Source organism: Mytilus edulis, chromosome 5 (genome assembly GCF_963676685.1).
Source record: "Mytilus edulis chromosome 5, xbMytEdul2.2, whole genome shotgun sequence".
Taxonomy (NCBI): domain Eukaryota; kingdom Metazoa; phylum Mollusca; class Bivalvia; order Mytilida; family Mytilidae; genus Mytilus; species Mytilus edulis.
In genome coordinates this window covers 55,829,210-56,072,806 of record NC_092348.1, presented here as the reverse complement: position 1 = coordinate 56,072,806, position 243,597 = coordinate 55,829,210, and the positions used below count along the sequence as shown (strand labels likewise).

At 32.4% G+C, this 243,597-nt stretch overlaps 9 protein-coding genes across 11 annotated transcripts; 4 read left to right on the top strand and 5 right to left on the bottom strand.

Annotated features, from left to right (window-relative positions):
• Positions 1-77,311: 77,311 nt before the first annotated feature.
• Positions 77,312-86,886, bottom strand: LOC139523991 (BBSome complex assembly protein BBS10-like). Of its 2 annotated transcripts, none has more exons than XM_071318489.1 (2): positions 86,789-86,886; positions 77,312-79,413 (listed from the first exon to the last, which is right to left on the bottom strand). In XM_071318489.1, exon 2 carries the CDS (start codon positions 79,330-79,332, stop codon positions 77,644-77,646), a length of 1,689 nt encoding a protein of 562 aa, XP_071174590.1. In that variant the 5' UTR covers positions 79,333-79,413; positions 86,789-86,886; the 3' UTR covers positions 77,312-77,643. The 2 variants fall into 2 exon arrangements, with proteins under 2 accessions (XP_071174590.1, XP_071174591.1); XM_071318490.1 differs by having other exon boundaries at positions 86,754-86,825.
• A 53-nt stretch (positions 86,887-86,939) lies between these two features.
• On the top strand, positions 86,940-192,432 carry LOC139523990 (tonsoku-like protein). The gene is made up of 24 exons (XM_071318488.1): positions 86,940-87,007; positions 92,116-92,211; positions 95,767-96,159; positions 96,862-96,934; positions 98,417-98,588; positions 100,126-100,240; positions 103,821-103,966; positions 104,535-104,687; positions 107,303-107,428; positions 107,918-108,116; positions 120,719-120,786; positions 127,495-127,575; positions 128,599-128,835; positions 132,192-132,306; positions 133,877-134,039; positions 134,947-135,765; positions 136,244-136,400; positions 136,974-137,052; positions 186,029-186,178; positions 187,795-187,952; positions 188,693-188,864; positions 189,758-189,930; positions 190,522-190,595; positions 191,888-192,432. Exons 1-24 carry the CDS (start codon positions 86,977-86,979, stop codon positions 192,237-192,239), a joined length of 4,302 nt encoding a protein of 1,433 aa, XP_071174589.1. The 5' UTR covers positions 86,940-86,976; the 3' UTR covers positions 192,240-192,432.
• On the bottom strand, positions 148,984-154,928 carry LOC139523992 (putative leucine-rich repeat-containing protein DDB_G0290503). Its single transcript, XM_071318491.1, has 2 exons — positions 153,948-154,928; positions 148,984-149,631 (listed from the first exon to the last, which is right to left on the bottom strand). Exons 1-2 carry the CDS (start codon positions 154,861-154,863, stop codon positions 149,255-149,257), a joined length of 1,293 nt encoding a protein of 430 aa, XP_071174592.1. The 5' UTR covers positions 154,864-154,928; the 3' UTR covers positions 148,984-149,254.
• LOC139523993 (uncharacterized) lies at positions 177,582-182,927 on the bottom strand. The gene is made up of 2 exons (XM_071318492.1): positions 181,961-182,927; positions 177,582-179,160 (listed from the first exon to the last, which is right to left on the bottom strand). The coding sequence occupies exons 1-2, from the start codon at positions 182,862-182,864 to the stop codon at positions 178,775-178,777; spliced, it is 1,290 nt and encodes a 429-aa protein (XP_071174593.1). The 5' UTR covers positions 182,865-182,927; the 3' UTR covers positions 177,582-178,774.
• A 1,960-nt stretch (positions 192,433-194,392) lies between the features above and the next one.
• LOC139525142 (tonsoku-like protein) lies at positions 194,393-200,398 on the top strand. Its single transcript, XM_071320328.1, has 5 exons — positions 194,393-194,443; positions 196,654-196,825; positions 197,720-197,892; positions 198,484-198,557; positions 199,850-200,398. Exons 1-5 carry the CDS (start codon positions 194,393-194,395, stop codon positions 200,199-200,201), a joined length of 822 nt encoding a protein of 273 aa, XP_071176429.1. The 3' UTR covers positions 200,202-200,398.
• A 4,220-nt stretch (positions 200,399-204,618) lies between these two features.
• LOC139523988 (tonsoku-like protein) lies at positions 204,619-208,359 on the top strand. The gene is made up of 4 exons (XM_071318486.1): positions 204,619-204,786; positions 205,681-205,853; positions 206,445-206,518; positions 207,811-208,359. The coding sequence occupies exons 1-4, from the start codon at positions 204,621-204,623 to the stop codon at positions 208,160-208,162; spliced, it is 765 nt and encodes a 254-aa protein (XP_071174587.1). The 5' UTR covers positions 204,619-204,620; the 3' UTR covers positions 208,163-208,359.
• Positions 208,360-213,680: 5,321 nt separating this feature from the next.
• LOC139522452 (tonsoku-like protein) lies at positions 213,681-216,323 on the top strand. Its single transcript, XM_071315956.1, has 3 exons — positions 213,681-213,816; positions 214,408-214,481; positions 215,775-216,323. The coding sequence occupies exons 1-3, from the start codon at positions 213,688-213,690 to the stop codon at positions 216,124-216,126; spliced, it is 555 nt and encodes a 184-aa protein (XP_071172057.1). The 5' UTR covers positions 213,681-213,687; the 3' UTR covers positions 216,127-216,323.
• An 11,256-nt stretch (positions 216,324-227,579) lies between these two features.
• Positions 227,580-232,242, bottom strand: LOC139523987 (DNA ligase 1-like). Of its 2 annotated transcripts, none has more exons than XM_071318483.1 (7): positions 232,129-232,242; positions 230,820-230,900; positions 229,874-230,486; positions 229,418-229,610; positions 228,811-228,881; positions 228,432-228,534; positions 227,580-227,911 (listed from the first exon to the last, which is right to left on the bottom strand). In XM_071318483.1, the coding sequence occupies exons 2-7, from the start codon at positions 230,897-230,899 to the stop codon at positions 227,637-227,639; spliced, it is 1,335 nt and encodes a 444-aa protein (XP_071174584.1). In that variant the 5' UTR covers position 230,900; positions 232,129-232,242; the 3' UTR covers positions 227,580-227,636. The 2 variants fall into 2 exon arrangements, with proteins under 2 accessions (XP_071174584.1, XP_071174586.1); XM_071318485.1 differs by lacking the exon at positions 232,129-232,242 and adding an exon at positions 231,130-231,213.
• Positions 232,243-234,449: 2,207 nt separating this feature from the next.
• LOC139523986 (protein snail homolog Sna-like) lies at positions 234,450-241,123 on the bottom strand. The gene is made up of 2 exons (XM_071318482.1): positions 240,952-241,123; positions 234,450-235,842 (listed from the first exon to the last, which is right to left on the bottom strand). The coding sequence occupies exons 1-2, from the start codon at positions 241,013-241,015 to the stop codon at positions 234,854-234,856; spliced, it is 1,053 nt and encodes a 350-aa protein (XP_071174583.1). The 5' UTR covers positions 241,016-241,123; the 3' UTR covers positions 234,450-234,853.
• Between the last annotated feature and the right edge of the window lie 2,474 nt (positions 241,124-243,597).

Below are 243,597 nucleotides of genomic sequence, written 5' to 3'. Positions count from 1 at the left end.
TAAAACTGAGGAAAACGTATCAAATATAAGAGAACTACGACACAACAGAGACAAAACACCGACAAATAACACACACAGAAACGAACTATAATGTAACAATGGCCATTTTCCTGACTTGGTACAGAACATTTTATGAAAAAACAGTTCTAAATACAAAGCCAAAACTGCGAAACCTGTAAAAGTTAATAACAATAACAAAATCCAATTTACTAGAAATTTAACTGAAAAAAAAACAGAATTTACGATGATCTCAATTGTAAATCAACAAATCTTCTTTACGGATTAGAGTGTAATCTAGCAGATTTGTATATCTCGATGAAACGAAAGAAAAGCTTAATAAAAGAATCAATGTGCGTTCATAGATCATGCAAATGACATTGTTTAGCAGCATATCAAATCAGTGTGATTATTTATTACTTTCCACACTAGATCAAATCATTTGAAAAAATAAACAACAGGTCTAACAATACTCATTTTGCAACACGTCTCCGGAGACAACAGCAAAAGTATTGGATTCTGGAATTGGGAACTGCGACACCATACGGTTGCAATAACAAAATGAGTGGTATAGTTATTTTAATTAGTCCTTCCTGTAGCAAGGAATGTGACGAATATTTTCAACTTTTCTCCTCGACGTAGACCCAGTCATGGTCATTGTAGCTATAAATCACATACTCTCCTTGATGTTTCAAATTATGACCTTCTGATATACAAAAGCCGTTTAATAGTCATCACATTTGCAAGCAGCTTTATTCACTACCCTATTGAAAACTTTCATTATCTGTACATTTTTTGTTTGAAAACAACTACAACGTATAGATATTTTCTCATACATTGCCAGTACATATTTTAAAAACTGTTTTTAGCAAAGATGAAAAGGAGAAAAGATCCTTTCTAAAACTTTCCTTTGCCAACGGTCTCAACAACTTCCTTCATCATAAAACATTTACTAAAGTAACTCTAAATACCTGCCTTATTTTAAGGTCTCAAGTGCATCTGGTAAGTGTATTTTTTCTATAAAAAAGACAAGCAAGAGGCATTTAGTAGTTTGTGCAGAGAAATTTCAATATAGAAAAAAAACACAATTTAAACACCAACACATTTGACTATGAGGTATATTGCAAAAAACGAGGATATTTGATAAAGGATATTTAATATGACTAATCCGCAGTAAGCACCAAGAGTCGATGCTTAAAGGGAAGTCCCTACTTATAATTCAGTGATAATGAACGCATTCCAAACGAATTTTGTTTGCTGTGCACTATGTTGTTAATATAAAAACTAAACGTCCAAAAGCTGGAAAAAAGTAGCAAATGCTTTTTTTTAATAACTAGCTATCTGCATTTAAATACATTATTGTCATTCAAACTCTATCATTCTTTTATTTCACAGAAATTTTGATTTAATTAAGCGATAACATTTTCACTTTTGTTTCATTTGTTTCAGTTTAATACCGGTAAAAATGAGTTAAAACCATCGTAGAAATAAACAATAATCTACAATTGTGGCTTATTTAGAGATGGGTTATGGAACTTTGTCCAACAAAAATCACTTATAAAATTTCTAATGGCAACAAATGCAAAATCGCATCAAAATAAAAATGTGTGTCGCGTCAACACGCCTCAACATTTCTTTTACAATAATAACTAGCACAAGATAAATAATGATATGGAGGAAATCCACTTCTTGTCAACAGAATTAAAAAAAATCAAATAATTTCCACCAATCTAAGGTACACTAAAAACAATTTTCATATAATTCATTATTGTTACTGATGTTAAAAATGTCAAGTTTTGAATATTAAAAATAATACATGTATCGCCTGTTTGTTTTCATTTCATGCCAGAAGCGCCATATCAGTTTCGAACATCTACCAGATAAGAAAAAAAAAGCATGACATTGTCCATTACAAACAAAATTTAATGAGCAAAGGTTTTTTGATATTGTCTATTTAAATTGACAGGATGACTAGGCTTTCCAACTGTTTGAACATTTCCGATGGGAATGGAAATTTTCGAATAGGGAATCAAGTTAGAACATTTTGAGATAAACTTTCGTTTGAAAAAAGTTTACATACTAAAAATGGAGAAAGAGCAAGCTGAATGAATACAAAACTACTAATGTATTTGACGCTATAATAAATGTTTGGTTTTCAATCAAAACAATGACGACCATCCATAATTTGAAGAAAAAAAACATTTTTGTATGAAAACCCAAAATCTAAAATCGATTTTCAGAGAAACATTTGAAAATAATTGAATTGCAATTAAAGACAACAGTAGTATACCGCTGTTCCATAGACATAATTTGCTTAAGCAAAAACAAATTCGGGTAACAATATAAACCCCGAGGGAAACACTTCAACTATAAGAGCAAAACAAGACAAGGCACCGGTGGACGATAAATTAAGAAGTTGAAGTGGGCGCTTTATCAGCATCGGTTAAAGCTATCATATCTCTAACAAAACGTTGAAACAAAAAAATGATCGACCCAAGTCCGATTTCAGAGCAAAGAATGTATGAAATTCCCATCATCTCTTTGTGATAAATATGTTGTTGTTCCTGTGGCTAACGCATTAAATAGCTTTGTTTTTGTATGTAAACCATACTACTACGAGTGTCATGTAAAAGATTTAAGAAACAATATGCTCCCAGGTAATGCCATATACAAAAAGATATCATTTGCCAAGGATAAGATTTTGACAATCATAAGATTTTTGTGGTTTCAATAAACAGAATTTCTGCAAACCTATTTTCTTTGTCTTGGATATCAGAACATAACAATGTTCAAAAACATATTTTTTTGTATGTTCATCGAACTACTTCAAGTTACATGTAAAAGAATTAGGAAAAAGTAAGCACTCAGGTAGTCCCCAATACAAGAACATATTTGACAGGGTTGATACTTTGGCAAATCATAAGTCTTAAGTGGCTTCAATTAACATTACATTGAACAGTAAATCTGAGGACGTATTATCTTTGTATTTGAAACAAAACATCACATAGTTTCGTGCAACCAACGGTACATTGCTGGCTCATCTTCATATTCAACAAATAAATTGTCCATAAAACTGTTTACTCGCGTATTGGTATCAACCATATGTGGATTTAAAAAAGTCTAACGGTTAATTTTAAATCGCGATCCTTTTTTACAACGAATTATATTAATAATTATTTTTCACCATTCCTATATCAAATTGAAAAATCGTCTTAGAAAAACAATCAACAATGCTTTAAATAAAAATAAATAGTAGTATACGCTATGAATTAATTGCTTTGGGATACCATACGACATATTTTGTTGAAAGTAAACAAAAACGAACTGTGTGTCTCTCTTTCTCCAATTTTCTGTAAAAGACATTTGTCAAAAAATAAGAAGATCGTAGAAGCCTTATCATTTAATTTCATATTCAGATATATTGATGAAATTCTTTCAATTATCAATCCAAACTTGTCTAATTGGATTCCACAAATATATCCTTCAGAACAAAATTTATAAGATGCAACAGACACGACTTCTTTCGCTTCATTTTTAGACTTATACCATTATCTTTGACAAGTGTCAGACCACCAATTACTCTCGTCAATTTAGAACATATGTAAAAGAAGCCCTACTCTGACACAAAATAGTGCTTTTGATGTCCTTGTTTACTTAAACTAACCAACAAATTTACAGAAAGGAGACTTTTGTTGAAAGAAAAAAATATATTAAGGCCAATTTGAGCCAAAATTTACTTGTCTATGAGTGTGCATTAATATTTAGTATTAATGTGCACCATAGTATACTAATTTAAGATTTCCAGAAAACCGAAAGTTATTTTTGGCGATCCGTTTTTATCTTAGAAGGCTTCAAAGGTATGTTGAAAATTGGCGTGTAGAAAGCAGCTGATACATGTACAATTCCTAATATACCTGATTTCTATGAAGTTAAACTAAGGTAAAATATAAAGAGAGCTGAGAAAATTGCAAAACTTGGTTGAACAAATAGGGATTTTTAATTGGTGGTCTGACACTTGACAAACGAGATGATTTTGATTTTATCGTTAAAATAGCAGATATTTCTCCTACCTTAGCAGCCAGAGACCACCTGCATTTGAGATGTACCTTTCCTAACTCATTCGGGAACCTGCTGCAGCTATTTAGACTTTACAAAAGATAGATAGTGTCTGAGCAGAAAGTTGATGAACCATTGTCCTTCTTCCGAAGATATTCGACGGACGATACCAAGCCCGTGTTGATAAATATTCCGTATCAACTTATCAATTTATACATGATAGTCTTGATGTATATATTCTAGACACTGGACTTGTTTATCTTAATAACGTGTTATAATGTTCTTTTTGCTAATGTTTAACCTTTACTGTTCATTCCATTACTTTGGTAATATCCCTGTAGAAATACTCGGCGACTATTCATCCCACCAGTATGTCATTGTGCTATGGTCATTCTTTGTATTATTAAATTATAATCCTGGTACCTGTGATAACTTTTTGTACTCTTAAAATTTAGAATGGAAATAGAGAATGTGTCAAACAGATATCAACCCGACCAAAGTGCAAACAACAACCGAAGGCCGTCAATGGGCTTTCAACACGGCTAGAAAATCCCACTCACACACTGTTTTCAAACCAGGTTTAATCCATAACTTTCTAAGGAAATGTATGTACTAAGTCAGGACTATGGCAATTATTTTGACTTTGTTTGATATGTTGGAGCTTTCGATTTTGGCATTTGATAAGGGGCTTTCCATTTTGAAATAGTCCGAGTTCGCAGTATTTTTGTTATTTTACTTTTTGAACTTTTTGAGTGCAAAAACAAATGATGAATCCACCTAATGTACAATCTTTCAACGCAAATGGATCCTTTTCTTGTTTCATATCATTTCAACATTAAGAGGTAGTTTGCACGTTATAGGGAATTTTATAACCATCCCACTGTTTTATCTGCGTATCATGGTGCTGTCATCAACGGGACTATCAACGGAAGCCATTTTTTATGTGTTTTGTAAAACGACGTATTCAATTTTAGTATGTTTTGTTATTTTCTTTTAAAATATTTCTGAAATTTAGTCATTCCTTTTGTTCTATGTTAATAACAATTGTTGGTATACTATTTTCCTTTTACTTGGCCTTTTAAATTATTTTTTTCGGGTTTCACGGATGGGAGTTTTGTAAGCAAAACGTTCTCCTGTCGTGTAAAATTTTAAACCAGTTATGTATGATGAGGTTTTTGGTAGATAATCCAGTTATAAAGGACGAAAATCAATCCCTTACAGCTAGTTCATATGTTTTTCTCTCACACTCTTCATTTTTGAATTTAACAGTAAAAAAAAGAGAGAAAAACCATAGCGATTAATATTGGAAATATAAAAAGAACTCAAAGAAAAGGTAAAAAAAAAAGAAAATTAACAAAAATACTGAATTGCCAGGGAAATTCAAAAAGTAAAGTCCCTAATGAAATGGCAAATCAAACATATCAAACGAATGGGCAACTGTCATATTCCTAACTTGGTACAGGCATTCTCAAATGTAGTAAATGGTGAATTGATCCTGGTTTTATAGCGCTAAAGGTTCATGCAAATTTGCTATTAAAATAATAATATAGAAATCATTAAAGGGACACTAGCTGTCAAATTCATGCTCACCGATTTGATTCAAATTCTCATAGTTGATTTATAACATTGTAAAACATTTATCCAAACTATTAAAAGTCTAAAATAAACAGTTTACAGAGCATGGGGTAGATAATATATAGGTTCGTTTCTTGTGTATTTTAGTCAAGACGTCATCTAATTAACTATCGATTTGACCTCAGATGACCATATAAGCGATGTAAACATAAATAAAGATATGAATAGATTAAACCAACACGTGCAATTGGATTTTTATAGGTCTGTTTGATTTCATTTTATAGATTAAAAATAGATGTTTCTCATTCTTTTTAACTGTAAAAGGATGATTTATGTGCATCGAATTAGTAATCAAATGATTTACCGTAGTTTCACTTTCATTGTTGACATTCTTTTTCTTTAAATAACCAGTACACGTACAATGCATGCGTTGTCAATCTCTAGCTAGGGGTTAAATTGAAGTTCACATGAATACGGATTTAAAGAGGTCGACTCATTCACTTGCAAGTGAATAACTATTTATCAATGTTTTTAGTGTAATTTGACAAAATTGAACCTTTTTGGCTGCAAAAAGCGAATTGTTATTTCACTATTTCACTTTCATTATTGATTGAACAAAAACAATCAAACTTTAGATTTTTTATATATCTCGTAGCTAGTGCTCCTTTAAGCTCATGTATTTTGGTTCTATGATAAACATACTGTATGAAAATCAAGAGATGTGGTAGGATTATTAGTTAGCGTATTACGAAAGACCTATCACTCGACGCTGGTGTTGACACATTAGATTTAAAATATGGGGAATGTTTCAAAACATGGACGATTAGCTTCAACTGGTAAAGTTCAAATTCTATGCTTGATATAGACCGGCTTTCTTTTACCTTGTTTACATGTCTTGATTCATTTCTATTAAAATATTTTTCAGTAATGTCTTAGTGTATATGTACATCGAAGACATTAGTTGTTTTATGATATCGCTGCATGTGATTATAGGACGGGAGGAGAGTTAATTTGTGCAGATTAAATGTAGACGATACAGAAAGACTTATTTTAGTGTGCAATTCTAAACTGATAAGATTTCCATGGTAAACCAGTTTGAAATTTTTATAATTGTTTTTGAAAGGTTCCATCAGTTTTACAAAAACAAATCAATACATTTTGTTGATTTTTTTTCTCTTTCGGCTTTATCCTTATGCTTCTTATGACTTAGAAAACTATCCCATGTCAGGGTTCCAAATCGAAATTTATTACTGACTTATAAGGCATTTTTCTTATGTAGAAAATGGCGGATCAAACCTGGTTCTATATCTAGGTAAACCTCTCGCTTGTATGACAGCCTCATGGAACTCAATTATATTAAAAACAATGGATAAGCAAAACAAACAGACATAATAGGTAAAAAATTATAAAACTGGGGTATAGTAGTCAACATTATAATACACTCGTATTCACTATTTAAACAAACTACTCAAGGACATGTGTTATTTAAAAAAAATAAGTTTACGTTTATATCATCAGTATTATTACTATGCAGTTAAAACACAAGATTCAATTGATACACAGTTAATCTAATTCTTTCCGTCACTTTAGTCTTTTTATACAATAGCCTCATTAAAGACTCATTTGTCAACATAAACAACGGGTATATACGCATTCGTTGACTATACATGTTAAAAATACTCTTAAGGTAACCCCTTATAACGTGGACAGTCGAAATATATATTTAAAAAGCTCTTCATTGATAACAGAATTAAAACTATAACACAATGTTGACTTAGCATAAGGTGTGCCTTACTGCAAGTAATTTATGATCGGTACTTTGTTAGTAAATTTTTTGTATGTGTCGATTTAATGGTTCAAGCATTTAGCAACTGGTTTTTATAGTTTGTTCTTATATTGTTTTGTGACACCATTGTTTCGAGTTGGGGAAACATGTAAACCCCGTCACATTCTGTATTTTCCTGTCCCAAGTTAAAAGTTTACAATTTAGTAGTTGTGGTTTTTACTGTTTAAAATAATATAAGTTTTCGTTTTTGCTTTTTGCTTTGTGCATAACATTTAGTTTTCTTATTTGAATTGTTTCTTATTTGTCATGTCGGTTGTTTTTTTATCCATTGATATACGGACAGGAAAACTTTTACTATTTGAAGAACTACTGCAAAAACACCAATAACGATTTCATAAGAATGCCAGATTTGTTTTTAATATGGATAAAAAAAAATCTCTTGCTGCAGATTGATTAAAAAAAAACACAGTAGATACCCCAATGGTCACTTATATTGCACTTCTAATGACTTGCTCGTTTTGGTATTCATATTATGTAGAATTTATACGAACAATTTTCAACCAGAAAGAAACATATTGACAATCTATTACTTTCATGTAAAAAATATTGAAGATGTTCTGTTACTCGGTGCCATATGTGGAGCAGAATCTGCATACCCTTTTGGAGAACCTTAGGTCACCCCAATTTTTTGGTGTGGTTCGTTTTGCTTGTTGGGTCTTGTGAACTATTATTTGTCTGTATGTATTAATCTTTTTTGGACATGGTGTTGTCAGTTTATTTTCGATATATGAGTTTGACTGTCCCTTTGGTATTTTTCGTCCCTCCTTTACTCAATTACTCATATTTTATCGAGTACTTGCATCTCTTCGTCTCGTTGAACGTGTTATACAGGATACTACCAACATATATATCTGCTGTATGTATCTGGAATCTATGACAATCCCAACGATTGCAGTTTTGTAATATTTTTCGGGTAATTAATACGGATAGCGTTTGACATCGATTGATCATGTTTACATAATTTAATTGATTGTATGCTGGTTCATATTCTGGACGCCAGTCTTTGCGCCTTATAATTTTGAGTTTAGTTTGGCGTTCATTATCACTGCACTAGTATATATATTTGTGAAGGGGCCAGCTGAAAGACGACTCCGGGTACGGGAATTTCTCGCTGCATTGAAGACCTATTGGTCACCTTCTGCTGGTGTATGGTCGGGTTGTTGTCTCTTTGACACATTCCCAATTTCAATTCTCAATTTTAAACTAAAATTTCTCAATAGTAATCACCCTTTACAAAACCATATCGGTATATGGCTATTGATAAATGACGTTCATGATTTTTTTTACACAATACTGACTTTATTAATGGGTGTGTACAATAACATTTGAACACACAACTCCTGAATCAGTATAACGAGGAGGGACAAGTTAAATTGATACTACAAAAAATGTTGAATGTTTAAGGTAATTAGAAATATTCTCAATATTTCGGCAATTCTCTACTTTATGGCAAATATTTGACAAGGTAATTTTAAATCATAAACATAGACAAATGGCAAAATAAAAAGATAAAACACATCAAACGAATGGACAACAACTGTCATATTCCTGACTTGGTACAGGCATTTTCAAATGTGGATTGCATCTGGTTTTATAGCGTTTTAACGCAGTAAGCCATAGTAATGTTTTATACTAAAATTGCTATGCATTGGTCTGTTATAAATATAGTGTATTCCAATTTTAAGATTAGGTAATTAACTGTTAGAATTATATGAGGTTAAAAGATGAAAAAAATTGACTACTTCATAAAACCACTGCATGCATCTAATGAAATAGAAGTTCCTTTTTAACATTATTTCCAAACGGAAAAAATTCTGGAATGTTTTTTTTTCTCCACTGGAACATATATTATAGTATTTATTCCGAACAGGATAAAGAGTATTGAATATATGTTCCATCTGGAACAAATATTATGGCATTTTTTATAACAAAGTTATCAGGAAAACAAGTCAGGAATATGACAGTTGCTGTCCATTCGTTTGATGTGTTTTATCATTTGTTTTTGCCATTTGAGTACGGACTATCCGTTTTGAATTTTCCTTGGAGTTCAGTACTTTTGTGAATTTTTTTTTTGCAATGGGAACTTCTGTAAGACGAAACATATCAACATTGATATCATGAGTATTTAATGCATTTAGATTTCTTAAACCCTCCAACATAATTTTGAATACTCTGTAATAAACATGATATCAAAAAATATTTCGAAGTTTTATAAAATTTGAATGTGCATGCTCAATCTACAAATCTGTTTAGTGATTATGATGAAAATTATTTTGTCAAGGTTGTCCCTGCGTTTTATGTCGTTGCTACTGGTTTACTGTTGCATCTTTTTTGCAACAGAAGAGTTTCTTTATAGCTTTTCGAAGCTCTTGGAATCGAAACACATATATGAAAGGATTTATAATACACTGAAGGGCAACAAGCAGTGCAGAAATGTTTCCTATAGCAAAAGGAAAAGAATGACCAATTCCGTCCGCAAGAAGGCATATGATCATAGGACCATGAAGCAATAAAGTTGAACCAATAACGTATCCCGATGTAGCTAAAGCTCGAAATTCCCATTTTCTCCAAGCAATCTTTAACGCGTTTTCTTTCTTAACTTTTCTTTCTCCTACTTCTACGTTCTTATCATTGACATTTTCATTGCCTTCAGCGGAAAAATTTCGAATGTCTGAGGTTTTTCTTCTTTTTGATGAGCCATCTGTGCAGTCCATTATTTCAATATTTACTCTTGTTGCTGATAATATTCTGGGATCCAATTCAATATCAGTGGTATTTTCTATCCTTGCATCCATCTTTTTACTGTTGAGGTTACTTTTATATTGAGGGGATTTAACATGGCAAATACGGTCATATGTTTGATCAGAGCACAGCTCTGTTCCAATGCTACTACTAACTTCAACAGTTGAACCTTCCTTATTGATATTGGATGGTGCTTTCGATAAAGGGTTGACTTTCTTCATCATGTTGGAAATAACAAGTAATATTAACGAATAGATGACAATAATTGCAAGAGAGAGACAAACAAACAGACCCGATAGTAAAGCTGCAATTATCTGGTAATTGTAGGGATCGTAAAAAACACGCATATAACAAACGGTAATTCCAATTTGACGTCGTGGTACTGCAATTATACAGACAATGACATATCCATTTGTCAAGCATAATAAAATGGCGGTCATCCTCTTTTTCCATCCATCTGAACGTGAAAGGATACCATAATTATAAAGTTTTATCGTCAAAAATCGTTCAATACAAATCATCAAGGCAACTGTTAGTGCCATGTTTATTGAAACAAATATAAGTGTGATTTGTGACATACACATTCCACTGAAAGCACCACCTACTTTGTTGATAAATGCAAGCAAGAATAATGAGATGCCATACACACAATCCCCTCCGCACATTGATATTACCAACATTGTATGAGCTCTTTTTTCTAAAGTCTTAATTCCAAAAACAAAAAAGAAAACATTGACGGTGACGGTTATCAACGCCAATGGTGCAATTATATATCCAGTAAAGCCGGTACTCACTGTGGTGGTAGTATTTGTGTCATTCATCTGTAAGGGAAAAACGAAAAGTTAATAAAATGTAACGCAAAACTTCAAATGGTTCTCATTAAATGTACGAGAAGTTGGAATGTAATATCCCCATTTAGTATATCCATATTAAAAGAGGGACGAAAGATACCAAAGGTACAGTCAAACTCATAAATCTAAAACAAACTGACAACGCCATGGCTTAAAATGAAAAGGGCAAACAAACAACAGCACACACGACATAACATAGAAAACTAAAGAATAAACAACAGGAACCCCACCAAAAAACAAGGGGTGATCTCAGGTTCTCCGGAAGGGTAAGCAGATTCATACGAAAAGGAAAAAGGATTAACTAAAACGTTTAATAACAAAAATACCAAACTAAGGCAATTCATTAGCGAAAGTCCATAATAAATGGTAAAATCAAATGCACTACATCTAACGATTGTAATACAACTGTCATATTCCTGACTTGGTACAGACATTTTTTTATGTAGAAAAATTGTGGATCAAACCTGGTTTTATAGCTAGTTAAACCTCTCAACCATTTTGATGTCATCTTTGAACGATGTTAGACTCGTGGGTATTAATTATGTGTCCTTTTTTTTTAACCAAACGGTTATTTGTTTTATATATTGAGTCAGGGATTTGGAATAATGTTCCAAAGGAAAAACAGGTATTGTATATGCAGATAAGTATATTTATTGCTATTTTGTGCATTTTTCCTTTTTTGTGATACTTATTCATATCATGCCACTCGCTTGAGATGATTGAAAATTATCGCTAGAAACTAAGGAGGCACGTGACGTTGCTAATGAAATTGACAACGTCGTCATAGGTAAAATAGCGATAAACAAATTATTATTGGTCATCTCAACTCAATTGCCTTTCTCGATTTCGCCGTACCGGCTCAAGCGAGAAAATCAATATCGTTGAGATGATCAACGATAATCTATAAATATACAATACCAAACCAGAAAAGTAAGAGCGCCAATTGTTTTTGTTTTTTTTTAATATTTCATTAACAACACCTTTGTGCAAATATGATAGTAGGAACATGCTATTTGTAACACCATTGTGCTTATTTAAGTACTATTCAAAATTCTGAGAATTTATAAGGAGTGCGTCAGACAAACTACGCGATTTTTTCGAGGGTCTTTAAAAGTAGATAAATCTTTGATTGAGATATTCCATAACGGTCAACTAACTCGTCGTGGCGTCTGTAACTTACGAAATCAATTCTTACCAAATTATGTTTCAAGTGCCATTATCTACGAACGTTATATTATGTGATTAAAACTGAAAAAAGCCGCATCAGAAATTTTTTAAACTGTATTATGTTTTTTTATATAAACTTTGTTGTAGGGTTCATCATGATTTATAAGTTGCAATTCAGAGTGTAAAATTACATTGTTATTTATTGCTGATTCTCAAAATCGAAAATGTCTGAAATTACTTTGAAATTTTGAAAGATATTTTCTAAAAAGACCTCAAAATCGTAAAACATGGCTTTGTCTTTGGACAAACATTGTAGCCAACTTGAATTAATATAAAACCTACTTTTAAAGTACATAAAGGAAATAAACATTTGTACTGCAACTCATATAAGCTTTCTTCTGTAATAAGAAAAAAGGGAAATATACTAGATATACACTTAATAGACCTATACTTATAATGCGCTATTACATTCTATTTCAAGTTAAGGGGTGTTGAGCGCACATGTGTTTCACTCCGTGCATGTCCCTATTCTGGAGCATGATATTCAGTGGCTATGTTTGGTTCATGTCGGTCGTAATTGTTTTAAATAAAAAGTGTTGTTATAAATGAGGCCATTAGTTTTCACGTTTGAATTGTTTTCACATTTTTCCTTTCGAAGCCTATTAAAGGAGACTATACGGAATAAGTTTTTCGCATTGTCGACGGACGTACGGTGACCTATAATTGCTTACATCTTTGCGTTTTGAACTTTTGGGTAGTGGTCTCATTGGCAAGCATCTCAAATATCCCTTTTTTTTTATCAACAAATTATTACAAATTATTATTTTAATTATTTGATATCGACATTAACAAGATCTACAATTTGGAAATTATAAAATACTTTAAAGAATTTTAAAACCACACCGATTTATCATAAATAAACACATGCCACTCACATTTCATACAACCATGTTATAACCAAAATCAAACACACAAAAAACACAAATAATTGCAAATTAAATTCTTTCTAATGGCTCACCAGGAAAGGAAACGTCACCTGTAAATTAATAAAAGGATTTTTTTTATCCTTTTTAATATGAGACTTTAATCATTATATACGAATTAGTTGTCATATGTCTTAATTGTTTTCCATCACACGACTGCGTGTTGTACTTTGTTTCCATGGAAATTAACGTTTCGTGTCATTAAATTTTTTACTTAGACGTGTAATTACTCAAGGTTTTAGTTACTTCTATTATAATCACGTTTACATTGAAAGTAAATACTTAAGCATTCCATTATTTCCTTTGTAATGTAATACCTCATATATTATATATAATACATTCCTATCGCTTCTATTGGAGTTATCAATACCAAAATTAAACAATCGATAGACCTCACCATGAACTTTTACCAGATGAACTTTTGTAGGATTTCACCATCCCCTTAAGAAGTTATCTCCCTTTTATTAATCTTTTTCAACATGGTCCCCCCAAAATGTTTTTAAAGATATTATGACTTTATTTGGACAATAGGTAGATCTCATCATGATGTATTACCATATGAAGCTGCATAGGATTTCATCATCCCCTTTGAGAGTTATATCCCCTTGAAGCAATTTCTTTTATTTGTATTTTTCTCAAAAAGTATTAGAGATATAATTTAATTGAAAATGACAGTATGTTTAAGAACAGATGGCAATGTTTGTAAACATAAACAATTCATTTGTAACTAACCCTTATAAGGAGTTATTTCCCTTTAAAAATTATAAATAATTTTTCAAAAATTATATTTCGAGAACCGGAAGTCATAGAGACTTGGAACCTTCACCAATAATTTTTAATTTATGTGACCTTTAATATGCACCCAAGGTCAAAGGTCACAGAGTGCAAAAAAAAATTACGTTGCAATTTCAAGCTTCATACATACAGCGTATAAAATGTTCCTCTCGACGAGCTCGACATTTTATATTAAAAGCTCAAAAATGTCCGACCGTCTGTTCAAAAGTAACAACGGGATGATTCTTAAAAGTATAGTATTTTGTGTAAATCTTTTTAAAGGTAACAGATATCAACCTACTATAAACTGCACAGATGATCAGTAAGTCAAGACCTTCAATTAGAGGTCAATGTCAGGTCATGATCAAATTTCACCTTGACCCTCACAGTAAACTATGACCTTGACCTTGTGATATTTGAAAGGTCAAGTGGTCCTGAGTTGAATGGTGATAGTCCCATGTCTCTACGACTTCCGGTTCTCAAGTTTGATATTTCATCATATATTTGATGATTAATTGTGACCTTGGTGAACTTTGAAATTGTCCAAATTCTTTTTCTATAATGTTGTCCTTCAACTGTAGATCATTTATCATTTAACAGATTTGAGATATCTATTGTCGTTTTAGAGATAATGCAGTTTGAAATTTTGCGAGCGGCGGCATGTATTTTTGAATCAACAACAGCTTATCACTTAAAATGTTTAAGAAATTGAAGAGGTTAACATAGTTATATGTTTGACTAAATACCAAAAACATTCCATGGAAAAAAAACACCAAGAAATCAATTCGAAATTTTCAAGTTTTGCATTGACTTTGTAAGTTTCATAACTTCTATTTTTATAGTTGATATTGCACCATTTTTGGCAATTTGTTAAATGATGTCATCTGATATATCAAATTGAAGGTCTCAATAAACTCTACTTAAAAATGAAAATGTTAAACCTCTTTTTCATCCCAGGGGGAAGGGTGGGGTCATTTAGTGCAAAAATTCAAATTTCTCAGATGGTAAGGTTGTCGCATATCAAATGAAAGAACATAAAGCGTACTTTCAAATTCAAAATAACGTCCCCCAAAAATTGGTTGGATGGGGTCATTGAGTGCAAATAAATTTTCTTTTAAGATAGGGTTGTTTTATATCAAATGAAAGGTCATGATGTGTACATTTGAATTATCAAATTCCCGACCTCAAAAAATTAGTTGGATAGGGTTATTTAGTGCAAAAATCAAACTTTCTAGAACATGGCGTTGTCTCATATCAAATGAAAGCTCATCTACACTGTGCTATATATATCATACTTCCGATCTCAAAAATGAAGCCGATGAGGTCATTAAATGTAAAAAGCGAAAAGTTTCAGAAGGTATGCTTATCGTATATCAAACGAAAGGTCGTACAAAGTACGTTACGAAAACATCACTTTTATAGGAAAGACCTTTCCAGTGGCGGATCCAGAAATTTTCATAAGTGGGGGCCCACTGACTGACATAAGAGGGGGCCCGCTCCAGTCACGCTTCAGTGATTCCCTATATAAGCAACCAAATTTTTTCCCAAAAAGGGGGGGCCGGGCCCCTGGGCCTCCTCCCCTAAATCCGCCTCTGCTTTCAATTGTTTTACAAACAATTGAGATACTAGTTTTTATCACGGTTGCTCAGTGTAGGTGGACGAGGTGACAACGAGAGGTCACTACATACAGAAAAACTATCTGTGAACGTCAGAACGGGAAGATGATGAATAATTCAATACAATATAAAAAAGAAGATGTGGTATGATTGCCAATGAGACAACTCTCCACAAGAGACCAAAATAACACAGAAATTAACAGCTATAGGTCACCGTACGGTCTTCAACAATGAACAAAGCCCATACCGCATAGTCAGGTATAAAAGGCCCCGATAAGACAATGTAAAACAATTCAAACAATGAAACTAACGGCCTTATTTATGTAAAAAAAAAAAAGAACGAAAAACAAATACGTAACACATAAACAAAGAACAACAACTGATTCACAGGCTCCTGACTTGGGACAGGCACATACATACTTCTAAATATTTTGATAAGATATCATAAAAGCGTAAAGGATTTTCTTTTAAAGAAAGGCCATCATGTTCTAAAGTAAAACTTAAGTATGTACAAGACCGGTGAAAGATATCAGAGGGACATTCAAACTTATAGATCTAAAACAAACTGACAACGCCATGGCTAAAAAAAGAAAAAGACAAACAGACAAATAATTGTACACAAGACACAACATAGAAAACTAGACTAAGTAACACGAACCCCCGCACGAATCCCAGCACATAATCATTTTTTCCCGTTAATTTTTATGTATTATATATGACTTTAACAAAAGTGGAATATTGAAATACCAGTCAGTTGGTAAACATCGCTGAAACACTTATTGTATTGCAAGACAATACGCTGAAACACTTATTGTATTGCAAGACAATACAATGTCCTCATTTATTTTCGTGTGCATGCAACCTTCAATTTTACTGAACGATAATATTGGTTGTACAAGTGCGTAGCATTTTCAGTTATTTAAAAGAAAACCACCTGTAAGAATCATTTTTTAACTGATTATGCCCACATATTAAAATCATTCCCTTACGTGCATACACTTGAATATGTAAAGGTAAAAAGGTGATATTTCTTTGTATAAATAGTTATTTGTTTTGTAGTGATTACGATGCAGGGTCCTCTAATTTTATATAACTATCAAATCCCACATGGGGTCTATACGTTTTCCTCGGAATAACACAAGTACAGAGGAATATTGCAAACTTCTTTATCTTACTTTGGAATATCGATCATTCACTTTAACATGTTAGAGTTAACTCATACAAAAGCGTACTCGATTAAAATGGAAAATTTCTAAGTGTGTTGTTAAATTTGGTTAAAAGTTTATTCTGTTGCTCTGATTTGCAGATTACCCGAAACGCCCACCTGAAACAAATCAGGTCTACAAGTTACGAAATTACCCATTGTTCGAATAATAATGGATCGATGCTGATATAATACCTGACAATTTTCACACTAATGATGAGATCGTGAGCATTTTTTTCTTCCTTTGAACTGCACAATTCGTGTTTTTGTGTAAAATGAAATAGATGGTGAATTACCGGCGATACATTTTCTTGTGTAGGAAAAACTTGCGGTTGACCTATAAGGTTTTTTTTCAAACATAAATTATAGTTGACATAGAAGGATATCTTTCTTATTCTTGTGTGAAAATTAGACAAAAATTTAGATGATTTCATTATGAAACGATAATAAACATTGTGTATATGTTTAACAAAATCTGGTTGAGACAAACTGAAGTTAGGGAACAGTAACCAATTTTGGGACGTACACGTGTACGGACGGACGGACAAGGGTAACTTTAAATTCTCTCTTTCGCCTAGGGGCGAGGGCATTACAAAATAAAATTTATTATCTAATCAACTACTAGCCATGTCGTAAACAATATGCTACATTAATTCTAAAAATAGTATCTAGAGGAAATTTTTAAATATTTTTTTCAAATTTTTGTTGAGCCTGAGACTCACATCAAAAGTAGGCGAGACACTGGGTTCTGCAAAGCCCTTAAAATTTTGATATGCAGAGTATGCCTGATGGAGATTTTGATATAACAAAATTATGAGATTTTACGAATTATCAAGATCATTTAACCAAATAATGTCCATCTTAAAAAAGAGCTGGCTAAGTTGCCTATAAATTTCTCAAAAATGTATTTCTCAATTTTGGATTGATATCATTGTCTTGCATGCTGAAAATGATTTTTAGGGAGTTTCAAAACTTATAAAACAACCATTTTCCAGTTTCAATTCACAAACACTGAAGAGTATGCACTTTTAATGTGCCTTATAATCATAGATCCTTAAGTAAACCCTAAAAATCCCTACCCCTTATTTTTTTGTTTGATATCTTGAATTATGTCTTCAATTTTTAAACAAAAATATCAAGTTAGTGAATAGCTGTAAAAATGACCCAAAAAAATCAGTAAATACCTTTAATCACTGAAACATGTAATTACTAAATATAGTGGTTACAGGTATTTACTGAAATGTTTAGTAATTACGTGTAATTCCTAATTTCACATATTTACTGTAACATATATAAAATAAAGGCGATTTTAAAGATCCAAAGATATATATACCAATCGCTATTGTTAGTTGATTGTGAAAACTATTCAAAACAATCTTAAACAAAACGGAACACTTTCAGTTTTTGAACAAGAAATAGTATTCGGTAAAATGTTGAGAATGGCAATGCTGAATTAATCAAGTTTTCGGCATCGTCAGATATATAATATCAAAATACAATTTATCCAACAATAATCGTTCTTCGATGTTGTGAGATTGGGGAAGGTGGTGTGGGGGTAAGGGGGGGTAGAAGGGGTCGTGATCCCGAAATCCCGGGCTTAAAAACGAAATCCCGAGGTCCCAAAATTTGAAAAAAAGTATTTCCGGATCCCGAAAGGGTAAATCCCGAAATCCCGAGCTTAAAAACACCCGATACCAAAGTCCCCATAAAGGTCCTATCCCAGACCCCCCCCCCCCCCCCTTCTGAGATGTCATGAAAAAAGAAGGGTTTGCAATATGTTAGCGATGGTATGAAAGCTGTCTTATTAAAGTAAACGTTAAAACAATTTCAAATGTTAAGATGGGTATCCTTAAAGTTCTCTGTTGAACTACAACTATATAACTGATTTACAAAAGAGGATCGAAAGAGCCAAGAGGGACAGTCAAAGTGAAAGATCGAAAATAAAAGGACAACTTCATGGCAAAAAAAAAAACCCAAAAAAAACAGACAAGTAACAGTACACACGTCATAACATAGAAAACTAAAGACTAAGCAACACGAACCACATAAAAAACTGGGAAATGATCTCAGGTGCTCCGGGAGGGTAAGCTGATCCTGCTCCACATGTGGCACCCGTCGTGTTGCTCATTACAAACCCGGTAAATAGTACAATTCGGAAGGCGACATTCATGAAAAGGGAAGGGGATTTACAAAGTAGTCACTGCTCTCTTGGAATAATTTTGGATGGATTTCAACTACATGAAACTTATAATAAAGCATATGAACTTCCTGTATAAAATTAAGAAGATATGGTATGATTGCTTATAAATTGTTATTTGGATGGAGAGTTGTCTCATTGGCACTCATACCACATCTTCCTATATCTATGAGACAACTATATTCCAAAGTTCACATAAAGTGCACGGAAGCAATCAAATGCCATCGTACGACATTTAAAAACCAGCAAATCACAGTACTGTATAATTAACAAAAAGACACCGATATGACAACATGAGAAACAATTGAAACTAGAGAAAAAACAGAAACAAGAAACAAATAGACACCCAGCAACAAAAACATAATGGTTTCTGACTAAGAACACGCACATAAAAAATGTGGCTAAGTTAAGCATGTGTATGAACACTCAATCCTCGCATATATCAGGGCAGTTGTGTAACAGCACAGTTAGAAAAGTTTCACATATCAGAGTGGAACAAAACACACACACACAAAAATAACAAAAAGACAAAAGACACGAAACATAAATCTGAGGACATTCGAAGATACTTCTAATGTATAAATTATGTTCGCCTAGAATTTATCAGGCGACTAAAAGCAGGACCTTGTGCGATGCCAAAATATGAGAAACAAATGTATACCCTCGGTAGTTACACCCTTTGGGTGGTTAATTGTAATTATTACGACAAAATGTATAGGAACATAACTCGTAGACCTTCCATGTTATTAAAAGCATCAGGATATTTAAAATGTATGCACTGGTGTCCAATCAAAGGCATTGACGATAATAAGTTTGCATTTCAATCTATGCTTGCTTTTAGAGAAAACAATCTATAGTTTGAATTGAAACTATAGAGAGGAAAAATTATCTATTGTTTGAGAAAAACAATTTATGTTTTACGATGAAACAAATTATTTTTATTACAGAAAATGATGTTCAACTTTCTTCAGTATGTTATTTTCTAAATCAGCATTTACTATTTTAAATAAATATATTATCAAAAAATTATTTTCTTTTAATTTTATATTTAATAATAATGGTACTAATAAATAGTAGTAAAGAAAAACATACCTTAATGACGTTTTATCTTTCTTTAAAACACCTGTTTTTAATAAGTACGCATCAAAGCAAACTATAAGCTGTTAAGATATATAACTGAAAACGTTTTGTCACCTGATATTTTTCTAGGATCGTATTGGCAGACCTATTATTTCTATAGTTAGACGATATTGGACATATATTGTCTAAGTACAAGGATTTTTTCATATCTAATTAAAGAGAAACTGATGTTTATAATTGATTGTGGAGCTGTTAATAGAACCAGACAATGCTGTTAGTTTCCATGCCTTTCATCACGCAATTAACCCCGTCGCAATTTTGCGCCTGTCCCAAGTCAGGAGCCTCTGGCCTTTGTTAGTCTTGTATGATTTTTAATTTTAGTTTCTTGTGTATAATTCGGAGTTTAGTATGGCGTTCGTTATCACTGTACTAGTATGCATATTTTTAGGGGCCAGCTGAAGGACACCTACGGGTGCGGGAATTCTCGCTACATTGAAGACCAATTGGTGGCCTTCGGCTGTTGTCTGCTCTATTGTTGTTGTCGCTTTGACACATTCTCCATTTCCTTTCTCAATTTTATCATACTTGTTTTTTATTATACATGTAGTACCATTGGCTTTCTTTTTTTTCTGATAAAGGTAAAATATAATATAATGCTTAGAAATCACAAAATTTATAAGTGTTATTTTTTTGTTGCTTCCGTTTGTCTCAGATTTAAAGCAAAGTAGAGATATAAATTGAAGAAATTGTTAACTTTATATATTTGAAATAAAGTACAGAAAATCTCATTTTAAATAACATTAACGGTTCTTATTTGTCAGCACAATATATTTTTCCCGTGATGCTTGAGGACAGTACTTTTGAAAATCCAAAACTTATTTGAACAAAAAAGAGGCAAAGCATGAGGGAGATATATTTCTTAATTCAAAAGATCTGCTTACCCGTAAGGAGCACCGAGGTCGTCCCCAATTTTAGATGGGGCTCGTGTTGTCCATTCTTTAGTGTTTATGTTGTGTTTTGTGAAATGGTGTTTGTCAGTTTATTTTCAACTTATGCGTTTGAATGCCCTTTTGATATCTTTCGCAACTCTTAACATGCCAATGTATGTAGAAATATATCTAGATTTCTAAGTTTGAGTATATTTTACAAAACTGATAGTAAAGCAACAGAAAAATTATCATCTTAGTGTTCTGTCATATATATATATATTTATTTGTTGTATGGATATGGTAACTTAATAGAGTATTTACAAAAGAACAGGGTTGTCTCCCTTGATATGTATCATACCATATAATATAATATTTTCTTTTTTATGTGTGTATTAGATCTCTTTGTCAGCTATAACTCTTTCTCAATATTTATGTACATATGCATTTATATTGTTCATTTTATGCTCTTTGTGAGTTTTCTTGAATAAATAATTTGAATTTGAATTTATAATTTTAAAATAAATGCAATAGCAAATTTTAATAACACAATATCTGTATCTATCTATCGAGTGATCTACCTAATAAGATATATTTAAAATTTTAAAACAGATGAATGTTTCTATATAAAGAAACAACACAAACGCAAATATAATTTTGCCAACAGCCTCTTAATATAATTTAAAAAAAATATGTAATAGCAAATTTTAATAACACAATATCTGTATCTATCGTACGTCCTACCTAAAAAGTAAAATCACAATTACTGAACTCCGAGAAAAATTAAAAACCGTTAATTTTTATGTATTATATATGACTTTAACAAAAGTGGAATCTTGAAATACCAGTCAGTTGGTAAACATCGCAGAAACACTTATTGTATTGCAAGACAATGTTATGGCCTCATTTATTTTCGTATGCATGCAACCTTCAGTGTTACTGTAAGATAAGATTGGTTGTACAAGTGCGTAGCATTTTCAGTTATATAAAAGAAAACCATCTGTAAGAATCATTTTTTGACTGATTATGCCCACATATTAACATCATTCCCTTACGTGCATACACTTGAATATGTATAGGTAAAAAGGTGATATTTCTTTGTTTAAATAGTTATTTGTTTTATAGTGATTACGATTATAACACAATGTTGACTGTTGTACACCGGTTTTTGACATTGTTACCAATTAATCTGTTTGTTTCGCTCACACATTGTTGTCAATATAATGGAATTCTAAATGGTTGAGCTAGTTATAGAGCCTGGTTTAATCCGCCATTTTCTACATAAGAGAATGCCTGCAACAAGTCAGGAATATGACAGTTGTATTTCATTCGTTAGATGTGTTTCAGCATTTGATTTTTTTCTTTCCTTTGTTAATTTTCCATTCGATTGATTTTGCCACATGTTAAGACTCTGTTTTAAATTTTCCTTATCGTTCTGTGTTTTTTTTAATTTTTATACATATACTATATACTGAATGAAATCAAACTGATCTAGAAAGATCGTCATTACACTTTAAAAGTTTGACTTTCAATTCGGTGGTTTTGACTTTGGCAACTAATGCCTCTTTTCTACCTCAGGAAAAGATTGCTTGGCTGTATTTGGCAAAACTTTTGGGAATTTTGGTCGTCAATGCTCTTCGACTTCGTACTTTATTTGGCCTTTTTAACTTTTTTGGATTCGAGCGTTGCTGATGAGTCTTTAGTAGACGAAACGCGCATCTGGCGTAGATACAGAACTAGTTCCTGGTATCTATGATGAGTTTATTTGACCAATATCTCAATTTTTTACTGAAATTAAAGCTAATATTTGTCAGACACATGGGAAATATTTGTTTCTCTTTAAATAATTCTTACCTAGGAACTTTCACAAATACGTGTAAATTTTGCAGTGTCCTCTAGTTTTATCTAACTGTCAAACCCAAATGGGGTCTATACTTTTTCCTCGGAATAACACAAATACAGAGGAATATTGCAAACTTCTTTATCTTACTTTGGAATATCGATTATTCACTTTAAGATATAACTCATACAAAAGCGTAATTGATTAAAATGGAAAATTTCTAAGTGTGTTGTTAAATTTGGTTAAAAGTTTATTCTGTTGCTCTAATTTGCAGATTACCTGAAACGCCCACCTGAAACAAATCAGGTCTACAAGTTACCAAATTACCCATTGTTCGAATAATAATGGATTGATGCTGATATAATACCTGACAACTTTCACACTTATGATGAGATCGTGAGCATTTTTTTCTTCCTTTGAACTGCACAATTCGTGTTTTTGTGTAAAATGAAATAGATGGTGAAATACCGGCGATACATTTTCTTGTGTAGGAAAAACTAGCGGTTGACCTATAAGTTTTTTTTAACATAAATTATAGTTGACATAGAAGGATATCTTTCTTATTCTTGTGTGAAAATTAGACAAAAATTTAGATAATTTCATTATGAAACGATAATAAACATGATGGATATGTTTAATAACATTTGGTTGAGACTAAAGTTAGAGAACGGTAACCAATTTTGGGACGTACACTTGAACGGACGGACGGACAAGGGTAACTATACATTCCCTCTTTCACCTAGTGGCGAAGGCATTACAAATAACATTTATTATCTAATCAACTGCTAGCCATGTTGTTGTCAGTTTATTTTCGACTGATGAGTTTGTGTGTCTATTCGTTATTTTTTGCCTCTCATATATATACGTGGAGCAGGATCTGCTTACCCTTCCGGAGCACCTGAGATCACCCCTAGTTTTTGGTGGGGTTCGTGTTGTTTATTCTTTAGTTTTCTATGTTGTGTCATGTGTACTATTGTTTTTCTGTTTGTCTTTTTTATTTTTAGCCATGGCGTTGTCAGTTTGTTTTAGATTTACGAGTTTGACTGTCCCTTTGGTATCTTTCGTCCCTCTTTTATACAACAATTGGTATCTCCAGATACATCTAAGCTACGTTTGATATGTTCATTGAAATAGTATCAAAAATAGTAAACACACTTTATTGACTTGTATTAAAAAATCATAGATATACCGTTTGATTTAACTCATAACAGTTACAATGTATTAGCAACAGTTCTTTCGTACTAACTGTAACATGCTTGCTTGGGTGTCTTTATGTACTCGTCGTCTCGTTATACAAGAACAATTCTGACAGACGAGATGCCACATCATGTCAATACTTTTAACTTATATATATATTAACATTACACACTGTCATGTGTCAGCCTGTTAATGACGTTTTCATGCTAAATCATTTGGATGTGTACTGATTGATACTTAATAGATATAGGAAGATGTGGTGTGAGTGCCAATGAGACAACTCTCCGTCCAAATAACAATTTATAAATATTAAATTTGATCATAAATATAAACCTCACCTAGCATATTTAAATTTCCTGATTTCATAAATTCGAAAACATGTTCAGATCTAAAGTTGCTGTGTAAACTAATTAAGGGAATCAACAATTTGAACTTTTCTGGATGAATAGCTAGTTAATATGCATTTATGAGAAATCTTCTGATATTATATTTGATAAAGGTTTAATTCCACAAAGTAGGCTAATTGGTACTTATAAACCATATATATGTTACAATAAATGGGTGAAATTAGGAATTACATGTAATTACTCAAATTTAGGAATTACATGTAGTTCCCGATGCACTTAGTAAATACAAGTAATTCCTGAAACTGCCCAGTAATAACCAGTAATTACTAATTTTAAAATGAATTTTTACACCAATTTACTAACTGTTAAAGCAATGTTGTAATATGTGATCAAAAGTTATGGTAATACTAACTAGAAAATCAGTGAGCATTCATCTATCAAAATTTTAAGGGTTTTGCAGAACCCAGTGTCTCGTCTACTTTTGCTGTGAGTCGCAGTCTCAACAAAAATAAGAAAAAAAATATTTAAAAATTTTCTCTAGATACTATCTTTTGACTAGTTCTGTAAGAAGCTTCTGTCCACATTTTTTAAAAATTCAGGATGGTTTATGAAATCTAAAATTTAACTGAAGAGTGTATATGTTATGTTAACTGAAAAAAATAGTCCGTTTAAATAAGTAATATACGAAAAAGGATAGTTTTTGTTTTACAAACTTTACTTCTAGATAGTATCTTATGATCATAAACAAGCTTCTGTCCGATTTTGATAGAAATCCAGGATATTTTGAGAAAGTTGTAATTTTTTTTTTAAATAACCACAGTGTGAATGTAATGTTAACTGGCATAAAAACTAAGTCCATTTATAAGTAAAATACGGAAAAACTTGGTTTTATTTTTACAAAATTTACTTCTTGAAATTTATCTTTTGATCATTAACAAGCTTCTGTTCAAGTTTGGTAGAAATCCAGGATAATCCAAGAACGTTATCAAAATAAAAAAAAAACAGAGCAAATATTTTGTGGACGCCGCTGGCAACGGAATTAAGATTGGTTTGCTATGTCTCGGTTTTGCGACAAAAAACGCCGGCTCGCCGAAAAAGAAAAGAATGTCAACATTGAAAGTAAAACAAAATGGATGGACCATTTAGTTGACTTACTCAATCCACAAAAAGATCATTCTTATACAGGAACAAACGATGATAAAACTTTGTTGGAGGTATATAAGCTTCAGTTTAGAGGTCTTGAAAACTCATAAAAAAACTAAAATATGAAAATGTGACTCTTAACGCCATCAATTTGTATAAATTTGTTTGTGAAAAATGCCAGCTACATCGCAAATGTCTGACAAAAGAACTCGTAGTTAAACCTATTTTGTAAAAGGAATTTAACTAATGTCATTGGCCAAGTTGATATGCAGAGTATGCCTGATGGATATTTTAATATAACAAAGTTATGAGATTTTAAGAATTATCAAGATCATTTAACCAAATTTGCCATAATCTAATCTCAACTTAAGTTGCCTATAAATTTCTCAAAAATGTGTTTCTCAATTTTGGAATGATATCATTGTCTTGCATGCTGAAAATTATTTTTAGGGAGTTTCAAAACTTATAAAACAACCATTTTCCAGTTTCAATTCACAAACACTGAAGAGTATGCACTTTTAATGTGCCTTATAATCATAGATCCTTAAGTAAACTCTAAAAATCCCTACCCCTTACTTTTTTATTTGATATCTTGAATTATGTCTTTAATTTTTAAACAAAAATATCAAGTAAGTGAATAGCTGTAAAAATGACCAAAAAAAATCAGTAAATACCTTTAATCACTGAAACAAATATTAAGTACATGTAATTACTAAATAGACTAGTGATTACAGGTATTTACTGAAATTGTAGTAATTAAGTGTAATTCCTAATTTCACCTATTTACTGTAACATCTATAATATTAAAATTACGAGGTCCAATTTGTCAGCCGTCATCGGGTTAGAACGACAAATCAAAGAATTCAACTCTATATAGAACTAATATAGGACAATGGTGTAGATTAAAAATTACACCACTCCAGACCCTTTTGTTTTCCACATAATTAATATTGCCAATAATTAACAAGTTCCGGGTCGAATCCGAGACCGATACCAATAGTATATTCACCTGTTAGCTATTACCTTATCTGTACGTTCCGCATTTGACAGGCTCACCACCAAACGGTGTATTTAGGATTTTGTTATATACACGGTGATGGGTCATAATCAAAGGGCTGACACTACTAAATTCTCGACTAAATTCAATCATTGTCAAATTGTTCCCTATTGTAGTTTTTTTCAGAAATCAACAAGACTTTCTAAGATAACTAATATAGGACAATGCTGTTGATACTCCATTCCTGGATAGCCAAGACCTTTTTTTTTCCAAATAATTAACATTAATTTACCAATAATTGATAAGTTTCAGGTCGACGGGTTCAAACAGCAAGATTTGAAAGCAGAGAAAACTCTGTATCTTATAATCGACATGACTTTATCAGATGATAATACCAATTACTAAAATAAGGCTTAGGCATAGTTATAAACTTTAATTCAGTCACGGGTGTGTACTTGTATATAAAATAAAGGCGAGTTTAAAGATCCAAAGATATATATACCAATCGCTATTGTAAGTTGATTGTGAAAACTATTCAAAACAATCTTAAACAAAAGGAACACTGTCAGTTTTTTTAACAAGAAATAGTATTCGGTAAAACGTTGAGAATGGCAATGCTGAATTAATTAAGTTTTCGGCATCGTCGGATATATAATAGCAAAATACAAATTATTCAACAATAATCGTACTTCGATGTTGTGACAAGAAGGCTTTGCAATATGTCAGCGACGGTATGAAAGGAGGGACGAAAGATACCAAAGGGACAGTCAAACTCATAAATCTAAAACAAACTGACAACGCCATGGCTAAAAATGAAAAAGACAAACAGAAAAAGAATAGTACACATGACACAACATAGAAAACTAAAGAATAAACAACACGAACCCCACCAAAAACTAGGGGTGATCTCAGGTGCTCCGGAAGGGTAAGCAGATCCTGCTCCACATGCGGCACCCGTCGTGTTGCTTATGTGATTACAAATCCGGTAAATAGTCTAATTCGGTAGGTCAAATTCATGAAAGGGAAGGGGATTGTAGTTACGACGTGAGGAACATATCCGATATCATTTGTGAAATGGTTATTCCATAACGGTCAACCAACTCGTGATGGCGTCCGTAAAATTTACGAAGGGATGATTTCAACTTCACCTTTTGGAACTCTTGATTTAATAGCTTCCTTGTGAGCAGTAACCCTCTATCAAGAAAATCATGATAGGAAATGCAAGCACGGGAATATCGTATCATTTGAGAGATATATACCCCGTATGCAGGTGCTGCTGGAATGTTGCTACTTAGAAATGCTGTCTTTAAAAAAAATAAAGGTCAAAACAATTCCAAATGATAAGATGGGTATCCTTGAAGTTCTCTGTTGAACTACAACTATATAATTGATTTACAAAAGAGGATCAAAAGAGACCACAGGGACAGTGAAAGTGAAAGATCGAAAATAAAAGGACAACTTCATGGCAAAAAAAAAGAACAGACAAATAACAGTACACATGTCATAACATAGAAAACTAAAGACTAAGCAAGACGAATCACACCAAAAACTACGAAATGATCTCAGGTGCTCCGGGAGGGTAAGCTGATCCTGCTCCACATGAGGCATCCGTCGTGTTGCTCATTACAAACCCGGTAAATAGTATAATTCGGAAGGTGACATTCATGAGAAGGGAAGGGAATGTACAAAGTAGTCACTGCTCTCTTGGAATATTTTTGGTTGATTTCAATTACTTGAAGCTTATAATAAAGCATACGAACTTCCTGTATAAAACTGAGGAGATATGGTATGATTGCCTATGAGACAACTATCTACCAAAGTTCAAATAACGTGCACGGAAGCAACCAAATGCCACCGTACGACATTTAAAAACCAGCAAATCACATTACTGTATAATTAACACAAAGACACCGATATGACAAAATGAGAAACAATTAAAACTTGAGAGAAAAAACGAAACAAGAAACAAATAGACACCCAGCAAACAAAAAACTATCAAAAATATAATGGCTCCTGACTAATAAGACGCACATAAAGAATGTGGCTAAGTTAAACACGTGTATGAACACTCAATCCTCGCATATATTAGGGCAGTTGTGTAACAGAACAGTTAGAAAAGTTTCACATATCAGAGTGGAACAAAACACACACATAAAACAACAAATAACATAAAGACAAAAGACACGAAACATAAATCTGAGGACATTCGAAGATACTTCTAATGTATAAATTATGTTCGCCTAGAATCTATCAGTCGGATAAAAAGCAGGACCTTGTGCGATGCCAAAATATGAGAAACAAATGTTTACCATCGGTAGCTACCGGCTTTGGGTGGTTAATTGTAAGTGTTTATGACAAAATGTATAGGAACATAACTCGTAGACTTTCCATGTTATTAAAATTATTAAAAATGTATGCACTGGTGTCCAATCAAAGGCATTGACGATAATAAGTTTGCCTTTCAATCTATGCTTGCTTTTAGAGAAAACAATCTATAGTTTGAATTGAAACTATAGAGAGGAAAAATTATCTATTGTTTGAGAAAAACAATTTATGTTTTACGATGAAACAAATTATTTTTATTACAGAAAATGAAGTTCAACTTTCTTCAGTATGTTATTTTCTAAATTAGCATTTACTATTTGAAATAAATAAATATATTATCAAGACATTGTTTTCTTTTAATTTTATATTTAATAATAATGGTACTATTAAATAGTAGTAAAGAAAAACATACCTTAATGACGTTTTATCTTTCTTTAAAACACCTGTTTTTAATAAGTACGCATCAAAGCAAACTATAAGCTGTTAAGATATATAACAGAAAATGTTTTGTCACCTGATATTTTTCTAGGATCTTATTGGCAGACCTATTATTTCTATAGTTAGACAATAATGGACATACATTGTCAAAGTACAAGGATTTATACATATATAATTAAAGAGTTAGAGAGAAACTGATGTTTATAATTGATTTTGGACATAATCATTGGAGCTGTTAAAAGAACCAGACAATACAATGCTGTTAGTTTCAATGCCTTTCATCATGCAATTATATACGTATCTAAACCATACTTGTTTTTCTATTATACATGTACCATTGGCTTTTTCTTTTGTTTTCTGATAAAGGGAAAACGGTAGTATTTAATTTTCCCAGCATTAGGTTGGCCTTTTGTATACCCAAGGCAGGTGAAGGAAGTCAAATTAGGAGCGCTGTGATTGGATGTAAGGATACAATATATTTTTTATTTATCTATGAATAACTGCAGTGTGTATATTTACAATATAAATTTTAAAACCTATTGAAATATTTTCTAGAGATTTATTCGAAAAGACTTGCAAAATTTCATAAATTTGGTGCAAAATGACGGTGGGCATGGATAACATAAACAAGCTCCGTCGGAAGTTGGTTTGGTCATGATACTATTTGGCTTTAATTTTTAAAACAGAGTAATAAAGTACTAACACAACATATAACTGTTTTATCCAGGTTTTTATCTTAAAAAGTGGTAAATTTAGAAAATGTTAACATTGTCGCCAATGGCAGAATAAATAGTACCGTTTTCCCTAAAGCTAAAATATAATATAATGCTTAGACATCACAAAATTTATAAGTGTTATTTTTTTGTTGCTTCCGTTTGTCTCAGATTTAAAGCAAAGTAGAGATATAAATTGAAGAAATTGTTAACTTTATATATTTGAAATAAAGTACAGAAAATCTCATTTTTAAATAACATTAACGGTTCTTATTTGTCAGCACAATATATTTTTCCCGTGATGCTTGAGGACAGTTCTTTTGAAAATCCAAAACTTATTTGAACAAAAAAGAGGCAGAGCAATACATGAGGGAGATATATTTCTTAATTCAAAAGATCTGCTTACCCTTAATGAGCACCGGGGTCGTCCCCAATTTTAGATGGGGTTCGTGTTGTCCATTCTTTAGTGTTTATGTTGTGTTTTGTGAAATGGTGTTTGTCAGTTTATTTTCAACTTATGCGTTTGAATGCCCTTTTGATATCTTTCGCCACTCTTAATATAATTTTTAAATAAATGTAATAGTAAATTTTAATAACACAATATATGTATCTATCTATCGAGTGATCTACCTAATAAGATATATTTAATATTTTAAAACCGATGAATGTTTCTATATAAAGAAACAACACAAACGCCAATATAATTTTGCCAACAGCCTCTTAATATAATTTTAAAAAAAATATGTAATTGTAAATTTTAATAACACAATATATGTATCTATCTATCGATTGATCTACCTAATAAGATATATTTAATATTTTAAAACCATGAATGTTTCTATTTAAAGAAACAACACAAACGCAAATATAATTTTGCCAACAGCCTCTTAATATAATTTGAAAAACATATGTAATTGTAAATTTTAATAACACAATATCTGTATCTATCGTACGTCCTACCTAAAAAGTAAAATCACAATTACTGAACTCCGAGGAAAATTCAAAACCGTTAATTTTTATGTATTATATATGACTTTAACAAAAGTGGAATATTGAAATACCAGTCAGTTGGTAAACATCGCAGAAACACTTATTGTATTGCAAGACAATGTTATGGCCTCATTTATTTTCGTATGCATGCAACCTTCAATTTTACTGTAAGATAAGATTGGTTGTACAAGTGCGTAGCATTTTCAGTTATATAAAAGTAAACCACCTGTAAGAATCATTTTTTGACTGATTATGCCCACATATTAACATCATTCCCTTACGTGCATACACTTGAATATGTATAGGTAAAAAGGTGATATTTCTTTGTTTAAATAGTTATTTGTTTGATAGTGATTACGATTATAACACAATGTTGACAGTTGAACACCGGTTTTTGACATTGTTACCAATTAATCTGTTTGTTTCGCTCACACATTGTTGTCAATATAATGGAATTCTAAATGGTTGAGCTTGTTATAGAGCCTAGTTTAATCCGCCATTTTCTACAGAAGGGAATGCCTGCAACAAGTCAGGAATATCACAGTTGTATTTCATTCGTTAGATGTGTTTCAGCATTTGATTTTTTTTCGTTCCTTTGATAATTTTCCATTCGATTGATTTTGCCACGTTTAGACTCTGTTTTAAATTTTCCTTAAAGTTCTGTGGTTTTTTTTATTTTTATACATATACTTTATACTGAATGAAATCAAACTGATCTAGAAAGATCGTCATTACACTTTAAAAGTTTGACTTTCAATTCGGTGGTTTTGACTTTGGCAGCTAATGCCTCTTTTCTATTCAGGAAAAGATTGCTTGGCTGTATTTGGCAAAACTTTTGGGAATTTTGGTCGTCAATGCTCTTCGACTTCGTACTTTATTTGGCCTTTTTAACTTTTTTGGATTCGAGCGTTGCTGATGAGTCTTTAGTAGACGAAACGCGCATCTGGCGTAGATACAGAACTAGATCCTGGTATCTATGATGAGTTTATTTGACCAATATCTCAATGTTTTACTGAAATTGAAGCTAATATTTGTCAGACACATGGGAAATATTTGTTTCTCTTTAAATAATTCTTACCTAGGAACTTTCACAAATACGTGTAAATTTTGAAGTGTCCTCTAGTTTTATCTAACTGTCAAATCCCAAATAGGGTCTATACTTTTTCCTCGGAATAACACAAATACAGAGGAATATTGCAAACTTCTTTATCTTACTTTGGAATATCGATTATTCACTTTAAGATATAACTCATACAAAAGCGTATTCGATTAAAATGGAAAATTTCTAAGTGTGTTGTTAAATTTGTTAAAAGTTTATTCTGTTGCTCTAATTTGCAGATTACCTGAAACGCCCACCTGAAACAAATCAGGTCTACAAGTTACGAAATTGCCCATTGTTCGAATAATAATGGATTGATGCTGATATAATACCTGACAACTTTCACACTAATGATGAGATCGTGAGCATTTTTTTCTTCCTTTGAACTGCACAATTCGTGTTTTTGTGTAGAATGAAATAGATGGTGAAATACCGGCGATACATTTTCTTGTGTAGGAAAAACTGGCGGTGACCTATAAGTTTTTTTTTAACATAAATTATAGTTGACATAGAAGGATATCTTTCTTATTCTTGTGTGAAAATTAGACAAAAATTTAGATAATTTCATTATGAAACGATAATAAACATGATGGATATGTTTAATAACATTTGGTTGAGACAAACTAAAGTTAGAGAACGGTAACCAATTTTGGGACGTACACTTGAACGGACGGACGGACAAGGGTAACTATACATTCCCTCTTTCACCTAGTGGCGAGGGCATTACAAATAACATTTATTATCTAATCAACTGCTAGCCATGTTGTTGTCAGTTTATTTTCGACTGATGAGTTTGTGTGTCTATTCGTTATTTTTTGCCTCTCATATATATATGTGGAGCAGGATCTGCTTACCCTTCCGGAGCACCTGAGATCACCCCTAGTTTTTGGTGGGGTTCGTGTTGTTTATTCTTTAGTTTTCTATGTTGTGTCATGTGTACTACTGTTTTTCTGTTTGTCTTTTTTATTTTTAGCCATGGCGTTGTCAGTTTGTTTTAGATTTATGAGTTTGACTGTCCCTTTGGTATCTTTCGTCCCTCTTTTATACAACAATTGGTATCTCCAGATACATCTAAGCTACGTTTGATATGTTCATTGAAATAGTATCAAAAATAGTAAACACAATTTATTGACTTGTATTAAAAAATCATAGCTATACCGTTTGATTTAACTCATAACAGTTACAATGTATTAGCAACAGTTCGTTCGTACTAACTGTAACATGCTTGCTTGTGTGTCTTTATGTACTCGTCGTCTCGTTATACAAGAACAATTCTGACAGACGAGATGCCACATCATGTCAATACTTTTAACTTATATATATATTAACATTACACACGGTCATGTGTCAGCCTGTTAATGACGTTTTCATGCTAAATCATTTGGATGTGTACTGATTGATACTTAATAGATATAGGAAGATGTGGTGTGAGTGCCAATGGGACAACTCTCCATCCAAGTAACAATTTATAAATATTAAATTTGATCATAAATATAAACCTCACCTAGCATATTTAAATTTCCTGATTTAATAAATTCCAAAACATGTTCAGATCTAAAGTTGCTGTGTAAACTAATTAAGGGAATCAACAATTTGAACTTTTCTGGATGAATAGCTAGTTAATATGCATTTATGAGAAATCTTCTGATATTATATTTGATAAAGGTTTAATTCCACAAAGTAGGCTAATTGGTACTTATAAACCATATATATGTTACAATAAATGGGTGAAATTAGGAATTACATGTAATTACTAAAATTTAGGAATTACATGTAGTTCCCGATGCACTTAGTAGATACAAGTAATTCCTGAAACTGCCCAGTAATAACCAGTAATTACTAATTTTAAAATGAATTTTTACACCTATTTACTAACTGTTAAAGCAATGTTGTAATATGTGATCAAAAGTTATGGTAATACTAACTAGAAAATCAGTGAGTATTCAGCTATCAAAATTTTAAGGGTTTTGCAGAACCCAGTGTCTCGCCTACTTTTGCTGTGAGTCGCAGGCTCAACAAAAATAGGAAAAAAAATATTTAAAAATTTTCTCTAGATACTATCTTTTGACTAGTTCTGTAAGAAAATTCAGGATGGTTTATGAAATCTAAAATTTAACTGCAGAGTTATGTTAACTGAAAAAAATAGTCCGTTTAAATAATTAATATACGAAAAAGGATAGTTTTTTTTTTACAAACTTTACTTCTAGATAGTATCTTATGATCATAAACAAGCTTCTGTCCGATTTTGATAGAAATCCAGGATATTTTGAGAAAGTTTTAAATTTTTTTTAAAATAACCACAGTGTGAATGTTATGTTAACTGGCATAAAGACTAAGTCCATTTATAAGTAAAATACGGAAAAACTTGGTTTTATTTTTAAAAAATTTACTTCTTGAAATTTATCTTTTGATCATTAACAAGCTTCTGTTCAAGTTTGGTAGAAATCCAGGATAATCCAAGTACGTTATCAAAATTAAAAAAAACCAGAGCAAATATTTGTGGACGCCGCTGGCGACGGAATTAAGATTGGTTTGCTATGTCTCGGTTTTGCGACAAAAAACGCCGGCTCGCCGAAAAAGAAAAGAATGTCAACATTGAAAGTAAAACAAAATGGATGGACCATTTAGTTGACTTACTCAATCCACAAAAAGATCATTCTTATACAGGAAGAAACGATGATAAAACTTTGTTGGAGGTATATAAGTTTCAGTTTGGAGGTCTTGAAAACTCATACAAACACGAAAATATGAAAATGTGACTCTTAACGCCATCAATTTGTATAAATTTGTTTGTGAAGAATGCCAGCTTCATCGCAAATGTCTGACAAAAGAACTCGTAGTTAAACCTATTTTGTAAAAGGAATTTAACTAATGTCATTGGCCAAGTTGATATGCAGAGTATGCCTGATGGAGATTTTAATATAACAAAGTTATGAGATTTTAAGAATTATCAAGATCATTTCACCAAATTTGCCATAATCTAATGTCAACTTAAAAAGAGCTGGCTAAGTTGCCTATAAATTTCTCAAAAATGTATTTCTCAATTTTGGAATGATATCATTGTCTTGCATGCTGAAAATTACTTTTAGGGAGTTTCAAAACTTATAAAACAACCATTTTCCAGTTTCAATTCACAAACACTGAAGAGTATGCACTTTTAATGTGTTTTTATAATCATAGATCCTTAAGTAAACCCTAAAAATCCCTACCCCTTACTTTTTTGTTTGATATCCTGAATTATGTCTTTAATTTTTAAACAAAAATATCAAGTAAGTGAATAGCTGTAAAAATGACCAAAAAAAATCAATAAATACCTTTAATCACTGAAACAACTATTAAGTACATGTAATTACTAAATAGACTAGTGATTACAGGTATTTACTGAAATTGTAGTAATTAAGTGTAATTCCTAATTTTACCTATTTACTGTAACATATATAAAATAAAGGCGAGTTTAAAGATCCAAAGATATATATACCAATCGCTATTGTAAGTTGATTGTGAAAACTATTCAAAACAATCTTAAACAAAAGGAACACTGTCAGTTTTTTCAACAAGAAATAGTATTCGGTAAAACGTTGAGAATGGCAATGCTGAATTAATTAAGTTTTCGGCATCGTCAGATATATAATAGCAAAATACAAATTATTCAACAATAATCGTACTTCGATGTTGTGACAAGAAGGCTTTGCAATATGTCAGCGACGGTATGAAAGCTGTCTTAAAAAAAAATAAAGGTCAAAACAATTCCAAATGTTAAGATGGGTATCCTTGAAGTTCTCTGTTGAACTACAACTATATAATTGATTTACAAAAGAGGATCGAAAGAGACCACAGGGACAGTGAAAGTGAAAGATCGAAAATAAAAGGACAACTTCATGGCAAAAAATAAAGAACAGACAAATAACAGTACACACGTCATAACATAGAAAACTAAAGACTAAGCAAGACGAATCACACCAAAAAATACGAAATGATATCAGGTGCTCCGGGAGGGTAAGCTGATCCTGCTCCACATGAGGCATCCGTCGTGTTGCTCATTACAAACCCGGTAAATAGTATAATTCGGAAGGTGACATTCATGAGAAGGGAAGGGAATGTACAAAGTAGTCACTGCTCTCTTGGAATATTTTTGGTTGATTTCAATTACTTGAAGCTTATAGTAAAGCATACGAACTTCCTGTATAAAACTGAGGAGATATGGTATGATTGCCTATGAGACAACTATCTACCAAAGTTCACATAACGTGCACGGAAGCAACCAAATGCCACCGTACGACATTTAAAAACCAGCAAATCACATTACTGTATAATTAACACAAAAACACCGATATGACAAAATGAGAAACAATTAAAACTTGAGAAAAAAAACGAAACAAGAAACAAATAGACACCCAGCAAACAAAAAACTATCAAAAATATAATGGCTCCTGACTAATAAGACGCACATAAAGAATGTGGCTAAGTTAAACACGTGTATGAACACTCAATCCTCGCATATATTAGGGCAGTTGTGTAACAGCACAGTTAGAAAAGTTTCACATATCAGAGTGGAACAAAACACACACATAAAACAACAAATAACATAAAGACAAAAGACACGAAACATAAATCTGAGGACATTCGAAGATACTTCTAATGTATAAATTATGTTCGCCTAGAATCTATCAGTCGGATAAAAAGCAGGACCTTGTGCGATGCCAAAATATGAGAAACAAATGTATACCCTCGGTAGCTACCGGCTTTGGATGGTTTATTGTAAATGTTAATGACCAAATGTATAGGAACATAACTCGTAGACTTTCCATGTTATTAAAAGCATCAGAATATTTAAAATGTATGCACTGGTGTCCAATCAAAGGCATTGACGATAATAAGTTTGCATTTCAATCTATGCTTGCTTTTAGAGAAAACAATCTATAGTTTGAATTGAAACTATAGAGAGGAAAAATTATCTATTGTTTGAGAAAAACAATTTATGTTTTACGATGAAACAAATTATTTTTATTACAGAAAATGATGTTCAACTTTCTTCAGTATGTTATTTTCTAAATCAGCATTTACTATTTGAAATGAATAAATATATTATCAAAACATTGTTTTCTTTTAATTTTATATTTAATAATAATGGTACAAATAAATAGTAGTTATGTAAAGAAAAACATACCTTAATGACGTTTTATCTTTCTTTAAAACACCTGTTTTTAATAAGTACGCATCAAAGCAAACTATAAGCTGTTAAGATATATATCTGAAAACCTTTTGTCACCTGATCTTTTTCTAGGATCGTATTGGCAGACCTATTATTTCTATAGTTAGACAATATTGGACATATATTGTCTAAGTACAAGGATTTTTTCATATCTAATTAAAGAGAAACTGATGTTTATAATTGATTTTGGAGCTGTTAAAAGAACCAGACAATACAATGCTGTTAGTTTCCATGCCTTTCATCACGCAATTATATACGTATCTTAACCATCGTTAATTATCCATTTTTAGAGGGTGACGTTCCCTTGTCACCATCTTATGGTGTTTATATATCTCAACTTGTACGATTCGCTCGTGTATGTAACAACGTATTAGATTTTAGCGAGAGAAATTTATGTATTACTGAAAAATTATTACATCAGAGTTTTCGATATCACAAACTGGTCAAAACATTTACTAAATTTTATCACCGGTATAAGGAAATAATTCGTAAATAAAACTAAACATGCAGACATCTTATACGTTCAGGTATTTCACATCCAATCTTTTATGGTAATATTCTTTACAAAGCACAAAAATGTCAGTATTCATCTCAAAGGTTACAAAAGCTTTAAACAGACTTATTAAGAAGGGATATAGTTACGATACTGTTGTAAGGTCATTAAAGATTGCATATTTTGGCTTTAATATTGATTCACTTATAGGGTCTTTGCATCGGAACTAAAAACATTTATTTAAAAAAAAAACAGTTATTGGCATGACACGGGTTATGTTCTTCTCATATATTTTATGATAGTATGATACTAAACCCCTTACGAGAGGGATTGTGCCAGATATTCATATGATGAAGACATAATCTTTCAATCAGTTTAATTGAGGTCTGGAGCTGGCATGTCGGTTAACTGCTAGTAGTCTGTTGTTATTTATGTTTCATTGTCATTTTATTTATTTTCTTTTGTTACATCTTTTGACATTGAACTCGGACTTCTCTCGAACTGAATTTTAATGTGCGTATTGTTATGTGTTTACTTTTCTTCATTGGCTAGAGGTATAGGGGGAGGGTTGAGATCTCATAAACATGTTTAACCCCGCCGCAATTTTGCGCCTGTCCCAAGTCAGGAGCCTCTGGCCTTTGTTAGTCTTGTATGATTTTTAATTCTAGTTTCTTGTGTATAATTCGGAGTTTAGTATGGCGTCCGTTATCACTGTACTAGTATGCATATTTTTAGGGGCCAGCTGAAGGACACCTACGGGTGCGGGAATTCTCGCTACATTGAAGACCAATTGGTGGCCTTCGGCTGTTGTCTGCTCTATGGTCGGGTTGTTGTCGCTTTGACACATTCCCCATTTCCTTTCTCAATTTTATCATACTTGTTTTTTATTATACATGTAGTACCATTGGCTTTCTTTTTTTTTTCTGATAAAGGTAAAATATAATATAATGCTTAGAAATCACAAAATTTATAAGTGTTATTTTTTGTTGCTTCCGTTTGTCTCAGATTTAAAGCAAAGTAGAGATATACATTGAAGAAATTGTTAACTTTATATATTTGAAATAAAGTAAAGAAAATCTCATTTTTAAATAACATTAACGGTATACTAATTTGTCAGCACAATATATTTTCCCCGTGATGCTTGAGGACAGTTCTTTTGAAAATCCAAAACTTATTTGAACAAAAAAGAGGTAGAGCAATACATGAGGGAGATATATTTCTTAATTCAAAAGATCTGCTTACCCTTAAGTAGCACCGGGGTCGTCCCCAATTTTAGATGGGGTTCGTGTTGTCCATTCTTTAGTGTTTCTGTTGTGTTTTGTGAAATGATGTTTGTCAGTTTATTTTCAACTTATGAGTTTGAATGCCCTTTTGAAATCTTTCGCCACTCTTAATATAATTTTAAAATAAATGTAATAGCAAATTTTAATAAAACAATATCTGTATCTATCTATCGAGTGATCTACCTAATAAGATATATTTAATGTTTTAAAACCGATGAATGTTTCTATTTAAAGAAACAACACAAACGCAAATATAATTTTGCCAACAGCCTCTTAATATAATTAAAAAAAAAAATGTTATAGGAAATTTTAATAACACAATATCTGTATCTATCGTACGTCCTACCTAAAAAGTAAAATCACAAATACTGAACTCCGAGGAAAATTCAAAACCGTTAATTTTTATGTATTATATATGACTTTAACAAAAGTGGAATATTGAAATACCAGTCAGTTGGTAAACATCGCAGAAACACTTATTGTATTGCAAGACAATGTTATGGCCTCATTTATTTTCGTATGCATGCAACCTTCAATTTTACTGTAAGATAAGATTGGTTGTACAAGTGCGTAGCATTTTCAGTTATATAAAAGTAAACCATCTGTAAGAATCATTTTTTGACTGATTATGCCCACATATTAACATCATTCCCTTACGTGCATACACTTGAATATGTATAGGTAAAAAGGTGATATTTCTTTGTTTAAATAGTTATTTGTTTTAAAGTGATTACGATTATAACACAATGTTGACTGTTGTACACCGGTTTTTGACATTTTTACCAATTTATCTGTTTGTTTCGCTCACACATTGTTGTCAATATAATGGAATTCTAAATGGTTGAGCTTGTTATAGAGCCTGGTTTAATCCACCATTTTCTACAGAAGGGAATGCCTGCAACAAATCAGGAATATCACAGTTGTATTTCATTCGTTAGATGTGTTTCAGCATTTGATTTTTTTTCGTTCCTTTGATAATTTTCCATTCGATTGATTTTGCCACATGTTTAGACTCTGTTTTAAATTTTCCTTAAAGTTCTGTGTTTTTTTAATTTTTATACATATACTATATAATGAATGAAATCAAACTGATCTAGAAAGATCGTCATTACACTTTAAAAGTTTGACTTTCAATTCGGTGGTTTTGACTTTGGCAGCTAATGCCTCTTTTCTACCTCAGGAAAAGATTGCTTGGCTGTATTTGGCAAAACTTTTGGGAAATTTGGTCGTCAATGCTCTTCAACTTCGTACTTTATTTGGCCTTTTAAACTTTTTTGGATTCGAGCGTTGCTGATGAGTCTTTAGTAGACGAAACGCGCATCTGGCGTAGATACAGAACTAGATCCTGGTATCTATGATGAGTTTATTTGACCAATATATCAATTTTTTACTGAAATTGAAGCTAATATTTGTCAGACACATGGGAAATATTTGTTTCTCTTTAAATAATTCTTACCTAGGAACTTTCACAAATACGTGTAAATTTTGAAGTGTCCTCTAGTTTTATCTAACTGTCAAATCCCAAATGGGGTCTATACTCTTTCCTCGGAATAACACAAATACAGAGGAATGTTGCAAACTTCTTTATCTTACTTTGGAATATCGATTATTCACTTTAAGATATAACTCATACAAAAGCGTATTCGATTAAATTCGAAAATTTCTAAGTGTGTTGTTAAATTTGGTTAAAAGTTTATTCTGTTGCTCTAATTTGCAGATTACCTGAAACGCCCACCTGAAACAAATCAGGTCTACAAGTTACGAAATTGCCCATTGTTCGAATAATAATGGATTGATGCTGATATAATACCTGACAACTTTCACACTAATGATGAGATCGTGAGCATTTTTTTCTTCCTTTGAACTGCACAATTCGTGTTTTTGTGTAGAATGAAATAGATGGTGAAATACTGGCGATACATTTTCTTGTGTAGGAAAAACTGGCGGTTGACCTATAAGTTTTTTTTTTAACATAAATTATAGTTGACATAGAAGGATATCTTTCTTATTCTTGTGTGAAAATTAGACAAAAATTTAGATAATTTCATTATGAAACGATAATAAACATGATGGATATGTTTAATAACATTTGGTTGAGACAAACTAAAGTTAGAGAACGGTAACCAATTTTGGGAAGTACACTTGAACGGACGGACGGACAAGGGTAACTATACATTCCCTCTTTCACCTAGTGGCGAGGGCATTACAAATAACATTTATTATCTAATCAACTGCTAGCCATGTTGTTGTCAGTTTATTTTCGACTGATGAGTTTGTGTGTCTATTTGTTATTTTTTGCCTCTCATATATATATGTGGAGCAGGATCTGCTTAACCTTCCGGAGCACCTGAGATCACCCCTAGTTTTTGGTGGGGTTCGTGTTGTTTATTCTTTAGTTTTCTATGTTGTGTCATGTGTACTATTGTTTTTCTGTTTGTCTTTTTTATTTTTAGCCATGGCGTTGTCAGTTTGTTTTAGATTTATGAGTTTGACTGTCCCTTTGGTATCTTTCGTCCCTCTTTTATACAACAATTGGTATCTCCAGATACATCTAAGCTACGTTTGATATGTTCATTAAAATAGTATCAAAAATAGTAAACACACTTTATTGACTTGTATTAAAAAATCATAGCTATACCGTTTGATTTAACTCATAACAGTTACAATGTATTAGCAACAGTTCTTTCGTACTAACTGTAACATGCTTGCTTGGGTGTCTTTATGTACTCGTCGTCTCGTTATACAAGAACAATTCTGACAGACGAGATGCCACAACATGTCAATACTTTTAACTTATATATATATATTAACATTACACACGGTCATGTGTCAGCCTGTTAATGACGTTTTCATACTAAATCATTTGGATGTGTACTGATTGATACTTAATAGATATAGGAAGATGTGGTGTGAGTGCCAATGAGACAACTCTCCATCCAAATAACAATTTATAAATATTAAATTTGATCATAAATATAAACCTCACCTAGCATATTTAAATTTCCTGATTTAATAAATTCTTAAACATGTTCAGATATAAAGTTGCTGTGTAAACTAATTAAGGGAATCAACAATTTGAACTTTTCTGGATGAATAGCTAGTTAATATGCATTTATGAGAAATCTTCTGATATTATATTTGATAAAGGTTTAATTCCACAAAGTAGGCTAATTGGTACTTATAAACCATATATATGTTACAATAAATGGGTGAAATTAGGAATTACATGTAATTACTCAAATTTAGGAATTACATGTAGTTCCCGATGCACTTAGTAAATACAAGTAATTCCTGAAACTGCCCAGTAATAACCAGTAATTATTAATTTTAAAATGAATTTTTACACCTATTTACTAACTGTTAAAGCAATGTTGCAATATGTGATCAAAAGTTATGGTAATACTAACTAGAAAATCAGTGAGTATTCAGCTATCAAAATTTTAAGGGTTTTACAGAACCCAGTGTCTCGCCTACTTTTGCTGTGAGTCGCAGGCTCAACAAAAATAGGAAAAAAAATATTTAAAAATTTTCTCTAGATACTATCTTTTGACTATTTCTGTAAGAAGCTTCTGTCCACATTTAAAAAAAATTCAGGATGGTTTATGAAATCTAAAATTTAACTGCAGAGTGTATATGTTATGTTAACTGAAAAAAATAGTCCGTTTAAATAAGTAATATACGAAAAAGGATAGTTTTTTTTTTTACAAACTTTACTTCTAGATAGTATCTTATGATCATAAACAAGCTTCTGTCCGATTTTGATAGAAATCCAGGATATTTTGAGAAAGATTTAAATTTTTTTTTAAATAACCACAGTGTGAATGTAATGTTAACTGGCATAAAAACTAAGTCCATTTATAAGTAAAATACGGAAAAACTTGGTTTTATTTTTACAAAATTTACTTCTTGAAATTTATCTTTTGATCATTAACAAGCTTCTGTTCAAGTTTGGTAGAAATCCAGGATAATCCAAGAACGTTATCAAAATAAAAAAAAACCAGAGCAAATATTTGTGGACGCCGCTGGCGACGGAATTAAGATTGGTTTGCTATGTCTCGGTTTTGCGAGACAAAAAACGCCGGCTCGCCGAAAAAGAAAAGAATGTCAACATTGAAAGTAAAACAAAATGGATGGACCATTTAGTTGACTTACTCAATCCACAAAAAGATCATTCTTATACAGGAAGAAACGATGATAAAACTTTGTTGGAGGTATATAAGCTTTAGTTTGGAGGTCTTGAAAACTCATAAAAACACGAAAATATGAAAATGTGACTCTTAACGCCATCAATTTGTATAAATTTGTTTGTGAAGAATGCCAGCTTCATCGCAAATGTCTGACAAAAGAACTCGTAGTTAAACCTATTTTGTAAAAGGAATTTAACTAATGTCATTGGCCAAGTTGATATGCAGAGTATGCCTGATGGAGATTTTAATATAACAAAGTTATGAGATTTTAAGAATTATCAAGATCATTTAACCAAATTTGCCATAATCTAATGTCAACTTAAAAAAGAGCTGGCTAAGTTGCCTATAAATTTCTCAAAAATGTATTTCTCAATTTTGGATTGATATCATTGTCTTGCATGCTGAAAATGATTTTTAGGGAGGTTCAAAACTTATAAAACAACCATTTTCCAGTTTCAATTTACAAACACTGAAGAGTATGCACTTTTAATGTGCCTTATAATCATAGATCCTTAAGTAAACCCTAAAAATCCCTACCCCTTACTTTTTTGTTTGATATCTTGAATTATGTCTTTAATTTTTAAACAAAAATATCAAGTAAGTGAATAGCTGTAAAAATGACCAAAAAAAATCAGTAAATACCTTTAATCACTGAAACAACTATTAAGTACATGTAATTACTAAATAGACTAGTGATTACAGGTATTTACTGAAATTGTAGTAATTAAGTGTAATTCCTAATTTCACCTATTTACTGTAACATATATAAAATAAAGGCGAGTTTAAAGATCCAAAGATATATATACCAATCGCTATTGTAGGTTGATTGTGAAAACTATTCAAAACAATCTTAAACAAAAGGAACACTGTCAGTTTTTTTTTAACAAGAAATAGTATTCGGTAAAACGTTGAGAATGGCAATGCTGAATTAATTAAGTTTTCGGCATCGTCAGATATATAATAGCAAAATACAAATTATTCAACAATAATCGTACTTCGATGTTGTGACAAGAAGGCTTTGCAATATGTCAGCGACGGTATGAAAGCTGTCTTAAAAAAAATAAAGGTCAAAACAATTCCAAATGTTAAGATGGGTATCCTTGAAGTTCTCTGTTGAACTACAACTATATAATTGATTTACAAAAGAGGATCAAAAGAGACCACAGGGACAGTGAAAGTGAAAGATCGAAAATAAAAGGACAACTTCATGGCAAAAAAAAAAGAACAGACAAATAACAGTACACACGTCATAACATAGAAAACTAACGACTAAGCAAGACGAATCACACCAAAAACTACGAAATGATCTCAGGTGCTCCGGGAGGGTAAGCTGATCCTGCTCCACATGAGGCATCCGTCGTGTTGCTCATTACAAACCCGGTAAATAGTATAATTCGGAAGGTGACATTCATGAGAAGGGAAGGGAATGTACAAAGTAGTCACTGCTCTCTTGGAATATTTTTGGTTGATTTCAATTACTTGAAGCTTATAATAAAGCATACGAACTTCCTGTTTAAAACTGAGGAGATATGGTATGATTGCCTATGAGACAACTATCTACCAAAGTTTACATAACGTGCACGGAAGCAACCAAATGCCACCGTACGACATTTAAAAACCAGCAAATCACATTACTGTATAATTAACACAAAGACACAGATATGACAAAATGAGAAACAATTAAAACTTGAGAAAAAAAAAACAAACAAGAAACAAATAGACACCTAGCAAACAAAAAACTATCAAAAATATAATGGCTCCTGACTAATAAGACGCACATAAAGAATGTGGCTAAGTTAAACATGTGTATGAACACTCAATCCTCGCATATATTAGGGCAGTTGTGTAACAGCACAGTTAGAAAAGTTTCACATATCAGAGTGGAACAAAACACACACACACAAAAATAACATAAAGACAAAAGACACGAAACATAAATCTGAGGACATTCGAAGATACTTCTAATGTATAAATTATGTTCGCCTAGAATTTATCAGTCGACTAAAAGCAGGACCTTGTGCGATGCCAAAATATGAGAAACAAATGTATGCCCTCGGTAATTACCCCCTTTGGATGGTTAATTGTAATTTTTACGACAAAATGTATAGGGACATAACTCGTAGACTTTCCATGTTATTAAAAGCATCAGAATATTTAAAATGTATGCACTGGTGTCCAATCAAAGGCATTGACGATAATAAGTTTGCCTTTCAATCTATTGCTTTTAGAGAAAACAATCTATAGTTTGAATTGAAACTATAGAGAGGAAAAATTATCTATTGTTTGAGAGAAACAATTTATGTTTTACGATGAAACAAATTATTTTTATTACAGAAAATGATGTTCAACTTTCTTCAGTATGTTATTTTCTAAATCAGCATTTACTATTTTAAATAAATATATCATCAAAAAATTATTTTCTTTTAATTTTATATTTAATAATAATGGTACTAATAAATAGTAGTAAAGAAAAACATACCTTAATGACGTTTTATCTTTCTTTAAAACACCTGTTTCATTTCTGAGATTTTAATAAGTACGCATCAAAGCAAACTATTAGCTGTTAAAATATATATCTGAAAACCTTTTGTCACCTTATATTTTTCTAGGATCGTATTGGCAGACCTAATATTTCTATAGTTAGACAATATTGGACATATATTGTCAAAGTACAAGGATTTATACATATCTAATTAAAGAGTTAGAGAGAAACTGATGTTTATAATTGATTTGGGACATTGGAGCTGTAAATAGAACCAGACAATACAATGCTGTTAGTTTCCATGCCTTTCATCACGCAATTATATACGTATCTAAACCATACTTGTTTTTCTATTATACATGTACCATTGGCTTTCTCTTTTTTTTCTGATAAAGGTAAAATATAATATAATGCTTAGAAATCACAAAATTTATAAGTGTTATTTTTTTGTTGCTTCAGTTTGTCTCAGATTTAAAGCAAAGTAGAGATATAAATAGAAGAAATTGTTAACTTTATATATTTGAAATAAAGTAGAGAAAATCTCATTTTAAATAACATTAACGGTTCGTATTTGTCAGCACAATATATTTTTCCCGTGATGCTTGAGGACAGTTCTTTTGAAAATCCAAAACTTATTTGAACAAAAAAGAGGCAGGGCATTACATGAAGGAGATATATTTCTTAATTCAAAAGATCTGCTTACCCTTAATGAGCACCGGGGTCGTTCCCAATTTTAGATGGGGTTCGTGTTGTCCATTCTTTAGTGTTTATGTTGTGTTTTGTGAAATGGTGTTTGTCAGTTTATTTTCAACTTATGAGTTTGAATGCCCTTTTGATATCTTTCGCAACTCTTAATATAACTTTAAAATAAATGTAATAGCAAATTTTAATAACACAATATCTGTATCTATCTATCGAATGATCTACCTAATAAGATATATTTAAAATTTTAAAACCGATGAATGTTTCTATATAAAGAAACAACACAAACGCAAATATAATTTTGCCAACAGCCTCTTAATATAATTTGAAAAACATATGTAATTGTAAATTTTAATAACACAATATCTGTATCTATCGTACGTCCTACCTAAAAAGTAAAATCACAAATACTGAACTCCGAGGAAAATTCAAAACGGAAAGTTCCTAATCAAATAGCAAAGTCAAACGACAAAACACACCAAACGAATTGACAACAACTGTCATATTCCTGACGCGGTACAGGCATTATCGAATGTAGAAAATGGTGGATTGAACCTAGTTTTATAGCGCTAAACCTCTCACTCATATGACAGTAGCAGTAAATTCCGTATATTAAATAAATTTTAAAACCTGTGCAAGTTTCTATAAAAAGAAACAGCACAAACACAAACATAATTTTGCAAACAGCTCACTATATTTGATAAAAGTTAGACAAAGAACAGGGACAAAATCTGAAAAGAAAACAAATATCATACTAGACCAAATTTCTTTGATACCAGCGAGCGTTTCTTTGTGAAGTCAAACATGTAGCGTTCTTTACTAGAGTATGACTGTGAACAACCACTCGTTTAGTTTTTAATTTCCGCAGCTGTCTCGCAATCAGCTCTTAATAATATAGATCTATATCAGATCTTTATTACAATCTGGTCACGAAACTAACCTATTTAGGCTTATAAAAGCCGCCATAATGCTTCTATATGAGTTTACAGCTTTTGCCTGATCTGCAAATAAGTCGAAAAAAAACTTATGGAACGCCACCGCTGCCTTATGATAACATTTAACCATGTCATTAAGGTTAAAACGATTTCCAGCACGGCCTTTTCTTTTATTATTACAATCGATGTTGCTGATGAATATTGCGTGGGAGTATTTTCGTCGAGAGGGTAACCTTTTTTTTAATGTTACCCTCTCGTCTAGACCAATCAAAAATCGATAGTTTAAAGGACAATGAATGGAATTTACATCAATTATTTAAATAAAATGCTAAAGTTCTATGTTTTGGCTCAGATTTAATTATTTGACAGTCAAAAAAGCATTGTCAACCGCGGCTTGGGTTGCGACCACAAAAAATATTTCTATGACGGAAAAGGATGTTCAACTTCCTTAAGTATGTTTTTTTCAAATTCAGCATTTACTTTTTTAAAATAAATAAATATATTATCAAAATATTGATTTCTTTAAAAAAATAATGGTAATTCTAATGGTAATAATAAAAGTAGTAAAGAAAAAACATACCTTATTGGCGTTTTATCTTTCTTGAAAACACCTGTTTTATTTCTGAGTTCTAATTATATATAAATAAGTATGCATCAAAGCCAAACTATAACTGCTTAAATATATATCTGAACACCTTTTGTCACCTGATATTTTTCTATGATCTTATTGGCAGACCAATTTATTCTATACCATTGACAATTGTGGACATATATTGTTAAAGTACAAGGATTTATACATATATAATCAAACAGTAAAAGAGAAAGTGATGATTTATCTTCTATAAAAATCTTGCAAGGGTACTATCTAACACCTACCGCCTGAAAGGTAAATCGTTTGGAGTCAACCAACAGTTCCCGGACGAAATTGAGCAGGCTAGAAAGAGTCTTTACCCGCTCATGAAGAAAAAACGAGCTGAAGGTTGCCAGGTCAAGTTTGTGAGGGACATCTTGTATTAGGCGAGTGACATTTTCAGAAAAGACGCTTAGTTAGCGACTCTAATGCACCCACCTAACACACAGCTGATTTTTTTTTATATGTTATAGTATAATATCTGAACTTCCTTTTTTGGCCGGTCATAAAAAATTCGTACGGTGCAATTTTTGTAAAAATTGAATTAAAATCGAGAAATAGTTTCAAATTGAAAAATGACCAACAGTATTGAAGAGTGAATAATTAACATGTAGATTTATTTTCTGTTGTCACAATGCAAAAATTATGTACGTTTAACATGTTAATGTATAAAAAAATACTTTTCAAAAATAAAAGAAGTAATTTTTGCGAAAAAAAAAGAAGCTATTTGTAACAATTTTGGAATTTTTTATAAAAATGGTGTCAATTTTCATTTTTTTTTCCATTTCTTAGATATTTTCGGCTTGAAACCCAAATATATGATGTTCGTATTATTCAAAAGTTCATGACTTGTTTAATACATATCGTTATCACTGTATTATTCTGGATTTTATACATTTTTACATACTCCCCCTTTTCAATCAAATTTCTGAAATCGCTTTCTCTGTTAATTTCCCTCAAGTTAACGGACATAGACGCTTAGAAAAAGAGTATGAATAACCATGAAGGCATTTTTTGGGGTACAATATTATGCACAGTATATAAAAAAAAAATAATAAGGACCATAGAAGCTGAGATGTCAACGTTTTTTTCTTGGTAGAAAACCAATATCTTATTGTTCTTAGTCAATTTGCACTTACAAAAAGCAGAGATTATGAATAACTATTGAAAAATACTTCTTTCTCAATTGGATCAATGCACAGTTTAGTTTTGCAACTAAAAGTACGCAAAAATGTGTCAAATCTGATATTTTCTCCATGAACTTGAGCGTGAGATATGTCCACCTTTTAAATTTCCTACCGTTTCAACCATCGCATACGGTAGACTTATTGATGGTGCAAATTTGATCAATATTTTAGAGGAAGCATAGCGTATAATGACGGCGTGCACAAAGCTGAGTTCCACAAACGTAACGTCTTCAAAGTACTAAAATCATTAACGACGTCGGCATTTTCCCCCAGAAAACAAGCGCGTAACAAAAACACTGGACACTTAGTTTATTACATAACTTTAAATATTTAAGTTCAACATATTTCTTTTTTCTTTCGAAAAAAAAGTGCAGCAGATGCACATTCTGGAAATATAGATAAATATGTGCTCAGAGCAGAGGCATGGAAATGATTAGCGACTATGTCGTGGACCCCTTTCAGAAAATAGCGTTAAAACGTCATTTCTTAAGATTGTAACATAATAGCTGGACATTAAAAAAAAATCAGGTGTTCAGTCTGGACTATCGAATCATTCATATTTTGCCGATAATTTTAAACCTCTGGTTATACACATTTGAAATACCAAGTTATTTTGAAAATAAAAAGATTGCAATTACATATTTTTCTTGCCGATTCTTCCATTTCGATTATTAGTCCTTCCAAATTACTACTTCTTACACATAACGAAGATCATTCCAGACTTATCCACCATGATCTTTTTTGATTTTTTTTGCGATGAATTTAGTGTGATGTCCGAGTCCGAATCCGACCAGTTTTATTATACGAAAATGCAGGAAAATATGTTGAATTTGTATAAGTTTTAGGTCAAAAACTCTTATTTATGCTTATTTAATGTTACAAGTTACACCGTATTTTTTGCCGTTTTCTATATGTCCGTTTCATGCTTTATAGATTAAATTGTAATTTACCTTACTAGTAATGTGGATTTTAATGGTATGAATTCATCATTTTATCATAAAAAAAATCTTATTCTTATTCTTATTCAGAAATATTTTAAACACGGTTGTATAAAACTTTTTGAAACGCGCATTTTACAGTTGCCGTCAACATGTGGAAGAGCCTGTATGTTGACATACTATAAATACTTTCAAGTATGGAGATATCTATTCATTCAGTTAACAATTTTGAATTCTTCGTATAGATATTTGAAATACAATAAATGTTCTACCTCAGGGTTTATTACCTAAGCCGTATTCTAAATAGGATTACATGTTTTTAAATATTCATCGAATTAATTGGTTCGAGCGTCACCAATGAGTTTTATGTAGGCGAAACGCGTGTCTAACGTAAAAAATCGAGCATAAGCCTATTATCTTTCAAATTGATTTGTTATTCATTATGGTTGTCGTTAGTTGCTTTTTATGATTTTAGCTTTTGTTTGTAGTTTTGAGCATGAATGAAGCTTTTGGGTATCTAATTAAAATTGTTTAAGAACCTTTGTAGCTTATTATACAGTGTTGGCTATTGCTTCTTGTTTTAGGCCATACGATAAGCTTTAGTTGTTTACCTCAAAGCATTTAGTCTCTGGTATACAGAGATCATAGTGTCCTTTTAATCATACTTATTAAAGGTACCGGGCTTATAATATAATATCACCAGGCTTCTTATTCTAAGTACGGATTAACAATTTAAGAGGAGTAATTTCAGAGGATCAACGATGACCTGACACTTCGTTGTATTTTAGATATGGAACAACTGTGTGCTGTTTATGAGTTCTATAACCAGTGGGAATTATGGTTGGCGATGTACCATGTTTTTGTGCATGTATAGTTTCTTTTATTAAATATATGTACCTTTACCATCAGTTCATGCTCTTACAGGTTCTATAGCTCATCATATATCTTTGTTCCTAAGAAAACTCTTTTAACGCTATCGAAATCATCAATAGATGGCGGGTTTATCACAAATTAAACAAAATTCATATTGACACGTAGATCGGTGCTGCAAGAAAACTCTAAAGTGTCCGAAACCAAAAATAAGTATGTTTAAGTCTAAGCAAGACAATTTGAGCAAGCTACATATATCTAATATCAGACTTCCAACCAAAAAGATTGCCATCGTGTCACGCCTACCACCAAGTGCATCATCATTCAAACTACATGTTCTGAAAGCTGGCAAACAAAAACATGGCGTCATAACAAACAAATACGGCAGTAGGTTTTCCTAAGTATGAATACTTTCTTCAGGATTTGATAAATTTGTTCTTGTGAAGGAAAAATATATGCATTACGGAAATTGTACATATACTTCACAGGCGCAGTTTTAAAATATAAATTTCGACTGTCTTATATCGTTAAAAATCACAAAACAGAAAATTGCATTATTTGTTATAAATTAGATTTATTTCGTTTCTTTTAAAGAAATAGATTATTCACAGGAACTCTTCCAGAATGACAAAAAAAAACCTATATATAGGTTAAGCCGAACTATATTCCTCAAATTCATATTAGTTGATAAATATCTATATATATCTAAGTTTTGAATACTGGTAAGACATTAATGCTTGCATTTTTAACTGCAAACCTTTTGACTGCACAAACGTGAGTGAAAATAAATGCAGTCCTAATAAAAAAAAACACGTTAAGAAATTAAAGTGTTTGTAAAGTATATAATCCCGAATGTCAAAATCAAGTTCACTGTGGGACCTAACTTTAGTTCACATTCCCGCATTCTAATTTTGCATCTGGGGTCAGTTTCACAACAAATCTTTCGACTAAAGCTGGTCGTAAGTCATGACTAGTTCAGTTTACTTACGATTAATCTTGTCTTAAGTTTTTTTGTGAAACCAACTTCTGTATCTGAAGTTTGGTAAACCTTAGTTTTGCAGCTATATATGTCGCGGACAGGATTCCATTATGATTGGATCCATATCATAGTGACCTGATTTTAGTTGATGACCATCCCCTATTACATGATGTGTATGCATACTTAGTTTGGAAAACCTAGGTTCAACGGTTCAAAAGATATGGACTGGACACAAACCAGACAAGGACGAATCAAACAATGTTTAAAAACTTGACGGCTCAAATGTCAATGCCAATGTCAAAATGACCTAATTTAATTTATGAAGAACCACGTGCCATCCCTTATTCGTACATCTCTGAACTAAGTGTGTTTAACATCAGTTCTATAGTTCAAGGCAATGCATTTTATATTTGAAATCATTGGTTTTTGGATGAACTGTATACATGTATAAGTTACCTGATTTCATTCAACAAGTGGGGACTCACTGACGGACCGACAGACTTAAAATGTGATTCATATATCCTCTTTAACTTTGCTTGTGGTTGTATTAAACATGTAAGATAGTGATTTTCGATCTTGACATGGTCTGTAGGCTGTTAACAAACAGGAGACTATTGTCACTGTTGATTTGACAAAGACGTCTACTTTTTACTCTCTTTATTGCGTTGTTGTCTCTCCCTTTTACTCGTCCAACTTACAAATATTTCATCATATTTTTTTTTTATTTCGCATGGCACACCATCAAATATAGTAAATATTAACACATTTAAGTTCAAATATTTTTTATTATACGTCGTTTTTGTAGAAAGTACCGTTTTACCTATAGTAAAGTGAAAACGTCAAATGACGTCAATTATCGCCAAACCATGAACGATAGGCAACTAAGAATCAGAGAGACGTTATCATAGTATCGTGTAAAGTAAAATTTGAATTAGCTATATTACTAGCTGCTTCAAATAAGACAATAATACTACAAAAGTGTTATTCTTCCAATTTTTTATGAATGACCTTTGACCCCAATTTTTAAAAAAATGCACCATATTTCACTTTTACGACCGGGGAAAATGGAATCTACACATTTTTTTCCTTTCGAATGATATATAATATAGCTGTGTGTTAGATAGGTGCATTAAAAATATTCTTTAGGTCTGAATGTCACTCGCCTATATGTCGATGGGGAAATATATAATGAAGAACGCAATGTTGAAGACGATATAGCTATGAACACTCAGACTCACACAAAAATGTCGCATACTCCAGATGAAAAACCCGTACAAAAACGCAAACGTACAACGACGCCAAAACACTATTAGCAACCCCATAGAGAGTCAGTTGTTGCGTATGCTTTTCTGAAAGACATCAAAATGGTAAACCTTAACTGTTGCGGTTTAGTGAGAAAATCGCAGTATCCTGAATTTACCAAATTGATAAGTGACCATGATATTATATGTTTGACTGAAACAAAAACTGATAATTTTGATAATATTAACATACCAGAATATACTTTTAAATTTAAAATCACATTCTACAGTTAAATCAGGTGGCATAGCTTTTGGGTATACAAATGAAATGTCTAAATATATTCATAACATTGAAACTAAGAGTAGCCTAGTGGTATGAGCTAAGATATCTGCAGATTTCCTACAGACTGATGAAGACTTGGTGATTGGGAACGTGTACATCCCTCCTGAAAATTCGCTGTACAAAATAACCGATGCAGTTAACGAACTAGAGCAAGAGTTGTTGAAACTTTCTGTTAACTATTAATATATTATGCTTGTCGGAGATTTTAATAGCAGAACTGCTTCTGGTATTGATTTTTCAAATATTGTAAATAGCAATTAGTGATTCAGATTTATGCTATGATTACTCACATACTTTACTAGAGTTAAATATGCTAAATATTAGAAAAAGTAAAGATATATCGAAAAATACTTATGGAAACGCTTTACTTGATATTTGTAAAAATAACAATTTGTTCATACTGAATGGTAGAGTGAATGGTGATAAAGAGGACATATTTACATGTAGAAGTTCTAGTGTTGTTGATTATTTTACTTGCTCATTTGAAATTATTATATCATATTGTAAATATGCATGTAGATACGTTTTCGTCTCTTTACTCAGATGTACATTGTCCATTGACACTTTTGTTAAAATTTAAAATTGAGCAAAATGCTGATGTAACTGAAGCTGAAAACAATAATGTAACAAGTGGTAGTGAAAATATTAAGTTAAAAAAAATGGGATAATGAAGAAAAAACAAGATTTCATTGAGAACATTGATGGAAATAAGATTGCAGAATTAGAAATTGAATTAGTGTTTTTGCATTCAAGTGTTATGTCGCAAAATTCTGTAAATAAATTGTCCAAACATATAAATCAAATACTTTTGGAATCAGCAGAAAAGGTACTAGGTACCATTACTTATAACACGAATGTTTAAAAGAACACAAAGGAAAGCAAACTATGGTTTGACAAAAAATGCTGGTAGCAAAGAAAGTGCTCAAGAATTGCAAAACGACGATATAAAAACAACAAAACAACAGATAATTAAGTTCAAATGAAAGATGCAGAGAGAAAGTATAAAAAGCAGATGGATTGTTCTATACAAGAGTATAGAAAGATTTTTAGAAAAAAGATGCAAAATTTAAAAAAAACAGTAACTCTAAGGAGTTCTGGAAAATTTTAAATGAAAAAAGAGAAAAACGTAGTCAAAAAATGTCCATCGATGTTCTCTATGATTTCTTTAAAGACTTGAATTCGTCGGATTCAGTCGACGATATCCCTGTATCGCAAGTACCAAACCAGTTCAATGAAACTCCTAATAGATCTAGTATCATAACAGAAACAGAAATATTTAATTGTATTAAAGATTTAAAAAATGGAAAAGCTTGTGGAGATGACAAAATAATTAACGAATATATTAAAAGCACATGCCATATTTGTATGCCTATTTATGTTCAATTTTTTTAATATTGTTTTCGATTCCGGTAAAATTCCAGAAGCATGGTTAGTTGGTAACATTATTCCTTTTTATAAAAATAAAGGTGATACAAAAAAAAAACCAGAAAATTATAGACCTATCACAATTCTTAGCTGCATGGGAAAGCTATTTAATTCAGTTCTGAATTCAAGACTATCCACTTTTTTTTTGGAAAATTACTTATTGTTAAATAAAAATCAATCAGGATTTAGAAAAAGCTATTCAACCATAGATAGTTTTTTTGTCCTACATATTCTTTTTAAACTATTGAAGATGCGAAAGAAAATGTTTTGGTGCTTTTATAGACTTTGCAACAGCCTTTGACACAGTTTGGCGATCTGGTTAATGGCAAAAACTTCTGGAGAATTTTATCAGTGGAAAAATGTATGATACCATTGTAAATATGTATAGTAACATTAAATCTAGAATTTTTGATGGTAGTGTTTTTTCAGAGTATTTTCCTTGTAATGTCGGTTTACGTCAAGGCTTAGACTACTTTTTGAAATTGTTTCTGATTCTGTATGCAGATGACACAGCTCTTTTGGCAGAGTCAAAAAAGGACTTACAAAAGCAGCTTGACTCTTTGTATAACTATTGTGAACTTTGGAAATTGAAGGTTAATGTAAATAAAAGCAAAATTGTAGTTTTTCCAAAAGGTAGACCATTATCAAATATAGAATTTAAATATAATAATACTGTTTTAGAAATTCTAAATGAGTTTACGTACCTTGGTGTTATTTTTTCTATACATGGAGTTTTTCTTGTGCAAAAAAGGCACAAACAGAAAAAGCCACACACGCTATGTACGATGTTATCCGCAACGGTCGAATAATTTATTTATAGAATGCCAACTCTTTTCGATAAAATTTTCAAGCCTATTTTATTGTATGGAAGTGAAGTTTGGGGAGTCGGCAATAATTCTGTTATTGAAAGGGTCCACCTTAAATTCTGTAAAATTTTGTTAAATGTAAAAAAGTCAACGCCAGATTTCATGATTTATGTAAAACTTGGAAGATATCCTTTAGAAATTGATATCAAATTTCGGATTTTAAATTACTGGTCGAAACTTATGTGTGGAAAGCAAGAAAAACTTCCTGTTATTTTGTATAAATATGCATATAAAAAGTATGGGATGAGTATTCCATGGCTTAATAATATAAAATCTATAATAGATAGTTGTGGACTGCCATATGTTTGGAATGCACAGTACTTTGTTAGTGATACATGGTTATATCATAAGGTTAAAGTTAGTGTTGTAGACCAATTCAAACAAAATTGGCACTCTATCTTATTAGAATCGCCAAAAGCTATCAATTATCGACTATTTAAAGATAATGCTGAAAGAGAAAACTATTTTAAGATCCTAGATGATAAAAATATTATTACTTTTTGTAGATTCAGGATACTCAGTCATAAACTTTCTATTGAAACTGGAAGCCTAGAGAAAATCGAAATTGTAAACTATGTAATTCAGGATATATTGGGGATGAATTCCACTATATTTTAAAATGTTCGAAATTTAATCATGATAGAGAAAAAAAATTGAAACCATATTAGACCAAACAAATTGAAATTTCATGATTTGATGAATACTAGAAACATCAGTATGTTGAATCATTTGTGCAAATTTATCAAACCGATTAATAAACAGCTGGACTCTTTGGGGAAACATTGTTTAATAATTTTTTATATAATATTGTATACATGCATAATGTGTTTTTTTTATATTACATGTAGCTGGAAATATTTTTCCAGTTGTAGATCATACATTTGTATTAATTCTGACTATATGTTATATTATTAATGTGTATAATATCTCTGTACCATGGATTTTGGTTTATGAGAATAAAGATATATATATATATATATGTTTATAATTGATTGTGGAGCTGTTAATAGAACCAGGCAATACAATGCTGTTAGTTTTCACGCCTTTAATGATACAATTATATACTTATCTAAATCATACATATTTATCTATTATACAAGAAACAGAAATACTAAAAATTAAGTGACCAATAAATTTGAAAACCATAATTCAGAATGGTACAATTAATTTCACTTCAAATTTTCACATTTCACGCCTTTAATGATACAATTATATACTTATCTAAACCATACATATTTATCTATTATACAAAAAACAGAAATACTAAAAATTAAGTGACCAATAACCAAAAACCATACATCAGAATGGTACAATCAATTTTCACTTCAAATTTTTACATATGTTTTGAAATTATTTTGTGAAAAATTCTGACATTAAATGCTGTAGACTTCAAATTATGGTTTGCAACAACGTTGCCACTTCATGTTCGTCAGACAGAATTTCTCGTAAACCTCATTGCATGAAACAATGACTAAGGTTTCTTTTTCTTTGGTCAAGTCCGTATCTCAGATACTGTAAGCAATCATTTTTTGGTCCGATCGTCAGCTTTTATCCGACCTTGACCTAATTGCCATAGTTCGTTGGTCAATGTTTTTTTGGTTTTTTTTATTAGGCTATATGCATACACTATAAGCAGAAGAACAATATATATTGTTTATGGAATGATTGCAAGGACGTTAGAAAGCAACCAACCATTTATTTTCATTCAACAAATATAGAAACTGTTATATATAGATGTAGATAATCATACAGTAGTTGTCGTTTGTTTATGTAATATATACGTGTTTCTCGTTTCTCGTTTTGTTTATATAGATTAGACCGTTGGTTTTCCCGTTTGAATGGTTTTATACTAGTAATTTTGGGGCCCTTTATAGCTTGTTGTTCGGTGTGAGCCAAGGCTCCGTGTTGAAGGTCGTACTTTAACCTATAATGGTTTACTTTTTTAAATTGTTATTTGGATGGAGAGTTGTCTCATTGGCACTCACACCACATCTGCCTTTATCTATGTACATATTAACACTGTTAAATAAAACAAAAAATTATTATACAAAAATTACAAATCAAATAACTGAACAAAAAATAAATGTCTCATTAAATCAAGAACAAACTGTTCCGCTATCTTCAACATTCTCGTTACAACAACAACAAAGGCGTTTGAACCATTTTCTAAATCGTTGAAATCTTCCTGCTGAATGTAGAGAGTAGTTAATGGTAGATTCACTGTGCGTGCTGTCTAACCGTTGCTATCTAATAGTTCAATCTGAACTGATTTGGTTGGTTTACTTTCATCAGCAAATCTTTTTTTGACGGATTCAAAAGATCTTTTTCTTGTTAAATCTAGTGGAAGCGGATTGACTGATTCAGTGGATTTATGATTGGTGGATCCAGATAGTTGTGCCCTAGTTGTCTCATGTCTTTCTTCTATTTCTTGTGTGAAAGATGGCTTTAGCTTTGGTTTAGATGAGTCTCCCATGTCACTGGATGTATACAATTCACGGTGTGATGTTCTTGTCATATTTTGATAGTCTAAATTAAAAAAAAAAGAACAAATGATGGCTTTGAACTCGCTTCCAGTAACTGAGAGTACTCTTATGTCGGTGATTTATTTTTATTTGTTTTTTGTTGGTTTTTTTGGGTCTTGTATCGATCTGTTGAGTTAAGCTACTTGCTATGCTGATTTTTAAGTTTGTTCTTATGTTATGCTGTTACACCACTGTCCCAGGGTAGTGGGGGAGTTGACCGATCATAAACATTTTTAACTTCGCCACATTATTTATGTGCCTATCCAAAGTCAGGAACCTGTAGTTTAGTGGTGGTGGTTGCATTGTGCAATGTTTTTTTCGTAAATAGTTTTATTATAAATTAGACCGTTGATTTTTTCGGGTGCATTGATTCACATTTTTCATACAGGGCTTTTTGTAGCTGGCGACTATTCGGTAAGAGGTTTTCTCATTGATGAAGTCCCTACAGTTGCCCAAAATTGTTTACATCCACTTTATTTGAACTATAGTGAATAGGTGTCTAATTGGAAATCATACTACCTAGTATCTTACTTTTAAATAGTCAAGACTATATAATAATTGCCAATTAAGTCTTTCTATTTTTCTAACAAAAAAACTTATTGGAATGGTATAGTTATACCGCTGTTGATAGTCATTTAGTCTTGAAAAACAAATCAGTATACCGGTAAATCGGTAATGATTGTTTCTTTTTCGAAAACAGAAGCAACAACAACGAAAATAGCAACAACAGAAACAGCAACACCGACATCGACAACGAAAACAACATCGGAAACAACAAACGGGGAAACAACAACAACGCGAAACAACAATAACAAACGAAAACCTGCTGTTGCCGAGTTGTACTGTGGAAAATGTAAAATCACAAAAATACTCCGAGGAAATCACATGGCAAAATCAAGTGACAAAACACATCAAACGAATAAACAACAACTGCCATATTCCTGACTTAATTGGTACAGGCATTGTCAAATGTAGAAAATGGTGTATTGAACCTGGTTTTATAGAACTGTTTGTAGTATCATTGAGGTTATAACCTTCCTCTCTGTTTTCGTCCAACAATGTTAAATCTAGCTTCAGTTCTCCTGGGTCTATCTGCTTACTACTAAAATCGGTTGTCGCAGATTTGCTTCTCTGAAAATCAAGAACATAACTTTCACTGCTATTTCTTCTAAAAATGAAATTTCAATTGTGTTATAATTTTTTAGATAAACTGTTAACAGAACGATACATCTCACTTTTTGTAATTTTGATAGTAGAAAACAATGATTAAAATTACATTTAAACTTGAAAAATATTTAAAGTCAATGAACCATGACTGAGGTATCAGAGAAGTCCATTTAAAATTGGTTTGGCTAAATATTATGCAACTGCATATCAAATATTTTTTTCGCACAGTGGCGGACCCAGAATTTTGGGGGCCCACTAATCAACTGCATAAGAGGGGACCCGTTCTAGTCATGCTACAGTGATTCCCTATATGATCAATCATTTTTTTCCCACAAAAGGGGAGGAGAGCGGACCCCCGGCCTCCTCCCCTGAATCTGCCATAGTCGTAACATTAATTAGTGTTTCATCTTAAACTGACATTATGTTGAATAAATTGTACATTTAGGGCTTTGTGCCGCTGCATACAGAATCATATTATTTTCACTATTTTTCATTTGTAAAGAATAAAGACAAAATACTCTAGCCTTATCTACCTGATGACAATATTCATTGTATGGACTTGGTGCTTGCTCCGTTGAGGAGTAAGACGACAACAAAATACCAACAGCTGGATAGTGAAACTCCTCAAACTGTTTCTTTATTTTTCTTGTCGCCTTTTTATGCGTCTCTGCTCTCTTTCCTCTTTCCAACTTTTTTTCATCCAAACGCTTCAACAAACTTTTGTCTTTCAGAGTCTCAAACAGCCTGAAAGAAGGCAGAACGTTCCTCTTTGCTGGCTGTTTCTTCAGTTTCAAGAGTATCTGTTTCCCCATGATTCTGGTCCCCTGTTTCGCCGCCTTTTCTGTTTTGATTTGCAGTACCAGTTAGCCTGTTAAGCTCTTTGCTTCTAAAATCTCCCAAAACAGCAACTCTCTCCTCTTCACGTACTGTTTCTTCCCTTTCTTTATTAGGTTCTATAGTTATAGTATCTGTTACGTTGATCAGACAAAGAATCGGCTTCCATTTCGCTGCATGCAGCGTACAACACGGATAGTATGAACCCGCTAAGGTTGTTATCAAAATTCGCTTCATCCATAACTGAAAATCACGTTTTAATAGGTACCAACCTTCACCCTTACATGAAACAATATTATAACAATGCTTGTACTGGTGCCCAATTACACGTTTCATTTGCTATTTCGAATAAGTACGTCATTTAGTCTTGAAAAACAAATCAGCATACCGGTAAATCGGTAATGGTTGTTTCTTTTTCGATAACAGAAGCAACAACAACGAAAATAGCAACAACAGAAACAGCAACACCGACATCGACAACGAAAACAATATCGGAAACAACAAACGGGGAAATAAAAATAACGGGAAATTTCAAAACAACAACGCGAAACAACAATAACAAACGAAAACCTGCTGTTGCCGAGTTGTACTGTGGAAAATGTAAAATCACAAAAATACTCCGAGGAAATCACATGGCAAAATCAAGTGACAAAACACATCAAACGAATGGACAACAACTGCCATATTCCTGACTTGGTACAAGTATTGTCAAATGTAGAAAATGGTGTATTGAACCTGGTTTTATAGAACTGTTTGTAGTATCATTGAGGTTATAACCTTCCTCTCTGTTTTCGTCCAACAATGTTAAATCTAGCTTCAGTTCTCCTGGGTCTATCTGCTTACTACTAAAATCGGTTGTCGCAGATTTGCTTCTCTGAAAATGAAGAACATAACTTTCACTGCTATTTCTTCTAAAAATGAAATTTCAATTGTATTATAATTTTTTAGATAAACTGTTAACAGAACGATACATCTCACTTTTTGTAATTTTGATAGTAGAAAACAATGATAAAAATTACATTTAAACATGAAAAATATTTAAAGTCAATGAACCATGACTGAGGTATCAGAAAAGTCCATTGAAATTAGTTTGGCTAAATATTATACAACTGCATATTCATTTGCTATTTCGAAACCAAAATATTTTTAATCATTCCTGATGGTTTCACTACCGTTTTAAACCTCTTGATAGGAAGGACCCCTCCCCCTTAGCAATCGTCTTAATACATAACATGTGTCAATCGATCACTTCATCAATGGTTTATAACTTCTTTATACCTACCTGTCTGAAAATGTAATCACTTTTCATGAATGATCGAATCAAAGAAGTATCAGAATGTGATATTCTGTATCAGAGAAGGGTCCAACCATTTTTAAAGGGGGTCCAACCATATGACTGTCCCCACCCAAACGTATTGATCGTTAAAAAAGGGAGGAATCCAACTTCTGCACCCCCGCACTTTCCCTCTTTTGATTAGCCACGTCGTCTTCGTATATATATGACGGATTCTAAAAATAATGTGGTTATATGTTTGAATTCTAATACTTGACCCTCTTATTTTTTAAGTTACTGCTAGACTCCTCTTCATGCGCTGCTTTGTTTTTTCTTTCTTTTACTATTCTCTTTGGAACTGTTAAAATACAGATAATAAGCTTTCGAATTATATATAAAGCCGTATAATACTAATAATGTGTTCGTTAGCACCTGTCTTTGTCGATCTTTGTTCAGTTATTAATGTTAATAAGTAATTAACATTTTCCAATTAAGGATATTTTCTAAAAGCCTTTTTAATATATTAATTAGTTAACAACTTTAATCCACCAACCCACCAATTACATACAGCTGTCTTTATATATCATTTGAAAGCTTGTTATCTGTACGTTCTGTTTAGCCCGAGTTGCCACAATTCTCCGTTATATGAAGGACAAGTTAAAAGTTTTATACTTCATAAAATTTTAAAAATCGCACAAATCTTTTTAATAGAACAGAATAAAAAAATGCAAATTTGGAGGCAGTATGCAGAACATTATATAATTCTTAAAAAAATATATATTTCTCGGGAAATCACCATTTATATGCATAAAATAAAGGGAATTTATCGCAATAGCTCAATGACGTGTTCGTCACTGTAAACTGCCATGAATTTTATATTGAACATTATATATATGGTAACAGAACTCTATTGTTGTTCAAAACAATACTGCCATCTACATATAGGCATCATCATATTAATATGCTTTTCTGTGTTTTGTTAAAAACATCGACTGTAGTAAATATCAAACAGAAATCAATTTCCAGAAATTCAGACAGGGAAGTAAAAAAGGTAAAAGTACGCAAAAATGTGCTAGTTATATTATAGTATGTAGAATAAGAAGAAGTTACCTCCATGATAGACCTAAATATAAAGCTTTAATGACCCTCTTTAATACACCTATCACATAAACTTAACATGATTCTAGAAAATGAGGTCAAGGTCAGATTAACCAAACGCTAAATACATGTACACTCATTTAATACACTAAATAAGGTTGACCCTTTGCTTATAGTTTCTAAGAAACAGATTAAATCAAGAATACCAAACATTGACCAATGAACTATGAAAATGAGGTCAAGATCCGATGAACCATGCTAGACAGACATTTACACCGTACAATCAATCTATTCATTACCTATAGTTTACCTTTTGCTCATACTAGCTTAGAAACATACTTAAGCATTAAAACTTAACATTGACCAATGAACCACGAAAATGCGGTCAAGATGAGATACTTGTCAAACAGACATGTACATCTTATAAGCCTTCCATACATGTACACCAAATATAGCATACTTATTGCGTAAAGTATAAGAAAAACAGACCAAAACACAAAAACTTAACTATAACCACTGAAAACCATGGAAATGAGGTCAAGGTCAGAGAGATATTTGTGATGGCATGGAAGACATTCTCCAACAGAGGGGAGGATGTGGTAGTGTGGATTTTTATCATATTAATCATTTATATATTTTATATGTTTTATAGGTTAGTCTGAGACACCATTAATTATATTCTTTCATTTGCAGAGTAGTTTACTTAAGTTTTCCTTTATTCTATTGATTGCCTATTGATTATTCATTGATCCATAAAATCTAACTGTTTACCTTGTAGCATTTACCTATTATTGATTTTACTATCAGTACTCACTGTTCACTAGAGTGTATAGGTTTTCTTGTATTCTGATTGGTTAATTTAAGCCTTGCCCCCATCACTGGGGTAAAGCTGATGACCGTAACTGCATTCACGGTCATCCCAAGATGTCGGATGAAAAATTAGGTCAGTTTCTGTATTGTCTGTTAAAGTGTTTCTATATCATTTTCTTTACAAATCATACATTGAAACGGTGTAAATTTATAAAAGAATCACTCGGAAATCACTATTTACTTCTGAGAAATGTGCATGCAACGGGAAATTCGATTTGAAAAAATCGCCAAGATGACCGTAAATCACAATCGAGATGACCGTAACAGAATCAGCGATTCATAACAAGGCTGACCGTAACTGCTTTTAAGATGACCGTAATTTGTAAATGATGACCGTAACTTTTAAAGGATGACCCTCAATTCTAAGAAATATCCGTAATTATACAACTGTCTTTTTGTATGAAATGATTGCCAAAAGACATGCAAATGAACAGGAAGGGAAAACATGCCACAAAAGCACGATAAAATGACACCTTACAAGCATAATAAAAAAAAATGTGGTGCACAGCCTTCAACTGCTCGACAAAAGATTTTTGTTTGTTTCTGGGATTCCTTTTAATGACATATAATAAATACACATTTTTAAAAATGCCAAAAAAAATGCATGTACACCCATTGATATTATATCGTCTTTCATTTTGTCGTGCAAATAAAATAACAGAAACATTTTGAAAATATCATTCGAATAAACTAGTGAAGGTGAGCTCCAGCAAAGTAGATCCTTAAAATAGTATTGTACGAAAAGCGTATCACAAGGCGGAACGTTGTCAATTTGTATATATACAGAAATGTTATTCATACAGTCAGGATTCTACTTCTTCAAAATTATCTCCCCATTACGCCAGTTCATGCCCACAATCGTAGAAATGGAAGCCATTGTAGGGATGACGCTCTGCCAATTTTGCTCTTGAAAACTGATAAATTTATCCACATAGCACCATTACGATCGATCGTTATATGTCAGTTATATTTTAAAAGACAAATGTATCTACTAGCTAATGAGCATTAGTTAATGATCTTGTCTACATTGATTCAACTTAAAAATATTGTCTGTTCGGATGTCAGATGGAATTTTTGAAAATTCTTAAGGTTTATGTACGCTTCTGTAGCCATTTTTGTACGAATTTTTCAAACCTCAATTGTATCAAAACTAAAGATATAATAAATAATAGAGATAGGCCATTTAGTACATGTTCCAAGGGGAAACTTGATACAAAGCATTATTTTTTACTGTTTCATTGCATTTGATAGAAAAAGAGGACTTTGTGGCAAATAAATCAAGATTTTTATAGAAAATCCTCAGCCTTTAATACAGAGATTTTTTGTTATAAAATTTGTAACATAAATTACTCACTTGATTTTCTATGATGTGCTAGTGTTTATTTTTTTACAGAAAGTTCTAAGTAACTTGTAAATTCCAAAACACCTCGTGCTGAGTCACTAAAGTCGAGCGCACCCTAAAAGGTGTACTTGATTTTGGCCATATTTATACTTGTCTTAACCAATAACTACATTTATAAACTTGTTTTAAGGAAATCAATGCTAGCACTGCATGCAATAATCCTATATCAATCAGTCATCAAATTGCCAAATATGAGAGTACAAGGATAAAGGCTGTGGATTTTCTATAAAAATCTTGATTTATTTGCCACAAAGTCCTCTTTTTCTATTAAATGCAATGGAACAGTAAAAAATAATGCTTTGCATCAAGTTTCCCCTTGGAATATATACAAAATGGCCTATCTCTATTATTCATAATATCTGTAGTTTTGATACAATTGAAGTTTGAAAAGTTCGTACAAAAATGGCTACAGAAGGGTACATAAACCTTAAGCATTTAAAAAAATTCTTATTAAATATTTCGTGGAAGGGCAGACTAAACATTTTCAGTGGTTGAAGATTATAAACCCTAGTTATCACACACAAGAAAGTCATATTTTTTTCGAAAATATCCATTTTCATCATCCAAATTAAAAGACTGTCGTCAAATAGCTATTCGAACACACCTACTCTATTTTTGTGATTCATTAGATAGGTATCTCATTTGACCCATATATTTCATCTTTTCGTACTGTCATTTTTTTACGTTATAAAGTCAACCTGTAGCTTTGATATATAATAATGATAGAATCTGAAGCGAGATGCTATATAAAATACTCTTGCTTTGTACGTTTTAAAGACAAAATATACACCCCAAACATGCCCTAACATAAAAAGGTGCACTCGATTTTTCTCTTTTCGATACAATCGTTACCTGTTTTGGGGAATTTTTTCTTGATTCACATAATGGAAGGGCAGACTCGAAAATTCTGAACTAAAATATTGATATGTTCTCCGTTCTTGATAAAAAAAAATCGGAGGTTATGCATTTTCTACATCCAACTTTAGATACTATATATAAAAAAGAAGATGTGGTATTATTGCCAATGAGACAACTATCCAGAAAAGACCAAAATGACACAAACATTAACAACTATAGGTAACCGTAAGGCCTGCAACAATGAGCAAAGCCCATACAGTATAGTCAGCTATAAAAGGCCCCGATAAGAACCATGTCGTCGACTTTATATCTTATTGTTTTGCATTACTATGTAATAGATACATTGAAAACTTATGCAAATGGAGTTTTTAAAATTAGAAAATTGTCGTTTTATTTGTTTCTATTAACTTTTTAAAATTTTGTTACTATATCAAACATTAAAGTTAACATTTATCGCTTTCTCGATAAACACAGAGCTTCGATTCTTTTGTTCTATTTCAAAAGTGTTTCCGCCTGCATATATCAAGACAAATTAAGATTTTAATCTGCTTCATCTGGAATCATACTCTCGATTACCAAATATTCGTATGTATTATTAATGTTTTTAATGCTCCATTTATTGGCATTATGTTTTTCTGGTCTGTGCGTACGTTCGTCCGTTCGTCTGTTTGTTTGTCCGTTTGTCCAGCTTCAAGTTAAATAAAATTGAAACTTAGTACACATTTTCCCTATGGTATGATCTTTTTAATTCTAAAGCCAAATTACAGTTTTATCCCATTTTCATAGTCCACTAAACATAGAAAATGATAGTGTAGATGAGGCATCCGTGTACTAGGGACACATTCATGTTTCTTCAAATTTTCGTCGTATCGCTGTCAATTTGTGTTAAAATTTTAAAGTCGATATCAATAAATATTTCATTGTTTACGAGAAATATGCAATTTACTATCATTGTTATAAATCCTAAATATGGCCAATTATATTATAGTTCAAAACAAGAGGCTGTCACAACGACAGCAAACCGGATTTATTAATATTTATTTGTGTCCTGGCAATATCACAAGAACCATTACTGAATGGTGAAAGTGAAAATCGTCAATATCAAATTTGACCTCCATTTTGTCATCAGTATCAACATCTTAAAATTTGAAAAGCTTAGATTGAATGGTTCATGAGTAAATGCAACAACGTGAATGGAAACGCCATTTCACAATCTTTCAAGAACCATAACTCCTGAACTGTGAAAGTCAAAATCGTCATTATTGAACTTGACCTCTAATTTGCCATCAGTAACAACATATAAAAATTTCAAAAGCTTTGGTTGAATGGTTCATGAGAAAATGCACGGACACGACTGGAAACACCATTTTTCAATCTTTCAAGAACCATAACTCCTGAACGGTAAAAGTAAAAATCGTCATTATTGAACTTGACCTCCATTTTGTCATCAGTAACAACATATTAAAAGTTGGGAAGCTTAGGTAGAACAGTGCATGAGTAAATGCACGGACACGACTGGAAACTCCATGTTTCAATCTTTCAAGAACCATAACTTCTGAACGGTACAAGTCAAAATCGCCATTATTGAACTTGACCTTCATTTAGTTGTTAGTAACAACATATTAAAATTTTAAAAGCTTTGGTTGAACGGTTTATGGGTTCATGCACGGACAACATTTGATTGCCGCCCGCCCGCCCGCCCGCCGTACATCCCCAAATCAATAACCGACATTTTTGTAACAAAAATCCGTTAAAAAGAAATTTATGAAACATATTTATATCCGCTAACCGAGCCCTTATTGAGATCGACAAACTCAACAAAAAAGCTTTGAATACAATACGGATATTTCTTAGAATTGATGGTCATCCTATAAAAGTTACGGTCGTCCTATATAAATTACAGTCAGTCTTTACAAATTACGGTCATCCTTTACAAGTTACGGTCATCTTTTTACCAATCACGGTCATCCCTGTTTTATGTTACGGTCATCTTGAAAATATTTTGATTATGATTTACGGTCATCTTAACGATTTTTTCAAATCGAATTTCCCGTTTCATGCACATTTCTCGGAAGTAATTAGTGATTTTCGAGTGATTCTTTTATAAATTTACATCGTTTCAATGTATGATTTGTAAAGAAAATGATATAGAAACACTTTAACAGACAATACAGAAACTGACCTAATTTTTCATCCGACATCTTGGGATGACCGTGAATGCAGTTACGGTCATCAGCTTTACCCCAGTGCCCATAGGCGAGTGACATTTTCAGAAAAGACGCTTAGTTAGTGACTTTAATGCACCCACCTAACACACAGCTGAATTTTTTATATGTTATAGTATAATATCTGAACTTCCTTTTTTGGTCGGTCGTAAAAAATCGTACGGTGCATTTTTTGTAAAAATTGAATTAAAATCGAGAAATAATTTCAAATTGAAAAATGACCAACAGTGTTGAAGCGTGAAAATTTAACATGTAGCTTTATTTTCTGTTGTCACAATGCAACAATTATGTACGTTTAACATGTCAATATATAAAAAAATACTTTTCAAAAATAGAAGAAGTAATCTTTGAGAGAAAAAAAAATATTTTTGTAACAATTTTGGATTTTTTTTTATATAAATGGAGCCAATTTTCATATTTTTTTTCATTTCTTAGATATTTTCGGCTTGAAACCCAAATTAATGATGTTCGTATTATTCAAAAGTTCATTACTTGTTTAATACATATAGTTATCACTGTATTATTCTGGATTTTATACATTTTTACACACTCCCCCTTTTCAATCAAATTTCCGAAATCGCTTTCTCTGTTAATTTCCATCAAGTTAACGGACCTAAACGCTTCGAAAAAGAGTATGAATAACCATGAAGGCAATTGTTTTGGTACTAATATTACGCAAAGTATAAACAAATAAAGACCCATAGAGGCTGAGATGTCAACGTTTTTTTCTTGGTAGAAAACTAATATCTTATTGTTCTTAGTCAATTTGCACTTACAAATCAGAGATTATGAATAACTATTGAAAAATACTTCTTAATCAATTGGATCAATACACATTTTAGTTTTGCAACTAAAAGTACGCTAAAAAATGTCAAATTTGATATTTTCCTCATGAACTTGAACGTGAGATATGTCCACCTTTTAAATTTCCTACCGTTTTAACTATTGCATACGGTAGACTTATTGTCATGTTGTGTCATGTGTGCTGTTGTTTGTTTGTCTTTTTTCATTTTTAGCCATGGCGTTGTCAGTTTGTTTTAGATTTATGAGTTTGACTGTCCCTTTGGCATCTTTCGTCCCTCTTTTATTGATGGTGAAAATTTGGTCAGTATTTTAGAAAAGCATAGCGTATGTGCTAGGACCACGTCAAGAGCCTATATGTTGACATGCTATAAATACTTAAATATATGGGGATATCTATTCATTCAGTTGACAATTTTGAATTCTTCGTAGATATTTGAAATACAATAAATATTCTACCTCAGGGGGTATATATTACCTAAGTACCTAAGGTCTATTTTAAATAGGATTACGTTTTTTTAAATATTCTTCGAAGTCTTACTTGGTTCGAGCGTAACCGATGAGTCTTATGTCGACGAAACGCGTGTCTAACGTAAACAATCGATCATATGCCTGATATCTTTCAAATTGATTTGTTATTCATTATGGTTGTCGTTTTAATGATTTTTGCTTTTGTTTGTAGTTTTGAGTATGAATCAAGCTTTTGGGTATCTAATTTAAATTGTTTTAGAACCTTTATAGCTTATTATACAGTGTTGGCTATTGCTTCTTGTTTTAGGCCATACGATAAGCTATAGTTGTTTACCTCAAATCATTTAGTCTCTGGTATACAGAGATCATAGTGTCCTTTTAATCATACTTATTAAAGGTACCGGGCTTATAATATGATATCATCAGGCTTCTTATTCTAAATACGGATTAACAATTTAAGAGGAGTAATGTCAGAGGGTCAACGATGACCTGACACTTCGTTGTATTCTAGATATGAACAACTGTGTGCTGTTTATGATTTCTATAACCAGTAGGAATTATGGTTGGCGATGCACCATGTTTATTGTGCATGGTATAGTTTCTTTTATTAAATATATGTACCTTTACCAGCAGTTCATGCTCTTACAGGTTATATAGCTCATCATCTATCTTTGTTTCTAAGAAAACTCTCTCTTAACGCTTTCAAAATCATCAATAGATTGCGGGTCTATCACAAATTAAACAAAATTCATATTGACACGTAGATCGGTGCAGCAAGAAAACTCTCAAGTGTCCGAAACCAAAAATAAGTAAAATGAAATTCAAAACAGTGTGGCTGTGGCCATTGATTGACACATTAAATTCATCCATTTACTGGGACAATTTAGTGAATGTTTGTATGTAACAACTACTGCTCACTATGTACTTTTTAAAGACACCTAAAATATGGGGTCACCAAAGGTTCTCAACACCTTAATAAAGTAATTCGAAAAACTAATCAGAAATCAGAAATAACACGATGTTTTGATTTATATCAATTATATAAATCAAAACATAAAGGTTATTCCTGATTAATTTTTTTAATTTTTTTATAATTAAAGGCGTTAAGAAACCTTTGATGACCCCACAGTTTAAATGTCTATCGTAGGTACGTCGTGAACAGTGGTCGGTACAGACAAACGTTCACGTAAATTGTCCCAGTCAATGAACGAATTTAATGTGTCAATCAATGGCCACAGCCACACTGTTTTGAATTTCATTCTATGTATAAGTCTAATCAAGACGATTTAAGCAAGTTACATAATATGAGACTTCGAACCAAAAAGATTGCCATCGTGTCACGCCTACCACCAAGTGCATCATCATTCAAACTCCATGTTCTGAAAGCTGGCAAACAAAGACATGGCGTCATAACAAACAAATACGGCAGTATGTTTACCTAAGTATGAGTACGGATGACAAAAGTGGTCTTAATACGTCATACTTTCTTCAGGATTTGATAAATTTGTTCTTGTGAAGGAAAAAAATATGCATTAGGGAACTTGTACATGTACTGAAATCATTGTAAGCATCTGTTACGCAGAGTTATGTCAGTAACAGCGAAGTATCAGGAATTGTTCCAGTAAAGCAAAAGCTTCACAGACGCAGTTTTAAAATATGAATTTCGACTGTCTTATATTGTTAAAAATCACAAAATAGAAAATTGCATTATTTGTTATAAATTAGATTTATTTCGTTTCTTATAAAGAAATAGATTATTCACAGAAACTCCTCCAGAATGACAAATAAAACTATATATAGGTTTAGCCGAACTATATCCCGCAAATTCATATTAGTTGATAAATATATCTATATGTATCTAAGTTTTGAATACTGGTAAGACATTAATACTTGCATTTTTAATTGCAAACCTTTTGACTGCACAAACGTGAGTGAAAATAAATGCAGTCGTAATAAAAAAAAACACGTTAAGAAATTAAAGTGTTTGTAAAGTATATAATCCCAAATGTCAAAAAAAAGGTCACCGTGGGACCTAACTTTAGTTTCTAAATCACCGCATTCTAATTTTGCATCTGCGGTCAGTTTCACAACAAATCTTATGACTTAAGCTTGTTGTAAGTCATGAATAGTTCAGTTTACTTGCGATTAATCTTGTCTTCAGTTTTTTTGTGAAACCGACTTCTGTATCTGAAGTTTGGTAAATATTAAAAAAGAAGATGTGGTATGTTTGCCAATGAGACAACTGTCCACAAGAAACCAAAATGACATAGACATTAACAACTATAGGTCACCGTACGACCTTCAACAATGAGCAAAGCCCATATCGCATAGTCAGCTATAAAAGGCCCCTATAAGACAACGTAAAAACCTTAGTTTTGCAGCTGTCGCGGACAGGATTCCATTATGATTGGATCCATATCATGTTGACCTGATTTTAGTTTATGACCATCCCCTATTATATGATGTATATGCATACTTAGTTGGGAAAACCCAGGTTCAACGGTTCAAAAGATATGGACCGGACACAAACCAGACAAGAACGAATCAAACAATGTTTGAAAACTTGACGGCTCAAATGTCAATGCCAATGTCAAAATGAACTGATTTAATCTATGAAGAACCACGTGCCATCCCATAATACATCTCTGAACTAAGTGTGTTTAACATCAGTTCTATAGTTCAAGGCAATGCATTTTATATTTGAAATCATTGGTTTTTGGGTTAACTTGTATATCTGTATACAAGTATAAGTTACCTGATTTAATTCGACACGGGCCGCAAACAGGTGGGGACTGACGGACGGACAGACTTAAAATGTGATTCATATATCCTCTTAAACTTTGCTTGTGGTTGTATTAAATATGTAAGATAGTGATTTCAGGTGCGGATCCAGCCATCCAAGTACCGTTTTACCTGTAGCAGAGTGAAAACGTCAAAATGACGTCAATTATCGCCAAACCATGAACGATATGCAACTAAGAATCAGAGAGACGTTATCATAGTATCGTGTAAAGTGAAATTTAAATTAGCTATATTACCAGCTGCTTCAAATAAAACAATAATACTACAGAAGTGTTATTCTTTCATTTTTTTATGAACGACCTTTGACCCAAATTAAAAAAAAATTGCACCATATTTCATTTTACGACCGGGAAAATGGAATCTACACATTTTTTCCTTTCGAATGATATATAATATAGCTGTGTGTTAGATAGGTGCATTCAAAATATTTTTTAGGTATGAATGTCACTCGCCTACCAGTTTGGTGGTAGTTTTGAAAACAGTAATGGAGGATTGATGTCTTTGTTGTGATCTTGATATATTCGTATGATTTGATGCACTTTGTGCTCATAGACTTTATATTGTGTTTGATTCGTAATTCCATAAAATCTATGGATTAGTATAGTGATGGAATTTATTCTGGAACAGGACATCATGACGACTTTATATGGTAAGTTACATTTTGTACTCTTTGATGTGTCTTGGATGAACTGGATCCTTAACTTTAAAATCTATTTTGGTAAGATTGCCAGCCTTATGAAAGTGTGCTTTGGGTGTTGTTTGAATCTGATTTATTTGAGAGATTTTAGTATAAATGTTAGAACTATTTTTATGAATGACCTTGACCTTTTGTCATGTAGTCACGAAATGACTGGTATATCCAATGTGATGTAATTACAGTACAATTGTACTTGTACTTAATAGACTTTAGTATTGAAATAAGATTACTTATTTATAACTGTAAATTCGAGATGAAAGATAAAGATTAGTATAATTTATTATGAATTGTATAATGCCTTTAAGATATTAAGTCAGATTACTTATCATAGTCATACATTGTTTACAGAACCATATTTGATGTGAACCTCTGTTACCATTACTGTAGAAGTATTGAAACGAAACTGAGGTACTGTCTATGCGACCTTAACCTATACTTTCTATAAACTAGACAGCAACCCAACTTTTCATTTAATCTATCTCGAGGGTAGGTTCGGCCTATGCTTTCGCTCTAGGACTTCTATCATAGTGATTCCTCAAGCACCTCTAAAAATATGTCTAGGTATTTTATTTGCTCAAGTATGAAGTACCGTCCTACACTAATTCTATATTATAGATCTGTATGGGTTAGTGTAAAACTAAAACATTTCCAATAAACCTAAAGGTAAACAAATAATAAAAGGGCAGACAGACAGACAGACGGACCAAATGTAAATAGCCCGACCCAACAAGTGTGGTCGTTTCAAGTACGACACCACAAAAATAACAGACTTTTAAAACAAATCTATTTCAGTATTTCCAAACCTGTAGTAGGATTTATATACCAAATACACAAGCAAATACCAGAAAATAAATATCCAAAGGGAAGCTAAGACAACATAAGACTCGTTCTGTCCTGAATATGCTTTCACTTAAATAATCTGTAATCAGCAAACCATGAAACGCAGACTCATGGGAGGTTCAAAATCTAGCTATAGGTTGTTACCAATACCAAGGGAAGTAATCAGGACGAGTTTTAATCGAAGGATCAATTCAGGCAAGGAACAAGGCGTTTCTCTGCAATAAAATAATTCAGTAAGATACAACTTTTATTAGACAACACGCATATGAATCAGCTGCACATTTAATAAGTTACAGTTTTGCGAGTCAATGGTCTATTTCTGCAGTCTATAACAAGATTTCTTAGACCAAGAAAATAAATTCTTTCAGTATCTAACTTTCTTTAACGACTCACTCTGCCGTTCTGATCAGGGCTTGCATATGGATTTCGCTTGTTAACACTTTAATACTTAAATTTACCGTCCTTAAGTTCAAGTCATAGATTTGAGTCACTCACGTGAATGCCAACAAATAATGACTCCGAACTTTTACTTGCTTTAACCCGCAAGTCATAAATAACTTTAACCTTAACAACTGAACAGCTGAACAGTTAACCGAATCTCGTTATTCGCCAACTGACAACTTTTATTCAGTTCAAAGAACTTTTCAAACACTCAACTCATAATTTAACCAGCGAACCGCTTTCTAAATAATTCACGCCTCAACACGTAAATATTCAAAGTTTTCCGCTAAATCTCCAATGCAAACCGTGATCAAAAACCAGCCAGTTTTAGTCACTCAAAATATGTACATGAAAATCATAGGAGGGGGGACTTCTTACCTAAAAATACTGTAAAACACATTTTCTTCAATACACTAATTATAGTATATAAAACAGCGCGTGATTCCTACCGAGACCACTTCCAAAAATATCGCGCACATGGTTGAAAATTCCCCTTTTTACCTTACATCTATACACCTGGAAGTCTGGGCTGAGAATGATTTCTAGCAGACAATATCTGCACGAGCTAAATTTTCCCCGGGAATTCAATCGGGCTCTCTGATTGGTTGAGAAGGGAAAACATTTTTAATGCTAATGCGAGGTTCGTTACGTCACTAAAATTTAATGAATGAAATAAAAATCGGAAAGTAATAAAATAATAAAAAGCAATCTTTCTGGAAAAATAATTAAAAATAGTAATAATGAAATAAATAAATGAACCAAATAAAGTGACCCACAAACGTTACAGTATGAAGATCGTTACTATTAGTATTAGACTGTCGATGTTAGTTATTAAACTCAGTTCCACAGACTGGTGAGTTTATGTATACTTGAAATAGCATAATATATAGTGTTCATGTAAGACAGTGAAGAACATTTGATATAATATAGAGTTATCTACCGTTGATATATATGCTATGATTATTTGTAGAATATGGATTTACATATATATCTATTTAGTAAATTGAAATAGTGTTATATGATCTTGACATTATAGTAGTATGTTAAATTGTCAAAGCTGATGATTGTATATGAACGATGAGTGAATATTTGCAAGTGTTAATTATAATCAGGCATGTCATGTCACCTTGTGTATAGATATTATATTGTATAAGAAATATAAACATTCAATGTTCTGATTTTATGTTCCGACCGTGCAAGGGCTGTATAGCCAGTCAAGGTCGTTAAAAACTTCCATTTGTTGTCTGATTTTATGTTCATCTGCAGCACTGTTATAATAACTGTAACACAGTATGATATAGTAATATTAGATTAATGTGTTTAATATGCATCTTGTTATATTTTGTAGGGTTTATAATTATATGATTACATCATTGTTGAATAAAGAACCCTAGACTAAGATGAAATGGACTTGTTATTATTTGACCGTCCAGAAATCACCTTCTACAAGATGACACCTACCAGTTGGACATGTACATATAACAATCCTTATATGCACCAAATATAGCATACTTATTGCATAAAGTATAAGAAAAACAGGCCAAAACATAAAAACTTTACTATAACTACTGAGCCATGAAAACAAAGTCAAGGTCAGATGACACCTGCCAGTTGGACATGTACACCTTACAATCCTCCTATACACCAAATATACTAGACCTATTGCTTATAGTATCTGAGATATGGACACGACACCAAAACTTAACCTTGTTCACTGATCCATGAAATGAGGTTGAGGTCAAGTGAAAACTATCTGACTGGCATAAGGACCTTGCAAGGTACGCACATACCAAATACAGTTATCCTATTAGTCATAATAAGAGAGAAATTAACGGTAGAAAAAAGCTTAACTTTTTTTCAAGAAGTTACTGACTTTTTTTCAAGAAGTTACTGAACCATGAAAATGAGGTCAAAACAGTTGACATGTAACAAAAAAAAAACTTCATAACATGAGGCATCTATATACAAAGTATGAAGCATCCAGGTCTTCCACCTTCTAAAATATGAAGCTTTTTAGAAGTTAGCTAACAATGCTGTTGCTGTCGCAGCCGGTCACTGTCCCTATGTCGAGTTTTCTGCGACAAAAGTCACAGGCTCCACAAAAATGAGAAACACTTATGAACCCCATCAACAAACGGCAAAACCACTGAACAACTGTTACAGCTTCCTGACTTAGAAAAGGTGCAAACAAATGTAGCTGGTTAAAACGTTTAAATAGATACCAACCTTCACCCTAACCTGAGTCAGTAGTATAACATTAATACATAGAAAAAATATGCATATAAATATATTAATGAACAACTTTAGAAAAATGTTTGTTATAAAACATGTCAGGACTCAAAATGTGTGATTTTTCATTTTCTCACCAGCGTGACATATCGCAGACAACTGGGAGGAGCTTGGGAGGAGCTGACATATTGTTTTATATTTATATCCTCCCACGTGCACCTAATCAGCTTTTTTAAAGTGTAAAATAGATCAAAATCGAGGCATTCAATATAATTCTACCCATCTTGATGTGTGTGGGCATTTTGTTTTGTGATTTAAAAAAATAATTCCAGTATTTACCCAAACTTATATAATTGATAGTTTATAATCCCCTTCCCTTTCATGAATGTGACCTACCGAATTAGACTATTTACCAGATTTGTAATCACATAAGCATTGGCAACACGACGGGTGCCACATGTGGAACCGGATCTGCTTACCCTTCCGGAGCACCTGAGATCACCCCTAGTTTTTGGTGGGGTTCGTGTTGTTTATTCTTTAGTTTTCTATGTTGTGTCATGTGTACTATTGTTTTTCTGTTTGTCTTTTTCATTTTTAGCCATGGTGTTGTCAGTTTGTTTTAGATTTATGAGTTTGACTGTCCCTTTGGTATCTTTCGTCCCTCTTTTATATACTTTTTCAATTCTTCAGCAGGAAATTTACTACTGTTTTAGTACTTTTCACAAAATTTAATTAGAACAAGTTATATATTATTATTTGTATAGGTAATAAATTACAGAATATTTTGATAATAAGTATAAAAGAAACCCCAATTAAACAAGAGAAGGAAGGAGTATCGTAGTTAAAAAAAAATGTACTTCTTTGCAAAACAAATAAGCAATTAGAATGTTTGTTATATAATCGTTTATTTATTACTTCATCTTTCCAGTCGACTGATGTTATGTTTTTAGGAAGTCTTAAAAAAATGTATGATAATAAAATGCCAATGACCCCTGTGACAATATTAATGACTTACATATATATCTTTTTGTTGGTCTGAGTTTCTTCCTGTGTAATAAATAGTATTCATATTTCTTTTCATCATTTTTTATCCTAGTTTCACAAACCTCTAAAATATATCCAATCAAAAACAACAAAAAAACATTATCATGTTTAAGCAAGTCTTTTGAGTCCTAAGAACAAAATGATCAATCTTTAACCAACAGCGAAAAATCAATTTAAATCATAATTTTAATTTTATACATCATGTTCATTAAAATTTTCATTATTCTGAGTTATATTTTTCACTCCTACAAAATAATCGATTCGTAACACCTGCTGTATAAGTTCCAACACTGAGAGCAAAATGTGAATTTTGGGTTCAAATAACTCTAAAACACCATTATCAAACAGATTAGCTTCTTGACCATTCCTATCTATTCCTAAATATTTCCCAGCATGCCTTGCTTTACTAATCTTTTCCAACAAAACAAGGAACAGTTTGAGATCCAATTGTTTGGTGGGCGAATTATTGTGAAATAGAATTCTGGGTAATTGAAGTACAGCAGTATTCAAAATCTTACAAAGAAGCTTGATGCTACATGAGCTTTCTCTTTGTGAATACTCAGAAAGAAATTCTGACACAAGAAACTCAAATGATCCTCCTGCTCCAATTACAGATATTTCAGTTCCAAACTTTTCATTGCCATCATCATCTTTTAGACTCTTTTGATTATTAGAATTAAGAAACGATGATATCGTTTTCAAAGATTTCTGTAAATTAAGAAATGCCTGATTACATAAACCTTCAGTTGGAGCACAAACAATTAACATCTTTGGCAATGGAAGTTGACAATCCAATTCCAAATGAACACACTGTCTCCCATTCAAAATAAAAGGTTTACAAGATTTTGCACTGTGAACCATATTACTCTCCAATTTTTCAAAAATACTAGTACATGGACTTATTTTCAAACTTGATAACAACCAATCATAGTCTTCCTCTGGTACATAATGAACAATGCTGATTCCGTTTAATTCAAAAAGCTGTAATGCTTGGTCTGATACTTGTTCAGAGCATAGAATAAGTTGTATATTTTCTCTTTTACACATGTCTACAAATTTCTTTAGAAGACAATGATGATGGTCCATGAATCTGATTAAAGATGATTCATTCGTCAGGCTTATTATCTCCCTTGTCTCTACATTTTTTGGATGTCCTGTTATTGGGAACAGACATATTAAGAATCGAACGTATTGAATTAAATTATTTTGACAAAACACAGCAAATCTTCTTTGAATAAGAAATGGTGACAGAGTTTTTGATTCACTATAAGGTAGACTTGGAACTTTAACACAAAACAGATCAAAGTTGTCAACCATACATTTAATATTGTTTAAAATTAGGTAATCATCTTGTCCATGTATACAGACCGCTTCATTCACCATGGTAACATAATGCTCTATGATTCTTTGTTGGAAACTGTTTGATAAAGACGTTCTTAAAATTTCACGAACTGTAACAGAGGAAATAGCTCGTTCTGAACCAGGTATTTTTGATTTTATGAAAGAAGCCAGTTTCGAATTGATTTCAAATTTAATTTTTTGAATAGCACATACACAATCATTGTGACTTGTAGACTTGAATTCTTGCTGTAAAAGTTCATGGAAGAATTTTGATAAATATAGTATAAAAGTTTTACTGCCATCTCCAGTGAAATTGACCGTTCTTGTCATGGAATCAATAATTAGTCTTGCAATAGGATGACCAAATTGAAGTTTTCTTAACACTGTTTTACCATCACTAGAGATAATCACCTGGCCTGTTTCCGTAGCCAACAGGATTTTTGATCCACGAGGTCCAAGGGAGTGTGAAATTATTCTATCAAGCGTATCACAAATCTGTACAATTGTTTTAAGTTCTACCTTGTGGTAATTTATTGCCATTGCTTTTACTAATAATTAGTACTTTTTGACATTGCTTCTACTAAACTTTCTAGTGATATTAGCCTCATCTGACTTTTTAACCTGAAAGTAAAAAAATACAATAAATTATATTGAAATATTATCATACTAATCATCTTATTTATGTATTGGTTTTTATTTTGATATCTGAAGGATGATATTTGATAGATTAACGTATATCAGAGATGTATTATATTTCTCTGCATATATACATGTACATATATAATTAAGTATACTGTAAATTCAGAAATAACGGTAATGTTTTTTTTAAACCAGCTTTTATAATTTCAGCACTGATTTTCCATCACAAAAACTTTTCAATTTATAATTAGATCTAGCATTTATATCAGTGACTATCACACACATAAGTTTCTATATTTTCAATACTTCAAAAAGATAAATTCAAGGGGACAAAAAGTAAACTTTAAATATTTTATCCTTAACCTAGATATTAAAATCCTTTCAGATGATAATTCATACAGAAAACATGATATGGACTATACATTTGTATATGGACAGGACTAATTGTCTAGTTGAACTTTTTAATAATTCATAAATTGAAAAAAAAAAAGCTCACATATTTTATGGTAAATTAAGTATTTTAAGAAAAAGGATTGTTCTGAATAGACTAGATCTGGACTATTACATCAAGTGGATGATATCTATTTACAAAAAAAAGGAGAGGGGTAAAGTAAATGTACCACAGAAATGCAAAAAAAATATTATTGTTACAAAGTCAAGATAAAACCAGGTGCTCTGCAGGGTGCAGCTTTATACGACTGCAGAGGTCAACCCTGAACAGTTGGGGCAAGTATGGACACAACATTCAAGATTGATACAGCTCTGAATTTTGATTGTGATCAAATTTTGACATAATATTGGTTTCTGACACAAAACAAATGTCAAGATCTTACAAATTTATTGCGCAATATTGTGCAATTAAAGATTTCTTCTTCAAACATTTCAAAAATTTGGGGAAAAAAAATGTGAACCCCCCTTTTTTTGCAATTAGTCCATATCCTGACATTTTATTACACATAATTTACAAGTAGTGAGAGGGAGGTAAATCCGAACATACCTAACATTGTATGTGAAATGTTTCTGAATTACCTCTCTTACACTGCTTTTAAATGATCTGATTTGTCCATTGACCAGAAAAACCTAGTTTCCCCTTTTTTTACCCTAATTCCAAAACATTTTGAGCCATAACCCCCCTTAAAGTCAATACTAACCATCCCTTCATGGTATGAAAACTTGTGGTACAATAACAGAGAGATCCATACACTTAAACACAAGTTATTGTTTGAAAACTACAAAAATGCTTATTTTGGGCCCCTTTTTGGGCCATAATTCCTAAACTATTGAGACCATAGCCCCCAAATTCACTCCCAACCTTCCTTTACCACTTGCGCTCCTGAATTAAAGTGCAGAAATCGTTGAATTCCAGCAAACGACAGTAAATTGATCATTCATAAGCCATGTGGGGAAAGAAAAGTTTGTTTTTCAAGGGGTGTTAATGTCATTTTGTTGATTGATTGCGATTTGAAGCTTCTGATAAAAATTTATAGAGATCCATTCACTAAAACTAAGTTATTGTCTGGAAACTAAATGCGTCTAAGAATAACAATGACATGATAGCATTATACGATGCAAAACAAAAAATGCGGTCGGATAAAAAGCTGTATTTTGATATTAGTAAATATGATGTTCTTTTTTTTAATTTTGTTAAGGCCAAAATAAAAAGATTGTATGTTTGCCCAAACGCGACCGACCCAAAATAAACCCGCCGACTCAAATTCTTTTTTTGACGTTTTTTTGAAGAAATTTTTTTTTTCGGATTTTTTTTGGGTCCGCTCCGTTATCGTACAAAACTTAATGTTTGTCGTCTTTGCGTTTGAAAGTAACTGTGATTAAGATTAAAAGAAAGCGTATAAAAGACGCAGTTAATCGATATTCGATGTTCTCTGTTTTTATCTTCTGATTTAACGAACGTAAAGTAAAACATGTGAAGTGGCACAGTTTTTTTAACGCTGTAGTTGTCTGTACTACCAAACCCTCACCTATATGCTCAATGTTAATTTCATCGTGTTAACGAATATCTGATGAGAATATCAGAAACATGTATTTATATGTCTCTGAGAATATTCAGGTAGATTTGTTCAAAACCATGTGCAATCGAATATTTTCAATGTTATTCTGACAGGAAATGGGTCCGGAAGTTGCGAATTTACAATCTTGCAAGAAGATTTTGTTTTTACTGAATAAAAAGGAATTATTTCTTGATAAATTGTTGTCTTTAATTATAATCTTTCTTTATCATGTAAATTAGATGCCCTTTTATTCAAATAGTTCAAATTTACAAGTCTCATTAGACAAGATCAGCACGTTGCTGTTTGGGAGAATTTGATAAAACTATAATTGTTCACAGAATCAGAAATATAATCTTAACTGAATTTAACTCCCTCTGAATAATTTATTGCAATATAAATCCCTTTTGACAAGAGAAATCTGACTTTTGACAGAAATATTTTTTTCACATGTGCAAAAGTAAAAACATGTTATGGACGCCATATTGGATTTTTATAGAAGCCTCTAGAACCATGACCTAAAAATAAATAGTCTTCAGAAAACGTTAACTTTATGCAATTATATTTTATCAGTAATGATTATTTTCAAAAATTTAAACTTGATTTTTTAAAGAAATAAAATTATAACAAATACGTTTTTAGTTTGGAGATTCTACAGAACATGCTTTGATCTATTTATAGCCAAATTAGTTTACCTGTGTGATAATGTAAATACAAATTTGTTTTCTAAACATAAAAAAGACACAAACTAAGGATGGTAGATAATAATTCATATAAATATTTTAGGACATTTAATCTATTTTAATAGAAATAGGATTTAAAAACTGCAAACAAATTTTATCATTACATAATCAGCTGATATTTTTTTACACAAACATCGTGTTGATGGAACTGTTGAAAATCACCTCATAAATCCACTAGCCCTTTCACACAGCTAGCAATTGTCAGTGTTATAAACATCTCAGGATACAAATCATATAGTAGACTAATTTATTTATAGAGGTTTTAAATTCATGGCTTTTGGGTTTTCTCTACAAAGGTTTGACGGGAAAAAAGGATATATACTGTTTTAAGATCTTTTAATATTTTCATACAAATTCTGATAAAAAAAAAAAAAGAATTTGCCTACCTACCTACCCACACCCAGTCATCATGGGTCGGGTTTGGGCAAACTGAAATATTTTTAATTGTGGCCTAAAGTGTTTAGTCGTTTTATATAAGAACATCATTTTTTTCGCCTGCATGTGAAAAAACTTCCTGATTATCGATATTTAAATACATGTATATCAACATGCGATCTCATCTGATAGTGTTAATGCATAAAAAAAAAAATATATTATAAGAATAAGATATATACAAATAGAGACAAACAACAACTATGAAAAACACATGATCCACAATAGCCTACAGAATGTAATTGGGTTAAATCAGCATAAACACAAACTGAACCTTTTGTCACTATAGAATTTTGTAGAGACAAATCTGTACAGAGATTGTGGAAACTTTTAATGAGAACATGACTTTCAAAATGGGTATTGGGGTTGTTAAAGATTCTTGATTTAGAAAGTGTAGCATTTCAAGAGTAAAAAAACTTTAAGTAAATAGGTTTCCTGCTCTACGGTTGGGTTGTTGTCTCTTTGACACAATCCCCATTTCCATTCTCAATTTAAGATAAAATATATCATTTGAGAAATAAATACATCATAAGCATGGTAAGTACATTGTATGTATTGCAAAAAGGCTTGACCCAAAGATATTTGAAATTTGTTTGGTTTGAAAAGCTATATAGGGGGTCTCATTGGGGTGTTCTGATCCCGGATCCCGCCTGGTATTTTGTAAGATTCCTGTATCCCGCTTACACTATGTACATAAGCAATTCTCATTTTTTTGGTAATTTCCTGTGTCACTCTGGACTTCATTTCCCGTTTTCACAGCACAATAATTTGACTTTCATGTTTCAGGCTTACAAAAGATCAGCAATCCCGTGTCACGCTTAGACCCCAATGAGACCCCACTATATAAAATATCAACACAAAAATGGTTTCTAAGTTGCAAGTTTTTTTTAACTGGTTTGTTTGGAAAGATCACCAGTACTGTACTAGTACTGTTATAGAGTGGTATTTGCAATATCACCAGTAGTCGTGAAAAACATGCATTTGTTTAATGAAAAAAAAGTTATAATATGCGAAAAATGCACTGGCTACCAACCAATCAAAATCTGGCATTCTTAAATAAGGTGTGATTATCAGTGAATTAATTGCTTGTTAGCAATATTCTGAAAATAGCTATAAAACCTTACAAATAGTTCTTTTACATGATATATATCTGTTCAATATTCTAGTAAACATATACATGTACAACCTTGATTTTGAATCAATAGTCAAAATATGGATCAGTTACACTTTCTATACATTTCATGGTCATTTGTCATTGTTTGTCTAAAACGTATTATGTCAAATTATGTCAAAAGAGCTGTTATAAAACAGGTTTACTAAATATTATAAGGTAATTAATCAAAGTGTTTTACAAGAACTGTAATATAATATATGTGTGTGAAAGCAAAACTATCAATAAAAAAAATCTGGATTTATAATTGGAAATTTAACAGTACATTTTATAAATAGTATGAAATTAAACATGTGTGTTCCCATTTCAACAGGTGTCTCAAGTTGCTATATTCCAGAAAACAAATTCCACTCTAAATTTCATTCAACTAGTATTTGTCATATTTACATCGTACCACTGTACCATCTGCTTGCTTGCTATACTGAAACCTTTTCTTTTGCATTTACACATGCATTGACATGCAAAGCAAGTAGTTATGTCATTTGTATGTATAGCTGAGGACTCATTTATTTGGTTTTTTGACACAACACAAGAGTTAGACAGTGCTTAAGATTTCATATCACTACAAACTGCTCAGAGTCTGAATTGACAAGTTTTTGTGCTTGACCAGAAAAATCGAGCACACATTTTACTCGACTAGTCTCGACATTGTCTCTACTGTACTTGTCTGTACTTTTAAGTGTACTCGACTAGGTCTCAACTTTACTTAATTAGTCTGATTCAGTACTTGATGATCTTTGTGTAGTCTGAAATGGTCTTGACCAAGGCTCCACCTGTCTCGACTAGTCTTGACCTTCAAATTTAGTTTTGACTGGTGTAAATCAGCCCATCTAACTAAATTAAATATTGATCTTACAAAATTCAAGCTTATTATGTAGTTTGATTTATTGCTGTGAAATGAAAGAATTTAATTTTACAATATGTAAAAATAAAAATTATTATATAAAAATTCAGATAGGCATCTTTAATTTTTTTTATAACTTTTTCAAATCAACTTGGATTTTCATCAAACTATGCAGCTATCTTAGATATATAGAAAGCTAGCTTACTGAATCCCATTTCATTTAGTTTTTTGTTGTATTGCTGTAAAATTTAAGAATTAAAGTAATCTTGGTAAAAAAAGCTAGGATTTTCAATTCGGACAAAATAGAGATAGTACACATTAATTTTTTTTATAACTTTTTCTAATCAACTTGGATTTTCATCAAACTACGCAGCTATCTTACATATATATCAAGCTTACTAAATCCCATTTCATTTAGTTTTTTGTTGTATTGCTGTAAAACTTAAGAATTAAAGTAATCTTGGTAAAAAAAAGCTAGGATTTCCAATTTGGACAAAATAGAGATAGTACTCTTTAATTTTTTTAATAACTTTTTCAAATCAACTTGAGAATACAATAAATTTCTATTGGAAATATAATGTATAATATGAGGCAGGCATTACCTGTGAATGGGGACGAAGTTTGTTTAAATTAATTTTTATAACTTAAATATTTCTTAAAAAAAGAAACGTAAATACTGTAACGTTTCCGATTTTGGTTCTGTTGTTAGGGATTTTACTTGTGACGTTATTTAAGTTATGACGTCATGTTCAATGTAAACAAAGAAACGTAATGCATCAGGTAACGTTTATTCATACCAAAGACAAAGAATGATTAAAAATGAAATATATTGGTATTGTGTTCCTTGAGTTCCTATATTTTACTAGACTAATCAAAGTCTCACGACAACAAGACCGGAAGAAGGAAGTAGAGTTATGTGTTCTGGGCAGATCCAGAAATTAAAAAATGCGACAAAAAAAAATTGAACGATTTTGAGTTCATTAGTACAATGAAAAATTCGGGAAATTTTCCCAGATTTTTTTTTTTTTTTATTGAATTTTCTACTGTAATATACATGTGTAATAGGGGACTTCGTCCTCATATTAGTGAGGGGGGATAGGAGGGGTCCTGATCCCTAAATCCCGGGCTTAAAAACACGAAATCCCGAGGTCCCGAATTTAAATAAAGTAAATCCCGACGTCTCGAAATCAGAAAAAAAGAATTCCCGGATCCCGAAATGGTCAATCCCGAAATCCCGAGCTTAAAAACATGCGATCCCGGAGTCCCGATAAAGGTCCTATCCCCCCTCATTAGTGGGTATTTTGAAATTAAACAAAAATCTAATCAGTGTTGGATTATAGAAGTGTACACATGCATACAGGGACAATGTCCAAAAAATATAATTTTCTGCAGAAAAAAGTCAATAAGACTGACAACTCGGATCATCTATAAGGACAACAAACAGAGTGTTAAAAGAGGATTTTAACTGTAAATGAATTATTATATGATATATTTTAGATTGCAACATCATTTCGGCATGTTACTGATTTTGAAAAAACAACAATAAAACTTGAATCGTCTATTTGGAACAACCAAAGGACGTATAACTAACATAAGTCCTTGGAACAACATTCAATTGTCTATATAGACTTCTCTTCAAAAACAGTCCGAGTTACGATATTATGTAAATCGGCTTCAAAACTTTTCCCCCTTAAATCATTTATTTTGTCAAAAGTCTTATTTTATACTTAGTCTGAGTTTTTATTATTGACGGTCCAAGTTATCTTATTGACGGTCCATGTTTTCTTATTGAGTCAGAGTTGTCTTCATAGACAGTCCGAGTACTTTTATGGAGACAGTCCGAGTTGTCTTGCACCACCAGACGGTAGACTAAGTATAAATTAGAGTTTTGAAGATATAAATTATTCTATGATAAAGAGTATTTCTGATGAGAAGTTTCTGATCTAAGACACCTTTGACGGTCCGAGTTGTCTTTTTTTTAGATGGTCCGAGTTGTCTTCTTTTTTTTTAGACGGTCCGAGTTTTTCCTGTGCGACTTGTCTCGCACCGATGTGTCAGTGGGGCGAGCTGTCGTCGATTCGACTCTGTTTGTACCTACTAAACACTTTGTTACAAAAGTAAGACACCTTTGACAATCTTATAAGACTTGTAAAATTCTTACTGCCATGGCTTTGCATGTTTGCTGACTTTGTTTACATGAGAGCCATGTGTTATTCAATCTTAATCCACAAGTGAAAGAGGACATGAATTAAATCATTTAGAAGACTAAGACTTTTCTTTTCTAGCGAAGATAAAAATAGATCCGACTTCACGCATGCCCAGCAGAACTGCGGGAAATTTGACACAAACATGGATATCTTAGACGAAAAAGAACTTGAAAGTATAACAAATTTCACAAACATCACTTCAATTTCGTTAGGACTATACCAATAAAAATGAAACAAAACCAAGGGACGTAAGAAAGGTTTCTAATCACTCCAGGCAAGGTCTAACCTCACCTGAATCAATGAAAGATTTTTGTAAACAAACAGTCACAGGCCACAGGCACTTGTTTTTATCCATAGCATAGGAAGGTCGACTATCCATATAAATAGAAGAAGGTGGCTAACGAATTTGTTTATAGGTCACGACAGTGTCCGCTTCGGACTCTTTTTGTACCCTTTAAATTAATGCAAAAAATCCCAACCTTATATGAATCGATTCAGTGAATATTTTCCTTTAACACTGAACTAATTTTATATCCCCCACAGTGTTCCTCTTCACGGTAATCTAATCATAATTCACATAATTAAAAGATTTAGCAGGGTATGAAATTAGCAGGGGCCCCTAAAATTTGGTGTGGGCTACTTAAATTTCTGCTTTTCTTGTATAGGACTATATATATATTGGCTACAAAATTTAAGCTGTGGGCTACCAAATGCCAATGTCTTAAGTTCTATCCCTGTTTAAAGGGAAAAGTTTTGAAGCAGAATTATATAAATAACGCAGTGTTCTAGCTACAATTTGAACATGGCGCAGCGTCTGCCCTTTTTTTTATTCATGCCCATGCTTTTTTTCTGTTGTGCCTTAGGCGCCCTGCCGTTATAATCACGGAAAAATCCGCATTGTTTCTGCCCTCAAAATATGGTAAATAATTTGTGAATTCCAAAAAAGTTTGACAAACAATTTGATTACGTCGCCTTATTTATCACCTGTTCAAAATATATTACTTAAATATAAAAGAGGGACGAAAGATACCAAAGGGACAGTCAAACTCATAAATCTAAAACAAACTGACAACGCCATGGCTAAAAATGAAAAAGACAACAGAAAAACAATAGTACACATGACACAACATAGAAAACTAAAGAATAAACATCACGAACCCCACCAAAAACTAGGGGTGATCTCAGGTGCTCCGGAAGGGTAAGCAGATCCTGCTCCACATGTGGCACCCGTCGTGTTGCTTATGTGATTACAAATCTGGTAAATAGTCTAATTCGGTAGGTCACATTCATGAAAGGGAAGGGGATTGTAGTTACCACGTAAGGAACATATCCGATATCATTTGTGAAACAGTTATTCCATAACTGTCAACCAACTCGTGATGGCGTCCGTAAAATTTACGAAGGGATGATTTCAACTTCACCATTTGAAACTCTTGGTTTAAAAGCTTCCTTGTGAGCAGTAACCCTCTATCAAGAAAATCATGATAGGAAATGCAAGCACGGGAATATTGTATCAATTGGGAGATGTATACCCCGTATGCAGGTGCTGCTGGAATGTTGCTACTTAGAAATGGAAAGTTCACAATTGGAAAGTTGAAATCAGCTCTTTTGTCGTAAAGTTTTGTTTTCAACTGACCCTCATTGTCAATTTCTAGATGTAAGTCAAGATATGAAGCCGACTTAACTGTATCTGTAGTATTCTTTATCTCCAATTCGATGGGATAGATGCGTTCCACATAGTCACCAAATTTTGAATTGTTTAGTGAAAGAACGTCATCTACATGTATATAGCGGAAAGTAGAGTTAAAGGATATTGCTAACTTCTTATCTTTCTTCCTAAGAAGTTCCTGCATGAAGTCATCCTCATAAGTTTCTTTTCGTATAAAGATTAAATATAAAATAAATTGAATGCAAATGCATATTAGAATATTAATTTAAATTATTTTACTTAAATACACTTCAGAAATAAATATTTTGAAAATTATATTTTGCATCTTTAATTTACTTCCATTAATTGATCTATAAAGTGCAATGAAGAATTCCTAATATTGAAACTGTAATTGGTCAGACAGCTATGTTGACAGCAATGACAATGTTTTTATTTTTCTGTAATTCAAACTGATATGAATTGTGAATACATGTATAATAAAGATAAAAAAAAACCTACAAGACAGCTTAAGGTGGATTGGGACTTTTCGACTGCGCATAATTCATGCATGAATTACAATGCACACAAAAAGTATATGTCGTAAATTCGATATTATTTTCTTTAATATTTCATTGATTATAAATGTTAAATCATTGTACAATGTTGTAGTTATGTCACTTAAAGAATATTTTCGTTATAATGTGTATCTGTAAACGGCTCAAAATGACATTTCATCTATTTTCACAATTTTCCCGTCAAAATTTGGGTTTTAAGGCAAAATATTTTTTTTTTCTTTATCGGTTACCTATGTTTTTTATTTGCTAATTCTTTGAAGCTATATTTCAGCTTTTTATATTACAGTTTTGGACCAATTGTCATAGAACGTTTTTTTGATATTCTGATAAAAATGTGTCAACACCTCTATTTTCCCTACCATTTCATTAAAAAGTGGTCCCTTTTACATACCTGTTTAAAAGTAAAATTTTGAGCTTAAATGGTCCGTGACCCCCTATTTTTTTCGACCAATTTGATTCACTTTATGTATTGAATAAAATAACAAAAAATACGGCACTTCTGATAGAAACTTCGAATAGTCCTGAGCCACCTTAATACACTTTATATAAAGATGAAAGTTTCTCAAAAAAGAGGGTTTCAGCATGATGACCATAGTTTTATAAAATGATGAAAACCATAGATAAAAAAAAAATGTGCCAAAATATTCAAATTACTAAGACTCCATTTTAACTCAAACTTGATGTTTCAATAATGCATTATAAAAATTATGTCCTAATTAATTATGAGGCTTAAATAATTGTCCTTTTTTTCAATGATATAAATTTATGCGTAAAATTACCCTTTTTCTGACTATCACCCTGCCCGTTTTTAATCCTGGTAAGAACACTGTAATGTATCAAAACAAAGCTAAGGCCAATTAAAATTAATTGATAGATTTTCATCCCGCCCGCCCCTCTGAAATCGTCCCGCCCCGATTTTTTTTATTTTATAAAATTTACGATTTACGGATTTTGTTCGTTTCCGTTACCGATAACCGTTAAAATTTCGTTTCATTTATGACTTCCTGTTTCAATTTTCGGTTTTGTACCTCGAGTAAATCTAACCAAAATGATTGTCGACATATTCTGCTGCTCTATGATGACAACATCATCTTTCGAGAGTAAAAACTGATAACGATAATGACGTGAAATATTCGTGTTACGAGAAAAACGCTGTGTCCTAGACCACAAATCGCGGTATGTCACAAATTTCTGTGATTAGAAAACTGGATTTTTTTAGGCAATATTTTTGTGTCAGGAAGTTTAAATGTGAAAGATATCCAAAGCGCAAAAATCGTGGAACCCATTGATACAGAAAACATGACTGGATTAAAGATATTGAAACACAAACACGAACTTGTTTATTGAGTTTAAAAAGTCGACTAACATACGCTTTTTATTTACAGAAGCCCTTAGATTTTACCCATGACTGTCTTTTCTTGTTGATTAACACAAAATGTCCCAATATCCCCAAAAGGGTCATTAAACAACAACTTCTTTTTTTTTTTATTAAGTTCACATGTGTTTTACATGGTAATTTTCATCTTGCATAAATGCATAAGTACTGTACCAAGTTGGCAACCCTATTATTTTAAACACTGTTTGAGTTTTCATTTTATTCTGTACTCATAATAATTGTGTTGCATACCAATGCATTTGCTTCATTTTATGGGTACTAAAAACAATCGTTTAGGAACCCAAATACATTTGGTGTAGAAAGTCCAACTGAAGAGAGCATTTCTACACGTCTTTGTTGTTTAGTTTCTAAAGCCGCAATTAGAGACATTTATTTTAGGATTTGAAAAATAATGTAAGATTCCTCATACCTGTGTATACATGATATAAGCTTATTTATAAGCTTATTATTACACTTGCATACATGAAGAATTCGTCACAAAATGGTTTCATATGAAATAAAATTTAAAAAATAAGATCCTCCCACCCACCCCATTTTTTTCAGAAATTTGGATGAAAATCTACTAATTAATTTTAGTTGGCCTAAGGGCAACAAGAAAGTTTGTGCAAAATATCTTTTCATTTATTGATTTTAAAATGATTTACAATTTGCTAGTCTCCATCAATTACAAAAAAAAATCATTTTCTATTCGGTCCTTTATGATTCTTATCATGCTTATGGTAAATCAGTGCTCTTTTCTGTAAGTCGTTGGACCCATGTACAAATGTAGGATGATATATAGACATGATAGACTAAGTACTTTTTCAATTAGAGTAGTGGTAGTATTTTATCTAGAACTGAATAACATGAATAAGGGGCCTTTGGGCATGGTAATTGTTTTTACAAAAAGGGAACTTAATGCGCAATAAATGGATTACAAATTTACTTCAGGCAACTCTCATCACGTTCTAATGAAGAAGCAAACTTAATTTGCCAGAGTTAAATTGATTTGATATAGATGTTCGCTCTCGTGGAAGTGATAAAAATTGTCATGAAATAACATGCAACCTACTTACATGTACATGTAAGTCAATGCTTCATTGTGGTTTTCACCATTTGATCATTGAAATATCCCCAAACCAGATATGTCAATCCAAATAACTCTAAAGGGCCAATGTGTCAAATTTTTTGGAAGAGAAAGATCGTCCTTGCCCAGCTTTGGCTATACTTTTTTTGTTGTCTTTGGTTTTAACTTTCATCTTTTTAAAAAGCTGTGAATTTTCAATATTTTATATTTTGCGTTATAATTGAAGAGAAATTGATTGTTTAAATGCACATCTGTTGCAGAAAAATAGGTACCATTTATTTTATTGTTATGTAACAACTCTGAGAAGTTCATACATGTAGGTGGCCAGTTGCACTGCTATATTTGGTGTATCATATAGGTAAATAATGAATATAAAAAAGGAATCATCTTATTGAAATAAGTTCTCATCACTTGCTCCTCGATTTTTTATATGTCGCCGTGTCACGAGCAAGTGATGAGAACTTATATTAATAAGATTGTAAAAAAGGATGATTGGGATCAATATACAATGTATTTTGATATACATGTGTGTGTATGTACATTGTAACATTGTATGTACCATGTACAAGTAATTATTGTTTTTATCTCATTGAAAGAATTGAAAAGGGAAAGAAAGAAGGCTGAAAAGAAAGACAATTTGAAAGAGGTGGCACAAATATGTAACTGCATTGGTGAACTTCTGGTTAAGTATGGTAAGTGTTTCGAAAATTTTCGTTTTTATTTATAGTTGTGTAGAAAAGGCAGCAACACAGCTACATAGGATTTCCAGAAATTCTAGAGGGTCAACATATCATCATGTATCATATGGTTATTAGGTTATCAGATGTCTATATCATACATATATGTCAAGCTTTCAGTCCTTGAGACCAGTAAAGAATAAATTAAACAGATAATACCAAATATCTTCCATCATCACAAAATTCCTAAAAATTGTAAAACACTAAGATCCATCACCTCCAAATTGTTAAAAAGTCAAAAACACTAAGATCAATCATCTCAAAACTCCCCAAAAAGTCAAGAACACCAAGATCCATCATCTCAAAGTTCTTAAAAATCGGAAAAATATAAGATCCTTCATCTCAAAATTCTTAAAAAGCGGAAATTATAAGATCCTTCATCTCAAAATTACTAAAATGTCAAAAAAACACCAAGATCCATCATCTCAAAATTTTTAAAAAGCGGAAAAATATAAGATCCTTCATCTCAAAATTCTTAAAAAGCGGAAATTATAAGATCTTTCATCTCAAAATTACTAAAATGTCAAAAAAACACCAAGATCCTTCATCTCAAAATTCTTAAAAAGCGGAAAAATATAAGATCCTTCATCTCAAAATTACTAAAAAGTAAAAAAAACACTCAAGATCCATCATCTCAAAAAGCATGATAAAACTAAGATACATCATCTTAAAATTCACAAAAAGTCAAAAACACTACAATCCATCAACTCAAAAATCTTAAAAAGACAAAAAAACTAAGATTCATCATCTCAAAATTCACAATAAAATAAAAAAAACACTAAGATCCATCATCTCAAAATTCTTAAAAAGTCCAAATCACGAAGATACCATATCTCAAAATTTGTAAAAAGGGGAAAAAACTAAGATTCTTCATCTTAAAATTACTATAAAGTCAAAAAATAAACCACTACGATCCACCATCTCAAAATTCTTAAAAGGCAGGAAAAAACTAAGATACATCATCTCAAATTCACAAAAGAGTCAAAAACACTACAATCCATCATCACAAAATTCTTAAAAAGTCCAAAATACTAAGATCCATCATCTCAAAACTCCCTTTTAAGTCAAAGAAAAACTTGGATCCATCATCTCAAAATTCCTAAAAAATATCCTAAAAGTCTAAAGCATAAAGACCCATCATCTCAAATTGCCTAAAGTCTAAAATACTAGGGTCCATCACCTCAAAATTCCTTTCTAAGTCAAAGAAAAACTTGGATCCATCATCTCAAAATTCCTAAAAAATTTCCTAAAAGCCTGAAGCATAAAGACCCATCATCTCAAATTTCCTAAAGTCTAAAACACTAGGGTCCATCACCTCAAAATTCCTATAAAGTTGAAAACACTAAGATACATCATCTCAAAATTCCTAAAAAGTGGGAAACACTTTTACTCACCATCTCAAAATTCTTAAAAATTTGAAAACACTAAGATACATCATCTTAAAGTTCCTTAAAAGTTTAAAACACTAAAATCCATCAACTCAAAATTCACAAAACGTCTAAAACAATCAATTTCAACACAGTTCCTGATTTTGACAATGTTTAGAACAGACATTTGCAAGGACAGTGTTAATTATAGTGTGTGATAACATTGTGTGAGGGAATTCGACGTTTGCTGTACCACTGTTCACTCCAGTGCAATTTATGACAATACCACTGCATCAATCAGAATTATTTTTTTTGCAGTGTTTTGAAAAATGATTTTGCTTTGTAGTCGAGTATTATTTGAGAAACAATCAATGTTTTAAAAAGGCGATTTTTTTGTATAAAGTCAATGATTATGTTGACTTTTGAAGGCCAAACTTTCTACAGCCTTAAATACGCTTATGAAAGATCCAAAAACTATACCAATACATAATGACATGTTTATGAAATTATAACAAATCTATTGGTTAACCAATTTTTATTCGTTATTGCAAAATATGAACTTAAAATTTCTTACATTTTCTCCCTACCCAGTTTACCCCTATACATTTTTATGATGTGGACTGGTCATTGTTATTGAATCGTAGGCAATTTGATTGGATTAAGTTGTTATTAGTTTACTTTCAAACTTGTTTAGGCTTTTCATACACGACTATTGATTAAATAAAACGAGCACGAATGTGTACGGTAACTAAAATGACCTTCAGACTGGACACTGGACGAGTCAATATTATGTTTTATCAATGAAAGTTAAGGTATGAAAGGTAAGAATTGCCACTTCTTCTATTTTCACAAAATTTTCGGAATATACAGTTGGAAGGTTATTTTATAAAAACCTATTGTGAAGATTAAAGAGAAAGTTTACAAATAATACGTTTTGTTCCATTAAACAAGTCATTTTCGTAAGAGAAATGACGAAATATATTTTACGCACGACTACGGCATGTAAAAATATTATTTATCATAATAAAAAAAAGCATTTTTCAGTCTCATTGGAATATGTTGATTACAATTAATCCCAAACTTAAGAAGGGAGTAAATAAAGTCAAAATATATCCGATCTGCCTATTTCTGCACATCAAAAGTCAATACGATCGTTTTAAAGTCAATTTCGTCTTCCTCACACAATCTTGTTAGGCACTATAGTTGATGTGTTTGTTTGCTATTTATAATTTGTCCTTGCTGTGCTTTAGTGTTTATGTTGCTTTTAGCTTAGTGCTCATGCATGTACATGTATATAATATATAGTATTTAAATCAGTTCAGCTTATAGCTAAATGTGCATGAAATGTATGTTCTATGTCTTTTATGTTTTAATATTAGTATTGACTATTGTGTATGATTAATATGTAAATGTATGTACATTTATTTGTCGGTTATAAAAGCCCAAAAGAGCTTATGTTTATTTGTTATGTGACATGCCCACTATAAATAAAGCTTTGAATTGATTTGAATCAGTGGAAAATGTATATGAAAAGGTAGACAGATTAAGTTCACACAAAAACAGCAGTACTTAGTAAATAAAAATATCAAATAATGCAAGATTAAAGTTCCTTAAGTCAGGTTCAAGCACCAGTACACAAATATAAACAAGATAAAGGAACTTTATAATTTATGTAGAAATAAGAAAATGCGGTATGATTGCCAATGAGACAACTTTCAACAAGAGACCAAATGACACATATTTAACAACTATAAGTTATTGTACGAACTTTAACAATGAGCAAATCGCATACCTCATTATGGCTATTTAGAATATATTATATGCTGTGAACTAACTGATGATCACTTGGAAAGTATTTAATAGAAAAACAAAGGATATGGGGAAACCATCCATCATGTCCATGAAACAAAATTAGTACATGCAAAGCAAAATACACACAGAAAGCAAAGAAACAGGGCTTGTATTGCTGTTCTTAATCTCAAAGTGAGGCCTTTAACACAGACCCAAAAAAACAGTCCTCACCTCACAACATGGTTAAAACTGCCCCAAGCACCCAGTTTTGGATAATGAAACAAGTTGTTTATATTATTATCTCTTTGTTATTTACTGGTTATTGAGAAAGAAAAAAATATGCACATTGCAGGAAGGTGTCATGAAGCCAAAGAAGAACATGAGAAGGAACTTGCCATCAGTGAAGCCTTGGAAGATACCATTGGTTCAGCAGTGGCATGCAGGAAAATTGGAGAGTGTTATTGTGGAATGGATCAGTATGACAAAGCACTACAATTTCAGCAACGCCACTTGGAGCTGAGTAGGTCATGTGGAAATTTATTGGAAGAGCAAAGAGCGCTGGCTACTATAGGGAGGACATATTTATTTCAATGTGACAGCGCCAGAGGGAAACAGAACATAGTGAAGGCGTCCAAACAAGCCGAGGAGGCGTTCTGTAAAAGCTTGACTGCATGTGAAAACTTGAAGCAAGAGGTTAAAAATGTAGAATATATGGAGATGAAAGCCAGGCTTTTCCTTAATTTAGGTTGGTATTTTTCCGAAGTATGAACCCAATTAAAAAAGGCTGTTGCATTTCTGTTCACTCTTCTGGCTCTTTTATTTTATGATTGATTGTAATCCTGATAAAAAATTTCTGATTGCTGCTCTTCAAAAAGATTACACATTATTACAGCGTGTACAGATCTGTCATAAGATTGCTAACATTTGTCAACATTAGTCATAGAATGTTTTGAGATTATAATAATTTGCTTTGTTTATTTTCTGTGAGTTTTTGCATGATACTAGTACTACAGAAGGAAAGTTATTAATTATCAATAACTGTGGATTCATTATTATTCTTGGGATATCAACTTTCTCCGAATTTGATTGTAATGGCAATCCCCAAATAAAATGTTAAACTATGAACAAATTTTTATAGGCTTAAATATATTTTTCATCAATCCACTTAAATTGGAACCATGAAAAATGAATAAATCCACAGTATCTCCAATGGATATTGTTTAGTGTTGAGGAATGACAATTCAATAAAAAAAATGAATATCCGAAAGTTGGCCAGGTTCAAATGGTAGTGAGATAAACCTGCAAAGATAAGTTGGTTATTAATGTAAAAGAATGAGAACATTAAATAATTTTTAATGTTTTTTATAGGACACCTCTTTTAAATAACAAAATCCTTTATTTTTGTGGCATTTTCATTATCATCTGCCCCTTTGAATTTCTGTTGCAGGGTTGGTATTTGATGGTAGAGGCGACACACGACAGTGTGCAGAATATATGAAGAAAGCTATTACAATTTCAGAGTAAGGGACAAGAAATATATCAATTATATATATTTGTTTCATATGTTTTTGCTGTTGATGGTAATGTATGAATTATGGAAAATTGACAATACACAAATTAAAACAACAAAATAATGTTCTTGGAAATGCATATCAATTAACCATTTCAAAATCATAAATAAAATGATTGTGGGTGATTTTATTGGTTCTGTACCAGAATGAAAATAGTGTTCAAACTACAGTCAAATATCCAATGATGTGGTTTAACCAATGAAAACTATTTTTAACCGGATTTTTGTGACAAAAATGTCGGTTATTGATTTGGGGATGTACGGCGGGCGGGCGGCAATCAAATGTTGTCCGTGCATTAACTCATGAACCGTTCAATCAACGCTTTTAAAATTTTAATATGTTATTACTGACAACTAAACGAAGGTCAAGTTCAATAATGGCGATTTTGACTTTTACCGTTCAGGAGTTATGGTTCTTGAAAGATTGAAAAATGGAGTTTCCAGTCGTGTCCGTGCATTTACGCATGAACTGTTCTACCAAAGCTTCCCAAATTTTAATATGTTGTTACTAATGACAGAATGGAGGTCAAGTTCAATAATGGCGAATTTGACTTTTACCGTTCAGGAGTTATGGTTCTTGAAAGATTGAAAAATGGAGTTCCAGTCGTGTCCGTGCATTTATGCATGAACTGTTCTACCAAAGCTTCCGAAATTTTAATATGCTGTTACTGATGGCAAAATGGAGGTCAAGTTCAATAATGACGATTTTGACTTTTACCGTTCAGGAGTTATGGTTCTTGAAAGATTGAAAAATGGTGTTTCCCGTCGTGTCCGTGCATTTTCTCATGAACCATTCAACCAAAGCTTTTGAAATTTTAATATGTTGTTACTGATGACAAAATAGAGACCAATAGAGGTCAAGTTCAATAATGACGATTTTGACTTTTACCGTTCAGGAGTTATGGTTCTTGAAAGATAGTAAAATGGCATTTCCATTCATGTTGTTGCATTTACTCATGAACCATTCAATCTAAGCTTTTCAAATTTTAATATGTTGATACTGATGACAAAATGGAGGTCAAATTTGATATTGACGATTTTCACTTTCACCATTCATCAGTAATGGTTCTTGTGATATTGCCAGGACACAAATAAATGTTAATAAATCCGGTTTGCTGTCATTGTGACAGCCTCTTGTTATGGTGTACATCTATGAAGTAATAACCATGATTACCCAGATTGTTTAAGATAATGAAATGTGGCAATTTTGGCTCTTTGTTGAGAAGATGTAGAACATCTGTACTTTTTTAGACCACCGCATAATTAAGAAAAGAAATCTCTAGTCCCAAAGTTTAAAAGTATGCTAATGGTGACAACAAAAATTATAAATAGAAAATAATTGAAGACAACCTCTGAAGATGTTCTTGACATAAACAGGTCATGCATGTGATTTGGCTAAACTAGTTCAAAATTTATTTTTTTTAAATTGCAGACAACACCATCTTTACAGTGACCTTTACCGATGCCAGTATTCTTTAGCTACCATGTATCAACGTAACAACAACTTCAGTCAAGCTCTACGTTTCTTAGAATCTGCTCTTAAGAGTGCTTTGAAATTGAAGGATAAATATCTTGAAAGTGATGTGTATGTCCAAAAAGCTCTTGTAAGTATATACAAACAGGTTCATAGACAGTTAAAAAAATAACTTTTTTATATGCCTACTTTAAAAACAGTTTAAAAAAGTGGAGGTATACTGTTTTATCTCTGTCTGTACATACGTCCGCCCCATGAATATTTCTCCTTACATCTTTCTCATGAACTACATCATAAGGACATCTGAAATTTTATTTCAGGGTTTATATAAGTTAGCTATGTGATGTGATGCTTTTTCAGTTTCATCACTCAAGATCTGCCTGTTTTCCCAAATATCTGGGTGGGGGTATCATTAGTGAGCAGTAGCGCACAGTTTCACTTGATTAAACTTCACCAGCAAATGGTTGCTAGTTGATACTAAAGATTGAAATTTTAGGCATGTTAAAATAATTACCCCAGCATGGGCATGTGTTGAATCTCACCATAGTCCAGCGTAACACATTTTTTTTAGGGTAGTTAAAAAGGTTGGCTTAAATTATCATGAAGTGGGTAGATCAGGCAACTTTTAGGCTAACAATAACAAAGGTGTCTATCATGTATATATCTCTGTTCAAGCTCTCAAGTCAATACATCACAACAAGGTAACTTTCAGGTGCCGATCCAGAGGGGTGGTTCCGGGGTTTGGAACCAGCTGGTTGGAACCCCCCCTTTTTTTGGACGATCAATGCATTTGAATGGGGACATGTAATTGGAACCCCCCCTCCCCCCCTTTTGTCCTGGGTTAGGAACCCCCCCTTTTTAAAATGGCTGGATCCGCCCCTGACTTTACAATGTATAGCAGCAGCGAGAATTTTACATTAATGCGTTACTTCCAACAAAATAATGTGTCAATGTTTCTTTAATTTTGTATTTGTTTTTCTCTTTTCTTAAATTGTTTTGTCTTTAAGTTTCTAGTCTTTATATTTTAACACCACATTATTCTCTAATGTGTATGTTTTGCCTATTTTTCTCTGATTTAAATTTTGTATGTCTTTTATTGTGCATATTTTCAATATTATTCTCTATTCTGTAAAATGCATACAGACCCTCATCTAACTTTTATTTTTATGCCCCACCTACGATAGTAGAGGGGCATTATGTTTTCTAGTCTGTGGCTCCGTTCGTTCGTCCGTCCGTTCGTTTGTTCGTCCCGCTTCAGGTTAAAGTTTTTGGTCAAGGTAGTTTTTGATGAAGTTGAAGTCCAATCAACTTCAAACATAGTATACATGTTCCCTATGATATGATCTTTCTAATTTTAATGCCAAATTAGAGGGTTTACCCCAATTTCACGGTCCACTGAACATAGAAAATGATAGTGCGAGTGGGGCATTCGTGTACTGGGGACACATTCTTGTTTATTTGTTAGACTGGGTTTTCTCTTTTCTTTAATTATTTTGTCGTTTAATCTCTAGTCTTTATATTTTAACACCACATTATTCTCTAATGTGTATTTTTTGCCTATTTTTCTCTGATTTAAATTTTGTATGTCTTTTATTGTGCATATTTTCAATATTATTCTCTATTCTGTAAACCCCATTCAGACCCTCATCAAAGTTTTATTTTTTCAGGTCTGCATTCAAGTAGGAGACATACCTACAAGTAAACATTCATTGAAGAAAGCACACAAACTGGGATCACCAACTCCAGAGGAAACTGAAAGAATTGTCAAATATTTCAAAGCTGGTAACATTAATTTACAAAAAAATCAATGCCATATAACAAAAGTCATCTTACATGATCGTCAAATTTCTCAAAGCTGGTTACAAATATAACATATATTTATCTAGAAAAAATCAATATCATATAACAAAAGTCATCTTGCATGATTGTCAAAAATTTCAAAGCTGGTTACATACATTTATCTAGAAAAATCAAAAATCATATCACAAAAGTCATCTTGAATGCTCTTCATATTGTTTAATAGATATAAGAAGATGTGGTATGAGTGCCAATGAGACAACTCTCCATCCAAGTTACAAATTGTAAAAAAGTAAATTTTTATAGGTCAAAGTACAGTCTTAAGCATGTAGCATTGGATCACACAGAACAGCAAGCTATTAAGGGCCCCCAAAAAATGACTAATGTAAAACGATTCAAATAGGTAAACAAACACTCTAATCTATATAAAAAAATGAGAAAAGAGGAACACTTATGAACGACATCACAACAACCACTGAACATCAGGTTGCTGACTTAGGACAGGTGCAAACAAATGCAACAGCTTACATATATTTATCTAGAAAAATCAAAAATCAGATTACAAAAGTCATCTTGAATGATCTTCAAATAGTTTAAAGCTGGTTTCAAACATTTATTTAGAAAAATCAATGTCATATTGCAAAAGTTACCAGCCAAAATTAGGGTTTGTTCCTACAGGAGAGTCAGAGACCTGGAATAATTAAAACATTAAGCACCATGAGTTAAGTCCCTTTTACTGATATGGTGCAAGGACTTATTAGGTTGTCTTTTGTCAAAATATTGGCTCATTTGCTCTTCATCTGTCTTGAAATGAGAAATTTTAATTCTGAATTCACTTAAACAAGCATAATAACAGTGTAAAAATTTGTCTGTTTTATATTTTTATGCCCCACCTACGATAGAAGAGGGGCATTATGTTTTCTGGTCTGTTCGTCCGTCCGTTCGTCCGTCCGTCTGTCCCGCTTCAGGTTAAAGTTTTTGGTCAAGGTAGTTTTTGATGAAGTTGACGTCCAATCAACTTGAAACTTAGTATACATGTGCCCTATGATATGATCTTTCTAATTTAAATGCCAAATTAGAGTTTTGACCACAATTTTACGGTTCACTGAACATAGAAAATGATATTGCAAATTTCAGGTTAAAGTTTTTGGTCAAGGTAATTTTTGATAAAGTGGAATTCCAATCAACTTAAAACTTAGTATACATGTTCCCTTTGATAAGATCATTCTAATTTTAATGCCAAATTAGAGAATTTATTCCAATTTCACGGTCCACTAAACATAGAAAATGATAGTGCGAGAGGGGCATCCGTGTACTGTGGACACATTCTTGTTATATATAGTCTTTATACTTGTTATATAAGACTATGGAAGTTTAATGTTTGCACTGTGCATGCTGTGTAACTGAAAGAATATTTTTAAGAAATGTAAGACATTTGTAAGCCAAATTTAGCTTTATTGACCATGTGCTGTAAGGTAAAATAGTGTTGTGAACCATATACCAACCATTTTTATCAGATGTAGAACAATGAGGGAGATTTATTACGCTGATGTTGCTATTTAAAAATTTGGCGACAATGTTTTTTTTCTTTGTCTGTAGTTTTCTTTTATAAAGACAGTAATTAATCAGCAGTTATTGACATTCATCTTTGATTTAGACATCAGACAATATCCTTGAATGTGCAGGAAGGAGTCTGCAATATTCAATAAACAAACTTCTCCGACTACAAATCAAATGTTTTTTGTAAACAGCAGAAGGTTCATCATGTGTAATTGAAAAAGTAACATTTTTATAAAATTATTATGTCACTGGTATTTTTATCATTCATCATAAGCATGAATAGATTCATGTTTTCAAGACTTCAAAAATAGTGACTGATGAAAAAGAATTTTATAACATAAAGTATTAACTGTCAGAATTGTATTGATCAGTTTTTGAAAAGTTTGTGTGAAATAAGATTTATGGAGAAAGGCTGGTCTCATTTTTATACATGAACATTATTAACAAGAAAATGGTTAGCTACACAGAAGAAATGAAACAATTCTCTTACATTCTCATCCCTTATTTCAGTCACATACATGGTCATTTTATTTGTTCAGTATATCTGTACACTTTCTTGATTTATAATTAAATGCATACCAGATATATACATATTGTTTGCCAAAATTTTCAAACTTAATCTAGAAATTATTGAGTGAAATAATACAATAATGAAATCTATGCTATTTTAAAAGAGTTGTATAATTAGTTTAGTTGTGCCATCAATCTTACAGAAAGTTAATGTTACTAGTTTACCAGGTGGACCATAAAACCTTGGTTTACTTCCTATTTAAAGAGTAACAATAAATTCCATATACAATGATTTGAGATGTAATAAAAGTAAGACTGAAAAAACTATTATATAAAAATAAAAAGATATGAAATGATTGCTAATAACAGTCAGGGGACTTATATTTTGAGTAGCAAATTTGAAGTTTTGTCTCAAATTGTCATTTTGTAGTTTTACCAAAATTTTAAACACATAGGTTTAAATAATATCTTTTCATTAGTAAAATTGAAAAAATGAATTTTTTGCTTCTTTGCTTCTTTTAAGTAGCAACGTTTATGCCTTTGGTGCTATCATTTAGCTGCAATTTCTATTTTAGTTGAAAAAATGCTATAATAATGGCTTTAAATAATGAACTTATACTTTCTTAACAGATTTTTCCCAGCAGTGGGAGTATTTTTCCTGTAAAGTTCAAGGTTTCATCTTTCAGATTATGTAATAAAATTCTACTGTTTGCGATAAAAATTCCACTTTTCGGGGGTGTTGAAATAAGTGGGGGTAAGTAATTTAAATCATAACTCTTAAAGAAGTGATTTTTGGGAAGAAAATTGAGGTATGATACTTAAACAAGTGATTTTAATGTCATTATCCTAGATTCAGTACAAGCTCATCACCTGAAATGACCTGGTCATGCTAGACAACACAGATGTTGGTTCTGATAAGTTTAGAAACATAATTAATCCCTGGATCATTAGTATTCTATATTTAAAGCTACAGTAAAATTAAATCACTTCTTCTAGTGATTATTTTGTACTACATGTACTTTTAAAAATAGGTGATTATTAAAGAAAGACAACTTTTACTTCCAACCTTTATGGAAATAATGTTACTTGAATCAGTGATTTAGAAAATCACTCATTTAAGTAAGTCCCCTGACTGAATAAGGCAACTTTCCACCAGAGCTCAAATGAGAGATAAGTTAACAACCTCTCAGCTTTCAACAATAAGCAAGTTCCATACCGCATAGCAAGCTATAAAAGGCCCAGATATGACAAATTTAGAATATTTTAAATGAGAAAAATAATGTTAATTTATGTTCAGAAAAAGAACTGAAAAAAAAACGAATAGTATATACAGCAACAAAAAGACAACCACTGATGTTAAACTATTTGTATTTATTATTACAAGCACTTACTGAAAAAATAATCAATATAACAAACAATTAATTTGTTTCAGTCATTTATTTCATATTTTAAGATTTAAAGACAACCTATATCAATTGTAATGATTCCATTTCAGTGGGCAAGATAGAAGAAGCAACAACAAGTTTAGAAGGATTACCACCAGACGGTAATGCATCAAAGATAAAAATTTATGAACAGTTGGGTGATGGAGCTGCAGAGATTGGAAATTTTAAACAAGCGTTGGAATTCTATCACAAAATGGTAAAATCAGAAACTATTTGTGTCGAGCTTTTTCCTAATGCTTTAAGTTTAAAGGATCAGAATCAACAGAGAGGCTAGGCTTCAGCTTGCATACATTATACTTGACATCCAATAACATTAAGAATGATGTATATAAGCTGAATCCCTGCCTATCTATTGATTGGAGATGTCAATCTTAATTACAATAATTGAGCAAACATTTATACAAACAAACCAAGCAAGCAACCCATCCAAATCTTTAAGTACAAGCATTAGGAAAAAAGCAGTTGCATTAGATCTTTTATCATTGTTGCAATATGTACAATAATAAATGCATTAAATTCTGAAATTCTGAATTAACAGTATGTTTGATCATAATATGCTTTGAAATATATACAAAATTAGCTGTAGTGTTGTATCATTACAGTTGGACTATAGTGTAGCCAGTAGTTTTCACATTAAAGTTTAACACTATTACCTTTGACAGTTATAATGTATTATTTGGAATGTTTTTGTAGACAAGTTTTTGGTTGAGTAAGATTGAATACTTTATATAGAGTGATTTAACTTTCGTGTTTTATAATTTCAGCTGGACTGTAGTATAGATGAACAGTCACCAGGAAAGGATTTGATACCTATCTACATATCTCTGGCCCAGACGTATGCGGATAATAAACAGTATGGCAAGGCTGTTGAATATTACAATAAAGAAAAAGAATGTCGGGGTGAAGATTATGGTCAGGTGGGTACTCTGTTCTTTTTAGGTTTGTGCATTACTACTTTCAAGAGAAGCCCTGGCATTAAGTTTTACCCTTTTTAACCGGATTTTTGTGACAAAAATGTCGGTTATTGAATTGGGGATGTACGGCGGGTGGGCGGTTGGGCGGCTGGCAATCAAATGTTGTCCATGCATTAACTCATGAACCGTTTAACCAAAGCTTTTAAAATTTTAATATGTTGTTACTGACAACTAAATGAAGGTCAAGTTCAATAATGGCGATTTTGACTTTTACCGTTCAGGAGTTATGGTTTTTGAAAGATTGAAAAATGGAGTTTCCAGTCGTGTCCGTGCATTTACGCATGAACTGTTCTACCAAAGCTTCCCAAATTTTAATATGTTGTTACTGATGACAAAATGGAGGTCAAGTTCAATAATGACGATTTTGACTTTTACCGTTCAGGAGTTATGGTTCTTGAAAGATTGAAAAATGGAGTTTCCAGTTGTGTCCGTCCATTTACGCATGAACTGTTCTACCAAAGCTTCCCTAATCTTAATATGTTGTTACTGGTGACAAAATAGAGGTCAAGTTCAATTATGACAATTTTGACTTTTAGGCCTAAATTAAAATATTGTTTGTTTGCCCTTTTCCGACCCTACGTTTTGAAACAGGGTAGGTAGGTAGGTAAAATATTTTATTTTTTTTCCAAAAAAAAAAAAAAATTGGCTCGGTATATTTTTTGTCATGGGTAGGCAGGTAGGTATAATATTTTATTTTATAGATACAAAATCTGCATAATGTCATTTTTGTCTGTTTTGCTTTTGCAAATAAGTTTTCTGGGACAATTAGTTTTGAAAAATAATATCAGGTAGAATGTGAAGCTATAATTCATATGCACTACTAATAGTACTATTTTGTTTTCAAATATCAAAATATAGAGCTGTGCCCCATATCTTCAACGTTTATATGCCTGGAACTTTGAAGAGTTTGCACTTAATAATATTCTGTACTAGTCTACGTACCTTGTACTCTTACCTAAAGGTTTTCTGTAAGAGATAACTTTGTACTGGTAAGATGTGTCCGGGCAGACATACATTTGTAGAAAAAGTCCCTAGAGTGTTTCAAATTTCGTGTGTGCCTTTGTTTCCAATAAAATTGTTCCGAGACTTAAAACTCAATTGTCACGTATTTTACATCCGATTTATAAATGATCTGTATGGAAAACTTGGCGATTTTACTGCCAAATATTTTCCACTTTACAGGGTTTTGTCAACTTTAGGTCATGTCAGATTTAATAATATAGCGGCATCGTTAACATAATCATCCTGATCTGCGGATCACAAAAGGCCATCCTTACATAGAATACAACGTCCGTTTACAAAATAGTTTGTACACACGTTGATAATTTTGTGTCAAACGAACTTTTTTGTAAATGAACCCTGCTCTTCAAGTATAAAGGTACCGAGTAACGTACGTCATATCATGATTTCAGGAAGCGTTCAACATCGATTTCAAAAAAATGCTTTGAAACTTCAAATGCAAGTGTTCATGTCAAACGCTCATGTGATACCAAATGGACTCGACCTTATACGTTAAAGATAAAACCCGAGGATTCCGGTAAAAAAGTTTTGAGCGGGAAATACAAATATAAGATTTTTGGTAGGAACGAAAAAATAAAATAAAATAAAATCTTGCTGGTAAATACAAATAAAAGATTTTCAGGCGGAACGAATTTATAGGGTCGGTCGGTAAAGGGCAAACAAACAATATTTTAATTTAAGCCTTACCGATCAGGAGTTATGGTTCTTGAAAGATTGAAAAATGGTGTTTCCAGTCGTGTCCGTGCATTTTCTCATGAACTATTCAACCAAAGCTTTTGAAATTTTTATATGTTGTTACTGATGACAAAATAGAGGTCAAGTTCAATAATAACGATTTTGACTTTTACCGTTCAGGAGTTATGGTTCTTGAAAGATTGAAAAATGGTGTTTCCAGTCGTGTCCGTGCATTTTCTCATGAACTATTCAACCAAAGCTTTTGAAATTTTTATATGTTGTTACTGATGACAAAATAGAGGTCAAGTTCAATAATAACGATTTTGACTTTTACCGTTCTGGAGTTATGGTTCTTGAAAGATTGTAAAATGGCGTTTCCATTCACGTTGTTGCATTTACTATGAATGAACCATTCAATCTAAGCTTTTCAAATTTTAATATGTTGATACTGATGACAAAATGGAGGTCAAATTTGATATTGACGATTTTCACTTTGACCATTCATCAGTAACGGTTCTTGTGATATTGCCAGGACACAAATAAATGTTAATAAATCCGGTTTGCTGTCGTTATGACAGCCTCTTGTTTGTTTGTACATTCATATATCCATACATATTTCTCAAAAGTTTCTGTCTCTAAATTTAGTTTTCCTCAATCAAATGTTATTAAATTGATACACAATGCTTATTACCACCAAACACAGATCAAGTTTGAATTTTGTCACTTTCACCTTTCTTTGGTTATGTCTCTTTTTAAATGCAAAAATTGCTAAATTTGTCATTTCATGCTTAGGTTGCATCAATTTTTTTTTTATAAACACTGATCAATTTCTACTTTTGTTTCACAATTTTTTTTTCTCACAGATATGCCGAACATGGTTAAATATAGCAGAATGCCAGGAACTAGATGGCAAAAGTTACGATGATGTTAGCATGTGTTATATGAAGGCATTTGAATGTGCTAGAAAAGCAAATCACTACAAATTACAGGTAATATTTAATTGTAATGAAAAGACTACAATTCCCTCTGTCTAAATCAGTTGTAATATTATATGCATTTTTAAAGGGGGGGAATGTTTTGTATAAAGAACCTTGAAAACCAGAAAGTAATGGGGTTAACAATCTAAAATTGCACTGCTGGATCTGTCCTTGGGAAGATACCTTTATTTGATTTAAAAAAACATTCTGTGAAAAGTGAGAGAAAAAATAAAATAACAGAAATTACAGACATGATAGTTTATCTGTTGAATATTGAATGCTTGCATACAGACAGATAATAAAAGTCTAGACTGATCTTGGAAATTGACCCATGTCCACCACACACTCTAGGCCACTACACTACTGCTACACCACTGCTACACCACCAAGCTAGTCTGTCACATAGAAATCCCACAACTTTTTGTTTCAAACATGTTATCTGTATTTATTCATGAGTCAAAAATAGTTTATTTATCTGTTTAGACTACAATTTAATTTCAGGTCCATGTTTTGAAATCGTTGGTAGAAGTACAGAAGTACTATAAACAGAAAACACACCTGAAACAAACTGAACGGAAACTGGATAATATTAAAACAAAGTTTGATGTGGGCAGTGATGAGGAATTGTCTGAGGAGGAGAGAGATAGTCAGAGGTCTGACGATGTAGAAAATCTGAGTATATCAGAATTGTCAGAATCAGGTAAGATACAAAGTATGATGTCGGCAGTGATGAGGAATTGTCTGAGGGGGAGAGAGACAGTCAGAGGTCTGATGATGTAGATAATCTGAGTATATCAGAATTGTCAGAATCAGGTAAGGTACAAAGTATGATGTGAGGAGTGATGAGGAATTGTCTGAGGAGGAGAGAGACAGTCAGAGATCTGATGATGGAGATAATCTCAGTATATCAGAATTGTCAGAATCAGGTAAGATACAAAGTATGATGTGGGGAGTGATGAGGGATTGTCTGAGGAGGAGAGAGACAGTCAGAGATCTGATGATGTGGATAATCTCAGTATATCAGAATTGTCAGAATCAGGTAAGGTACAAAGTATGATGTGAGGAGTGATGAGGAATTGTCTGAGGAGGAGAGAGACAGTCAGAGATCTGATGATGTGGATAATCTCAGTATATCAGAATTGTCAGAATCAGGTAAGGTACAAAGTATGATGTGGGGAGTGATGAGGAATTGTCTGAGGAGGAGAGAGACAGTCAGAGATCTGATGATGTGGATAATCTCAGTATATCAGAATTGTCAGAATCAGGTAAGGTACAAAGTATGATGTGAGGAGTGATGAGGAATTGTCTGAGGAGGAGAGAGACAGTCAGAGATCTGACGATGTGGATAATCTGAGTATATCAGAATTGTCAGAATCAGGTAAGATACAAAGTATGATGTGGGGAGTGATGAGGGATTGTCTGAGGAGGAGAGAGACAGTCAGAGGTCTGATGATGTAGATAATCTCAGTATATCAGAATTGTCAGAATCAGGTAAGGTACAAAGTATGATGTGAGGAGTGATGAGGAATTGTCTGAGGAGGAGAGAGACAGTCAGAGGTCTGACGATGTGGATAATCTCAGTATATCAGAATTGTCGGAATCAGGTAAGGTACAAAGTATGATGTGAGGAGTGATGAGGAATTGTCTGAGGAGGAGAGAGACAGTCAGAGATCTGATGATGTGGATAATCTCAGTATATCAGAATTGTCAGAATCAGGTAAGATACAAAGTATGATGTGGGGAGTGATGAGGGATTGTCTGAGGAGGAGAGAGATAGTCAGAGGTCTGATGATGTAGATAATCTCAGTATATCAGAATTGTCAGAATCAGGTAAGGTACAAAGTATGATGTGGGGAGTGATGAGGAATTGTCTGAGGAGGAGAGAGACAGTCAGAGATCTGATGATGGAGATAATCTCAGTATATCAGAATTGTCAGAATCAGGTAAGGTACAAAGTATGATGTGAGGAGTGATGAGGAATTGTCTGAGGAGGAGAGAGACAGTCAGAGATCTGATGATGTAGATAATCTCAGTATATCAGAATTGTCAGAATCAGGTAAGGTACAAAGTATGATGTGAGGAGTGATGAGGAATTGTCTGAGGACGAGAGAGACAGTCAGAGGTCTGATGATGTAGATAATCTCAGTATATCAGAATTGTCAGAATCAGGTAAGGTACAAAGTATGATGTGGGGAGTGATGAGGAATTGTCTGAGGAGGAGAGAGACAGTCAGAGATCTGATGATGTGGATAATCTGAGTATATCAGAATTGTCAGAATCAGGTAAGGTACAAAGTATGATGTGAGGAGTGATGAGGAATTGTCTGAGGGGGAGAGAGACAGTCAGAGATCTGATGATGTAGATAATCTCAGTATATCAGAATAGTCAGAATCAGGTGAGGTACAAAGTATGATGTGGGCAGTGATGAGGAATTGTCTGAGGAGGAGAGAGACAGTCAGAGATCTGATGATGTAGATAATCTCAGTATATCAGAATAGTCAGAATCAGGTGAGGTACAAAGTATGATGTGGGCAGTGATGAGGAATTGTCTGAGGAGGAGAGAGACAGTCAGAGGTCTGATGATGTAGATAATCTCAGTATATCAGAATTGTCAGAATCAGGTAAGATACAAAGTATGATGTGGGCAGTGATGTGGGCAGTGTCTGAGGAGGAGAGAGACAGTCAGAGGTCTGACGATGTGGATTATCTCAGTATATCAGAATTGTCAGAATCAGGTGAGGTACAAAGTATGATGTGGGCAGTGATGAGGAATTGTCTGAGGAGGAGAGAGACAGTCAGAGGTCTGATGATGTAGATAATCTCAGTATATCAGAATTGTCAGAATCAGGTAAGATACAAAGTATGATGTGGACAGTGATGAGGAATTGTCTGAGGAGGAGAGAGACAGTCAGAGGTCTGACGATGTGGATAATCTCAGTATATCAGAATTGTCAGAATCAGGTAAGGTACAAAGTATGATGTGAGGAGTGATGAGGAATTGTCTGAGGAGGAGAGAGACAGTCAGAGATCTGATGATGTGGATAATCTCAGTATATCAGAATTGTCAGAATCAGGTAAGATACAAAGTATGATGTGGGCAGTGATGAGGAATTGTCTGAGGAGGAGAGAGACAGTCAGAGGTCTGACGATGTGGATAATCTCAGTATATCAGAATTGTCAGAATCAGGTAAGGTACAAAGTATGATGTGAGGAGTGATGAGGAATTGTCTGAGGAGGAGAGAGATAGTCAGAGATCTGATGATGTGGATAATCTCAGTATATCAGAATTGTCAGAATCAGGTAAGATACAAAGTATGATGTGGGGAGTGATGAGGGATTGTCTGAGGAGGAGAGAGACAGTCAGAGATCTGATGATGTGGATAATCTCAGTATATCAGAATTGTCAGAATCAGGTAAGGTACAAAGTATGATGTGAGGAGTGATGAGGAATTGTCTGAGGAGGAGAGAGACAGTCAGAGATCTGATGATGTGGATAATCTCAGTATATCAGAATTGTCAGAATCAGGTAAGGTACAAAGTATGATGTGAGGAGTGATGAGGAATTGTCTGAGGAGGAGAGAGACAGTCAGAGATCTGATGATGTGGATAATCTCAGTATATCAGAATTGTCAGAATCTGGTAAGATACAAAGTATGATGTGAGGAGTGATGAGGAATTGTCTGAGGAGGAGAGAGACAGTCAGAGGTCTGATGATGTAGATAATCTGAGTATATCAGAATTGTCAGAATCAGGTAAGGTACAAAGTATGATGTGAGCAGTGATGAGGAATTGTCTGAGGAGGAGAGAGACAGTCAGAGGTCTGATGATGTAGATAATCTCAGTATATCAGAATTGTCAGAATCAGGTAAGGTACAAAGTATGATGTGAGCAGTGATGAGGAATTGTCTGAGGAGGAGAGAGACAGTCAGAGGTCTGACGATGTGGATAATCTGAGTATATCAGAATTGTCAGAATCAGGTAAGGTACAAAGTATGATGTGAGGAGTGATGAGGAATTGTCTGAGGAGGAGAGAGACAGTCAGAGGTCTGATGATGTAGATAATCTCAGTATATCAGAATTGTCAGAATCAGGTAAGGTACAAAGTATGATGTGAGGAGTGATGAGGAATTGTCTGAGGAGGAGAGAGACAGTCAGAGGTCTGACAATGTGGAGAATCTGAGTGTATCAGAATTGTCAGAATCAGGTGTGGTAGCCACTTTCAAATTACAGTTTGCACTTAGTTTCACTTTAAATTCAGTTTAAATCAACTCAAGAGGAAATTTTATTTGCACAATTTTTAGCCAAACAACACTTATTGATGGCTCTTGTCACAGTTAAAAAATACTTTACAAAAAATTCAAAAGAACTCGTGTTCAAGAAATATGTTAAAAAAAGAATTGAGTAATGCTGTTACTGAAAAGTTAAAAGAAATATCACCATCTAAAATTTTTAGTATGTGTACTTGGGGGCCAGTTGAAGCCTGCCTTTAGGTGCATGATTTTCGCTGTGCCTCTACTTTTTCATTCAGCAGTTTACTGAAATCCTGATGTTTGATGTATTTTGCACGTCAAACAAAGTGGTTTCAGTTCTGTCGTATTTAACGTAAGGGTACCCAAATTGCACTGAGTACCCAAATTGCACCTATTTAGAAAGAAATAGCAACGGAAATCTTACAAGACTAAACAATTTGTATTTTTATGATTTGATACTATGCACGTCTTTCAACAAAGGTATCTTGAGGGTTATTCACTTTTGTTGTGGAAGAAAAATAACGTCTTGCTAGTTTAGATGCTTTATGATCGTAAGATGAAATATATATATACGTAACAATAACGTTACGTTACATTAACAATAGTGTGCGCGAAAGTACGGGAAACAATTACATAAGAAAACGATCTAAAGTCTCTTGGCCTATATTCACGACATTCTGGGGGCCTCAAAATGCATAAGAAATAAAATTATTTTAAATGATAAATAATCAAAACTTTAAAGTTCTATAAATGGATCACATTGAAAGTTTTTTTTTTGTAATTTCACTTTACGTTAACTGTCCTTCACAAAAATCCTATAACAGTTACTATAGTTCTAATGGATTTAACTTCACAATTGGTCGTGTGGTTACTAGTCCTCTAGAAGTCCGTACTTTTGCTGCTCGAATAAGTCCATCTCCTCCTTTGATGACGTCTTCTATTGTTCCTAATCTCCATAAAAGTCGTGGCGATTCACTTCCTAGTTGAACTACATCACCAATGTTAACTTGTCCAGTATGTTTTCCAGAGGCTCGATGATATTCACGTAATCCGGTAAGATATTCATTAGACCAGCGTTTTGCGAAATGATCTAATAAGAGTCCTTTTCTCTCAAATAGTTTGTTTGCTGTGATCGTATCAAGTTCTTGAGTATTCGCGTTGTGTTTGTCGTTGTGCATCTCTGTGGTCGTAATAATCCTCCCGTGTAAAAGATGAGATGGCGTCAAGGGTTCGGGATCTCTTATATCTGAAGATATATATGTAAGTGGGCGATTGTTTATAATAGTTTCAATCTCAGTGAGTATTGTTGTCAAAGATTGTTCGCTGACGAGTGCTTTACCAAATACTTTCTTTAATGTCATTTTCGTTAAGCCAATTAGACGTTCCCACCATCCGCCATACCACGGCGCTCCTTTCGGAATGAATTTCCAGTTGATATGTAAATTCAGCTGACTTTGAAGTGCATTTGATGCGGCTACAAATGTAGGTGCGTTATCAGAATAAATAGTTTGCGGTATTCCTTTTCGACTGATAAAACGTCTAAATGCTAGGATAAAAGTGTTCAATGACAAATCAGGTACAAGTTCCAAATGTATAGCTCGTATACATGCACATGTGAATAAACATATATATACCTTTCTCGGTTGTGTTGATGTATCCTTGATGTGTAGAGGTCCGGCAAAATCTATCCCAGTTGTGCAAAATGGTATGGTGTCTTTTACTCGATCCTTTGGTAGTGGTGGTGGTTCCGGGCTGTTATACGGTTTACCAATTATTTTTTGGCACTGTATGCATTTACGTAAGACACTGTTCACACATTGTCGAATTGCTGGTATCCAGTAAGATTGCCTTATATGTGTTATTGTCTGACCGACTCCTGTATGTAGATTTCTTAGATGTGCGTCCATAATGACAAAATCTGTAAGTTTGTGGTTCTTTGGTAGTAAAATAGGAAACTTCGCGTTTTCTTCTATAGATGAATTTTGTATTCTGCCTTTACATCGTATGATTCCATTTTCATCCAAATATAAACGTAACTGTTGTACAAGCGGTAGTGATTTAACTTTCGAGTTTAACGAAATATGTTCTAGCTCTTTCACGAACCTGTCTTGCTGTGTATCTTTGATCCATAAATTCATAGCTAATGAAATTTCCTCTTTTGTTAGACTTGTTCTTAGGTTCCTGTCACCTTGTGAACTTTGTAGTCGATATGGACGTTTTTTCTGGCAGTTCTTAACGAATTTCAAGGCGTATCCAGTTACAGTTAAAAGTTTATTTAGATCAGAATACCTGTTCATGTCTATGATTTGTGATATTTGCGGCGGATCACTTGGTATTTTATCGTCACTTCTGTGTGTCTTTGGTCCGGTGATATTAGATAGCTGAGTGCTTATTTCCACATGTCCTGTCCACGTAGGCCATTTACGCTCGTCCGTTAACCATTGGGGTCCATTCATCCATAATGTCGAATCTTCAAATTGCGATGCAGTCAATCCACGTGTTTGTAGGTCAGCTGGGTTCATTTCTGTGGGTACATATTTCCATTCATGAGTTTCAGTTAGTTCTTTAATTTCACTAACACGATTTTTTACAAACTTGTTTGACGATTTCGATGAGGTGAGCCAATGTAGAACTATTTGGCTATCGCTCCAAAATACTGCTCTTTTGATTCCTAAGTTTTTGATTACATCTTTTGAGAGTCGTGCTCCAATCACTGCAGCCATTAATTCTAATTTTGGTAGAGTTATTAATTTTAACGGTGCAACACGGTTCTTCGCGATAACAAGTGTCGACCCTGTGCCTTTACTCAAGTAAACGGAAGCTCCGTATGCTTTCTGACTTGCATCAACAAAAATGTGTAGAGTAGACTCGGTAGTTTCTTCGTCCTCGTTTGCAAAATAGTATCTCTGTATTTGAAGTTTCGTAGTTATCTGTAAGATGTCATTCTTCACATCGGTCCATTCGTTTTCAATTTCTTTTGGTAGTTTCTCGTCCCATGCATAACCTTTTTTCCAAAGGTCTTGAATGAGTGTTTTTGCTCTAATGGTTATCGGTCCGAGTAGTCCTAACGGGTCATATATAGCAGAAGACTGTCTCAAAAGTTCACGTTTTGTCAACTGTGTGTCCATCTTTAATTGTTTTGTTTCGGCAAAGCTGAGTGTATCTGAGTTTGCATCCCAGCGCATTCCCAATATTTTTGTCACCTTGTCTGCATCCAGTACTTTTTCCGATAAGGCTAAATCTCTGAGTTTGTCGCTGTTCGACATCCATGAACGTAAGTTGAAGCCTCCCTGTTTTAGCAATTCTCTGGATTCATTGAAGTATTTAATTGTGGCTTCTTCCGAGTTAATGCTAGATAGTACATTGTCAACATATAGATCTTCTTGTAGAATTGTTGCTACTTTGCTCTGACTCGTGGATAAATGTTTCAGTAATGTTGCGTTTAAAATAAACGGCGAACACGTTGCTCCAAAAAGAACAACTTTGAATCTGTACATAATCAATTCACTTGTTGGGTCAGTTGAATCGGATAACCAAAAGAAACGTGTGGCGTCTCGGTCATCATTGTCAAGTCTTACTTGTAAAAATGCTTTTTCTATGTCCGTTGTGATGCCATATTTTCCTAATCTAAATCTTGTAAGTATGCTTGTCAATTTATTTAAAATAGGTGGTGCTGAAGATAGGCAGTCATTAAGGCTGGGTAAATCTGGATTTCCATGGCAACTGCAGTCATATACAATCCTAATAGGGGTCGTGTTTGAATCTTTCTTAACGGGATGGTGTGGTATGTAGTGGATTCTTCCATGCTCGCGATCTATTTCTGTAATGGGTACCTTTTCTATGAAGTCTTTCATCTCCTGTTCTTTGATAATCTTGTCGTATAGATTTAACATATCCGGATCTTTAGCCAACCTATCTATAACATTCTGGGTCCTCCTTCTTGCTATATATTCATTAGTGGGTAACTCGGGATGATCTTGTTTCCATGGTAGTTTTGCGACATATTTATTTTCCTTAAATGTTATGCTAGAGTTTTGGTACTCAAGCATTAGGTTTTGTACATTTTTTGTGTTTTCATCAGAATCCGCCTCTAATCCGCTCGACTCAATTTCCCAAAATTTCTGTAAATCGCACTCCTCGGGTTTGTGCGCAACTAAGACATTCATCATCGTAGAGTTCCATTGTTGAGTGTTGATATCTGTGTTCAGTGGTCCTGATAGCAAATAGCCTATTTTAGATTTAACAGCTGTTGGTCCGTCACCTCGAATAATTTCATCTTGTACTAAAGACCAGTAATAGTCTGCTCCAACGAGAAGTGAAATGGAAAACTTTTCATCCTGCGTGACTGGGTGGGCAAGTTGTAATCCTCGTAAATAGGGCAAGCTGTTAATGTTAACCCGTTTCTTCATATGTATCGGTGCGGCAATTTTTGGAACAATAATTACTTCCATTGGAATTCTTTCTTTTCTTTCGGTCTCAATGGATAATGTTGCTTTCTCCAGGTTGCGTACATCACCTTCTTTCCCGCCAAATGCAGAAATTTGCATGCTTACTATACCAGTTGGTTTGATATGGAGTTTCTCTACTAGTTCTTGAGAAATAAATGAATTCTGGGCGCCTTCATCGAGTAGAATGTTAGTCATAACACTTTCATCATGGTACCATACGGGCGCTACGGCGGTTTTCAATAGAATTTCGGTATGTGCTGTAACTGCAGAATGCATAGCGGCGCTCTTTGTTTCTGTGGTAATTTGTAGCTCTTCGTTGACAGGTTTTGTTACGGCTTTATTTTCATTTAAAGTGGAGTTTTCATTTAGTAAATTATTACGGCAGATGCTACTGTGATGTTTCTTACTGCAATTTCGGCAACTGTATTTTGACTTGCATTCCGAAACCTTGTGATTACCGAAACAGTTAAAGCAAACTCGTTTTTCCTTTACGATTTGGGTGCGGGCGTTTATATCGGTGATCTTTGTACATTCATTAGGGTGATGCGGGTTTTGACAAAACAAACACGGCCTTTTAGTCTTAATGGAACTATTGTTGTTACTATCTTTAGACCCTGTTGACTTCCATCTTTTATTTGTAGTTTCTGTCACGAACGATGCGGTGGGGATAATATCGGTTTCAATAGGATTGGCGTTAGCGGCCTCTTGGATACAAACTTCTTTCTTTATTGCTTTGCGTAAACTTAAAATATCCCAATCATCATTACCGTGGTCTCGAGTAATGTTTTGTCTGACAAAACATGGAAGTTTGTTGAGTATTAGTGGTATTAATAGGCTTCCGTACGATTCCTGATATCGACCCATTCCTTCTAATTCACGTATATTACTTTCTATTGTGTCACTGAACGATTTCAGTCCCCTAATTCCGGGCGTTGGTGCAGGCAAATTTAGCAAATTTTGCATGTATGCGTTTACTATTTTGTGTTGTTGGCCAAATCTCTCGTGTAGAATTTGTATTGCTTGATTATAGTTTGTATTAGTCATTTGCATTCCCGAAATACACTGGCTAGCTTCTCCATAAAGTTGCGATTTTAAATAATTAAATCGTTGCACGTCACTCAATGAAGGATTTTCATGTACGGAATTATTATAGGAATCCCAAAAGGCTGACCATTCCAATAGATTTCCGCCGAAAGTTGGCAAGTTGAGTTTAGGCAATTTGTTATAATGACTTGACACTGTGGAGGTGGGCATGCTTGACTGGCTTAGGCTTGTTTGCTCCGAGTTGAAAATTATCTGGTTAGAATGATCTTGCACGCTGGGGTTATTGCATATAAAATCTGATGCATTAGGGTTAAGAGCTGATTGATTTTCAGACTGACTAACACTTACTTCTTTTATGAACTTTTCAATTTTCGTTATTCCAATTTGAATCTCTAACTCGTATCTGTCAACTTCTTCAATTTCTTCGTCGAGGTCTTCTTCTTCAATAATAGATTCTAGAATCTTCTCATTGAGGTCAGACAATGTCTTCTTCTTGGTTTTGATAAGCTCCATCATGGATCTGAGGTTGACAACATCTTGTTGCGGTTCTTCTGTCGGGTCTGCTTTTTTCAGTAGTTTTATTACTGCTCGTCTATGTGCGGCTCGTACTGTTTTGAGTTTCGAACTCATCTCTAGTTGTGGTTTTTCGTCACGGCACCAATATCTTGAGGGTTATTCACTTTTGTTGTGGAAGAAAAATAACGTCTTGCTAGTTTAGATGCTTTATGATCGTAAGATGAAATATATATATACGTAACAATAACGTTACGTTACATTAACAATAGTGTGCGCGAAAGTACGGGAAACAATTACATAAGAAAACGATCTAAAGTCTCTTGGCCTATATTCACGACAAAAGGTAAACATATTTAGATATACACAAAACGTTCACAGTCTTTATCAACAGATGGACTGTTTACTAAAAAAGCAAAATGTACGAAAACGTCACCATGCGACGTCATCAAAACGTCATCTTTTTAAAATTAGCAAATACAATATATTAAAGTATCCATTTCGTAAAATATGAAGAGTAAGCATGGACTAATATCCAATTGTTCAAAATATTTGAAGAAATTAAACAAAAGCTCGGTTATTAGACTTTTGACGATGTGAATTTAAGCATGGATGCAATTTGGGTACTCCTCATTACAGAATCATGGATAGTTTGGAGGTTGATTCAAACCCATTTTTTTATGACTCAATATGGATTAAAAATCAAATCGGTGTACCTATACAATAAAGAAGGATAGAGCTACAAAATAAACCCAGTATGGACATTTTTTTCCTGATCATAAAACAACGTAGGTGAAAAAACTGTCAAAATAGGTGCAATTTGGGTACCGTCACGTTATGTTCAATCAGCCTTAACAAAAGCAAATTGCCTTGAATATTGAAAAAATTAGTGCCTATTTCAACATATTATTTTATCATTTTGTTCCACACAATCATGTTGGTAAACTCTGATGAAATATTATTTTTTACCAAATAATAAAGAATTAGTGTCAATCCTGTGTTTCTTCAAAACATGCTGACATCTGGACTTTTGAAAACATAAGTAGCTGAAGTTATTTTGTCATTTTAGACTGAAATGCGATTTTAAATTTAAAGATTTTGAGAAGAATCCTGTTTAATTCGTATAAAATATTTCAAAATGCGAGTTTAACTTATTGTGTTCACAAGTTTCTCACATTTTTCACAATAATAAAAACATCGCAAAAATTTCTGAATTTACAGTATGATCATGATGATCATCATCCAATGATTATCAAGATGAAGATCAGAAATTACAGTGCATTACTTTAGGCTTATGATATACTGTCAGATATTTTTATGCCCCATTTATGGGCATTATGTCTTCTGGTCTGTGCAACCATTCGTCCATCTGTCCGTTTATCCCGCTTCAGGTTAAAGTGTTTGATTGAGGTAGTTTTTGATGAAGTTGAAGTCCAATCAACTTCAAACTTAGTACACATGTTCCCTATGATATGATCTTTCCAATTTTAATGCCAAATTAGAAATTTCTCCCCATTTTCACGGTCCACTGAACATAGAAAATTATAGTGCGGATGGGGCATCCATGTAATGGGGACACATTCTTGTTTAGTAATTGTTTGCTCATATACCTCAGTCCTCATTTAACTCTCTCCTTTTTTCTGGTTTTGAATTTTACTGTTAACTCTTATTTATTACGTAATAGTTTGCTGAAGTATTTCATTTTTACATAAACAACATATAGATCCTTTATCTTATTGACAAGAGAAAGAGTCGGAGAGTTTAATAAATTTGATTTCAGAACAATCTACATTCATATTTATGTTTTATTTGTTAAAATGCAAGTTCTTAACCTAGTTGCATGCAATAATTTCTGAATTTACAGTATGCAATCAGACTACATTGTCTTCACTTTACAGGGTATACTTTTTTCCTTAGTGTTTTTTATGATACGTTTTTACTTTTAGTGCATAAGTACAAATGTGCTAAAAAAATACTGTGAATTCAAAAAATATTGTGTGCATTTATTATTGCGATTTTGTCATCTTAGACTAAATGCCATTTGAATTTTTGTGATATTGAGAAAAATACTGTTAAATTCGTTTAAAAAAATTGAGAATGCAAGTTTAAATTTCAGTGGCGGATCCAGAACTTTTCCTAAGGGGGGGCCCGCTGACTGACCTAAGGGGGCCTGCTCCAGTCATGCTTCAATGATTCCCTATATAATCAACCAAATTTTTCCCACGAAAAGGGGGGGGGGGGCGGGCCCCCCAGGCCCCCCCCCCCCCCCCTGGATCCGCCTATGAATTTATTCAGTTTTAACCCTGTAGCATTTTTCGCAATATTGAAAACTTCGCAATAATTTCTGAATTTACAGTAACTAAAAATGAACTAATGAAATAGTTATTGATATTATTATAATGGAAGTGAAGTTCCCAATGATGGCACGGTTAATTGATTTATGATAGTGATGTGTATTGGGCTTCAAAAATGTATTTACAAATAATTGATCCCAGGGATCTTTTGATTGTATTTTTTTTTTGGCATGTAGAAAAAAAAAATTGATATGGGGTAAATACTAGTACTGTCAAATCAGTATTTATTGTAGTGTTTTTATTAATGCAAACAATGCGTTTAGGTTAGTATCCAATAATCAGTCTTCACGTTGAACTGCTAAATCTACAGGCCCGCAGCTCAATTTTTGAAATTTTTTAGTTAGATTCTGTTGGCCTGTAGGTCTGATTTTTACAGGCCCGAGAGCAATTTTACCTGCCTGGGCTGCCACTCGTCGTGAAGACTGAATAATAAGAACTTGCATTCTGATATCTTTTAAATATGTCTGTATGCAGATTTACCTGACATCGCAATACTTAATCTCGCATTTTTTCTGTTCTTCAAAAATCACAAGAATGAATGGTCACACAATAATTTTGAATGTATTATATTAAAGATGATATGATCTACAATTAATAGATGCTGCATGTCATTACAAATACCTTTAATATCTTTTGTAGTTTTGTTATATTTCGGTCTCATTATATTTATCTTGACATACTTTATACTTACAGAGGAATCAGAGGAAGAAGGAAGTAAAGTTAAGACTGGGTCAAGGAGGGCCACTAAGGCCAAGGCCACTGTAAGTGTTATCTCAAGTGGTATCTTCAACTAAAAAGGAATGTTGCAATAATTTACGATTTGTTCAATGATTGGTTCAAATATTTAACCACAATGCACATTGAAGTATTTCCACTATTGTAAAGGCCAGTGTGAACTATGTTCTTTTACGATATGCCTGTTAAGGAATGTTGGGGAAATCTTGTGGGCTTAAACCTCTGAAAATCAATATCATCTTTTGTATCAATCTTTTCATCGTTCATATCTAGGTACTTTTTACTAAGTCAAATATTTAAAGATAGTATTGCTAGTAATGGACTTACGTGAAATTATGGAGAAAAATAGAATATTCAAGCATAATATGCAAAATGTCAAACATGTATTTTGCACTAGTCATTTTTGGGGCCCTTTATAGCTTGCTGTTTGGTGTGAGACAAGACTCTGTGTTGAAGACCGTATTTTGACCTACAATGGTTTATTTTTACAAATTTAACTTCGATGGAGTGTTGTCTCGTTGACATTCATACCACATCTTCTTATACCTATATAATATACTGAATTTACAAACATTTTGAATTCAAGAAAATTGACACCAGTTTATCATCTTTGACTAGATATATCTCAAAATACAGTTCCCAAATTATCTAATTTTCAATATATTTATTGCTGTTATTTTTAGATTCATGTCAATGCTTGTACTTTTAAGATCTGACAAGTAATATTTATAAAGTTTTGATTTATAAATTACATTGCACCTATTTATAACAATAACCTTTTGTAACACTAACATAATTAAATTAAAAGAGAGTCAAGTGTTGATTTCCTGACTGTCTCACATTTTATCTGATCTCAAGGGGACTCAAGGGTATAAATCCAATATCTTTTTAAATTTAAGATTTCACTATGTTTTTAAATGAACTTTATCCTATACTTAATAGAAAAATTAAATTAAAAAATGGGGTCACTGTTCATCTAAGCTCACAATCTGCCTTCAAAAGTAGCATGCATTTTTGTTAAGGTACCCTTTTTCTGTTGAACTAAAAGGAGAAATAAAGGTAAAATCGAAATATGAAAAAAGAACTGAATTACAGAAATCGCTTAAATTTTACAATTGTTTAGTTTAAGTACAGCTTATTTGGAAAAAATAACAAAAAATATAGGTCATTGATGAGATAAAAAAAAACATTTCAATTTTAATGCGCAAAAATGGCATTTTTCACCAAAGGCAGATAATTTGGAGCTTTTGCAATGATAAAAAGATTTAAAAGTCATCTGGGGCCAAAACAAATTGATTTTTTTTGGATGCTTTTTGTACCACATCATTAAGTAACAACTAATAGTGTAATAAATAAAATTTGTAATGTAATCAGCATCATACAGAATTGTTTATATACATTAATTTTTGTCCTTCTAATTTCCACATTTCAAGCAATAACTTAGATTTACTTTGACAAAGTTTTTATACATTTTCTTAAGACTCAATGAGTATCTCCGGATCTTTTAACAACAACAGTGTTTCAAATTAATATTCCATCATTAGTCAGTATATTTGTTAATAAACTGTTGTGATGTCATTTTCTTCCTCAGAATGTATTTCCATACCATTTTATACTTTTATTCTATCTACTTCAGAACAATTGTTAGTTTCTTCGTCTTTACTTTTAATAAAATTCCTACTAGCATGACAAGTTTTTTCAGTGTTATGACCTTGTCTGTAAACATTTAACATTGTAACAAGGTCATGTCTACCTATTATATCCATTAAGTCTGTAAATTGAGTTATATTTTCTTCAGAGTAGAAATTTCTTTTGAATAAATATCGACACATTTCAGATGGGTATTTCAAGTTTTCAAACTTTTCTCCTTTCCCAAATTCAAAATTATTTAGTTGAATTGCAAATTTCATATCCGAAACATCTTGTCCATCCATATTCTGAACTATTTTGCACATTAAATGTGAAAACAGTGAACATTTTTCGCTTACACTTGACATCATAGTTAATATTAATCACATTTTTCAAGATTCATATTTTTACATTGTCCATGTATAATGATTGTTACTGTTTGTGATATTGACAATCCAGAAGGGAAATTGTATAACGATTGTTACCTTTTGTGATACTGACCAAGTGAAATTTTGTTAATGCATGTATCATCTATGACGTCAAGTGTATTTCCAGATCTTCTAATCTTAATTTTTTTTTTTGCATTTTTAAATTTTATTCTATGCTTGCCCTGTTAATATGTTTAGAAAGGGTATTTCACAATATATATTTATGTTACACCCATTTATAACACTAACCTTTTGTAACACTGACATAGTAAAATGAAAAGAATGTCAAGTATTTATTTCCTGACTGTCCCACGTTATTGTGAGAATCATAAGTGTGCATCATTATGGTACTTGAAATATTAGATGCTTTATTGAAATTAAGAACAAACTACCAGGAATTGAAACAAATCAATCTCAAGCTTAAATCACCTTCTTAGAAATCAAAAAGCTTTGGTGCAAATTAGTGTGTTTTTATATTGTGTGTGTCTGTCAGCAGTATGTATTATTGTTTGCATTTATTCTTTTTCTGTCCATGTGTATTTGCAAATTTCTTGCTATAATCTAGCTTTGCTGTAACTCATTTGCCATGGAAGGCAAGACATAGATATTACATTTCTGGTAATGTAAGCTTCAGGCATTGTTAAGTTTCTGCTCTAGTTAGTTTGATAGGAATTAATTGTGATAGATCAATGATATATGGTGTTAAGTTGCAATACTATCAGTTCATATCAATTTGACAACTATTTCAAGGCCTTGTCCCCTAGGTGATGGCCCAGTGACTTTGAATTAATAGGCAATTTTCAATGATAAGCTGTCTGCTTAAAGTAAGTTTGATAGAAAAAAGCTAGGCAATAAAAAAAGAATAAGTTTTTTGCTCTAACCCAACCTACGCAAAAAATAGTTACCAACTCAAAATCTATTATAGTCTTGATGAGAAAAAGCTTTTTTTTAATCAGATATGAAGTCTAAAAAACATCTATTACTTCAATTTTTCTTTGCCAAAAAAAGAAAAAGAAAATGCCTACCTACCTAACCACTGTCTCTACTTTTGGGTAGGGTTTGGCCAAACCAAAATATTTTTTTAAGTGTGGCCCTACTTGTAATATATCAATGACATTTTGTATAAATTTGCAGTTCTATCAGTACTTATCAATTTGACAACTATTTTGAGGCCTTACCACTAGCCTAGTTCATTATCCAGTGACCTTGAATTACTGGGCAATATTCGATGATAAGTTTTCTGCTTAAGGAACAACTGGTGATATAAAAAAATAAATACTATCAGTACTTACCAGTTCGACAGCTATTTCAAGGCCCTGCCACCTAGGTCATTGTCCAGTGACTTCAAATTAATTATCAATTTTTTATGTTAAATTGTCTGCTTCTGTCAGTTTGTAAGGAACAACTATCAGATAGACATTTGTATTTTATATCAAGTTGCATTATTATCACGATATTTTAGCTTGTTGATCATTTCCAGGCCCTGCTCCCTAGGTACATCAACTTTGGAGTGAATAACATTGTTGCTGTCCATCAGATTGTCTTTTTCTGAATTTTCTGTTCACTGGCAAGATATATCTGTGTTGATAGTGTATTATGTATATTAGGATTCTGGATAAAGTATAAACACAATTTGGTTACAATTTTTGTATTCACAATACTTAACCATTTACAAATGTATACTCACTGGTGCATAGTCCTTGTTAAGTAATTGTTAAATCAGGTAACCCATTATGAATTGTAGCAGATTTATGTAACAAGTGAATAAATAGCAATAATAGTACTACATGTTTTATTTGTTCCTCCATGTATTCTATTTGTATGTGTGTTTTGAAACTTGAAAAATATCTATTCTCTCAAAAAATGCAGTTCAGAGAGGTACAGTTGGGAATGCTTGCTTTTTAGCTCACCTGGCCGAAAGGCCAAGTGAGCTTTTCTCATCACTTGGCGTCCGGCGTCCGTCTTCCGTCGTCGTCGTCCTGCGTTAACTTTTACAAAAATCTTCTCCTCTGAAACTACTGGGCCAAATTTAACCAAACTTGGCCACAATCATCATTGGGGTATCTAGTTTAAAAAATGTGTCCGATGACCCGGCCAACCAACCAAGATGGCCGCCATGTCTAAAAATAGAACATAGGGGTAAAATGCAGTTTTTGGCTTATAACTCAAAAACCAAAGCATTTAGAGCAAATCTGACATGGGGGAAATATTGTTCATCAGGTCAAGATCTATCTGCCCTGAAATTTTCAGATGAATCGGACATTTCGTTGTTGGGTTGCTGCCCCTGAAATGGTAATTTTAAGGAAATTTTGCTGTATTTGGTTATTATCTTGAATATTATTATAGATAAAGATAAACTGTAAACAGCAATAACGTTCAGCAAAGTAAGATCTACAAATAAGTCACAATAACCAAAATGGTCAGTTGACCACTTTAGGAGTAATTGCCCTTTATAGTCAATTTTTAACCATTTTTCGTAAATCTTAGTAATCTTTTTGAAAAATCTTCTCCTCTGAAACTAATGGGCCAAATTTAAGCAAACTTGGCCATATTCATCATTGGGGGATCTAGTTTTAAAAATGTGTCCGGTGCCCCGCCCAACCAACCAAGATGGCTGCCATGGCTAAAAATAGAACATAGGGGTAAAATGCAGTTTTTGGCTTATAACTCAAAAACCAAAGTATTTAAAGCAAATCTGACATGGGTAAAATTGTTCATCAGGTCAAAATCTATCTGCCCTGAAATTTTCAGATGAATCGGACATTTCGTTGTTGGGTTGCTGCCCCTGAAATGGTAATTTTAAGGAAATTTTGCTGTTTTTGGTTATTATCTTGAATATTATTATAGATAGAGATAAACTGTAAACAGCAATAACGTTCAGCAAAGTAAGATCTACAAATAAGTCAACATGACCAAAATGGTCAGTTGACCACTTTAGGAGTTATTGCCCTTCATAGTCAATTTTTAACAATTTTCTTAAAATTTGAAGATTTTCAATAACATTTTCCACAGAAAGTACTGTTATAGAGAGAGATAATTGTAAGCAGCAAGAATGTTTAGTAAAGTAAGATCTACAAACACATCACCATCACCAAAACACAATTTTGTCATGAATCCATCTGTGTCCATTGTTTAATATTCACATAGACCAAGGTGAGCAACACAGGCTCTTTAGAGCCTCTAGTTAGTTATTGATGCATATTGTTACAATTGATAAATGTAGCCTCTGGCCTTTGTTAGTCTTGTATCATTTTAATTTTAGTTTCTTGTGTACAATTTGGAAATTAGTATGGCGTTCATTATCACTGGACTAGTATATATTTGTTTAGGGGCCAGCTGAAGGACGCCTCCAGGTGCGGGAATTTCTCGCTACATTGAAGACCTGTTTGTGACCCTCTGCTGTTGTTTTTTTATTTGGTCGGGTTGTTGTCTCTTTGACACATTCCCCATTTCCATTCTCAATTTTATTCTTTTTAAAAGATTTTTTGTTGTATCTGGATTACAAAATTTTAAGAAAATCTGTTTGTCCTACCATATGTTATTAGGATTTCATTGATGTCATTTTAAATGTGATTTATCTTTTTTATTTATCTTTATAGGTCATTTTTTACCAAACCAAGCAAAAGAAGAAAACATGTTTGCTGTTAGTTACCCTTTTAAATTTAAATGCAAGATTATTTCCATTTCTGACTTAATCAAACCTTGGACAGAAGCCTCTTCATAACGAATTAATCATAAAATAGTAACTATTTGATGTAAAATTCCGTTTATTGGCAGATGATTGGTTTAATAAAATATTTGTATTTGTAATCAACAGATATTACTCTGAGCAATATCAATATTTGTTTTCTTTTTCCATCTCTGTTGTTGTTTTTCTTTTTTTTAATGCTTATTTTTTTTTTGGTGTTATCCTTTTACACTGATAGTTGCTATTACAAGCTATACATGGTTCTGTGTAATCCTTTACAAATTTTTAATAAATTGTCAATTTGTAATCTATTAATAGAAGTTCAAAGTTTCCAAATGTTATATTTAGTATTGGGGTTTTTCAGAAATATGATTTCACCAGGTGTATGCACAGGCACTTGTTTCTATCCAAGGAAAGACCCACTATCAACGTATATATATATATGTTGATAGTGCGTCATCCCTTGGATAGAAACAAGTGCCTATGGGTGTATGTAGTTGTGATACGTCAATAGATATAGCAGGAAGGAAGCACTCGTGTTGGGTGTAAATTTTTCTCTCTTATTCAAGTAGTACTATGTAATACAAATTATTGTCAATTATCATTGCTACAACACTTTTAACCCTTTCATCTCACCTTTTTAGTTTACCTGCTCCTAAGGTCTTTGTAGTGAAATATATGTGTGCATCTAGTTCCATCAATGCTTTATATACTTCTATTGTGCATATAAAATTGAGAATGGAAATGGGAAACATGTCAAAGCAACAACAACCTGACCATAGAGCAGATAACAGCCGAAGGCCACCAATGGGAATTCAGCACAGCAAAAACACACCCAGAGACCCCCACACTAAAAGATTGCGTACCCGAGTTGCCCACATTGGGGCAATCGCAGGCCTCAGCCTAACCGGAGTGCAATGGAAAGGCCTCGACCTGGGGATACATTATTTACATATGTCAAGGTGAAACTTCTTTTTTATATTTTTCAGAGAAATGAAAAAGGAGAAACACCATTACACAGGGCTTGCATAGAGGGTAATCTGAAGAAAGTTCAAAAGCTGATTGAACAGGTTGATGATCTCATAGTATTGTTATATTTTTTATCACAAAACTTTTAAATGTATAACATGCTACTCCCTGTATGCTGAAGTTGAATATGTCATTTGGAAAACTGGTGACAAAAATGTATCTTCCTTGCAAATGGAATTTTAAATGTTGATATCTCTACAAGGATGCTGCTGTTAAAAAGTTAGCTACAAAATATATTCAAAAAAGCTGAAAGCTATATGAAGCTTAGTTTCAAATTTTGCTATTTGATGTCTGTACTGTTTATTATATATGTTGGATACAAAAAGCTACTTAATATCTCAGGTTCAAGAAAACTGTAAGGCCCATGATTATGAAATCTTAAAAAAATGTTTGCTTTGGATCTATGGCCCTAGCTTGAATCTCACTTTCCAAAAATGTGTTTAAAATTACAATTGAATAGGAGTTATTTCCCTTTTGTGAAGTATACTGGTAAAATTACTGATTGGCTTCAATGAAGAACAAATGTGTCAAGTATATAGAAAGCTATGTGTAACTTTAATTTGAAACATTCCCAGATTTATAAACAAGTTTGATTACGGTACAATATGAACCAGAGACCAAATGATGTAAAAGTTAACCATTATAGGTCACCGTACAGCTCTCACAAATAAGCAAGACCCACACCATTTAGTAAGCTATAAAAAGCACAAATGACAAATGTTAAACAATTGAAATGATAAATCCAACAGCCTGATATATGTGCATTACTTTTAATAAATGAAAAACAAATATGATATACAGCAACAAACAACAACCATTGTATTACAGGCCTCTAACAAGTACCTTTTAATAATATCATTTTTATATAGGCAAAACACTATCTGTAAATCAACAGAGATTAAAAACTGCTTATCTATTGCTGAATAAAAAATTATTCACCTAATGCTTATTAAATGATGGAATCCAAATTAATTCTTTTGAAGCCAATGTTCGGCAATTAAATTTATGTATAATTGCATAAGACTGATTCAAGTACTTTGACTGGATTTAAAATGTTATTTCAGGGTCATCCTGTAAACCCTCGTGATCATTGTGGATGGATACCCTTACACGAGGCAGCCAACCATGACGTATATGAAATAGTCTTGTACCTACTGGACCATGGAGCAGCCATCAATGATCGAGGGGGTCAGTACTGTGGAGGAGTTACTCCCCTTATAGACTCTGGTAACTGTGGCAACATGGAAATTATGGACTTGTTAATTGAGAGAGGAGCTAATGTCTTGGCTAAAGATGATGAGGTTTGAATGCATTAGTAACCAGATTCTAAAGGATTTTTTTTATCATTTTTATGCCTTCACTAAAGGCAACATGGGCTTCCATCTATCTGTCAGTCTGTCTATCTGTTCCATTTTAGTTTCTGCATTGTAACTTAAGTTTTCCTTATCCAAATTTTATGTAACCCGAACACAATGCCAAGAACCAAAACTAACAAAGTTTGAATTTGGCTAGTGAGTCACTTACTATCTAGAGTTATGCCCCTTTTTATCTTTTTGAATTGCAGAGCTTGAGTGGGATCATTAAAGTCCCAAGACACCTCTTTCTTTTATTTTTATCTGAATCAATTTTATAGTTTGTGAACAGACAAATTTAAGGCTATTTGAAATTTAATTTCAGTTTGGGTGAGTTATTATACTCTCACTCACCTTATCTGTCAGTTCTTTCATTAAATATACTCAGTAATACTTATTGTATGTCATGACAAGGAATAGCTCATTGCTGAGAACTGTGGTAAGGGCATTGTAAATTTTTCACATAATAGATTATATGAATATATCTTTATAATTTGATTAATTAGGGCCCCGCCGACTAAGGCGGGTCGCCCTATAGTGATCAGTCTGTCCGTCTGTCCGTCCGTCCGTCCGTAACACTTTAACTTTGTGTCCGCTCTATATCTTAAAAACCGTTATGATTTCAAAGTTTATACTTGACATCCATTTTAACCAACACCAGAGGGTGTGTCATGATGTATGTAAAACTTCCTAGGTCAAAGGTCAAGGTCAAAAACTTTGGTTTCAGTTGACAACCCTGTGTCCTGTGGTGAAGATCGTGTCCGCTCTATATCTTGAGAACCGTTATGATTTCAAAGTTTATACTTGACATGTATATGAACCAACACCAGAGGGTGTGTCATAATTTATGAACGACTGCCTAGGGCAAAGTTCAAGGTCAAAAACTTTGGTTTCAGTTGACAACCCCATGTCCTATGGTAAAGATTGTGTCCGCTCTATATCTTGAGAACCGTTATCATTTCAAAGTTTATACTTGACATGTATATAAACCAACACCAAAGGGTGTGTCATAATTTATGTGCAACTTCCTAGGTCAAAGGTCAAGGTCAAAAACTTTGGTTTCAGTTGACAACCCCATGTCCTATGGTAAAGATCGTGTCCGCTCTATATCTTGAGAACCGTTATCATTTCAAAGTTTATACTTGACATGATTATAAACCAACACCAAAGGGTGTGTCATAATTTATTTACAACTTCCTAGGTCAAAGGTCAAGGTCAAAAACTTTGATTTCAGTTGACAAACCCATGTCCTATGGTAAAGATACAATTTTTTAATGCACATTATTCACAGCGGGGCCCACAGAGATGGCTCCCATCTCAATGATATCTAGTTGTGTTGCTTGTTTGCTGTCAAATTTACATTTGCATGGAATCCAATTTTTCTCAGTAAAAAAAAATGCTTAAGCTAATGAGTAGCTGGTGAATTATCTCCAAATTGAAATAATGTATATCAGGATCTGAATTTGGGGCTATATTTCTATACTCTTGATTTTTATGCCCCACCTACGAGAGTAGAGGGGCATTATGTTTTCTGGTCTGTGGGTCCGTTCGTCCGTCTGTCCGTTTGTCCCGTTTCAGGTTAAAGTTTTTGGTCAAGGTAGTTTTTGATGAAACTGAAGTCCAATCAATTTGAAACTTAGTACACTTGTTGCTTATGATATGATCTTTCTAATTTTAAAGCCAAATTAGACTTTTGACCCCAATTTCATGGTCCACTGAACATGTTGTACTGTTATACCACTGTCCCAGGTTAGGAGAGGGTTGGGATCCCGCTGACATGTTTAACCCCGCCACATTATTTATGTATGTGCCTGTCCCAAGTCAGGAGCCTTTAATTCAGTGGTTGTCGTTTGTTTATGTGTTACATATTTGTTTTTCGTTCATTTTTATGCCCCACCTACTAAGTAGAGGGGCATTATGTTTTCTGGTCTGTGCCTCCGTTCGTTCGTTCGTCCGTCCGTCTGTACACATGTTCCCTATGATATGATCTTTCTAATTTTAATTCCAAATTAAAGTTTTGACCCCAATTTCATGGTCCACTGAACATAGAAAATGATAGTGCGAGTGGGGCATCCGTGTACTATGGATACATTCTTGTTTTACATAAATAAGGCCGTCAGTTTTCTCGTTTGAATTGTTTTACATTGTCTTATTTGGGCCTTTTATAGCTGACTATGCGGTATGGGCTTTGCTCATTATTGAAGGCTGTAAGATGACTTATAGTTTTTAATGTCTGTGTGATTTTGGTCTTTTGTGGATAGTTGTCCCATTGGCAATCATACCACATCTTCTTTTTTATATAGAAAATGAAAATGGGAGTTTCAGGTTAAAGTTTTTGGTCAAGGTAGTTTTTGATGAAGTTGAAGTCTAATCAACTTGAAGCTTTGTACACATGTCCCCTATGGTATGATCTTTTTAATTTTAATGCCAAATAAGATTTTTTACCAAATTTCAGGGTCCATTGAACATGCTAAATGATAGTGTGAGTGGGGCATCTGTGTACTTTGGACACATTCTTGTTTCTATAATCTTGATTTTCTCTTGACTTTATATTTTTGCACCCATTTTTCTGTACTATTCTTTATTCTATATTAAAACCCATTAAGACCTTCATACATCCCTGAAAAGAAGGAATTGTTTGTTTAAACCTAGGCTGTTTCTGAGACAGAACAAGACATCACTGCTTGGTATTTGCCACTGTTAATGGTAGCAATGCAGTCCTAATTATAATGTTAAAAAAAATTGGAAAAGTCAGGATATGGTGTATCAATTCATGATTCAAAATCTCTACAAACACACATTAAAAAAAAAAACAGAAGCAAGGAATAGTCATTGTATTGCAGGTTATGATCTTAAACTCACAGTGAAGCATTAAACATGAAGCAAATTCTCATCTCACTGCAAATTCAAGATGGCCCCTTGCACAGGTTTGAGGGAGAACTCTTTATTAGTTGTTGATCATGCTACATGTGTATATTAAAGAACGAACCAATTGTGTAATATCAACAAATGATTTGTGCTGGATAGAAATCAACCCTATGCAAGTGCACGTATACATATACAAATGTACATGTATAAGACATTGATTTTGGGGCATTCAAATACAAAATAAAAGATGAATTGCTGTCAGTCTCTTAGATGTTCTTATTACATATCAATTTCAAACAGATTTTTTCAACACAAAATAGGTTAAAAGATGTATTGATATTCATTTACCTTAGGTCGATTTCTATCTAACCAAAATTATGATTTATTTATGGCAATACTGAAATAAATGTTCTATAACTTAAATTTTTAATTATCAGGGTAATTCAGCGTTGGATTGTCTGAGAGCATGGAGAGACCGGTGTGATAATTTAGACGATGAATTATTGAAGAAATTCCAACATACAGAGAAATTACTGGCTTCTAAAAAGAGAGGTAATCAATGATAAGCGGTCAACAAGTTACCAAAGGTTATGAACTTGTATTTCCCCATTTAAATAGAAAATAGAGGATTTGAGATAGGTGCATGTAATGATGTTTCATAATTTGTTGCTTTAAATATCAATTTAAGGTATTTCAAACTACTGTAGATTCTTTTTTATTCGTTGCCGAAGGGCCAAGTGAGCTTTTCTCATCACTTGGCGTCCGTCATCGTCCGTCGTCGTCGTTAACTTTTACATAAATCTTTTCCTCTGAAACTCCTGGGCCAAATTGAATCAAACTTGGCCACAATCATCATTGGGGTATCTAGTTTAAAAAATGTGTCCGGTGACCCGGCCAACCAACCAAGATGGCCACCATGGCTAAAAATAGAACATAGGGGTAAAATGTAGATTTTGGCTCATAACTCTGAAACCAAATCATTAAGCGCAAATCTGTCACGAGGTTAAATTGTTTATCAGGTCAAGATCTATCTGCTCTCAAATTTTCAGATGAATCGGAGAACCCGTGGTTGGGTTGCTGCCCCTAAATTGGTAATATTAAGGAAATTTTCCCAATTTGGTTATTATCTTGAATATTGTTATAGATAGAGATAAACTGTAAACAGCAATAATGTTCAGCCAAGTAAGATCTACAAATAAGTCAACATGGCCAAAATGATCAGTTGACCCCTTAAGGAGTTATTTCCCTTTATAGTCAATTTTTAACAATTTTCATTAATTTGGTAAATTTTTGTAAATTTTTACAAAATATTTTCCTCTGTAACTAAAGGGCCAAGTTCATTATATAGAGAAAATTGTAAGTACCAAGAATGTTCAGTAAAGTAAGATCTACAAACACATCACCATCACCAAAACACAATTTTGTCATGAATCTATCTGTGTCCTTTGTTTAATATGCCATAGACCAAGGTGAGCGACACAGGCTCTTAAGAGCCTCTAGTTTATTTAGTTAAACCACAAAATTAAATATTTGCTTGAGCCTTGTATTCAGAATTTGTCAAAATCACAAAATCAAATATACATGAAAAACAATATTTCCTCAATCCATGAAGATAAATGAATCCACAAAAATGAAATGGTCTACAGTATTGAAATAGAATTTCTATTTTAACAATATCTCATCAATTACAAGAAAATTTGTAGTAAATCAAAAGAAGTTCGTTTATATCTGTCCATTTTAAAAATGGGGGGTGTTATGGATCAAAATGTTTTGGAATTAGAGGCAACAAAGGGGAAGAACTAGGCTTTTCTGGTCAATGGACAATTAAGACAATTTAAAAGCAATGAAAGGGAGGTAATGCATAAACATTTAACATACAATATTGGGTATGCTTGGATTTACCTCCCTTGAATGTTGTGTCCATACTTGCCCCAACTGTTCAGGGATTGACCTCAGCGTTCGTATAAAGCTGTGCCCTGCCGAGCACCCGTTTTTTTTGTTTTTTTTTATCAAAAACATAAATAACTTATCTCACATAGCAAAATGAACATAATTATAATTATAAGCAAATATTATGATACACTTGTTCACATTTATTAATATATTTTTCCATATGATTTAGGAAAATCATCAGTAGACAGTGTACAAAGAAGCCAAGCAAGCAGAAGTCTGAATCCAAGTCAGAGAAGTCAGAGGGTTGTTGAAGAATGTGATCTTCCCCATCTCCCTCTACAAGAGAGAGCCAAGAAACGTAAATCAAAGACTGGACATTCTTCAGATCTCAGGTTAGGAATTGGAAGTAAAATTATAGTTGAACTTCTAAGTCTTTTCTAATTTGTACATTAAATTGACCACTAGGATTCTTCTGTGGGATCTTTTGTTGTTATGATGATGTATCATCGGTGTAGACAAAGGATCATGAAATATTTCCACATAATTACGAGCTATTTGAGATAACTTGAAAGATGGTTTTCCTTTTATAAACTGTTGAATTTATTTTAGATTGTGGCCTAGTTATGTCATATGCAATAATATCATTGATCTTATCTCTTTTTTTTTACAATACTATTACAAATTATCAATTTTAATAAAACTTTCAGCCAGTAAGCCAAACTTGCACAGCTGAGTTAAGGTTAATCTAAATTAAATCCTTGAATCGCAATGTTTCACATGAGCAATGTTGATCCTAGTTCGAGATATTGCAAAAAATTCAAAATGATAAGTTAAAAGAACCTACCAGTAAGGCTGATTTAAAAATCAAAATTTTTTATCATTTAAAACAAATATTTTTTGTAAGTCATGGTTTAAGAAAGGTGTTGAATTAGAAAAAAATGGAGTGAAAGCATATAAAAAAATAGTTTCTAAACCTATAAATGAGGAGAAATCTATATAAATATTTTCTGATCTGAAACATTAATGTATTTGCACATTAATGTTCATTATTGAATATTGTTTTGGTTATTACTTTTGGTGGGACTTTAAAAAAAAATTTAAATAGGACATTAGTTGAATATCCAACGTCCCTAAAAATTGTTTTAAATGTCCAAACTAGGAATACCCATACCTCCAAAAATATTTATTAGAAATCCCAAATTCTGAAAACAAAATCATGAAAATTGTGACCAATTCGTTTCTTTTAAAACAACCTTAAAAAGGCTTTTTTATATTTCTTTTTCTGTGATTGTTTTTCAGAAGAGGAATGTCTTCAAGTGATTCTGACAGTGATTCACAAATGCCTCAAAGACAAAGGAAAACAAGTCCAGTTTTATCTGATTCTGAAGAATTTTTTCCCAATCCAATGATGGATGATGAGATTTCTACTACCCAGAGTGCAACAGCAAGTTATAAGTCTGCTATAGAAAATCTGAGAGGTCATGTTAATCGCAAGACTGTTCCTTCACAAAATGTGCCAACCAGTAAACAGCAGCAGACGTCAGCATTAATTGATGAAGAAATCTTTGTAGATGATTGGTTGATAGATGATATGCATCAACCAACCAAAAGACAGAAATTAGACATAAATGGTGTTTTCTCTTCAAATTCTTCTAGAAAGAAAAGTGAGGAGGTCTTATCTCAAAAAGCTTCTTCATCAAGCATAAAGAAAAACAGAAGTATTATTTTTGATGATGATAGTGAAGATATAAATATTGACACCAGTGTTGATATCCATAGCAACAATAGAATTGGTGATGATAACATTTTAATAGATGAAGATGATATAAGTATCATATCACAAAGAACACAATTGCCCTCAATTCGAAGGCTACAGAAAACAAAACCTCGCCAATTAAGTTTGACAAATTTTGCAGTCAGAGTATCTGAAAACAGGTCTGTTTCTCAGGACACAGCAGGAATTGAGAATGCCACATCTTTTCTTGCTACAACTGGGCCCACAAGTACACAGACAACCATTGATAGTACCCCTTCATCATACAGGGATACAGTTGGTCCTTTAATGAGGATCAAGGTCAGAGTGAAGGACAAACTTTTGCTAATTCCTGTGCCCAATAGGTAAGTCTTTTTAGTATATTTTTTTTTCAGAAGCCAGTTATTGATACTAATGTATGATTAGAAAGAAGTTTCATAAAGAAATGTTTAAATATTTTGCACATAAAAATTACATCATTTCGATTTCAGATTTTTGTTTTCTATCCATGGAAAGATCTACTATCCGTATATATTACGAGTAATATATAGGGATATACGAGTAAGATATAGGGATAGTATATCTTGCCATGGATAGAAAACAAGTGCCTGTGTGTATATGTACATTTGTTATGCCATAAAGTTCACAAAATATTTTAGGAAACAAGTTTTTTTAATTTTTTTTTCAAAAGGAATTAATTTAGGTGTGATAAACAGAGACACTTTTGACAGACTTTGAAAAGTGGAAGTCACACTTTTCACATAATTGATTTTTCAGAGTGATATTTTTGAGATAATAGTTTGTTAAAATATTGGGATTTTAATTGGTTTTTTTTGTAAATAGTGAGAAGGAGAAGACAATAGCTTGGTTATGTAAGGAAGCTGGTCAGAGATATTACAGTATGTGCGGATTACGTCCCTTGTTAACACTCAGTACAAAGGATGGTGCCTTCTTAGCCAACACAGATGAAATTTCACAAGTTTTGTCAAGTAATGAAGAGGTAAGGATGTACTTTTTCTTACCTGCAATAGAAGTTGCAGAATGTGAGATATATCTATGCTCTATCAGTTGTGATGACATCTTTCAATTTATCAACTACATGTATATATATGTAGGACCAATTTACAAGAAGCATTTTTGAATTTATTAATGTAAATTTCTGCTTGTATTGTATTTATGATTTATACATACCCATACAACATAATTTGCAAGCCAACATTGTGAGGGTTCTATAAATACCCTTGCAAGAACGTATCAAATTTTAAATTTAATACATATATGGGAGCATATGTCAACACAACACAGTTTAGTTTCCACTTGATGTCAAAAACTAAGATTTCTGTGAACTTATTCAAATGTACCGTATTTCATTTTCAAGATACTGGTACTGCCACTTCTGCAGATAAAAGTATATCTTATATTAGTGGTTTCTTCTGAGGACTTAATTTAAAAGGAAAAGACTGCTCTAATGTGAGACCAATTGTCTGATACTCAAAAGACCTCCTTTCGAGTGGTGTTCCATGAAAGGGATTATTGAACTTGTCTACAACTATTTTTAAACTATTCCTTTTAGGTTGAAGGTGTAGTTGATAGTTGGGATTTACCTCCCCTGGTAGACAGATATCAGCAGGCTTGTACAGCTTTAAATACAGGTAAGATTTATATAATACTTTATATTGCAGGGGTGGATTCATCTGTTCTTAAAATGGAGGTTCAACTATATGTCTCCATTGTCAAAAAAGGGGGTTTCAACCCCTGGAACCCCAAGGATCCGTCACTATTGCTTTGCAGATACTTCTGACCAAATTTCAGCAGTTGAGGTTTCATAAATATGATCATCTTTTAATGCACCTTAAGGGTTGAAAAGGATAGAGATTGGTCACTTGAACTTCTCATTTGAACAGTAGATCTGAGCCTGATAGGTGTGTGGTAAATGTATAACTATGCAGTAATATAGTAAATGTGATGTCTTAGTCTCTTACATATAGGAGAGTGTCAAGTCATCTGCATGATAAAGAGCTTCATGTTGCTAGTGACATTTGATTTTTTATGCAGTTAAGCTGCATTATGCGAGCACCCTAGATTTGTGTTCTACCCAATAAATGCTGAAATACTTGCCATTGTTATTATCTAGCTCGCTACTATGTTATATATAACTAATTGAACACTTTTTTAATACTTTTTATTCTGGATTACAAAAAATATGACCAGAAAAACCTTAAATGATCGTCGATTTATCCAAAAGTTTTAAAGTTACACATAGGAAGTAGTGCTTATTAAGAATCCTTGTGTAGTTCATTATGACTTGTGCTTTTAGCTAAGGTGTCAAAGAACAATTGTATGAAATATTTAATCGCCGAAAATCTCTTAAGACAAGCAGTTTAGATTTCCCAAATGACAAAAGTCGTAGGAATATTGTTTGTCATCAATACGTAGTACAACTACGTCAGTAGTCTATTATAAGTTCAACTGTTCATGCGGTTGGCGGCAATTTCAAATTAAAGAAAAAGAAATTTTTGTAGCTTTTCAATTTGGAGGCAGGTGTGCAAATTAGCGGTGGTCAGAGGTCCGCGACCTTCAACTTTTGCAAGCGGAATTTCGAATAGGATAGTTGGTTTCTAGCTACGCCCGACGTAGTCACATTCCACTTGAAAGAAAATAAGAAATTACTTTGCAAACCTTTCACCATGTTCACCAAAGTCTCCAATTAAACGAGCTAAAAACTAATTTTTATCATTATTAGTCACGACAGCCTTGTTCATTTTGTTCAACCGCTAGCTTTATACAGAAAATCGCCGACAAATATTGCATAAATTCGAGTAAAATCGTATCTGATTGACAAAAACAACATTGTAAACACATAACAATGGCGGCCGTGAAGACAAAATTTTACAATATCGGATCCGATTCAGGAAGCGGATAAGGGTAATTCCGGGTTTGGCGATCATTTACAAAATAAATCCAAGCAGGTGAAAAAATACATCTATGCATGGTAAATGAATATAAACACTAGAATTGTAAACCAAAAGATATATGTAAAAGAAAGAAAAAGCAGAAAAATGTTTTATTCAGAAACTCAAAATTACTTTTTGACAAATTTTAATTTATAAAATCCAATACCAAGTGACAGCTTGGAACAGTATATCTACATGTTCATGGTCACAGTCTTAATTTTCTTTATAAATGATAAATGATGATAATGCATGTGAGATGCTTTTAAAGTGTAAACATATTACTGCAATTTCGAAGGGTTATTTGTTTTTCTCAATTTTGAAGGGTCAATTAAAGTAGCTGAAAGTTTCTTTCTTTATTTTCATAAAAATGCAACTATATTATATATACCTTAATGTAAGTAAATCATATGATATATAGGTGGCATTCTTTGGGCCACTCTACCCCCTCCTGTTTGATAACTTGGAAACGGTCGAGCTCCTCACCCCTAAACCATATGAGGGGCAGATCCAGGATTTTAGGTTAGGAGGGGCAAATTTAAATTTTTGCCGAGCAGAGCGAGGCTAAAAAAAATTTGAGGTAAAATTATCGGAATATTCTTTATTAAGCTGAGAACAACACATGCTTTGCAAATTTAAGGGGTGTGCAAGCCCGCAACCCTCCCCCTGTCTGAATCAGCCCCTGCATATATTCAAGTATAGGATAATATAATAAATTAAAAATGAAATATAGGGGGAGTCCCTGGAGTTACCCCACCCCCTCCTGTTTGAGAACTTGGAAACGGTCGAGATCCACACCCCTTAACCATATATATTCATGTTTGTGACAATATGAAAACTCAAATGAAATATAGGAAGAGTCGCTGGGGGTCACCCCACCCCTCCTGTTTTAGAATTTAAAAATGGTCGAGATCCCCACTCCTAAACCATATATATTCATGTATTGGACAATATATCAAATCAGATGAAATATAGGGGGAGTCCCTTGGGTCACCCCACCCCCTCCTGTTTGAGAATTTGAAACCCATTGAGATCGCCACCCCTTAACCATATATATTTATGTACAGGACAATATAACAATTCAAATGAAAGATAGGGGGAGTCCCTGAGGTCACTGTTCACCCTCCTGTTTGAGAACTTGGAAATGTTCAAGATCCTTACCCCTAAACCATATATACTCATGTATAGGACAATATAACAAATCAAATGAAATATAGGGGAAGTCCCTGTGGTCACCCCAACCATCTTGTTTGAGAACTTGGAAACGGTCGAGATCCCCACACCAAAACAATATATATTCATGTATGGGCCAATTTAACTAATTAAATGAAATATAGGGGGAGTCCCTGGGGTCACCCTACCCCTCCTGTTTGAGAACTTGGAAACCAATGAGATCCCCACCCCAAACCATATATATTCATGTATGGGACAATATAACAAATAAAATGAAATGTAGGGGAAGTCCCTAGGGTCACCCTAACCCCAGTGGCGGATCCAGAAATTTTCATAATAGGGGCCCACTGACCGACCTAAGTGGGGCCCGCTCCAGTCACGCTTCAGTGATTCCCTATATAAGCAACCAATTTTTTTCCCCTAAAAGGGGGGCGGGCCCCCTCTGCCCCCTAAATCCTCTGCCTACCCCTACCTGTTTGAGAACTTGAAAACCATTGAGATCCTCACCCCTAAATTATATATATTCATATGTATGGGACAAAATAACAAATCATTTACATTTACTATGGGCAGGTCAGTCAGACCTCACCTTTGATCCCTGTTGTAGTGAACATTTGTCTGATGCGTGTCTCATAACTTTTGTACTATAGAACACAAACTCAGTTTTCTTTCCAGGGAAAACAGTCCATTCATACTATTACATGTTCATACTAAGTCAAATTGAACTTCTAGCAGTCAAATAAAACCAAGGTTAACTACCAAGTAGAACAACTGCAATCATTGGGAACTTGTAACACTGCAGACTCACCATAAAAAAATATACATTGATATATGCATTGCTTTTGAAACCTTGATAACATATAAATTATTTGCCTTAATAAATAAATCATTAGATAAACATGAATGTACTATATATGAATGTTTAATGTTGAGGCAACATTGCCACAGTTTTCATAATTACGGTTGCTTTGGTTTTTGGTTAACTGCCTTCAGTGCTTACAGCGCTTTGATTCTTTTTTTCAGTGGCAGCTAAAATCTCATGGCCCCTATCCAAGTTGATTAACTCTTTAAGTTAGGCAAACAATAGTCAATACGAATCAGAATGCTGAGGTCTTCCTACTGTCCATTTACTCCAAAACTGTCAAGATAACTCCTTACAGGAGTTATTGCCCTTAAATGACATTGTATAGATTGAATGAATGTAGTCAGTTCATGTCCATCTGAACTTGGTCTTTCTTTTATGGTTCATATGTCAATGCTCACTTTTCATGAATACTAGATGGTCTGTTTTCTTTGATATTTAACATGTGTAAAGTAATATGTCAACTTATGGTATGTATATAGAGTGATTGTAAGGTAAATCATCTGTCTGACCGGATTCATCTGACTTTTTAGCTCACCTGACCTGAAAGGTCAAGTGAGCTTTTCTCATCACTTGGCGTCCGTCGTCCTGCGTCCGTCGTCCGTCGTCTGTAAACTTTTACAAAAATCTTCTCCTCTGAAACTGCTTGGCCAAATTCTACCAAACTTGGCCACAATCATCCTTGGGGTATCTAGTTTAAAAAATGTGTGGCGTGACCCGTCAAACCTACCAAGATGGCCGCCATGGCTAAAAATAGAACATGGGGGTAAAATGCAGTTTTTGGCTTATAACTCAAAAACCAAAGCATTTAGAGCAAATCTGACAGGGGTAAAATTGTTGATCAGGTCAAGATCTATCTGCCCTGAAATTTTCAGACGAATCGGACAACCTGTTGTTGGGTTGCTGCCTGTGAAATGGTTATTTTAAGGAAATTTTGCAGTTTTTGGTTATTATCTTGAATACTATTATAGATAGAGATAAACTGTAAACAGCAATACTGTTCAGCAAAGTAAGACCTACAAATAAGTTAACATGACCAAAATGGTCAGTCGACCCCTTAAGGAGTTATTGCCCTTTATAGTAAATTTTTAACAACTTTTCGTCATTTTTTGTTACTTTTCTAAAAATCTTCTTCTCTGAAACTGCTTTGCCAAATTTAACCAAACTTGGCCACAATTATCATTGTGGTTTACAGTTTATAAAATGTGTCCGATGACCCAGCCTACCAAACAAAATGGCCGACATGGCTAAAATTAGAACATAGTGGTAAAATGCAGTTTTTGCTTTATATCTTTGAAACTAAGACATTTAGGGCAAATCTTTCAAGATTTTAATGTTCATCAGAATAAGATATATCCCCTCACAAATTTTCAATTGAATCGGACAACCTGTTGTCGGGTTGCTGCCCTAAAATTGGTGATTTTAAGGAAATTTTGCAGTTTTTGGTTATTATCTTGAATACTATTATAGATAGAGATAAACTGTAAATAGCAATAATGTTCAGCAAAGTAAGATCTACAAATAAATCAGCATGATCAAAATTGTTAGAGGACCCCTTAAGGAGTTATTGCCCTTTATAGTCAATATTGAACAACTTTTCGTCATTTTTGTAACTTGTATAAAAATCATTTCTAAAACTACTTGGCCAAATTTAACCAAACTTGGCCACAATCATAATACTAGGGTATCTTTTTTTTTTTAAAGTGTCTAATGACCCCGCCTACCAACGAAGATGGCCAACATCTGTAAACACATTAACAGGTGAGCGACACAGGCTCTTGAGAGCCTCTAGTTTTACTCTATTTTCATGGTATAAATGACTTTTAAGTAGATGTGATATATGTAGGAAGACCTTGATCGTAAAGACTTACTGTATATAATTCAATCAAAATCAGTATAGCAGAAAAGATACTTCAAAATGCACTCTTTTGGAATAAAAAAAATTTTGTTAACAATTTAAGTAGTAACTTTTTTAGCTATAAAATTGTTTACCCATGTATTTATTTACAATTTGACAAGCTAAATTTTAATTAAATAAAGATTTTTTTTTGTGGATGAACTTCCCGTATTCAACTGTAACGCTCTTGCTAATGCATCTTTTTGATTCTTTGGGATGAATAAATATGCATGAATTTCTGATTTGGGTGGTGACTGGAAATCTGATGCCTAGTGTTGGGAAAATGTCACACTCTTCCACATGTTAAAGAACCCTTGCAACATCTCTGATAGGTCCATAGTTTCTTCTCAAAAGAGAGAGGCCAAAGGGATATTCAAACTCATTAGTCAAACACAATTTGACATACCATTGCAAAAAGACGAAGAACAGTACATAAAACATAACATAAAAATTAAATACTGAGCAACACCCTATATGCTCATTTTCAATTGGTAGCAAAAATACTCTACCTTTGACCAGTTTTGTAGAACCTACTTATTTGACTTATAGTTAATTTTTCCTGTCTAGAGTATGCATGAAATAGTTGGTACAGGACATTGAGCAAACAACATTAAAGCTATTAATAATGTTATGAAAGGTTCATGATTTCCCCCATCGATAGTGTTCCTTCATTGAAAGCATCTATATTTTTGTCAGAAATAAAAATTGATGTCAATAAGAAATTATACCTTTTGTGAATGTTATCTATGTACATGATGTATGGAATAAAACTTCAATATTTAATTTGATACATGTATAATTGTGAATCATAAGTGATTTGTGATATATAAATGTGATTATTATTACTAGCAAAATGAAATTACTCTTATATATCTATTTCTTGAATTATTAAAAACACTGAATTAATTTCTTAATTTAGAGGTGTAGTTGTGGACATTTTTTTCAATTTGTTAATCTTCATTTGTATGCTAAATTTATTGTTGATTTAATATCTTCATCAACCACTATATCCTTTGCTGAATTATTTCATAAGGCTCAGTACTATTTTATATTAGTTGATTTTAAATATAGTAAAACATGACTGGTTAATTCGATAAGTAGAACGTAGATTAATCCACACATTGTCATTAGTCTTTAATTCTAAAGCCACAGCAGCAGTTCCTGGTGTCCAGTAACCTCCATTAGTATGACCTGTCACATATTGCCAGTGTATGACATTATTATTTTTCATGATATTTATTCCTACATTGGTGGTTGTTGACACTAGTGTTGTTACAATGTAATAATATCCAGGTATTTGACAGGTAAATTTACCGGTTGATTTAAAAGATGATAGGTTGGAAACACCTATAGATGTTTTAATATCTGGGAACTTTAGTGGTCCATCATGTGTAGAATCAGCATCATTACAACCAGTGACAACAACTGAAATAAAAACAATATTATGTCATTCCTTAGGCATTTCCTTATTTATTGATTATTTACCCTATAATTAATTCTTAAAGTATGGAAAATAATATTAATTGTAAAGCCATAGCAAATATTACTTTTTATGCTCCTGTCACAAAATGTTGAGGAGCATATTAAATTGCCCCTGTCCATCTGTATGGATTATAAAACATTGTTTGTTATGGTAATGCTTCCCACAGTTTTCGAGGTACAACTTTAATATTTAGTAGGATGTTAATGCACACAATGAAGGTGTGCATGGCCACAGGATTTAGATTTTTTTTCTGAAAATGATTGGACGTTGGACTTTGTCATTGTTTTGGTACTAGCTGCATAAAGAGATCATGGTTTGGTTATTCAAAGAAGGTTATTTTGGATACAGTAGTTTATATTTGGCTGTAGGGGCACTTTCATCTTCAGGACTTACTATTTACAGAATTTCAGTATGATGTCTTTCAATGGTGATACAATACATGAAAAGAATTTTTAATCTTTGTCCACCCAGACCTATATGCTAATTAACATAAGATGTTAGTAAAATAGTTGAGGGAGGACTCAGGACCAATATGAAGCTATTGTGGTTTACTTATGTATGTATTTATTTCATTGCATGTCATCATGATAAATCTTTACTTTGAAGACTGAAGTTCAAACATGCACAGCACAATCTCATTTAATCCCATCAATGCTTACACAATATATAAAATTCCAATTAAACTTTATCTTTACCAAGGTATGACTCGTTTAATTGTTAAATTATAATGAATTTTACCTTTTTGTAATTTTTTATCCAGATTTTGCTGAAAAAGTGAGAACGACAGGTTGTGGTATCTTCCTAATTGTTCAATTTCATTCTTTGAATCGGATGTCATATTGTGCAACATTTGAAAATCTTGGTTCTGTTCTGATTCTTTTCAATGGTTTGAAATTGATTACTCATTTTATTTTCCAGTTCAAGCTTTGATGATGTGGTCAGATTATATAAAGCTAGAAAGTCTTGGTTCCTTGCTTGTTCATGACTGGTTAGTAAATTTATCCTGGAATCAAATGTTTGTACTTGTCCTTGTAGTGATTGGAGAGATTGTAACTGGTTGATATTTTTAAGTTGTTCCAGTTTGTGGATTTTCCCAGCAAGAGCCAGGGTTTTGTTCACTGCAGAATTGTACATTTGCTCTTTTATTATCAGTTCAGCTTGGACTGCATTATACTTCATTTCAAGTTCCTTGTATTTTTGCTCCAAGGCATCAATTGTTTTCTTTGTTTCATTTAATTCATTGTATGAAGGTTGTGCAGCTAAAATTTGTTCAATAATGTCAAATTTCTGTTGCAGTTGATTTGTTAATAGGTTCAGGCTCCTCTCTTGTTGGTCTCTGTATGTTTCCTGGTCTTGATGGAGTTTGTCCAGATCATGATGGATTTGATTTTTGTCCCCATAGTACTCTGCTGTAGTCAGGTATGTAGGCTTTCCCAAGAGAGAAGAGGTATTCCTGCTGTCCAGTAGAAAACCATTGGTAAATCCACTCATCAACAATAAAATAAAAGTAAGGGGTCATCCATAATTGTCAACCATTTTCCAAAGTGTACAAAACGTACACTTTTTCAGACCCCCCACCCTCCCTCAAAAAGTGTACATCAACCATTTTCAGATTTCAAGAGAGGAATCAATCAATCAAAAAGAAGATCCTGTTTATTATATTTTAGTTTAATATAGAAATTTGCTTTGAAAATAAACTAAAACCTAACTGACTGTTTTATTTGATGACATCTATCTGCGATGCTTGTGTTTTGTTAGAATAAAGAGTTCAAAGATTAGTGTTTCCCCTATCACACAGTGGGAACTCCAATGAAAAAGGGCACTTAGAGCATGCAAAAGATTAACAAAAGGGCACATAAACTATGCTAAGAATCAAAGAAAGGGAAATGCATGGTTATATTGCATTGGTAAAGTATGGACTGACAGTTGTTGATGGAATCAGAGCTCAAGACAGCAACCAATTAAAGTGTAATGTTTTAAAACATTTTAAGTTTTTAAATTTTCCGCCTATATTTCTATTTAAAAGATCCCTGTAAATATGCCGTTCATGGCACTATTATAGTTTATGTACATATACTGTAACGTGTACATATATTGGATAATTTTTAAGGTTAAACTTCATATTGAGGTTCTCCTAATTAAAGAAGGCTTATACTAAGAAAAATAAGTTTACTTTCGGTTTACTGGTTTACTGTTTTGGAATATAATACATTACAAGGAAATTAATCTAAGGACCAGTTTAAAATCTTTTCACAAAATGCCGTCTTGTCAAAATCAAAACATTCAAAGAATTTAGTGTTTCCATCAGTTTTGTTTATTAAACAGAGTGAAACGATAAGGATCTATAATAAAGCATGTGAAATTGACAATCGGGGGTACTGTGAAATGCTTGCAAACTTTTATTTACATTTTTTTACAAGTTTACATTTTTGAAAGATTTAGTTTTCATATGATTTGATCTTTTAATCGTTCAATCCGGATTGAGGAATTATGATATCGAAATAAATACCATCAAGTGAAAATAATAAAGAAGAAATAAGAAGAGAAACACACCCAAGCCAATTCTCGATTTTATACATCGACCTTCCCTACGGAAACGAAATAAATTCTGGAAATAAAAAAAAAAGCGTACGGTAAAAATGTTGATTTTTTAACCCCCTCCCCCCAAGTGTACGTTTTGTACACTTTGGAAAATGGTTGACAATTATGGATGACCCCTAACAATCATTGTGTTTTCAGTTTAAAAATGACTGATTTGGTGAATTATTAAAAGATACAATCCATTCATCAGTGTAGTTTATCTTTGAATTTGATTCACTTTGTAAATCATATGATGTGCAAATATTTATCCATTAAAGATAATTAGATAGGGTATTTAATTTGAAATATTTGTTAATATTAGGTCAGATTAGTTGAAGGTAATCTTATACTGATATGTTATTTGTCAACATATATGAATCATTTTGTATTACAGTGATGTTAGGAATCAATTTATTGTTGTCTTGATGGTTTCATCAACAGGTCAATTATTTCTTTTTCCATACTACTTGAATAAATCTTTCAGAAGAGGCTTCTGTTGGAAACTTCTTTCAACCATCCCAAAGAGTAGGTTCTGAAAAGGTGCATAATTATATTCTAGAAGAAAGGGGACAATATTGCAATCACTTTGTCCATTTGTAGTCAGTCCTTTTGTTCTTCTGTCTATTTATCCAACAAAATATTTTTGTAACACTTTTCTCTTAGTACTTTCTTTTAGTTACTAAGAATACACCAACTTTTATGTCGGAAAAGAGCTTTGGAGTACAGTATAATATAATCATACATAGAATCGTATCAAAACTTGAATACATTGTCACTCATACAGAGAGAAAGCTCCTTATGGGTTGTGGGGGGCTAGGTCATAGATACTCATACTCATAGTAATGATAAATAAGTACAGAAAATGGGTTTCCTAATGATAATTCCAGGTGTGTATGGAACAAAAATGGAAGACATGAATTGGCGGATCCAGGGGGGGGGGGGGGGGGGGGGGGGTCAGAACCCCCCTTTTTTTTTGGAAGATCAATGCATTTGAATGGGAACATATAGTTGGAACCCCCCCCTTTACTCTGGGTGTGGGACCCCCCCCCCCCCCCCCCCCCCCCCCCCCCCCCCCCTTTTCTTAAAATGGCTGGATCTGCCCCTGACATGTATGGTAAATTAAGATGGGAGGGGATCCTTTTTAAGCTCCCCTAGTCTAAAGAACCAATGTGAGCTATTGCCAACACTTGAGGACCGTTCTTTTGTCCAAAAAAAAGAGATAGAAAAACTGGAGTAGAAAGTTGAAATATTGTAGTATTGTTAAACAATTTTTGACCCAAGTTGGTGACCTATACATATATTTACACTACTTGATTTAAATATTGAAATTATCTTAATACTGTTCAATTAGTTTTGAACTGCTTCAATGATGTTCTCTCTATTTTCATGTACATTGTACTGTAATGTAAACAATACAAATGTATATATATATCAATATACTCAAAAGCTTGACATTTAATAAGTTCATTGTTTCATATAGAGGAGGACAAGCATTGAAGTATTCTCATTGTTGAAGGTTTCATTAGGTGGCCATTTATTGCTTACAACCACTTTATTAAAACTTTTGTGGTTGGTTAGTTGTGTCATAAGTAAACATCTTACTTTTATTTTGAGATTAAATAGCACTTATAATGTGATTCTTTAACACGTTTGATGTACCAACCAAACTTGAATTTAACAGAGATGTTTATTTTCCAGGGTCATATATTAACCTCCTGTTCTCTTGAAATCAATGCATGTAGATGTTCATATTTTATTTTGTTACTTAATGTGACATATGCACGCTATCTAATTCAAAATTAAGAGAAACCACCTTGGTGGTCTCATAGTAGCATGTTCACCTTGAGTGCAGGAGTCATGGGGTAAAACCAAGACTTTAAAATTTGCATTTGCTGCTTCACTGCCACGCACGTGGCACTAATTAGTAAGAGTAAGACTGGTTGGCTTGGATTGGAATAATGTGTGCTAATAAGGTAACATGTATTCCTACAGACTTTTACCTTATAAGCCAGCACATTAAATATCAGGTTCAGTGTGTCAGTTTATTATAAAGCAGGATGAATATTCATATAACATCAACATGTTTTTTGTCCTGAATATACAAATATTATTTTTGTTGCTGGGTATTGAGCAGCCATCCATCAGTATAAATAGAATAATAAGATACTATACATATAGGAACATGCGGTATAAGACACAACTCTCCATCCAAGTTACAATTTATAAAAGTAAATAAACTCATCATAGATACCAGGATTAAATTTTGTACTTATGCAGACGCGAGTTTAGTCTACAAAAGACTCATTTGTGACGCTTGAATCCAAAAAAATCAACCATTATAGGTCAAGGTACAGTCTTAAACATTGAGCCTTGGCTCACACTAAACAAGCAAGCTATAAAGGGCCCCAAAATATATACGTGTTTCATGATTGTGAGCACATTAGAGTGATGGTCAATATGCAAATAATTATATAGTTTTGAATTTGATGCACCATCTACCGACAAAAACAGACAGTAATGTCTCGACTCTGGAGGAACACCAGCATTAACGTATAAAGTGTATCACAGCATTATTTTAGCATGGATTAAATGTTAAATCTGTGTATTTATTATTGTGAATCTGAAATGATGAAATAATTTGAGATTAATGAAGTGATTTTAATAAGCTAAATACAAAATGTTCCTCGTATCACAACAATGTATCACTTATTTACCTTACTAAATAACAATTGCAGCTGGATCATTTCAGTCAAATTTATTTTTAATCCTCATATTCATATTCCTATATTTTACAAAAGATTTTTTTTTTAATTTTCACTTTTACATGTATATGTTGCATATCCTCATTATGTTCAGAATCCATAACCAGTAATATTTATTAAGGCACACTCTGCAGTAGCATGTTTTATTAGTTAATTTTGAATATAGTAAGACATGACTGGTAAATATTATAGGTAGTAGATAGTTTAATCCACACATTGTCATTAGTCTTCAATTCTAAAGCCACAACAGCAGTTCCTGGTTTCCAGTAACCATCATGATGGCCTGTCACAAATTGCCAGTGTATGGAGTTAGAATTTTTCATTATGTCTATTCTTGCATTGTTGTTGGCAGACATAATTGTTGTTACAATATGATAATACCCAGGAACTTGGCAGGTAAATTTGCCTGTAGATTGGAATGTTGACAGGTTAGATACACCTACAGATGTTTTAATGTCTGGGAACTTGAGGGGTCCAGCAGGTATTAAACCACCACTGCCACCATAACAACCAGTGACCACAACTGAAATAAAAGAAATCAGTACTTGTACTTCAGTAGACATTAGTTTATTTTGAAAAGTTAATTTTAGTTTAATAAAATATTTTCCTAATATGTAAGTCAGGAATGTTATCAATGTGATTGGCCTAGACAATGACATCACAATTGGTTTTGAACTAATATCAATAGCAGACTTGCTCATGACATCAAATGAAATAAGGAGAGGGTATAATTGGGATAGAAGACAACAAGTAATACAGTGAAGACCAAACAGTAACTTTTGAGATATTTATTGTGGAAAAAAAAAATGAGAACAGCATGTTTAATAATTTCTTGCTTCCGATTAGCTCTTTTCTGGAATTACCTTCATAAGGAACGCTCAAAGCAAAACATTTAAAATCTGAAAATGTATAAGTACCGAAACAATTGAAGAGCTATATGTCAAAAATACCTAAAATAAATAGCCTAATTGATCTAAAGCCAACTTTGCCTGAGGGAGTTGAAACCTTATAGTTTCATAATAATTTCAAAATTTATAAACCAACAATTTTAGTAAAGTTTGTTAAATCTTTAAATAATTTCTTGCGTCCGTAGTGCTTTTCTGGATTTACTTTCTTCAGGAACACTCCAAGCCAAACATTTGAAATCCCAAGATGTAAAAGTACTGAAACTGTTGAAGTGCTATATGTCAAAAATACCTAAAATAAATAACCAATTTTATCTAAAGCCAACTTTGCCTGAGGGAGTTGAAACCTAAGTTTCATAATAATTTCAAAATTTATAAACGGACAATTTTAGTAAAGTTTGTTAAATCATGTTAGTACTGAAGTACTGACTATTGAGCTGATGATACTGTCGAGAATACGTGAATTAAGTGATAAAACATTGCATGTTCTAATATGTGTAATCGATCTATATAAGCCCAAGTATACAAGTGCCACGTCACAAAGTCTTGATGTTACAATATAAGGCATAAGTGACGTTCCCGCGTTGTGTTCGCGCCGTATTCACAACATTCTGGGGGCCGCAAAATGATAAAATTCAATATACAATACAATTTCAAATGTGAATTAGAAATTTCAAATTAAAAATATTAATGCTTGAAAATTAAAGTCTCTTTGTATAGAAAATAATTACTGTCTCTGTATAGTGCATAGTATTAACATTTGACACTTTAACACTTTAATTACGATTCACAGTTCATATAAAAAGGGGTAGTTAACAGTTCACATCTGTTCTTTATCATCTCGATTTGCTGGTAGATTCATCTTGGACGGTCGAATGACTTGTACAGTACTTTGTTCACACGCATCTTCTTTTTTTCTAACTCGATGGTGCGGTATGTACTGTTTTCTTTTTCTGTTACATCCATCGTTATCAATTTTTCGAACGAAAATTCTTTGCTCTATGTTTTTTATTGTATTGTCATAAGCTAGCACGATACTTGTTTCTTTTAACGGACCGGATAGAAGGTAACCTAGATTTGATTTTACTGCTGTAGGTCCATCTCTGCGGATGATTTGGTCTCCAACAAACTGCCAATAGTAATCTGCTCCTATCAAAACGTCAATTTCGAATATATTTTCGTCTGTGATCGGATGAGCTAAATTTAATCCCTGCAGATACATGTACTTGTTTTCAGTCAAGTCTAATTTACGGATATGATTTTTGAACGAAACGGCTATTTTCGGTACGACAAGTACATCAATTGGTATTTTCTGTTTCGTCTCTGTCTCGACCAGTACTGTACCTTTATCTATGTGTTGTGTAGTATTGCCAGTGTCTCCGAAGCATGATAGTTGTATAGTTTCTGTGTTTTCGACTTTCAGTTTTAGTTTCATAGCAAGATCTTCTGTTACGAACGAACGTTGCGCACCTTCATCAAAAAGAATATTTGCGTCGATACTTATACTATCGGATCAAACGGGTGCAACTGCTGTTTTTAATAGTACGGTAGAATGTGCCTTATGCGATGTGTGAAGAACTTTTGTGTCGTCTTCTGTTTGTCTCTCTTTATCATTCACAATGTTAAAATGCTTGTGTTCATGTTCGTTGTTTTCGGTACGATTTGCGATTTGATTCATGTAAGTTCCACTTAAGTACCAAGACAATTAAAGCAAAGATTGCTGCGTTTTACGATTTCCATTCGTTCGTTTGTGTCTGTAACCCGTGTACAGTTCACCGGTGCGTGGATTTCTTGACAGTGTATACATGGTCTCGCTGTTAGAACACGTTTGTTACTATTTACATAATCGACTCATCTTGGCGTATATGATTCTTTTTCGTGAGATTCATGTGTTCTACGAGAAACGTACATGTAGGCGTGGTGGAATAGCTTTGTCGAATACGGTAATCCTGACCTGCTTTGATAATATTAATCTCATTCTGCATAAATTTGCATAAATCTGATAAAATCCAAGTACTTGATCCATGTGCTCGAGCTAGATGTTGCCTTACTTCTCTGGGAAGCTTGCTCAAAATTATTGGGAATAGTAATATGCCGTAAGTGTCTTGCGATTGTCCTAAAGCTTCTAATCCGCGTACAGATGCCATTATGCGATCATAAAAGACATGTATACTGGCTAAATCATTATTTGCGGGTGTAATGTCAATGCTTTCAAGTGTGCTTGTATAATTCGTATCTTTCTTTTAATATGTTAATTGCCTCCTTATAATTAGCGTTTGTCAATGCGAACCCATCAATAGTATGCGAAGCTTCACCTCCGAGTTGTGATTTTAAATAGTTGAATTTCTGAATATTTGGTAGACTTGGGTTCATATGTACTGCTGATTCGAAAGATTGCCATTCAATAATATTTCCACTGAAATTGGGCAAAGTTAATTTTGGAAGGTGCTGTGTTTGACTGCTGAACGTTGACGGTGATGGTGCGATAAAACTCTGTTGCTGATTTTCAATACATGAAGTTGGAATAAAAGGTGGTGCTTCATAATTTAACGTTTGATAAGATGAAGTTGACTGTTGATTTGTATGATTATTTGAATTGTCTAAACTCTGTATGAATATACGCAAGTGTTTTAGTTTAGTTTCTAAATCTAAAGTATACTCATCTGTGTTGATAATTTCTTCTTCAATATCCTCTGTATCGATTGCACTAATAATTTGTTGATTTAAACCTTCCAAAAGTTTCCTCTTCTGTTCCACACTTTCGAATGTTGCTAAAAGATCTACCCTGGCTAACTCCGCTTCGTTTTTTAAATCGTCGATTTTCCTCAAATGTCTTGTAACTACACTTCTGTTCACTTTCCTTATCGATTTCAGCTTATTCAAATCAATTGGGCACGGCACCAAAATGTCGAGAATACGTGAATTAAGTGATAAAACGTTGCATGTTCTAATATGTGTAATCGATCTATATAAGCCCAAGTATACAAGTGCCACGTCACAAAGTCTTGATGTTACAATATAAGACATAAGTGACATTCCCGCGTTGTGTTCGCGCCATATTTACAACAGATACCTTTGGAGACTGATAGTCCACCAGCAAAGGTATTGACCCAGTGATATAAAAAATTGAAAACAACAAGTTTCAATAATTACTTGCATCCAAAGCGCTTTTTTGGATTTACCTTCATCAGGAACACTAAAGCCAAACATTTGAAATCCGAAGATGTATAAGAACAGAAACCGTTGAAGAGCTATATTCAAAAATACCTAAAATAAATAGCCAAATTGATCTAAAGCCAACTTTGGGCCTGAGGGAGTTGAAACCTTAGATTCATAATAATTTCAAAATTTATAAACCAACAATTTTAGTAAAGTTTGTTAAATCTTTTAATAATTTCTTGCGTCTGAAGCGCTTTTCTGGATTTACCTTCATCAAGAACACTCCAAGCCAAATATTTGAAATCCGAAGATGTAAAAGTACCGAAACCGTTGAAGTGCTATATGTCAAAAATACCTAAAATAAATAGCCAATTTTATCTAAAGCCAACTTTGCCTAAGGGAGTTGAAACCTAAGTTTCATAATAATTTTAAAATTTTAAAAACGGACAATTTTAGTAAAGTTTGTTAAATCTTTTAATAATTTCTTGCGTCTGAAGCGCTTTTCTGGATTTACCTTCAGCAGGAATGCTCAAAGTCAAAAAAAAAAAAAAGAATTCTGAAGAAGTACTGAAATGTTGAAGAGCTATATGTCGAAAATACCTAAAATAAATAGCCAAATTTATCTAAAGTCAACTTTGCCTGAGGGAGAAAATTTAGAATAAAACCATCATGACAGCCTTTCTTTTTTTATTGCATGAAAGAGGAATTGACAACTTGGCAAGGATAAAAATAGATTAATCTTGCCGAGTTTTTCAATCATTTGATTGCACTTTACCTTTCTGTAATTGTTTATCCAGATTTTGCTGAAAAAGTGAGAAAGAAGAGTTGTGGTATCTTCCCATTTGTTCAATTTCATTCGTGGAATGGTTAGCTAGTTCATTTATTTCTTTCATGGTACGGTTTACTACTTTTTCATTTTCATTCCTGGACTCAGATATCAGATTGCTTAAACTCTTTTCAATGGATTGCAACTGATTATTCATCTTATTCTCCAGTTCATGCTTTGATGATGTGGTAAGATTATATAGAGCTAGAAAGTCTTGGTTTCTGGCCTGTTCATGGCTGGTCAGTAAATTTATTCGTGAATCAAATGTTTGCACTTGTCCTTGTAGTGTTTGTAGAGTTTGTAGCTGATCAATGTTTTTGAGTTGCTCCAGTTTTCCAATTTTCTCTTCAAGAGCAAGGGTTTTGTTCACTGCAGAATTTGTTTTATCATTACACTTTGTTTCAACTTTGTTTAAGTCTCTATGCAGATTGGTAATTTCCTGTTTCAGGTAAGTTGTGTCCTGTTGCTGAACTGTAAAATTTTGTACAAGCTCATTATACATCTGTTCCTTGGTTGTCAGTTTAGATTGGACTGCTTTGTACTTCAATTCGAGTTCCCTATATTTTTGCTCCAAGGCATCAATTGTTTTCTTAGTTTCATTTAATCCATTGTTGGAAGTTTGTGCACCTAAAATTCGTTCAATAATGTCAAACTTTTGTTGCAGTTGATTGGTTAACAAGTTCAGAGTTTTCTCCTGCTGATCACGGTATGTTTCCTGGTCATGGCGGATTTTATTTCTGTCTTCATAATATTCTGCTGTGGTTAGGTATGCAGGTTTTCCTGTTAGAGACGAGGTATTCTTGCTGGCCAGAAGGAATCCATTTGAAATCCCAATCACAAGCATAGAAATGAAAATAAGAATCATTATGTAGAAAACTAGTCAGTGCGCACTGACAACTAACCGATTTTATAACAAAACTAATCTGTGTACAGCTTGTTATCTGAAAGTTCACTGCACTTATCAAACTTTATATCATGTACAAATATCTGTTTCAATTTATAATAAAAGTTTAAATATAAAATAAGTTTTAGTTCAGAATTATTAAAGCTTATCTCACATTTATCCAGGTCATAATATTTTTTAATTCTGTAGATATGACCAGCTCTGATGTTTGCCATCAATTCTTTTTTTTTAAATCATGCAGTTTCTTCGTTTATTTGTAAAGCCAAGTTTGGCCCTACAAGAAATCATTAAAATGTATACATAATCAATTGATTTACAATGGAAAGTATGTGTAAATTGAAATTCAATAAATGGGAACAATCTTAAAACTAATTCAAAAGGTTCCAAATTTACAGTGTGTTGTTTTTGTCGAGCCTGCAACTTTTGTTGCAGAAAGCTCGACATAGGGATAGTGATCCGGCGGCGGCTACGGCGGCGGCGTTAGCTCACTTCTTAAAAGCTTTATATTTTAGAAGGTGGAAGACCTGGATGCTTCATACTTTGTATATAGATGCTTCATGTTACGAAGTTTCTGTCAGTCACATGTCCAATGTCCTTGACCTCATTTTCATGGTTCAGTGACCACTTGAAAAAAAAGTTCAAATTTTTTGTAATGTTGAATTCTCTCTTATTATAAGTAATAGGATAACTATATTTGATATGTGCGTACCTTGCAAGGTCCTCGTGTCTGTCAGACAGTTTTCACTTGACCTCGACCTCATTTCATGGATCAGTGAACAAGGTTAAGTTTTGGTGGTCAAGTCCATATCTCAGATACTATAAGCAATAGGGCTAGTATATTCGGTGTATGGAAGGACAGTAAGGTGTACATGTCCAACTGGCAGGTGTCATCTGACCTTGACCTCATTTTCATGGTTCAGTGGTTATAGTTAAATTTTTGTGTTTTGGTCTGTTTTTCTCATACCATATGCAATAGGTCTACTATATTTGTTGTATGGAATGATTGCTAAGTGTACATGTCTAGCGGGCAGATGTCATGTGACCTTGACCTCATTTTCATGGTTCAGTGGTCAAAGTTAAGTTTTTGAGTTTTGGTCTTTTTATCTAATGCTATATGCCATAGGTCAACTATATTTGGTGTATGGAAATATTTTATGATCTTTATGTCAGTCGAGCAGGTTTTATTTAACTGTGACCTCATTTTCACGGTTCATTGCACAGTGTTAAGTTTTTGTGTTTTGGTCTATTTTTCTTAAACTATAAGTAATGTGTCAACTATATATGTTGTATAGAAGCATTGTTAGCTGTGCCTGTCTGCCTGGCATGGTTCATCTGACCTGGACCTCTTTTTCAAGGTTCATTGGTCTTTGTTTAGTTATCTTGGTTAATGTTAAGTTTATGTGACAGTTGTTATAAAGCTTAGCTTTATACTTAGGACTATCAACATAATATCAATGATTAGTATAGAAGGCGAGACATTTCAGCGTGTGCACTCTTGTCATATCTAAAGCATTGATTTGAGACGAAAACTATTTTTTTTGGTACATTTTTTTGAGATTTCAAAAACCAATTTTTTTTACCAAAAATTTAAAAAAAATAAAAATATTTCAACCCATTATTTTCAACATGAACATAACTTTATTAGCATATTGAATAGTTTTAAACAAATTTGAAAATTCATTTAGTTCTTTGAAAATTGTGTGTCCATTTTTTATCCAACTTTCCGCAAAAATAATTTGTACCCTATGATCGTTTACACGGAATTTAGTTACTTTCCGACAGATTTTGATTTTCATTATCATATGTGCATACATTGCAAATGAAAGCTTTTTAAAATAGTAAATCTCATTTTGTTTTTTATTTAATACTTTTTGATAATTTGATTCCAAAGTCCTGTATTGTTTCTTTTGTTGACTAGTATATTTATTTACTTGTAAAAGTAAATAATGATATACTAACATATATTAATGTTTCTTATCAGATTTGAATAATCTCCCCTTGCTAGTAACACTCTGCTTATGATTGTCATATCTGGTTTGAGGTGGCACGGTAGTATTTCCTGGCCAATAAGGGATAATGATAGCCTTTTTAGAATTTTCACCACTTTCTAACACTGCAAAAAATTCTACATTCACAGTTAACTGAAGTACTTTCATTTTACTATTCAGAAATGAATTTGAATATGTATCATGACCGTTTACTTTTTTTGCTATTTTTAAAAACCTAAGGCCACTAGTACTTTTAGGTCTTTTATGGTGCAGTGAATACAAAATTTAAAAAAATTCTCAAAAATTCATTTTCATCTGTATGTAAAATTATTTCATATTTTTCTACACCTGATTCATCCCTCAGTTTGGGAAAGTATGTTCAGTTGATACTGTATTTTTTGTCCAATCACACTGTTTAGATACATTAACCTAAGTAGGGTACACAAAAGAGCAACCTAAATTGTGGAATGCAAATACTACCGTGCCACCTTGAATGGTGACCTAAAATGTGATGCCCAGTGTAGGGAAAGTGCCACACTCTTGCCAATGTTAAAGAACCCTTGCATAAACTTTGACAGGTCCATATGTTGCCTTTTACAAGGCAAAATTTCTGCTTCTCTCAAGAGAAACTTACAAGTCAGAAACAAACTGACAATACCTGGCAAAAAGACACAGAACTGAACCTAAACACAACATATATAGAAAAAGTAACATAACTAAAATACCAAGCTTCAAAGAAAGTTCTAATTGGAAAGTCCCTTATCAAATGGCAAAATCAAAATCTCAGACACATCAAAGATCAAAGGAATGAAAAACAACTGTCATATTCCTGACTTGGTATAGGCATTTCTTCAATAGAAAATGGTGGATTAAACCTGGTTTTAAAGCTCGCTAAATTTAAGACTGAGAAACAACACATATACTCATTTTAATTGACAGTAGAAGGAATGCCCTACTTTCAATCTGTTTTTTTAGAACCTAGCTATTTCATTTATTATTAATTTGTCCCTATTCTGAATATGCATGAAATATTTTCCACAGGACATTGAACAAACAACATTAAATCTATTAATCATGTTTGTTATAAAAGGTTCATGAGAATATTTTTCTAGAGAATGTGGATTATTGTTCCTTCATTGATATAAAATAAGAAATGTACCTTTTTGTAAATGCTATTTACATGTAGAATATTGCTCCAATATTTTAGTATGAGCTTTTATTATACCCCCCGCTTTAAAAAAGGGGGGGTATACTGTTTTACCTCTGTCTGTCCTTCCGTCAGTCCGTTAGTCAGTCCGTCCGTCCCATGAATATTTTTCGTCGCATTTTTCTCAGGAACTACAATACAAGGATTTTTGAAATTTGGTTTCAGGGTTTATCTAAGTCAGCTATACCGTGTGATGCGTTTTCAGATTGATCACTCGACAATTTCCTGTTTATCGAACACTTGTATGATTTTACACATGATAGCCAAGTTGAAAATTTTCGTCACATTTTTCTCAGGAACTACAATTATAATACAAGGATTTCTGAAATTTGGTTTCAGGATTTATATAAGTTAGCTATACCATGTGATGCGTTTTCAGATTCATCACTCGACAACTTCCTGTTTACCGAACACTTCCATATTTTTACACTATTAATATTATCATCAGTGAGCAGTAGCTCGCAGTTTCACTTGTTTTTAATCATTTGTAGCTGATAATGTAATGGATTATTATGAATAGCAAAATGAAATTATTTTGTCCTATATTTTTTTTATTGCATTAAAAACATTGTATTAATTATGTAATGTACAATTATTGTTTTCTACAATTTTCCAATTCTTTTATTACAATATTCATATTATTGTTATCAAAGTTTAATTTTCCTTTATCTTCACTTCTATGATAAATCTTATAGGCAGTTGCTATTCGTCCGGCTAGCCGGACGAATAGTACCAGGACTATTTGTCCGGCCAATACAATGTGCATGTCACTATAATATTTGTGTGTGCATGTAATATTATCTTCAGCATCACCAGGGGGTAGCACATGTTTGAAATCTTTTGTGTTAGGGCCTAATCTTGCTACTGGTAATTGAAATTGTTGTTTTCTTCATACTAGTATATAGTCCAATGTGGATAACGAATAATTAGAGTAAAATCATATATATCCCATATTTTTTATATAAGAAGAGAGAAGAATTTACTTGTAAAACAAACTTGGCTACGTAGTGTATGACTCGTGCATTTCAAGTTAACGTAAAGGCCATGATTTTGTCTAGCTGAAAAAGGTACAAAATTATTAGGGCCCCGCCAACGTGTCCGCTCCATATCTAGAGAACCGTTATGATTTCATACTTAATACTTAACATGATTATTAACCAACACCAGAGGGTGTGTCATGTTGTATGTACAACTTCCTAGGTCAAAAGACAAGGTCAAAAACTTTGGTTTCAGTTGACAACCCCGTGTCCTGTGGTGAAGATCGTGTCCGCTCCATATCTAGATAACCATTATGATTTCAAAGTTCATACTTGACATCCATTTTAACAACCACCAGAGGGTGTGTCATGATGTATGTACAACTTCCTAGGTCAAAGGTCAAGGTCAAAAACTTTGGTTTCGAGTTGACAATCCTGTGTCCTGTGGTGAAGATCGTGTCCGCTCCATATCTAGATAATCGTTATGATTTCAAAGTATATACTTGTCATACATTTTAACCACCACCAGAGGGCGTGTCATGATGTATGTACAACTTCCTAGGTCAAAGGTCAACGTCAAAAAAACTTTGGTTTCAGTTGACAACCCTGTGTCCTGTGGTGAAGATTGTGTCCGCTCTATATCTTGAAAACCGTTATGATTTCAAATATTATACTTGACATCTATTTTAACCAACACCAGAGGGTGTGTCATGATATATGTACCACTTCCTAGGTCAAAGGTCTGTCTGTCTGTTGGTCTGTCCATCGCTAACAAATTTGATCCACATTATATTTTGAGAGGACAGCTGTTATTATTTCATACTTTATACCTGACAAACATTTTCAACTTAACATATATATTAACCAACACAAGAGAATGTGTCATAATGTATGCATCCTAGGTCTAAGATCAGTCTGTCGGTCTGTCCATCTGTTCGTTGTTCTTAACAAATTGTGTCCGCTCTACCTCTCGAGAACCATTAATATTTCATACTTTATACTTGGTGGGTCATAATATATTGAAGGCATAATTCTAAAAATATGTGACAAATATCAATTGGGCAGCACCTTTAAACATATTGTTCAAACATCAATCCATATATCCAGAAGTCACCTTAGAGTAGTAATCAATGAGTTCACATCATGCAGTCATATCACTATTATACTATGAAAGTAAGATGAGAATATTTATCAGTTTTAACTTAAAATCTTAGATCAAAATCACACATGAGACTATGTAATAACTTCAAATAATGCTTCATATCAGATTATCCATACAACTTATTTACCCCACGTTATTGACAGCGGGGCCCACAGAGATGGCTCCCATCTCAATGATATCTAGTTATGTCTGTAGCTGTCAAAGAGAATTATAGACCCCTTGACATAAAGTCATCCATATTTTGAGTGAAAAGTGAGAGATTTTTCTATAATGCCCCCCAAAAAAGAGTAAAAAAACAGTCACGTTTTTTTTATTTTATTTACGTGAGGGGATCGGGTGTCACAGTGTGCTCCTTTTCCCAAATTTCTCTTTTCTTTTCTTGTCTTGGATTATAACTAAGCTAAAATTCATTCAGTTAGACCTGCAATTGTAAAGGCCTTTTTCAACTACACTTGCTTTGAACATCTTTTCCACCTGTACACAGCTGCAGCGAATCGAATAATTTTGTAAAACTAATTCTCCGATCAATTATATATAATTATCTTTTATTTCTCATTTTCCTTGTGATTTCAATTTTTTTAAAGTCCCTTTCATAAGATTATATCATTCTTGGAAGTTCATTATATCGTGTTCCATTGCCAAATTCCGAAAACTGCAAAATTTATCACAAATATTTCAGCCATGATCTTAAAATTGAAAATCAGTGATCAGATTACACGCACCCCCTTGGTGCTACTGAAGATAATGTTACACGCACTTTCGAACGCACATTATATGACATGCGCAATACAATGGCCGGACAAATAACCCTGGCACTATTCGTCCGGCTAGCCGGACAAATAGCCACTCCGAATCTTATATAGGTTACTTATCTTATTCTATCACTATATAATTCAGTGATACGTGTACATATACTGAGGCAAAGAAATTTGAAATATTTTACATTAGTTGATTTTAAATATAGTAAGACATGACTGGTAAATATTATAGGCTGAATATAGTTTAATCCACACATTGTCATTAGTCTTTAATTCTAAAGCCACAGCAGCAGTTCCTGGCATGTAGGAACCTTGAGTAATGCCTGTCATATATTGCCAGTGTATAGAGTTAGAATTTTTCATGATATCTATTCTTGCTTGGGTTTGAGGTGACATTATTGTTGTTACAATGTGATAATATCCAGGAACTTGGCAGGTAAACTTCCCTGTAGATTGGAATGATGACAGGTTGGATACACCTTTAGATGTTTTAATGATTGGGAACTTCAGTGGTCCAGCATGTAGAGTACTAGCACCAGAAAGACAACCAGTGACCACAACTGAAATGACAAGATATCATTACATGTACTTCTATAGACATTCTTTTATTTTGAAAGATAATTTTAGGTCAGTTTGATATTCAACAAATAAATGGAATCTAAGTTATTGACCTAGACAATGACATCACAATAGGTCAATTTGAACTGATATCCATATCAAGGCTTGCTTATGGCATCAGAATATACGAAATGTAGAATAATTGAGAAAAAATTGGCTCTAAAACCCAATATATGTCAGCTATCTTAAATTTTCAGAATCAAATGATGAATCTTTGTTCTTTAATTGGTTAAAATATTGTTTTAAATTGGTGAAAAACATTAATGGAATGAAAGATAAATCAGTAAGATTCAGAAATTGTACACAAAATCTCTACTGTTTGACTTGTACCTAAATAGTAGTAAATCTAACACAAAAAAGATAATTTCTCAGTAAATGTTTTTTGTTTTGATTTAGAAATTCCCTGACAAATAAAATATTATCCGCCATGATTTTTTATCAAAAGTCAAATGTCAGACTCTGCTTAAATTCACTTTTTAAGAAAGCTTTTCTTTTAAATGGCCAACAATGTGATTAGAAAATTGCTTTAAATGATTTATTTTTGGTGCATTTATAGGGTCAAATAAGCCCAAAAACATTCATCATCCTTTGTGACTGATATCCATATATTGTAGCCATGTTGAGACTTGTTTCTCTATTCTTTATGTTTTTGTCGAGCCTTCTACTTAAGTCGAAAAAGCGAGACATAGCCATCCTACATTCTGGCGACGGTGGCGTCCACAAATATTCACTCTGTGGTTAAAGTTTTTGAAATTTTAATAACTTTCTCAAACTATCCTGGATTTCTACCAAACTTGGACAGAAGCTTGTATATGATCATAAGATAGTATCCAGAAGTAAATTTTGTAAAAATAAAATTCCATTTTTTCCATATTTAACTTATAAATGGACTTAGTTTTTCTGCAGGGAAACATTACATTCACTCTGTGGTTAAAGTTTTTAAAATTTTAATAACTTTCTTAAACTATACTGGATTTGTACCTAACTTACACAGAAGCTTGTTTATGATCATAAGATAGGTTAAAGTTTTTAAAATTTCAATTACTTTCTTAAACTATACTGGATTTGTACCTAACTTACACAGAAGCTTGTTTATAGTCATAAGATAGTAACCAGAAGTAAATTTTGTTAAAAAAAATCCATTTTATCTGTAAATGAACTTAGTTTTTCTGCTGGGAAACAATACATTCACTCTGAGGTTAAAGTTTTAAAAATTTTTGTTGAGCCTACAATTGACAGCAAAAGTAGGCGAGAAACTGGGTTCCGTGGAACCCTTACAAATTTTTTACCCATCATTAGGTCTTTCAACCTTTTCAATTGAAAGACCTATAGCTTTTGTTCTGATTATTATTAGGTCTTTCCACTTTTCCGTGGAAAGACCTATTGGTTTTCTTCTGATTATTATTTTTTTTTTCTTCCGCCTAATTTTTTTTCCTTCGCTGTTTTTTTGTTTCGCAAGATGTCGCTTAGATAAATGGAATATGATATCGAACAGTTTATGCGTTTTTGAAACTGACCCTGCTAAACCAAATACTTTCTCATATAAGAGTTATCTCCCCGAACACTGTTTTTCTTGTTATTGCTTAATCTTCGCAACCGTATAAGAAACCGACAAATTTATTTTACGAAATTGCTCGTTATATCCTCAGGATGATTTGATTCATTTTGACCGAAGCTATCCTGGAGACTCCATATGAGAGTTATTTCCCCTTTTATATTTGATAAAAGTGATATGCATTTTTAACTGGAAAACCATAAGTGGTAGAGGACTAGGGTCTTTTGATTTGAGGTCCTTGGTCCAAAAAAATGAAAATGAGGTCAAGGTCAAAGGTCAAGGTCATGTTAAAATTTGATTTTGGCTTGTTATCTCTTATTTTCAGAAATCATACAAGATATCGACAAAATATTTTCACACAATTGTTAGTTACAACATGTCGTAACACATAAATTTTAGTCGAAAGGGTACGTAGACATTTGACGCGAGTTTTTCCCCTTTTTATATCTAATATCATAAGTATGGTAATATAACTCATCAACAATATAAAGTAGAGGACTAAAGTCTTTTGATTTGAGGTCCTTGGTTTATGACCTTGAAATTGAGCCCAAGGTCATATGCTAATTAAACGTTCTAGATTTTGACCTTTGCTTTTACCTCATATGTACACATGATAAAGCCATGGGACTTTTTGCATTAAGTTGTAAGCAATGTGACCTTAAAAAACACAACCGGAAGTGACCTTTTGTAAACCGGAAGTAGCTATTTTTTGTACTAAATCAATGTAAAAGGATACAGAACCATATCTTTTTGGAATCAGTGTCAAGTAAAGAATCAAACAATACCGGAAGTAAACTTTTTAAACCGGAAGTAAAAGATTATCTCCCTTTTCTATATATTTTTTTATAGAAACCATATATTTTTTTAATAAGCGTTCAATAAGGTGTCATTTGGCGCTAAAATTGACATTTAAAACCAAATTTTAATATTTTTATATAAAAAAAGGTCTTCACTGGTGGAAAGACCATCAATGGTTCTCTGAACAATTGGTTTTTAATTATTATTTTTTTTTTTTTTTTTTTCCGCCTAATTTTTTTCCTTCGCTCTTTTTTTGTTTCGCAAGATGTCGCTTAGATATTTGAAATATGATATCGAACAGTTAATACGCTTTTGAAACCAACTCTGCTTAACAGAATACTTTCCCATATAAGAGTTATCTCCCCGAACACTGTTTTTCTTATTATCGCTTAATATTCGCAACTGTATAAGAAACCGACAAAATTATTTTACCAAATTGCTCGTTATATCCTCAGGATGATTTGATTTATTTTGACTGAAGCTATCCGGAGACTCCATATGAGAGTTATCCACCCTTTTGTATATGATATAAGTGATATGCATTTCTAACTGGTAAACCATAAGTAATAGAGACCTAGGGTCTTTTGATTTAAGATCCTTCATCCCAAAAAATGAAAATTATGTCAAGGTCAAAGGTCAAGGTCATTCTAAATTTTAATTTTGGCTTATTTTCACTCATTTTCATTAACCTTATAAGATATCGACAAATTATTTTTACTTAATTGTTAGTTGCGACATGTCGTAACTTATATATTTTGGTTGAAAGGGTGCGTAGACAAAAAGAGGGGAGTTTTTGCCCCTCCTATATATAGAATTAAACGTAAAGTGATATAACTCATTAACTATACATATTACAGACCTAGGGTCTTTTGATTTGGGGTCCTTGGTTAAATATAGGTCAAGGTCATCAGTAAATTTGACGTTCTAGATTTTGACCTTTGCTTAAAATTCATATTTATACATCATAAAGCCATAGGAACTGACATTTTCAATTGAATTTTAATATTTTCATATCAAAATAGATCCTTATTGGTTGAAAGACCTTCAATTGTTCTCTGAACAATTGGTTTTTAATTCTCTATATTCTTTATACTTTTTACCCATCATTCTGTATTTTTTATACTTTTTACACATCATTCTGTATTCTTTATTCTTTTTACACATCATTCTGTATTCTTTATACTTTTTACCCATCATTCTCTATTCTTTATACTTTGTACCCATCATTCTCTATTCTTTATACTTTTTACACATCATTCTGTATTCTTTATACTTTTTACCCATCATTCTCTATTCTTTATACTTTTTACCCATCATTCTGTATTCTTTATACTTTTTACACATCATTCTGTATTCTTTATTCTTTTTACACATCATTCTGTATTCTTTATACTTTTTACACATCATTCTGTATTCTTTATACTTTTTACCCATCATTTTCTATTCTTTATACTTTTTACCCATCATTCTCTATTCTTTATACTTTTTACCCATCATTCTCTATTCTTTATCCCCCCTACTCCCTTATTCTCTATTTTTTATATTTAAGCACCTCATTATTCTCTATTCTTTATATTTCAGCACCTCATTATTCTCTATTCTTTATATTTCAGCACCTCATTATTCTCTATTCTTTATATTTCAGCACCTCATTATTCTCTATTCTTTATATTTAATCACCTCATTATTCTCTATTTTTTATATTTAAGCACCTCATTATTCTCTATTCTTTATATTTCAGCACCTCATTATTCTCTATTCTTTATATTTAAGCACCTCATTATTCTCTATTCTTTATATTTCAGCACCTCATTATTCTCTATTCTTTATATTTCAGCACCTCATTATTCTCTATTCTTTATATTTCAGCACCTCATTATTCTCTATTCTTTATATTTCAGCACCTCATTATTCTCTATTCTTTATATTTCAGCACCTCATTATTCTCTATTCTTTATATTTCAGCACCTCATTATTCTCTATTCTTTATATTTCAGCACCTCATTATTCTCTATTATTTATCATTTTGGTCAGTTCATCTCTATTCTAATTCCTTTATATTTTTTGCCCATTATTCTCACTTTTTTGCCCAATCCACTCCCTTAACAATCTAGAGAGATTTAAAATTTTGGGGTCCATTTTTATATGATCGCAAATAATTTAGTAGTAGTCAGTGTCGTCCGAAGACATTTAGTTTCCGGACAATAACTTAAATATAAGTAAATAAGAAATCTATGAAATTTTAACACAAGGTTTGAAATCACAATAGGATGGTTCTTATTGATTTTGGGGGTTATGGTTCAAACAGATTAAGAATTAGAGGCCAAAAAAGGAGCTCAAATAAGCATTTTTGTAGATTCCAAACAACAACTTGTGTGTTAGTGTATGGATCTTTCTGGAATTATACCACAAGGTTCCATATCACAAAGGGAAGGCTGGGATTAAGTTTGGGGGTAATTGGCCTAAATGTTAAGGAATTATGGGCTATAAACAGGCAGTTTTGTTGTTTCGAGACAGTAACTTGTGTTTAAGTGAATGGATCTCTTTGAAATTGTACTGCAAGGTACCATACCACAATGGAAAACTGGGATTGAATTTTGGGGGTAATTGCTGCCAAACATTAAGGAATTAGGGGCCAAAAAACCAGCATTTTTCTAGTTTTTAGACATTCTTGTTAATAAGTGTTTGGATCTCACTACAAGGTACCATACCATAAAGGGAAAGCTGGGATTGAGAGTGGACGGAATTACAAAAAAGGGGGGTTAAACCAATTAATTAATTATTTTTTTTTGGGGGGGGGGGAGGAATTTTTTTTCATAATTTTTCAGAGTATTTTTTTCTTAGAATTTTCCATTTTTCCATTGATTTTTTCTGATTTATAAATAAAAGCAAAAAATACTGATATGGCAGAAGAAACGCACCTAACATGATGTGTACATTATTATATGAAGTATTGTGCAATAGCAGGAAATCTTCAATTGCACAGTATTGCATAAAAACAAGAAATCTTCAATTGCACAGTATTGCACAATAACAAGAAATCTTCAATTGCACAGTTATGCGCATTAGCAAGAAATCTTCGATTGCTAGTATTAATTGTGCAATGGCAAAATATCTTCAATTGTACAGTACTGCACAATAGCAAGAAATCTTCAATTAAATATTTATACAAATATTTCAACCCATTTAAAATTTTTAAGATCTTTCACCACATATATTTTGTGTTAAAAACCTATATTATGTCAAAATTTGATCACAATCCAAATTCAGACAGTATCAAGCTTGAATATTGTGTCCAAACTTGCACCAACTGTTCAGGGTTTGACCTGGACGGAGCATTTTATTCAACTTAAATAGTGATGGAACACTAGCCCAGGATGAGAACTAATTTTAATTTTGCAGAGTATTTCACATATTTTTATTGCACTTTACCTTTCTGTAATTGTTTATCCAGATTTTGCTGAAAAAGTGAGAAAGATGAGTTGTGGTATCTTCCCATTTGTTCTATTTCTTTCATGGTATGGTTAGCTAGTTCATTTATTTCTTTCATGGTATGGTTTACTTGTTTTTCATTTTTATTCCTAGATTCAGAAGTCAGATTGCTTAAAATTTAAAAATCTTGGTGCTGTTTCTGTTGGAGCATTGAAACAGACAAGTTCTGATTCTTTTCAATGGTTCGAAATTTATTATTCATTTTCTTTTCCAACTCATGCTTTGATGATGTGGTCAGATTATATAAAGCTAGAAAGTCTTGATTCCTTGCTTGTTCATGGCGGTGGTCAGTAAGTTTATCCTGGAATCAAATGTTTGAACCTGGGCTTGCAATGTTTGCAGAGTTTGTAGCTGATTGATGTTTTTAAGTTGCTCCAGTTTGCTGATAGTCCCTGCAAGAATAAGGGTTTTGTTCACTGCAGAATTTGTTTCAGTCTTACAGTTTTCCTGGATCTTTAGTAGTTCTTTTTGAAGATTTGCATTGTTCATTTCCATGGCCTCTTTTAGTTTGGTATAATTTTCAGCAAGTTTATTGTACATTTGTTCTTTAGCAGACAGTTTCCCTTGGACTGTGGTGTACTTGGTTTCCAGTTCTCCATATTTTTGCTCCAATGCATCAATGGTTTGTTTGGTTTCATTGATTTTGTTGTTTGAATTTTGTACAGAAAACGTTTGTTCTATAGTAAGAAACTTTTGTTGAATCTGATTGGTAAGTAAGTTTAAACTTTTCTCCTGCTGGTCCCTATATGCTTCCTGTTCTTGGTGTAGCTTTTCCAGATCATGATGGATTTGATTTTTGTCACCATAGTATTCAGCAGCCTACAGATAAGTAGGTTTGCCACCAAATGTTGAAATATTTCCACTATCCAAAAGAAAGCCGTTGATAATCCACAAAAATATAACACAACAAAATAAATAAACATTTTGAAGCAATATGATCTTCAAAAAAAAGAATTAAAGATTTCAACATATACTTTACACCATGCAGGGTATTTTATTTTTTATCTAAAACTGAGATGAACTTATATGCTTAGGTAAATAAATCATGACCTTCTGTAAATAATGTGCCAGTTATCAATGTTAACATGATAAAATATTTTTTAGATCAGAATGATAAAACTAAACCTGAACCTAAATTATCTGTATAGCCAGTTTATATAGTTTATTAATTTAAACTTTTATAAAGAGAACTTTGTTGCTTACATGACATTATGGTATGCTATATGTTAGACTTATACATTTCACATTTCATTCAATACTAATGCCTCAATAATTTGAAATTTGTTGCATGAAGAAATGTCACAACTGGTGATAAGACACAGCAAATAAATTTTAAATCATTGGGTATGTGATGTTGCTTTTAATGTCTTCTCATACTTTAAATTCTCTGCTAGATTGTTTGAAATTCAAGTTTTAAAGATTTAATTGCTATCTTTGGTGTATGAAAATGTTTTCAATGTACATGTCAGTCTGCAAGTGTTTTTTTTTTTACCTTGACCTTGGTAGGGTTCATCTGACCTTGACCTCATTTTCATTGTTCTTTGATTCTGTATTGAAGGTTGATGGTTTTCTCTGGGAAATCCGGCTACAACCACCAATTAAAATTGGCCGCCATGAAATAGCCCAAAAGTGACGTTAAAACATCATTAATCAATCAATATATCTATTCTTTGATTGATTTCAAGTTTTCATGGTTTGGTCTGTTTCTCTTACTATAAGCTACATGTCAACTATGTTTATGGAATGATTTAAGGTGTAAATGTATGACTGCCTTTGTTTATCTGATGAATCATGATGACCTCCTATTTTCTTTTATCATGTAAAGTTTATGTGATACTTTTAGTAACTCTATATTTAGAGCTATCAAAATGCAATCCATCAGCAGATATTATGACCTAGTGGTAGTTATAACATTAACAGTACCACATTTTCTGCACCAGCTGTTTATTTTGATTATAAATGTTATTTAAGTGATGCTCAAGGCAAAAATATTTGAAAACCCAAAACTTTGTGAATAAAATGAAGAGCTTATAAAGCAAAACTACTATAAGAATAGCGAAAGACAGGCAAGGAATCAGAGCTTTGCATGGGGAGATGTATTCTTTAATTTAAGGTTACTTCCAAAATTTTGTAACTGCATATTTTGAAAACACACTATACTAATCTTTTAATGCTAACAACATAAGTACTGGCTACTACTTACTAGACTGGTGAAACTCTCATGGTCTAATGATCAACCAGCAGAGGTATCACCTCAGTGTTAGTTATCACATTAAGGGTACCAAATTTTCTGCACCAGATGAGCATGTTAATAAATAACAATAAATGTCTCTTCGGTGATGCTTGATTGCAAACATATTAGGTTATCTTGATATTTGTAATAAGGGGATGATCTATATCGATTTTAAGGTCATTGCATCGAAGGTCAATGTTTTAAGTACATGTACCATAGCTAAAAATAGACCAACATTTGTGCAAGAATGGAGGTTTGTACAGGAGAGGAGTACATAACAATATAAAATTACATAATCAAATTTGTTTAATAAGACCTGCATACCCTATTAATTCTTTGATCAATAAGTCATAATACTGGTTGTAAAGAGAAATTACTACAAAAAAGGGGTTTCCTAACTCCAGGATCTTGCAGTTGGTAGGAACAAATACCTATATAAGGGGAGGGAACCCTATTTTAGATTGCCTAGTTCAAAGGACTAGTGTGAGCTATTGCTATCACTTGAGGTGTGTTGTTTGAAAATAAAAGGGGGGAAAAAAGATATAAAAAGTACAAGGTTGAAATGTTGCTGAATCATTTTTTGACCCAAATTAGTGACACTAATGTACATTTACACAACTTTTATTAAACATTAAAATGATTATCAAATGTATAAGAATCACTAATACTATTGATGCAGTTTTGAACTGCTTCAATGATCTCTTATTTTTTTATCTACTATTAAGTCAGGTGAACAATACTAAAGTATATCAATATCTTAAAAAGCTTGAAAGAGAAAAGTTCACTTTAGCCAAATACGTCCCTGAATTTCAAATTTATCATAAAATGTTTTATCTTGAATTGCTTGAAATTTAGTAAGGTAAATAAAATGAAAATACAAAGAGGGGAACAGCATCACCACAAGCATGTGTACACTGTCAGACAAATGTGACCAAAACGATGATGTTTTACATTACTTGCATCTATTAAGGAGGCTGGTGATGTATTATATTTGTGTGCTCATACATATTTTGGTATTTCAACAGTAATCTGGGTTTTTTTCAACAAAGAAATATATGGAATCTTCTGTAGGTTGAATTATTGGCCAATGCATTTTGGAAGAAACTTTTATTCCATCTCTAGGTTTGTGATACCCTATAGCGGGTTATTTCCCCAGGGTGCAAATTTTATTTTATTTTTCCTCTTTCGCGGATAGAACAAAGTCGCTAAAATGAATGCCGCAAAATTAAAGGTGAACATACAAATGTATTAATAAAAGTTTTTAATCCGCCAAAATAAAAACCGCCAATAATATACCTTGTTCAATGAAAATGCCTAAATTTTACACCAGCGAAAATAACCCGCTATACGGTAATAAAAGATAAGATAATTTGGATTTCTGAGAGGTGAATTAACATCCAATTTAATGTTAGATATAATATTTTCCTGTCAAATATCTAGGAAGACCTTATGATGCCCCTTGATTGTCAATTTAGCTTGGACTTCATTATTCTTCATTTCAAGTTCCAGATTTTTTCACTCCAAAGCATCTACTGTTTTCTTTGTCTCATGGTCATGAATATTCATGAAATATTTGCCACTGGACATTAAGCAACCAACAATCAATCAATCAATCTTTGTCTCATTAAGTAATTTACTGTTGGATGTTTGTGCTGCTAAGATTTTTTCAATAATGTCAAACTTTTGTTGCAGTTGATTGGTTAACAAGTTTTAGAGTTTTCTCTTGTTGGTCACAGTATGTTTCTTGGTCATGGGGGATTTTACTTCTGTCTTCATAATATTCTGCTGTGGTTAGGTATGCAGGTTTTCCTGCAACTTAGAAGGGGTATTATTGCTGTCCAGAAGAAAATCATTAGCAATCCCAATCAAAAGCAAAGAAATGAAAGGAACAATCATTATGTAGAAAACTAGTCAGTGTGCACTGACAACTAACATTCTTTAACAAAACTAATCTGTGAACAGTTTAATATCTAAAATGTCAATGTAAATCTTATCATGTACAAATATCTGTTTCAATTTATGATAAAAGTTAAAGTATAAATCACTTGTTTAATTCAGAATGATAAAAGGTTATCTTACACTTATGAAGGTACTTTTATTTCCTATTTCTGAAAATATGATCAACTATGACTAGAAATTTAATTTTCATGTATTTTTTTTTTATTTTTTTTAGCTTTCGTGGCTTTAATGGCAATGTGAGGTTTTGCCACCATTGTTATCTAAGTATCCACTATCATTGACAATATTTTTTTGAATCATCATCTCTGCAATAACCTGGCCAAATATTACCAAACTTTAAGATCATGTGTGATCACCGTTCATTTTGCATTACACTCTGGACCAAATATGGACCGGGCCTAATTTGGTGGTGTATAATGTCTTTTCAAATTATTTTTGCCAAGAATTTTGCTCAAGCTCATCTTAAACTTGCAGTCAGGTGAGAGTTTGGATTTTTTTTTTGTGGTGCATGTATTGATTGTGTGTCATGGATGGATAACTCATATCGTTTGTTTTTCTTTTTTCTTACCCATATATCTTTATTTATTTTTACACAACTTAAAACAAACCAGACACTTCATATCTGAGAAACAGGCTATATATATGCCCTCAATTTTAGAATTCAATCATACATTTTTGTATTATTCAAAATTATCAGTAAATTGTGTGTTCTACACAGATAACCTGTCCTTCACTTTTCATCTGATACCTTAATAACCTAAATATTTGCTTCTTTGTTTCCGATTTCCACCTGTGCGTAGGAACTATTTTGTTTTAAATTTGTACTTTTTGTAGTCAGTACTTCGGTACTGACATGATCTTTTTCAAACCTTTCTAAAATTGACTGTTTACAAATTTTTAAATTATTAGAAGCTAAGGTTTCAACTCTCTCAAGCAAAGTTGACCTACTGTAACATAAGGGTACCCAAATTGCACCGAGGACCCAAATTGCACCTATTTAGAAAACTAAACACTTTGTATTTTTATGGTTTGATACTATGCATGTCTTTCAACATAGGTTAAAGTATTTAAATGTACACAAAACATTCACAGTATTTATCAACAGATGAAGTGTTTACTGAAAAAGCAAAATGTATGGAAATGTCGCCATGCAACGTCATCAAAACGTCATCTTTTTAAAATAGCAAAAACTATGTGTTACAAGTATCCATTTAAAAAAAAATGTAGAGTAAGCATGGACTAATATCCAATTGTTAAAAATATTTGAAGAAATTAAACAAAAGCTCTGCTATTCGACTTTTGACGATGCTAATTTAAGCATGGATGCAATTTGGGTACTCCTCATTACAGAATCATTGATGGTTTGGAGGTCAGTTCAGACCAATTTTTCTATAAAATTGAGAAAGGAAATGGTGAATATGTCAAAGCGACAACCACCCGACCATAGAGCAAACAACAGCCGAAGGCAACCAATGGGTCTTCAATGTAGCGAGAATTCCCGCACCCGTAGGTGTCCTTCAGCTGGCCCCTAAAATATGCACAACAGTACAGTGATAATGGACGTCATACTAAACTCCGAATTATACACAAGAAACTAAAATTTAAAATCATACAAGACTAACAAAGGCCAGAGGCTCCTGACTTGGGACAGGCGCAAAATTGCGGCGGGGTTAAACATGTTTATGAGATCTCAACCCTCCCCCTATACCTCTAGCCAATGTAGAAAAGTAAAAGAATAACAATACGCACATTAAAATTCATGATTCTTTATGGATTCAAAATTAATTTGGTGAAACCATGTAGTAAATAATGATACATTTACAAAATAAACACATAATGAAAACTTTTGTCTGACTATCGTTTAGGAATTAGGGACCCAAAAGGGGTCCAAAACAAGCATTTTTCTAGTTTCAGGATAATGACTTGTGTATAAGTATTTTGATTGCTCTGAAATTATACCACAAGTATATGGTTGGGATTCATTTTAGGGGTTATATGGCCAACTGTTTAGGTATTAAGGGCCAAAAACAAGTATTTTTCTAGTTTCCAGACATCAATTTGTGTGTAAGTGTGTTGATCTTTCTGAAATTGTACCACAAGAATCCATATAACAAAGTGAAGGCTTGGATTGAGTTTTTGGTTAATTGCCCTAAACTTGTAGAAAATAGGGGCCAAAACAAGCATTTTCTAGTTTCCAGACAGTTTCAACAGTATTGCGCATTATTGATTTGTAAGATCTTCGACCACATTAATTTTGTTTCAGAAATATATATTATGTCAAAAATTTGATCACAAACCAAATTCAGACATTATCAAGCTTGAATATTGTGTCCAATTTGCCCCAACTGTTCTGGTTTCGACCTATGCGGTAGTATCAGGCTACACTCAGCAAAGCATTTTATTATATTTTGTCCCAACTTGATATAAATTAACTTCATGTATCTTCCATTTACTTGTGTCTTAAATAGTTTTATACCTAACACACCATAAAGAGAATTCTAAACTAGAATACTTTTCAGTTTTTTTATTATTTTATCGTCACTTTTCTTGAATCAAGAGTTCCTATTAGGTCTCTAGCACACTGCACACCATGTCATGTATTTATCGTACTGACTATCTTCACATGTGGTATTTAGACTAGTGGCCTATCAAAGTGAGTAAGTCTTCAATACTTAGTATTAAGAACCTACTTTGCATACAAAAAACAGGAGAAAACAAGAACACCTCTACTCTAGCAGGAAAACCCACATACCTAACAACATCAGAATATTATGAAGATAAAAATAAAATTCACAATGACCTGGAAACATACCGTGATCAGCAGCAGAAGAGCCTGAACTTATTAACTAATCAACTGCAACAAAAGTTTGACATTATTGAACAAATTTTAGGTGCACAAACTTCCAACAATGGATTAAATGAACCAATCACAAGCAATGAAATGAAAGCAGCAGCAATCATTGTGTTTCAAACAAGTGAGTTGCGAAATATAATTTTTGGTTAAAATTTATTCTGTACACCGTTTGTTATCTTACACTGGGATGCACAAGTATATTTAATGTTTAAATATTTCTGTTTCTATTGATTATCGGAATTTATATCTAAAAAGATACTTTATTAGGTCAGAATGATTCAAGCTTATCACACACTTGTATTGTAATTAGGGATGCTTTCTATTATATTCTATAAATATGTCAAACTCTGAATAGATATAGAAATATTTATGTCATGATTTTTAGCTCACCTTCAGCTATTGCCATTTCTTGTTATCCTTCATCGTTTATGTACATCATTGTTAACTTTTCATATATCATCTCCCCTGATTTCAACTGAACTTTTGGTGACAGATCCTAAGGGTATTTCTTTTTTTCTTTTTGGTAAATTTGCATGAAATGCAATCTAAACCTTTATGTTACTGGCTTGAAATCTATATCTTCCAAGGTTAATCCTCTCTTCTTTTGATATACACATAATACAGTGCATTGATCATAACATTCTAAACATCCTACCCGTGGACATTTCTAGAAAATCGTATATATCAATGTAATATATGTTCAGATATTCATGTTACAAAATGATGTTCTAATTGGCACAAAAGTTACATAACTTGTGCAAGGTGCAGGAATCTAATTATATCTGTTGTAAAATATCTACGGTGTCATTATTAAAGTAATCCTTTAAAATTGGAGTTGTTTGTGTTTAATGTTTTTAAGTTAAAATTGCACAGAATGTCAAGATTTAAACCAAAATTTATATCAGATGACTCCTGATAAAGAGTAACTGAAATGATGATGTTTGGCTAATTTTCATATTTTTGCCTACTTTAAAAAAAATATATGTAGCTACTACTGGAGACAAAAAAAATGATAATCAAAACATGATTTGTTAAATAACTGACTTGGCTACGCTTTATGGCCTTGTTAACAATGAATTAGTATAGATTGTGTCAGTTTAAGGTTAAACACAAGTGACAGTTAAATGATTTGTGGTATGAAGATGTACTAGCATTGGCACATCTCATTTCCATGGGGATTGTTGGCTCTGCTCATCCCTCAACCATGGTCTACTGACATTAATTGATTTGCATTATTTACATTTTAAAGTTTGTGATATCAGATCAGTATAAGCAGAACCAACTAATGTTCAATCAATAACATTTGGTATGCAGTTGTATTAGCATTTTCAAGTTTCATTTCTATGAAGAATATATGGTTCGTTCACTTCTACATAGATTACAAGTCATGTTTTATGTTAGTTTATAGGAAACCAGTTATAATAAATCAATGGTAATAAGTACACAGTTTTTGACTCAACTGAGATAGGGATTGCTTTTTTCGACAACGACTGCAGCTTCAACAATTGTTTAGTTATCTGCTTTAGTTAGTAAAAATTAAGAACTACTTGCGATAGGTCATTGAATTTTTTGTATAAAGTTGCATTATTATATATTAATAGTTTGATCATTATTTTAAGGCCCTGAACACTAGATAGATTTTATGCTAAATATTTTAACTTGAGTGATAAATATAGGCAACAGTAGTATACCACTGTTCAAAATTCATAAATTGATTGAGAAAAAAACCAAATCTGGGTTACAAACTAAAACTGAGGGAAGCGCATAAAATATTAGTGGAGAACTACAACACAACAGAAACACAACATTAATATGTAGAGAAAAAAATAGAGAGTGGTTAAATATCAGCATAAAGGGCCAATCCGTGGTAAAATCAATATAAATTCAAGCCCTTCAAGAATCATTTTGATTCTAACAGGACAAAGACAGGTTTTTTTTGTCAGTCAACAAACATAGTGACTTGGATAGAGAGTTGTCTCATTGGCACTCATGTGGATACTAAAAAATTCCAAAGATCTTTAAGAGTACATACAATCTAAGACTCTCTCATCTTGCAATAGTATTAAAACATTTGACTTTCTACACTTTACACAAGTAGTCAATCCCCATTCCAAACTAAAAGACAAATTGAAGGGTTGGTATAACTTTGTTTCATTAAAAAGAATAGCAAACTAGATACAAGTATCTTGTCTTGGAGAGGGATAAATCCTAGTTTGTCACTCTGATTCGAAAAAAAAATTCTCTGAAACTGACACTATCAAGATGCTTGATAACTTGATTGACAACATATTTGTTACGTTTGGAGGAAGTGTTTTTCAACAGACTGTCGGAATTCCAATGGGAACCAATTGTGCCCCTCTTCTTGCCGATTTGTTTCTTTATTATTATGAGGACGACTTCATACAGGAACTTCTTCAAAAGGGGGGTTGTGGCTCTAAATGTTTTGGAATTAGGGTCAAAAAAAGTAGAAAAACTAGGTTTTTCTGGTCAATGGACAATTTAAAAGCAGTGTAAGGGAGGTATTTCTAAAACATTTAACATACAATGTTGTGCATATGTCACGGTATGATTCCTGTTGTTGGTGTAATGTTTCTTGCTCTTGATGAAGTTTTTCCAGGTCATGGTGCATTTGATTTTTGTCCCCATAGTATTCTGAAACTGTTAGATATGTTGGTTTTCCTAAGAGAGAAGATGAATTCTTATTGTCCAAAAAGAAACCACTTGACATTCCACTCATTAGCAATAAAATGATAAAAGAAAACATTGTGTTACCGTTTTGTTAGTTAAAAACAACAAGTATTTGTCTGTGTAGTATACAGGAGTTTTTTTTATCTCAAATTATGATATGTTTAACTAGGTTATCAAACTTATACATAGCATGTCATTGTGCAAACATTTCTGTGTTCAATAATGATAAAAAGTTTAAATTTAGTACATTTTATCAGATCAGATTGACAAATTTGTTAATATAATAGAAAAGAAAGGATAGCATATGGTATATCAATTCATGACACCAAACCACTAAATGTACACACAAAAAAAACAAAAGCAAAGATACCTATTTCAACTCTCCCCCACTTTCATTTCTTAAAGGTCTAAATAAATATGAATTGCTCTTTAAAAGACCAAAATAAAATTGTGGCCTTTTATTGCTTGCAACTTCTTCATTAAAACTTTTGTGGATAGTTATTTGTGTCATTAGGCATTATAAAACATCACCTTATTTTCATATTTAGAGTAAGTAGCTCAAACAAATGTGATTCTTTGATGTACCAACCAAATTGAATTGAACAATGATGTTTATGATAAGAAATATTTTCCAGGGTAAAGGTACTCATATATTAACAATACATGCACAGATTTTATCTTTACTGCCTTCCCAAATGTGCCAAATCATAAGCACACCATCTAATTCAGATTTAAGAAAAACTTTCTTGGTGGTCTCATGGTAGCTTGATCCCTTGAGTGCGGGTAGTAATGGGTTCCAATCCCAGCTGGGTAAAGTCAAGTCTTAAATTGGTATTAACTTCTCCTCCAAAAAACATGGCAATAAGGAGTAAGCAAAGACTGGTCGACTTTTGTGAGTATAAATTGTCCTGGTAAGGTGACTTGTCTTTCTGCCAACTGATACCTTGTGATCCTAAGCATGTAAAAAATCTGATTCAGCGTGTCAGTCTAGTTCAAAGCAGGATAAATATTCATATAACATTAACAGGTTCTCCTCCTGAATATGTATATTATTTTGTCGCTGGATGTTAAGCAGCTATCCATAATCAACATAATCAGAATTAAGAGATTCTTTACCTGTTTTCTGATTTTGGGCACATTAGAGTGATGGTCAGTTTGCAAAATTTATATAGTTTTAAGTTTGATAAAGCATCTACAATGACATGAATGAATTTCAGACAGAAAAAGCTCAAAGAACACAAGCATTAATGGATAAAGTGTGGCACTCCATTATTATAAATCATATTTAAATCTGTGTATTTATTATTGTGAATCTTAAGCAGACGATTTGATGTGAGATAAATAAATTATTGTAGTTAGCTAAAAAATGTTCACCCTATCATTTTTTGACAGTAATATTAATGACATTTGCAGTTGTGATATAGACCATTTTCATTCAAATTTATTTCAATCATATTCATATTTAACAAAAAAAAAAATCAAGTTTTCACTTGAACTGTATATACATTGTATGTTGCATATCCTCATTATGTGAAGAATCCATAATCAGTAATAATTTTAGAAGGCACACTGTTTGTAGCATATTAGTTAATTTTAAATATAGTAAGACATGACTGGTGAATGTAATAGGTAGATTGAAGTTTAATCCACACATTGTCATTAGTCTTTAATTCTAAAGCCACAGCAGCAGTTCCTGGCGTCCAGGCTCCTTGATCTTTAATATAGCCTGTCACATATTGCCAGTGAATTGAATTAGAATTTTTCATTATGTCTATTTTTACATTGGTGTCAACTGACATTAATGTAGTTACAATATAATAATATCCAGGAACTCGGCAGGTAAATTTGCCTGTAGATTGGAATGATGACAGGTTCGATACACCTACTGATGTTTTAATGTCTGGGAACTTGAGTGGTCCAGCAGGTACTCTACTATGTACTCCACGTCCATAACAACTAGTGACCACAACTGAAATGAAAAGAAATCAGAACATGTACTTCTGTTGACATTCCTTGTTCCTGTTCGTTCAATTTGATATTTAGCTAATTAAAATAAGAATCTAGTATAGTTCAAAGAGAAAGTTAGTCAATAAAATTATTAACGATGTGGTTATCTCCTATTCTTGCACGTCTGTGTAGTGGTCCTCATAGAAGTTTCTAGTGGTAATAATGTAGAAATGATGGAAGTAGCTCATAAAATGTCAGTTCATTTCCAAATTGGACAACACCCCATTGGCCATCCCGTACCAATTCAACTGGCTTCGCTCCGAGGGAGGTACTGCTTCCATTGAGTTAGTAAAAGGTGAAGTGTGTGATCGCTGCAATTTTGGGAATTGTAAATCTTGGTAGATGTGTTCATAAAAATTAACTTTGCTAATAAAATGTCCGTGGATGAAGCTTTTCTTTATAAATATGGTTTGTGGTTTATGTGGTTCATCTTGGTTCTGGTTCCTTCCTTTTTTCCTAAGTAAAATGCCTGGTATTCCGAATTTCTTTGACTTTGTGTACTTATGTATGGTATGTAAATCTTCAGTGATGGACTTCTTCTTCTTTGTATGTTTCTGTGATTGCTTCTGTTTCCAAATCTCTCCTTATTTTTTCTCCGTATCTGGTAATTTTCGGCAACGGATCGAGAACTCTTTAAATGGTTAAACTTTTTTACTGTGAACCCCTGCATCCGAGAGGATCCACCTTTGCCAAACTAGCGTTGTACCTAACAACCACACAGCATGAACGAAATACCGGACCATTTAAAGAGTTCTCGATCCGTTGCCGAAAATTACCAGATACGGAGAAAAAATAAGGAGAGATTTGGAAACAGAAGCAATCACAGAAACATACAAAGAAGAAGAAGTCCATCACTGAAGATTTACATACCATACATAAGTACACAAAGTCAAAGAAATTCGGAATACCAGGCATTTTACTTAGGAAAAAAGGAAGGAACCAGAACCAAGATGAACCACATAAACCACAAACCATATTTATAAAGAAAAGCTTCATCCACGGACATTTTATTAGCAAAGTTAATTTTTATGAACACATCTACCAAGATTTACAATTCCCAAAATTGCGGCGATCACACACTTCACCTTTTACTAACTCAATGGAAGCAGTACCTCCCTCGGAGCGAAGCCAGTTGAATTGGTACGGGATGGCCAATGGGGTATTGTCCAATTTGGAAATGAACTGACATTTTATGAGCTACTTCCATCATTTCTACATTTAGCTAATTAGTTAATCAGTACTGATACCAGTGTTAGGCCTAGACAATGATGCCACAATTGGTAAATCTTAACTTATATCCATATCATGGATTGCTTATGACATCACATGAAATATAAGGAGATATTTGGGACAAAATTGGCTCTTAGATAAGATATGTGAACTATTTCTTATTTTTAGAATCAATTGGTAAATCACCCATGGAATAAAAATAAATTCAATGCAATGCCATTTTTGCACAATTTTTTTTTTAAATTTGAGTAATAAACTTCACTGTTTTTATTTGTTTAGTTCACTTAGAAAAAAAATTATTGACAATTCTTGTGCCTTATAATATTTTAGGCAAAATGTTCAACTGAGCAGATGATTATTTTTTGCTAAAATGTGATCAAGGCTTGGCTAAAGTTAACTTTTTCTGAAAGTTTTTCTTTAATTGATTTTAATCAATGTTATAAGATATGGTATTAGGATTATGAATGATACTTATATAGTGGCCAGGTTAAGACTTGTACATGTCTATGTATAGCACAAAAACAAAAATTAGAACTCTCCTGGTAAATATCTGAATGAGTGAAGAAATGTCAAATCTTAACTTGCCCAGATGAAGAATATGTATTCCCTTCGCAAAATGTCTACTGTCTACATCTTATACTTTATATGTCATTGGTTGATACCAGGACAAATATGTGTTGTTTTATGCTTACACAAGTAGGTTTTAGTATAATTATGATATCAAATATAAGTTGATGTATTTAAATTTTTAATTTTAAAGCATCTGGGGTTGATAATAATGTTCAGGGATTTTTTGTAATGCTTTTTAGGAAGTTTTTGCATGTTTAAGAATATTTAATGATATTGCATGCATCCTTATTGGGAAGCATCCTTTTACCAGATTCTTAGGCATGCTTAAAAAATTCATAATCATACAAATATTTCTAAAGATCTTACTATTAGACATAAAATAATACAGTGAAGACTTTAAGGGAGTTCGCTTCTCAGTTTCAAAGTAATTAACTTTTCAAAACACCAGTTTATAAAGATACGGGACTAATAAAGGAATCCAAAGAGCAAAATAAATATATAGGTCACCGTGTTTGTTTTCGAGATATTAGCCATTGAAATTTTGGCGGGAAAATATTCTCTCTTGACTTTTCATAGCTTTATCATTGACAAGTTGAAGTTCTCAAAAACTGTTAAAAAGTAATTTAAATTTTATAAGACTTTAACAGATGGCTTATCCTTATACATGTAAAAGATTTATAAAAAGAAAAATGGGGGTCACCGGGCAAATTTTTTTCAAAGCATTCAAATGGATAAAACCAGAGGATTCCGAAAATCTGACAAAAAATCTAAAACATGACAAGCCAGCTTCCTTAAACAGTAACTTTTCAGATATTTTATTGTGGAAAACCTAAAATGGAACCATCACAACAGCATTTCTTTTTATTTAATTTTATATAGTATAAAAAGGGATGGACAATCTGGCAAGGATAACAATAGTTTCTTATTTTGCTGAGATTTCAATAATTTGTAAAGCACTTTACCTTTTTGTAATTGTTTCTCCAGATTTTGCTGAAAAAGGGAGAAAGATGAGTTGTGGTATCTTCCCATTTTGTCCATTTCTTTCATGGTATGGTTTGCTAGTTTTTCATTTTCATTCCTTGACTCAGATGTCAGATTACTTAAATTCTTTTCAATGGCTTTATATTGTTTATTCATCTTATTCTCCAGTTCATGCTTTGAAGATGTGGTCAGATTATATAAAGCTAGAAAATCTTGGTTCCTTGCCTGTTCATGGCTGGTCAGTAAATTTATTCTGGAATCAAATGTTTGAACCTGGTCTTGTAGTGTTTGGAGAGTTTGCAATTGCTTGATGCTTTGAAGTTGCTCAAGTTGAGTAATTTTGAGTCCAAGAGCGATAGTTTTATTAACAGCAATATAAATTTCAGCATCATACTTTGTCTGAACCTTCAGCAGGTCTTGTTGCAGATTTGCAGTCTTCTTTTCCTGGGTCACAATAGCTTCCTGTAGTTTGGTATTATTTTCTGCTAATTCATTGTACATTTGTTCCTTAGCAGTCAACTTCCCTTGAATTGTGTTGAACTTATTTTCCAGTTCTTGGTTCTTTTTCTTCAATGCTGCAATGGCCTTGGTTTCATTGTTAGGCATTTGTGCTGCAAGCATTTTTTCAATAAGGTCAAACTTCTGTTGTAACTGGTTGGTTAATAAGTTCATTGTCTTCTCTTGTTGATGGCGGTATGATTCGTGTTGTTGGTTTAATGTTTCTTGCACTTTTTCCAGTTCACTATGCATTTGATTTTTGTCCCCATAGTATTCTGAAACAGTCAGATATGTTGGTTTGCCTATGAGAGAAGAAGAATTCTTACTATCCAAAAGGAAACCACTTGACATCCCACTCATAAGAAATAAAATAACAAAAGTAAACATTTTGTCTTGTTTGTAGTAAAGAGCTCGAAATGTTCTTAAATATTTGTCTGTGTAGTATGCATATATTTTAATTCTTTTTTTTTATCTAAAACTGAGATATTTTTACTGGGTTATCAAGAAACTGTTATTGTGCAAACATTTCTGTCTATTCTGATAGTAATTTATACAACTTTTAGGTCAGTTTTACAGTATATGACAATATTTATCTAAGTATGAACCTTCTTAGTTTTCAGAATCATTTTGTGAGCTTTGCTTGGCATACTGTACCTTTAGTTTGATTTACCAGTAATAAAAAGTCATAGGTACAAACAATGAAAGCTAAAAGATAGAAAATGACTTTCAGATATTTTGACTTAAAAGGTCTTTGTCAAGGAGTGTTGACAAAAGATTAAATACATTCACATTTTATAAAGTTTGAATGATTAGTTATTTAAGTCTTAGGTTATGGATGTAATATACCTCAGGTGAAAATTAGAACAAAAAACATTGCAAGTGTTTAGAATGTAAACCATGAAAATTCTAATCAGATGTTAACACACATAATAAATAAGTGATTTTAATATATATTTAATCAGTTGACTATCGATATGTGCATTGTCCAAAAATGGAAGTTTTGTACTAAATATTCTATCATAAAGGGTATATATTGTAAAAGTTGTCTTTTTCAATCGATCCACACAACAATTAATAAAAATTAGTAGTACAGTTTATTTCTTCAAGTTCATTTCCCAGTGTTTAAGTGTATCCAATTAGCAACGCTCCATTTGTCTGGGGATGAACAAGTAACTGCATGTCTTCAATATTTTGGGAAATGATTGCTGAAACTGGATAGATATCTATTTGCAATTTCTTTAAACAACTAAATGAATATGGATTGAACTTAGGAGATCCTAAAGAAAATGATGTCAATATGTAACTTTTCTACCTTAAAACATGGCTGCCATGCCACCAAAACTAAAAAGGGAAAATTTGGCAACAACTGAAAAAGATTTGAAATATCATGTGAAAGAACAATTTTTACCAAACTTGAGTTAAATAATCCATTGATGATACTCTAAACTGGTACAATCAATGAGATTCATCTATTTGTCTATATGCATTCTATGGTCTGCTTCAACATTGTTTGATGAATGAATTTTCGTTTACTCAAAAGCAAGAGTGGGGTACATCTATACTTTTAAACGAGAAGACCTCATTTTGTGTGTCGCTTCTCTTCCTTCCATGATAAATTAATCGTCATGCCTCTGTGTTCTATAGGTAACATGCATAGTCGCATTTGTCATCCATTCTTATGATAATTCAGATTGAGTTATTTTTGGAGAAAAACGACAAAAAAGGAGTCTGGATAATGATTCCGTCATCAGACTGACTTTTAGTCATAGATAAGACTTCCAGTTTGAAACATAACAAGTACAACCAATCGTATAATAGATAACAAAAATGAAAAATAAATAAGCCAATCAGAGCGTTCTCCATAAACTGGTGTTTAGATCGCAAGAACCACAATTATTATACCTCTTTAGAGAGGACAATTATTTTTCGCGTTTATCTACATGTAAACTACGATTATACTACTTTAATATATAGAGACTCTCTGTATTCTGTCTACTGTTTTCTTCGAAATGTTTACTATTTAAGGGGTCATACCAGTTGCATATATATTAAAATAAGTAAAACATGTTGACACAAGTACAACCAATCGTATGATAGATAACAAAAATGAAAAATAATAAGCCTATCAGAGCGTTCACCATATCATGGTGTTTAGATCGCAAGAACCACAACTATTATACCTCCTTAGAGAGGACAATTATTTTTCGCGTTTATCTACATGTAAACTACGATTATACTACTTTAATATATAGAGACTCTCTGTATTCTGTCTACTGTTTTCTTTGAAATGTTTACTATTTAAGGGGTCATACCAGTTGCATATATATTAAAATAAGTAAAACATGTTGACACAAGTACAACCAATCGTATGATAGATAACAAAAATGAAAAATAAATAAGCCAATCAGAGCGTTCTCCATATCATGGTGTTTAGATCGCAAGAACCACAACTATTATACCTCCTTAGAGAGGACAATTATTTTTCGCGTTTATCTACATGTAAACTACTTTAATATATAGAGACTCTCTGTATTCTGTCTACTGTTTTCTTTGAAATGTTTACTATTTAAGGGGTCTTACCAGTTGCATATATATTAAGTAAATAAGTAAAACATGTTAAAACAAGAATGTGTCCATAGTACATGTATGCCACATCTGCACTATATTTACTAAGTTTCGAGTTGATTGGACTTCAACCTTATCAAAAACTACCCCTACCAAAACTTTAGCCTTATTTGGGACAGACGGACGGATGTGCAGACTAGAAAACATAATGCCCATAATAAAGGGGGGCATAAATATTTATTGTTGAAAATGAAAGTAGTGATTTGGCAAAAATGAATCTAGGGTAGAGATTAGAGGGAGTCATGACTTTTCAGGACGTCAGGATTGGGAGTTTTTAAGCTCGGGATTTGGGGATTGATCCTTACTGGATCTGGGAATATATTTTTCGATTTCCATATTTCGGGATATAAATTTCTTTAAATTCTGCATCTCGGGACTTCATGGTTTTAATTTCGGGATCAGGACCCCTCCTACTACCCCTCAAATTAGCCTTAGTCGGTCTTAGTCATTTATACAAGATTCATATCCTACCATTGACATGTTTATAAGGCCCTCAAAAGAAAAAGCACTGATGGATTGTCATAGAAGCATATTTTATTAGACTAATAATGGTCTATATATAAGCAGTTACATTTATTTCATGTTTGAAGCGGTGCAAATTTTTAATTTAATTTGACTTTTACCAAAAGATGCATTGTAACAAAGGAAAAAAAAAATTGTGGTCTGATGCCAGAAACATGAAAATAATTGAATTTAACAGAGAGGAAACAAATATTGGACTTTGGAAAAAGGGAGAGGGCTTTTGATACCTTTTATGAAATTCTCCATACATTATATCTTTTACAAAAAATCATCCTACAACAGTTCACAAGCTGTATATCTGCCCGCGATTTCGCGGGTGTGTTCTAGTTGTATATAAACAAGAGAGCAGTAGATCGTTTAGTTTGATTTGGTGCTGATATTTAAATGTATAATTTTTTTTACAGTTTGCTACAGAAATATAAAGACAATATTGCAGTCATGTGACTCTACATCCAAACTGGTGATATCAGACCTCGGCCTACGACCTCTACAGATACAGACAGTTTTCAGAGCATTGCAATGTCAGAATACACTCAAAGTACTCTGCTTACCAGGCAAGTAGTTTAAATTTTAGTTTACAATCTCTTGTGATGGGCTTTTTTACTTAAAAGAGTGGTGAAAGATACCAGAGGGATTTTCAAACTCATAAATAGAAAATAATCTGACAACATCATAGCTAAAAAAAAACAAAAAAACAGGCAAACAATAGTACACAAAATACAACATAGAAACTAAAGACTAAGCAACACAAACCCCACCAAAAACTATTGAGGTGCTCGGGAAGGGTAAGCAGATCCTGCTCCACATGTGGCACCCATGATGAAATGATAAAACATTGACATATCTCCTTATTTATGAAAATCTGACTCTCACTTAGGAATATATGTAGCAGCATAGATCAGGTTTGATCAAAAGAACATTCCAGTTAGTATGAATAAATTATTTATGAGGGGTAATTATAGATGCGAAAGGAATCCAATACCAATCAAATAAATAAATAAGGAGATTAATATCTGATGATCAACAATTGACAAGTGTATGCCATGTGTTTAGCTTTGATGCTTTGTGTCGAGACAATTTATGAAAGGTTTAAAAAAAAAAATTACAACAACAAATTTCTAAATGAACCAAAAAACTAAACCATTTCTGACTTAAGAAAGTTGCATTAAAATTTGTGCTTGTAAACCTTTTTTTGAAATACATATTCTGTTGTTCTGTTACAGCATCAACTTACATACTTTGACGCAGTTTACCACTAAATCTATTTAGTTCTAAATTCTTCCAATTTCGAAGTAAATTTTCACAAATGAAATGAGAAAATTTTGGTTATATCTTTTGAGCTGTAACTTACTTTCAAGTATCAGAGTACAGTTTGTAATTGTAAGTCAACAGTTATGTCAACTTGCTTGCTAGTTATTTCAGTAATAAAATCATTAGTATTAAGTAATTGTACTGATGCAAAACTATTAGAATTGACCTTCGTCTTTAATCAACAAACAAAAACAAAGATGGAGTTTTCATTTGAAATAAAATTGTAAACATTACCTGAAAAAATAACTTTTGTATCATTTCTGGTAGCCTGTCATTGGATCATTATTCAGTTCTTGACCTATATTGGTTTACTTTTATTAATTTTGACTTGGATGGAGAGTTGTCTCGTTCTCACTCATACCACCGGTCCTACTAAAAAGCGCCTGGAGAAAATAAAGCACCCAGGAGAATAGAATAATACTATTTTATAACAATAAATGTTTTCCTGAATAAAAAAATTATGATTGCTTGTTTTGTCCTTAATTTAAATGGGGATATGTACGATGCTACATCTAAAGTTTGTAGATAGTGTTGTTGCACGTTTACATTTTAAATTTTAAACTGTTTTTGAAAAACATGTCTTTTGATGTCTAACATTTTATAAATTTTCAGCATAAACTGTGATCCATTATTATCTGTCTTTATTACAAATGTTTATTATCTGAATTTGCAAAATACTTGTCTAAAATTTTAAAAAAAATCAGTGTGCATATTTTATCGACACAAGTTGTCTCATGCCAATACAATATCTATATATTTTCCCCTGGGCCCCTTTTTCTTTTCCACAGGCTCTTTTTCTTCACCTGGGCGCTTTTTAGTAGGACCCACATCTTCTTATATCTATTTGAAATTTTTACAGGAAACAGAATGGGAGATAATGGATTAGACAGTTTCCTGAAAGTCTGCAATACCTTACCAAATTTGAGTGTTTTGAACTTTAAATGCAATGAAATAACAGCAGTAGGATTAAAATCCTTGTCAGATTTCTTACAGAACTGTGAAACACCTGTTTTAAAGGTAGGATGGATAACATGGATACTAAATCAACAAGAAAACAAAAACCTAAGAAATGTTCCACAAAGATCTGTGTACATTTAGAGAAAAAGATATCTTATGGATCAACTGTAGTTCTTATTGTTTGTTATTTCAGTATTGAAGAAAAGTGGGTAACTTTGTATATGGATTAATGTTATTAAAGCTGTCTGCTTATGGAAATTATAACAGAAATCTTCAAAAATTGAAAGGGTAGAATGATACTTCATTTACTTGTGGTCATCTGATGAAAAATAAACTTCATAGCTAAATGAATGTTTATAAATATCCTTTATAATAAAATCAGGATCAGTAAATATTGTGTGTAGTGTACTGAAAGTTCAAATCTTAGTCTGATACATTTCTTTACAATAAGAAGTGGTAGTTTTGATTGACTTGAATAGTTTTTTTTTAGTTCATCCATACATGTACATACTAGGTTTTGCAATGACTCTATACAGGTACTCCCTAAACCTTTAATTACATACATAGAAGTCATTTGTAATTCAATGGGTCTTAGAAATTATGAGGATAATTTAAATTAAGGAATTTATTTTTATTATCTTGTAAGTTTGAATGTTACAACAGCTATTTTATAAGAAGGGTATAATGTTTTTAATAGCAAGATCATCTCTTCATAACTTTAATGACTTGCATGCTGCTGTAGTAATCCTTTCATATATTTTGATTTTTTTATTTATTGAAGAAAATATTTTTTATTTCAGAATTTAATGGAGTTGAATTTGAGTTACAATTCTCTAGGAGATTCCAGCTGCCAATCACTGGCTAGTATAGTGACACACCTACCTATGCTGAACACATTGTCTTTATCCTCTTGTGATTTTACTGCTAAATTGTTCCAGCAACACAGAATTAGCCTGATGGAAAGCTTACTGAGTAGGTTAACAATATAAGATTTTGTTTTAGATAATCTTCAGGCTCTTTTACTTCATTGCTTAGTTGTTAAACTAATCTGATAGAAACTTTCAACATAAATTGTAAGCAAAATTTTTTTTAAAGCGGTTACATATTTTTCAAGAAATTTAAAAAAAAAAAAAGGTTGTTCATAATTTTTAAAAACAATAAATGGACTACAAAAATTGGTTTGGAGGTTTTTGATCAGTCATATCATGAATTTTGATTGTAAGATATATGTTAAATTTGATAGCTGAATGAATATTTGATTGGTTGAGACTATCCCAACTATCTCCAAATCTATGGGTTGGAATTTGGATATTTGATCATTTTAAGACAAATTTTAGAACTTTAATGGGGTCTCTACAAATGTTTGCAGTATTTTAAAAGAATTCTCTCAGTTCTATTTCAGACAACAAATTGTTGTTCAATGAGCCAAAGTTGTTTGCAAAATTTTACCAAAATCAGGCTACATAGCTCATTTACTGTATATGGAAGTTTAACACAAAGTTGTGGTTAAATCAAATTGAAACTTTTACAAATGCTCATTATGATGTGAACTTTTTGAAATACATGTATATATTTAATAAGAGTTTTGACTCAAATATAAAGAAAATGTACATTTTTTTCATTATTAAATTTAAGAACACACTTTACTATCCAGAGATTATTTTTCTTAAAAAACATTAATAAACACATAAAGTATAAAGGCAAAGTAATTGTGTAGTGAAAAAGAAATTTTAAAAGTCATTAATTGTTTCCTGCTATTGTTTTAAGGTAGAATATTGTCAAATTTTCATGCTTTTGATGTGTGATTGTAAGTAGTATGCACTCTTAAGTTAAAGCATGAATATGTATAAGATTTTATTTTTCAGATTGTCAGTTGCAGAATTTGGATGTCTCTCATAACCAATTTGGTATGCTTGGTATAGAATTATTGTTAAAGACCATCAATCCTGCAACCATGTGGTCATTGAACATCGACAGCACACTAACATCTGCACCACAATCTTATTTCTTGTTACATATACAGAACTTTTTGTCAAAGGTAAGGCAATTTGTTTTATTTATACTGGTATAGGGGAGATAATCCATGCTGCATTTGTTTTGCCATAATTTCAATCAACGTATTTTCTATTTAGGACTTTACATATATTCTTAGTATATACATGTACACAGTCCTTTTACATATAAAGAAAGAAAAAAAACAGATTGACAATCTGATATGCAAATTAGAATACAGTGATTCAGTAGCAAGAAAAGGAGGAGACACTTATTAAAAAATTATTTTCCTCTGTAACTAATGGGCCAGGTTCATTATAGATAGAGATAATTGTAAGTAACAAGAATGTTCAGTAAAGTAAGATCTACAAACACATCACCATCACCAAAACACAATTTTGCCATGAATCCATCTGTGTCTTTTGTTTAATATGCACATAGACCAAGGTGAGTGACACAGGCTCTTAAGAGCCTCTAGTTTTTAAATTTGCCACTGCAGTTCATATGCATTAGTTAAGTAAGGTGCCAAAGAATTCGTTATTGTTTAATAAATCATTTATAAATTCTTTATTGCAAATCATTACATCTCATTTATTCACGCTGCTGTTTCAATTTATTTATTTTATTTCTGTTACAGGATAAATGTAGCCTCCAAGATTTAAATCTATCTGGATGTCACTTGTCTACAGACCATACAGACTTCCTTGTTAGGTTAGTGTCTATAAATAGAAACTGTGAAATTTTCCTTTGATCTTACTGACTGATAATTTCCTTTTTCACCACAGTAGAGTGAAATGAAAACATATTGTTAGAAACTAACGGTGCTCATGCTGTTGTCAATGAAATTAACAGCATCTTCATAGGTGAAATGGTGATAAACAGATTATCATTGGTAATCTCAACTCAATTACTTTTCTCATTTTGGAAAATCCATCTTGTTGAGATGACCAACGATAATCTGCAAGTCCATATACAAATACACATTGATGAACGAAAGAACCAACACAATAGCAGATGAAAAATAAATTAGGGATTGTTTTAAATACAAGATTGATTGGTGATGTTCAATGACAATTTCAGTGCTTTTGGTGGCCTCTTTAAAAACACTACAGGGAGATAACTCTGTAAAGTCAGCTATACGTTTTAATTACATTGTGTTGTAAAAGAAATATTAAGCTTCTCAATGATCAAAATTGGTGTTTGTCAAATTGACAAAATGGTTGGTTCAAAAATTTTAAAAATTTTATATTTTTATTAAAGTCTCAAAGTAGATACTTTGACAAAATTTTATGAAAATTAAAGGAGCCAAATTAATTTTAGTGAAAGTGTTGGGTACCACCTTAATGGAGGCCAGTATTTTTTGGTGAAGTAGGTGTAATATACAGAGAAATCCATCAACCTTTAGCAGGAAAACTGGCAATCCTAGTAAATCAATCTTGTATTCAAATACATAGAAAAATGATGCAGCTATAAACCGAAATAAGATATAAAATTACCACATGTAATACAAACAAAAGAATAGAAAGGTTCAAATTAAAGTACAGTGTAAACTGTGTTATCTGATACACTGAGGGAGGAGGAGAAAACAATGTGGGATTAAGCAGGGTTTCGAAATACTTAGGTTTTTTCTGCAATGATAGGCATATTTTGTGACCATGAAAATGTGTCCGTTAAAGCAGGATGTTTGAATACTCAGGTGACTGATTAGGCAGGTTACACTATTTAAGTTTAAAAAAAAAAAAGGAAATAAGCACAAGTATGAAAAAGCCATGAACCAGACACAAGTACATATAAGAGAAATTATTTTATGTTATTTCATATTTGATGTCCTGTGATAATGTATGCATGCTAAACAATTTACAGGTTAAACAGAAATGGAACGAAATATTATCCTTTCACTTAGTCATATTAGACTTCTGTAAATTTTGGTAATTGATTTGTTTTTTTCCGATATATTTTAAATGAGTTTTATTTTGATATTGAAATTTAGTTTCATTTTTCAGCATTCCAATAGCTGGTAAAAGTCTCACCTCATTAAATCTGTCAGATAATCCAAAATTAGACAATAGTGTTGTAACACGAGTATTAGAAGTGGCCTCGACAAACAACACACACTTGGAAAAGATTACGGCAGAAGGTTGTGGCATCGTATCACCATTGGATACCATGTTTCTAGATGCCATAAGTGACAAATTAATGTCTGATTATTCTCTTAAATTTATTAGTTTTACATGTAGAAATTTGGACAAAGTTGATGTAGATAGTTTATCCCAGATTTGGACAGAACATTGGAAAGATTCAGCACAAATTCAAATTAGCAGTTCCTTAGTTAGATTGAGTGTATCTAGTACATAATTTATTTGTTAATATAAACTATAAAGTTGTTTTATAAACTATATATATCTTAGAAGATGTATCATACATGTTATAGATTTAGACAAATTATATCATAGTGTAACTTTTATATTGTTATTGCATGTGTTATTTTGTAATTTGTATAGTATGATGATTATTTTTTTACATATTAGTAAATGTGCAATTTATTAAACTCTTGTTTATGTGTTTGTTTTTGCTGCACATCACGGTGCAGAGCTTTTTGTTTCAGTAGACATACACGCCATCTTGAAATAATTACTGATCACTGATTGGTTACTTTATGATGCAGCTGAGAATCAGCAACAGCCATTGGTTTAAATGACATAAAGAATTACAGACTTCCTCATTCAGGATAAGTCTTTAAAAGCCGGAAAATTAACTATGTATATCAGTTCCGATCAACTGTCATTAATTCGTGTTGTTTTATTATGCATATATTGCACACTGAAATTCAATGTTGAAATATCAATTATCAATACACGTGTATTTGCTTGGATAGAGCAATTATCAATACACGTGTATTTGCTTGGATAGAGCAAAGCAGTCCACAGCTTTTAAGAAAGCTAAAACTTGTTAATTTCTAAGTTTTGTAAATGTTGGAGATTGACAAGATGAACTAATGTCAAATCAATTGCAAAAGAGAAAAAAGGTAAAGAGATGAATAAAATAAATTACAAAAATAATGATTCAATTCTAGATTTCCTATTCACAAGAAATATCTTCTTTATTTTCAAACCATAAATTGAGAAAATATCTTACAATTTAAGGTTCTCTAGACGATAAGCACATGAAAATGTTGTAAATGTTTATTTCATTCCTTGAAAAAGAGGGGGAAGATACGACAGATCCAATAATGGCATCCAATTATAAATTTTAAAAGTGTGCCCTAAATTTTTTTAGATTATTTAGAATAGAGAAAAAAAATATAAGTCATTACTTATACATGTGTGTATTTGAATTCTAAATTCCATGTCTTAGGAATAAATCATTTAAAAGGGGGACTCATGCTGTCACGGTTGTATGAAAAAAATTATGTCTATGAGCTGATAGACAATAATCTTTCAGCCAATCAGAAGACTTGTAACAACCAAAATTAAATTACTAAACGATAAACACATGAAATTATACCTGTTTTTTAATCATCTTGAGAGAGAGAAAAAAAAGGAAGAAGATAACAAGGGTCAAATCAAACACTGTAGTACAGACAACACCATGGCTTAAAGAAATAAAAGAAATGAATAGACATCAGTCAAAAAAACTTATGTGATAATATAGTCTGTTGTTAGAACAAATCCTATAATATATTGATAGGTATAAGAAAATTTTAAGGGCCAATGAGACAACTCTCCATCCAAGTTACAATCTGTGAAAGTAAACCATTATAGGTCAACGTATGGTCTTCAACACGGAACCTTGATACACAGATATAAATGAAATTTTACACAGTTGTAAAACTCTTCATGAGTAAGTATACTGAGCCAAAAAAGTTAAGCAACATAAATATAAAATTTTATTTTATTAAAAAATCATAACATATAATTTAATAATAAAAAAATGGAATTATGACATGTCAGAAGCAACATGAATGTTTAACACTCATATTCATTAGGATATTTTTTTGTATGGAGCGCGGGAGGGTCAAAAAGCTGAAATGAGTATAGTGTTATTCAAAATCAATTTCTTGGCCATGCTTTAAGGGCATCAATTAAGGACTGGCAGGCACACCAGCAGCTGCCCTTAGTCAATGCACTACTCTTGTGGCCACAAAAAACTTGTCCCGTGTTGACGTAAAGCGAAGGTAGCGCTCCTCTCTTGACGATGGTTGTTTTTGTTCTACGACATACCGACCTATCCTGTGCTGTTGCAATTTGTTGATATCTGTTTTTTAGTCCCTAAACTGTTGACTTATGCACATTAAATCGAGCCAAGACGTCAGCAACACTCATGCCGGCATCAACCATTCCAAGAGCCATCTGACGGTCATTTTCTGAGAGGCCTGATTGACGCCCCATGCAATTTTTTCAAACGTTTATGTGTTTTTCTTACCAATGGTGGGTTTCTAAACGCTAGTGCAAAAAAAAATTAAATTTCGGTACAGAAGGTAAAACATCAATTACACGCGCAAAGCTGAAATGGCGCGAAATCGATCACCTGGAAAAAAGTACGACTGCTTAAAAATCCAGGTAAAACTAAGGATTATATCAATGATGTTTGATAAAAAAAAAAAATCCAGAAACAACCAATAAAAAATTCAAAAAAAAAGAGTTGCTAAATTTTTTTGGCTCAGTATATATAAAGGAATAAAATTCAGGTTATACATGTTTAAGGGGAGATAAACAAACTTCAATATTTCAGTTTGTGATAATAGTCTCCTGTAAGCACAACTAAACAACTGGATGGATGTTGTGATTTTACACAGTTGTAGAAAACTGCCTGAGGATTTGCATAAAGTAATATAAGCTCAATGTCATTTTGTGAGTTTATTTATGTATGTTTTTGTTGACCCTGTGACTTCTGATACAGAAAGGAAGCCACAGGGATAGTTATCCGGCAGCCGCATTAACAAACTTCTTGAAAATTTAATCTAATATTTTAGAAGTAAGAAGGCCTGGATGTGTATATAGATACCTAATGTTATGAAATTTTTGTTGTCATATTTCTATTGTCCTTGACCTTGTTTTCATGGATCAGTGACTACTTAAAAAAAGGTCAACTATATTTTGGGTGTATGGAATGATTGTAAGGTGTACATGTATTTCTGACTCATTTCTTGTTTGTTTTTTCTGACCTTGACCTCATTTTCTTGGAACATATATAGATATAAGAAGATGTGGTATGAGTTTATGTGATACCTTAAGTGAAACCTTATATTTAGGACTATCAACATACAATCAATGGTCAGTAAAGCAGGCCAAAAATTTCAGTGGATGCACACTTGTTTTAATTTTATTCTGAATGCAGTTATACATTGTATTTGATAAAATTCCCAATAATTTTGACCCATGGCAAATTATATGAAGAACCAGATAGCTTCATAATCTATGCAAAGTGAGGTTTTTTTCACCTCTTGGCGTATATTGTAATCTTAACTTTTACAAAATTGTCTTTTAAACAACGAATGGGCCACAATCAACATTGTGTATCTTGCTTTAAAGATGTGTCTGATGACCTTGCATGCCAACCAACATGCAAAATGGCTATAAAAAGGAAAAGAGGTAAAATTCAAGTTTTTGAAGATTTCATAAAATGCAATCAAAACCTTATGGTCCTATCCAGTCAACGTATCTAAAAATGAAAAAAAAAACTTGAACAAAGGATGATAACTCCAACTCAAATTTTAAACCTATTGAAGCAAAATACAAAACTTCATTAAGTTGCAAAGTGAAAGCAATCTTTTAACTTTATCCTTCGGTGCTCACAAGCACTTTGATTTTGTGTGTTTGCCAATTGGTGATGATGCACCTAGAGATAGGTAAGCGACATAGGTTCTTCAGAGCCATTTAAGAGTGTTGTTATCTGTATTAGGTATTGCATATTTCAGAATCTTCTTGGTGATAGTCTTTAAAAAAGAAATTCCAGAAACCAATAATTTTGTAAATACTGACTTAAATCGTGATGTTACTGCAGCTGAGGAATTCAAATTCTCTCTTTTTTTCTTCTTTTTTTTTCTCAACTGGCATTCAGTCTTTTTCCAGCACTTTGCGTCTGTCTTTGTTGTCTTTCTGATGTTGTGAACCTTAGTAATTTTTGGGGGCCTTTATAGCTTGCTGTTCGGTGTGAGCCAAGGTATTGAAGAAAAGTGGGTAACTTTGTATATGAATTAATGTTTTTATAGCTGTCTGCTTATGGAAATTATAACAGAAATCTTCAAAAATTGAAAGGGTAGAATGATACTTCATTTACTTGTGGTCATCTGATGAAAAATAAACTTCATAGCTAAATGAATGTTTATAAATATCCTTTATAATAAAATCAGGATCAGTAAATATTGTGTGTAGTGTACTGAAAGTTCAAATCTTAGTCTGATACATTTCTTTACAATAAGAAGTGGTAGTTTTGATTGACTTGAGTAGTTTTTTTTAGTTCATCCATACATGTACATACTAGGTTTTGCAATGACTCTATACAGGTACTCCCTAAACCTTTAATTACATACATAGAAGTCATTTGTAATTCAATGGGTCTTAGAAATTATGAGGATAATTTAAATTAAGGAATTTATTTTTATTATCTTGTAAGTTTGAATGTTACAACAGCTATTTTATAAGAAGGGTATAATGTTTTTAATAGCAAGATCATCTCTTCATAACTTTAATGACTTGCATGCTGCTGTAGTAATCCTTTCATATATTTTGATTTTTTTATTTATTGAAGAAAATATTTTTTATTTCAGAATTTAATGGAGTTGAATTTGAGTTACAATTCTCTAGGAGATTCCAGCTGCCAATCACTGGCTAGTATAGTGACACACCTACCTATGCTGAACACATTGTCTTTATCCTCTTGTGATTTTACTGCTAAATTGTTCCAGCAACACAGAATTAGCCTGATGGAAAGCTTACTGAGTAGGTTAACAATATAAGATTTTGTTTTAGATAATCTTCAGGCTCTTTTACTTCATTGCTTAGTTGTTAAACTAATCTGATAGAAACTTTCAACATAAATTGTAAGCAAAATTTTTTTTAAAGCGGTTACATATTTTTCAAGAAATTTAAAAAAAAAAAAAGGTTGTTCATAATTTTTAAAAACAATAAATGGACTACAAAAATTGGTTTGGAGGTTTTTGATCAGTCATATCATGAATTTTGATTGTAAGATATATGTTAAATTTGATAGCTGAATGAATATTTGATTGGTTGAGACTATCCCAACTATCTCCAAATCTATGGGTTGGAATTTGGATATTTGATCATTTTAAGACAAATTTTAGAACTTTAATGGGGTCTCTACAAATGTTTGCAGTATTTTAAAAGAATTCACTCAGTTCTATTTCAGACAACAAATTGTTGTTCAATGAGCCAAAGTTGTTTGCAAAATTTTACCAAAATCAGGCTACATAGCTCATTTACTGTATATGGAAGTTTAACACAAAGTTGTGGTTAAATCAAATTGAAACTTTTACAAATGCTCATTATGATGTGAACTTTTTGAAATACATGTATATATTTAATAAGAGTTTTGACTCAAATATAAAGAAAATGTACATTTTTTTTCATTATTAAATTTAAGAACACACTTTACTATCCAGAGATTATTTTTCTTAAAAAACATTAATAAACACATAAAGTATAAAGGCAAAGTAATTGTGTAGTGAAAAAGAAATTTTAAAAGTCATTAATTGTTTCCTGCTATTGTTTTAAGGTAGAATATTGTCAAATTTTCATGCTTTTGATGTGTGATTGTAAGTAGTATGCACTCTTAAGTTAAAGCATGAATATGTATAAGATTTTATTTTTCAGATTGTCAGTTGCAGAATTTGGATGTCTCTCATAACCAATTTGGTATGCTTGGTATAGAATTATTGTTAAAGACCATCAATCCTGCAACCATGTGGTCATTGAACATCGACAGCACACTAACATCTGCACCACAATCTTATTTCTTGTTACATATACAGAACTTTTTGTCAAAGGTAAGGCAATTTGTTTTATTTATACTGGTATAGGGGAGATAATCCATGCTGCATTTGTTTTGCCATAATTTCAATCAACGTATTTTCTATTTAGGACTTTACATATATTCTTAGTATATACATGTACACAGTCCTTTTACATATAAAGAAAGAAAAAAAACAGATTGACAATCTGATATGCAAATTAGAATACAGTGATTCAGTAGCAAGAAAAGGAGGAGACACTTATTAAAAAATTATTTTCCTCTGTAACTAATGGGCCAGGTTCATTATAGATAGAGATAATTGTAAGTAACAAGAATGTTCAGTAAAGTAAGATCTACAAACACATCACCATCACCAAAACACAATTTTGCCATGAATCCATCTGTGTCTTTTGTTTAATATGCACATAGACCAAGGTGAGTGACACAGGCTCTTAAGAGCCTCTAGTTTTTAAATTTGCCACTGCAGTTCATATGCATTAGTTAAGTAAGGTGCCAAAGAATTCGTTATTGTTTAATAAATCATTTATAAATTCTTTATTGCAAATCATTACATCTCATTTATTCACGCTGCTGTTTCAATTTATTTATTTTATTTCTGTTACAGGATAAATGTAGCCTCCAAGATTTAAATCTATCTGGATGTCACTTGTCTACAGACCATACAGACTTCCTTGTTAGGTTAGTGTCTATAAATAGAAACTGTGAAATTTTCCTTTGATCTTACTGACTGATAATTTCCTTTTTCACCACAGTAGAGTGAAATGAAAACATATTGTTAGAAACTAACGGTGCTCATGCTGTTGTCAATGAAATTAACAGCATCTTCATAGGTGAAATGGTGATAAACAGATTATCATTGGTAATCTCAACTCAATTACTTTTCTCATTTTGGAAAATCCATCTTGTTGAGATGACCAACGATAATCTGCAAGTCCATATACAAATACACATTGATGAACGAAAGAACCAACACAATAGCAGATGAAAAATAAATTAGGGATTGTTTTAAATACAAGATTGATTGGTGATGTTCAATGACAATTTCAGTGCTTTTGGTGGCCTCTTTAAAAACACTACAGGGAGATAACTCTGTAAAGTCAGCTATACGTTTTAATTACATTGTGTTGTAAAAGAAATATTAAGCTTCTCAATGATCAAAATTGGTGTTTGTCAAATTGACAAAATGGTTGGTTCAAAAATTTTAAAAATTTTATATTTTTATTAAAGTCTCAAAGTAGATACTTTGACAAAATTTTATGAAAATTAAAGGAGCCAAATTAATTTTAGTGAAAGTGTTGGGTACCACCTTAATGGAGGCCAGTATTTTTTGGTGAAGTAGGTGTAATATACAGAGAAATCCATCAACCTTTAGCAGGAAAACTGGCAATCCTAGTAAATCAATCTTGTATTCAAATACATAGAAAAATGATGCAGCTATAAACCGAAATAAGATATAAAATTACCACATGTAATACAAACAAAAGAATAGAAAGGTTCAAATTAAAGTACAGTGTAAACTGTGTTATCTGATACACTGAGGGAGGAGGAGAAAACAATGTGGGATTAAGCAGGGTTTCGAAATACTTAGGTTTTTTCTGCAATGATAGGCATATTTTGTGACCATGAAAATGTGTCCGTTAAAGCAGGATGTTTGAATACTCAGGTGACTGATTAGGCAGGTTACACTATTTAAGTTTAAAAAAAAAAAAGGAAATAAGCACAAGTATGAAAAAGCCATGAACCAGACACAAGTACATATAAGAGAAATTATTTTATGTTATTTCATATTTGATGTCCTGTGATAATGTATGCATGCTAAACAATTTACAGGTTAAACAGAAATGGAACGAAATATTATCCTTTCACTTAGTCATATTAGACTTCTGTAAATTTTGGTAATTGATTTGTTTTTTTCCGATATATTTTAAATGAGTTTTATTTTGATATTGAAATTTAGTTTCATTTTTCAGCATTCCAATAGCTGGTAAAAGTCTCACCTCATTAAATCTGTCAGATAATCCAAAATTAGACAATAGTGTTGTAACACGAGTATTAGAAGTGGCCTCGACAAACAACACACACTTGGAAAAGATTACGGCAGAAGGTTGTGGCATCGTATCACCATTGGATACCATGTTTCTAGATGCCATAAGTGACAAATTAATGTCTGATTATTCTCTTAAATTTATTAGTTTTACATGTAGAAATTTGGACAAAGTTGATGTAGATAGTTTATCCCAGATTTGGACAGAACATTGGAAAGATTCAGCACAAATTCAAATTAGCAGTTCCTTAGTTAGATTGAGTGTATCTAGTACATAATTTATTTGTTAATATAAACTATAAAGTTGTTTTATAAACTATATATATCTTAGAAGATGTATCATACATGTTATAGATTTAGACAAATTATATCATAGTGTAACTTTTATATTGTTATTGCATGTGTTATTTTGTAATTTGTATAGTATGATGATTATTTTTTTACATATTAGTAAATGTGCAATTTATTAAACTCTTGTTTATGTGTTTGTTTTTGCTGCACATCACGGTGCAGAGCTTTTTGTTTCAGTAGACATACACGCCATCTTGAAATAATTACTGATCACTGATTGGTTACTTTATGATGCAGCTGAGAATCAGCAACAGCCATTGGTTTAAATGACATAAAGAATTACAGACTTCCTCATTCAGGATAAGTCTTTAAAAGCCGGAAAATTAACTATGTATATCAGTTCCGATCAACTGTCATTAATTCGTGTTGTTTTATTATGCATATATTGCACACTGAAATTCAATGTTGAAATATCAATTATCAATACACGTGTATTTGCTTGGATAGAGCAATTATCAATACACGTGTATTTGCTTGGATAGAGCAAAGCAGTCCACAGCTTTTAAGAAAGCTAAAACTTGTTAATTTCTAAGTTTTGTAAATGTTGGAGATTGACAAGATGAACTAATGTCAAATCAATTGCAAAAGAGAAAAAAGGTAAAGAGATGAATAAAATAAATTACAAAAATAATGATTCAATTCTAGATTTCCTATTCACAAGAAATATCTTCTTTATTTTCAAACCATAAATTGAGAAAATATCTTACAATTTAAGGTTCTCTAGACGATAAGCACATGAAAATGTTGTAAATGTTTATTTCATTCCTTGAAAAAGAGGGGGAAGATACGACAGATCCAATAATGGCATCCAATTATAAATTTTAAAAGTGTGCCCTAAATTTTTTTAGATTATTTAGAATAGAGAAAAAAAATATAAGTCATTACTTATACATGTGTGTATTTGAATTCTAAATTCCATGTCTTAGGAATAAATCATTTAAAAGGGGGACTCATGCTGTCACGGTTGTATGAAAAAAATTATGTCTATGAGCTGATAGACAATAATCTTTCAGCCAATCAGAAGACTTGTAACAACCAAAATTAAATTACTAAACGATAAACACATGAAATTATACCTGTTTTTTAATCATCTTGAGAGAGAGAAAAAAAAGGAAGAAGATAACAAGGGTCAAATCAAACACTGTAGTACAGACAACACCATGGCTTAAAGAAATAAAAGAAATGAATAGACATCAGTCAAAAAAACTTATGTGATAATATAGTCTGTTGTTAGAACAAATCCTATAATATATTGATAGGTATAAGAAAATTTTAAGGGCCAATGAGACAACTCTCCATCCAAGTTACAATCTGTGAAAGTAAACCATTATAGGTCAACGTATGGTCTTCAACACGGAACCTTGATACACAGATATAAATGAAATTTTACACAGTTGTAAAACTCTTCATGAGTAAGTATACTGAGCCAAAAAAGTTAAGCAACATAAATATAAAATTTTATTTTATTAAAAAATCATAACATATAATTTAATAATAAAAAAATGGAATTATGACATGTCAGAAGCAACATGAATGTTTAACACTCATATTCATTAGGATATTTTTTTGTATGGAGCGCGGGAGGGTCAAAAAGCTGAAATGAGTATAGTGTTATTCAAAATCAATTTCTTGGCCATGCTTTAAGGGCATCAATTAAGGACTGGCAGGCACACCAGCAGCTGCCCTTAGTCAATGCACTACTCTTGTGGCCACAAAAAACTTGTCCCGTGTTGACGTAAAGCGAAGGTAGCGCTCCTCTCTTGACGATGGTTGTTTTTGTTCTACGACATACCGACCTATCCTGTGCTGTTGCAATTTGTTGATATCTGTTTTTTAGTCCCTAAACTGTTGACTTATGCACATTAAATCGAGCCAAGACGTCAGCAACACTCATGCCGGCATCAACCATTCCAAGAGCCATCTGACGGTCATTTTCTGAGAGGCCTGATTGACGCCCCATGCAATTTTTTCAAACGTTTATGTGTTTTTCTTACCAATGGTGGGTTTCTAAACGCTAGTGCAAAAAAAAATTAAATTTCGGTACAGAAGGTAAAACATCAATTACACGCGCAAAGCTGAAATGGCGCGAAATCGATCACCTGGAAAAAAGTACGACTGCTTAAAAATCCAGGTAAAACTAAGGATTATATCAATGATGTTTGATAAAAAAAAAAATCCAGAAACAACCAATAAAAAATTCAAAAAAAAAGAGTTGCTAAATTTTTTTGGCTCAGTATATATAAAGGAATAAAATTCAGGTTATACATGTTTAAGGGGAGATAAACAAACTTCAATATTTCAGTTTGTGATAATAGTCTCCTGTAAGCACAACTAAACAACTGGATGGATGTTGTGATTTTACACAGTTGTAGAAAACTGCCTGAGGATTTGCATAAAGTAATATAAGCTCAATGTCATTTTGTGAGTTTATTTATGTATGTTTTTGTTGACCCTGTGACTTCTGATACAGAAAGGAAGCCACAGGGATAGTTATCCGGCAGCCGCATTAACAAACTTCTTGAAAATTTAATCTAATATTTTAGAAGTAAGAAGGCCTGGATGTGTATATAGATACCTAATGTTATGAAATTTTTGTTGTCATATTTCTATTGTCCTTGACCTTGTTTTCATGGATCAGTGACTACTTAAAAAAAGGTCAACTATATTTTGGGTGTATGGAATGATTGTAAGGTGTACATGTATTTCTGACTCATTTCTTGTTTGTTTTTTCTGACCTTGACCTCATTTTCTTGGAACATATATAGATATAAGAAGATGTGGTATGAGTTTATGTGATACCTTAAGTGAAACCTTATATTTAGGACTATCAACATACAATCAATGGTCAGTAAAGCAGGCCAAAAATTTCAGTGGATGCACACTTGTTTTAATTTTATTCTGAATGCAGTTATACATTGTATTTGATAAAATTCCCAATAATTTTGACCCATGGCAAATTATATGAAGAACCAGATAGCTTCATAATCTATGCAAAGTGAGGTTTTTTTCACCTCTTGGCGTATATTGTAATCTTAACTTTTACAAAATTGTCTTTTAAACAACGAATGGGCCACAATCAACATTGTGTATCTTGCTTTAAAGATGTGTCTGATGACCTTGCATGCCAACCAACATGCAAAATGGCTATAAAAAGGAAAAGAGGTAAAATTCAAGTTTTTGAAGATTTCATAAAATGCAATCAAAACCTTATGGTCCTATCCAGTCAACGTATCTAAAAATGAAAAAAAAAACTTGAACAAAGGATGATAACTCCAACTCAAATTTTAAACCTATTGAAGCAAAATACAAAACTTCATTAAGTTGCAAAGTGAAAGCAATCTTTTAACTTTATCCTTCGGTGCTCACAAGCACTTTGATTTTGTGTGTTTGCCAATTGGTGATGATGCACCTAGAGATAGGTAAGCGACATAGGTTCTTCAGAGCCATTTAAGAGTGTTGTTATCTGTATTAGGTATTGCATATTTCAGAATCTTCTTGGTGATAGTCTTTAAAAAAGAAATTCCAGAAACCAATAATTTTGTAAATACTGACTTAAATCGTGATGTTACTGCAGCTGAGGAATTCAAATTCTCTCTTTTTTTCTTCTTTTTTTTTCTCAACTGGCATTCAGTCTTTTTCCAGCACTTTGCGTCTGTCTTTGTTGTCTTTCTGATGTTGTGAACCTTAGTAATTTTTGGGGGCCTTTATAGCTTGCTGTTCGGTGTGAGCCAAGGTATTGAAGAAAAGTGGGTAACTTTGTATATGAATTAATGTTTTTAAAGCTGTCTGCTTATGGAAATTATAACAGAAATCTTCAAAAATTGAAAGGGTAGAATGATACTTCATTTACTTGTGGTCATCTGATGAAAAATAAACTTCATAGCTAAATGAATGTTTATAAATATCCTTTATAATAAAATCAGGATCAGTAAATATTGTGTGTAGTGTACTGAAAGTTCAAATCTTAGTCTGATACATTTCTTTACAATAAGAAGTGGTAGTTTTGATTGACTTGAGTAGTTTTTTTTAGTTCATCCATACATGTACATACTAGGTTTTGCAATGACTCTATACAGGTACTCCCTAAACCTTTAATTACATACATAGAAGTCATTTGTAATTCAATGGGTCTTAGAAATTATGAGGATAATTTAAATTAAGGAATTTATTTTTATTATCTTGTAAGTTTGAATGTTACAACAGCTATTTTATAAGAAGGGTATAATGTTTTTAATAGCAAGATCATCTCTTCATAACTTTAATGACTTGCATGCTGCTGTAGTAATCCTTTCATATATTTTGATTTTTTTATTTATTGAAGAAAATATTTTTTATTTCAGAATTTAATGGAGTTGAATTTGAGTTACAATTCTCTAGGAGATTCCAGCTGCCAATCACTGGCTAGTATAGTGACACACCTACCTATGCTGAACACATTGTCTTTATCCTCTTGTGATTTTACTGCTAAATTGTTCCAGCAACACAGAATTAGCCTGATGGAAAGCTTACTGAGTAGGTTAACAATATAAGATTTTGTTTTAGATAATCTTCAGGCTCTTTTACTTCATTGCTTAGTTGTTAAACTAATCTGATAGAAACTTTCAACATAAATTGTAAGCAAAATTTTTTTTAAAGCGGTTACATATTTTTCAAGAAATTTAAAAAAAAAAAAAGGTTGTTCATAATTTTTAAAAACAATAAATGGACTACAAAAATTGGTTTGGAGGTTTTTGATCAGTCATATCATGAATTTTGATTGTAAGATATATGTTAAATTTGATAGCTGAATGAATATTTGATTGGTTGAGACTATCCCAACTATCTCCAAATCTATGGGTTGGAATTTGGATATTTGATCATTTTAAGACAAATTTTAGAACTTTAATGGGGTCTCTACAAATGTTTGCAGTATTTTAAAAGAATTCACTCAGTTCTATTTCAGACAACAAATTGTTGTTCAATGAGCCAAAGTTGTTTGCAAAATTTTACCAAAATCAGGCTACATAGCTCATTTACTGTATATGGAAGTTTAACACAAAGTTGTGGTTAAATCAAATTGAAACTTTTACAAATGCTCATTATGATGTGAACTTTTTGAAATACATGTATATATTTAATAAGAGTTTTGACTCAAATATAAAGAAAATGTACATTTTTTTTCATTATTAAATTTAAGAACACACTTTACTATCCAGAGATTATTTTTCTTAAAAAACATTAATAAACACATAAAGTATAAAGGCAAAGTAATTGTGTAGTGAAAAAGAAATTTTAAAAGTCATTAATTGTTTCCTGCTATTGTTTTAAGGTAGAATATTGTCAAATTTTCATGCTTTTGATGTGTGATTGTAAGTAGTATGCACTCTTAAGTTAAAGCATGAATATGTATAAGATTTTATTTTTCAGATTGTCAGTTGCAGAATTTGGATGTCTCTCATAACCAATTTGGTATGCTTGGTATAGAATTATTGTTAAAGACCATCAATCCTGCAACCATGTGGTCATTGAACATCGACAGCACACTAACATCTGCACCACAATCTTATTTCTTGTTACATATACAGAACTTTTTGTCAAAGGTAAGGCAATTTGTTTTATTTATACTGGTATAGGGGAGATAATCCATGCTGCATTTGTTTTGCCATAATTTCAATCAACGTATTTTCTATTTAGGACTTTACATATATTCTTAGTATATACATGTACACAGTCCTTTTACATATAAAGAAAGAAAAAAAACAGATTGACAATCTGATATGCAAATTAGAATACAGTGATTCAGTAGCAAGAAAAGGAGGAGACACTTATTAAAAAATTATTTTCCTCTGTAACTAATGGGCCAGGTTCATTATAGATAGAGATAATTGTAAGTAACAAGAATGTTCAGTAAAGTAAGATCTACAAACACATCACCATCACCAAAACACAATTTTGCCATGAATCCATCTGTGTCTTTTGTTTAATATGCACATAGACCAAGGTGAGTGACACAGGCTCTTAAGAGCCTCTAGTTTTTAAATTTGCCACTGCAGTTCATATGCATTAGTTAAGTAAGGTGCCAAAGAATTCGTTATTGTTTAATAAATCATTTATAAATTCTTTATTGCAAATCATTACATCTCATTTATTCACGCTGCTGTTTCAATTTATTTATTTTATTTCTGTTACAGGATAAATGTAGCCTCCAAGATTTAAATCTATCTGGATGTCACTTGTCTACAGACCATACAGACTTCCTTGTTAGGTTAGTGTCTATAAATAGAAACTGTGAAATTTTCCTTTGATCTTACTGACTGATAATTTCCTTTTTCACCACAGTAGAGTGAAATGAAAACATATTGTTAGAAACTAACGGTGCTCATGCTGTTGTCAATGAAATTAACAGCATCTTCATAGGTGAAATGGTGATAAACAGATTATCATTGGTAATCTCAACTCAATTACTTTTCTCATTTTGGAAAATCCATCTTGTTGAGATGACCAACGATAATCTGCAAGTCCATATACAAATACACATTGATGAACGAAAGAACCAACACAATAGCAGATGAAAAATAAATTAGGGATTGTTTTAAATACAAGATTGATTGGTGATGTTCAATGACAATTTCAGTGCTTTTGGTGGCCTCTTTAAAAACACTACAGGGAGATAACTCTGTAAAGTCAGCTATACGTTTTAATTACATTGTGTTGTAAAAGAAATATTAAGCTTCTCAATGATCAAAATTGGTGTTTGTCAAATTGACAAAATGGTTGGTTCAAAAATTTTAAAAATTTTATATTTTTATTAAAGTCTCAAAGTAGATACTTTGACAAAATTTTATGAAAATTAAAGGAGCCAAATTAATTTTAGTGAAAGTGTTGGGTACCACCTTAATGGAGGCCAGTATTTTTTGGTGAAGTAGGTGTAATATACAGAGAAATCCATCAACCTTTAGCAGGAAAACTGGCAATCCTAGTAAATCAATCTTGTATTCAAATACATAGAAAAATGATGCAGCTATAAACCGAAATAAGATATAAAATTACCACATGTAATACAAACAAAAGAATAGAAAGGTTCAAATTAAAGTACAGTGTAAACTGTGTTATCTGATACACTGAGGGAGGAGGAGAAAACAATGTGGGATTAAGCAGGGTTTCGAAATACTTAGGTTTTTTCTGCAATGATAGGCATATTTTGTGACCATGAAAATGTGTCCGTTAAAGCAGGATGTTTGAATACTCAGGTGACTGATTAGGCAGGTTACACTATTTAAGTTTAAAAAAAAAAAAGGAAATAAGCACAAGTATGAAAAAGCCATGAACCAGACACAAGTACATATAAGAGAAATTATTTTATGTTATTTCATATTTGATGTCCTGTGATAATGTATGCATGCTAAACAATTTACAGGTTAAACAGAAATGGAACGAAATATTATCCTTTCACTTAGTCATATTAGACTTCTGTAAATTTTGGTAATTGATTTGTTTTTTTCCGATATATTTTAAATGAGTTTTATTTTGATATTGAAATTTAGTTTCATTTTTCAGCATTCCAATAGCTGGTAAAAGTCTCACCTCATTAAATCTGTCAGATAATCCAAAATTAGACAATAGTGTTGTAACACGAGTATTAGAAGTGGCCTCGACAAACAACACACACTTGGAAAAGATTACGGCAGAAGGTTGTGGCATCGTATCACCATTGGATACCATGTTTCTAGATGCCATAAGTGACAAATTAATGTCTGATTATTCTCTTAAATTTATTAGTTTTACATGTAGAAATTTGGACAAAGTTGATGTAGATAGTTTATCCCAGATTTGGACAGAACATTGGAAAGATTCAGCACAAATTCAAATTAGCAGTTCCTTAGTTAGATTGAGTGTATCTAGTACATAATTTATTTGTTAATATAAACTATAAAGTTGTTTTATAAACTATATATATCTTAGAAGATGTATCATACATGTTATAGATTTAGACAAATTATATCATAGTGTAACTTTTATATTGTTATTGCATGTGTTATTTTGTAATTTGTATAGTATGATGATTATTTTTTTACATATTAGTAAATGTGCAATTTATTAAACTCTTGTTTATGTGTTTGTTTTTGCTGCACATCACGGTGCAGAGCTTTTTGTTTCAGTAGACATACACGCCATCTTGAAATAATTACTGATCACTGATTGGTTACTTTATGATGCAGCTGAGAATCAGCAACAGCCATTGGTTTAAATGACATAAAGAATTACAGACTTCCTCATTCAGGATAAGTCTTTAAAAGCCGGAAAATTAACTATGTATATCAGTTCCGATCAACTGTCATTAATTCGTGTTGTTTTATTATGCATATATTGCACACTGAAATTCAATGTTGAAATATCAATTATCAATACACGTGTATTTGCTTGGATAGAGCAATTATCAATACACGTGTATTTGCTTGGATAGAGCAAAGCAGTCCACAGCTTTTAAGAAAGCTAAAACTTGTTAATTTCTAAGTTTTGTAAATGTTGGAGATTGACAAGATGAACTAATGTCAAATCAATTGCAAAAGAGAAAAAAGGTAAAGAGATGAATAAAATAAATTACAAAAATAATGATTCAATTCTAGATTTCCTATTCACAAGAAATATCTTCTTTATTTTCAAACCATAAATTGAGAAAATATCTTACAATTTAAGGTTCTCTAGACGATAAGCACATGAAAATGTTGTAAATGTTTATTTCATTCCTTGAAAAAGAGGGGGAAGATACGACAGATCCAATAATGGCATCCAATTATAAATTTTAAAAGTGTGCCCTAAATTTTTTTAGATTATTTAGAATAGAGAAAAAAAATATAAGTCATTACTTATACATGTGTGTATTTGAATTCTAAATTCCATGTCTTAGGAATAAATCATTTAAAAGGGGGACTCATGCTGTCACGGTTGTATGAAAAAAATTATGTCTATGAGCTGATAGACAATAATCTTTCAGCCAATCAGAAGACTTGTAACAACCAAAATTAAATTACTAAACGATAAACACATGAAATTATACCTGTTTTTTAATCATCTTGAGAGAGAGAAAAAAAAGGAAGAAGATAACAAGGGTCAAATCAAACACTGTAGTACAGACAACACCATGGCTTAAAGAAATAAAAGAAATGAATAGACATCAGTCAAAAAAACTTATGTGATAATATAGTCTGTTGTTAGAACAAATCCTATAATATATTGATAGGTATAAGAAAATTTTAAGGGCCAATGAGACAACTCTCCATCCAAGTTACAATCTGTGAAAGTAAACCATTATAGGTCAACGTATGGTCTTCAACACGGAACCTTGATACACAGATATAAATGAAATTTTACACAGTTGTAAAACTCTTCATGAGTAAGTATACTGAGCCAAAAAAGTTAAGCAACATAAATATAAAATTTTATTTTATTAAAAAATCATAACATATAATTTAATAATAAAAAAATGGAATTATGACATGTCAGAAGCAACATGAATGTTTAACACTCATATTCATTAGGATATTTTTTTGTATGGAGCGCGGGAGGGTCAAAAAGCTGAAATGAGTATAGTGTTATTCAAAATCAATTTCTTGGCCATGCTTTAAGGGCATCAATTAAGGACTGGCAGGCACACCAGCAGCTGCCCTTAGTCAATGCACTACTCTTGTGGCCACAAAAAACTTGTCCCGTGTTGACGTAAAGCGAAGGTAGCGCTCCTCTCTTGACGATGGTTGTTTTTGTTCTACGACATACCGACCTATCCTGTGCTGTTGCAATTTGTTGATATCTGTTTTTTAGTCCCTAAACTGTTGACTTATGCACATTAAATCGAGCCAAGACGTCAGCAACACTCATGCCGGCATCAACCATTCCAAGAGCCATCTGACGGTCATTTTCTGAGAGGCCTGATTGACGCCCCATGCAATTTTTTCAAACGTTTATGTGTTTTTCTTACCAATGGTGGGTTTCTAAACGCTAGTGCAAAAAAAAATTAAATTTCGGTACAGAAGGTAAAACATCAATTACACGCGCAAAGCTGAAATGGCGCGAAATCGATCACCTGGAAAAAAGTACGACTGCTTAAAAATCCAGGTAAAACTAAGGATTATATCAATGATGTTTGATAAAAAAAAAAAATCCAGAAACAACCAATAAAAAATTCAAAAAAAAAGAGTTGCTAAATTTTTTTGGCTCAGTATATATAAAGGAATAAAATTCAGGTTATACATGTTTAAGGGGAGATAAACAAACTTCAATATTTCAGTTTGTGATAATAGTCTCCTGTAAGCACAACTAAACAACTGGATGGATGTTGTGATTTTACACAGTTGTAGAAAACTGCCTGAGGATTTGCATAAAGTAATATAAGCTCAATGTCATTTTGTGAGTTTATTTATGTATGTTTTTGTTGACCCTGTGACTTCTGATACAGAAAGGAAGCCACAGGGATAGTTATCCGGCAGCCGCATTAACAAACTTCTTGAAAATTTAATCTAATATTTTAGAAGTAAGAAGGCCTGGATGTGTATATAGATACCTAATGTTATGAAATTTTTGTTGTCATATTTCTATTGTCCTTGACCTTGTTTTCATGGATCAGTGACTACTTAAAAAAAGGTCAACTATATTTTGGGTGTATGGAATGATTGTAAGGTGTACATGTATTTCTGACTCATTTCTTGTTTGTTTTTTCTGACCTTGACCTCATTTTCTTGGAACATATATAGATATAAGAAGATGTGGTATGAGTTTATGTGATACCTTAAGTGAAACCTTATATTTAGGACTATCAACATACAATCAATGGTCAGTAAAGCAGGCCAAAAATTTCAGTGGATGCACACTTGTTTTAATTTTATTCTGAATGCAGTTATACATTGTATTTGATAAAATTCCCAATAATTTTGACCCATGGCAAATTATATGAAGAACCAGATAGCTTCATAATCTATGCAAAGTGAGGTTTTTTTCACCTCTTGGCGTATATTGTAATCTTAACTTTTACAAAATTGTCTTTTAAACAACGAATGGGCCACAATCAACATTGTGTATCTTGCTTTAAAGATGTGTCTGATGACCTTGCATGCCAACCAACATGCAAAATGGCTATAAAAAGGAAAAGAGGTAAAATTCAAGTTTTTGAAGATTTCATAAAATGCAATCAAAACCTTATGGTCCTATCCAGTCAACGTATCTAAAAATGAAAAAAAAAACTTGAACAAAGGATGATAACTCCAACTCAAATTTTAAACCTATTGAAGCAAAATACAAAACTTCATTAAGTTGCAAAGTGAAAGCAATCTTTTAACTTTATCCTTCGGTGCTCACAAGCACTTTGATTTTGTGTGTTTGCCAATTGGTGATGATGCACCTAGAGATAGGTAAGCGACATAGGTTCTTCAGAGCCATTTAAGAGTGTTGTTATCTGTATTAGGTATTGCATATTTCAGAATCTTCTTGGTGATAGTCTTTAAAAAAGAAATTCCAGAAACCAATAATTTTGTAAATACTGACTTAAATCGTGATGTTACTGCAGCTGAGGAATTCAAATTCTCTCTTTTTTTCTTCTTTTTTTTTTCTCAACTGGCATTCAGTCTTTTTCCAGCACTTTGCGTCTGTCTTTGTTGTCTTTCTGATGTTGTGAACCTTAGTAATTTTTGGGGGCCTTTATAGCTTGCTGTTCGGTGTGAGCCAAGGTATTGAAGAAAAGTGGGTAACTTTGTATATGAATTAATGTTTTTAAAGCTGTCTGCTTATGGAAATTATAACAGAAATCTTCAAAAATTGAAAGGGTAGAATGATACTTCATTTACTTGTGGTCATCTGATGAAAAATAAACTTCATAGCTAAATGAATGTTTATAAATATCCTTTATAATAAAATCAGGATCAGTAAATATTGTGTGTAGTGTACTGAAAGTTCAAATCTTAGTCTGATACATTTCTTTACAATAAGAAGTGGTAGTTTTGATTGACTTGAGTAGTTTTTTTTAGTTCATCCATACATGTACATACTAGGTTTTGCAATGACTCTATACAGGTACTCCCTAAACCTTTAATTACATACATAGAAGTCATTTGTAATTCAATGGGTCTTAGAAATTATGAGGATAATTTAAATTAAGGAATTTATTTTTATTATCTTGTAAGTTTGAATGTTACAACAGCTATTTTATAAGAAGGGTATAATGTTTTTAATAGCAAGATCATCTCTTCATAACTTTAATGACTTGCATGCTGCTGTAGTAATCCTTTCATATATTTTGATTTTTTTATTTATTGAAGAAAATATTTTTTATTTCAGAATTTAATGGAGTTGAATTTGAGTTACAATTCTCTAGGAGATTCCAGCTGCCAATCACTGGCTAGTATAGTGACACACCTACCTATGCTGAACACATTGTCTTTATCCTCTTGTGATTTTACTGCTAAATTGTTCCAGCAACACAGAATTAGCCTGATGGAAAGCTTACTGAGTAGGTTAACAATATAAGATTTTGTTTTAGATAATCTTCAGGCTCTTTTACTTCATTGCTTAGTTGTTAAACTAATCTGATAGAAACTTTCAACATAAATTGTAAGCAAAATTTTTTTTAAAGCGGTTACATATTTTTCAAGAAATTTAAAAAAAAAAAAAGGTTGTTCATAATTTTTAAAAACAATAAATGGACTACAAAAATTGGTTTGGAGGTTTTTGATCAGTCATATCATGAATTTTGATTGTAAGATATATGTTAAATTTGATAGCTGAATGAATATTTGATTGGTTGAGACTATCCCAACTATCTCCAAATCTATGGGTTGGAATTTGGATATTTGATCATTTTAAGACAAATTTTAGAACTTTAATGGGGTCTCTACAAATGTTTGCAGTATTTTAAAAGAATTCACTCAGTTCTATTTCAGACAACAAATTGTTGTTCAATGAGCCAAAGTTGTTTGCAAAATTTTACCAAAATCAGGCTACATAGCTCATTTACTGTATATGGAAGTTTAACACAAAGTTGTGGTTAAATCAAATTGAAACTTTTACAAATGCTCATTATGATGTGAACTTTTTGAAATACATGTATATATTTAATAAGAGTTTTGACTCAAATATAAAGAAAATGTACATTTTTTTTCATTATTAAATTTAAGAACACACTTTACTATCCAGAGATTATTTTTCTTAAAAAACATTAATAAACACATAAAGTATAAAGGCAAAGTAATTGTGTAGTGAAAAAGAAATTTTAAAAGTCATTAATTGTTTCCTGCTATTGTTTTAAGGTAGAATATTGTCAAATTTTCATGCTTTTGATGTGTGATTGTAAGTAGTATGCACTCTTAAGTTAAAGCATGAATATGTATAAGATTTTATTTTTCAGATTGTCAGTTGCAGAATTTGGATGTCTCTCATAACCAATTTGGTATGCTTGGTATAGAACTATTGTTAAAGACCATCAATCCTGCAACCATGTGGTCATTGAACATCGACAGCACACTAACATCTGCACCACAATCTTATTTCTTGTTACATATACAGAACTTTTTGTCAAAGGTAAGGCAATTTGTTTTATTTATACTGGTATAGGGGAGATAATCCATGCTGCATTTGTTTTGCCATAATTTCAATCAACGTATTTTCTATTTAGGACTTTACATATATTCTTAGTATATACATGTACACAGTCCTTTTACATATAAAGAAAGAAAAAAAACAGATTGACAATCTGATATGCAAATTAGAATACAGTGATTCAGTAGCAAGAAAAGGAGGAGACACTTATTAAAAAATTATTTTCCTCTGTAACTAATGGGCCAGGTTCATTATAGATAGAGATAATTGTAAGTAACAAGAATGTTCAGTAAAGTAAGATCTACAAACACATCACCATCACCAAAACACAATTTTGCCATGAATCCATCTGTGTCTTTTGTTTAATATGCACATAGACCAAGGTGAGTGACACAGGCTCTTAAGAGCCTCTAGTTTTTAAATTTGCCACTGCAGTTCATATGCATTAGTTAAGTAAGGTGCCAAAGAATTCGTTATTGTTTAATAAATCATTTATAAATTCTTTATTGCAAATCATTACATCTCATTTATTCACGCTGCTGTTTCAATTTATTTATTTTATTTCTGTTACAGGATAAATGTAGCCTCCAAGATTTAAATCTATCTGGATGTCACTTGTCTACAGACCATACAGACTTCCTTGTTAGGTTAGTGTCTATAAATAGAAACTGTGAAATTTTCCTTTGATCTTACTGACTGATAATTTCCTTTTTCACCACAGTAGAGTGAAATGAAAACATATTGTTAGAAACTAACGGTGCTCATGCTGTTGTCAATGAAATTAACAGCATCTTCATAGGTGAAATGGTGATAAACAGATTATCATTGGTAATCTCAACTCAATTACTTTTCTCATTTTGGAAAATCCATCTTGTTGAGATGACCAACGATAATCTGCAAGTCCATATACAAATACACATTGATGAACGAAAGAACCAACACAATAGCAGATGAAAAATAAATTAGGGATTGTTTTAAATACAAGATTGATTGGTGATGTTCAATGACAATTTCAGTGCTTTTGGTGGCCTCTTTAAAAACACTACAGGGAGATAACTCTGTAAAGTCAGCTATACGTTTTAATTACATTGTGTTGTAAAAGAAATATTAAGCTTCTCAATGATCAAAATTGGTGTTTGTCAAATTGACAAAATGGTTGGTTCAAAAATTTTAAAAATTTTATATTTTTATTAAAGTCTCAAAGTAGATACTTTGACAAAATTTTATGAAAATTAAAGGAGCCAAATTAATTTTAGTGAAAGTGTTGGGTACCACCTTAATGGAGGCCAGTATTTTTTGGTGAAGTAGGTGTAATATACAGAGAAATCCATCAACCTTTAGCAGGAAAACTGGCAATCCTAGTAAATCAATCTTGTATTCAAATACATAGAAAAATGATGCAGCTATAAACCGAAATAAGATATAAAATTACCACATGTAATACAAACAAAAGAATAGAAAGGTTCAAATTAAAGTACAGTGTAAACTGTGTTATCTGATACACTGAGGGAGGAGGAGAAAACAATGTGGGATTAAGCAGGGTTTCGAAATACTTAGGTTTTTTCTGCAATGATAGGCATATTTTGTGACCATGAAAATGTGTCCGTTAAAGCAGGATGTTTGAATACTCAGGTGACTGATTAGGCAGGTTACACTATTTAAGTTTAAAAAAAAAAAAAGGAAATAAGCACAAGTATGAAAAAGCCATGAACCAGACACAAGTACATATAAGAGAAATTATTTTATGTTATTTCATATTTGATGTCCTGTGATAATGTATGCATGCTAAACAATTTACAGGTTAAACAGAAATGGAACGAAATATTATCCTTTCACTTAGTCATATTAGACTTCTGTAAATTTTGGTAATTGATTTGTTTTTTTCCGATATATTTTAAATGAGTTTTATTTTGATATTGAAATTTAGTTTCATTTTTCAGCATTCCAATAGCTGGTAAAAGTCTCACCTCATTAAATCTGTCAGATAATCCAAAATTAGACAATAGTGTTGTAACACGAGTATTAGAAGTGGCCTCGACAAACAACACACACTTGGAAAAGATTACGGCAGAAGGTTGTGGCATCGTATCACCATTGGATACCATGTTTCTAGATGCCATAAGTGACAAATTAATGTCTGATTATTCTCTTAAATTTATTAGTTTTACATGTAGAAATTTGGACAAAGTTGATGTAGATAGTTTATCCCAGATTTGGACAGAACATTGGAAAGATTCAGCACAAATTCAAATTAGCAGTTCCTTAGTTAGATTGAGTGTATCTAGTACATAATTTATTTGTTAATATAAACTATAAAGTTGTTTTATAAACTATATATATCTTAGAAGATGTATCATACATGTTATAGATTTAGACAAATTATATCATAGTGTAACTTTTATATTGTTATTGCATGTGTTATTTTGTAATTTGTATAGTATGATGATTATTTTTTTACATATTAGTAAATGTGCAATTTATTAAACTCTTGTTTATGTGTTTGTTTTTGCTGCACATCACGGTGCAGAGCTTTTTGTTTCAGTAGACATACACGCCATCTTGAAATAATTACTGATCACTGATTGGTTACTTTATGATGCAGCTGAGAATCAGCAACAGCCATTGGTTTAAATGACATAAAGAATTACAGACTTCCTCATTCAGGATAAGTCTTTAAAAGCCGGAAAATTAACTATGTATATCAGTTCCGATCAACTGTCATTAATTCGTGTTGTTTTATTATGCATATATTGCACACTGAAATTCAATGTTGAAATATCAATTATCAATACACGTGTATTTGCTTGGATAGAGCAATTATCAATACACGTGTATTTGCTTGGATAGAGCAAAGCAGTCCACAGCTTTTAAGAAAGCTAAAACTTGTTAATTTCTAAGTTTTGTAAATGTTGGAGATTGACAAGATGAACTAATGTCAAATCAATTGCAAAAGAGAAAAAAGGTAAAGAGATGAATAAAATAAATTACAAAAATAATGATTCAATTCTAGATTTCCTATTCACAAGAAATATCTTCTTTATTTTCAAACCATAAATTGAGAAAATATCTTACAATTTAAGGTTCTCTAGACGATAAGCACATGAAAATGTTGTAAATGTTTATTTCATTCCTTGAAAAAGAGGGGGAAGATACGACAGATCCAATAATGGCATCCAATTATAAATTTTAAAAGTGTGCCCTAAATTTTTTTAGATTATTTAGAATAGAGAAAAAAAATATAAGTCATTACTTATACATGTGTGTATTTGAATTCTAAATTCCATGTCTTAGGAATAAATCATTTAAAAGGGGGACTCATGCTGTCACGGTTGTATGAAAAAAATTATGTCTATGAGCTGATAGACAATAATCTTTCAGCCAATCAGAAGACTTGTAACAACCAAAATTAAATTACTAAACGATAAACACATGAAATTATACCTGTTTTTTAATCATCTTGAGAGAGAGAAAAAAAAGGAAGAAGATAACAAGGGTCAAATCAAACACTGTAGTACAGACAACACCATGGCTTAAAGAAATAAAAGAAATGAATAGACATCAGTCAAAAAAACTTATGTGATAATATAGTCTGTTGTTAGAACAAATCCTATAATATATTGATAGGTATAAGAAAATTTTAAGGGCCAATGAGACAACTCTCCATCCAAGTTACAATCTGTGAAAGTAAACCATTATAGGTCAACGTATGGTCTTCAACACGGAACCTTGATACACAGATATAAATGAAATTTTACACAGTTGTAAAACTCTTCATGAGTAAGTATACTGAGCCAAAAAAGTTAAGCAACATAAATATAAAATTTTATTTTATTAAAAAATCATAACATATAATTTAATAATAAAAAAATGGAATTATGACATGTCAGAAGCAACATGAATGTTTAACACTCATATTCATTAGGATATTTTTTTGTATGGAGCGCGGGAGGGTCAAAAAGCTGAAATGAGTATAGTGTTATTCAAAATCAATTTCTTGGCCATGCTTTAAGGGCATCAATTAAGGACTGGCAGGCACACCAGCAGCTGCCCTTAGTCAATGCACTACTCTTGTGGCCACAAAAAACTTGTCCCGTGTTGACGTAAAGCGAAGGTAGCGCTCCTCTCTTGACGATGGTTGTTTTTGTTCTACGACATACCGACCTATCCTGTGCTGTTGCAATTTGTTGATATCTGTTTTTTAGTCCCTAAACTGTTGACTTATGCACATTAAATCGAGCCAAGACGTCAGCAACACTCATGCCGGCATCAACCATTCCAAGAGCCATCTGACGGTCATTTTCTGAGAGGCCTGATTGACGCCCCATGCAATTTTTTCAAACGTTTATGTGTTTTTCTTACCAATGGTGGGTTTCTAAACGCTAGTGCAAAAAAAAATTAAATTTCGGTACAGAAGGTAAAACATCAATTACACGCGCAAAGCTGAAATGGCGCGAAATCGATCACCTGGAAAAAAGTACGACTGCTTAAAAATCCAGGTAAAACTAAGGATTATATCAATGATGTTTGATAAAAAAAAAAAATCCAGAAACAACCAATAAAAAATTCAAAAAAAAAGAGTTGCTAAATTTTTTTGGCTCAGTATATATAAAGGAATAAAATTCAGGTTATACATGTTTAAGGGGAGATAAACAAACTTCAATATTTCAGTTTGTGATAATAGTCTCCTGTAAGCACAACTAAACAACTGGATGGATGTTGTGATTTTACACAGTTGTAGAAAACTGCCTGAGGATTTGCATAAAGTAATATAAGCTCAATGTCATTTTGTGAGTTTATTTATGTATGTTTTTGTTGACCCTGTGACTTCTGATACAGAAAGGAAGCCACAGGGATAGTTATCCGGCAGCCGCATTAACAAACTTCTTGAAAATTTAATCTAATATTTTAGAAGTAAGAAGGCCTGGATGTGTATATAGATACCTAATGTTATGAAATTTTTGTTGTCATATTTCTATTGTCCTTGACCTTGTTTTCATGGATCAGTGACTACTTAAAAAAAGGTCAACTATATTTTGGGTGTATGGAATGATTGTAAGGTGTACATGTATTTCTGACTCATTTCTTGTTTGTTTTTTCTGACCTTGACCTCATTTTCTTGGAACATATATAGATATAAGAAGATGTGGTATGAGTTTATGTGATACCTTAAGTGAAACCTTATATTTAGGACTATCAACATACAATCAATGGTCAGTAAAGCAGGCCAAAAATTTCAGTGGATGCACACTTGTTTTAATTTTATTCTGAATGCAGTTATACATTGTATTTGATAAAATTCCCAATAATTTTGACCCATGGCAAATTATATGAAGAACCAGATAGCTTCATAATCTATGCAAAGTGAGGTTTTTTTCACCTCTTGGCGTATATTGTAATCTTAACTTTTACAAAATTGTCTTTTAAACAACGAATGGGCCACAATCAACATTGTGTATCTTGCTTTAAAGATGTGTCTGATGACCTTGCATGCCAACCAACATGCAAAATGGCTATAAAAAGGAAAAGAGGTAAAATTCAAGTTTTTGAAGATTTCATAAAATGCAATCAAAACCTTATGGTCCTATCCAGTCAACGTATCTAAAAATGAAAAAAAAAACTTGAACAAAGGATGATAACTCCAACTCAAATTTTAAACCTATTGAAGCAAAATACAAAACTTCATTAAGTTGCAAAGTGAAAGCAATCTTTTAACTTTATCCTTCGGTGCTCACAAGCACTTTGATTTTGTGTGTTTGCCAATTGGTGATGATGCACCTAGAGATAGGTAAGCGACATAGGTTCTTCAGAGCCATTTAAGAGTGTTGTTATCTGTATTAGGTATTGCATATTTCAGAATCTTCTTGGTGATAGTCTTTAAAAAAGAAATTCCAGAAACCAATAATTTTGTAAATACTGACTTAAATCGTGATGTTACTGCAGCTGAGGAATTCAAATTCTCTCTTTTTTTCTTCTTTTTTTTTCTCAACTGGCATTCAGTCTTTTTCCAGCACTTTGCGTCTGTCTTTGTTGTCTTTCTGATGTTGTGAACCTTAGTAATTTTTGGGGGCCTTTATAGCTTGCTGTTCGGTGTGAGCCAAGGCTCCGTGTTGAAGGCCGTACCTTGGCCTATAATGATTTACTTTTATAAATTGTTATTTGGATGGAGAGTTGTCTCATCGGCACTCATACCACATCTTCCTATATCTACTTAAGGCATCTATGAAACTATTGGGATAAAAGCAATCAAACTTTCCTGAATCTTCTTTAAGAGATTCAGTTGAAAAACATGTATCTGGGGATTTGATCCATCACCAAATATGGCAGCAGTTGCTAGAAATAGAACCTAGGGGTAAAATGCTCTAAAACAAAGCAGTTATAGCAACAACAAACAATTTACCCGATGCCAATCTCAGGTTTTTATTCATTCTTAAAGTCATAAGAAACCTCAAATCAAAAAAAAATAATGCATATGATTTTAATAACTCAATGGATAGTTTTCATTATAAAACTTATGTACATATACTTTTTTCTGAAGAAAATTCTTTAATTTATTCATATTTAGAAGAAGTTTACTTTATTTGAATAGCTTCCTTCCAGCAAGCAATTCCCCCGAGATATTTTCCGTATGCAAGGTGACCTCAGTGTGACCCATCTCGTAAAAATCCGGTGACCACAATACGCATGGATGTCCTTAAAATAAACTATTATCTGAATTTACATGTTAAACACGTGCTCAATTTCCATGCTTTTTTTGTTTATTTTTCGTCAATTGTTGACAAACAGGTGACAATCGTTAAACTTCGGCTTCAAGACACGGACTTTAATTACCTGCCATATTTTCACAACAACACTGACCGATTGAAAAAAAAATTGACAATTATACGAAATTTACACGAAAAAAATGATAAATTCGAGCACAGAAGACTAAGTTTATGATGTTTGTATGCATTGGTTCAAGAATTGGAAGAACATTATTTTTCACCGGTCACTCGTTTCTTATGACTTTAATTTTTAAATAAAAAAAAATAGCGTAACTTTGGAGACTGGCTTAAAAGCACAACAAAAACACAAACTAAAAATCAGTTGGAAAGGAGTAAATGCACTTTACCATGGTGATCAACTGAGATGATATTCATGGTAAAAAGGAGGAAGCATGCAACATGCATTTTTAGTACCTTGGACACGAAGGAATATATATATTTAATTAATTAATTTAGTTAAATTATATATAGGAAGATTATTTGTACCAATTTTGAGGAAAAGATCATCGAATCGGATGTACACTGCATTTTAATACGTAAAAACAAAAGTCGCCCTTTACACTAAAGTTACCAAAATCGATATAAATGTGGGGGTTCTGTAGGTGGCCTGCTGAAAGGTAAAAGATCTTTACATTTCTAATATACCCCCGTGTTCTCCTTCTTAAAGTTTCTAGCGATCATTCAATTATTGAAGATTATTCGCCGGGCGTCGACTATCAAATTCTTAATTAACATTGTAGCAAGAAAAATAAGAGTAACACAATTAAAAAATCAAAATAATGTATGACTATTTGAAAAATAAAATTTAGATAAAACTACATTTGTATATACATTTGCCAACAGAATAGTTATGGATAGAATATGGGGATGAGAGTAGATTCTGAGATCATACTCTTAAATCCCTGTACTGTACTGCATGATACTATTTGTTGTGGCAGATGATCCCAATTTATAACTTAGTGGATAAAATGAATATTTATAACTGTCTTTAGATGTTTGTATAAATTTGCCTAAATGAGTGTGGATGTGACACAGTCAGTGATGGATTGCTATATCTGGTTCTATTGTCTATTGGAATCAAACGGTTATATTTAGGGACTGCAACAATTTGTGTACAATTTTGTAAAAAAGACAAGTCTGTATCGTAAACGCGCAATTTCAAGTGGGTACCAATTTAGTTCTGTCATCATTTCAGTAACTGAGTTTGTGTTATGGAAGCGGTTTCATGAGAAGCGTGCTGCTATTCTCTGAACTTTTTCAATTTGTGAATTTGCTGTTTTTGATGTGGATCCCAAAAAGTATAGCAGTAATTTAGTTTTGGTCGGACAAGAGCTTTAAATTTATGAGCTTTAACTTTAGGTGAGGCTATTTTTAGGTTTCTATGAATAAATCCAAGAGACTAATTTGCTTTTGATGTCTTATTATCGATTTTTTTGTTAAATTTGATTGAAGAGTTAAGCCTAAATATTTTTTAGAGTCGATTTTTTCTAGAGAGTGATTGTGTAATTTATAAGTGAAGTCTAAAGGTTTGCGTTTTTGAGTTACACTGAGAATGTTGCACTTACAGGATGAAAATGCATGAGCCATTCCTGTTCCCATCTGCCAGCCTCTTCTAAGTAAGACTGTAATGTATATGTGTCATCTGTTTTTAAATTTCCCTATAAATAATTATATCATCTGCGAACAATCTTAATGTACTATGTTCAATATTTTCTGCGAAATAATGGATAAATAAGAATAAAATTGGACCAAGCGCTGTGCCTTGTGGTACCCCAGATGTTACAGGAATTTTATTTGATGTTTAACCTTGAAGAACTACTGTGCTTGTTCTGTTTGTTAAAACATCTTTTGAATCCAATGTAATGCGTTGCAATTTATACCGTAGAAACCAATTTTATACATGAGGTGGTGGTGTGAAACTTTATCAAATACTTTTGCAAAATCCATTATTATGATGTCTATTTGAATGTTTTAGTTATTTGAATTTGCAAAATCTTGAATAAAAGATATTTAGAAATAGTTGAGTTTCACAGGAGGGAAATGATCGAAATTCATGTTGTAAGTCATATAGTATTTTATTTTTTTCCAGATGTTTCATTATATATTTAACTACAACATGTTTTAAAAGTTTGCAGCAGATGCAAGTCAATAAAATTGGGCGATAGTTTATAGGATCGTGTTTGTCGCCTTTTTGAATGCTGGACATATACTTGCGTGACGCCAGTCGTCTGGGATTTTTCCAGAGTTCAGTAATTTTTGGAATATGATTGATAATTAAGATGGGAGTGATATATAGATGTCTTACAGTCTTTTAAAAATTTTCAATGGATGAGATCGGGCTCAGCTGCTTTGTTGATATTGATGTTATTTAAAAGTTTTTCTATGCCCTGTTTTTGTATTTTTAGAGCTTTCAGACTTTTGTGTTTTTATATTATTGAACATATTTGAGGGCTCTTTGATATAGTAGTAGGGTTGTTATCAGCTTGTCTACCACATATCATATTTTCAATATAATTCGAATAAGATGTTCTTTGATGTTTTTGTATTTCATGTTTTATGTTTTTTAGTTGTTCTTGTTTCCCTTTTCCTTTCAATTTGTACTTTTGATACTTTTTATTGCACTTTTCATTTGTCTTTTAAGACTGTCTGTTATCCATGGTAAATTTTTGCTGTTCAGTTTTCCCGGACTGCCTTTTTACAGGACCTTCCTATTGTGTTTATTGTTAATTTTTTCTCGTCCTGAACATGCATGAACTATTTGCCACTAGACGTTATATTTATAAAAACAAACTCTCCACAAGAGACCAAAATGACACAGAAATTAAGTATTTTCTTACTGAGAACTTCAACGTTTTGTTGATAATTTGGCTTAGATGGTAATCGGTATTTTAATTGAAAACAAATTTTCAAACATGTCATTTTATTTTCTATCAATGATTGAATGAGAGATGAAGTCTTGGCTTGCATTTAGAATTACAAAATATACTATGACGTCGGGAACTGTTGTCGTCAAAGCAAGAAAGAAAACTGGAAGAAAGTCCTGAAAACGTTGCAAAGCGGAAGCTGTATAAAATAGGAGGACAGATAATGATGAGCTTATCGGAGATAAACGTTAACCAAAGTGTTAGCATACTGTTAGATCATCAGTATTTGGGTCCTTCGAACGAAATACCACCACCTCCACGTAGTTGTAGTACTACTAGTGTAAGTTCTCAGATCAACGTGTCTGGAAAAAAGAAAGAAGTTGACGCAAAAGGACTCGATGCCAGTTCTATTCAGCAATGCTTTCAAAATATGATAAATCTGACTGCTTTGTCTGATTTGGATTCGAGTGGAAGTTCAGGGGCATCCAAGGTTGTTCAATTTGAACTCAGACTTGCAAGTGACGACAGTAATTCAGGTCAGATTACAACGGCAAAACTAGTTCCGGTGTCAAATATGGTTGTATCACGTTCAGATGTTACTTCTCCAGAAAAGAATCTAAAACAGGAAATATTGATGCAGGAACCAAAAACGGAAGGACAATGTGAAAAACAGACAAAAGATGAATCTCGTAGTCCTGATGAAGTATCAAAGTCGGTAAATGATAACGAAACAAAACAAAAAGAATGGAAGAAATTCAACAGAGACTTTCAAGAGGAGGTTCGATACAATGCTTTGTTGCAGCATACGATGTCTCTACTGGTAAAGCGCTGGGCTGAATATCTGTCTTTCTCACCGGAACAAATGTACAAATTTGAACTTGAAAATGGAATAAAGTCTGATCTCACCGATGAAGTTTTGGAAATGTTACAAGACAAGGATCGCCATATATGGCAAATCATTGAAACGATAGGAGAGAAATAGACAAATTGCGGGGAAAACCGAAATATTTTGACAGAATTTGCATAAAAAATCATGAAAACTTTCAGATGAAACTAAATTCAGGCCGATTTAAATAATGTATCAAAATAATCATTTGAAATATATAAATTACTTTTATGAACTGTATTTTTAATAACTTTTACATTTGATATTGTAAATTTATCTTGAGAAATAAAAAATGGAATAAAACAGATAATCTTTAGTATTTGAACTGGTATGTGACGGAACTAACGTTTACAACAAAAGAGTATATATAGGAACAAGAATATGTGGTATGATTGCCTATGAGACAACTCATCACAAGAAACCAAATGACTCAGAAATAAACAACTACAGGCCATCGTACTGCCTTCGACAATGTACAAAACCCATATCGCATATTCAACTATAAAAGGACTCTATATGATTAATGTAAAAATAATGAACGAAAAACAAATATGAAACACAGCAACAAACCAGACAACCACTGAAATACAGGCTCCTGGCTTGGGACAGGCACGTACAGAACGTGATGGGGTTAAACTAGTTTGAAAACGTCAACCCTTCCCTTACCTGGGACACTGATGTAACAGTAAAACATAATATAAATCAGTTGAATATTTCTAAACTCATCAGAGGTAGAGATAACAAAAACACAGAGTGGACGTGGCAGGGTACTTTTACTTCGTATCACCACAATAAATGACACTTAAGTACAGATCTGAGAGTATTCATTCTTACTGACAGCTAGTTCGAAGCCAATAACAACAAATAAAAATAACTTTAAAAATAAAATTGAGAATGGAAATGGGGAATGTGTCAAAGAGACAACAACCCGACCATAGAAAAAACAACAGCAGAAGGTCACCAACAGGTCTTCAATGTAGCGAGAAATTCCCGCACCCGGAGGCGTCCTTCAGCTGGCCCCTAAACAAATATATACTAGTTCAGTGATAAGGAACGCCATACTAAATTCCAAATTGTACACAAGAAACTAAAATTAAAATAATACAAGACTAACAAAGGCCAGAGGCTCCTGACTTGGGACAGGCGCAAAAATGCGGCGGTGTTAAAAAAACATACATCTAAGACTAAAACGTCAATCAGTACACACCCAACATCCAATGGATTTAGTGCAAAGACAGTCACGGAAAACATAACCTTGTGCAATGCCACGATACAGGTATCGACAGATCGAAGAGCCATGAACGTGCATATGTATATAAACATAACACATCGTTTGATTTTAAGGTTGGTAAACAAATTTTGTTTGTAAAAAAACGAAATAACACTTTTTCAAAGTTTACCTAAATTTTCATGGTTCATGATTCATTGGTAAATGTTAAGATTTTGTTGTTTTATTAATTCTCTGGTCCTAAAAATTATATTTTTGGTGTATAAAATAACTGCTCAGTAGACCAAAATAAGGTATTAAAATTAGAATACACAAACCCATCCGACTGGACAGAATAATGTATTTATAAACCATTTCAGTCAACATGTCTCAACTTTTGAAACCCTAGTTTCTGATAGCTGAAGTAGGTATTTTAATATTGCTTGTTGACATAAACAGATTCATGGGATTGCCACCAACTGTCTAAGAACAGCATAACATTGTGCATTACACAAATATAAACATTAACAGGATTTAGCAGGTTTTTTATTGGGTTTCGTGTTGCTAAGTTTTTATTTTTTTATGTTGTGTTATGTGGACTGCTGTTTGTGTTCTCGTCAACTTTCGATTTTCGCTATGGCTGCGCCTTTGAGTTTGATCGTTCCTTTGGTATCTTTTGTCTCTCCTTTAAAAATTTACACCTCCTTGCAAATGTACAGATGCGTACTGTACATGGAGGAATTTGTGTACAGTTAAGAAATAAATAGCTACAATATACCGGTATTTTTGCGGAAGCAAAGTTATGAGAGTTAATAAGAGCTGCACACATTTTTAGAGAATGGTGTACCAGTCATGTATACACGTGCATGGCCGAGTAGAGATCGAAGAGTGATCGAATGTGGTAGATGTCGGGTATTGGTCGAGCTGGTCTGGGATGAAAAATGTATAGGGTTTTCGATATCACAAACTGGTCAAAACATTTACTAAATTTTATCACCGGTATAAGGAAATAATTCGTAAATATAACTCAACATGCAGACATCTTATACGTTCAGGTATTTCACATCCAAAATTTTATGGAAATATTCTTTATAAAGCACAAAAATGTCAGTATTCTCCTCAGAAACTAACAAAACCTTTAAATAGACTTATTAAAAGGGGATATAGTTACGATACTGTTGTCAGGTCATTAAAGATTGCATATTTTGGCTTTAACATTGATTCACTGATAGGGTCTTTGCATCGGAACTAAACACATTTATTTCTAAAAAAACAGTTGTTGGCATGACACGGGTTATGTTCTTCTCATATATTTTATGATAGTATGATACTAAACCCCTAACGGGAGGGATTGTACCTGATATTCATATGATGAAGACATAATCTTTCAATCAGTTTAATTGAGGTCTGGAGCTGGCATGTCAGTTAACTGCTAGTAGTCTGTTGTTATTTATGTATTATTGTCATTTTATTTATTTTCTTTTGTTACATCTTTTGACATCAGACTCGGACTTCTCTTGAACTGAATTTTAATGTGCGTATTGTTATTCTTTTACTTTTCTACATTGGCTAGAGGTATAGGGGGAGGGTTGAGATCTCATAAACATGTTTAACCCCGCCGCAATTTTGCGCCTGTCCCAAGTCAGGAGCCTCTGGCCTTTGTTAGTCTTGTATGATTTTAAATTTTAGTTTCTTGTGTATAATTCGGAGTTTAGTATGACGTCCATTATCACTGTACTATTATGCATATTTTAGGGGCCAGCTGAAGGACACCTACGGGTGCGGGAATTCTCGCTACATTGAAGACCCATTGGTTGCCTTCGGCTGTTGTTTGCTCTATGGTCGGGTGGTTGTCGCTTTGACATATTCACCATTTCCTTTCTCAATTTTATAGAAGTCGTAGTGATCATGAAGCGATCGGTCGAGTTAATCTGGACCACATATCAAACAGGTTTAATTTATCTTTATCGAGATGGATCGAGTTGGTCTGATTGGCAATTTGAACCTAGCTTCAAATAAATCTTAAATTAAACAAAAATAAAAGTTTTATTAAATAAACAAATAAACAACAAAAATAATTATTTTCAATTGTCAAAATCTTCATCAGGTTTGCTATGACAACAAAAAAGTTGACAGAACCACTGTCGAAAGCTCGTGAATCCACTGTTAGGTTTGGATTGAAAGCCAACTTCAATATCTATTACAGATTCTTTTGTGTTACTAGTAATCGTTGAAACATGTATTTCTTCTAATACTGATGAAAAGAATGGCTTTAAATGTGGTCTTGGAGTTTCTTCTGTGTCACTTAAACTAATACTGAACCATTCACTGTCTGACGTCCTTGATGTGTCTGGTATATCTAGAAGATAATAATACTTTATTAACATGGGAACAGTGAAAGGACATTTTTTTAAATGATCGATTTTTAAAATACAACCTCATTATCAATCATAACAAAATACTTTGGGTGTTAGGGTTGAGTACATAATTGTGATATTTTAAAACATAAAATTTGTATTCAAAATTTCAGTGATGATTTTTTTAAAGTTTTACGTACAAAAAATGAATGACATTAGTGGTGATATCCAGCATTTGGCTGTATTTATTATGAATCGAAAAGCCATCTAGGTTATAAAATGGTAACTTCTGTAGATAGAAAAGGGTGATTTGCAGTGGGGGGTTCAGGGGGGCGTAGAGGGCGTACGCCCCCTTTACTTTCACTTTTTTTTTAATTATTATTTTACGTGATTTTACCCAAAAAAAGGTCCAAAAAAAAATCGCCTCGCTTCAGCCGGCGAGATAATTTCTATAATTTACTCTACGCCCCCCCCCCCCTCCCTTATAAATTCCTGAATCCACCCTGGTTTGATATAATGTACCTTGATCTTCTATGTTGTCATCTAATGTCGAGAAATCTAACTTTAGTTCTTCCTTTAAAGCAAGCTGTTTATCAATGATGTCTTTTGTTGAAGGCTTGCTTCTCTAAAAAAAAAGAGTCAAATTAATTGTTATTAGGTCCTTTTATACTAGTCATGATATAAAAAATGGGAGTTTCTGTTTTAAAAGACCACCCAGTGAATTTACGGAAATAAAATATGCGTTTATCTAAATTGTAATTTTGACATTTTGTTTCAGTATGAATCAGGCTTGAATCAGGCTTATAGACAGCGTTTCACCAGTAAATGTGAATCAATGCTGTAAAAAGTATTATCTTCTGTTACTGAAATTATTTTTTATAACAACACCAATATACTTTACCTTAAATACTTTATTGGCTATTCGTTGAAGATATCCCATTTTCTTTGGAACAACAGATCCGTCCAGTTCCTCTGAAAAGAAAAGCAAAATGTTTCTCAATTATAAACATGAAAATGTAATAATGAAACACAAACAATTAATTGGTCTTCTAATGGCAAACTCATTATTTCAGTGCTTTTCGTTTTTAAATTATATTTTAATGTCCTTTTTTTGGTTTCACCATCTCTTAATTTTTGTTTGACTTTTTTATTTTCCAACATGTTCAGCAAGATTTATGAAAGATAGTACATTTTTTATATTATCAATTTCTCCTACGGTTTTCAACCCAAATCTCTGAAACACAAATGTCATGGAATTGTTTGAGGATTTTCGCCATGTTTCCAAACTTTTTCATCAAAATATGAAAGAGGGTACAAATCTTTTTATTTTGATACGATAACAGGGTAACATAAAAAAAAAACTATATTTGTTTAAATAACATCGAAAACAATTATTATGTTTGATTTGTAAGTAATATTTCCTTTTGTTCACGTAATTTGTTTATATTTCCATGTGTGTTCCTCGGCCTTTTTCAAAAATCTCATATTTAATTTCTATATGTGCTTACTGTCGATTGCTACATTCCACGTGTCTGTCATTTGGAAGCTTTGATAATTGTTATGCTGTTCTCGCAAAAATGAGTGTATTCTTTCTTCTTTTGTCGGTGAAAGGTATGGTTCTGATTGTCTTTTCTCTGTTTGTTCCTCTTTAAAAATCAGTTCTTGTGGCGAAGTGCAAGCCTTTTCTCTACTGTTCTTTGGCTGTCACAAAAATAAATATATGAAGATATGAAAATTACGAAAAGTTTACAGTTTTGACATCTACGCACAATATTGAAACAGGTCATTTTGAAAAAAAATAGTAAAAAGATAAATAAACCGTTATTAGCTACTGATTGATGGGACGGTTACTTCTATGGGAAACACTACTGTATCTATAGTGTAAAAATGCGATTTTTTTTTAGCACCAAAAACTCCGACAATAAAGTGGAAGAAACATACATTAAAAACAACAATGTTTATACCTCCTGGGAAAAACGCCGAAGTGAGTCAAGGTCAGTGGCTGGTTTCCAGAACTCTTCAAATTGTGTCTTTATCTTTTCTTGTTCTCTTGTTATCCTATTTCTCTCCTCTTCTTTGATTATCTTTTCTCTGACATATGCGTCAACAAGTTTTTCGTATTCAGCATCTCTGACGGATTTGTAAAAAGAAGCACATTCATCGTCGTCTGTTATTTCTTTGGTTGAAATTATCTGTTCTTCTTCTATTACTATCCTATTTCTCTTCTTTTCTTCTTGGATGATCTTTTCTCTGGCATATGCGTCAACGAGTTTATCGTATTCAGCATCTCTGACGGATTTGTAAAAAGAAGCACATTCGTCGCCGTCTGTTATTTCTTTGGTTGAAATGATCTTTTCTTTTTCTCTTACTATCATATTTCTCTTCTTTTCTTCTTGGATGATCTTTTCTCTGGCATATGCGTCAACAAGTTTATTGTATTCAGCATCTCTGACGGATTTGTAAAAAGCAGCACATTCGTCACCGTCTGTTATTTCTTCTTCTTTTTTATTCAATGGTATTTCAGTCTCGTTACAATTAACTACTTGTGCACCAGACATAATGTTAGCTTCTATTTCACTGAAAATAAAACCAAGAAGTATTCAGAATTAATGTAACGGCGTTCAGGAAATTTATTCCCATTCAATAGAATAAATAAATTATAGTGAAAAGGATATTCTCATAGAGGGCAGAAAGACACACTGAATATTATTCTTCTTCTTTTTCAAAATTGCAAAATCCGGATGTCGAACATATTTGATTTACTGAAGTAATATACATTCCTATAGTGTTTTATTTAAATCTTAAATTTGATTTTAGCCAATACAAAATAGGTTTTACATTCTAAAGTCAGTCTAGAAAATGACGTTTGTCAAAATATAGTAGCTCATAGTAATGGTATTGAATACATACCTAAAAGCAACTTGGAATAATGACACCATTAAACTACGAATATTCCAATTTAGACTGTTATTATCGGTCTCCATTTTCATTCTGAAAAAAATATATGGAATTGTTACTTTTTTATTCGTTTTTTTTTTAATTTTTTGCCTTACTTGTTGTAATTAATTCCTCTCTTTCTCTTTCGCTCTCACCCCTCACTCTGTCTCTCATATGTCTTATTTTTTTCATCTGATGAAACAACTCATTGTGTTGTTCATTCGACCTGTTGCTCCTGCAAGCAGTATATCTGGGTTTTTTTTTAATATGAATAGAAACTTACCAAGTTGTTCTCGATTGATGAATCTCGGACAAATGGTTATATACGTTTAGAATAGTTAACACTGTGTACACTGCTGAAGGCAAGTTAGCAAACTGGCGACGTTGCCAAAGAAATATCAGAACTATGACGTTTAGACGGTCAAGGATCATGTGACAGTTTTTATCGGCCGAGGTTTAACTGTACATGATCCCTATTCTAAGAACATCAATTGCAATAGTATGATATTAACAGCAATTTTCAAGGGTTTCAACTGCCTCCATGTAAAGTTCAGTTACCTAAGATAAATTGTGTTATTCTTTAAGGTTCATTTTGGTTATGTTGCCTCCAACGTGTCCAAGTGTTTACATATACTCATGATACATTAGAGTGATACTGAGGAAGGTTAATCCAGAAAAGCGCGTCGGCCGCACTAAATTTCCATTTGTATTAACTGTGCTTACTTGTGTTAACTTATAACATTTGAATTATATGCCGCTACTCTAGAAAAACAGACTGTCTTCAACTAACTTTATAATTATTTTATATGTCTATGATGCACTTGCAAGCCATTTGTACACAATTTTACATATATTAATTATATTTCAATATTCCAGCAAACAAACAAAAAACAATAACCAAACATAAATAAAAGAAAAAGATAATACTGTAGGCAGTGGTGGAATTGCTAGTATTTCTTTATTTGACATACAAGAGCCTTTTTATACAAGATTATTTTATGTAAATGGTTCTTTCAAATGGCCAATATCAAAATAGCTCAATTATTCTAATTTTGTAGCCTGGCTGTTAACTTGGATGATTGGAATAATATACTAATTGTACTTGCGTCAGAAAAAAAATCAGTCCAAAATTGAAATGTTGTGTAAAATTGAGATCGAAGAAACAAAAAACTTGTAAAAAAAGTTTACAGGAGGACAAATACATCAATAATGTTCGCTAATTTTCCTTTAGATTTGCCTTACCTCGGGAAATGACACTTGAGACAAAAAGAAATAGTCTTACCTGACAACGAGATCCCTCTTAAAACTTTCAAAATTCAATTTCAGTTATTCAGGCATATAAAAGCAGCAGTCAGATAGATAGCAACGTTCTACTCTGATACAAGGTTGCCAGAGAGGTTTATGACGTTTCGACGTTAAATATCATGTGGGAACGTTTGCGTTAACTGATTGGTGCTGCATGGACTTTAATCCATCCAACCTATGATCACCAATGCGAGTCTTGGTGGATATTGCCGATTGGTAGTATTAATTTTGCTTTGTCAATGGAACATAAGTAAGGATAATGTACCGGAAAACATCGCCGGTGTAGTAAATTTACTGAGTTTGGAAATACGAAGACCGCTTTCTTGCTTCTCACAAATCTCCGATCCTCAAATGTGTAGGCTTGATACTTGAACATTTTTATTTTACATTTACCCAAAGTTCTACCAATGTTATGTTTTACCTTATATCGAATTTAGTACATTTCTGAACTTTAATATTCGTGTTTTTTTCGTAATAAGCAATAGCTATAGATTAAGCTTTGAATATAATTATCTGCATAATTTTTACATGTATATAGATAAGAACGTTAATTTTCCCGTTTGAATGGTTTTACACTATATTATTTTTGCGGCCCTTTATAGCTTGCTGTTCGGCGTGAGCCAAGGCTCCGTGTTGAAGACCGTACTTTGACTGGTAATGGTTTACAAATTATGACTTAGATGAATTGTCTAATTGGCACTCCTACCACATCTTCTTATATCTATTTACGATACGACTAAAACATATCCGTGGTAATCGGTGAAACAGTCATAATTAAAACATTAGAATAACTTTACCATCAGATTCAGGTAGACTTAAAACCTTTATCCGGGAAATCGTAAAAGAAACTTAAACCCTGGAATATCGTTTTAACAAGAAGACATATACTCCAAATGACTGGCGTGTCGTGGTACCCAACACTATCACTAAAATTTATTTGTCTCGTTTAATTTTCATAAAATTTTGACAAAGTATTTTCTTTGACCCTTTAACAAAACTATAAAAATTTCAAAAATTTTGAACCAACCGTTTTGTCAGAAAAATTACACTGGTTATATAGCAGTTTGACAAACACCAATTTTGATCATTGAGAAGCTTAATATCCCCCTTACAACACAACGTAATTAAAACGTTTAGCTGACTTTACAGAGTTATCTCCCTGTAGTATTAGGTACCACCTCAACTGGAAATAGTCACTCAATGTATAATAGATGTTACTGGAATGTTGCTCAATAGAATTGGAAAGTTTAAAATGGGAAAATTTAAATCATTTCTCGTATCGTAAAGTTCAGTTATTAACTGACCATCATTGTCAGCTTCTTATCTCGAAACTAAAATGGATTCGCTGAGAGACAGTTGTATTTCTCATATGATATTTTAAATATTCGATCACGTAGGGGCTTTCCTACCTTACTGTACGGTATGGCTTTTGTTTACTTTATGTTGACCTTTTGTTGCTTAAACCTACGCTATCTTGTGGTTAGGTATCTCATTGGTATTCATATCTCCTTATTTTCATACTGACTATGTAGTATCCATATTTCAGAAAGATTGAACCTGAATAAATAAGTCTTTTTCTACATTCGATTTTGAAATGAACTCATCTTCTAACCATGCATACGTATAAAAGTCTACAAGTAGTTAAAACATCATGTAATTCTTTCATACACAAAGCAATTTTATTACAATATTATAAAACATAGCATATAAATATTGCATTAAATATGAACAGAAATGTGCAAAACACACAATATAATTTTTTGAATGTATTTCATTGACAAATCTTTTTAATACACAATATAATGACTCTGTTATATTCAAAATTTAGCAGTTTTACACATTTTTTTTTTCATTTTAATATTCCAAGAGAACACACTTACATAATACAATGTATGTCACAGTTGTATTTCACAGAGGACAACATATTTTATTAGCTTGCTAAATTAATTAAGAATCAAATTATTATTATTTTTCAAATACAAATTAACTTAACTTTTGTTGATTTATCAAACATTCAGAAAAAAACCTTTATATTCTAAACTAATTACATGTAAAAATCTGTATAATTTAAGACGAGGTGCATACTTTTAGTTGATTTATTTACTATATGCGTTTAAAGGAGTATAGGTTCAGTAAGACCTCTTTTTTGCCCCAAAATATAGCAGTTTTACAAAATAAATTTTTAAAATTCCAAAGAAAATGAACGAAAATTTTGCCAAGTTAAAAAAACCCTAACAATATTTTTTTCTGTGTAGATTGTTAACTTTTTCATGACGCATACCACTGAGACAAGACTAAACATACATCGAACGCTATGAAATATATGGCAATAAAGATTTTGTTTTGATTTGACTATAAAAATAATGAAAAATTTTCTTTCATGTTACACCACAAATTATTTTCTTTAAATTTAAAAAAAAAACCAGTTATAGATTAAGACGATAAAATTTATACCAGTAAAAATGTAGAAGGGGGAAAGATATTCAAACTCATATTCTGAAAACTGAACTGACTGAAGAAGCCATAGCAAAAATCTAAAAAAGAACGCACAACAGTACACAATACACAACAGAAAATTGAGACGGAGTAACATAATATGGTAGTATGATAAATATTCGAAATAAAAGCGATGCGTTTATACATGAAGCAAAGACATATATATGTCTCTCTCTGTATGAGGTTAATGAAAGTTGCTGTAAATCTTATATCAAACGACACACTTCTAGCATATGCTTGTGGAGATAACGTTTTTGAGCGAAAGCACGCCCACATTTCTGGCAGGTGAAGTTCTTTGTTGTAACACTGTGTATAAGCATGTGCGATCGAAGATTCGACTTGTCAGCAAATGCCTTATCACATCCTTCAGCAGGACAGGGAAAAGGTCTTTCCCCGGTATGAGTGCGCATATGGCCTTTCAAGAGCCAAGAACGTGTGAAAATTTTTCCACATACTCCACATCGATTTCGTTGTTTCGTGTGAGAGCGAACATGCGCTTGGTACGCTGAATATATTGTAAAACTTCGTTCACAGTCTTCGCATTTAAACGAAATTTGTGTATCACTTTTCAATTGTAACGCAAAAAGTTTATTAGTTTCGTTAAGGTTACTGATGTCAGGTCCGTTAATTGTAGAAAGCGAGACTCCCAAAAACTTCGATTCTAAATTTTGACTGCTTTCAACAATTAAATCAGCACTATTGTCACTGAAGTTTTGATTTTCGTCAGTCAATCGAATATCGCTGACGCTATCACACAAGGAGTCACTTTCCCCTTGGGAATTTTTATTATCATCTTCTTCTGATCCGTAAAATACGTTATCATCCACTCCTTCAAATACTTCATCTTCCGATTCTGATTCGTAGTCGTCATCATATGAGTCCCCTCCGCTTGAAGTTGAAGCACTATTTGACCGATAAAAATACCCATCATCACCTAAATACTCCAACGTTTCCTTTGGGTTAACTCCGGCGAGTTCTAATTCTGGAACCCTCAAAGCCAGAGCAAATCTAGTTACAAAAGACAGATAGCTCAAAGATTTGTATTTGATAATTGGGTATTTCTTAGTTACGGCATTTTCCTTTCTCTGTCTAGGCAGCTGTGGTTGTTGCTTTGCTGCTATACCAAGTCCTCGAAGTGCAGGAATTTTCTTGATGGACAAACCAGACCTTGTTGTCATAACATATGGGTCGTGCTCTAAAGTAAAAATATAAATAAATGTCATTTTAAATTTGTTAATTGAAAAACTTGTATAGTTCTGCAGATTAATTTGTGCAATGCCATTTTTAAACAAATTAAATTGGTTACATTTAAAATATGTTGGTTTCCCCTTTCCATACCAATTTAAAATTTTGAACTGGGCAGTTAGATAATAAACTTTTGGGAAGCATCAGAAGAATGCCAGTATGCCAGCAAAACACTCGTAAGTTACAATTTAATTAACTATTTTTAATTTTTTAATATGTCTTTCTTAGAGTATTTTATTTTATCAGATAATTTAGTGTTGACGTTAAAGTCTGTTTAATTTATTCATTACCCTTTTTAGGAGTCTTTGCGATTAAGAGCTAGACACAATAATTGTATACCCTCTATAATTGATAAAGACTGTAAGTTGACCTGATAAATCGCATGCCCATGTGCGTTAATGAACGCACTGCTTTCTTAGTATAGTAGATCAGTAGACTTAAGATAGATATATGAAATATATAAGAAGATGTGGTATGAGAGCCAATGAGACAACTCTCCATCCAAGTCACAATTTATAAAAGTAAACCATTATAGGATAAAGTACGTTGATGACCGTACGGTTCAATGTCGATAACTTATTAATTGCTACCGTCTACCTCATTTGAACTTTTGTGGATAGTTAGCTCGTTAGCGATCATACCGCACCTCCTTATTTTTATATACCATATTTAAAGTAAACACAAATTTGCATAAGAGGGTGTTTTCTAACCCCGTCGTACATTTATTGATAACATAGGATGTATAATAGATCAAATTTATTCGGTCAGTGTATGTTCACTTGTGTATATATGTCTTTGGATTGAGTTAATTAAGCCATTTTAATTGATGTTTTAACCATTTGTCTTTCTGTGATGTGATGTCAGTGTTGCACTATTGTTTCAAATAAGGGTGAAGGTTGGTAAATATTTGAAACGTTTAAACCCGCTGCAATTGTTTACACCGGTCCTTAGTCAGGAATCTGATGTTCAGTAGTTGTTGTTTGTTGATGGGGTTCATAAGTGTTTCTCGTTTCTCGTTTTTTATACAGATTATAAAAAGAAGATGTGGTATGAGTGACCTTTGGGTTTTCCGTTTGAATGGTTTTACACTTGTCATTATTTGGGCCCTTTATAGCTTGCTGTTCGGTGTGAGATAATGCTCCGTGTTGAAGACCTATAATGGTTTACTTTTATAAATTATGTCTTGGATGGCGAGTTGTCTCATTGACACTCATACATCTTCTTATATATCTAAATAAAATTCTAGCTCCTCTCAACAAAGTAAATACGTTCAGAAGTAATAGTGCGGTGACCAGACCAAATATTTTTAAAATTTAATCGTCAAACATACTATATGGCTATATAATATATCATTGGATTCGGAAAAATTAGTACTTTTGGAATATCGATGTCGTCAAAAAGAAATGTGGTAACAGTTTTGCATAAATTAAGGTCAAAGATCAACATACTGTTTTTTTCTTTCTGTATCTTAACAATTGAAAGATATCAGCAGCATTTTGTGTTAAATTTCAAATCAATTGAAAATGAATTATCTCGAAAATGTAAAAAAAAAAAAAGGAACATATTACTTAGTAATCGGTTAATTCTGAAAATTGGCGTTTTTCAACACTTGTTCTATTATACAAGATCAATACAAATTCCGTTAAAGTTACAGTAGTTACCTAACCGGGTGACATTCAACCTCAGCAATAAAAGATAAATGTTGTTTTCAAGTAAAGCCTTCTACCCTGAATGTTTATTTTGAAAAAGCTCATGCATGTAATTCATTGCAACCAAAAACCACTAATTAGCTCGAAGAACATTAAAAAATCCAATCAAAATGATCAGAAAACAGATTTCATCCAGGAGTATCTTCTGATTCATCTGTCAAGGAATTTCTACATAATTCTTACCCTTGAAAGGAGCAAAGATCCGTACATGTAAGGTTTTGTTGTGAACAAACACTTTTCACATGAAGATTTTCCCTAACATGAACACAAAAGATCCTGCAAGAATTCTGCTGGAATTATGCCCTTTAAAATAAACGGGGTGTAATGAAATAATTAATTTTCGCCAACCGTATTCTAAAGGTGACGGAACAGGGGGTTTAGCAATGTTTTATGCGGTCAAAATTTCCGCTTCACAGAGAGGTAACCTGACTAAACATACTTTTTTACTGGTGGCAAGCTTGACGCGAATTTTATTAATATCGTGATGGAATGATTTAAAGAGATCATTCCTCAGATCAACTACAATAGTCGTGTGTGTCCTTTCAAGTCTTTTGTAAAAACAATTCAAACGAGAAAACTAACGGCCTCATTTATATAAAAAAAAAATGAACGAAAAACAAATATGTAACACATAAACAAACGACAACCATTGAATTACAGGCGCCTGACTTGGGGCAGGAACATACATAAATAATGTGGCGGGGTTAAACATATTAGAGGGATCCCAACCCTTCCCCCTAACCTGGGACAGTGGTATAACAGGACAATATATGAACGAACTATAAAAATCAGTTGAAAAAGGCTTAACTCATCAGATGGACAAAAATACAATTGGACGTAGCCGGTTACTTGTGCATCCAAACAGCAAAAAGACATTAGAAACAAATCTGAGAGTACTCGCAGTTATCTGACAGCTAGTTCAAAGCCACCAACAACTAATAAATCATTCATGTAAGACTAAACTAGCAATCCGTACACATCCAACTGCGCCTACAACTCGCATGCATGTGTCATTTGTTTGCAGTAGTGAACACAGAGAACAATCACACCCGTATCAAAGGTCCTTAGGATTATTCTGTCGCTCTTTCCCTTTTCTGTTAACTTCATGTCAAAGTATACGGCACTAATTATCATGCGAGTATTGGCCCTTGGTGAGTGCTAAGCAAGTTACAACAGTCATTAACATTATTGTCTGAAATAACTTCGACAATTTCAGATTTACAAACGTTCCAGCTGAGTCAAGCTCACTATAAGGTGGAATCATAGGGGATTTGTCATAGTTTTAAAAAAAGAAAAACTACCAAAGAAATTAGGGAGAGCCTGTTGGTTTTCTTTAACAGAAAAGAAAATTCTTCCAGTCAGTATCCTTCTCCCTTCAATAATCTGATACACTTTGGTTGAAGGTGTACTCTTTGTGATGCCTTCCTTTTCAACAGACAACTTTATTGAGCTTTTCTTGTCGTAGCGGTAAAAATATGTCTGCTACAGTGTGCGCTAGCGAAAAGCATTGGGTCATATTTTTATAATAGTCGCCTGCAAGGTCACCATTTCTTTTGCTTTTTTGTTATCATCAATACATTTAAGCAATGCCATACCACCTCTCAGACTGGTGTAAGTTGTGAGTGATGGGCCAAAGGAAGGTAGGGAAAATGCACACGAGGCATCAGAATTGAATTGGTTCACCAAATCACGTTCAACAAACGACCCATACTCTACAACACATTGCTGGCAGATTCCATCATTTAGTCTTTCAACAGAACTTAAGAAGCAACATTTACTCTTTACAGTAAAGGAGGTGACTGATTCAGTACTTATTCTCTGTCATACGATACAGTTTTCAAAATTAAAAGCCATGTGTTGCCTTTTTTAACTAATCGTAAAGGACTTCCTAGTTCAAACATTTTCCAGATAACTATATGTCCAAATTCAGACTTGGTTCTTAATTTTTGAAATGTATAAAAAGAAAAAAAACCCATATCAAATAAACATACGAAAATATGAAATCTTTTAAAATGACATAAAAAAAACACGATAACCAACACGAAATGGGACCATAAACTATCCCAAAAAAAATCGAATTGAACAAATGTTAGCAATGAAAAATCGTTGTGATACAAAATATAATTTATAGATTAGAATAATAGTTTCGGTCCGGTTCAATTTTTTTTACAAGTCGAATTTCAAGTGGAAAACCTGTATCTTCAATTTGTAGTGTATATTTTGTTTCAATGCACAAGTTGAAATAATGCTTCTGAGATAAATGATTTTGAAAGTGTTGTTCAATAAAGGTTTGAAATATCATATAAATGTTGTTTATTTTACATTTTGGGTAAAAATAAATGATGAAAATGAATTGAAACGTACTCTATTAAATGCAAAATATTCGTAGTATTCAATTTTTACAAAAACTCCTCAATAACGGATTAATTTTGCTAAACTTTGTTTGAAATTGTTAAAATAATGTGTTACAACAATGTATATAATAACAAAAAGCATATCCCGAATGTTCTTTTAGAATGTAGGCCAAAAATCTTTTGAAAGTATTTTTTTCTTTAAAGTAAGGGAACGAACTTCAAAGCCCATTTTACAAAAATTGCACCGTACGATTTTTCGACGACAAGTCAAAATGTAAAGTGTAACCTTTGAACTACCAATACTGTGATTTACAGCCGTATAGTCCGAATGACGATTAAACTCCTTAAATAAGCGACTTTTCCTTCCTTTGTCACCGTACTATAAACCATAGACAAGGAGAAGACAAAGGTCCTCTTCATACCACAAGACAAAAATTTGGACATTAATACTTTCTCTTGGAGACAAATCTTTGCTTGTTAATCTCAAAGTCATTCCCCATTTTTCTCTCTAAATATTTGATCAAAAGTCAGTATAAATACTGAGTATTAGTAATAGTAATTAGTATCAAATAATGATCATGCCAAAATAATCTGTTTTAAAGGTTTGCCTTGACTCATGTATTTGCAAACACCTCTAAAGCACTTACTCTATTAACAATGACGCCCTGGAAGGCTATTTCAAATTTTACTTTGATGCATAATTTACAGGGCACCTGCTTTTCAAGAACATGAGTTATCTTCCCTTGAAACAAATAAATAGACAACGCAGTTGATTCATATTCAACGAAGCGTTAACTTATAATGAATGAAATGGGTTTTACTTTGAATAGAAACACGCTGGATCAACGCAAAAACAAGAAAACCATTTGAAAGTAACATTGGGGGACAGTTGAAAGTCCAAAAACATATTTGAGTTTCAGCCGTTACGGACACGTACGAATTTACGTCATACGTTAAACAGTTTTTCAACTAATTTAACGTTCAATATTTTCATACCCGTATTGCTTTTGTATTTTCCTGTTCTGTATCCTCGAATACCATTTAAGTAACATTTTGGCATGATTAAAATAATATAGCCCAGTTTGAACTAATTAACTTTAACCGGATGTTATCCGTTGACGTTGTTTACAATGGCGACGTCTGCACACAACACACAACTTGGCGTGAATGACGTCAGTTGCTAGGTTACCACCAGTAGCTATAACGTTAATTTAAGCGCGCACCTTGCAGTGTCATACAACCAATGGAAGTGTTCCTATCTTAACAATCAGAACATCGACATCTAGATATGATCAGATTTCATCATGTTATTATTTATTTATGACTTTTTTAGTAAATTAATGACAACAATGTGCGCCGTCACCAAGTTGGGTTTGGGAAGGGGTTCTTCACTATTTATGAGAAGTATGGGTGCCGGGTTTTCTATCCCTAAGCAGTGGCGGATCCAGGGGGGGGGTCCGGGGGTTGGAACCCCCCTTTTTTGGCCGATCAATGCATTTGAAATTGGAGCATATAGTTGGAACCCCCCTTTACTTTGGGTTGGGACCCCCCTTTTTTTAAATGGCTGGATCTGCGCCTGCCTATTCCTAAGTGTCCGAAGTGAATACTTAGGGATTCCCTTGGAATAAAGTTAAGCAGGCAAATAGTAACAAACCCTGATTCGCTGATCAATAAGGGTCATTCTTTCAAGCCTAACGATGCGTGTATACTACTAAAAGTATATCAATAAGGTCAAATTCAGATGAAAAATGTAAAAAGGTTCCTAATTTTAAAAATCAAGAGTATCAAGAGGTAATACGATTGGATTTTTTTTAAGATCATGCAATCCCACAGTCGTATTAAAATACCGTCCATCAGATATATTTAAATCAATTTATGACTCATTTTTCTCTCTGTGAAATAGTGTAATCGTGATAGATTTATGATAGCTATATAGGTTTTGTTTTTCAAAAGTATAATTAATGATTTGGGTCTTTTGTTTTGCAAAACATACGAGAAAAATGTGTACTAGTTCAGAGAAAATGGACGTCACACTAAACTTCGAAACAAATATGAACCCAAATAAAAAAAAAATGAAGTTGGTTTTAAGTAGTTTACCATGATCTACCATGGAATTGCTGTAATTATATCAATCCGCCAAAGTTAAATACACATATTTATTATAATGTAATTTTTTTTTGGAATATATGCCACATTCCACATTATAATTTTTGGAATTATGAACTTGATTCTAAGTACGCGTGTGTAGCATGATGTGAACGTTAGATAAACATTATGTCAAAATTACGATTAAAATCCCGAATTCGCGATTCACAGAACATGAAAAAAAGAGATATTGCAAACGGGGCATGTTGTCCTATAGACACATATTCTTCTTTTCATAGTTCATGAAATAATCAAATTAAGCTATGCGAGCTTTTGTTCTGTATTCAAGGCTTTACTGCACCTTTAAGATGAAGAACAACATAATGGCGCAATTCCTCCTCTTTTGATTTTGTCAAATGCGTGTACGAAGTCAGTTGTGTCATGAGATATCACAATTGATTCCTCCTTTTTCATTATGTTTTGCGTTCGTTAAAATTTCAGCCATACATTTATTTCATTTTTTTCTAATATTCTAAATTCAGCCAAAGAGGATTGGTTTGAGCACAAGCATATCTATTGGATGCTGCAAATACTATTCAAGTTTATGTATGATTAATGTTTTTAAAAGAGTATAAGACTACGGCAGATATCAATTTATTAATCAGAAAAAAGTATTACTGTAAAAAAAATTATTGAAAAAACGATTATTCAAATTCCAATTCATTTCCTTATCTATAATACTAAAATTACGAGGTCCAATTTGTCAGCCGTCATCGGGTAAAAACGACAAATCAAAGAATTCAACTCTATATAGAACTAATATAGGACAATGGTGTAGATTAAAAATTACACCACTCCAGACCCTTTTGTTTTCCACATAATTAATATAAATCCGATACTGATACCAATAGTATATTCACCTGTTAGCTATTACCTTATCTGTACGTTCCGCATTTGACAGGCGCACCACCAAACGGTGTATTTAGGATTTTGCTATATACACGGGTCATAATCAAAGGGCTGAAAATACTCCATTCCTGGATACCCAGGACCTTTTGTTTTCCAAATAATTAATATTACCAATAATTGATAAGTTCCAGGTCGACGGGTTCAAACAGAAAGATTTGAAAGCAAAAAAAAAACTGTGTATCTCATAATCGACATGACTTTATCAGATGACAATACCAATTACTAAAATAAGGCTTAGGCATAGTTATATACTTTAAGTCAGTCACGGACCCGCGATATCACGGGTGTGTACTTGTAGTTATAAATTTTCAATCATTGCATTTGATTTCAACTGACTTATTGATTGTAGGTTGCTTAATGTTCAGTAGCACATATTTCATATACATTCGGGACTATCTAATTTAAGATGTAATGTACATAAATGTATATAATTGAGGATTGTTCATCAAAACGTTTTTTAACTTATCATATGAATGTATTTCAAAAGTGTTTTGTCAATTTTGTCAAATAAACATCGACAAATTCTTTCACTTCACGAAAATTAAAAAGAAATATTTTTTTTAGGATAAAGCATCTTGTGACTATCAA

Coding starts and splice junctions, on each gene's coding strand:
- LOC139523991 (XM_071318489.1), bottom strand. CDS start 79,332: ATGGCAATAAATTACCACAAGGTAGAACTTAAAACAATTGTACAGATT.
- LOC139523990 (XM_071318488.1), top strand. CDS start 86,977: ATGGATATCTTAGACGAAAAAGAACTTGAAA. Junction 92,212..95,766: donor TGAACTTCTGGTTAAGTATG/GTAAGTGTTTCG, acceptor TGCACATTGCAG/GAAGGTGTCATGAAGCCAAA. Junction 100,241..103,820: donor TGTCAAATATTTCAAAGCTG/GTAACATTAATT, acceptor ATTCCATTTCAG/TGGGCAAGATAGAAGAAGCA.
- LOC139523992 (XM_071318491.1), bottom strand. CDS start 154,863: ATGATTCTTATTTTCATTTCTATGCTTGTGATTGGGATTTCAAATGGA. Junction 149,632..153,947: donor GGATAAACAATTACAGAAAG/GTAAAGTGCAAT, acceptor CTTTTATTTCAG/TTGTGGTCACTGGTTGTTAT.
- LOC139523993 (XM_071318492.1), bottom strand. CDS start 182,864: ATGTTTACTTTTGTTATTTTATTTCTTATGAGTGGGATGTCAAGTGGT. Junction 179,161..181,960: donor GGAGAAACAATTACAAAAAG/GTAAAGTGCTTT, acceptor TTTTCATTTCAG/TTGTGGTCACTAGTTGTTAT.
- LOC139525142 (XM_071320328.1), top strand. CDS start 194,393: ATGGCGCGAAATCGATCACCTGGAAAAAAGTACGACTGCTTAAAAATC. Junction 197,893..198,483: donor TACAGAACTTTTTGTCAAAG/GTAAGGCAATTT, acceptor TTTCTGTTACAG/GATAAATGTAGCCTCCAAGA. Junction 198,558..199,849: donor CATACAGACTTCCTTGTTAG/GTTAGTGTCTAT, acceptor TTCATTTTTCAG/CATTCCAATAGCTGGTAAAA.
- LOC139523988 (XM_071318486.1), top strand. CDS start 204,621: ATGGAGTTGAATTTGAGTTACAATTCTCTAGGAGATTCCAGCTGCCAA. Junction 205,854..206,444: donor TACAGAACTTTTTGTCAAAG/GTAAGGCAATTT, acceptor TTTCTGTTACAG/GATAAATGTAGCCTCCAAGA. Junction 206,519..207,810: donor CATACAGACTTCCTTGTTAG/GTTAGTGTCTAT, acceptor TTCATTTTTCAG/CATTCCAATAGCTGGTAAAA.
- LOC139522452 (XM_071315956.1), top strand. CDS start 213,688: ATGCTTGGTATAGAACTATTGTTAAAGACCATCAATCCTGCAACCATG. Junction 213,817..214,407: donor TACAGAACTTTTTGTCAAAG/GTAAGGCAATTT, acceptor TTTCTGTTACAG/GATAAATGTAGCCTCCAAGA. Junction 214,482..215,774: donor CATACAGACTTCCTTGTTAG/GTTAGTGTCTAT, acceptor TTCATTTTTCAG/CATTCCAATAGCTGGTAAAA.
- LOC139523987 (XM_071318483.1), bottom strand. CDS start 230,899: ATGAAAATGGAGACCGATAATAACAGTCTAAATTGGAATATTCGTAGT. Junction 229,611..229,873: donor TTCGGCGTTTTTCCCAGGAG/GTATAAACATTG, acceptor TTTTTGTGACAG/CCAAAGAACAGTAGAGAAAA. Junction 228,535..228,810: donor TAGCCAATAAAGTATTTAAG/GTAAAGTATATT, acceptor CTTTTTTTTTAG/AGAAGCAAGCCTTCAACAAA.
- LOC139523986 (XM_071318482.1), bottom strand. CDS start 241,015: ATGCCAAAATGTTACTTAAATGGTATTCGAGGATACAGAACAGGAAAA. Junction 235,843..240,951: donor AAAATACAAAAGCAATACGG/GTATGAAAATAT, acceptor TTTTTACTTTAG/AGCACGACCCATATGTTATG.